This window comes from Bufo bufo, chromosome 6, assembly GCF_905171765.1.
Source record: "Bufo bufo chromosome 6, aBufBuf1.1, whole genome shotgun sequence".
NCBI lineage: Eukaryota > Metazoa > Chordata > Amphibia > Anura > Bufonidae > Bufo > Bufo bufo.
In genome coordinates this window covers 216,301,667-216,590,024 of record NC_053394.1, presented here as the reverse complement: position 1 = coordinate 216,590,024, position 288,358 = coordinate 216,301,667, and the positions used below count along the sequence as shown (strand labels likewise).

Sequence of the window (288,358 nt, the reverse complement as noted above, 5' to 3'; positions counted from 1 at the left end):
CCCGGCCTCCAAAACATTCACCCAGTGTGCCGTCATGGAAATGTAGCGTCCCTGGCCAAATTAACTTGCCCATGTGTCCGTGGTTAAGTAGACCTTCCCAATAACTGCGTTGGTCACGGCACGGGTGATGTTATGGGACACATGCTGGTGTAAGGCGGGGATGGCACACCGGGCAAAACAGTGGTGGCTGGGGACTGAGTAACGAGGGACGGCCACTGCCATCAGGCTGCGGAAAGCCTCAGTGTTCACAAGCCTAAATGGCAACATTTCCAGGGCCAGCAATTTGGAAAAGTGAGCATTTACTGCTATGGCCTGTGGGTGGGTGGGTATTTGCGCTTTCGTTCAAAGGCCTGGGGTATGGACATCTGTACGCTGCACTGGGACACAGAAGTGGATGTGCTAGCTGATGGTGCTTGTGAAAGTCCAGGTGTAGGGCGGGAGGCATTCGGGCCTGCATCTTGGACAGGGGATTGGCCAGCACGTAGCACAGGGGAAGATGAGGCAGTGGTGTGACCCGCAGACACTGATTGTGGACCCAGGCATTCGGCCCACCTATTAGGATGCTTTGATGACATGTGGCAGATCATGCTGGTGGTGGTGAGGGTGCTAATGTTCACGCCCCTGCTCATTTTAGTATGGCGCAGGTTGCAAATAACAATACTTTTATCGAATGCACTTTCATAAAAAAAGCGCCAGACTGCGGAACACCTACCCCTTGGCAAGGGAGATTTCCGCAAGGGGGTGCTCCGGGGAACAGTTGCGGGCCTGTTAGGTGTGTCCCGCCTTCTCACTTTTGCCACCCCACTGCCTCTTCCAGCCTGTTGCGGTGCTGCGGATACCTCCCCCTCTGTACTGCTGTCCTCGCTCGGCTTGCCACCTTCCCAGGTTGGGTCAGTGATTTCATCTTCCACCACCTCCTCTTACTCACTCTGGTCATCCTCCTGACTTGTTGACATAACAACAACCTCACTTATTGACAACTGTGTCTCATCCTCATCATCAACCTCTTGAGACACTAATTGCTGTTGACTTATTGGCAATTGTGTCTCATCATCATCCACCTCATTAACCACCTCAGCCCCCAGAGCTTAAACACCCTTAAAGACCAGGCCACTTTTTACACTTCTGACCTACCCTACTTTCACCGTTTATTGCTCGGTCATGCAACTTACCACCCAAATGAATTTTACCTCCATTTCTTCTCACTAATAGAGCTTTCATTTGGCGGTATTTCATTGCTGCTGACATTTTTACTTTTTTTGTTATTAATCGAAATTTAACGATTTTTTTGCAAAAAAATTACATTTTTCAATTTCAGTTGTAAAATTTTGCAAAAAAAACGACATCCATATATAAATTTTGCTCTAAATTTATTGTTCTACATGTCTTTGATAAAAAAAAAATGTTTGGGTAAAAAGAAAAAATGGTTTGGGTAAAAGTTATAGCGTTTACAAACTATGGTACAAAAATGTGAATTTCCGCTTTTTGAAGCAGCTCTGACTTTCTGAGCACCTGTCATGTTTCCTGAGGTTCTACAATGGCCAGACAGTACAAACACCCCACAAATGACCCCATTTCGGAAAGTAGACACCCTAAGGTATTCGCTGATGGGCATAGTGAGTTCATAGAACTTTTTATTTTTTGTCACAAGTTAGCGGAAAATGATGATTTTTTTTTTTTTTTCTTACAAAGTCTCATATTCCACTAACTTGTGACAAAAAATAAAAACTTCTTTGAACTCACTATGCCCATCAGCGAATACCTTTGGGTGTCTTCTTTCCAAAATGGGGTCACTTGTGGGGTAGTTATACTGCCCTGGCATTCTAGAGGCCCAAATGCGTGGTAAGGAGTTTGAAATCAAATTCTGTAAGAAATGGCCGGTGAAATCCGAAAGGTGCTCTTTGGAATGTGGACCCCTTTGCCCACCTAGGCTGCAAAAAAGTGTCACACATGTGGTATCTCCGTATTCAGGAGAAGTTGGGGAATGTGTTTTGGGGTGTCATTTTACATATACCCATGCTGGGTGAGATAAATATTTTGGTCAAATGCCAACTTTGTATAAAAAAATGGGAAAAGTTGTCTTTTGCCAAGATATTTCTCTCACCCAGCATGGGTATATGTAAAATGACACCCCAAAACACATTCCCCAACTTCTCCTGAATACTGAGATACCACATGTGTGACACTTTTTTGCAGCCTAGGTGGGCAAAGGGGCCCACATTCCAAATAGCACCTTTCGGATTTCACTGGTCATTTTTTACAGAATTTGATTTCAAACTCCTTACCACACATTTGGGCCCCTAGAATGCCAGGGCAGTATAACTACCCCACAAGTGACCCCATTTTGGAAAGAAGACACCCCAAGGTATTTGCTGATGGGCATAGTGAGTTCATGGAAGTTTTTATTTTTTGTCCCAAATTAGTGGAATATGAGACTTTGTAAGAAAAAAAAAAAAAAATCATCATTTTCCACTAACTTGTGACAAAAAAAAAAAAATTCTAGGAACTCGCCATGCCCCTCACGGAATACCTTGGGGTGTCTTCTTTCCAAAATGGGGTCACTTGTGGGATAGTTATACTGCCCTGGCATTCTAGGGGCCCAAATGTGTGGTAAGGAGTTTGAAATCAAATTCTGTAAAAAATGGCCGGTGAAATCCGAAAGGTGCTCTTTGGAATGTGGGCCCCTTTGCCCACCTAGGCTGCAAAAAAGTGTCACACATGTGGTATCTCCGTATTCAGGAGAAGTTGGGGAATGTGTTTTGGGGTGTCATTTTACATATACCCATGCTGGGTGAGAGAAATATCTTGGCAAAAGACAACTTTTCCCATTTTTTTTATACAAAGTTGGCATTTGACCAAGATATTTATCTCACCCAGCATGGGTATATGTAAAATGACACCCCAAAACACATTCCCCAACTTCTCCTAAGTACGGCGATACCACATGTGTGACACTTTTTTGCAGCGTAGATGCGCAAAGGTGCCCAAATTCCTTTTAGGAGGGTATTTTTAGACATTTGGATACCAGACTTCTTCTCACGCTTTGGGGCCCCTAAAATGCCAGGGCAGTATAAATACCCCACATGTGACCCCATTTTGGAAAGAAGACACCCCAAGGTATTCAATGAGGGGCATGGAGAGTTCATAGAAAAAAAATAAAAATTGGCACAAGTTAGCGGAAATTGATTTTTATTTTTTTTTTCTCACAAAGTCTCCCTTTCCGCTAACTTGGGACAAAAATTTCAATCTTTCATGGACTCAATATGCCCCTCAGCGAATACCTTGGGGTGTCTTCTTTCCAAAATGGTGTTATTTGTGGGGTGTTTGTACTGCCCTGGCATTTGAGGGTCTCCGCAATCATTACATGTATGCCCAGCATTAGGAGTTTCTGCTATTCTCCTTATATTGAGCATACAGGTAATGAGATATTTTTTTTCCGTTCAGCCTCCGGGCTGAAAGAAAAAAATGATTTCTTCATTCGCATCGATCAATGTGGATGAAAAAATCTCGCCAAAAAAAAAGAAAAAGGAGGGGAAAGGCGTCTGCCAGGACATAGGAGCTCCGCCCAACATCGATACACACTTAGCTCGTATGCCCTGGCAAACCAGATTTCTCCATTCACATCAATCGATGTGGATGAATAAATCCTTGCCGGGATTTTTTTTTTTATATATACAAAGTGTTTGCCAAAGTATATGAACACCGCCACCTCCTCAGCTCATATACCTCGGCAAACGTATCTTTTACTGCAGAGGAGAAATCTCGTCTTGCAGCGCCGCATACACCGACTTGCGTGTAATCTGACAGCAGCGCAATGCTTCTGTCAGAATGCACATCAGTGCTGCAGCTAGTCGATCGGTTGGTCCACCTGGAAGGTAAAAAAAAACAAAAGAAAAAAGAAAAAACCAGGCCGCAACGCAATAAATTTATTAACTTTTGAACAGAACATAGAAACTTTTTTTTAACTTTTTTAACTGAACTTTAACTTTTTTACTTACCGGTAATTTTTTTTTTGTTTAGTTTTTTTACCTTTATAGAACAAACCTCTCCTTCTCCATGGGACAATGTGCAAAGCGCAAATCGCCCAAAGATGTGGCGAAGTACGTTATGCACTTTATCCCAGGTGAAAGGAGAGGTTTGCAGCAGCTGTGAGTAAAAGGGCCCTAATAGCCCTGTGTGTTGTCCTGTCCTGTGAAATGCAATCCCTATGCTAAGTGTACCTGTGTGTGGTACTTCCGGAAACACTCTCCATAGCATAGGGCAGGGTGGTCAGGACAGTCAGGACAGAAATAGCGGGTGTCACGCCTTATTCCACTCCTGCTACAGACACGACATTTTTTTCGGGGTGGCGGTTGGGTTGAGGTACCAGCAACGACACTGGGGAAATGTCGCTCATGTAGACGGCTAACTACACTGGTGGATGGGGCCACGGAACCTCCTGGATAAAGGAGGTTCTCGATGATCTCTTCCTGGAATTTGAGGAAGGATCCTGTTCTCCCAGCCTTACTGTAGAGAACAAAACTATTATAGGCAGCCAATTGAATTAAATATACAGACACCTTCTTATACAAGCGTCTGGTGCGTCGGGAAACTAAATAGGGAGCCAACATCTGGTCATTGAAGTCCACCCCTCCCATGAGCGCATTATAGTCGTGGACTGAGAGGGGCTTTTCAATGACACGGGTTGCCCTTTCAATTTGGATTGTTGTGTCTGCGTGAATGGAGGAGAGCATGTAAATGTCACGCTTGTCTCTCCATTTCACCGCGAGCAGTTCTTCGTTACACAAGGCAGCCCTCTCCCCCCTTGCAAGACGGGTGGTAACGAGCCGTTGGGGGAAGCCCACGCGACTAGTTCGCGCGGTGCCACAGGCGCAAATCCGTTCTAGAAACAAATGCCTAAAGAGGGCCACACTTGTGTAAAAATTGTCCACATAAAGATGGTACCCCTTGCCGAATAAGGGTGACACCAAGTCCCAGACTGTCTTCCCACTGCTCCCAAGGTAGTCAGGGCAACCGACCGGCTCCAGGGTCTGATCTTTTCCCTCATAGAACCGAAATTTGTGGGTATAGCCTGTGGCCCTTTCACAGAGCTTATACAATTTGACCCCATACCGGGCACGCTTGCTTGGGATGTATTGTTTGAAGCCAAGGCGCCCGGTAAAATGTATTAGGGACTCGTCTACGCAGATGTTTTGCTCGGGGGTATACAAATCTGCAAATTTCTGGTTGAAATGGTCTATGAGGGGCCGAATTTTGTGGAGCCGGTCAAAAGCTGGGTGGCCTCTGGGACGGGAGGTGGTGGTGCAGGAAACGCAGGATGGTCTCAAATCGTGTCCTGGACATAGCAGCAGAGAACATGGGTATGTGATGAATTGGGTTCGTGGACCAATATGACCGCAATTCATGCTTTTTAGTTAGACCCATGTTGAAGAGAAGGCCCAGAAAAATTTTAAGTTCGGAAACTTGGACTGGTTTCCACCGGAAAGACTGGGCATAAGAGCTTCCCGGGTTGGCGGATATAAATTGAGTGGCATACCGATTTGTTTCTGCCATGACTAAGTCCAAGAGCTCCGCAGTCAAGAACAGCTCAAAAAATCCCAGTGCCGAACCGATCTGAGCCGTCTCAACCCGAACTCCAGACTGGGCGGTGAAAGGGGGAACTAATGGTGCGGCTGAAGTTGGTGACTGCCAATCAGGGTTTGCCAGCACCTCAGGGATTCTAGGGGCTCTACGGGCCTGTCTGTGCGGTGGCTGCGACGGGGTAACTACTGCACGTGCCACCGTACCAGCTTCAACTGCCCTTCTGGTGCTCGCCACGTCACCATGTTGTACGGCAGTGCTGGTACTAGGTCCAGGAAGGGCTGCGCTGCTGGTGTATGCCTCACCACGTGATCTGACAGCGCCAGCCCCACTCTGCTGCTCTTGAAACGGATCCTGCACAACCTTTGGTCTAGCGACACGGGGCCGGGTACGCCTGGTTCTATCAGGGACCTCCACCTCCTCGTCCGAACTTTGGGTCAGAGAGCCACTGCTTTCTACAGGTTCATATTCTGACCCGCTAGATTCGTCAGATGAGGGTTCCCATTCCTCATCCGACTGGGTCAGAATCCTGTAGGCCTCTTCAGAAGAATACCCCCTGTTTGCCATTTGGACTACTAAATTTAGGGGTATTCCCTGAGACTACCCAAGAAAAAAAGCAAGCCTGTCTTACAAAGGGGAGCAAATATAGGAATGTAAAAAAAGAGGATTAAGGTACAATTGAAGTTCTCTGGTCTTGAAGGCGGACCAGGCAATACAAAAAGAGTACCTGACGTAGAGGCTCGCAGAGGCGCCAAGGGGTGGAGGTGAAATTTCAAATAAGTAGTGTATATAAAAGTTATGCTCGTTTTCAACTATGGAATAGGGTAGGCCGCACAAGTGCTTCGGTGGGTCAAGGGTGTCCTTGCCCACTGTGGAAAGATAGAGGTGGTGTAGAAAGGAAAAAAAGAGAGAAGGAAGAACCCTTCACACCCGTTAAAAAGAAAAGGAAACACGTAATAGGCGCCAAATTCCCTCAGTCACTAGACGTGATGATACTTGGAATCTGTTGTTAGTTATATAAATAAGGTAGGTATGAATAAAAAGACCTTCACCTAGGTCTGATAAAAGAGCCAAAGATTTAAGAATATCAACACATCCATGTAATTTATCAAATTATCATCTGTCAACATCACCATTACATGGATGTGTTGATATTCTTAAATCTTTGGCTCTTTTATCAGACCTAGGTGAAGGTCTTTTTATTCATACCTACCTTATTTATATAACTAACAACAGATTCCAAGTATCATCACGTCTAGTGACTGAGGGAATTTGGCGCCTATTACGTGTTTCCTTTTCTTTTTAACGGGTGTGAAGGGTTCTTCCTTCTCTCTTTTTTTCCTTTCTACACCACCTCTATCTTACAAAGGGGAGGCTAGCGAAGTACCGGAGGCCGCTGCGGTTGATAAAAAATATCAAAACTGATTTTTTTTATCGCCGCAGTGTGTGTAAAGTGATTGTGCAGTGATCAAAAAACAAAATTTTTTTTGTCACTGCGGCGGGGCGGGTGTGGGTGAACGCACGTGTGGGCGACCGATCAGGCCTGATCGGGCAAACACTGCGTTTTGGGTGGAGGGCGAACTAAAGTGACACTAATACTATTATAGATCTGACCGTGATCAGTTTTGATCACTTACAGATACTATAAAAGTACAAATGCTGATTAGCGATACGCTAATCAGCAAATCAGTGACTGCGGTGCGGTGGGCTGGTCGCTAACCGATCGCTAACTACCTAACCAAGGGGCCTAAACTATCCTAAAACCTAACAGCCAATACTAGTGAAAAAAAAAAGTGACAGTTTACACTGATCACTTTTTGTCTTTCACTAAGTGATTGACAGGGGGCGATCAAGGGGTTAATTTGGATGATGGGGGTGATGGAGGGTGATCTGGGGCTAAGGGTAGTGTTTGGTGGGTACTCACAGTGATGTCTGCTCCTCTGCTGGAACCAACCGACGAAAAGGACCAGCAGAGGAGCAGACAAGCTATTTAACACATCATATTTACTAATATGATGTGTTATCTGGCTTTTGATTGGATTTTTTGAAAATCGCCAGCCTGCCAGCCACGATCATTGGCTGGCAGGCTGGTGACGAAATACTTCTTTAACTTTTGCCGGCCCGCGATGCGCATGTGCGGGCCGGCAATGCCCGAAATCTCGCGTCTCGCGAGAGGACGCACCGGCGCGTCCACCCAGAGAAACAGGACCGCCGCAAAGACGCAATCCTGCGTACGGCGGTCCTGAGGAGGTTAAACAGTAATTGCCATTCCCCACCGTCATCTTCTTGTGACTGTAGATGCTCAAGAGTTTGGGAATCAGGGCACAAGATCTGTCCCTCTTCAAGCGTGCTTGGCGAGAGGGCCAAATCAAGGAATGGCGCTGAAAAGAGGTCCTCGGAATATCCGAGTGTGGGATCACTTCTTTGCCCAGACTCTCCATGGTGAAAGGAAGGAGGATCATGGTGAGGATTGTGTTGAGCAGACTCTTGGCTACTGAGACTGGACTTGGTGGAAGACAGGGTGGTGCTTAACCGACTGGAAGCATTACCTACTGCAATCCAACCGACCACCTGGTCGCACTGGTCTGACTTCAAGAGTGGTGTCCTGCACCGCCCTGCAAACCGGGACATGAACCTAGGTATCGTGGATGATTGTTTTTCTTGTGCTCTGGCAGCAGGCATAGTTTCACCGCGCCCAGGGCCACAGCTACACACACGCACACTGAATAAAGTTTTCCACGCACACACACACACTCCCCTATGGCCCGCCGGACGTTCTCGGCCGAGGAGGCATACGCCCTGCTTGCCTCCGAATCCGAGAGTCCCAGTGAGGACGAGGATGACCCCACTTTCCTCTGCTGTGATTCCTACTTTGCAACCCACTTTCCTCTTGTCATCCACGTCCTCCTCATCATCTAGCGATGATGATGGGCCACCAGGCGGAGCAAGGGGACCGCCATGCCAGGGACCCTGTGGCCCACACTAGTACGAGCAGCTCTGGGGCTCATACTAGTTTTCCAGCCCACCAGATAAGTCTACCTGAGCCCCCTACCGGTGAACTTGTCTGGTGTACCCCAGAGCATTTTGAGCCTGTGATTTTGTTGGCCAAGCTGGATTCCAGATTCCCACAGTGGGGTTCACTGAATATGACTATTTTAGTCTTTTTTTAAGTGACCACTTTGTGAATCTGATGGTGGAGCAAACTAACCTGTACGCCCAACAGTTCATTGCTCAACACCTGGGTTCTTTTTTGGCTAGGGCCTGTGGCTGGACTCCTTAAGTGCAGCCGAGATGATGATGTTTTGGGGCCTCGTGCTGCACATAGGCCTAGTCAAAAAACCCAGTGTCACTCATTACTGGAGTGGGGACGTACGCTACCAGACCCCACTTTACAGTACGGCCATGACACGTACGCGGTTTGAGGCCATCCGGAAATGCCAGCATTATGCCTGCATTTTTGGAGGCCTATGTACCTGGAAGGGAGGTCGCGGTTGATGAGTCTCTCATTGCTTTCAAGGGGAGACTCATTTTCCGCCAGTATGTTCCCTCTAAGCGGGCGAGGTATGGCGTGAAGCTGTACAAACTTTGTGAGAGTACCTCAGGGTACACTTACAAGTTTCGTGTGTACGAGGGGCGAGATTCCCGGATTGAACCCCCAGAAATTCCCCCCACTCTAGGTGTTAGCGGGAAACTTGCGTGGGACCTTAAGCACGCACTGCTAGATAAAGGTTACCACCTGTACGTGGATGACCTTTATACTAGTATCCCCTTGTTCCAGTCCCTCGCCGCCAGATCCACGTCCGCTTGTGGGACCATGCAGAAAAATCAATGCAGCCTTTTTTTTTGCTTATAAAAGGATAATATAGTGTAAAACCTAAATAAATATTAGGTATTGCCGCATCCGTAAAAATCCGCTTTATAAAAATACCCCATGACCCAACCCCTCAGATGAACACAGTAAAAAAAAAAAATATTTAAACGGTGCAAAAAATTGTATTTTTGGGCAAATTTTCCATTTTAATCCGTTTTTTCCAGTAACAAAGCAAGGGTTAACAGCCAAACAAAACTTAATATTTATTACCCTGATTCTGCAGTTTACAGAAACACCCCATATGTGGTCGTAAACTGCTGTATGACCAAACGGCAGGGCGCAGAAGGAAAGGAACGCTGTATGGATTCTGAAAGGCAGATTTTGATGGCCTTTTTTTTTGGCACCATGTCCCATTTGAAGAACCCTTGATGTACCACTAGAGTAGAAACTCCATAAAAGTGACCCCATTTAGCAAACTACACCCCTCAAGGTATTCAAAACTGATTTTACAAACTTTATTAACCCTTTAGGTGTTCCTCAACAGTTTATGGCAAATGGAGATGAAATTTCAGAATTTCTATTTTTGGTAACCTTGCCTCACAAAAATGTAATATAGAGCAACCAAAAATCATATGTACCCTAAAAATAGTCCCAACAAAACTGCCACCTTATCCCGTAGTTTCCAAAATGGGGTCACTTTTATGGAGTTTCTACTCTAGGGGTGCATTAGGGGTTCTTCAAATGGCACATGGTGTAAATAAACCAGTCCAGCAAAATCTGCATTCAATAAACCACACGGCGCTCCTTTCCCTCTACCGATGCAGTAGTTTATGGCCACATATTGGGTGTATCTGCAAACTACAAAATCAGGGCAATAAATATTGAGTTTTGTTTGGCTGTTAACCCTTGCTTTGTTACTGAAAAAAATTGATTAAAATGGAAAATTTCCCAAAAAATTTTAATTCTGAAATTTCATCTCCATTTGCCAATAACTCTTGTGAAACACCTAAAGGGTTAACAAAGTTTTTAAAATCAGTTTTGAATACCTTGAGGGGTGTAGTTTCTTAGATGCGGTCACTTTCATGGAGTTTCTACTCTAGGGATGCATCAGGGGGGTTTCAAATGGGACATGGTGTAAATAAACCAGTCCAGCAAAATCTGCCTTCCAAAAACCACACGACGCTCCTTTCCCTCTAAGCCCTACCGTGTGCCCGTACAGTAGTTTACGACCACATATAGGGTGTTTCTGCAAACTACAGAATCAGGGCAATAAATATTGAGTTTTGTTTGGCTGTTAACCCTTGCTTTGTTACTGGAAGAAATGGCTTAAAATTAAACATTTGCCAGAAAATCGAAATTCTGAAATTTTATCTCCATTTGCCATTAACTCTTGTGGAACAGCTAAAGGGTTAACGACGTTTGTAAAATCAGTTTTGAATACCTTGAGGGGTATAGTTTCTAGAATGGGGTCATTTTTGGGTGGTTTCTATTATGTAAGTCTCACAAAGTGACTTCACACCTGAACTGGTCTTTAAAAAGTGGGTTTTTGAAAATTTATGAAAGATTTCAAGATTTGCTTCTAAACTTCTAAGCCTTGTAACGTCCCCAAAAAATAAAATGTTATTCCCAAAATGATCCAAACATGAAGTAGACATATGGGGAATGTAAAGTAATAACTATTTTTGTAGGTATTACTATGTATTATAGAAGTAGAGAAATTGAAACTTGGAAATTTGCTAATTTTTCAAAATCTTCGGTAAATTTGGTATTTTTTTTATAAATAAAAATGATTTTTTTTTTACTCCATTTTACCAGTGTCATGAAGTACAATATGTGACAAAAAAAACAATCTCAGAATGGCTTGATTAAGTCAAAGCGTTTTAAAGTTATCACCACATAAAGTGACACTGGCAAAAAGTGGCCTGGTCCTTAAGGTGAAAATTAGCCCGGTCCTTAAGGGGTTAAAAGGACTTTTGGGTCTCTGAAAAGTTTTTCTACTAAAAATATTCGTATATCACTCCCTACACTGTCTGTCTCTTCTTCAGCACAGCTCTCCCTGACTAAGACGGAGCCAAACACGCGTCATCAGGTGCTATATAGCACCCGATGATGCGTTCCGGCCATCCAATCACTGTAATGCCAGTAACCAACATGGCTACGGCATTACAGTGAGGGCAGTACTTACCTGCACGTTTATTGGCTGCATAGCAGCCAAGAAATGTGCGGGGAGGAGACTCGAGCATTGCGCTTGAGCACATGCGGTATTCGACCGAATACCGCCATGTGCCGAGCATCGAGCTGGTTTTCGGCCGAGCATGCTTGATCAACACTAGTAATAATGCCCCATAATAGAGATAATTTTCCTCATTGTGCCTACAGTAGTTTGTCAGCAGAAGCAGCAATAGGGGGTGCACTAGGCACAGTGGGCTGCTGCACTGGTGGTATCCAGCCAGGCCTGGCTAGTAGATGTGTAGGTAAGGTGGGGGAGCCTGGCCGAGAGAATTTGGAGGACAAACACACAATGGGCCTGGAGTGGGTGATGTGACAGGGAGGATCAGTACAGTGTAAGGCCCCATTCACACAACTGTGGTGCCGCCATGCCTGTGTAGCGGACCACAAACTGCAGGTATGTAAAACGCGAGCATCAGCCGTGTAAACTGTGCATTGCAGTACGGACCCATTTCTTTCAATGAGCCTGCGGTCTGTGCCTCTGCGACACATAAGAACATGAACTATCTTTTGCCATATCTTGTGGATTGTAGACCCATTGAAGGCAATGGGTCCACAATGCAATGTGGAGTTCACACGGCCAGTGGCGGTGTTTTGCGGATCCGTGGTTTGTGATCTGCTGGAGTACAACTGGAGTATAATACAGGGTATAACTCAGAATCAGTACAGGAAAAGTAATATAATGTATGTATATAGGGACTCCACCAGCAGAATAGTGAAATTGCAGCCCTTCACTGAAGTATAATACTCTCTCCGCCCGCACAGCTCCAGGTACACCAGGAGTTCTCCAGGGCTGCCACAGGCTTCAAGTCCTGGAGTCTGGACTTGGTCTCTCCAGCTCGAGCTTCTCCACCAGCCCCAGCATGCCAGTCTTGCAGTCTTCTCCTTCTCTGACTGGCATGCAGGAGAAAGCAGCAGGTGGCAGCAAACTGGGCCATACTTTCCTCCTCCTTTTACTTTGTGCTCTGCAGCTCCGCCTCCGCCGCTCCACTTACGAGCACAGCAGCACCAGCCTCCTTTTCTCTCTCCCTCATAGTTCAGGGTAAATATTTTACGGACAGTGTTTTTTTTGCCGGATGCTACAGCCTCCCAAAGAGGTGGTTCTATTACCTCACCTGACCATTTTGTCCAGTGGTTTGTTGTCATTTGTACGTCAAATGACAGTGGGGCACATCGCTACTGTTAGCATGTACAGAAAGGCTGGCAAGGAACTTGAGCTGTTGAGCTGCTGATGATTTAATAGATTTCTTTTTATTATTTTATTAGATTTTCAATGGCCACATTTATTTGAACTGCTGGGCCATCCATTTAATCTTGTCTTATTGCTACTGTGGGGATTCGCTCTGGTAGACAGGGTGTGCGGACGCAGTACAGAGGCAAATTACTAGTTCTTAAATCAAACTTCTGTGTTTATTCACAGATAAGGCAAAAACAAAACGTCACTTTGCAGTCTTGGTGTTAGTTCACACTCAATAGAAAGTCCACATAACAAAAATCACCTTGTTGGCAGTTCTGCCTCCAGCAGTCAATAGCAGGCTTTTAGGGGGCGTGTTTCCCTTACAGATGGGTCTCAGCCCTCCAGCATGGCACAAGCCTCAGATCTCAGAATACACCTCCTGAGCTCTACTGTCAGACGGAGGTAATCCTCCTCACCTGGCAGTGCTGGCTAGTGAGGAGTGGGCCCAAAAACAGGAGTGGGCCCAAAACACTGATGGCATACACATCTTTACATTATACTTTTCTCCCTGTTTATGCTCCACTCCTATTTTTATCTAACATTCCTTTTTTGTGTTTTTACTTCACCACTCTCTTCTTACATGGTTGAACTGGATAGACATATTACACTAGGGTCAAATCAGTGTTCAGAATCAGTCGTAGTGATATAAATGTAAACTATATGCTCATAACAATTTGGGAGGTGAAAGGCCTTTACATAAAAAAATAAACGCTCAACCAATTACTGTCCATGACTTATGCTAGCAGGAAGTACAGGAGGACCAAGAAGTGTCGCAGGGGACTGAATAAGCTCTTTAAGATCATTAATGGGTGATTTAGGAAAATGTTGCAGAGTGAAAATGTCCAGATCTTACAAAGCAATATTGAGAATTATTTAATCTAATCATACTGGAAACATGATTTGTACTCTGGTGACAAACTGAAGACTATTCCACTAAAAAGCGAGTACACATGATTATGGGTTTAGAACATTACTTGCCTGATTGATTTATCTTTTTCTATGTAGTACTTTGCTATCAAACTGTGAATATGCTAATATTTCTGATGTGGAGAAAGGGTTACTGTAGAAAGTTGTTGAAATTTTTACTTTTTGAATCCTCCCCACTCTAAAATTTTTGTTTTTATTGCGCTCATGCCAATTTCCCCAAGCAGCAGAGCCGTGTATTATTTTACTGTTGCTAAGACAGTAAAGAATTCCAGGATAATGGATCCCAGGGACTGCTGATGAGGTCAGCTCACCATTCTTAGAACTAAGGATTAATGTTACTGCACTGTTACTGCACTTTTAACGGTTTGCTGCTGTGTTGAGCTTAGCAGTTATGCAGCTGTTTTGTATATATAGTAATAAGAGGGTTCTTCAGAGGGGTATTAGGCATGGCCACACATTCAGGTTTTTTAATGCAGTACTCAGTGGAAGCCAAAACCATGAGTGAATAAAAAAAAAAGAGAAGTCGTATCTGTACTTTACACGTTCTCTCCTTTTATATTCCCGTCCTGATATTGGCTTCAAAAACTGCATCAGGAAACCTGACCATGTGGCTGTATGATTTGAGCAAATAAATTACGCTTGTGTGAATGGCATGTGACTGCTAAGCCTCAGTGGTCATATTCTGTTCATGCCACGGCACAGCTGAGGCCCAGTGATTGGCCAGCAGCAGTGACATTCATGTAGATGGCACATCACACTTCCGGGCTGGCAGTAATTTGAAGTACTGTAGCAGTGAAGGTAGCCTCATTTTGGAACCAGAAAGCATATTTTTTTCAAAGTATCACACCCTCCCTAGACACCCTCTAAAACATTTTGGGTTTTGGACAACCCCTGAGCATTCCAAAATTTTTTGATATTGTGACATATCAAAGGTTTGGACCAGTGAGATTCTGAGTGCTAAGACCCACATTGATCACTTGAGCGAGGAGTCCAGGAGATGAGTCAATAGAATTCTATGGGCTCATCTTGATTCTGTCTCCTGCAGCAAGCACTTCTCTCTCCTCAATCTAGCGATCATCGGGGGAGTAATGCCTGTAGGTAGGGACAGGCACGGACAGTGAGCTCTGACCTAGAACTCAGCCCGCTTTCCCTACTTACTTGCAGTACAAGCCCTAGGTAGCAAGACTGCAACTGGTCAACAGTCCCTGCGCTACTTACGTGCAGAGACAAACAAACACCAAGAGAAAAAGTACACTAAAACAGGGTCATATGAAACCAGACAGGCTATGCAATACCAAACGAGAGACAGAGAGTGGTCAGAAGACAAGCTGGGATCAGAGGAATGAGCAATCCAATAGGCACAGGAATCAGGAACACAACTAGTAAGTCAGAGACTATCACTGGCACTGGTGTAATTCCAGGAAGGAATTTAAATAGAACCCCGAGTTCCAGGATCAGAACCTGATAGGTCATGACTCGGCACTCCATGAGTCAGAAACACTAGCACATAGGAATAGAGCAGCTGAGCAATCATCCCACTGCTAGTCTCTCCCAGCACACGCCCAATGTGGGGAGAAACAGAGCATTGCATCCAGTGCTAAGGATGCTGTAGCGTAACCAGGGGTTGTGACAGCATGTCTCTCCTGGTACGGCTGCGCCGAAGCCAGAGATCGTGCTGCTGGAACCCAGACAGGTGAGTTTGTGACAGTGGGTCTGAGCACTCAGACCCCCACCTATCAAAACATTTGATATGTTGCTATAACATATCAAGAATTTTTGGAAAGCTCAGGGACCCTTTAATTATAGAATATTGCAAAAATGTTGTACAAAAGAATTTACCTTTAATTTTAAACACCATGAAATGTAAACATGACCATTCTTATTGAAATAATTATGTTCATGGTATTAGTTAAAATCATTCAGTTTATAAATACATTCAAAACATACCTATCCATTAAAATAACATAATGTGGAAGGTAATATACAATGGGGGCTATATATGGTGAACCGTGTTAGAAAAATTGCTCAGACCATTAGGGTACCTTCACACATGGCAGGGTTTTGTTTTGTTTTTTGCAGAAAATTTTCTGCAACAGAGAATCAATTCTATTTATCTTTGCAAGTCCCATTTAGGTAATGGATCAGTTTGTTTTAAAATCCAGAGAGCTCCGGCAGGCTAAGCCTAAGGCCTCTTTCACACGGGCGTCGTGTGTGAGGGCCGCATAGGAAGCGGGTGCGTCGCGGGAAAATGCACGATTTTTCTGCGCGAGTGCAAAGGGTTTTAATGCGTTTTGCATACGCGTGAGAAAAATCGCCATGTTTGGTACCCAGACCCGAACCCGGACTTCTTCACAGAAGTTCGGGTTTGGGTTAGGTGTTCTGTAGATTTTATTATTTTCCCTTATAACATGGTTATAAGGGAAAATAATAGCATTCTTAATACAGAATGCTTAGTAAAATGTCCATTGAGGGGTTAAAAATAATAAACAAATTGAACTCACCCCATCTACTTGGTCGCGTAGCGGATCTCATCTTCTTTCTTCTTTCTTCAGGACCTGGGTAAAGAACCTTTGATGAAGTCACTGCGCTCATCACATGGTCCATCTTGTGATGGACCATGTGATAAGCGCAGTGACATCATCATAGGTCCTTGTTATAAGGGAAAATAATAAAGATCGGGTCCCCATCCCGATCGTCTCCTTAGCATCCATGCGTGAAAATCGCACCGCATCCGCACTTGCTTGCAGATGCTTGCAATTTTCATGCAGCCCCATTCACTTCTATGGGCATGCGTTGCGTGAAAAACGCACAATATAGAGCATGCTGCGATTTTCACACAACGCACAAGTGATGCGTGAAAATCACCGCTCATGTGCACAGCCCCATAGAAATGAATGGGTCCGCAATGCGTTCACCTCACGCATTGCACCTGTGCGGAAAACTCGCTTGTGTGAAAGAGGCCTAAGACTTCTTTTTGGAATTCACTCCTTGTTTGACCTAACTGTATCAGGAAACCTGGCCATATAGTCGTACACTTTTATGTGCGGATTATGTGGTGGAATTGCCCACGTTTTCACATTTCACACTGAAAGGAGTGAAATCTGGAATTTATTTAATCAGCATGTAGATGAGATTTATCAAAATCTCATCTACTTTGCTTGTATCGTATTACGCAGCTGATTCCCCAGGTAATGCGCTTCCTGTTCATGCAGTCTTAAAGAGGACCTGTAACTTCTCCTGATATGTTTGTGGGAGCCACTGTAGAGGATGGGAATGGTAGTGGTCCTGAAGTAGTGATGTTGTAGTGTCCCGATGCTGTCGCTCCCTGGGGTCATTGCAGTGAAAGATGTAAATTGAAGAATGAGGCCAGTGTTAAACATAACAAATTCTTTCTATACTAAGGGCAACACAGAACTTGAAATACATACAGTAGCAGCAGTCTTTGGTGCAATTCTTCTCTGGCACCAATTGAGGAGGTATGGTGGCACGTTGTGTAGCAGCAGTTCTGCACTTAGAGGATGCTGGCTACTGGTTATTTGGTGACAGGTGGATTGGCTGTTGTCCCTCACCTCGCAGCATTGTATTTAGAGTTGTATCTTACTTAAGGTTGTAGTCAGCTGGCATTCAGGTAGGAGAGGGATATCTGCAGGGTCATAGATAAAGGCTCATAAGCCCTGGTGCAAGAGTTCAGCTTGGGCCCCCTTTCCCTCATGCTTTGTGGCCAGGGGAAGGGAGGCACAAAGCCTTCATGATGCTTGAGGCATGAATTGACCTAACCCCTTCACTCCAGCTAGCGGTGTAACTTGACCATCATACAATTTCTATAATACCAGTGTCTTTTTATGCGGCACAAGGGTCTTTTAGGCCCCCTCAGGCTCCTGGGCCCAGTAGCGACTGCTACCTCTGCACCCCTATAACAACGCCCCTGGATTTCTGGATCCTGAACTTCAATACAGTTCTTTGTAGTTGGGCCTGTATGAGCTACTTCACAATTCCCCCACTATCAAGACAGGACCTCTGATGTGCCCTCTCCTTCTAGCACATCCCTAGACCTCCCTCTCTTATGTATACTTCCCCTTCCTGTCAGGATGTCGGACCAGCCCACTCTACAAGGAGGGGTGGAACAGGGTGGTTAACCCTGTTACAGCCAGCCATTGCCAACCATTACCTCCCCTGCTGGATAAAATAGCATAGTATATGCAAAATACATAATATTGTATATAAAACATGCTGCAATTGAAGAACCCAATAGTAGTACCCCCAGGTCTGGGGTGCTACACACCCCTTGGTGAAAGTCAGGCCATCCTTGAGCTGTGCTTGTGGTCTCCTCCTGGTAGTTCCGCATCAGATGTCCAAGGCCCCTGTTCTGACCCCCTCCCTCCCATTGCTGTGAAGAGACCAGATTAAAGACATAAGCCCTTAAACATAAAGACAATGCCTAGACTAACAATTCTAACTACCAGGGGGGCATAGAGGCTAGCGTCCATGAGGTATTAAGGATGGGTGCTAGCAATTCAAGAAAACAACAGTAGTACCCCCAGGTCTGGAGCACTACAATAACAATTCTGGAGCATCTATTCTTATGACTCTACAATATGCTATTCTTGTTAGATGTTATGGATGAATTACTAGTAGTTTACAATGAAGGTCCAGATGGTTGCTACTAGTTGGGGCTGTGTCCCTCCACAGTCTGACATTATTAGTACTGCCAGTGTCAGACAGGGGCATACCCCAACTGATAATACCTACATGGACCATCATTGCAATCTGCTACGAATTCATTTATAACTTCTAACAGGAATAATAAAGGAATCACACAATATAGTCATAACAATAGATGCTTCAGAATTGCAACTACATGACGAATGCAAGTAGTTACTAAAACAAACATGTCAGGAAAGGTTACAGGTTCTCTTTAAGGTGATCAAACCTTGGCCAAGAAAATTTTTACCACAATAGAAAGTTGAGCGAATTACTTGAAATTAATTTCAGGACGGATTCTAACAAATTGGTCGGGAAAATTCAATTCCTGTATGAATAAATATGACCCTAATCGAAAGTGCTCAGATTGCCCTGAAAAGTTGTGCATGACATTCTGGATTCTGTAGGACTGTATGCAACTTCTTTCAAGCTTTTTAATGCCAAGACAGCATTAATATTCTCAAAGTAATGTATTTGGCTATGGCTAAACGCATGGTTGACGGTAATGCCAAATAGACTGTTTAAAAATACACTGCCCGACTTGGATTGTTGTCCGACTAGGATTTTTAAAAATGAAAAACATTCCAAACATTATTCCTTATTGGAGGCCTGCCAGTGTTTATGTACACATGGTAGTATTGGAAGAAGCAATGTCTTATTCTAAACAAACCGTCCAAAAACTATCCCTTAGGCCTCATGCACACGACAGGTTTACTGGCCGTGTGCGTTCCTCATTTTGCGTAACGGCATGGCCGACTCATAATAGAACAGTCCTATCCTTGTCCATAATGCGGACAATAATAGGACATGTTTTATATTTTTGAAAAACAGACATGGAAACCAGACGTCGAGTCATTTCTGTTTTTAAAATGAATATATACATATACATACGAGCCTCAAAAACAACTGAACGGACACAGACAAAATATAGGTTTGTGTGCATAAGCCTTTAATGAGGACAGATGCCTGATCATGTTTATACACACATGGTAGTATACGAAAAAGCAATGGCTTGTTCTGAACAAGTGGTCCAAAAATTATCTCTTAACCCCTTAAGTACCAAGTAACTTTACACATTAAATTAGCAAAATTGACGTATCACTTTATGTAGTAATAACTCTGGAATGCTTTTACTTATCCAAGTCATTCTGAGATTGTTTTCTCATTGTACTTCATGTTAGTGGTAAATCTGAGTCAATATGCTTTACCTTTATTTATAAAAAAAATCCAAAACTTCACAATTTGCAGTTTTCTAAATTTTAATTTCTCTGCCTTTAAGACAAAAGTGACACCTGATAAAATAATTATTACTTACCGGTAACATTCACCATATGTCTACTTTATGTTGGCATAATTTTGTAAATCTCATTTTATTTTTTTAAGCAATTTTATTTTGTTAGAAAGCTTAGAATTTTGGAAACAAGAAATGTAAAAAAAAAAATCCAAAACCCAATTTTTTAACCACTTCACATCCGCCCATAGGATATAAACATCCTATGGGTGGATGTTTATCTCTGAATGGACGTTCTGGAACGTCCATTCAGATATAGCTGCTGCACGCTAATCGTGCAGCTGCCGAGCGGGGGGCCCGCTGTCAGTGACAGCAGGGCAACCCAGAGAGAAGGCAGGGACAGTTCAACGAGCGCTGTGTATATATGCTATGCGCTTCCTGTCCCGGCCCGGTTGTCATGTGACCGCTGGGGTTCGGGAGAGTGCAGGAGCTGTCGGGTCTTCCATAGACCTCGATCAGCCCTGCACTGAGGCTGTACAGCGCTGTATTCTGCTGTACAGCCTCTCTGGGGGCTGTATTTTCCCTGTAACGGGCTACTATGTCAGCCCCAGTTACAGGAGAAAAAAATAGTGAAAAGAAAAAAAAAAGTGAAGTTAAATGTCCCCCAGAGGTCTTGTATGACCTTATGGGGTACGCAAAGTGTAAAATAAAAATAAAATAAAAAATAAAGTGTTTAAAAAAAAGGTTTCCATGTAAAAAAAAATTAAAAAATTCCCTAATTAAGTAATTCAAAAAAAATTGAAAAAAAATAAATAAAATAGACATATTTGGTATATCTGCATCCGTAACGACCGGCTATATAAATATATCACATGATCCACCCCGTCTGATAAACAATAAAAAAATAAAACTGTGTCAAAAAAAGCAATTTTTGTCACCTTACATCACAAAAAGTGCAACTATAAGGCCCCTTTCACACGGGCGTTGCGGGAAAATGTGCGGGTGCGTTGCGGGAACACCCACGATTTTTCCGCGCGAGTGCAAAACATTGTAATGCGTTTTGCACTCGCGTGAGAAAAATCGCACATGTTTGGTACCCAAACCCGAACTTCTTCACAGAAGTTCGGGCTTGGGATCGGTGTTCTGTAGATTGTATTATTTTCCCTTATAACATGGTTATAAGGGAAAATAATAGCATTCTGAATACAGAATGCATAGTAAAACAGCGCTGGAGGGGTTAAAAAAATAAAATAAAATCATTTAACTCACCTTAGTCCAATTGATCGCGGCCCGGCATTTCCTTCTGTCCCCTTTACTGAATAGGACCTGTGGTGAGCATTAATTATAGGTCAAGGACCTTTGATGACATCACTCCGGTCATCACATGGTATGTCACATGATCTTTTCCCATGGTGATTCACCATGGTAAAAGATCATGTGACGTACCATGTGATGACCGGAGTGACGTCATCAAAGGTCCTTGACCTATAATTAATGCTCACCACAGGTCCTATTCAGTAAAGGGGACAGAAGTGATACCGGGCTACGCGATCAAGTGGGTTAAGGTGAGTTAAATGATTTATTTATTTTTTTAACCCCTCCAGCGCTGTTTTACTATGCATTCTGTATTCAGAATGCTATTATTTTCCCTTATAACCATGTTATAAGGGAAAATAATAATGATCGGGTCTCCATCCCGATCGTCTCCTAGCAACCATGCGTGAAAATCGCACCGCATCCGCACTTGCTTGCAGGTGCTTGCGATTTTCACGCAACCCCATTCATTTCTATGGGGCTTGCGTTACGTGAAAAACACACAAAGAGGAGCATGCTGCGATTTTCACGCAACGCACAAGTGATGCGTGAAAATCACCGCTCATGTGAACAGCCCCATAGAAATGAATGGGTCAGGATTCCGTGCGGATGCAATGCGTTCACCTCCCGCAACGCATCCACGCGGAAAACTCGCTTGTGTGAAAGGGGCCTAAGTGATCAAAAAGGCATATGTCCCACAAAATGGTTCCAATAAAACCGTCACCTCATCCCGCAAAAAATTAGTTCCTACAAAAACTATGGCTCTCAGAACATGGAGACATTAAAACATCATTTATTTGTTTCAAAAATGCTATTATTGTGTTAAAGTGAAATAAATAAAAAAAAGTATACATATTAGGTATCGCCGCGTCCGTAACAACCAGCTCTATAAAAATATCACATGACCTAACCCCTCAGGTGAACACCGTACATTTTTTAAAATAAAAACAGTGCCAAAAAAAGCAATTTTTTGTCACCTAACATCACAAAAATTGCAACACCAAGCAATCAAAAAGACGTATGTGTCACGGGATACTGACAAGGTGCTCGCTCTCCACAGCGCCGTCGGCATCCCTCCTCTGTGCAGGAGCGAGGACGCATGCAGCGTCCTCGTCTCCTAGGTGATAGAGGGCTGGACGGACACGGCCGCGCACGTCTCCTCAGCGCGGCCAGCGGCCTCGGTTTCCCCAGTAACCAGGGTAGTCTGAGCACCGAGCTGGGCACTCGGTGCTCAGCTGTATTCAAGAGGGCGGGTCATGTGATGCTGGCCACGTCACATGACCCCTGCTAATCAGTATTTAACAGGCAACCTGCTGGCCACAGGTTGCCTGTTATTTAGGTTCCATTTGTGATTTGTATTACCTGGCTTACTTACCTGCTGCTGTTTTCCCTGACGATCCTCTGCCTCCTCCTTGTGTACTGCGCTGCTCTCCTGGTATTCCGACCCGGCTTCCTTCTAACGATTCTCTGCTGACTCCTTTTGGTACTTCACGACTCTCCTGGTATTTATGGCTTGCTCCATTTGTACTTTTTTTGCTCTCCTGGTATTGACTCGGTCCGTTCACGTTCTGTTGTTTGTCTGGTCTGTCTTCCCTGCACTTATTCCAAGTTAGGGATTGCCGTCCAGTTGTCCCCTGTCATTTAGGACTTGCGAGGTAAGTAAGCAGGGCCAGGGGTGAGGGTGGAGCGCAGTGGTCACTTCCCTCCCCCCTGTGTGTGTGTATATGCGACCGTTACAGTATGCTCCCCAAAATAGTACCAATCAAATTGTCACGTCATCCCGCAAAAAATGAGACTCTACCTAAGACAATCGGTCAAAAAAATATTAAAAAAACTATGACTCGCAGACAATGGAGACACTGAAATATGTTTTTATTTTGCTTCAAAACTGCTATTATTGTGTCAAAGTGAAATAAAAAAAAAAAAAAGTAGACATATTAGGTATCGCTGCATCTGTAACAACCAGCTCTATAAAAATATCACATGAACTAACCCATAAGATGAACACTGTAAAAAAAAAAAAAAAATGCCTTTTTTTGTCACCTAGCATCACATAAAGTGCAACACCAAGCGATCAAAAAGGCGTATGCCCCCCAATATAGTACCAATCAAACAGACACCTCATCCTGCAAAAAATGAGAGCCTAACTAAGACAATCGGTCAAAAAATAAAAAATCGATGACTCTCAGACTATGGAGATACTAAAACATCATTTTTTTTGCTTCAAAAATGCTATTATTGTGTAAAACTTAAATAAATAAGAAAAATAATACATATTAGGTATTGCCACGTCCGTAACAATCTGCTCTATAAAAATATCACACGACCTAAACCCTCAAGTGAACACTGTAAATATAAATAAATAAAAACTGTGCTAAAACAACCAATTTTTAGGTCACCTTGCCCCATAAAGTGTAATAATGAATGATCAAAAAATCATATGTACCCAAAAATGGTACCAATAAAAACTTCAACTCTTCCTGCAAAAAATGAGCCCCTGCACAAGATGATCGGCAGAAAAGTAAAAGAATATGGCGCTCAGAAAATGGAGACACAAAAACATATTTTTTTTCCAAAAATGCTTCATGTAAAACTGAAACAAACAAAGAAAGTAGGCATATTTGATATCATTGCGTCCATAACAACCTGCTCTATAAAAATAGCACATAATCTACCCTGTCAGATGAATGTTGTAAAAAATAAAACATAAAAACAGTGCCAAAACGTAATATAAAGCAATTAAAAATCATATGTACCCCAAAATGGTGTCACCCCAAAATGGTTTCTACTGTAAGGGTGCATCAAGGGAGCTTCAAATGGGACATGGCATCTAAAAACCAGTTCAGAAAAATCTGCCTTCCAAAAACCATATGGCGCTCCTTTTCTTCTGCGCCATGCCGTGTGCCATTACATCAGTTTACGACCACATGTGGGGTGTTTCTGTAAACAGCAGAATCCGGGTAAAAAATATTGAGTTTTGTTTGGCTGTTAACCCCTGATGTGTTAAAAAAAAAATGGATTAAAATGGAAATCTGCCAAAAAAGTGAAATTCTGAAATGTCATCTCCATTTTCGTTTAATTCTTGTGGAACACCTAAAGGGTTAAAAAAGTTAGCAAAATCAGTTTTGAGTAACTTGAGGGGTTTAGTTTCTACAATGGGGTCATTTATGGGGGGTTTCCACTATGTAAGCCCCACAAAGTGACTTCAGACCTGAACTGGTCCTTAAAAAGTGGGTTTTGGAAATTTTCCTAAAATTTTTAAGAATTGCTTCTAAAATTCTAAGCCTTCTAAATTCCTAAAAAAAAAAATGACATTTAAAAAATGATGCCAACATAAATTAGATATATGGGTAATGTTAAGTAATAAATATTTTATGAGGTATCACTTTCTGTTTTAAAAGCAGAGAAATTGAAACTTTGAAAATTGCTAATTTTTTTTTTAAATTTTGGATTATTTTATAAATAAAGGTGAAATATATCAACTCAAATTTACCACTGTCATGAAGTACAATGTGTCACGAGAAAACAATCTCAGAATGGCTTGGATAAGTAAAAGCGTTCCAAAGTTATTACCACATAAAGTGACACAGATTTGCAAAATTAGGCTCTGTTAGTAAGTGGCCCGGATGTGAAGTGGCTAAAGAACCAGTTCAGTTATGAAGTGACTTTGAGGCACTAATATAATTGAAACAACCCATAAATGACTCCATTTTAGAAACTACACCCCTCATGTTACTCAAAACTGATTCTACAAACTATGTTAACACTTTAAGTGTTCCACAAGAATTTAAGGAAACTGTAGGTGAAATTTCAAAATTTCAATTTTTTTTGCTGATTTTCCATTTTAATGTTTCATTCACAATCAGTGTTTTGGTCAGTGATTTCCATCAATGATTGAGCCAAAACCAGGTGCGGCTCTAAACACAGAACAGGTGCAGATCTTTCCCTTATACGTTATGTCTGTGAGTCTCCCATTCAGGGGTCAAAAACAGCCCGGGAAACGATAGGTCGGTAATTTCAACATTAGCGATAAGAGGCAGGGACAATATTCAAATTCGCGATATATCACAAATATTTAGGCTAATATTTGCCAAATATTCATGAATTCGTGATATTCGTTATATTCTTTTCGATTGCGCTATTATGATTCGAGATAGTGAGGAAGAACTCCTGATCACGGTAAGTAATTGTACATTACAGCACTGTTTTAGATTAAAATTCCATGCATGTGTAGTGTCCCACTACTTAAAGGTGGGCACTACTAAGGGTTATGTTGCTCCCACCTCCTGTGGGAGAATGGTGTTTTGTATTGCATTGTAATGCCATGTTAATTCCTGTGTACCAGGCCTGTTAGGGGTGTAGTTTCTCCTCCCAAGCTGTAGAGGGAGCTAGGGCACCCCCTAGTATATATAGTTAGGCCCAGACAGGAAAGGGGCAGTGCAGTATATTCCAGGAAGTTAGTTAGTACAGTCTAGCCTGCCTGAGGTTCCTGACCAAAAGAAGCTCAGAAGTTGCACCAGGAGAAGAGTCTGCCTCCTGAGAAACTAAGTTCCCATAAAAGTACAGTGCAGAGCCAAGTTTATTCCAGCTAAACAGAGAGCTGAAGGGCAGAAGGATATATTTTCAGCAAGGAGACATATATCAGAGGAAGCTTTCCCTACCCAAGGATAAAGCCAGCAATAGGGCATACGGGCCTTGGAGAAAGACAGACAGGATCCTGAGGAAAAGTGCAGCCTGATCTGTAAGTGTTTAACCCTCTGAATATCTTGCAAGAACATTGCCTGCCATTTGATATCAAGCCTGCCTGTCACAACCCTTTTACATGTGGAACTGCCTAAAGACTGTAAATAGTTAAACTGTTCAGTAAAAGGAAGTTTTGGTTCACTGGAATGTGTGTTCCTCAATTATTACTACAAGAAATCGGTGTGCCACCGTTACCGGCACTGGCGTCACAAACTTAAAGGGATCTTGCCACCGGCACATTAAACCTGCAACACCCAGGGCACCTCACCTACCACCTGGCCTGGTCCCTATACACAGAGAGGATCCATGTGCCAACCTCTCCATCACTGCTGTACGCCTTCCCAGGGTATATAAAAACTGTGAGTACCAAGAGCAACCCTCGTTCTGCCTATTAACCGTGACCTCACATTTCACTCACCCTGCAGGGCTGCGTACTGCACATGTCATAACAATAACTTTATATGCAGATAGAGTTTTTCAAAGTATTCGAGATCGCGCAAATCGCCACTATTGATTCGAATATTTTAGCGCAATACATACAACTTCACCTTTAATCAGGTCTGACAACATAATACTGATTGTTGAACTTAGTATTGTTGTGACATCATAGCACTATTTCTGTAGCATGTATGTATGGACAACAGAAAAATCTCTCTCAAATGCACATTGCACATTTATTTTCCTGCCACACACTATAACCTATACTATCTAACACTAACTATGTGGATTATATATTTCAGCTAACTATCTCTATAACCTACACTACACCCTGCACTGGACCCTATCAGCTATTCAGCTACACAATTCCCTATTACTATCTAACATTAACTATCTGGAATATTTATATGCGATTTGGAATGTAATTTGAAAAAGCACAGCACAGTATTCAAGCTCCTCTCTCTCTCTCTCTCTCACATGAAACTCCACAAAATGCCTGCTGGGGAGCGTCTTAATTTATATAGTGAAGGGGTAGGAAACTTTTCTATTGGTTGCTAGGGATGTTGCTAAGCTGTGACAAAGCCTTCTCATTGACCGACAAGCTAGAAGAAGGGAGGGATGATCACCTGATGTGTACTGTGTTAAAAAAAATAATAATAATATTCGTCATTATGAATATATAGCACTATATTCTAAATATTCGCTAATTCTCGAAGTGCCGATATATTCACGATAAAAATTTGTAATACGAATATTCACACTCAACACTATTTAACATCTGTCGTGGGTAAACGTTTTAATGGTTTTATAAGAGATGCTATCTTGGAGTACCTCAATGAAAATAAGCGTATAACACCATATCAGCATGGCTTCATGAGGGATCGGTCATATCAAACTAATAATTTAATCAGTTTCTATGGAGGAGGTAAGTTCTAGACTTGACAGCGGCAAATCAATGGATGTCATATATCTTGACTTCTCCAAAGCATTTGATACTGTGCTACATAAAAGGTTACTATATAAAATGAGAATGCAGGGACTGGGAGAAAATGTGCTGCCAAGGTAAATAAGATAATGGGTTGCATCAAAAGGGGCATAGATTCCGTGATGAGAACATAGTCCTGTCACTTTACAAATCACTACTGTGTACAGTTATGGGCTCCTGTGAACAAGACAGACATAGCAGAGCTGAAGAGAGTACAGAGGAGGGCAACTGGAATGGGTGGACTACAGTTCCCAAAAAGATTATCAAAATTAGGATTCACTTTAGAAAAAAGATCACTGAGGGGAGATCTAATAACTATGCATAAATATATCAGGGGTCAGTACAGAGATCTCTCCCATCATCTATTTATCCCCAGGACTGTGAATGTGACCAGAGGACATCCGTACGGGTCAGTACAGAGGTCTCTCCTGTGACAGGGGTCAGAAGATCTAAGAGACTAGCTCCACATGATGTGATCTGACAGCCTCTCTGGTTTCACTTGTTGTTGTGTTGTTGCTGGGTATGACCACACCTCTTGTCTCAGGTGTAGCTTAAGTGGTCATTTCAACTCCTCTATTTAGTCTGGCCTCACCCAACATGCTATGCGGTTGATAGCTCCTTTCTGGTTGTGAATAGCTGGTGTTTGGTTCTCCTCTGAGTTCCTGCTCATCTGCATACTTTGGGGTAAGTTTCTTTTCCCTATTTCTTGTTCGTGGTTTTCCCCTACCTTTTGGTATTAGGCCTGAGGGAGTCTCCTGTTCCTTCAGCTAGGAAGTAACAGGTCATCTCTTGTCCTGACACTATTTCCAGGGCTCTTTAGGGTCAGATAGGGCCCTAGGTTCCAGCGTATAAACATTCCTACCATCAAGGTCTGTTCATGTTTATAGTAGTAGTCAGGGCTCGGTTTAAGGATTCACTAGGTGGTGACCTTTTCCCCTTTCCCTAGTTTCCAGGCTTAGTACCTTTTCCCTTCCCTCTTGTGGTCGGTGTTGAGTTATCTACCCACACCATGCTGTGACATTATCAACTGCCAGAAACCTTCATTTTTGTTTGTGTCAGTGAGGCTATGGATCCAATCCCTGCACTGACTGGACAATTGCAGGGTCTTCTATAGAGGTAGCTAACCTCCGCACGCAGATCCAGGGATCACAGACTGCTGGTGCCAGTAGTATCTAGCAGGCCTGTCCTGATCCTAAGGTTGCACTTCTGAACAGATTTTCGGGGGGAAGCGATAATTTCATTCGATTCAGAGAATCATGTAAATTGTACTTTAAGTTTCGTCTGGGGATGAGAGTCAAAGAGTGGCTATTATCATGTCGTTGCTTAAAGGGGACGCTCAGTCTTGGGCTTTCTCTTTAACTTTTCAGAGCGCTATATCTTATCTACGATGACCCGGATCGGATCCTCCTGGCCGAGACCAAGTTATGTGGTTTACGGCAGGGAGAGCATTCTGCGGAGATCTACTGCTCTGAATTTAGGAGATGGGCTAATTCTGTCAGGGATTATCCGAGAGGCTAAAGGACGCATTGGCCTTTCACGAAAAGCCTGAGTCATTAGAAGCAGTTATGTCCCTTGCTGTACGTATGGCTAGACGTCTGAGTGAGAGATCTAAGGTCCCTCACTCTCAGGACGAGCTATCATATAATGTGGCAGCTTCCTCTGACACCTTGGGTGGAGAGACTCCTGAGTTTATGCCTGGTGACAAACCAATGCAGTTAGGGGGAGCTACCCCTGGGCCTGCTTACAAGAGTGTAAGTCGAAAGAATGACGTATGTTTTTCTTTGGAAAAAGGGGACATTTTGTTAATGTTTGTCCTTACGTTCAGCGTCAAGGTGAAATAAAAAATAAAGACATTTAATTCCCATCTTACTCTTGGTGGTTTGGGTGGGGAGTCAGAGAACTTACCTTTGTCATGTACTGGTAGTACCCGATTTCTCCTGTCTGCCGAGGTGGCGCCAGAGTCCAAAACTGTGGGAATTGAGGTGTTTATTAACAGTGGGGCAGGGGTTAACCTAATTGATCGTCAGTTCGTCCGTTTGCATGGGTTGATGACAAGTGCATTAGAGAAAAATATTTTGGTGTTTGCAATAGACTCCGCACCACTTTCTCAGAGATGTTCATCACAGGTGGTGCAGGACATCCGTTTAAGAGAGGGTGATTTTCATCAGGAATCCATTTCGTATTTTGTACTAGAGGGTCTGCCTGCTCCGTTGGTTCTGGGTTTACCATGGTTGAACCAACATAAACCTACCATTGACAGATTCTCGATTAGAGTGATTATTGCATGGACAACTGTCTTAATACATCTCTTTCTGTCTTGACCACTAAAGCTGTTCCCTCTTTCATTTATGATTTTTCTGATGTATTTTCTGAGAGTGGTTGCCAGGGTTTACCCCCACACCAGGAATATGATTGTCTTATCAATCTAATTCCTGAAAGCAAAGTTACCCAAATCTAGGTTATATAACCTTTCTGAACCCGAAAGAGCGGCCATGCGAGAGTATATTGCTGAAAGTTTGGCTAAGGGACATATTAGACCTTCCAAGTACCCAGTGGCAGCAGAGTTTTTCTTTGTAAAGAAGAAAGACGTTACTCTTAGGCCATGTCTGGACTTCCGTGAGCTCAATCGGATTACGGTGTGTGACCCGTACCCCCTTCCTTTGATTCCTGACTTGCTTATTCAGATTTTTGGTGCCAAGGTGTTCTCCAAGTTGGACCTAAGGGGGGCATATAATGGTCAGGATCAAGGAGGGGGATGAATGGAAGGAGGAGGGGGATGAATGGAAGACGGCGTTTAATACCCCAGAGGGTCATTTTAAGAATCTGGTCATGCCGTTTCGGTTAACTAATGCTCCTGTGGTTTCCAGCATTTTGTTAATGATATCTTTCATCATCTGGTGCGGAGGTTTGTTGTTTTGTATCAGGATGACATACTAATCTATTTTCTAGATATGGAGACTCATTAGGATCATGTGAGACAGGTGTTACAGATCCCAAGAGAAATAAATGGTATGCTAAGATGGAGAAGTGTGTATTTGCAGTTCAGGCAGTGCAATTCCTGGGTTACCTACTCTCATCTTCAGGTTTTCGTATGGATCCAGAGAAGGTCCGTGCTGTGTTGGACAGGGATTGACCCGAAAATCTGAAAGCGCTTATGCGGTTTTTGGGGTTCACCAACTACTACCGTAAATTCATTTTGAACTACTCGACTGTGGTTAAACCTTTAACGGACATGACTAGGAAAGGTTTGGATGTTGCAGTCTGGTCTGATGCGGCATTACAAGCTTTTTCTGCGGTGAAGGAATGTTTTGCTTCTGCTCCTATACTGGTGCAACCGGATGTGTCCCAGCCATTCATTGTGAAAGTTGATGCATCCGAGGTAGGAGCAGTCTTGTCGCAGGGTCCTTCACCTAGTAAATTGTGACCATGTGCATCTTCTTTAAGAAACTTTCGGCTGCAGAAAGAAATTATGACGTGGGTAAGGGGGTTCTCCAGGATTAATATTTTTTTGGGTATTAAAAGCTAACCTGTGGAGGAAATATTATTGGTCCCATACTTACCTTCCAGAGTGCAGCCGTTCTTGAGATCTGCCTCCCTGTCACGTGATCCCTCCAGATGGCTTTTCTTTGCTTCCGGCCAAAGTCCATCTTCTTGTCTCCCTGTCTTCTCTTCCTTTCTTGAGCAGGTGACGTCACCGCCTCCTGCTGAAGAAAGCGCCGGGCGGCCGTCTTCACTCACCACGCAAGCGCACTATGCTGAATGCTAGTGCGCATGCGCCGGATTGTCGGCCGCTCTCTGCAGTGTGTAAGCGCTGTGCAGGAGTAACAGCATAGCGATCAGCCACAGTGGCTGATTGCTATGCTGTGGATCTCACTGGAGGCACTGACTGGCACATGTGGGGGGGCACTGTTGAACTGTGGATGGAAATTTGGGGCATTGAGGATGGTACATGAGGGCACTGGCTTTCACATGGGGGCAATGCATGGCAAACAAGGACACTGCATAGCAAACAAGGGGGCACTGGATGGCAAACAAGGAGGCACTGGATGGCAAACAAGGGGGCACTGGATGGCACAAAGGGGCAATGGATGGCAAACAAGAGGGCACTGCATGGCAAACAAGAGGGCAATCGATGGCACAAGGGACAATGGATGGCACAATGGGGGCAAAGGATGGCACAAAGGGGACACTGGATGGTACAAGGGGGCAATGCATGGCAAACAGGGGGGCAATGGATGGCACAAGGGGGCAATGGATGGCACAAGGGGGGCAATGGATGGCACAAGGGGGCAATGGATGGCACAAGGGGGCAATGCATGGCAAACAGGGCCACTGGATGGCAAACAAGGGGGCACTGGATGGCAACCAAGGGGGCACTGGATGGCACAATGAGTGCACTGGATGGCCCCAGGGGGGCAATGGATGGCACAATGGGGACACTGGATGGAACAACGGGGCAATGCATGGCAAACAGGGGCACTGGATGGCAAACAAGGGGGAACTGGATAGCACAATGGGGGCAATTGATGGCAAATGGGCACTGGATGGCAAACAAGGGGGCACTGCCTGTCATAGTGGGGGCACTGCATGGTACTAGGGGGCACTGGATGGCACAAGGGGCACTGGCTGACAAATAGTGGGCATTAGATGGCACCAGTGGCACTGGATGTCACTGTTATGGGGGCACTGTGGATGTCACTGTTATGGGTGCACTGTGGATGTCACTGTTATGGACGCACTGTGGACGTCACTGTTATGGGGGAACTGTGGATGTCACTGCTATGGGGGCACTGTGGATGTCATTGTTATGGGCGCTGAGTATAAGTGATAGGGCTTGTGCATAGAACCTTATCTGTTTTGCGGTCTGCAAGTCGCAGATCCACCAAATAAGCCTACTGTCAGTGTGCGATTCACATTTTTTTGCAGTCCCATTGAGTTCTATGGGTTTTAGATCTGCATTATGAGGATCAGAAAAGGACATGTTCTATCTTTCGCAGAACTGACATACGAATGTGGAAAGCACAGGGACATCATCAGTGTTTTTTTTTACATCCGTATGTCAGTTCCAGTAAAGACAGAACATGTCCTATTCTAGTCTTGAGGACCTCAAATCCATAGAACTCAATGGGACTGCAAACAAAAATGTGGATCGCAAAATGGATACGGTCGTGTGCGTAAGGGTTTAGATAAACATCTCAGCAGGCAGGATCATACAAGATAGGCTTAGATGCACCACTCAGTAGGCTGTCATACAAAATGGGATTAGATACACAGCTCAGCAGGCAGTATCATATAAAATGGGATTAGATACACATTTTAGCACGCTGTATCATAGAAGATGGGATTAGATACACACTTCAGCAGGCAGTATTATAGAAGATGCTGATTCCAGCTGTTTATCACACTCTAGTTAGTGAGGGAAGAGCCTGCAGACGGTCAGTGATGAGATTAGATACACAGCTCAGCAGGCTGTATCACACAGGATTGGATTAAATTCACATGAGGGCAGAGCCTGTGGAAATCAGTAATGGGATTTAGACACTGGGTGAGAAGTAGATTTATGTCTGGGTGTAGAAAGATAAACACAGGAGTTGTAGTGGCTATGGGTTCTGCAGACAGAGCAGAGTGGGGGGGACGTGGCCCGCCTGTGACTCATCACTGTGCAGTGCAGCCAGGCTTGTGTATCAATAAAGTTATGTATTCAACAAAACAAGAAGGAAAGAAAGTAAACAGATCTGTCAGGATAATGTGATGTCTTCCAGGGAAGAAGGAAAGCTCAGACATGAAAAACAGGTATTGGGGGCATATGTATGTAGTGGCGCACCTACAGGGGGGGTCCAGCGGGTCTGGACCCCCCCCCCTAGAACAACCAGACATTTATTTATTTTTTTATCCCTCAGGGCCGCACCGCCGATCACCACAGGCGGCGCGCCCTGGATGTAATTGCGGCAGCGGTGGGGGGGCCGGGGGGGGCAGTAGGAGATCATCTCCATATCCATCCTGTGCTGCGGCAGGGGAGGGAGAGGTGTGTCCCTCCCCTGTTCTTCTGATAGGCCGCAGGCACTAATGCCTGCAGCCTATCAGAGGCCAGCTCAGGCGGCGCGATGACGTCATCATCACGCGCCTGAGCCGGGCAGCACACAGCAGGGACACAGGCCGGAAGAGCCTGCATCACATCGCTGCTGATGGAGGTAAGTATCAGTGTTTTCTATTTATTTTTTTGGGGGGGGGTTAGGGGGAGCTGGCATTATGGGGGCATCTGACAATTTTTACAGCCCAATTTTTTTTAGGGGTGGCATTTCTTACTGGCACATTATGGGGGGGCACCATGGGGGAGAGGAGCACTATGGGGGGCATCTGGGGGCTCTAAAGGGGCTTTTTTCTAATTAACACATTATGGGAGGCACTATAGGAGAAAACGGCACTATGGGGCATCTGGTGGCACTATAGGGGCATTATTTGGGGGCACTATGGGGGAAGTGGGGGTTCTAAAGGGGACTTTTTTTTATTTATTGGCACATTATGGGGGCATTATGGCATCTGGTGGCACTAAGGGGGCATTTTTTACTGGCACATTATGGGGGGGGGCCCATGGGGGAGAGGAGCACTATGGGGGCATCTGGGGGGTCTAAAGGGGCTTTTTTTTTATTGACACATTATGGGAGGCACTATAGGAGAAAACGGCACTATGGGGCATCTGGTGGCACTATAGGGGCATTATTTGGGGGAAGTGGGGGTTCTAAAGAGGACTTTTTTCTTATTGGCACATTATGGGGGGCATTATGGCATCTGGTGGCACTAAGGGGGCATTTTTTACTGGCACTATGGGGCATTATTTGGGGGCACTATGGGGGAGTGGAGCACTATTGGGGCATATGGTGGCACTTAGAAGGGGCATTTTTTACTGGCATATTATGGGGGACACTATGGGAAAGGGCGAGAGGAGCACTATGAGGGCATTTACTGGGGCACTATATAGGGGTATTTTATACTGACATACATTATGAGGACATTAGCTCAACTGCGGGCACTAAGCGGGGGTATTTCATGTACTGTCATATTATAGGGAGAATTATTACTACTAGGGGGTATTAGCTTTACTACTACTACTGGGGGTCTATGAGGAACATGATTACTAGTAAGGGCAATATAGGGGCATTATTACTACTAAGTGTGCTCTGGCAGAGAATTATTTCTATTGGTGGGATTTTGGGGAGCACTGTTACTCTAGGGGGCACCCTGGCACAGTATCAGCTTAGCACAATTATTTTTGGGGGACATTATCTTTATACTATTAGTGTCTGGGTGCAGTTATTTTTTAGAGCAATGTGTGCCAATAATTGTTGAAGGGGCCACTATCTGTGTGGTAGTAGTATTCCCAGGGGGACTTTCTCTGCAGTATAGTATTGGGGGTGGCAGGAAAGGGTGTTCAGAAGATTATGGAAATGTGGGAAACTAATGTCTGTTTGTTAATCTCTGCAGAGACGGGAGATGGCTGAAAAATCATCATGGCGGTCTGGTCTGAATGGAGAAGATAAAGAAAGAGAACGTCTACAACAAAGGTGACATCACTGGATGTAAGAGGTATGGGGCGCTATGTAGGAGAGGAGATGCTCCGGCTCCTCCCCCTGCCATTTGCAGAAGGAGGATTCAGAGCTGGGTGAGGACGGCCAAAGGGAGCAGCAGGCCACGGGCGGGTGACAGATGGTGGGGGGAACCACAGGCCTTGAGCAGGATCAGGGGAGGGAGGAGAGCGGAGGAGCTTCCTGACTGTAGCTTGTTGTATAAGCAGGCAGTGCAGCCAGGACAGACCCTCCCCTCTCCGTATGATATGTAGAGACAGGCCTCAACAATAGAATTTCAGCTGTACAGTGTTTGTTGGGCGTGGCCTATTATATGTAGGAGGGGCTTTTAATAATGGGCGGGGCTAAAAAATGTTCCATTCCTGCAGAGCTTTTAGAAATGGCCGAGTTAGGCCTCTTTCACACTTGCGTTGTCCGGATCCGGCGTGTACTCCACTTGCCGGAATTACACGCCGGATCCGGAAAAACGCAAGTGTACTGAAAGCATTTGAAGACGGAACCGTCTTCCAAATGCGTTCAGTGTTACTATGGCACCCAGGACGCTATTAAAGTCCTGGTTGCCATAGTAGGAGCGGGGAGCGGGGGAGCAGTATACTTACCGTCCGTGCGGCTCTCGGGGCGCTCCAGAATGACGTCAGAGCGCCCCATGCGCATGGATGACGTGATTACATGATCCATGCGCTTGGGGCGCCCTGACGTCACTCTGGAGCGCCCGGGGAGCCGCACGGACGGTAAGTATGCTGCTCCCAGCTACACTTTACTATGGCTGCCAGGACTTTAGCGTCTTGGCAGCCATGGTAACCATTCAGAAAAAGCTAAATGTCGGCTCCGGCAATGCGCCGAAACGACGTTTAGCTTAAGGCCGGATCCGGATCAATGCCTTTCAATGGGCATTAATTCCGGATCCGGCCTTGCGGCAAGTGTTCCGGATTTTTGGCCGGAGCAAAAAGCGCAGCATGCTGCGGTATTTTCTCCGGCCAAAAAACGTTCCGTTCCGGAACTGAAGACATCCTGATGCATCCTGATGCATCCTGAACGGATTTCTCTCCATTCAGAATGCATTAGGATAATCCTGATCAGGATTCTTCCGGCATAGAGCCCTGACGACGGAACTCTATGCCGGAAGACAAGAACGCAAGTGTGAAAGAGCCCTAAGGGTACTTTCACACTAGCGTTTTTCTTTTCCGGCGCTGAGTTCCGTCCTAGGGGCTCAAATCCGGAAAAGAACTGATCAGTTTTATCCCCATACATTCTGAATGGAGAGTCAGTCCTTCAGGATGCATCAGGATGTCTTCAGTTCAGTCTTTTTGACTGATCAGGCTTTTCAGAAAAACGTAGCATGCAGTATTTTTACCTCCGGCCAAAAAGCCTGAACACTTTGACTGAACGCCGGATCAGGCCTTTTTCCCATTGACTTGCATTAACGCCGGATCTGGCACTGTGTGTTCAGTCAAAACGGATCCGGCTTTTGCATGTTAAACCTGAAAAATGTGAAAAAAAAGTTAAAGTCCATAAATGGCGGATCCGTTTTTTCCAATGCATTTTTTCATTGTGATCAAAATCCTGATCAGGATTCAAATGTAATCCGTTTTCACACGTTTTTCCGGATCCGGCGGGCAGTTCCGGTGTCGGAATTGAACGCCGGATTAAAACAACGCTAGTGTGAAAGTAGCCTTAAAGAATCAGCGCAACACACTACAGCCCCCGGACCCCCCCCCCCCCCCCCGCCGCACTACACATGCCACATTTTTTTGCCTTTCGGACCCCCCTAGACAAAATTCCTGGGTGCTCCCCTGTATGTATGCATGGTGAGGGGTGTTAGGAGCACATAAAAAATTATTGATTTTGGGACCAGACAACCTCTTTAACCGCCTCCGGACCGCCTAACGCAGGATCGCGTTCCGGAGGCGGCAGCTCCAGGCAGAGTCACGCATCTATGCGTCATCTCGCGAGACGCGAGATTTCCTGTGAACGCGCGCACACAGGATCGGAAGGTGAGCGAGTGGATCTACAGCCTGCCAGCGGCGATCGTTTGCTGGCAGGCTGTAGATGCAATTTTTTTAACCCCTAACACGAATATTAGACGCTGTTTTGATAACAGCGTCTAATATACCTGCTACCTGGTCCTCTGGTGGTCCCTTTTGCTTGGATCGACCACCAGAGGACACAGGCAGCTCAGTAATAAGTAGCACCAAACACCACTGCACTACACCCCCCCCCTGTCACTTATTAACCCCTTATTAACCCCTGATCACCCCATATAGACTCCCTGATCACCCCCCTGTCATTGATCACCCCCCTGTAAGGCTCCATTCAGATGTCCGTATGTGTTTTGCGGATCCGATCCATGGATCCGTGGATCCGTAAAACACATACGGACGTCTGAATGGAGCCTTACAGAGGGGTGATCTCCCATATAGACTCCCTGATCACCCCCCTGTCATTGATCACCCCCCTGTCATTGATCACCCCCCTGTAAGGCTCCATTCAGACGTCCGTATGTGTTTTGCGGATCCGATCCATGGATCCGTGGATCCGTAAAACACATACGGACGTCTGAATGGAGCCTTACAAAGGGGTGATCATCCCATATAGACTCCCTGATCACCCCCCTGTCATTGATCACCCCCCTGTCATTGATCACCCCCCCGTAAGGCTCCATTCAGATGTCCGTATGTGTTTTACGGATCCACGGATCGGATCCGCAAAACACATACGGACGTCTGAATGGAGCCTTACAGGGGGGTGATCAATGACAGGGGGGTGATCACCCCATATACACTCCCTGATCACCCCCCTGTAAGGCTCCATTCAGACGTCCGTATGTGTTTTGCGGATCCGTGGATCCACAAAACACTGACACCGCGGATCCGCAAAACACATACGGATGTCTGAATGGAGCCTTACAGGGGGGTGATCAATGACAGGGTGGTGATCACCCCATATAGACTCCCTGACATTTATATTCCAGACTTCTTCTCACGCTTTAGGGCCCCTAAAATGCCGGGGCAGTATAAATACCGCACATGTGACCCCATTTCAGAAAGAAGACACCCCAAGGTATTCCGTGAGGGGCATATTGAGTCCATAAAAGATTGAAATGTTTGTCCCAAGTTAGCGGAAAGGGAGACTTTGTGAGAAAAAACAAAAAAAAATCAATTTCCGCTAACTTGTGGCAAATTTTTTTTTTCTATGAACTCGCCATGCCCCTCATTGAATACCTTGGGGTGTCTTCTTTCCAAAATGGGGTCACATGTGGGGTATTTTTACTGCCCTGGCATTTAAGGGGCCCTAAAGCGTGAGAAGAAGTCTGGGATCCAAATGTCTAAAAATGCCCTCCTAAAAGGAATTTGGGCCCCTTTGCTCATCTAGGCTGCAAAAAAGTGTCACACATGTGGTATCACCGTACTCAGGAGAAGTTGGGGAATGTGTTTTGGGTGTCATTTTACATATACCCATGCTGGGTGAGATAAATAGCTTGGTCAAATGCCAACTTTGTATAAAAAAATTGGAAAAGTTGTCTTTTGCCGAGATATTTCTCTCACCCAGCATGGGTATATGTAAAAAGACACCCCAAAACACATTGCCCTACTTCTCCTGAGTACGGCGATACCAGATATGTGACACTTTTTTGCAGCCTAGGTGGGCAAATGGGCCCACATTCCAAAGAGCACCTTTCGGATTTCACAGGGCATTTTTTACAGATTTTGATTTCAAACTACTTCTCACACATTAGGGCCCCTAAAATGCCAGGGCAGTATAACTACCCCACAAGTGACCCCATTTTGGAAAGAAGACACCCCAAGGTATTCCGTGAGGGGCATGGCGAGTTCCTAGAATTTTTTATTTTTTGTCACAAGTTAGCGGAAAATGATGATTTTTTTTTTATTTATTTTTTTCTTACAAAGTCTCATATTCCACTAACTTGTGACAAAAAATAAAAACTTCAATGAACTCACTATGCCCATCACGAAATACCTTGGGGTGTCTTCTTTCCAAAATGGGGTCACTTGTGGGGTAGTTAAACTGCCCTGGCATTTTAGGGGAGAAGTAGTGTGTGAGAAGTAGTTTGAAATCAAAATGTGTAAAAAATGCCCTGTGAAATCCGAAAGGTGCTCTTTGGAATGTGGGCCCATTTGCCCACCTAGGCTGCAAAAAAAGTGTCACATCTGGTATCGCCGTACTCAAAAGAAGTAGGGCAATGTGTTTTGGGGTGTCTTTTTACATATACCCATGCTGGGTGAGAGAAATATCTCGGCAAAAGACAACTTTTCCCATTTTTTTATACAAAGTTGGCATTTGACCGAGATATTTCTCTCACCCAGCATGGGTATATGTAAAATGACACCCCAAAACACATTGCTCATCTTCTCCTGAGTACGTTAAATTTCAATTAATAACAAAAAAAGTAAAAATGTCAGCAGCAATGAAATACCACCAAATGAAAGCTCTATTAGTGAGAAGAAAAGGAGGTAAAATTCATTTGGGTGGTAAGTTGCATGACCGAGCAATAAACTCTAAAGTGGCCTGGTCATTAAGGGTGTTTAAGCTAGGGGAGCTGAGGTGGTTAAGTTGACTTTTGAGGAGTGGCGTCATTGGTTGGAAAGAGCAATGCATCCTATTTCTGTGCTTACTGATCACAAAAATCTGGCTTACCTGGAGCCGGCTAAACGACTGAACCCAAGGCAAGCCAGATGTTCGTTGTTTTTTACCAGATTTAATTTGATTGTCACCTATTGCCCTGGGGTTAAGAACGTCAAGGCTGATGCTTTGTTGCGTAGCTTTCCTGGGCGGGGGAGGGGGGTTATTCGGAAGATCCCGGTCCGATATTGTCTGAGGGGTTAGTTATATCTGCCCTATATACCGACCTTGAGGCAGAGGTGTTGGAGGCCCAGGGAGATGCCCCGAATTCTTGTCCTCTGGGGAAGTAGTTTTTTCCTTCTGAATTACGTCACAAAGTGTTCGAGGAACAGGTGTGTTGAGGACTATGTGTCTGCTTGCAGTACTTGTGCACGTGCTAAGGTGACACATACTCGGCCTTCTGGATCTTTACTTTCGTTGCCCATCCCGTCCTGACCTTGGACTCATTTATCTAGGGATTTTATCACGGATTTCAGAAATATCGTGGCAAATATGGGGGAACTGCTCAAACCCCAAACACTGTAGCGTGTTTTTCATTGGGGGAGCAGTCCCACCGCATGTGGACCGCAGCAAACGACTATCCCCAGCAAAAAAAATGCATACAATGGAGGATGCCGGCGCGGTCCACATGCACCACAAAGGCATCCTACACAAACCGAAGCATTGTGCGGATGAAAATATAATCATATAAATCACAGAAGAAAAAAAGCCAAACGGATATGACACTGACTATACTGGCTAGTCATAAATGCAGATATTAAAAGCTGAGACTTTTGCCAATATATTCCTGTCAGGAAAATATCGGAGCCCATCATGCACCCCGTCACGGTCACTCAGCATGGCAAGGGGTCCTACCACTATGCTAACTATGGTGTGAACAAGGTCTGAAGGTGATGAAATCCAGCTCACAGCCAAGCTTCCACACAACCGCCTAGCAGGACAACTAGTGCAATGTGAACAAAGCAAGACTGTAAGCCACACCCATATCAGACCATGTGATGGAGGTTACCAGGTGCAAAAGAGTGTTTAAATGCCAGGTAAAGGCACATTCAATACATATAAAACAAAACAAAATCACAGAAATATCGTGGCAAATATGGGGGAGCTGCTCAAACCCCAAACACTGTAGCGTGTTTTTCATTGGGGGAGCAGTCCCACCGTATGTGAACCACAGCAAACGACTATCCCCAGCACAGCAAAAAAATGCATACAATGGAGGATGCCGGCGTGGTCCACATGCACCACAAAGGCATCCTACACAAACCGAAGCATTGTGCGGATGAAAATATAATCATATAAATCACAGAAAAAAATGCACCAAACGGATATGACACTGACTATACTGGCTAGTCATAAATGCAGATATTAAAAGCTGAGACTTTTGCCAATATATTCCTGTCAGGAAAATATTGGAGCCCATCATGCACCACGTCACGGTCACTTAGCATGGCAAGGGTCCTACCACTACGCTAACTATGGTGTGAACAAGGTCTGAAGGTGATGTAATCCAGCTCACAGCCAAGCTTCCACACAACCGCATAGCAGGACAACTAATGCAATGTGAACAAAGCAAGACTGTAAGCCACACCCATATCAGACCATGTGATGGAGGTTACCAGGTGCAAAGAAGTGTTTAAATGCCAAGTAAAGGCACATACACTACATATAAAACAAAACAAAATCACAGAAATATCATGGCAAATATGGGGGAACTGCTCAAACCCCAAACACTGTAGCGTGTTTTTCATTGGGGGAGCAGCCCCACCGCATGTGGACCGCAGCAAACGACTATCCCCAGCAAAAAAATGCATACAATGTTTTATATGTAGTGTATGTGCCTTTACCTGGCATTTAAACACTCCTTTGCACCTGGTAACTTCCATCACATGGTCTGATATGGGTGTGGCTTACAGTCTTGCTTTGTTCACATTGCACTAGTTGTCCTGCTAGGCGGTTGTTTGGAAGCTTGGCTGTGAGCTGGATTACATCACCTTCAGACCTTGTTCACACCATAGTTAGCGTAGTGGTAGGACCCCTTGCCATGCTGAGTGACCGTGACGTGGTGCATGATGGGCTCCGATATTTTCCTGACAGGAATATATTGGCAAAAGTCTCAGCTTTTAATATCTGCCTTTATGACTAGCCAGTATAGTCAGTGTCATATCCGTTTGGTGCATTTTTTTCTGTGATTTATATTTCATCACTGATTTACCTAATTCTTCAGGAAAAACTGTGATTTTGGTGGTTGTTGATCGCTTTTGTAAGATCGTGTAGTTTATAGCATTGCCAGGTCTACCTAATGCTAAAACTCTTGCACAAGAGTTTGTCCATAACATTGTGAAATTACATGGTATTCCTTCTTATGTGGTGTCTGATAGGGGTACTCAGTTTGTTTCCAAATTCCGATCTGTACTCTTCTGGGGGTACAATTGTCCTTCTTGACTTTTCATCCTGAGTCGAACGGACAAACTGAACACACTACCCAGAATCTGGAGACTTATTTGAGATGTTTTGTCTCGGAGAACCAGGAGCAGTGGTCCTCATTTTTGTCTTTAGTCGAGTTTGCCATAAATAACCGTAGACAGGAGTCCACTGATAAGTCAATGTTTTTTGGGGGTATATGGGTTCCACCCGCAATCTGGCACATTTTCTGGTACAGAGACTTCTGGTATACCTGAAGAGGAATGATTTTCCTCTTCTTTGTCATCTATTTGGTGGAAAATTCTAAATAATCTGAAAAAAATGGGCAGCAAGTATAAGCGTATGGCTGACAAGAGACGTATGAATGGTCCGGACCTGAAAGTAGGTGATTCTGTGTGGCTGTCTACAAGGAACATTAAGTTAAAAGCACCTTCTTGGAAGTTGGGTCCAAGGTTTACTGGTCCATATAAGATCACTGCCATTATTAACCCGGTAGCCTTTCATCTTGAACTTCCTCAGGCTTTGTAGATTCATAATGTGTTCCATAAGTCGTTGTTGAAAAGATGTGTCAAACCTGTTGAACCGTTCTCCTTGCCTCCTGCTCCTGTCATGGTGGACGGTAATCTGGAATTTCAGATCTCCAGGATAGTTAACTCCCGAATTCTCCGTCGGTCCTGGGTGTCCAGAGGCCACCCGTAGAAGGGGGGGGGGGGGTAAACTGTCGCGGTCTCTCCTGTGACAGGGGTCAGAAGATCTAAGAGACTGGCTGCACGTGATGTGATCTGACAGCCTCTCTGGTTTCACTTGTTGTTGTGTTGTTGCTGGGTATGACCACACCTCTTGTCTCAGGTGTAGTTTAAGTGGTCATTCCAACTCTTCTATTTAGTCTGGCCTCACCCAACATGCTATGCGGTTGATAGCTCCTTTCTGGTTGTGAATAGCTGGTGTCTGGTTCTCCTCTGAGTTCCTGCTCATCTGCATACTTTGGAGTTAAGTTTCTTTTCCCTATTTCTTGTTCGTTGTTTTCCCCCTACCTTTTGGTATTAGGCCTGAGGGAGTCTCCTGTTCCTTCAGCTGGGAAGTAACAGGTCATCTCTTGTCCTGACACTATTTCCAGGGCTCTTTAGGGTCAGATAGGGCCCTAGGTTCCAGCGTATGAACATTCCTACCATCAAGGTCTGTTCATACTTATAGTAGTCAGGGCTCGGTTTAGGGATTCACTAGGTGGTGACCTTTTCCCCCTTCCCTAATTTCCAGGCTTAGTACCTTTTTCCTTCCCTATTGTGGTCGGTGTGGAGTTATCTACCCACACCGCGCTGTGATACTAGAGGAAAGAAGGTTTGTTCACAAACATAGAAGAGGTTTCTTTTCTGTAAGAGCAGTGACACTATGAAACTCTCTGCCGGAGGAGGTGGTGATGGTGAATTCACTAAAAGATTTCAAGAGGGCCATGGATATATTTCTGGAGTGTAATAATATTACAGGTGTGAAAAGCCAGCTGAACGGCAATAGGGGTTGGTAGGAGGCTTGTGCCTGGATGAATGCTTGCGACCTGTCTGGGGAGGACAGGTCGACTAAATTCTGGACTTAAACTTTGGTGTGGACCTGTTTGCAAAGTGTGAACACACGCCTGGACTTGGACTCTTTATGCGGGACCTGCAGCAATGGTGTGAACTAAACACACTAGGACTTTCAACTAAGGTGAAGTTGTTTGCTGAGCTGTTAAACCTGATTGTGTGAATAAAACACGGGAATCTGATTAAGAACTGCTTTTTGCCTCTGTTCTGCATCCGCTCACCCTGCCTACCAAAGCGAATCCCCACAATTGGTAGCTTGGAGCGGGCATACGCAGCGAGGCAGACTCAAAACAGGAATATTTTTGAGTTTTTCCGGGCACTGTTTTATGTCCTGGATTAAGCCCGCTAATATCACGGCCTCGGTGTTGTGCGCCCTGACACTTTTGCCGTGCATGCTGGTTGCAGTCGGCAACGCGTTTTTGTCTCAGCATGTATGTGCTTTCCTCCCCTGTTTGGTGTCTTTGGGGTTAACTATCTAGATGGGTGTGGCTACTGGGTTTATACCTGCCTGTGGCTGGCAGGCTGGTGTAGTTGTCCTCCAGCCTTGGTGTGTGATGGAGTTGTTCCAGTTCTGGATATGTCATCGGTCCAGTTTGAGGGCCACCTAGTTGGACATATGGTCACGGTGGGGTGTGGGGTAGCGTACAATGAGGGTAAGAAAGGGGTAGCAACTAGGCCTGGATTCCGGGAAAAGGCAGCTGATTACCTCCTACTGCAACCCTCATCCTAGCCTTGACCTCCTAACCGCATGAGCGAAGTCAGATGGTAGGAGGGCTCATGCACCAGAACCTCGGACCCTAACTGGCCCTGATGATCCCTGGGATAAAGGTCAGGAAAAGGAGACAACCAGTTCATCCACAACACGGATGAACCGGAGTCTCCAGCAGGCCTAGGTGCAAGGAAAGGAAAGGCAGAAAACAGCAACTGGATAGGCAAGTAAGAGCACACAACAAGCACTCACATGCCAAGGCAACAATGACTGGAACCCATGCCTCTGTACTGGAACCCGATCACCTACCAGGACACAGAACAAAGGCAACAGACACGGAGTCCAGCAAACCAGAAACTGCAGACAGGATGCATGGCAGCCCCAGGCAGAGCTGCTAACTGACTGGTAGTTCCTCCTCTGGGGAACCTAGGGACCCCCCTCCGGAGGACACAACAGACAGGGGAAATGTCTAGCAACCATGCTGGAAAACAACACCAAACATACCAGTCATTGAACACCAAACTAGACATAACAGACCCAAAACATAAACCCACACCAAACATACAAAACATGTAAGGAAGGGTACAGAACAGAGGGAACAAAGGGAAGACATCAAGGAGACATCGATGTCCAACTAGGTGGCCCTCAAACTGGACCGATGACACATCCAGAACTGGAGCAACTCCCGCACACACCAAGGCCGGAGGACAACTACACCAGCCTGCCAGCCACAGGCAGGTATAAACCAAGTGGCCACATCCAGCCAGATAGTTAACCCCAAAGAGACCAAACAGGGGAGGAACCAGGAGAAGGGGAGAAAATCACATACATGAGACAAAAAGGCATTGCCGCTGGCAACCAGCATGCACGGCAAAAGTGTCAAGGCGCACAACACCGAGGCCGTCACAGCTAAATTGCAACCAGTGTCACTGGACAAGATGGAGGCTGTAGTCAAGGCCCTCTTGGAGGCTAATCAGCGACATCAAGAAATCAACCAGCACCAACAGGAGGTTAATCAGCGACAGCAAGAAACAAACCAGCTGCTGCTGCAACATGTGATGGGCTTACAGACGGCAGGAGCATCTCAGGGGGTCCATGTTGCCCGGAAAGCAGTCCACACAGCGATCCCCAAAATGGCTCCAACGAATGACGTCAAGACCTACCTTCGAGAAGGTGTCCGTGAGGGATGGTTCACCCCAAGACCAGTGGGCTGAGGTCATCGCTCCGTTCCTGGCATCAGGACCCCAACAGGTTTACTTTGATTTACTGGACGAGCAAGCGGCAGACTACAATAAAGTCATGGGTGAGATCCTGGTTTGACTGGGGGTGAATGTGTTGGTTAAGGCCCAGTGGGTGCATTAGTGGGAGTTTAACCCAGCCGAGCCAGCAAGACTACAATATTATGACTTGCTGCACCTGTTGCAAAAATGGCTACAGCCCAAAGTATTGAATCCTACTGCTATGCTGGACCGTATTGTGGCTGACAAGTTCTGGAGGCCTTTGCCTCACCCCCTCACTGTGTCGGCCAGGTGTCTCCTGCTAGTGCTCTTGAGATGGTGGACCTGGTAGAGCGGTATGAGGCTACCAAGAACCTACAGGGGGGCTCTCTGTGGAGGGGGTCAATAAAACCAGGAAAATCCCGCCCCAGCGGCCAGAGCCAAGAAAGACTACTTTGGACGTACCCACTGGGGATCCGGCCCCAATAATCTGTTGGCGGTGTCATGAGCCCGGCCATGTAAGGGCCAACTGTCCCGACCTGGCTGAGTCCATGGACACAAACTTTGGATACCGAAAGTCTCTATATGCTAGAAGGGTCTGCGCGTCAGGCACCCCAGAGACTCTCGATAACAAACATTTGTGTCAGGTGGAAGTAGGAGTCACTCCTGCGATGGCTCTGCTGGACTCGGGGAGTCTGGTAACCCTTGGGAGGGCTACTCTGGTGCGACCCACTGAGTTTACTGGCCAGAAAGTCGCGTGTTATGTATACATGGAGACTTAAAAGACTACCTCAACGCTCTGGTGTCTCTAAACACAGTTGTGGGTTCATCCATCAGGTGGAAGTGGACACAAACCTGCACTATGAGTTATTACTAGGAAGAGACTTCCTGGTGTTGTAGCTAGCAGTTATGCATCCTGACCCCCAAGAGTCAAGGATAGCACCAGCGGATTGGCCTTGCTTAGATGAGGTGCCAGAACCCTGGGAACCAGAGGCAGAAGGGCCAGCGGTAGGGGTGACGGCTACTCCAGTGGATGAGAAGGAGGCAACCCCACTGAATGTGATGGTTGGGGATGTGGAGGATTTGCTGCCGGGCCCTGAATTGGCAGACCTGAAAGTCTCAGGTGACTATTTCTGCACGGCACTACACAGGGATCAGACTCTGTCCCAAGCCTGGGAGAATGTGTTAGTATTTGATGGGCAACCACAACAACCCAGGGCCGAGTTGTTTTTTTCTGCGTTTTGTGGTTCACCACGATTTGTTTTATTGGGTCACCCAACTACTGGGTGAGAATTTTGAACAGTTGCTGGTGCCCCAGGCATATCGTAAGCTGGTATTAGATCTGCCTACCAACATGTTCTCGGTGGACACCTGGGACTACAGAAAACCCAGGACCGTATACTGCAGCGGTTTTCAGAGAGGTGGAAGAATTCTTGCCTGACCTGCCAGATAACTGTCCTCCAGCCACACTTCCGTAGTCCCCTAGTACCTCTCCCAATTATCGAGGTAACATTCGAGAGAATCGCCATGGACCTCGTAGGACCAGTACCTAAGTCCGTTAGGGGTCACCAACACATCTTAGCCATCCTTGACTACGCCACCCAGTACCCGGACCCAGTACCCATACATCTGCCAAACTCATAGCTAAGGAGTTAATGGAGATGTTTTCCCGAGTAGGAATACCTAAAGAGGTTCTGACAGACCAGGGGACACCTTTCATATCGAAGGTCATGAGGGAACTGTGTAAATTGCTGCACATAAAACAGTTGCGGACATCTGTTCACCATCTGCAAACAGACGGACTGGTGGAGAGAAAAAGAGTGGTTTCCAAAGACGCAAAAAAATATGCTAAAAAGAGTGGTTTCCAAAGATGGGGGGGCTGTGACCACCTTCTGCCCTATCTAATGTTCGCAGTGCGAGAGGTGCACCAGGCCTCTACCGGGTTGCCCTTCAAACTGCTATATGACAGATATCCCCGGGGGTTGTTGGACGTAGCCAAGGAGGCGTGGAAACAACAGCCCACTCCACATAAAAGTGTAATTGAATATGTCACCAAAATGCAAGAGTGAATAGAGACATTGTTGCCACTTGTTAAGGGGCATATGGGAGGCGGCTCAGCGAGCCTAGAGTCGGGTCTATAATCGAGCGGCTCGGGTCCAGAACTTTAACCTGGGAGATCGGGTCTTGGTTCTTGTACCGATTGTGGACAGTAAGTTCCTCGCTAGGTGGCAGAGGCCCTACGAGATTCTAGAGAATGTAGGTGACGAAAATTACAAGGTACGCCAACCAGGTCGGTGGAAGCCAGGGCAGGTCTACCATGTCAATTTACTGAAGCCTTGGAAGGATAGGGAGACTGTACTGAGAACAACCCGCGACCTGTCTTTCTAGGGCAGGGTTGGGGAACCTCCGGGACCTTGCCCCCCCACCCCCGTGAAAATGCTAATGACCACTATGGAAGCGGTCGTTAGCATGTGGGAGCCACAGGAAGATGAGAACAGCTTCTTCCAGCCCCAGGCTGCGTCCTGACACGTACAGTGTCAGGACGTAGTGCGCGTAGATGCACATTATGACCTAAGGCTGTGCGCTGTTAATTCACAGTACAGTGCTGCGGGAAGAAGACTAGGGAGGGTGAGTGAATCTGCCAACTGGCAGCGCTGTCCGGAGCTGGAGAGGTAGGTTTATTTATTTTTTTATTTTAAATGTCTGATTGGGGCTAATCCAGTGATGGATCCAGAACCTGGTCTCGGGAGGGGCACTTCCAGATTATTTTCTGTCCGCCGCCACAAGACTACACAGTGTAGAGGTATACTGTATATTGTGTGGCACAGTGTATGCTATATGTGTATAACAAACATATTTCACATGAAAACTTACAATTACTTGGCTTGGCCCTTGGGGATCTCGGACACCACTTCAACACTTTGGCTAGGGGACTCTGTGGAGCTGATGTGTTTTATCCTAATGAGAAAGATTTCATAATAAGGATTTGGAGAAGGGGCAGAGGGATAGCAGAGCAGAGAGAGGCTGGTGCTGCTACTAGGGAGCTCATACCATGGGGGAGTAATAAAGCCCACCATAATGCCCCCCCAGTAGTAATAATTCTCCTTATAATAGACAGTGCAAAGAATACCCCCTTGTAATGCCTCCAGTTGAGCTAATGTCCCCATAGTGCCAGTATAAAATACCCCTATATAGTGCCCCCAGTAAATGCCCCCATAGTGCTCCTCTCCCCCCCTTCCTCCTAGTGCCCCCATAATGTACCAGTATAAAATTCCCCATATATAGTGCCCCAGTAGATGCCCTCAGTGTCCCTCTTAATTTGCAAGTATAAAATACCCCTTCTTAGTGCCCCCCGTAGATGACCCCATAGTACTCCTCTCCCCCCTTCCCCATAGTACCCACCATAATGTGTCCCAGTATAAAATGCTACTGTACAGAGCCCCCAATATAAAATACCCCTTTTTTGTGGTCTCAGTAGATGCCCCTATAGTGCCCACCAATAATGTGCCAGGAAGAAGTGCCCCCAATAATGTGCCAGTAATAAGTGCCCCCAATCATGTGCCAGTAAAATGTGCACCCCATAGATGCCCCCCAATCATGTGCCAGTAACAAGAGCACCCCCCATCATGTACCAGTAATAAGAGCCCCCCCATCATGTGCCAGTAACAAGAGCCCCCCCATCATGTGCCAGTAACAAGAGGCCCCCCTCCTAATGTGCCAGTAACAAGAACCCCCCCTAATGTGCCAGTAACAAGAGGCCCCCCCTAATGTGCCAGTAACAAGAGGCCCCCCCTAATGTGCCAGTAACAAGATCCCCACCAATCATGTGCCAGTAACAAGAGCCCCCCCCAATCATGAGCCAGTAACAAGATCCCCACCAATCATGTGCCAGTAACAAGAGCCCCCCCAATCATGTGCCAGTAACAAGAGCCCCCCTCAATGTGCCAGTAACAAGAGGCCCCGCCTAATGTGCCAGTAACAAGAGGCACCCTAATGTGCCAGTAACAAGAGGCCCCCCTAATGTGCCAGTAACAAGAGGCCCCGCCTAATGTGCCAGTAACAAGAGCCCCCCCCTAATGTGCCAGTAAAACTATTGTACATATAAAAAATAAAATAAAACACTTATACTTACCTCCATGTCAGCTATGCGATGCAGGCCTCTTCCGGCCTGTGTCCCGCGCTGTACGGCTCAGGTGGTATCGCGCCAGCCTCTGATAGGCTGCCGGCCTAGTGCCTGCAGCCTATCAGAGGAAGGGGAAGGGAAACTCCTCTCCCTCCCCTGCCCGTTCGCATTTGCAGCACAGCCATCTGTATCGCTGTCCTGAGGACGGCGATACAAATGACTATGGAGATGAGCGCTTCCACAATAGAAGCGCTCATCTCCCTGTGCCCTGCGGCCGCCTCCCCCACTTCTGAGCAGCTCAGGGGAGGGGCAATTTCCCCATTGCCCCCCTGTATCCGCCAGTGGGCTGATCTGAGGCTAATGGAGGGTGGGGAGGGTCTGATCCCCCATCCTCTGATGGGGCCTGATCTGAGGCTGTGGGGGTCTGATCTAAGACTGGGTGGTTTGATAGTGGTCTTATCTGAGGCTGGGGGGTCTGATATGAAGCTGGGGGGTTTGATCTGAGGCTAGGGAGGGTTTGATGGGGGTCCGATCTGAGGTTGGGAGGGTCTAATGGGGGTGTGATCTGAGGCTGGGGGTCTAAGGCGGATATAGGCTGAGGGGTCTGATAGGAGGCTGATTTGAGGCTGATAGAAGTGGGGGGGCAGATCTGAGGCTGAGAAAGGGACAAAGGCAGGGATAGTGGCAGGGATAGGGAAAGCTGGGTGAACCCCTCTCTGGACCCCCCTGGGTTTAGCTTGGCTGGACACATAGGAACAGAGCAGCTGAACATTTAACCCACTGCTAGTCTTCTCGAGCACACGCGCGCTGTGGGGAGAAAAAGCATTGCAATCCATTGCTAATGATGCTATCACCAGGGGGCGTGGCTTAGCAGCAAGTCTCCCCCGGCGCAGTTGCGCTGAAGCTGGAGATCTCACTGCCGGAGCCTGGACAGGTAAGCTAGGTAAGCTTGTGACAACGTCTCTGTGCATTCTATTTGTGAAGAAGTGAGCTGGATTATCTACTTCAGTGGTCCCCCAAGTTTCAATATTAATTGGTTCCAGGTAGGCCACTGACCATTGTAATTTAAATATTGTACCTTAATACCATACCTCTATGGAAAACTAGTAATTGGCTCCAAAGACCCAAAAATATCATCCCAAAATAATACTAAATGAAGGATAAAGAAAATCAAGCAGATTGTTCTGTCTTCATACACGTTCACACAGTGTGCAGTCTGACATTCAGCATAAACCATTCCTGTCTTCCAAATAAGAGGACTGTTCTTTGAAGTCTAACTTTATTGGTAAAACAGGATTGTTTGATTGGCAAAACAGAATTGTTTGGTAAAACTACAAGAATACAAATAACATGTATAAGTATAAAGTATAGATAGCATGTACTATAACATTTGCATTACCACTGAAGCATATGGTAAAATGGCTGCCTGTACATAAGATTACATGTCTAGCTAACAGTAGTAACAACTCCCTGAGTAACAATTACACCTAGCTGAACAGCTCTGCGACACACAATATCCCTAAAACAAAGGTAGATCTCTCACCAGATATGATTTTACAAGGATTGTGAAGTTTAAGAGGGAGATAGGCAAAAGGACAGCTCTGCTGATATGTCCTGGAGACTGGAGACTTCTCTTTCCCAGGATGCTTTGCATTCCCACAATGCAATGCACCACCCACAATGCAGTAGTCTTTGTAACAGGAAAAACAAAGTGTAATACAACTTAACACCGCTAGATGGTGGTATAACCACATTAAATACTTAAATGACAAAATGAACTAGAATCATTCTCTAACAGATAACTAATATACATAAATCAAGGTCCTATAAAAGTCAGAAATAGTTGCTGGGAGCCGTAAATCACTTTCTATGAGGAAGACAGGAACTTCATCAGGGTATTGTACAGAAGACACAGTGTACCAGAAAGATAACATGGAGCCACCCTCCTCTGATTTTTAACAGAGTGTCTCATTCTGTGACAGGTAGAGAGTTTGTAGTACATCTAGTACCGTATTACACTGTAAAGGTGTTACCAGAGAGCTAATCAGTGCATACACTGCAGTGACATGTCCATGCTGTTTAGCTGGATTCAGTCATTCCCGTGTGCTACAGACCAGCAGTGTTCTTGGCATTGAAAGTTAAGTTTGGTTTAACCCCTTCAGGACACATTTTTCACCTTGCTGACAGAGCCTATTTTTGGAAATTTGACGTGTCACTTTATGTGGTAATAAATGTGGAACGCTTTTACTTATCCAAGCAATTCTGAGAATGTTTTCTCGTAACACAATGTGCTTTATGTTAAAGGAAACCTGTCACCTCCCAAAACCATCCCAAGCCGCCAGCAGTATCTGCGTGTGTAACACCTCAGAGTTGTGTTACTAAACTCATTTACCCCGCTGCAATCTCCTAAGAGAATTAACCTTGTCATCTGATGTAATTTGACATTATATCGTCACAACTGGCCATTATAAACCATGTTAAATGTATATTGCTGTAATTTTCATGTTCACCAGCAGGTGGCAGCAAGGACTTAGGTTCAGTTTAGTACATCTAAGCTGGAATAGTTCATTCCAGTTTAGCTCCCCCTCTGTCAGCAGAGTGGGCTGTGCCCACATCCTGCAGCTTGGGAGAGAAGGGAAATTGGAGTCAGTGTAGCCCACCCCCTGCTAGGGGTAGGGTGTGTGTGTGTTAGGAGCTCCCTGATATAGGGAAGAAAGCCAGGATCTTGTCTCGGCAGAGACAATGATCACAACCCCAGACTGAGCCCTGCAGCCTCAGATGGATGACAAGACAGCAGACAATCTCCAGAGTTCTAGGACGACAGCATTGTGAGCCTATCTGTGAGTAAAGTCCAGAGACCTAAGAGAAGCCATATTCCTCCTCAGCTAGTCAGTCCCCATACAGCAGAAGATAATGAGAAGTGCAGAAGCTAAATTCCTGCCACAGTTACAGAGCTACTAAGCAGACGTCTTATCCTGCAAGTTCCTGATTTATAGAGCAGAAGATAAATTCCTGCCAACCATTGCCAATACCTGCTGGGACTTTAGACTAAATCTGTATCTTGCTTGGATGAAAGTTACAATCAGTAAAGACAAGTTTGAACTTCACCAAAGGTCTGGATCTCAATTTCTGCTGCAAATTCCTCTATTACTCCTACTAGCACTACACTCAATTTATTGCAAGTGAGCCAGGATCCAGGAGTCCAGCCGTACCCAGGTAGGAGACACTGTTAACACAATTACCACTACCATACAGAGACATTACACCACTCTGGCATTCCTAACCTGGGGCGTGAGTTATTACACCTTGGAGGGCCCTGTGATTGTACCCTGCGCACGCTGCAATTGGCATCACAAACAAAACTATAGACTATCACCTACACCTGACCCAGCCATTGCATAATTTGGCATCAGAGTGCATACCCCGGTCCAGCTAATTGCACGTGTAGCCAGCAGTGTGTTTCTGATGATGCCTTTCTTCCTGAAGGCAGATGCAGCAAAAGTACTAAAAACTTTGTTTTAACCCCTGCCCGATGCGCTTCTCCACACATGCTTGAAGTCAAGGGGGCAGCGACCTCCTTGCTTCAAGTCACGGTAACCACTCCCCCTTTCCTGCCCCTTTGCTGTGACTGACAGTTGGCAGTTCGGCTGGCTTTGCCGAACTCTCTGCATAAGCACTGTCAGTCACAGTGAAGGGGCAAGGAAGGTTGCGTGGTTACCGTGACTTCAAGCAAGGAGGCCGCTGCCCCCTTGACTTCAAGCATGTGTGGAGAAGCGCATCGGGCAGGGGTTAAAACAAAGTTTTTAGTACTTTTGCTGCATCTGCCTTCAGGAAGAAAGGCATCATCAGAAACACACTGCTGGCTACACGCAGGTACTGCTGGTGGCTTGGGATGGTTTTGGTAGGTGACAGGTTCCCCTTAACCCTTTACGGACACATGACGTACCAGTACGGCATGTTTTCCCGAGTCCTTAAGGACACATGACGTAACGGTACGTCATGTGTTGTTCCGATCACCGGCGGGCGGTAATCGGAACAATGTGCCTGCTCAAATCATTGAGCAGGCACCTCGGCTAAATGCTCGGGGGGGTCCCGTGACACCCCCGCGTTGGTGATCGCCGCAAACCGCAGGTCAATTCAGACCTGCCGTTTGCGGCTTTTTATGGTGCGGCAGCAGTGCCATCGGGTCCCCATGGGGCTGTGGGGGGGGGACCCGATGGCATGGAAGGCAGCGCGATGCCTTCCTGAGGCATCTGCGCTGCCTTCCGGTGAAGAGCCTGTGAGATCCAGCCCCCTGGATCTCACAGGCTCCGGAAGCTGTATGAGTAATACACACAGTATTACTCATACAGCCAATGCATTCCAATACAGAAGTATTGGAATGCATTGTAAAGGAATATACCCCCAAAAGTTCAAGTCCCAAAGTGGGACAAAAAATTAAGTTAAAAAAAATTTGAAAAAAAAAAGTTTCCCCCCCCAAAAATTCAAAGTTTCAAGTAAAAATAAACAAAAACTGCATTTTCCCCAAATAAAGTAAAAAAAAATTGGTAAAAAATAGGGAAAAAAAATAAAGTGTACATATTAGGTATCGCCGCATCCGTATCGACCGGCTCTATAAACATATAACATGAACTAACCCCTCAGATGAACACCGTAAAAAATAAAAAATAAAAACTTTGCTAAATAAACCATTTTTTTGTCACCTTACATCACAAAAAGTACAACAGCAAGCGATAAAAAGGCGTTTGCCCACCAAAATAGTACCAATCTAACCGTCACCTCATCCCGCAAAAAATGAGCCCCTACCTGAGACAATCGCCCAAAAAATTTAAAAACTATGGCTCAGAATATGGAGACACTAAAACATCATTTTTTTTGTTTGAAAAAAGCTGTTATTGTGTAAAACTTACATAAATAAAAAAAAAGTATTCATATTTGGTATTTCTGCGTTCGTATCGACCGGCTCTATAAAAATATCACATGACCTAATCCCTCAGAGGAACACCGTAAAAAATAAAAACATAATAAACAATTTTTTGTCACCTTACATCACAAAAAATGTAGAAGGAGATGCCGGCATCGCGAACAAGTGGACTAAGGTGAGTTAAATGATTTTATTTATTTTTTAACCCCTCCAGCGCTGTTTTACTATGCATTCTGTATTCAGAGTGCTATTATTTTCCCTTATAACCATGTTATAAGGGAAAATAATAATGATCGGGTCTCCATCCCGATCGTCTCCTAGCAACCATGCGTGAAAATCGCACCGCATCCGCACTTTTCACGCAACCCCATTCATTTCTATGGGGCTTGCGTTACGTTAAAAAACGCGCAAATAGGAGCATGCTGCGATTTTCACGCAATGCACAAGTGATGCGTGAAAATCACCGCTCATGTGAACAGCCCCATAGAAATGAATGGGTCAGGATTCCGTGCGGATGCTGTGCGTTCACCTCCCGCAACGTTCGTGTGAAAGGGGCCTAAGCCTTGTAACATCCCCAAAAAATAAAATATCATTCCCAAAATGATCCAAACATGAAGTAGACATATGGGGAATGTAAAGTAATAACTATTTTTGGAGGTATTACTATGTATTATAGAAGTAGAGAAATTGAAACTTAGAAATTTGCAATTTTTTTTTAATTTTTGGTAAATTTGGTATTTTTTTATAAATAAAAAAGATTTTTTTTTACTTCATTTTACCAGTGTCATGAAGTACAATATCTGACGAAAAAACTATCTCAGAATGGCCTGGATAAGTCAAAGTGTTTTAAAGTTATCAGCACTTAAAGTGACACTGGTCAGATTTGCAAAAAATGGCCTGGTCCTTAAAGTGAAAGGGGTTAAAGAAAAATTTTTGTCGCCATGTTTTACCTTTACTGATAAAAGAAATCCCAAATTTACCAAAAATTCAGAAAAAATGTACTATATTCTGAATTTGAATTTCTCTGCTTTTAAGGCTACTTTCACACTGGCGTTTTGGTTTCCGTATGTGAGATCCGTTTCAGGGCTCTCACAAGCGGTCCAAAATGGATCAGTTTTGCCTTAATGCATTCTAAATGGATAAGGATCCGTTCAGACAGCATCAGTTTGCCTCCGTTCTGCCTCCATTCCGCTATGGAGGCGTACACCAAAACGCTGCTTGCAGCGTTTTGCTGTCCATCTGACGAAACTGAGCCAAACGGATCCTGACACACAATGTAAGTCAATGGGGACGGATCCATTTTCACTGACACAATATGGCACAATAGAAAACGGATATGTCCCCCTGTGACTTTCAATGGTGTACAAGACGGATCCATTTTGGCTATGTTAAAGAAAATATAAACTGATCCGTTCTGAATGGATGCATGCGGTTTTATTATCTGAACGGAAGCGTTTGTGCAGATCCATGACGGATCCGCACCAAACGCGAGTGTGAAAATAGCCTAAGATGGATAGTGATACCTCATAAAGTAGTTATTAATAAACAATTACCATCTGTCTACTTTATGTTGGCATCATTTTGTGATTGTCATTTAATTTTTTAGGACATTAGAAGGCTTAGATTTTTAGTAGCAATTTTTTGAATTTTTAAGGAAATTTCAAAAATCCACTTTTTTAAGGACCAATTGAGTTTTGAAGTCACTTAGTGAGGGCTTATGTAGTAGAAACCGCCCATAACTGACCCCATTTTAGAAACTACACCACTCAAGTTATTCAAAACTGATTTTAAAAACGTGGTTAACCCTTTATATGTTTCACAAGATTTAAAGGGAAATGGAGACAAAATTTCACAATCTTTTTAATTTGATATTTTAATCAATTTGTTCTTATCAGGCAGAAAGGGTTAACAGCAAAACAGTTTACAAAAACACCCCATTTGTGGTAGCAAAGTGATCTATGGGCACCATAGAAAGGAGCACCATATGGTTTTTGGAGGGAAGATTTTGCTGGAATGGTTTTTGGGCGCCATGTTACATTTGACGCTAAGGTACCCTCACAGTAGAATCCCCCAAAAAGTGACCCTATTTTGGAAAATACACACTTCAAGGAAATTATTGAGGGGTGTACTGACCACTTTCGTAGACGGCAAGCCCGATGCCTATGGAAGGCATCAGGCTGCCTTCTCAGCCATCGGGTCCCTGTCCCTGCAGCATCGGGACTCAATGGGGATGGGGAGTCCCCCCCTCCACCAACCACGTACATGCCATGGTCAGCGCTGACCACGGCACGCAGAGGGTTAAAGCTCTGGCATCGGTGTATTCGCAGGCGAATACAGCAGAGGCACGGTTGTCAGGAGCAGCCAGACCCCTACCTCTGTACCGGTGGCTGTCCAGAAGTCATTTCTGGATGTGACATACATGTAGGGCGGATGTTGAACACTATTGAATGTTGAAAACATTGTATACTGAGGTCATTGTAACTTGAGAGACCAATGTGCTTCTGTCACTATTTTGGGCAAATTGAAGCATCCAAAGTGGAATTCGGTCCGAAGTTTAGGAAAAATTTGATTTGCTAAGAATCCGAATTTCCTCTTGCTTTGTGCTAACGAATCAGTTTTTCCTAAAATAGCGGCTGCATGTGTTACAAAGTGAAAGTAAGGCAGATTAACCCCTTCTATGCCACAGTAAGGGCTGACCGGCGTATAGGTGTTTGCAGCGGGTGAAGGATACCATTGGTTCCCTGCATTGCGGTGATGGGGACCCGATGGATGAGAAGGCAGCTCGATGCCTTGCAGAGGCATTGGGACTTGCCTTCTACAGAAGCCTAGGAGATCCAGCTCCCAGTTGAAGTCCCAGATCTAGCCAAAAGTTGAAGTCCCAGAGTGGGACAGAAGCAAAGTAAAAAAAAAAAGTTTAAAAAAGTTTAAAAAAAAAATAAAAAAAATAAAGTTTCAAGTAAAAAAAACAAAAAAAAAAACCTTTCCCCTGATTTTATAATGAATAATAAAACACACATATAAGGTATCGCCGCATCCATAATGACCGGCTCTATAAATATATCACATAATATACCCCATGAGATAAACTTAAAATTAAAAATAAAAACTATGCCAAAAAAAGCGATTTTGTCACCTTACATCACAAAAAGTGCAACACCAAGTGATCAAAAAGGCGTATGACACCCAAAATAGTACCAAACTTTCATCTCATCCCACAAAAAAATTGCCCCTACATAAGACAATCGCCCAAAAAATAAAAAAGGAGACACTAAAAAAAATCTTTTTTTTTCAAAAATGCTTTATTATGTAAAACTGAAACAAACAAACAAAAAAGTAGACATATTTGATAACATTGTGTCTGTAACAACCTGTTCTATAAAAATAGTACATGATCTAACCTGTCAGATGAGCATTGTAAAAAAAACTTTTAAAAGCAGAGAAATTGAAATTTTTGGTAAATTTTGGATTTTTATATAAATAAAGGTGTAATATATTGACTCAAATTTACCACTGCCATGAAGTACAATGTGTCACAAGAAAACAATCTCAGAATGGCTTGGATAAGTAAAAGCGTTCCAAAGTTATTACCACATAAAGTGACACATGTCTGATTTGCAAAAAAATGGCCTGGGCAGGAGGGTGAAAACTGGCCTGGGGTAAAAAAGGGTTAAAAAAGAATATTGGAAAGGGCAAGTGCAGAGACAGTGCGGGGAGATTGTTTTGAGACTGTAGGTAGACAGTAGGGAGACTGCAGTTTGAGTGTATCCCTGTGTGCTTGATGTTCTACTGCACCCACATTCAGAGTTAATTATGTTAGCGAAACAGTTATGTTGTGTTCGTATTCTGTGATGGTATAATATCCCACCCTGTTCAACGGCGTAGTGGAACCAAATTTATCATAGCGAATGCATTCTGTTAGGTGTTGTGTTACATAGCGTCAGTATTAGGGCTTGTTCACACGAATGTTTTTTGCGTTATACAGGCCATTTTTTGCATTCCGTATATGGTAGTTCCGCAAAAAAAACGGAATGTACTCCATATGCATTCCATTTCCATATTTCCGTTTTTCTGTTCCGTTGAAAGATAGAACATGTCCTATTATTAGCGGAAAATGCAAATGTGATCGCACTCTACATCCAGCACTCTGCCCTGCCTCCATGCTGGATGAGACATTGGTGTACATTTTGGCCAAAGCGTAATAAGCCACTCACCACGTCAAGGTCGCCTCATTTGAGTGGTCCCTAACACTAGTTCCTACCTGTTTATGGGCCATGACAGCCACACAAAGTCCAGGGAATGCAGGTCAGCATGCAAGCCAAGTCCTATTATTGCCCGCAAATCACGTTCCGTGGGTCCATTCAAGTCAATGGGTCAACAAAAAAAAAACTAACACATACGAAATGTACTCCGTATGTCTTCTGTATCCGTTCTGTTCATATCTATTGAAAATGTTATGCCCAGCCCAATTTTTTCTATGTAATTACTGTATATGCCATACAGAAAAACAGAACGCAAAAACAGAACTGGAAACACTGCTGAAAAAAAAAGCAGAAAAATGGATCCGGGAAAAACGGCCCGCAAAACACTGAAAAAGACATACGGTCGTGTGAACGAGCCCTTAGGCCACGGCTAAATATTTCACCCTGTTCAGATGTGCAGTCGAGCCAAATTTATCATAGTGAATGCATTCTGTTTCTATGACGCTGTGCACTTCGTGCGAATTTATTACTGTACAGCGGCATGAAGTGCATAGCAACCAATGATGCTGTGCGTTCGTGCACTCAGCAGGACAGGTTTTCATTGACCATGGTCCACGAAAATCCACGTATGTGTGAATGAGGCCTTAAGCCACTGTTAAAGATCCAACTGTGAGCTTCTTAACTTCATGAGTCTTTAATACACCCTGGAATTTTAATTACAGAGTTACTAAATGTTTTTTTTAGCTCTGTATATACAAAAGAAGAGAAAGGAGCTGATATCTGTGGTGCTGGGGCTGTTAGTACATCCAGTGATATACTCAACTGGCTAAGGCCTCTTTCACACTTGCGTTGTCCGGATCCGGCGTGTACTCCACTTGCCGGAATTACACTCCGGATCCGGAAAAACGCAAGTGTACTGAAAGCATTTGAAGACGGAACCGTCTTCCAAATGCTTTCAGTGTTACTATGGCACCCAGGACGCTATTAAAGTCCTGGTTGCCATAGTAGGAGCGGGGAGCGGGGGAGCAGTATACTTACAGTCCGTGCGGCTCCCCGGGCGCTCCAGAATGACGTCAGAGCGCCCCATGCGCATGGATGACGTGATCCATGCGATCACGTGATCCATGCGCTTGGGGCGCCCTGACGTCACTCTGGAGCGCCCGGGGAGCCGCACGGACGGTAAGTACACTGCTCCCCCGCTCCCCGCTACACTTACCATGGCTGTCAGGACTTTAGCGTCCCGGCAGCCATGGTAACCACTCTGAAAAAGCTAAATGTCGGCTCCGGCAATGCGCCGAAACGACGTTTAGCTTAAGGCCGGATCCGGATCAATGCCTTCCAATGGGCATTAATTCCGGATCCGGCCTTGCGGCAAGTGTTCCGGATTTTTGGCCGGAGCAAAAAGCGCAGCATGCTGCGGTATTTTCTCCGGCCAACAAACGTTCCGTACCGGAACTGAAGACATCCTGATGCATCCTGAACGGATTACTCTCCATTCAGAATGCATTAGGATAATCCTGATCAGGATTCTTCCGGCATAGAGCCCCGACGACGGAACTCTATGCCGGAAGACAATAACGCAGGTGTGAAAGAGCCCTTACTGTAGATATGGTCCAAGAGAAGTTAAATAGGGTAAATGTGAACAAGGTTCCGGGTCCAGATGGATTACAACCAAGAGAGCTTAAAGAGATCAGTTCAGTCATTGCTGTGCCCCTGTTTATAATTTTTAAAGCTTCTCTAGGTACTGGTACAGTGCCAAGTGATTGCCCATATGCCCATATGGTGCCCATATTCAAAAAAGGATCTAGGTCCTTCACAGGTAATTATAGACCTATAGGCTTGGAAAGTATAGTTTGTAATTTGATTAAAAACTGGCTGAAGGACCGTGTCCAGAGAGTTGTGGTCAATAATTCCTATTTAGAATGGTCCCGGGTTATAAGTGGTGTACCCTAAGGTTCAGTGCTGGGCCCTCTATTATTTAATTTTTTTATTAATGATATCGAGGATGGGATTATTAGCACCATTTCTATTTATGCAGATGACATCTTGGTAAAGTTATGCATCTTGGTAGCAATAATCTCTGTGCTTCATATGTCCTAGGTGATGTAACACTTGGAGAGTCACTTATAGAGAAGGATTTGGGTGTCCTTGTGGATGGTAGATTAAATTGCAGCATACAATGTCAATCAGCTGCTTCTAAGGCCACCAGGATATTGTCATTAAACAAGGCATGGACTCGCGGGGCAGGGATGTAATATTACCACTTTACAAAGCGTTGGTGCGGTCTCATCTGGAATATGCAATTCAGTTCTGGGCACCAGTCCATAGAAAGGATGCCCTGCAGCTGGATAAAGTATAGAAGAGAGCGACTAAAATTATAAGGGGCATGGAGGGTCTAAGTTATGAAGAGAGATTAAAAGAATTGAATTTATTTAGTCTTGAGAAGAGACGTCTAAGGGGGGACATGATTAACCTATACAAATATACACTGCTCAAAAAAATAAAGGGAACACTTAAACAACACAATGTAACTCCAAGTCAATCACACTTCTGTGAAATCAAACTGTCCACTTAGGAAGCAACACTGAGTGACAATCAGTTTCACATGCTGTTGTGCAAATGGGATAGACAACAGGTGGAAATTATAGGCAATTAGCAAGACACCCCCAATAAAGGAATGGTTCTGCAGGTGGTGACCACAGATTACTTCTCAGTTCCTATGCTTCCTGGTTGATGTTTTGGTCACTTTTGAATGCTGGCGGTGCTTTCAATCTAGTGGTAGCATGAGACGGAGTCTACAACCCACATAAGTGGCTCAGGTAGTGCAGCTTATCCATGATGGCACATCAATGAAAGCTGTGGCAGGAAGGTTTGCTGTGTCTGTCAGCATAGTGTCCAGAGCATGGAGGCGCTACCAGGAGACAGGCCAATACATCAGGAAACGTGGAGGAGGCCGTAGGAGGGCAACAACCCAGCAGCAGGACCGCTACCTCCGCCTTTGTGCAAGGAGGAACAGGAGGAGCACTGCCAGAGCCCTGCAAAATGACCTCCAGCAGGCCACAAATGTGCATGTGTCTGCTCAAACGGTCAGAAAGACTCCATGAGGGTGATATGAGGGCCCGACGTCCACAGGTGGGGGTTGGGCTTACAGCCCAACACCGTGCAGAGAACACCAAGATTGTCAAATTCGCCACTGGCGCCCTGTGCTCTTCACAGATGAAAGCAGGTTCACACTGAGCACATGTGACAGACGTGACAGAGTCTTGAGATGCCGTGGAGAACGTTCTGCTGCCTGCAACATCCTCCAGCATGACTGGTTTGGCATTGGGTCAGTAATGGTGTGGGGTGGCATTTCTTTGGAGGGCCGCACAGCCTTCCATGTGCTCTCCAGAGGTAGCCTGACTGCCATTAGGTACCGAGATGAGATCCTCAGACCCCTTGTGAGACCATATGCTGGTGCGGTTGACCCTGGGTTCCTCCTAATGCAAGAAAATGCTAGACCTCATGTGGCTGGAGTGTGTCAGCAGTTCCTGCAAGACGAAGGCATTGATGCTATGGACTGGCCCGCCCGTTCCCCAGACCTGAATCCAATTGAGCACATCTGGGACATCATGTCTCGCTCTATCCACCAACGTCACGTTGCACCACAGACTGTCCAGGAGTTGGCAGATGCTTTAGTCCAAGTCTGGGAGGAGATCCCTCAGGAGACCGTCCGCCACCTCATCAGGAGCATGCACAGGCGTTGTAGGGAGGTCATACAGGCACGTGGAGGCCACACACACACTACTGAGCCTCATTTTGACTTGTTTTAAGGACATTACATCAAAGTTGGATCAGCCTGTAGTGTGTTTTTCCACTTAACCACCTCAGCCCCCAGTGCTTAAACACCCTGAAAGACCAGGCCACTTTTTACACTTCTGACCTACACTACTTTCACCGTTTATTGCTCGGTCATGCAACTTACCACCCAAATGAATTTTACCTCCTTTTCTTCTCACTAATAGAGCTTTCATTTGGTGGTATTTCATTGCTGCTGACATTTTTACTTTTTTTGTTATTAATCGAAATTTAACGATTTTTTTGCAAAAAAATGACATTTTTCACTTTCAGTTGTAAAATTTTGCAAAAAAAACGACATCCATATAGAAATTTTGCTCTGAATTTATAGTTCTACATGTCTTTGATAAAAAAAAAATGTTTGGGTAAAAAAAAAATGGTTTGGGTAAAAGTTATAGCGTTTACAAACTATGGTACAAAAATGTGAATTTCCGCTTTTTGAAGCAGCTCTGACTTTCTGAGCACCTGTCATGTTTCCTGAGGTTCTACAATGCCCAGACAGTACAAACACCCCACAAATGACCCCATTTCTGAAAGTACACACCCTAAGGTATTCGCTGATGGGCATAGTGAGTTCATAGAACTTTTTATTTTTTGTCACAAGTTAGCGGAAAATGATGATTTTTTTTTTTTTTTTTTTTTTTCCTTACAAAGTCTCATATTCCACTAACTTGTGACAAAAAATAAAAAGTTCTATGAACTCACTATCAGCGAATACCTTGGGGTCTCTTCTTTCCAAAATGGGGTCACTTGTGGGGTAGTTATACTGCCCTGGCATTCTAGGGGCCCAAATGTGTGGTAAGGAGTTTGAAATCAAATTCTGTAAAAAATGACCTGTGAAATCCGAAAGGTGCTCTTTGGAATATGGGCCCCTTTGCCCACCTAGGCTGCAAAAAAGTGTCACACATCTGGTATCTCCGTACTCAGGAGAAGGTGGGGAATGTGTTTTGGGGTGTCATTTTATATATACCCATGCTGGGTGAGAGAAATATCTTGGCAAAAGACAACTTTTCCCATTTTTTTATACAAAGTTGTCATTTGACCAAGATATTTATCTCACCCAGCATGGGTATATGTAAAAAGACACCCCAAAACACATTCCTCAACTTCTCCTGAGTACGGGGATACCAGATGTGTGACACTTTTTTGCAGCCTAGGTGGGCAAAGGGGCCCATATTCCAAAGAGCACCTTTCGGATTTCACTCCTCATTTTTTCCTGAATTTGATTTCAAACTCCTTACCACACATTTGGGCCCCTAGAATACCAGGGCAGTATAACTACCCCACAAGTGACCCCATTTTGGAAAGAAGACACCCCAAGGTATTCCGTGAGGGGCATGGCGAGTTCCTAGAATTTTTTATTTTTTGTCACAAGTTAGTGGAAAATGATGATTTTTTTTTTTTTTTTTTTTTTCATACAAAGTCTCATATTCCACAAACTTGTGACAAAAAATAAAAACTTCCATGAACTCACTATGCCCATCAGCGAATACCTTGGGGTCTCTTCTTTCCAAAATGGGGTCACTTGTGGGGTAGTTATACTGCCCTGGCATTCTAGGGGCCCAAATGTGTGGTAAGTAGGTAAATGACCTGTGAAATCCGAAAGGTGCTCTTTGGAATGTGGGCCCCTTTGCCCACCTCGGCTGCAAAAAAGTGTCACACATCTGGTATCTCTGTATTCAGGAGAAGTTGAGGAATGTGTTTTGGGGTGTCTTTTTACATATACCCATGCTGGGTGAGATAAATATCTTGGTCAAATGCCAACTTTGTATAAAAAAATGGGAAAAGTTGTCTTTTGCCAAGATATTTCTCTCACCCAGCATGGGTATATGTAAAATGACACCCCAAAACACATTCCCCAACTTCTCCCGATTACGGAGATACCAGATGTGTGACACTTTTTTGCAGCCGAGGTGGGCAAAGGGGCCCATATTCAAAAGAGCACCTTTCGGATTTCACAGGTCATTTTTTACAGAATTTGATTTCAAACTCCTTACCACACATTTGGGCCCCTAGAATGCCAGGGCAGTATAACTACCCCACAAGTGACCCCATTTTGGAAAGAAGAGACCCCAAGGTATTCGCTGATGGGCAAAGTGAGTTCATGGAAGTTTTTATTTTTTGTCACAAGTTAGTGGAATATGAGACTTTGTATGAAAAAAAAATAAAAAAAAAAAATAAGCATTTTCCACTAACTTGTGACAAAAAATAAAAAATTCTAGGAACTCGCCATGCCCCTCACGGAATACCTTGGGGTGTCTTCTTTCCAAAATGGGGTCACTTGTGGGGTAGTTATACTGCCCTGGCATTTTCCAGGGGCCCTAATGTGTGGTAAGTAGGTAAATGACCTGTGAAATCCTAAAGGTGCTCTTTGGAATATGGGCCCCTTTGCCCACCTAGGCTGCAAAAAAGTGTCACACATGTGGTATCGCCGTATTCAGGAGAAGTTGGGGAATGTGTTTTGGGGTGTCATTTTACATATGCCCATGCTGGGTGAGAGAAATATCTTGGCAAAAGACAACTTTTCCCATTTTTTTATACAAAGTTGGCATTTGACCAAGATATTTCTCTCACCCAGCATGGGTATATGTAAAATGACACCCCAAAACACATTCCCCAACTTCTCCTGAGTACGGCGATACCAGATGTGTGACACTTTTTTGCAGCCTAGATGCGCAAAGGTGCCCAAATTCCTTTTAGGAGGGCATTTTTAGACATTTGGATACCAGACTTCTTCTCACGCTTTGGGGCCCCTAGAATGCCAGGGCAGTATAAATACCCCACATGTGACCCCATTTTGGAAAGAAGACACCCCAAGGTATTCAATGAGGGGCATGGCGAGTTCATAGAAATTTTTTTTTTTTGGCACAAGTTAGCGGAAATTGATATTTTTAATTTTTTTCTCACAAAGTCTCCCGTTCCGCTAACTTGGGACAAAAATTTCAATCTTTCATGGACTCAATATGCCCCTCACGGAATACCTGGGGGTGTCTTCTTTCCGAAATGGGGTCACATGTGGGGTATTTATACTGCCCTGGCATTCTAGGGGCCCTAAAGCGTGAGAAGAAGTCTGGAATATAAAGGTCTAAAAAATTTTACGCATTTGGATTCCGTGAGGGGTATGGTGAGTTCATGTGAGATTTTATTTTTTGACACAAGTTAGTGGAATATGAGACTTTGTAAGAAAAAAAAAAAAAAATTCCGCTAACTTGGGCCAAAAAAATATCTGAATGGAGCCTTACAGAGGGGTGATAAATGACAGGGGGGTGATCAATGACAGGGGGGTGATCAATGACAGGGGGGTGATCAATGACAGGGGGGTGATCAGGGAGTCTATATGGGGTGATAACCACAGTCATTGATCACGCCCGTGTAAGGCTTCATTCAGACGTCCGGATGCATTTTGCGGATCGGATCCATCTATCAGTGCATCCGTAAAAATCATGCGGACATCTGAATGGAGCTTTACAGGGGGGTAATCAATGACAGGGGGGTGATCACCACAGTCATTGATCATGCCCCTGTAAGGCTTCATTCAGACGACCGGATGCGTTTTGCGGATCCGATCCATGTATCAGTGCATCCGTAAAAATCATGCGGACATCTGAATGGAGCTTTACAGGGGGGTGATCAGGGAGTCTATATGGGGTGATCACCACAGTCATTGATCATGCCCCTGTAAGGCTTCATTCAGACGTCCGGATGCGTTTTGCGGATCCGATCCATCTATCAGTGCATCCGTAAAAATCATGCGGACATCTGAATGGAGCTTTACAGGGGGGTAATCAATGACAGGGGGGTAATCAATGACAGGGGGGTGATCAGGGAGTCTATATGGGGTGATCACCACAGTCATTGATCATGCCCCTGTAAGGCTTCATTCAGACGTCCGGATGCGTTTTGCGGATCCGATCCATCTATCAGTGCATCCGTAAAAATCATGCGGACATCTGAATGGAGCTTTACAGGGGGGTAATCAATGACAGGGGGGTGATCACCACAGTCATTGATCATGCCCCTGTAAGGCTTCATTCAGACGACCGGATGCGTTTTGCGGATCCGATCCATGTATCAGTGCATCCGTAAAAATCATGCGGACATCTGAATGGAGCTTTACAGGGGGGTAATCAATGACAGGGGGGTAATCAATGACAGGGGGGTGATCAGGGAGTCTATATGGGGTGATCACCACAGTCATTGATCACGCCCCTGTAAGGCTTCATTCAGACGTCCGGATGCGTTTTGCGGATCCGATCCATCTATCAGTGGATCCGTAAAAATCATGCGGACGTCTGAATGGAGCTTTACAGGGGGTTGATCAATGACAGGGGGGTAATCAATGACAGGGGGGTGATCAGGGAGTCTATATGGGGTGATCAGGGGTGATTAGGGGTGATCAGGGGCTAATAAGGGGTTAATAAGTGACAGGGGGGGTGTAGTGTAGTGTAGTGGTGCTTGGTGCTACTTTACTGAGCTACCTGTGTCCTCTGGTGGTCGATCCAAACAAAGGGGACCACCAGAGGACCAGGTAGCAGGTATATTAGACGCTGTTATCAAAACAGCGTCTAATATACCTGTTAGGGGTTAAAAAAAACACATCTCCAGCCTGCCAGCGAACGATCGCCGCTGGCAGGCTGGAGATCAACTCTCTTACCTTCCGTTCCTGTGAGCGCGCGCGCCTGTGTGCGCGCGTTCACAGGAAATCTCGCGTCTCGCGAGATGACGCGTATATGCGTGACTGTGCGCAGCGCTGCCACCTCCGGAACGCGATCCTGCGTTAGGCGGTCCGGAGGTGGTTAAATTTTGAGTGTGACTCCAAATCCAGACCCTCATGAGTTGAAAAATTTGATTTCCATTTTCTAATTTTTGTGTGATTTTGTTGTCAGCACATTCAACTATGTAAAGAACAAAGTATTTCAGAAGAATATTTAATTAATTCAGATCTAGGATGTGTTATTTTTGTGTTCCCTTTATTTTTTTGAGCAGTGTATATATGGGCTATACAAAAAATAAGGTGAAAAATGCCCACAAAAGAAGCATCCAGAAGCGTCAAGGCTTCTTTACTGTAAGAACTGTGAAGCTTTGGAATAGACTTCCTCAGGACATGGTCACAGCAGGAACAGTGGACAGTTTTAAAAATGGTTTAGGCTACTTTCACACTGGCGTTTCTGGGTCCGCTTGTGAGATCCGTTTCAGGGCTCTCACAAGCGGCCAAAAACTGATCAGTTCAGCCCTAATGCATTCTGAATGGATAAGGATCCGTTCAGAATGCATCAATTTGGCTGCGTTTGGTGTCCGCCTGACGATGCAGAGCAAAACGTATCCGTCCTGACTTACAATGTAAGTCAATGGGGACGGATCTGTTTTCACTGACACAATATGGTGCAATTGAAAACGGATCCGTCCCCCATTGACATTCAATGTAAGTCAAGAAGGATCCGTTTTGACTTAGACTTTTTTTTTTATGAATAATGCAAACGGATCCGTTATGAACGGATACAAGCATTTGCATTATCAGTGCGGATCCGTCTGTGCAGATACAAGACGGATCCGCACCGAACGCAGGTGTGAAAGTAGCCTTATATGAATTCTTAAAAGTAAACAACATTAATGCTTATGAAAATGTGTAGAAATCTGAGTCTCAATTCCTTCTTGGATTCGCATCCCCACCTATCTCTTGGTTGAACTTGATGGACTTATGTCTTTTTTCAACCGTATTAACTATGTAACTATGTAATATATCGCCATGTGCATCACATTCTACTGCACCGACATTCAGAGTTAGTCCATTATTTTAATAATACAGTTAGTTAAATATTTTGTCCTGTACAAGTGTGCAGTGCACCCAAATTCATCATCGTTAATACGATCTCTTAGCAAAAAAATTATTCCTCCTCCGTTTTGCAATCCCCGATCCCTATGACGAATGGCGTTAAGCAGGTTATCTGCACCTGTTGGTGAAAGGTAGACACACAGCAATTTTTCAGTTTAGCCCGCATGCAGTCCCGGACATCTAAGGGCATCACAGACCTGTTATTGCTGAAAGCCACTTGTCCTTCAAAGATTTTAGACGTGGACCGCCTGGTGTGAAATAACTACCTAGCAAGTCTCCTTGGTTATCGGAATAAACTGCACAAATCACTCCACCATTTCGACCCAAATTCATTGTAGATAATACGTTCTTTTAGCGAAAAAATGAGTCTGCGTCGTTATTGCAATCAACTATGGTGGGAACTATGACGGTATTACCAGACAAAAATCGCTCCACCAACTGCACCCAAATTCATAATTCCTAGCTAATACAAAAATGTTATTCTTTGTCACTTGGACAGCCACGACAAATTCTATGTCACTGTGCAGTGCAACAAAATGTTAACCCATGTGGATCCCTCGATAAGGTCCGGGATCCCTCCATACAATGAACCTAATGGTATTTTGCTTTCAAAATGTATCAGGGTTAAAACCAGATTGGCCAAACAGGGAGAATGGATCAAACATGGCTGCTGGATTATTGCCATAAGGGACAGGAGCCTGAAAACTAGCTGCCGTATAAGATGGTGACCAAACAAGGGCTGTTGCTGGTACGGGGTTATGGCATCTAAAGTGTTAAAAGTCTGCAACCACCACCACCTGTTGCGGACATTAGTGGTGGGTGTCTGCTTTTTAAAATAGCAGATATCCAGCAGCCATGGTGCCCGCTGCATGTGCCAGAGGGTGCCAGTTTTAAATGCCTGGCCACCGATGGCGGTCGGGAAAGGGTAACTTCCAAACCTTCACACTGAGAGGCCTGGGTATACCTGACTTATAGCGCTTATATCATATTCTGTACTATACATACATACATATAGGAGGTCATTTATTATTAGATATATGCAATATTTTGTTGTATATCTGTTGCAGATTCGGTCACAAAGGGGATTTGCGGCCAAATCTGTGACTTTTCCTGGCTCACACCAGGTCTAAAAAAGGGGCGTGGTGTGAGCAGTGAAGCAGGGGAAGCGCGCTCATTTATCATTTTCTATGCCTGTTTTAGGCGTAGAAAATGATCTAAATCTGTGCCAGCAAGGGAGCTAATGTAGAAATAGGCTGGTGGTGGATGCGCCTAAGTTATATAGAGGCCGGTGCTTAACATCATGCACCAGCGTAAGGGGTATTAAAACTGGTGTCTAAAACGCCGGTCTTAATAAATGACCCCAATAATTTTTACTGCAAATTTAGAATACATTGACTTTTCCACAATGTACTAACATGTGCATCACTGTAGAACAATCATCCACTCTTAAAATACAAAAATAACATATTTGAGTGAAGATGTGCCTTAGTTCCATTGTGTTTAATACCAAAACCTTTTTGATAAAAAAGAAGACATCCTCTGTTATGCCTCAGTCATACGTCGTGTCTGTGATGACATCCATAATTAGATGGCAGTGCTCCAGACTAAAAAAGATACCTAGTAGCCATTGGCTCCTGAACTGAAAAATTTAGGAGCCAAATAAAAAATTTTGTCGCCAAATCGAAACCGAATCCAAATTTTGGTATCGTGACAACGCTACGCCGATCAGATCGGCGTAGGGTTGTTTAGATACCAAAATTTAGATTTGCTTTCGTCACCATAAAAAAGTATTGCGATACTCAATACCACGTGGAAAAAAAAACACCAAAAAAAGCCGCGTGCATTTCGCATTTTATGAAACGTTCGGCCCATAATGAACAGTCCTATCCTATTTTTTGGGGTGACAAGGTGACTAAAAAATGGTGAATCGCATGGTTTTTATTTATTTATTTCTGTTACGGCGCTCACCGCATAGGAGATATTTTTTAATAATTTAATAGTTTGGACTTTTCGGACACAGCGCTATGTAATATGTTTATTTATTTATTGTTTATATATTTTATATGTAAAATTGGAAAAGGGGGGATTTAAACTTAATATTTTAGGGTACTTTCACATTAGCGTTTTTCTTTTCCGGCATAGAGTTCTGTCACAGGGGCTCTATACCGGAAAAGAACTGATCAGGGATATCCCCATGCATTCTGAATGGAGAGCACTTCATTCAGGATGCATCAGGCAAAAGATAAAACCGCAGCATACTACGGTTTTATCTCCGGCGGAAAAAACTGAAGACTTGCCGGAATGCCGGATCCGGCTTTTCTTCCCTATAGGAATGTATTAGTGCCGGATCCGGCATTCAAAATACCGGAATGCCGGTTCCGTCCTTCCGGTCTGCGCATGTACAGACCGGTAAAAATGTGTAAAAAGATACAAGACGGATCCGTCTGTCCGCATGACAAGCGGAGAGACGGATTCGTTCTTGCAATGCATTTGTGAGATGGATCCGCATCCGGATGCGTCTCACAAATGCTTTCAGTCACATCCAGATCGGCGGATCCGGCAGGCAGTTCCGACGACGGAACTGCTTGCCGGATCACACTGCCGCCAGTGTGAAAGTAGCCTTAGGCCTCTTTCAGACGGGCGTCATGTTTTGGCTCCGGATACGTCCCGGGTGCATTGTGGCAAACCCGCGCGGGTAGGTACGCAATTGCAGTAAATTTTGACTGCAATTGCGTTCCGTTGTTCAGTTTTTATCGCGCGTGTGCAATGTGTTTTGCACGTGCGTGAAAAAAAACTGACTGTGGTACCCAGACCCGAACTTCTTCACTGAAGTTCAGGTTTGGGTTCAAGGTTGTGTAGATGTCATTATTTTCCCTTATAACATGGTTATAAGGGAAAATAATAGCATTCTTAAAACAGAATGCTAAGTAAAATAGGGCTGGAGGGGTTAAAAATAATAATAATAATTTAACTCACCTTAATCCACTTGTTCGCGCAGCCCGGTATCTCTTCTGTCTTCATCTGTGAGGAAAAAGGACCTGTGGTGACGTCACTGCGCTCATCACATGGTCCATCACATGATCCATCACCATGGTAATGGACCATGTGATGAGCTCAGTGACATCACCACAGGTCCTTTGACAGGTCCTGAAGAAAGAACAGGAGACCGGCAGCTACGTGATCAATTGGAAGAGGTGAGTTAATTTAACCCTCATTAGCACTGCGCCACCAATGTTTATTATACAGGGGTGTTGGGGGGGCGTACTGCGCCACCAATGAAGATAACGGACCTGTTAATACAAATACAGGAGGCGGGCACCCAACCTCTATGACAGGGAGCTGCGATCCGCTGCAGTTAATTCCTCAGGTACCGCACCTGAGGGATTAACTGCAGCGGATCGCTGCTCCCTGTCATAGAGGTCGGGTGCCGGCTATTAACAGTTTAGTTATCTTCATTGGTGGCGCAGTGGCCACAACCCCACCCCTCCTCCTCCCGTCTCTCTTATTGGCGGCGGCAGCAGCACAGGGGGGGGGGGAGAGACTCCTTCTCCACTGCGCTGCTGAGAAGAACATCGGCGGCGGGGCAGAGAACTATCATCTCCTGTGCACCGCGGCTGTATTCAACTGCAGAGCTGCGGCGGCGGGTCTAGTCACAAATGGCGACAAGACTAAAAAGACTTGTCGCCATTTGTAAATTCTAAGTCGCATTGGTGACCATTTTGGTCGCCATCTGGAGCCCTGGATGGTCAGTGATTCATCTGTGAAGATGCCCGTGAAGGATCCATGTTTGGTCCATGTGTCCATTTTTTGTTTTCTATGTGTCATTTGTGCTTCATGGACACTGCTCAGCTGAAAATGAATTTTCATAGCATCTCCTACTAATTTTCTGTGAAACATGGATGGAACACGGATGGCATCCCTGTTGTGTCCATGGTTTTCACAGATTCATAGACTATATGGGCATGATGGATCCATGAACATGGACAAAGTAGAGACTGTCTCTGTGCTAAAACCATGCACCCAAGGATCATGTTCAAACACAGATGTGTGAATACAAATACTAAAATGAATAGGTACATGTGTTGTCTGTGGAGAACATATACATTATATGCAATTCAGCCATATAACATTTTGAATATTTGTTGTTAGATGAGAAGGATACTACTCACGCTTCAGAAGACCTCTTGGTCCTTTCTTTACTTTATTTTTCACAATTAAAAAGTGTTGCATAACTCTCAGGCCTACTTGTTCAGAGTTCGCCGAGTTGTAAACCACATTCAAGCGCGACGTTTCAGGGGTCACGCCCCCTTACTCATGCATGAAGATCAGGTGTAACCAACAGCCTTAAATATTCTAGGGCATGGGTTATCTAATATAAGACAACAATGTGATGTCGATCTCCCCCAAAAATTGGAACTGCTGAAAAAGAAAGAATTGAATCTAACATTGCACGCATCGACATTAACAGAGTATATTAAAGTCCAACGCATCCCTAGAGGATTACGATGTCCATTAACCCCTATTTTGCTGCAGGACGATTCTGTATATCTTCAACGTTGGTATGCAATGAATAATAGACATTCACTGGACTTCATACTACTAACAGTTAAACATTTGCATCAAACTATATTGGCAATTCAAAAAGAAATTAAGGAGGTGGAAAATAAACTTAAAAACAATAAAACTGATAGCGAATGTGAAAAAGTGCACACAGAAATGAATATCAATTTAGAAAAATTGCGATCATCAATAATAAAAGTGAAAATATCTAAATTTGAGCACGATAACCACGACTATTTACACAACCGGGTATATACCTGAGCTGAAGAAAGAAAACAGCAAAGACGTGCACGAGCTGGTCAGTACAGATACAATACATCAAGTGACCGCAATATCAGTGATGAGGATGAAACAGATAGGGGACATATGAAATTAAGATCTGGTCGGAAAACAACTACTAATAAAGATATACAACAACAACAAAAAGATCAGAGAACAGTGGCCAATCAGAGACAGAAAAAGAAAACAATACGATAAAAGGGGAAACCAATACAAGGAAAAGCCCGGAAGAAATAAAAGAATCACTTGGGATCAATATCTCCAATCAAATTTTGACCGGAGAAGAAAGCTCAATATTAGAAAAAGGACTAGGCTTTGTGCCAAAAGAAGATATTTCGGACTTTGACTTCTTGGTGGACTTCTACAAGTTCTGTAGACAACTACTTATTAAAATGTTTTGGGCAGAAAAAAATGTCGCATCTAAACCTGGTGTGTCCCCTTTAAATGAACTGCCTCTTAGCTTAAAAAGAGGCGGTGCATTTGACCCGGACATACCATGCGATATGTTAAAATCCTTTGAACAAGCTGTTACTAATGAGGTTATATCTAAATGGTCCGATGTCCAAAAAAAGAAAAATAATTGTACAAAAAAAGAAAGAATGGCATTAGAAACACTACGAATAGATACTTCTATAGTAGTCAAAAGAGCCGATAAAGGAGGGGCGATCGTCGTTATGAATCGGGAAGCATATAAACAATATAAACATAAACAATTAAATGATGAAAACACCTATAAAAAAAACTCAAAGGCGATCCCACCACTATATTTACTAGAGAATTGAAAATATAACAGAATATACCAATGCAGGGATCATAAACGAGAAAACCGCAAACGCATTGCTATTTGAACAACCTAAAGTGCCTATTCTGTATTTGCTCCCCAAGATTCATAAGGATCGGGGGGGAAAAACAGGACGACCCATTGTTTCCTGCATAGGATCCCTCTTACAATCTATATCTATTTACATTGATTCCTTTCTACAAGATAGGGTTAAAAAAATAAAATAGATGCCTGTTACTACTTCCTACAAAGAATAAATACAGAAACCAGCGAGGGGGTAACATATTTATGTACCCTTGATGTACAAAGTTTATATACCAACATCCCTCAACAGGAGGGTCTGCAGTGTATCAGGGAGATCCTTATGCAGGATGCAACAATGGATAATAGGACCATAGCTTTTCTTCTGACCCTCCTAGAATTCGTCCTCACTAAAAACTACTTTCGTTTTGATGATTCCTATTACTTGCACCTGCGGGGGACTTCGATTTTGCTAATATTTTCATGGCCATGTTTGAAGAAAACTATATTTTCAGTACAGGAAAACTATCTGCCACAACCACATGGTTACGTTATTTGGACGATATTTTCCTTCTATGGAGAGATACTGAACAATCCCTATTGACATTTATTGAATATCTCAATTCATGTCATGAAACAATTAAATTTCAACTACATTACCATCCCACTACAATACAATTTCTAGATGTAGAAATCACTAAAGAAGAAACAGGATGTTTTAACATTATATTATACTCCAAACCCACTGATCGAAACAATCTATTGCTCTATACTAGCCACCACGCCCCACATATTTTTAAGGAATACCAAAAAGTCAACTGATACGAGCTAAACGTATAACCAAAACAAATCAAGATGATATAAAACCCAAAAAAAGCCATATCTAAAAAAAATTTTGACCGAAGATACCCTAACAATATCATCGATACAGCAGAAAAAGAAATTGAACATATCCCAAGATATACCCTATTTATTAGGAAAAATAAGAAAAACACAAATGAACTCCCAGTATATATAGGCGCCTAGGATTGTGATGCGACTTTAATTTAAAAAACTATCAATAAATATTAGGATATTTTGCAACATAATAAAAAAATATGGAAATCTTTTTAAATCAAAACCTAATTTTGCGTACCAAAAAGGGCGAACAATAGGTAATAGATTAATTGAGGGAGATATAAAAATACAAAAAAAGGATCGACAATCCTTCTTAGGCCTTATGCACACGGCCGTGCTGTTTTTTGCAGACCGCGGTCGTGTGCATGAGGCCTTAGACACACAAAAAAGAGGCACGTTCCCATGCTTGCCATGTATGAACTGCAACCAAATTATAAAGGGAGAGTTCATTAATCATCCCAGGATGGGATATAGAATTCCCATGTGCCATTATACTACATGCATGACCAAAAATGTTGTCTACGGTCTGAGATGCCCTTGCAGCATGTGGTATATAGGGCAAGCTAAAAGAGAAATACGTACAAGACTCATAGAACATAAATCCAACATAAAAAGATATGTGGAGTCTACTGATAGCAAAAAAGAGGAAAAAAATAAATATCAAGAAACTACATTGTTGCAATATTGTTATGAAAGGAAACATAAATGGAATGAAATAAAATGGGTAATACTAGAATACATTAAACCTGGATTTACTCCAGAAAATAATAAGAATAAATTGCTGCAACATGAAACTAGGTGGATTACAAAAATAGAAACATTAAAACCAAAAGGGTTGAATGACATGTGTAATTTTAAAGTATTTTTGTGAAATGTCAATTTGTAACTAAATGAATGTTTTTAGACACGAATTGAGACTACGCCCATGCCCTAGAATATTTAAGGCTGTTGGTTACACCTGATCTTCATGAAAGAGTAAGGGGGTGTGACCCCCGAAACGTCGCGCTTGAATGTGGTTTACAACTCGGCGAACTCTGAACAAGTGGGCCTGAGATCCATGCAACTCTTTTTCATTGTGAAAAATAAAGTAAGGAAAGGACCAAGAGGTCTTCTGAAGCGTGAGTAGTATCCTTCTCATCTAACAACAAATATTCAAAATGTTATATGGCTGAATTGCATATGAAGTCTGAGTATCTAAGTCAAAGTGAGACTTAGTCAGCCAGAAGTGTAAAATACAAGGGAGTACCCTGATTGATTATAGAGAACATATACATCAGATGTCTGAATCACAGACGTGTGAATGAGGGGTTATAATCTGTGGTGTAACTCCAATTTACTGGGCCCCCCAGCATATTTTTTTATGTCACCCCCGCCCCCAGCAACTCCTTTGCAACGCCCAACTCACGTGCAAACCCCACTCCTGTGACTAGTCAGCATTGAGCTCTCAGACAAGACCCGGTAGCCACTCTGTCCGTTTCCTACAGTGGCACTGCATATAATGTCATTGTATAATACTTTTGAGGGGGCCCTGATAATAAAATCTTTTAGTCTTACTCCTGAGGGGGTCTGGGCCCCGAAGCAGCTTCTTCCCCTATAGCTACGACCCTGTGCGCAACAAAAAAGGTACAACTACATTGCAACATGTCGCACAAATGTAGCGCAACATTTTTTGTAATGATAGTCAATGGTGTCGCACTGCGACATGATGCGACTGCAACAGGACTGTCGCACACAAATCCATGGATCCATATCCTAGCAGTATGCCATAAATGTCCTTGATGTCTATATCCCTTTAATACATTTCCTCTATGGAATGTATTTGTTACCCATCCTTTAAGGGTTCAGCCCTGTACCCATTCAATACACCCCTAGGATACCTATAGAAAACAGGGGTGCAGGAGAAATGGTACCATTTTGTATTTAAGAAAAAAAAAACACAACCATTTCTTTAAAGAAACACACACAAACATTTATTTATTATAAAATGGTCTTGGATTTCTGTTCTGGTCCTTGAATGGGGGTGAAGGCTCCTTCACTTTCTCCTGAGATTCTTCCATTGGAGGAGGTTGAGTGTTGCACCTCAGGCAGATTTTCGAGGGTCAAATGCAGCTCTCACATTATATAGAAGAGAAAGAAAATAAAGATCAGCAAAACCATTTCCAAACACGAGGAGAAAAGCAGCCAAACTTACCCAATCTGGTCCTGTGCTGCTCGTCAGAGGTCCTCTAATGGTGAAAGTCAGCCCAGGAGACCGAGGATTGCGTCAGTGCGTCATCTCACCTAATACCCAATTATGACATCACTAGTAGGTGAGTCATCTGCCAGGATTCTAATGATGACTTTACAATCAGTTTCTCCACATAACAGCGGCCATATTGAATGTAATAAGATACAGACTAAAAATAATGAGTTAACACTGCTTCTTTGCGGCTGATTACTTTGTAAAATCACTTCTGAGAATTCCCAAATACACTGATTTCCAAAAACGTTGCAAATTTTGGACACCACCTATAAAACAGGAAATACAGTATTTACATATGTGTTTTGATGGTATAGGGGAAGATCTACACGGCGACATGTGTCGCACAGCAATAAGTTGCGCAACCAGTGATGTAACTATAATTGACTGGGCCCCACAGCAAATTTTTGAATCCCCCCACCCCAGCAACTTCTTTGCAACCCCCAACTCACATGCAACCCCCACTCCTGCGGCTAGTCAAGATCACGTTCTCAGACAAGGTCCAGCAGCCGCTCCGTCCATTTCCTACAGTGTCACTGTATATACTGTCACTGTATATAACGTCATTGTATAATACTGTTGAGGGGGCCCTGACAATAACAACATCTTTTAGTCTTCCTCCTGAGGGGGCCTCTTGTGGGTCTGGGCCCCAAAGCATCTACGTCCCCTGCTTCTCCCCTAGTTATAATGAATAGCTGAGACATAGCAAAGTGAGTTAAACTGCAATGTTATCTCCATTCAGTGTATTTAAACGAGTTTATAAAATCCATTTAAAGATTCTTTCACACACTGCAGGCTTTATTGCAGAAAATTTTGCGACTGAAGATCAGTTCCATTCTTCTAAACAGGGCCTGCAGAAATCCATTTGCTTGTTGCCCCCATTCAAATGAATAGAACTGATTTTCAGTCACTGAAAATTCTGTAACAAAATCCGCATTGTGTGATGGCACCCTAAAAGTGAAAGCTATATGTTTTGCTTCAGTGAAATGTTGCCTCCAAAGCTAATATTCACTCCTTTTCATTTCATGGGAAACATATGGTCCTATTTCACACCTATGCAAATCCTTGATGAATACAAATAAAAAGGGCAGTGTAACCAATTACAAAGTCTTCATTTGTAAACATCCTATCTATGTGTAACTTTCCCATAATTCTCCAAACCAAACAAATATTGCATTTGGCTAGGTGTTAAGGTAGCAGCCAAAGGCAGAGAATGGAAATACAAATGGACTTGAGTAGTTTACTTAGTACAGTCTTTCATTTCAGCACATTTGCCATGGTTTATTATTTAGAAATTAAAATCCAGTTACTAAAAGCACCACAACAACTATATGTTGTTTATAGGTTAGAATCACTGCCCGAAGGACATGTTAAAGTAGTCATATGGCTACAGTTTACCAGCTGTATTACAGCCACAATACTCAGACCTCCCATGGTTTAACTGAGGTGGACTTAAAGGGAACCTGTCATCAACTTTATGCTGCCCATACTAACAGCAGAATAAAGTAGATCCAGGTGAGTTGATTTCAGCGGTTGGTCATTTATAAGTTAAAGGGTTTCTGTCACCCCACAAAACTTTTTTTTTTTTTTTTGGATAGTTATATTCCTTATAGCGCGATATAGGAGAATATAATAGTCTTACTTTCATGCGGCCGATTCTTTAGAAAACAAAGTTTTATAATATGTAAATCAGGGCTCTACCAGCAAGTAGGGCGTCTACTTGCTGGTAGCCACAGCAGAAAACCACCCCCTCGCCGTGTTGATTGACAGGGCCAGCCGTGATCTCCTCCTCCGGCCGGCCCTGTCAGTATTTCAAAAATCGCGCGCCTCTGGTCATTCGGCGCAGGCGCTCTGAGATGAGGAGGCTCGTCTCCTCAGAACTCCCTCAGTGTGCCTGCGCCGATGACATCACCGAAAGAGAAGACGTCATCGGCGCAGGCGCACTGAGGGAGTGCTGAGGAGACGAGCCTCCTCATCTCAGAGCGCCTGCGCCGAATGACCAGAGGCGCGCGATTTTTGAAATACTGACAGGGCCGGCCGGAGGAGGAGATCACGGCTGGCCCTGTCAATCAACACGGCGAGGGGGTGGTTTTCTGCTGTGGCTACCAGCAAGTAGACGCCCCACTTGCTGGTAGAGCCCTGATTTACATATTATAAAACTTCGTTTTCTAAAGAATCGGCCGCATGAAAGTAAGTAAGACTATTATATTCTCCTATATCGCGCTATAAGGAATATAACTATCCAAAAAAAAAAAGAGTTTTGTGGGGTGACAGAAACCCTTTAAAGGGGTTCTGCACTTTCATTTAACTGATGATCTATCCTCTGGATAGATCATCAGCATCTGATCGGCGGGGGTCCGACACCCGGGACCCCCGCCGATCAGCTGTTTGAGAAGGCAGCGGCGCTCCAGCAGCGGCGCTCCAGCAGCGGCGCGGCCTTCTCACTGTTTACCTCCGGGCGGGCGGCCCACTTACGTCACGACTAGTATCAACTAGCGTGGGCGCAGCTAAGCTCTGTTCACTTGAATGGAGCTTAGCCTCGCCCACGCTAGTTGATACTAGTCGTGACGTCAGTGGGCCGGCCGCCCGGAGGTAAACAGTGAGAAGGCCGCGCCGCTGCTGGAGCGCCGCTGCCTTCTCAAACAGCTGATCGGCGGGGGTCGGACCCCCGCCGATCAGAAGCTGATGATCTATCCAGAGAATAGATCAGCAGTTAAATGAAAGTGCAGAACCCCTTTAAAAGTAAGTGGTTGCTGAGAACCAACATCACAATCATTGCAGACTGGGCCTGGAAAAGAATCAGGGCCACCTTAGAAAAGTCATGGTTATTCATGAATTCCTGCTCTCCCTGCCAACCTACTGATGACTGACAGTCTTCTACCTAGTTTTCTCCCTTTCTCACTAGGAGAGAACTGCCAACCATCAGCAGGTGGGCGGGGAGAGCAGGAGATTATGAATAACCAGGACTCTTCTGATGCTGGTTCTCGGCAACCACTTACTTTTAGCTCATGAGAAACACACTGCAGAAATCCGCATTTCTGCCACTAATTTATGCTGCCCTCAGTGAGGTCTGCATAAAATTGATGACAGGTTCCCTTTAATGTAGATCAGCATAAGATCCGAGTATCGCATCCATAATAAGATCATTAAAATGTACCAATCTCATGGTAATGTAAAAGCATATAAATCACAGAAAAAATGCACCAAACGGATATGCCACCGACTATACTGGCTAGTCATAAATGCAGATATTAAAAGCTGAGACTTTTGCTAATATATTCCTGTCAGGAAAATATCGGAGCCCATCATGCACCACGTCACGGTCACTCAGCATGGCAAGGGTCCTACCACTAAGCTACCTATGGTGTGAACAAGGTCTGAAATGTAAAAGCAGCCTAATTCAGAGTTTTAACCACAAAATGATAAGCATGACCGCAATCTTGCCCATGACACCAATCACAATACCAAAGGTAACTTGCAAGTTGTGCTGTGACCCTAATCAGTTCAATGACTGCATTGCTACACAGCTATCTTTGGTCTCATGACGGGTGTGTTGGCCAAGATTGTGGTGAAGCCCAGCCTTATTCTAGAGAGAAATATTATTGAAAAACATAAGAACAGCATTAAAAGTGGTTTTATGGTACTTTAATACTGATGACCTATCCTCTTGCAGTATTTAATACATAGGGTTTGATACCCGGGATCCTCTCTGATCAGCTTTTTGAGAAAGCACCAGCGATTGCAGTAGCACTGCGGCCTTCTTTCAGCTTGGCCTAGTCCCTCGGACATCAAATTAACCACCTCCGGACCGCCTAACGCAGGATCGCGTTCCGGAGGTGGCAGCCCTGCGCAGAGTCACGCATATATGCGTCATCTCGCGATGGCCGAGATTTCCTGTGAACGCGCGCACACAGGCGCGCGCGCTCACAGGAACGGAAGGTAAGAGAGTTGATCTCCAGCCTGCCAGCGGCGATCGTTCGCTGGCAGGCTGGAGATGTGTTTTTTTTAACCCCTAACAGGTATATTAGGCGCTGTTTTGATAACAGCGTCTAATATACCTGGTCCTCTGGTGGTCCCCTTTGTTTGGATCGACCACCAGAGGACACAGGTAGCTCAGTAAAGTAGCACCAAGCACCACTACACTACACTACACCCCCCCCCCCGTCACTTATTAACCCCTTATTAGCCCCTGATCACCCCTGATCACCCCATATAGACTCCCTGATCACCCCCCTGTCATTGATTACCCCCCTGTCATTGATTACCCCCCTGTCATTGATTACCCCCCTGTCATTGATTACCCCCCTGTCATTGATTACCCCCCTGTCATTGATCAACCCCCTGTAAAGCTCCATTCAGATGTCCGCATGATTTTTACAGATCCACTGATAGATGGATCGGATCCGCAAAACGCATCCGGACGTCTGAATGAAGCCTTACACGGGCGTGATCAATGACTGTGGTTATCACCCCATATAGACTCCCTGATCACCCCCCTGTCATTGATTACCCCCTGTAAAGCTCCATTCAGATGTCCGCATGATTTTTACGGATGCACTGATAGATGGATCGGATCCGCAAAACGCATACGGACGTCTGAATGAAGCCTTACATGGGCGTGATCAATGACTGTGGTTATCACCCCATATAGACTCCCTGATCACCCCCCTGTCATTGATCACCCCCCTGTCATTGATCACCCCCCCTGTCATTGATCACCCTCTGTAAGGCTCCATTCAGACATTTTTTTGGCCCAAGTTAGCGGAATTATTATTTTTTTTTCTTACAAAGTCTCATATTCCACTAACTTGTGTCAAAAAATAAAATCTCACATGAACTCACCATACCCCTCACGGAATCCAAATGCGTAAAATTTTTTAGACATTTATATTCCAGACTTCTTCTCACGCTTTAGGGCCCCTAGAATGCCAGTGCAGTATAAATACCCCACATGTGACCCCATTTCGGAAAGAAGACACCCCCAGGTATTCAGTGAGGGGCATATTGAGTCCATGAAAGATTGAAATTTTTGTCCCAAGTTAGCGGGGGGTGTCATTTTACATATACCCATGCTGGGTGAGAGAAATATCTTGGCAAAAGACAACTTTTCCCATTTTTTTTTTTATACAAAGTTGGCAATTGACCAAGATATTTATCTCACCCAGCATGGGTATATGTAAAAAGACACCCCAAAACACATTCCTCAACTTCTCCTGAATACAGAGATACCAGATGTGTGACACTTTTTTGCAGCCTAGGTGGGCAAAGGGGCCCATATTCCAAAGAGCACCTTTCGGATTTCACTCGTCATTTTTTACAGAATTTGATTTCAAACTTCTTACCACACATTTGGGCCCCTAGAATGCCAGGGCAGTATAACTACCCCACAAGTGACCCCATTTTGGAAAGAAGAGACCCCAAGGTATTCGCTGATGGGCATAGTGAGTTCATAGAACTTTTTATTTTTTGTCACAAGTTAGTGGAATATGAGACTTTGTAAGAAAAAAAAAAATAAAAAATCAGCATTTTCCGCTAACTTGTGACAAAAAATAAAAAGTTCTATGAACTCACTATGCCCATCAGCGAATACCTTAGGGTGTGTACTTTCCTAAATGGGGTCATTTGTGGGGTGTTTGTACTGTCTGGGCATTGTAGAACCTCAGGAAACATGACAGGTGCTCAGAAAGTCAGAGCTGCTTCAAAAAGCGGAAATTCACATTTTTGTACCATAGTTTGTAAACGCTATAACTTTTACCCAAACCATTTTTTTTTTTACCCAAACATTTTTTTTTTATCAAAGACATGTAGAACAATAAATTTAGAGCAAAATGTATATATGGATGTAGTTTTTTTTGCAAAATTTTACAACTGAAAGTGAAAAATGTCATTTTTTTGCAAACAAATCGTTAAATTTCGATTAATAACAAAAAAAGTAAAAATGTCAGCAGCAATGAAATACCACCAAATGAAAGCTCTATTAGTGAGAAGAAAAGGAGGTAAAATTCATTTGGGTGGTAAGTTGCATGACCGAGCAATAAATGGTGAAAGTAGTGTAGGTCAGAAGTGTAAAAAGTGGCCTGGTCTTTCAGGGTGTTTAAGCACTGGGGGCTGAAGTGGTTAACATCGGTCACATGGTCTAGGCCAGATGATAGGTCATCAGTATAAAAAGTCTTGGAAAATCACTTTAAAGTAAACAAAGCTTAATAAGTACCTTTCATTTCAGTGTATTTTTAATATTGTGTAGCGGCATTGAGGTTACTCATTTTTGTAATATACTCTTTTAGGCAAAGGTGTTTATTTTTTACTAGAAAACCCTTTAATTGTACATTGATAAGGAGAGTCTGTCTTCAGCGTTCTAGTAAACACTGAAGACAACTATGTGAAACATACAGAGGCAGGCTTCATAGGCAGGCTTAATCTCTACCCCAGGCCCTGGTCCCTTATATATGCCTTCTCTGCCTGTGTCCCTGCTTATCTGACTTGCTGTCAATATTGGCCGCTGAAAGCTCAGTATGTTTCTCTCTTCCCTATGCTTATGTTAGTTACTGAGTGCAGGGAGGGGAGAGAAGAACTGAACTGCCAGCACTTGAGTGAGTGTAGTGTGTTCCTATATATCTCACAGGGAGTGTAGTATGTTTCTGTATATCTACTGTCAGAGCTAGGTACTGGCAAGGCCGGCATAAGGGGGAGGACAAACTGGGCCCCCTTCTCAATGGGGCAGCAGTTTACAGCAGGGAAGCCTATCAGGCAGTAGAATGGCGTAGAGATTGTGATGACCTCAACATGACTTCCTACAACTGATCTCACACAATGAGATGTAGATATATACAAAGCCACTACAGGGGGTAGTATTATATACTGGCACTACATGGGGAGGTGGAGTCTTATATGTACTGGCACTACAGGGGAGGAGCATTATATACTAGCACTACAGGGGGAGGGGGAGCATTATATATACTGGCAGTATAAGAGTGGTGCATTATATACTACCACTTAAGGGGGAGGGGAGCATTATATATACTGGCACTACAGGGAGAGGTAAATCATTATATATACTGGTATTACAGGGGGAAGCAGAGAATTGCATACTGGCACTACAGGGTGGGGGAGCATTATATACTGGCACATTAGGAGTGGGCATTATATACTAGCACTACAGGGGAGGGCATTAAATATTGGCACTACGGGGGGGACATTATATACAGGCAATACGGGGGAGCATTGTATAGTTGCACTGCAGGGGAAGGGAGCATTATATATTGGCACTACAGGAATGACTTAGCATTATATAGTGGCACTACAGACTAGGGAGCATTATATACTGTAACCATTGGGGGGGGGGGGCTGAAGGGCAGCATTATATACTGGCATTACAGGGGGCGGAGGAGCAGTATTTATTGGTATTACAGGGGGAACGGGGGAGCATTATACATACTGGTAGTATGGGGGACGGGGCAGCATTATACATTCTGGCACTACAGGGGGCATTATAATACAGGGGCCACTAGAGGGGGGTTATAACTGTGGGGGGAATTATAAATATTAGGGGGCACTATGGTGGAATTATTACTACTAGATATACTGTCGAGGCATTATTATTATTGGGCACAATATGGAGGGCATTGCTACTAATGGGGAAACTTTTGGGGAGAATTGGTGACACTGTTACTAATGTGGGCATTATGGGAGAGAATTATTTCTATTGGTGGGACTTTGGGGAGCACTATTGCTATGGAGGGACTCTCTGTATAGCATTATTTGCAGTAAAATGTGTTCATTAGGGAGCACAGTAATGGGGGTAGTAGCAGGACAATGTTGGGGCACCAGGATGGGGAGTTTGTGCTGAGAAGGTGGGAAGATGATGGTAAAATGAAGAACTTAAGATGTCTGTGTGATAAACTCTGCAGAGACGAGATGCAGTGAACATAATCCATCATAGCATGATCCGAATGAAGAAGATGAGAAAAGAGTACATCTACTTTAGAGGAGGAGAAATTAATGGATGTAAGGTATATGGTGCTGTGTTCTCCTGTATGTTTGTTAGTCAGAATGTAATGTCCATCCAAATATATCTGTAGTAGTAGTAGTAGGGCTGGGTAGGGGGTGGGAACCATTTCATTTTTCGCCTCAGAAAACCTGGAAGCAGCCGTGACCTTTTACTAATGTTAGCAGGCCAGGCTTCACAACCTCTTCATGCTGCTCTAGCATCTACCCAGGAACCTTTTACAATCAGAGGCAGAGGGAAGAGGTTGTGAAGTGTTTACTTCTGAGAACAAGGGCATTTTGTGGTATCATTGGTAATATTGTCCTTTGTTTAGTGCGTTTTGTTTAATTCCAATATGGAGGTTGGACTAGATGGACCCCTGTCTTTTTATTAAACCATATCAACTGTGTAACTATATAATTATTTAATATTTAATCACTGTATGATGGTAATATTTGGTTCTTGTATAGTGGTAATATTTGACAACTTAATTTCGGGCCCCACTTCAAATTGTGCCCTGGGGCATATATATATATTGTCTCCTATCTCTTCACTGTTAATTACTAGGCACAAGGAGGAGATAAGAGAATGGGACTGCCAGCTTTTAGCACCAACAGTAGGTATATGGGAACACAGTGCATTTACTGCCAGTGCTAAGGGCCTACAGTTCAGTTCTTCTCTCAATGTGCATGCTCAACCTGCAACTCATTTCGGGGGACCCAAGTGGGGTATTGGATATCAGTTCTTGTTATCAGTGGAGGTCCCAGCAGTTGGACTTTCACCAATGTAATAGTTATCCTGGAGGATAATTTGTTACAACCAGAATATTCCTTTGAGAAGTAGATAAACTGCCCATTTTTTGCCCAGGACAGCCAAATTTGTCAGGACTGTCTCTGAAAAAATGGTTGTGGAACCACTGTGCCCACCAACCAGCATGACCCTGAGTCACTCCTGAGGGTTTAGTCCTGATGCTCCCCTGGTTTTCACCATACAAGATTCTTGTCTTTGCTGCATAAGGGACCACTAGGCCTCTACTTTTTGGAATATTCCCAGTGCAGTTGGCAGCCGACCCATGCGGCCTGAGACACTGGTCCAAAGCACCAAGGGATTAGCCAACACTAGCAGTAGGAACCAGACCACGGCTAGGCAGGCAGGTCATATAAGAATTCAAGAAACACTCCCAACGGCAGGTGGCACTGGGACAGAATCCAGACAACAGGCAGAAGATGGAGCACAGGCAGAACAGACCTGGGACACAGGCACAGGTTAGGGCAGACAGAAAGACTAGGGAGCCAGGCAGAACACAGTCAGAGACAAATAAAATGATTATAGATCCTTCCCAAAATCCAACAGACCAGAAAGACCAAACAGAATCTGGTGTTCAGGCTAGGAGTGGGACACACCACACAGAAAGTATAGCAGGGCAGATTTGCCCAATATTAAACAGCTGAAAACAGAGAGCAAGAGAAGGTCAACCCCTGCAGTATCGCAACTTAGGTGAGACAGTGCAGTGAGCTTATAAGGATGGGAGTGGTAGTGGTCCTGATGAGGTGTTGTGTCACTATATACTTCCTCAGGCCATTGCTCCCTGGGGTCCAGTGCAGCAGGCGAATAGATTTAAGGCTAGAAGCGGATGTATAAAAGTCTCTCCCAGTGGCATGCCTAGGGTGTTTGGCACCTGGGGCAGGTCCTTTCTTTGGCACCCCCCCCCCCCTCCCAATACTTAAAAAAAAAATGGTATCCCCTCACAGTAGTATTGCCCTCATTGTACAACCTTCACAGTAGTTTTGTACAGATGTGTGCCCCCTCACAGTAGTTATGCCCACATTGTGCCCTCTGTGCCCCTTTCACAGTTGTAATGCCCTCTTGTGCCCCCTTCACAGCAATAATCCCCATTGTGCCCGCTTCATAGTAATAATCCCCATTGAGCCCCCTTTAGAGTAATAATGCCCATTGTGTCCTCTTCACAGTAGTAATGCCCTCTGTGCCCCCTTCATAGTAATAATGCCCTCTGTGCCCCTTCATTGTAGTAATGCCCTTTGGCTCTGTGCCGCCTCCATAGTAGAAATGCCCTCTGTGCCCCCTTCACATTAGTAAGGCCCTCTGTGCCCCCTTCACATTAGTAAGGTCCTCTGTGCCCCCTCCATAGTAATACAGTCCTCTGTGCCCCCTCCATAGTAATAAAGCTCTCTGTGCCCTCTGTATAAAAAAATTTATAAAAAAAACACAGTACTCACCTTGTCCCGCTCCTGAAGCTCACATACCTCTCTTCCCTGCAGGCACAGATCACTCTGCAGCACTGTGTGGGCGGAGCTTATGCAGATTTCCAGGCTGCAGGCTTTGCCCACACAGGCCGGCCGACGCAGGCGCATTGAGGATGGAGCGGTCGAGCGAGCGGCCGCCTCTCAGTGCGCCTGCGCCGATTGAAGACAGGTACGGCGCAGGGGCAAGATTTCAAATTCTAACAGCGCCAGCAGAGAACGATTCCCTTCCCTGGCCCTGTCAATCAGCATGCAGAGGGGGCGTCATTACGAACGGAGGATGCGGCTGCTACCAGCAAGTAGCCGCCCTACTTGCTGGTAGCAAGGTAATTAGCATATTTCAAAAATCGATTTTTAGCTAATTCTACTGAACGAAAATCATTAATTAGCTTATGTATGATGAGATCGCACTATAGGGATTATTAGTAAAGAAAAAAACAAAAAACGGTTTAATGGGGTGACAGAAGCCCTTTAAGAGCTGGAGTGCTAACCCTGCTTAATCTGTATATACAATACACAATAAACATTTGCAGACACCCCCAGGTCTGGGGTACTGCAGCAGCATGAACAATGTCCCCAATTCACACATAGAAAGACAGCACCCATGAGAGTGGCTCCCATGAACTGCTACAGCAACAGCAAACACCGCCATGACTCCTCCACCCTGGACCGGACACCAACAGGAAAAATTAGGATATGCAAAAACAATCCACAGAAATAGGGCATGCCCTCCACAGTTGGGCACTGGAAAACACGAAAGAGCAAGGGCACAACACTGCAGGTCATTACCACCATGGCCCCTTCCCTGCAAAAGTAAGGCCTCATGCACACGACCATTTTGTTTTTTTGCGGTCCGCAAAAACGGGGTCCGTAGTTCCGTGATCCGTGTCCGTTTTTTCTTCCATGGGTCTTCCTTGATTTTTGGAGGATCCACGGACATGAAGGAAAGTAAAAAAAAAAGTTGTTTTGGTGTCCGCCTGGCCGTGCGGAGCCAAACGGATCTGTCCTGACTTATAATGCAAGTCAATGGAGACGGATCCGTTTGACATTGACACAATATGGTGCAATTGCAAACGGATCCGTCCCTCATTGACTTTCAATGTAAAGTCAGGAGTCCCTATTATACCATCGGATCTGAGTTTTCTCCAATCCGATGGTATATTTTAACTTGAAGCGTCCCCATCACCATAGGAATGCCTCTATGTTAAAATATACCATCGGATTTGAGTTATATCGTGAAAACTCAGATCCGACAGTATATTCTAACATAGAGGCGTTCCCATAGTGATGGGGACGCTTCAAGTTAGAATATACTAAGAACTGTGTACATGACTGCCCCCTGCTGCGTGGCAGCACCTGATCTCTTACAGGGGGCTGTGATCCGCACAATTAACCCCTCAGGTGCTGCACCTGAGGGGTTAATTGTGCGTATCATAGCCCCCTGTAAGAGATAAGGTGCTGCCAGGCAGGAGGGGGCAGACCCCCCCTCCCTCCCCAGTTTTAAATTCATTGGTGGCCAGTGCGGCCCCCCCCTCCCTCCCCTGTATTATATTCATTGGTGGCCAGTGCGGCCCCCCTCCCTCCCTCCCTAGTATTATATTCATTGGTGGCCAGTGCGGCCCCCCCCCTCCCTCCCCTGTATTACATTCATTGGTGACCAGTGCGGCCCCCCTCCCTCCCTAGTATTATATTCATTGGTGGCCAGTGCGGCCCCCCTCCCTCCCCTGTATTACATTCATTGGTGGCCAGTGCGGCCCCCCCTCCCTCCCCTGTATTACATTCATTGGTGGCCAGTGCGGCCCCCTCTCCCTCCCCAGTATTTAATTCATTGGTGGCCAGTGCGGCCTTCCCTCTCCCCCTGTCTGTGACCGGCCGGGCGCTCCTCCTACTGGTAAGTGAAAGGTCTGTGCGGCGCATTGCTTATAGCACAGACCTGTCACTTACCAGTAGGAGGAGCGCCCGGCCGGTCAGAGACATCGCAGGTAAGTATAATGCTTCTAAAATTGCTAAGTAACCATGGCAGCTAGGACTGCAGTAGCGTCTTGGTTGCCATGGTTACCGATCGGAGTCCCAGCGATTAAACTGGGACTCCGATTGGAACTCTCCGCTGCCACCAATGATGGGGGGGGGGGGGATTTTAATTAGGAGGGTGGGAGAGGGGAGGCCGCACTGGCCACCAATGAATTAAATACAGGGGAGGGAGGGGGGGTCTGCCCCCTCCTGCCTGGCAGCACCTGATCTCTTACAGGGGGCTATGATACGCACAATTAACCCCTCAGGTGCGGCACCTGAGGGGTTAATTGTACTGATCACAGCCCCCTGTAAGAGATTGGGTGCAGCCAGGCAGCAGGGGGCAGTCATGTACACAGTTCGTAGTATATTCTGACTTGAAGCGTCCCCAGAAAACTCAGATCTGAAAAAGCTTTTATGCAGACGGATCTGCGGATCCGTCTGTGTGGAAGTAGCCACGGACACTGATCACGGACGCGGATGACAATCTTGTGTGCATCCGTGTTTTTTCACGGACCTATTGACTTGAATGGGTCCGTGAACCGTTGTCTGTCCAAAAAATAGGACAGGTCATATTTTTTGGACGGACAGGAAACACTGATCACGGACGTGGATGCATTTTCCAAGTTTTCAACGGACCCATTGAAAGTCAATGGGTCCGCAGAAAATCACGTAAAACGGAACAACGGACACGGATGCACACAACGGTCGTGTGCATGAGGCCTAAGGCTACTTTCACACTCGTGTTTTGTGCAGATACATCATGGACGGATCCGTTCAGATAATACAACTGTTGGCATCCATTCAGAACGGATCGGTTTGTATTATCTTTAACATAGCCAAGACGGATCCGTCATGAACACCATTGAAAGTCAATGGAGGACGGATCCGTTTATTATTGTGCCAGATTGTGTCAGTGAAAACGGATCCGTCCCCATTGACTTAGGCCTTGTTCACACTTCAGTGTTTGGTCAGTGATTTCCATCAGTGATTTGTGAGCCAAAACCAGAAGTGGAGGTAGAAGGGAAAGATCTGCACCTGTTCTGTGTTTAGAGCAGCACCTGGTTTTGGCTCACAAATTACTAATGGAAATCACTGACCAAACACTGAAGTGTGAACGAGGCCTTACATGTGTGCCAGGACGGATCAGTTTGGCTCAGTTTAATCAGACGGACAAAGCGGAATGGAGACTGAACTGATGCGAACTGATGCATTCTGAGCGGATCCTTTTCTATTCAGAACGCATTAGGGCAAAAACTGATCCATTTTTGACCGCTTGTGAGAGCCCTGAGTGTGAAAGAAGACTTAGGCGACACGGTTTTTAGGGTGCAAGAACAAAATACAGGTACACACCCTCAGGGCCACTTGACCACAAAAAGCAAACCCATAGAGCCTCCAGGGTGCAAGCTCCAGAGCCAGGCACAGGGCACAAGCACATGGCAGAGCTCCAGCATGGAGACAAGCAGTTCCCTCTCCAAGCCCTCACCTATAAAATGCACCACACCACCACCCTCACTGGCAGCAGACAATGTTACCTCAGGAAACAGCCCAGACATAGTAGATGCATGTGCAGAAGCCTAGAAAAGCCATTCAGGCAAAGTGACAACTAGTGCAAAAATCCAGCAGATGCTCAGATACTGTTACTTCAGGAGACAGTTCAGAAGTAACAAATATAGGAGCAGCAGTTCTGCCAACATGGGAATAGGTCCCTAAAATCCAGCAGTCGCTTAGATACTGTTTCTTAAGGAGACAGTTCAAACCCAGCAGATGCCAAGGCTTTCAGGAGGGCAGAAACTGAGTGCAGACACAGAAAGAGAAGTGCCCAGCGACTACACCAAGTGACCAGCCCATCAAAGCCTTTGAAAAGACTGAACATGGATGAGCCAGGGGGTTCCATGGACTGAGCAAACTATTGTGGACAAAGGTTGTGTTACCACTGTTTACGTTATTTAACCTTTTTAAAAAAGTAATCTGTTACGTTGGTTTAAATCTGACAAAGGGACTGCTCAGCCCAGAAAAGCATTATTACTGCCAATAAAGAAACTATACTTACCTATTCATCTGTGTTCTTCTGATGCACCAAGATGTGTAGCCACTTCTTCATCTTTACCGTGTTTGTGGAACCACTCTCCCAACCAGCATTCCCGACGCTGGGACACTCCTGAGGGTGCTGCCCTGGAGATCTCCTAATTTTCACCCTTTAACCCCTATACCAGGATCTGGTCTTTGCTGCAGGGGAGCCACTAGGCTGCTACCTCATGGAATAGTCCTGGTGCAGTGGGCAGCAGACCCATGTGGCCAGAGATACTGGTGCAAAGCACCAAGGGATCAGGCAACAGTAACGGTCAGAACCAGGCCAAGACCAAGCAGGTGGAGCACGTATGAATCCAAGAAACAGTCCAAGGTCAGGGAAGGCAGCAGGGAGACAGAATACAGATGACAGGCAGAAGACGAAGCACAGGCCGACAAACAAACCAGGGACACAGTAACAGGTCAGGCCACATGGTAAACAGACAGAGCAGGGAGCCAGGCAGAACAGTCTACAGACAAATGGATCATAGCTCCTTCATAGGATCTAAAAGATTTGAAAGACCAGTCAGAACCTGGTGCTCAGGCCAGGGGTGTGACATACTACACAGAATGCATAGCAGAGCAGATTAGCCTAGTAGTAAACAGCTGAACACACAGAGCAATAGAAGGTCAAACCCCTGCAGTACTGCAACTAAGGTGAGACACTATGAACAATAGCCCCAATCCACAAAGAGAAAGTTGCCACCCATGTGCATGGGACAGTGGCAGCCGCAAACTGGCACTGCAACACTATGGGGTACTGTGCCCAACTGAAGTGTTTCTGGTGCAAACCGGAACATTTTATTTTCCCACATAGAGGTACAACAATGGAGTTTAATATTACTTTAAGTAGTATACAAACATATACAGGGAGTGCAGAATTATTAGGCAAGTTGTATTTTTGAGGATTAATTTTATTATTGAACAACAACCATGTTCTCAATGAACCCAAAAAACTCATTAATATCAAAGCTGAATATTTTTGGAAGTAGTTTTTAGTTTGTTTTTAGTTTTAGCTATTTTAGGGGGATATCTGTGTGTGCAGGTGACTATTACTGTGCATAATTATTAGGCAACTTAACAAAAAACAAATATATACCCATTTCAATTATTTATTTTTAACATCTCAACATTCACAAATATACATTTCTGACATTCAAAAACAAAACAAAAACAAATCAGTGACCAATATAGCCACCTTTCTTTGCAAGGACACTCAAAAGCCTGCCATCCATGGATTCTGTCAGTGTTTTGATCTGTTCACCATCAACATTGCGTGCAGCAGCAACCACAGCCTCCCAGACACTGTTCAGAGAGGTGTACTGTTTTCCCTCCTTGTAAATCTCACATTTGATGATGGACCACAGGTTCTCAATGGGGTTCAGATCAGGTGAACAAGGAGGCCATGTCATTAGATTTTCTTCTTTTATACCCTTTCTTGCCAGCCACGCTGTGGAGTACTTGGACGCGTGTGATGGAGCATTGTCCTGCATGAAAATCATTTTTTTCTTGAAGGATGCAGACTTCTTCCTGTACCACTGCTTGAAGAAGGTGTCTTCCAGAAACTGGCAGTAGGACTGGGAGTTGAGCTTGACTCCATCCTCAACCCGAAAAGGCCCCACAAGCTCATCTTTGATGATACCAGCCCAAACCAGTACTCCACCTCCACCTTGCTGGCGTCTGAGTCGGACTGGAGCTCTCTGCCCTTTACCAATCCAGCCACGGGCCCATCCATCTGGCCCATCAAGACTCACTCTCATTTCATCAGTCCATAAAACCTTAGAAAAATCAGTCTTGAGATATTTCTTGGCCCAGTCTTGACGTTTCAGCTTGTGTGTCTTGTTCAGTGGTGGTCGTCTTTCAGCCTTTCTTACCTTGGCCATGTCTCTGAGTATTGCACACCTTGTGCTTTTGGGCACTCCAGTGATGTTGCAGCTCTGAAATATGGCCAAACTGGTGGCAAGTGGCATCTTGGCAGCTGCACGCTTGACTTTTCTCAGTTCATGGGCAGTTATTTTGCGCCTTGGTTTTTCCACACGCTTCTTGCGACCCTGTTGACTATTTTGAATGAAACGCTTGATTGTTCGATGATCACGCTTCAGAAGCTTTGCAATTTTAAGAGTGCTGCATCCCTCTGCAAGATATCTCACTATTTTTGACTTTTCTGAGCCTGTCAAGTCCTTCTTTTGACCCATTTTGCCTAATAATTATGCACACCTAATATAGGGTGTTGATGTCATTAGACCACACCCCTTCTCATTACAGAGATGCACATCACCTAATATGCGACGGAACTGCTTGCCAGATCACTCTGCCGCAAGTGTGAAAGTAGCCTTAGGTATCGGCGCATCCGGTGCAACCTGCTCTATAAAAATGACCTAACCCCTCAGATAAACACCGTAAAAAAGATAATATAAAAACGGTGTCAAAGGCATTTTTTGTCACCTTACATCACAAAAAGTGTAATAGCAAGCGATCAAAAAGTCATATGCACCCCAAAATAGTGCCAATCAAACCATCATCTTATCCTGCAAAAATTATACCATACTTAAGACAATCGCCCAAAAAAAACAAAAAAAAACTGACTCTCAGACTATGGAGACACTAAAACATGATTTTTTGTTTCAAAAATGCTTTTATTGTGTTAAATGTAAAAAATAAAAAAAAATTGACATATTAGGCATCGCCGCGTCCGTAACAACCTGCTCTATAAAAATACCACATGACCTAACCCCTCAGGTGAACAACGTAAAAAATATATAATAAAAACGGTGTCACCTTACATCACAAAAAGTGTAATACCAAGCGATAAAAAAGTTATATGCACCCTAAAATAGTACCAATCAAACCGTCATCTCATACAAAAAAAAATATATGATTTTCAGAATATGGAGACAATAATTTATTTTTTTCAAAAATGCTTTATTATGTAAAACTGAAAAAACAACCAAAAATAGTAGAAATATTTGGTATTGTAGTGTCTGTAACAACCTGCTCTATAAAAATACCACATGATCTAACCTGTCAGATTAACATTGTGAATAACAAAAAATAAAATGGTGCCAAAACAGCTATTTTTTGTTACCTTGCCTCACAAAAAGTGTAATATAGAGCAACCAAAAATCATATGTAACCTAAAATAGTACCAACCAAACTGCCGCCTTATCCCGTAGTTTTCAAAATGGGGTAATTTTTTTTTGAGTTTCTACTCTAGGGGTGCATCAGGGGGTCTTTAAATGTGACATGGCAACTTAAAATTATTCTACTGCCCCCCCAAAACTATACGGCGTTCCTTTCCTTCTGCGCCCTGCCGTGTGCCCATACAGCAGTTTATTATTACAAATGTGGTGTTTCTGTAAACTACAGAATCAGACTAATAAATATTGAGTTTTGTTTGGCTATTAACCCTTGCTTTGTTACTGGAAAAAAATTATTGAAAAATTGAAAATCTGCCAAAAAATGAAATTCTGAAATTTCATTTACATATTCCTTTAATTCTTGTGAAATACCTAAAGGGTTACCAAAGTTTGTAAAAATCAGTTTTGAATACCTTGAGGGGTGTATTTTCCAAAATGGCGTCACTTTTTGGGTGTTTCTACTCTAGGGGTGCATCAGGGGGTCTTCAAATGTCACATGGCAACTTAAAATTATCCCAGTGAAATCTGCCTTCCAAAAACTATATGGTGTTCCTTTCCTTCTGCACCCTGCTGTGTGCCCGTACAGCAATTTACGACCACATATGGGGTGTTTATGTAAACTACAGAATCGGGGTAATAAATATTGAGTTTTGTTTGGCTGTTAACCCTTGCTTTGTTACTGGAAAAAATGGACTAAAATGGAAAATCTTCCAAAAAAGTGAATTCTGAAATTTCATCTACATTTTCCTTTTAATTCTTGTGGAACACCTAAAGAGTTAACAAAGTTTGTAAAATCAGTTTTGAATACCTTGAGGGGTGTAGTTTCTAAAATGGGGACATTTATGGGTGGTTTCTATAATGTAAGCCTCACAAAGTGACTTCAGACCTGAACTGGTCCTTTAAAAAGTGGGTTTTGGAAATTTTCAGAAAAATTTCAAGATTTGCTTCTAAACTTCTAAGCCTTCTAACGTCCCTAAAACAGAAAATGTTATTTAAAAAATGATCCAAACATGAAGTAGACATATAGGAAATGTAAATTAATAACTATTTAGGAGGTATCAGTATCTGTTTTAAAAGCAGAGAAAGGCTACTTTCACACCTGCGTTCAGGTGTCCGCTCGTGAGCTCCGTTTGAAGGGGCTCACGAGCGGTCCTGAACGCAGCCGTGTGGCCCCAATGCATTCTCAGTGGAGGCGGATCCACTGAGAATGCATCCGCCTGCCAGCACTCAGTCTCCGCTCCGCTCAGTGAGCGGACACCTGAACGCTGCTTGCAGCGTTCAGGTGTCCGCCTGGCCGTGCGGAGGCGAGCGGATCCGTCCAGACTTATAATGGAAGTCAATGGGGACGGATCCGCTTGAAGATGACACCATATGGCTCAATCTTCAAGCGGATCCGTTCCCCATTGACTTTCAATGTAAAGTCTGAACGGATCCGCTCAGGCTACTTTCAGACTTAGAAAATTTTCTAAGTAATAATGCAGACGGATCCGTTCTGAACGGATGCAAACATCTGCATTATCGGAGCGGATCCGTCTGATGAAACATCAGACGGATCCGCTCCGAACGCTAGTGTGAAAGTAGCCAAATAGAAATTTTTAAAATTGCGAATTTTTTCAGATTTTTGGTAAATTTTTTTTTTTTTTTTTTTATAAATTAAAATGAAATATTTTTAGTCAAATTTACCACTGTCATGAAGTTCAATATGTGAGGAGAAAACAATCTCAGAATGGCTCGGATAAATAAAAGCGTTTTAAAGTTATCACCACATAAAGTGACACATGTCAGATGGAAAAATTGGCATGGACCTTAAAGGGCTTCTGTCACCCCACTAAAGTGATATATTTTTTTTGGGCTAGTTAAATTAGTTATATTGCGATATATGAAAATATAATGGTGTTACTTACTTTGATCCAGCAGTTTCTTCCAAAAACGAAGTTTTATAATATGTAAATTATGTCTCTACCAGCAAGTAGGGCGGCTACTTGCTGGTAGCTGCTGCAGAAAACCGCTCCCTCGTCGTGTTGATTGACAGGGCCAGCCGGGATCTCCTCCTCCAGCCAGCCCTGTCGGCATTTCAAAAATCCTGCACCTGTGTTCATTCGGCGCAGGCGCTCTGAGATGAGGAGGCTCGTCTCCTCAGCACTCCCTCAGTGCGCCTGCGCCGATGACGTCTTCTATTTCGGTGATGTCAGGAGCCTCCTCATCTCAGAGTGCTTGCGCCGAATGAACACAGGCGCAGGATTTTTGAAATGCCGACAGGGCTGGCCGGAGGAGGAGATCCCGGCTGGCCCTGTCAATCAACACAACGAGGGGGCGGTTTTCTGCAGCAGCTACCAGCAAGTAGCCGCCCTACTTGCTGGTAGAGACCTAATTTACATATTATAAAACTTCGTTTTTGGAAGAAACTGCTGGATCAAAGTAAGTAACACCATTATATTTTCATATATCGCAATATAACTAATTTAACTAGCCCAAAAAAAAAAAAACACTTTAGTGGGGTGACAGAAGCCCTTTAAGGTGAAAAATGTCAGGGTCCTGAAGGGGTTAAAGATTTTGAGACAATGTGAAAAGAATTAGGAATTTCCAATAAAGTTTTTTAAATATCTGCAATTTTGAGACTCAATTAGTTAATCAGAAGTAGATATTCAGAGATATAAAAAAGTATCTATGGAAAATATCAATCGGCTTTTGGATAATAGAAACGAAAAAGGAAGTATTTCAAAAAGATAGATTATTGTTCAAAATTAATCAGAATAGGAACAAGGTAGTGGCCAAAAAGAGATGGATGAAAGATATTGATGGTTTATAGGAAGAGCAGTGGAAAGAAACATTGAGGAATAGGTCTCTGGTCTCAATGAGGGCCTCCCATGGGGTCTCACAATTTTTCTTCATAGGTGTTAAAGGAAATATTAATTATTGATATTTTGGGTAATCTCAATAATAAATATTCATAAATAGGCGTGAGTCATCTATTTATACTATAAATACTAACTAACTCTGTTGCACTTACACTTTTTGCCTTAACTGCATGCGCTATATTACTACTGTCACGGCGACTACTATAATAAATGACTACATGCTGTACTTTGAATAATAAAATTTTTTTATCAAAACAATTACATGTCTACAGTCCTATTATTGCTATAATTATATATTTATATCAATGGGAATATAAATATATATACCTATAGTCGCACACGGTAATACTTCAACAATACTACACTACAAACCTAACTACACAATATAATTCCACCCCACAATCTAAATAGCACACTTACATACACACACGTAAATAACAGCGCCCAACCCAACCTATCTACAAGCTGTCCCTACAGGGTAGAAAGGGTTAAATACAATATGGCACTGAATACAGAAAGGGTTAACCCAGGGTTGGTAGGTTAACACCGGGTCAGGACTGATCAGGGCAATCCAGTGGCGGAGTAATGGTTATGCAGGGGCTAAGGCTAGGGCTACAGAGGTTCAGCAGCAGGAATACTGTGGGCTGTGGCAGGGGTAAAAGGGTTGAAGAATGTAGGGGTTATTGGGATCAGGGAAGCAGGGGCATCTGGGTCTATGGCAGGGGCAGTCCTGGAGGGGTTAAATTGCAAGGCAGTAGGGGTTAATGTCAAGGATACAGGGCAGTAGATAATGGCAAGGATGCAGGGCAGTAGGGGTTAATGATACTTAGCCCATATGCCTCGGGTGCTCGGTCCATCCTCCTCCCTTCCTGCGTGGTCCTCTTGGGGCTGCTGGGGTTAACTTCCTTTTGAGCGCAGCGCTGCCGGGTTATTTAAACCCAGCCGCACTCGCTCCCGACTTCCCGTGCTGCAGGCGTGCACATGATTGTTCAGTCACCTAGGTGTCACTTCCATCCTGCAGACGCGCTGGAATGCGCCTGCAGGAGGATTAGGCTGGTGGGGGGGAACCCATGATTGGGGGCATGATTTGGCCACATTTAGGTTTGTATAAATATATAATTGGGGCATATCAATATACATATATACTGTATATATGTGTGTGTGTGTGTGTGTATGTATGTGTGTATATATGTATATAATATATCAGTAAGCCGGATTGGAATAATGCACACTGACGTTATAATATGCAATGACTGGGTCAGGTGTAAATGATAGTTAAGAGTTTTTGTTCGTGACGCCAATTGCAGCGTGCGCAGGGTACAGTCTCAGGGCCCTTTAAAGTGTTGCAACTCACGTACCAGGTTAGGAATGCAGAGTGGTATAATGTCTCTGTGTGATAGTGGCAATAGTGTCAACGGTGTCTCCTACCTTGGTACGGCTGGACTCCTGGATCCTGGCTCACTTGCAATAAAATGTGTGTTGCTAGTAGGAGTAATTGAGGAACTTGGTAGTAATGAATGAGATCCAGACTTGGAATATAATTTAACTTGTCTTTACTCTGGTGGCAGCATTAATCCACATGAGATACAGCAATAGTCTTGGGTCCCAGCAGGTATTGGCAATATGTGGCAGGGATTACTATCTCTTCTGCTTCTATCATATGCCTAGAGAATATGGCAGGAATCTATATCTTCTGCTCTGTCTATCTTCTGCTGTGTATGGGACTGACTAGCTGAGGAGGAATTTGGCTTCTCCTGGTCTCTGGACGTTACTCAGTTATGCTCACAGGGTATGGTTCTTCCTGGAGTTCTGGAGGTGGCTGCTTGCTTGTCACCAGTTGAGGCTGAAGGCTCAGTCTGGGAATGATCTTTGGTCTCAGCCGAGACACGATCCTGGGTTGGGATCCCTAGAACTGGGAGCTCCTACCAGCACAGTCTTCCCCTAGCCGGGGTGGCTGGCACACTAACTCTAACTTCCTTTCCTCCCCATGAGGCAGGACGTGGGCGAGCCCACTCTGCTCAAAGAGGGGGGAGCTAAACTGGAATGTACTATTCCAGTCTAGAAATGCTAAACTGAACTAAGTCCTGCTGAACACATTGCTGCCACTTTCTGGTGTACATGGAAATTACAGCAAAATACATGTAACAGTCTTAGAATATGCACATTTGTGAGAATGTGATGTTAAATTACACAGGATGACAATGCAGATACACTTAACAGGTTGTAGCGGGGTAAAAGAGTTTTGTAAAATAACTCTGGGATGATATATATATATATATATATATATATATATATATATATATATATATATATATACACTTCAAGACTGTTGGAAGACCATTTCAGGGGACTACCTCTTGAAGCTCATCAAGAGAATGCCAAGAGTGTGCAAAGCAGTAATCAAAGCAAAAGGTGGCTACATTGAAGAACCTAGAATATGACATATTTTCAGTTGTTTCACACTTGTTTGTTATGTATATAATTCCACATGTGTTAATTCATAGTTTTGATGCCTTCACAGTCATGAAAATAAAGAAAACTCATTGAATGAGAAGGTGTGTCCAAACTTTTGCTCTGTAGTGTGTGTGTGTGTATGTATGTATATGTGTGTGTGTGTGTGTATATATATATATATATATATATATATATATATATATATATATATACACATTTGTGTTAGGTGCTTACGGTAGTACAGAGAAGAGCCCTGGGATACAGGGAAAGAAATGCAGTCGGTTGTGGTGTGCCGAAACCGAGGATGAGGTAGGCCTAAGAAAGAAGAGGGCCCACCCAAGGAAAAGACATAAAAGAAATGAGTTGTAAATGAGTGGAGTGGTGGGAGGGACAAAGCTCAGACCTCAGACGGTGCAGGAGCCAGGTAAGGGGGGTGCCCTAAATAGGCTGGAGGCGGACCTCAGCCCCTCCCACAAATCCAGGCAAATGCCTTAATACTTGTGTTAGGTGCTTACGGTAGTACAGAGAAGAGCCCTGGGATACAGGGAAAGAAATGCAGTCGGTTGTGGTGTGCCGAAACCGAGGATGAGGTAGGCCTAAGAAAGAAGAGGGCAAAAATGGAAATAAACCAGTTTATTTGTAACCAATAAAACACGTAAACAGCTCAACCCGACATGCTTTGGAAAGCCACTCTTAACTCTTGCGCTGGATTGGGAATGTATCGTGTGTAAGCGGACGACTTCCAGCGTCCAAATTTCTTGATAATATGGGCAGGGATGTTGGCACTGGAGGCCGTGGATGCAGCTCCGATGCGAAAGGAGTGCCCCGAGTAGTTGGCAGCGTTAAGGCCCAGTTGGGTGAGAAATGATCTGACATGGATCATGAAGGTGGTCGTGGTGAGCACCGATCCATGAAGTTGAAGTAGCGGTTGAGAGGGTAGGAACCTGTGAAGCTGACGGTAGGTGTCCAGCACCCTCACTGGACACCATTTGTTGTGCGTGGGGTAATATGAGATGTTGACAGGTGAATGCTGACTACTCTTGGAGTGAGGTAAGGTCAGGATATAGTGATCCAGGTGTTTAGATAAGTGGGAGACAAGGAGACAAGATGAGGTTTGGGATGTGGAGGTGGTAGTGAATTCCCCGGGCCTCAGGAACCCGTAGAAGGCTAAGTAAATAGCAGTTTTGATGACCGCGTTGGTATTTGTATCAAAAGGCGTGGCGTCCAGCAGGTCGGATAATGCCTTGAAAACATGACTGTTGATGGGCAGCCTTTGGGCTGGACGTGCGGGTTCCGTCTTCTGAATGCCTTTGAGTATTGTTTTGATTTGGTGGGAGGCCATGAAGCTGGTGTAGTTAGGGTGCAAGATTAGCATATGATGTTGAATGCCAGTAAGATACAGTTTGATGGTGTTGTATGACATTTTTAGTTTGAGGTGGCAAAAAGAAGCAAATCCCAAAACAGACGTCATGATGAACGGGTGCGTAATGTTGTGTTCTACCAGGAATCTGTTGAATAGCGTGAATGCTCTGTTGTATGCTCTATGTGTATTGACTGATAGTGAAAAGTGGGACAAAGACTGGCTATGCCGCATGATGGCCTCTAATCCAGAATGAGTTGCTGAAATGACGGGGTGCTGGAGGCAGTGGGTGATGCTGATGGGTGATCCTGATGAAATGCCTGAAATTTGAAGCGAGACAAATTGTCAGCAGCCGAATTGCACACCCCCGGGACATGGAAACAATGCAAGAAAAAATTATTGCAGGCGGCCAGCCAAGTAAGTCTTCGCATGAACCTCATGATTGTGAGGGATTTAGAACGACCTTTGTTTATGATCTGGCAGGTTGCTTGGTTGTCCGAGTAGCAGCGGACCGCCAGATTTGCCCATAAATGACCCCACGCCACGGCAGCCGCTACGATGGGATAGATCTCAAAAAGCGCTGAGGTAGTGGAGAATCCTTCCAGACCCCGGACCTCAGGAGGCCAGCTGCCCCACAGCCAATCGTCCCCAAATATGGCCGCAAAGCCCGTGGTAGATGCCGCATCTGACCAGATAGAGGGGGAAGAGTCCGACAGCTGAGGGAGAAACAAGCTCCTGCCATTCCAGGTGGACAGAAATCTCCTCCACATTCCCAGATCCGCCGCAGCGTGGGCATCCAGGGACAATCTGTGCGAGTCGTGTAGAAACAAGGGGAAGAGGTGCAGAAGCCGTGAAATAAACGAGCGACCCTGGGGTATGATGCGCATGGCAAAGTTCAGGGAGCCCAGCAGGGACTGTGGTTCTCTGCGGTTGCAGGTGCCGAGTTGAAGATAGCCGTCTATGTGGGTGAGGATGTCCTGGATCTTCCCGGACGGCAAACTGGCTTGCATTGAAGCTGAATCCAACTGGATACCCAGGAAGGTGATGATCGTGTCCGGCCCCTCTGTCTTCTTGGTGGAGAGGGGGACCCCCAGTTCCTTGAACAGCTTGATGGTGGCTCTGAGGCTGGAAGGACGGGAAGTGTTTTCTTCCACCAATAGGAAGCCATCAAGGTAATGTAAAACCAGCAGGCACCTTGCTATATTCAATAGCAACCAGCATAACGCTTCCGCAAACACGTCGAAGATGGCCGGGCTGCTTTTGGACCCGAAGGTCAATCGGGAGAAAAAATAATAATCCCCAGACCACTTGATGCCATGCAGGTGCCACAGTGTAGGGTGAATCGGAAGTAATTTGAAGGCGTTGGCGATGTCGGTTTTGCTGAGCCATGCCCCCACCCCTGCTTGACTGATGGCCGTGATGGCGTGATCTATGGTGGTATACTGCAGAGAGAATTCCTCCGAGGGAATGAGGGAGTTGAGACTGGGGTTGCTCGTCCCGTGAGGTGCCGATAGGTCGATGATGAGCCTCTGTTTCTGGGAAGATTTCCCAGTGACGACGCCAATGGGGTTGGTGCGCCATGTGGCGAATGGGGGAGTCTTGAAAGGACCTAGCACAAAACCCTCTGTTACCTCTTGGGCTATGAGGGCGTCAATGGCGGTGAGGTTGTGTAGAGCGGATAAAAGATTGGGACATTCCAGGGTGCCTGTTGGCATATACAGGATGCCCGTGTGAAATCCTTCTGTCAATCCTGAAACGAGGAAATCTGAGAGATGCCTGGAGGGGTGTTGCGACATGAGCGCGGTAAAAACTGGCATGTTGATGGTTGTTAGATACGGTTTGGTAAACATTTTATTTGGACACATGGACTTGGCATGTGCCTGGAAACATTTGGTGCATATATGTAATAATTTACATCCGTTATAATTACAGGACCCCTCATTGAAGTTATTGCAAATCATGGATTTGCCTAGAAATTTGATCGGCCGACCCAGCTTGTCCCGGGCCAGTCTTTCCGGGACCCCGGAGGGACCAGCTGCCTGGGAGAGACCCTGTCTGACCGACGTGTTCGGGCAGAAATTGGTGGTGTGGGCCGTGGAGGAGCAGTGCGCACAGGCTGGGGTCCTGAGGCCTGCGAAGTGGCGACAGAATATGACCGTGTCGATCCTCGCCCAGTTGGAGCGGACTCTGTACTGGGAGAAGGCCCCCGCCACCTTCGCCGAAAAAGACCTGTGATAGTCATAAAACGCTGACCCTCCGTATTTGTTGCCCAAGTCCACCAGTTTGTGTAAGTAGAGGTCGAATTCCTCCCTCCTGTTGGGGTAGACCGCACAGATGACCTCTCTATAGATTCCGAAGGCCAACACGAATTCGGGAATGGTCAATTTCCTATTGAGCCGGGCATCCCTGGACTTGACCACAACTGATACCTCGTCGTAGGCATAAGTCGTGTTTTCGACCACGTCCTGGGAGGCAATCAGAAGGGAGGCCAGGTTTACATCCTTACCTTCCAGGATATCCCGTTTCAAGTGCTCAGGAATCATATGCGCCGGGTTGACTTCCTGGTTCTTCACGCTAGTGGACGGCGTGATCACCGGTAAACCGGCCGGTGCCGGTGATGCCGCCGGTGGTGGACCTGCCAAGGAGAGGGTCGTGGTGACCGATTCTAACCTCTCCAACCTGGCGTTGACCGTTGACATAGACGTCATCAGAGAGGCCAGCATGGCATGGATGTCCCCGGTGCCGGACTGGCTGGGTCCTTCCCCCGCATCCCTATTATTGCCCGATGCGCGCAGCAGCCGGAACAGTTCAGCTTTCCTTGCCGTGGCGGGGAAGGGGACATGCCGTTTCCTCAACTCCGCCGTGATGCGTGGAATTGTCCAGGACCGGACTGGCTAGATCGTCTCCCGGGGCGGCAGTGACCGATCTGGCAGGGGTGCCAGGTGGGGAGAAGTTGTCTAACCCATCCAGTGACATACTAAAAATAAAAAGGTGGATTAGTATGAGGACACGCGGGATCATGCTGGCTAGCTAGGCCGAACGGCGAAAAAATTATACTTGCATGGTGACAGATGAGGCCCTGCTAATTGCCAAGCGGCTTGAGAGGCTCTACCTATGATTTGGCGCGAGGGGATAATGAGGCCACTCGTGGTAGTGGCAGGAGCGTTGGCCTCTCGGTGACTGTAAGACAGGACTAGGGGAAGGGAGTGACAGGTGAGGCCCTCTCTATGCAACACGCGAGGCGGCTTACTAACGAGGTGGCGCGTTGGGCAGGTGCCTCTGTACGTTTGAGGCGGGGTGTCGGCCTCGCGGGACCACTAACTGTCGGCGAAGCCAAGAAGGGGGAGTACCTAGTGGGGTGATAGAGCCCCTAAAGCCAGCACGCTGACCCTAACCGGACCATCCGAAATGTAAGGACGATTTTGGTAAATGAGCAGGTGAACGTACCTGGCAGCAAGAAAAAATTCTCCGGATACACGGTAGTGTAAAACAGTATAGGTTGACCGCCTAAAACAAAAAGGGGGGGGGGGTAGACATAACATAGTGTGATGAAATGCGCAAATGTATATGGTACATATATATGACCCGGAGGATCATGATGGTCGTTCATGAAATGACAGCTTGCGCCTGGTGTGAAAACCCAGCACCGCGTGGCCATGCCCAGGTGGAATATGCGTGCTTGCAATTTAAAGGAACGTTTGTTTTGTTTTTTTTTTGTTTTTTTTATATAATGATGCAACTTTATTATGTATATATTTCTTTTTTTTTTTTTTTCAGCCGATAACTCCCCCATGTGCTTAGATAATTATTATTATCTTTGTGGGGGCTGCCGGGGTGATATTTTACTTTGAGGGGCGTGCTGGAAGGCCCTCCTGCCGTCCGACGGCGGCCCTCCGCATCAGATACGGCCGCCGGGACACCGCATGCGCTGACGACTCGCCGCGCATGCGCAGACCAGGCACCGAGACGCGGCCGGGCGCCATCGGAGGAGCGGTGACAGGCAGGAGGCGGCGGGGAGGGTATGTCTGTGCCGCCGCAAGCCCCAATGGAGTCTGAAATGACTAGGGGGTGTGTCGACTGCCCCGCCGCTGGCCCCTATGTTGCGCACGTGAATGCACGGGGGGGGGCCATGAACGTTTGTTGGCGAAGTTTGAGTAATCGTGAGATCATGTTTGGAAGTTTTTAGGGGATTGTTGTGAAAAGTGTATGTGAATGAACCATTTATTCTGATCCCATCCGACCGGAGTACCCCCCCCCCTCACGCCGCCGGGACACCGCGCATGCGCCGACGGAAATGCCGCGCATGCGCAGAACCCCGGCCACGCATGCGCAGACCAGGCACCAAGACGCAGCCGGCGCCATCGGCCGCGCGGTAGGAGGAGCGGAAAACAGGCAGGAGGCGACGGGGAGGGGATGTCCATGCGGCGGTAAGCCCTAGTGGAGTTTGAAAAAGAATGGGGGGTGCCGGGTGTGCCGTAGCTGGCCCCTGCGCTGAGTACATGAATACGAGGAGAAGAGGGGAGGGCATGAATGATGGATGTGAGGGGTGAAATGAACCCACCAGAGATGGGGAATGGGGTTGGAACCATCAGGGAGCAATGAGCTGCCGGTGATTGCTGCGAGAAGCCGTGACATGGGTGCAGCGTATGTGAAAAGAACAACAGAAAAAAGGGGGATTTAATCCAGGAACCATTGGCCGCATGCTGCCAGAGCTAGTGATCGGAATGGTGGTGGTTTATGAACCAATACGCATGACAGGTGTGACAGAAATGAATGCTGGTGACTTGTATGAAAACCGTGACATGGTGCGCATTGATGAAATGAAATGAACCGGAACAGGGGCAACCGTGAGGCCCTGCTGACCCGTATGAAATAACTCACAGTTTGACGGGCAAATGCGACCCACAGTGAACTGAGTGAAGCTGGGAAAAGAACAGCAATACTCCAAGACCAGAAACAGACGGCGACGAAAAAGCTTCAGAAAATCAGCGGCTCGCAGGTAAATTCCTCAGAACTCCAACAAGCGACTTCCTCTCACAAAGCTCAGACCTCAGACGGTGCAGGAGCCAGGTAAGGGGGGTGCCCTAAATAGGCTGGAGGCGGACCTCAGCCCCTCCCACAAATCCAGGCAAATGCCTTAATACATATATATAGGAAGATGGAAAAATGGGCAGCACTCCGGTCTTGTGGTAGAAAATAGGTGATGTTTTATTCACACCCAAACGCAATGCAGCATTTCAGCCCTCTCAATGGAGCCTTTGTCAAGATATAATATATATATATTCTTCCCTCTACAATCCCCTGTTGTCGAGAACATGACAATAAATTCCAAGGGAAGAGTTGGAATGTAGATAAGTAGAGAGAAACGAGGCACTCACCGGTGGTTTTTGCTAGTTGCTTTTATTGCAGTTCAAGCGGCATGCTGCGCAGGCAGGGGAGCGGGATGGCCACAATGTGCGTCGGCGACGGCCGTTTCGCGCGGAAGTCGCGCTTCTTCAGACCGGATATTACGTGCAGGTGCACGGACAAACCTTTTTAAAGGGAAAATGCTGGGCATCACCATGGTGATCCCGAATCTCCCCTGTGTGCAGCTGCAAAACAAATCAGAGAGACACAAGACATTAGTATGAGTATCACATAAGATATCAAGTTGCAGACAATGCAAAAATCGATATGCAATTCTTAGTTTTGGCGACAAATTCCAGGTGCCAGACCAGTATAAGGACACAGAGGGATAAATGAATGCCATATAGAGGCAGGAAGTTTGCATGGAAAGGAGACAATGTAGGACAATTGCGAAAGATGCTATAAGTATCCGATATATTAGAAATGAGGTGATGGAGGTGGCGGCCGTGCATAAGTGGCAGGGTGTTATGGTCATAAAAAGACAGCCATGTCGTTCTTGTCATTAAGTCCATGGGGTCCCATGGCACTTGTCCTGATGATCCATCTGACCTCCCGCTGCAGCAAGAGGCGGTGGCGATCACCTCCCCGAAGGATGGGTCCCACCGCCTCAATGCCAGCAAAGGAGAGGCCAGAGGGATCACCATTGTGAGTTGAGCGAACATGTTCAATAAGGCGAGGAGAACCTCGTCCAGTACGAATAGAGTTAATGTGCTCGCGCACCCGTTCAAGCAAAGGCCTATATATGAACATGAAGTTCACTCTCAACTTCGGGGGCAGATGTCTGGATTTCCTCGACGTACATGTCTCCGTCGTTGATGGTCAGCTGCACACTACAGGTTTTCGTAAACCCACTGCCACTAATTCGCTGCACCACCAGACCAGTTTTCATCCCCCTGCCGTCAAAGACGCGGTGCCCTATGGACAGTTTGTCCGGTTGCGTAGAATCAACAGCACCGATGCCGACTTTCTTAAGCAGGCGTACCAACTTATGGATAGGTTGCTGGAGAGGGGTTACCCAAGGAGGACCGTATTGGATGCATTGCATCGAGCGGCTTCACGCCCTCGATCTAGTCTCCTCAGTGACAACATAGGTGGCGATAAAGACGAAAAATTTGCTTTCGTCTTTAAGTTCAGTCCTGCAGCGGATATTATTAAACGGGCAGTGCATAATAACTGGGACCTCCTGAAGCATGAATTGTCTCTGGGCACAGTAGTCTCCAGCAAGCCTCATCACTTTTAGGAAGTGCCATACCTTAAGGGACAAATTGGTCCATAGCGCTCTCCGGCTTTCCAAAGGGTCCAATTGGTTACAAAGCAGAATCCCAATGGGTAACCACAAATGTGGAACGTGTTCATTCTGTCATTTGATCTCCCAAGCGAAAAGTCTGTCTCTTGGTGGCGTCACACACAAGGTTACACAGTTTATTAACTGTCCTACTCCTTTCGTGGTATACGTCATTTCATGTAGTTGTAGCAGGTTTTACATTGGAAAAACAATCAGGCCTTTGCTTGAACGGGTGCGCGAGCACATTAACTCTATTCGTACTGGACGAGGTTCTCCTCGCCTTATTGAACATGTTCGCTCAACTCACAATGGTGATCCCTCTGGCCTCTCCTTTGCTGGCATTGAGGCGGTGGGACCCATCCTTCGGGGAGGTGATCGCCACCGCCTCTTGCTGCAGCGGGAGGCCAGATGGATCATCAGGACAAGTGCCATGGGACCCCATGGACTTAATGACAAGAACGACATGGCTGTCTTTTTATGACCATAACACCCTGCCACTTATGCACGGCCTCCATCACCTCATTTCTAATATATCGGATACTTATAGCATCTTTCGCAATTGTCCTACATTGTCTCCTTTCCATGCAAACTTCCTGCCTCTATATGGCATTCATTTATCCCTCTGTGTCCTTATACTGGTCTGGCACCTGGAATTTGTCGCCAAAACTAAGAATTGCATATCGATTTTTGCATTGTCTGCAACTTGATATCTTATGTGATACTCATACTAATGTCTTGTGTCTCTCTCTGATTTGTTTTGCAGCTGCACACAGGGGAGATTCGGGATCACCATGGTGATGCCCAGCATTTTCCCTTTAAAAAGGTTTGTCCGTGCACCTGCACGTCATATCCGGTCTGAAGAAGCGCGACTTCCGCGCGAAACGGCCGTCGCCGACGCACATTGTGGCCATCCCGCTCCCCTGCCTGCGCAGCATGCCGCTTGAACTGCAATAAAAGCAACTAGCAAAAACCACCGGTGAGTGCCGCGTCTCTCTCTACTTATCTACTTTGAACGCTAGTTACCACGCTGAGCACCGCCATTGTTTGGTCTCTAAAGACGGCTGCATGTCCTTGGATCTTTACGGATGTAAGATACATATAGGTGAACTCACGTAGTGCCGCTGATCTTCCTTTTTTCCTCTTACCCCTTGCCAAGAGTTGGAATGTATTTGCCCCTCAACCCCAATCACTGTTGGTGACAGTTCAGGAAGGACTGAAGTATAAACTGTCCCTTAGGTACCTAGACATCACCCATCGCGACCGACTCCTCTGACCTGCCCTTCACCGTAACCAGACGTCTCCATCCACAGAATACACCGTCTTCTTCTCTCCGGATCTTGCTCTGGATCTTCGGTCTGTCAGTGTCTATCTTCAGGTATAAGCCACTCCCAAAGTAGTCTTTTCCTGACTCTGGAATGGCTTCATCCTCAGTCTCTAGGTCGAACTACTTGGCAACCGTTAACTGTGCTCCTTTCATTTCTGCTGTCAGTGTCGATCTTCAGGTACCCGCCGCTCCCACTGTGATTTTTTATTAGTCAGTCTAGGATAGCTTCACCCTCACGATCTCCAGGTCTATCCACGTAGCACCTTCTTTCTGGAGTAGAATGGCCTCCTGTTAGCAACGGCACGACTTTTCTTCCGACACTTCTTCTTCCATCTTCATTGAAGAATCTTTCATTGAGGAGGTTCTCCCATGGACAGAGACGCAGGTCTTTACAAGGCAGGTCTGAATTTCTGAGTAAGAGGTGATATCATAGTACCTAAATTCTAACTGCAGGAAAGAACACCGCCCTATCTGACATTCAGTCCAACCCTTACGAACTTCACCATTCTTGGGGTTAAAGTAGCCAATTAACTTGTAAAGGTCCCTAGGGGATCTACTCTCTTCCCCATTCACACACAAACAGGTCCTCATCCCTCCCCACACCCAACACCGCCAACCCAAAATGACAGTAACATACTCAATATAAATATGACATTATGGGTTTTCAGGACCAGGTAGAAATCCTGTCCTGAACACCCACGACCATACATATGAGTCCTAAGGTTCCGGGCCTCTCGAAAGTTAGAACCCGAACCTTCTCCTTCGCTGTCTCATGTCCATGAGGTACCTGGCTTCAGGACTTTACTGCAATTATGTCCTGAGCCTCCTCTTCCAGTTAGCTATGGAAAGTTCTGTCTGGTTCTGGTGTAATTGGTCAGCAAGTCCCTTGACTCTCTGGATAACCAGAACCAGGAGAACTAACACCGAGTGTATCAAGAGATTGAACACCTGAACACCTCCAAGAGTCTTTCTCCAAAGCATGGGAGATCCCAGTTATAGTAATGCTCCCGCTGGATTGTGGCCTAATTCTCTGTCTCTTGAAGACCTATGAGCGGTAGTCTAACAAGGGGCGCTTGGGCTGACTGCCAAAATCTAGTGGGATCCTCTGGAGCCTCACAAGAGTGTAAGGGCGTATAGCAAGTCTCTTCTGTGGCGTCATCTGGGTTTTTCCTTCTGCTCCATAGTAAACATACCTAGGACAGAAGAAAATACCAGGCGCTACTGGGGGATTTCTCCCCTCACGATGCAATTAGTTGTCACATCACCAATACCTTTGACCCTAGAGTAGAGAAAGGTATTGGGCTGACCGTCATCTCACAGGACCCCTCGTTATCCTAACACTGGTGTGAGTGAACACCCAACTATCTGAGGATTGCGTCCTCTTTCACATCCCTCTGCACCAACAGATAAGGATGGCCACCTTAATAGGTTAAGACATCCGAGGGGAGCTGTGGATGAAGCACCATCTTTTTCTTGATGGCACAACATCCTTGTCTTACTCTTGTGTACCCAGGCTGATTTCCCCCTGACATCCTGTTTTGTGTAGGCCAGTAGAATCCATGGCATAAATCATGCCTTGACTCTTCAAGACTCCACAAAATAAACACAGGTCACACTCTGCTGCCAATCATTCTGTGTCCAATCCCTATCAGAGCTGTGCTACCTGATCAGACTAGAAAGTAAGTGCACAGTGCAACATTACACCAATGTTGTCTGTCTGCCCCAGTCCCCAGTATAACACAGCCCTACCGAAAACCTTGAGCAAAACAGTGCTATCCGTATCAATCTGAGACCTTGGTTGCACATCGTGACATCCCAGTAAACCGTAGAAAAAAAAAGGGGGTCAGTCAGCACATCCCAAAGCGCAGGGGCACGTTGCTATGGCTGACAACAAGACTGTTGAACAAAACAAGCAATGCAACAGCTCACTGCAAACCAAATAAAGTACAAAATTGCATCATAATTGCAAATGCTGAACTAATAAGTTAGAGATACTTGGCAAATCGTTTTGTACAAAATTATTTGAGCCAGTCTGCCGCACGTCATGGCAATCTCTAGTTAGACTGGTTCCTAACACTAAATATACCTGTTATGTGCCATAGCGGCTATCATATAATTCAGAAAGTGCAGGTTCCACTTACATGCTGGTCCCGCCTGAATTTTCTGTCATTTTCGGTGCCAAAATGGCCTCCATTATATCCAGGGAAAGCAGTTACCAGCATGCACGCCGGGCCCACTCCACACCACCCCTGGCGCCACATGGTCACCAAGGACTGCAATGAGAGTCCACACACTATCTCTCTCCTGGTGCCAGATGGCTTCAGTGAGTGGGGGGGAGCAGGCCAAGCTATATACTAACACTAATTAAAATCAACCTGTGGGACAGACGAGCTGGTCAGGAGTGCACGACTGGGGAGGCAGCCACACCTCCAGCACGAACTGCAGAGAAAAAAGGGGGTCAGTCAGCACATCCCAAAGCGCAGGGGCACGTTGCTATGGCTGACAACAAGACTGTAAACCGTGTATCAATGTCACCCGTTCCGCAAACCAACAACTTTCTCGATCCACAGTATAACACAGTTCTACTCAAAGGGGACACGAGAAAAAATCAAACAGCAGCGACTGGACTCAGAGCAGGGAATGTAAACTACAAAATCAGCAGGGTGAAACACATTTGTAAACAAAGACTACCACCATCAACATAAAAAACAATATACAAAGAGATAACAAAACACATAACATGGACTATTTATGGGGAACAAACGATGTAACAAATAGTACAGGGGTGTCAAATATTTCCTAGCCTAGATTGGTCATTCTGACCCCTCAGCGCCTGATGAGGCATGTGTCGCTGAGAGGTAACCCCTTTATGGCCAAGCTGACTAGACCCCACTGCACGATTTGTTACTTGGATCCCATTACTGGACACATTGCAATTACTTGCACAAGGGCAATTCCTTGCAATGTGTCCTTTGTTCTCACACCTGAAGCACCTAACTTGGCTTCCTGTCCTGTGTGTTTTGTGTTTTCCTGATTCGCAGTGTTTCGCTATATGACCTAAGCCAGCACATGCAAAACATCTGATGCTTGCCCTGCATGGCTTAGGTCCGTCTACACTGCAGTGGTGCTCTTTTCTCCTGAACTGTTCCATCTCCAGGGACGCACTCTTCACGATATTTCTTTTTCCCAAAGTCAGGGAAAAATCTCTTTTAGGGCTCATGCACATGACCGTTTTTCACTGATCCGTTGTTCCATATCTGAGGGTTTTTTCCTCTGATTTAAGTCCTCTTCCGTTCCATTATTGCACAAAACATATCCGTATGGTTTTCGTATTTGATCTGTTTTTTGCGGATCGTATACAGAAACAGTAACTTATTAATCACTAAACACATGAGCAACATGGGCTGGGCATAGCATTTCTACAGTATGGAGCCGCAAAATACGGATGAAATACGGATGACATATGGATGTGTTCTGTGTGCGTTCCGTGTTTTTTGCGGACCCATTGACTTGAATGGGGCCTTGGACCGTGATTTGCGGACAATAATAGGACATGCACTACTTTTTTGCGGATCGGCCATGCAGACAAACAGAAACGGAATGCACACGGAGTAACTTCTGTATTTTCTACAGCCCCATTGAAGTGAATGGTTCCGCATACGGTCCGCAAAAAAAATGGAACTGAAGCAGAAAGAAAATACGTTTGTGTGCATGAGCCCTTAGTCTGTAAAGGCTCGGATTTTGGGAGATTTAGCCTGTCACAGACTAATCTCCCCCCTTTTTGCCCTGCACAGGGCAAAATTTTTGGAGATTCTGGCCCTGACTTTAAGGAAAAAGAGAGGTCCTTCACCATTTTTGAATTTTTTTTTTATGACCTGTTGCATGCCAGACATTAGCTGGGATCTTACAGCAACCTCATCCTTCAATTTGGCTATCGTCACATCAGTAAAGGCAGTCCGTTCATTGAAGGCCTTGATCTCAGCATAGGACTGTGTGAAGTGAGCCTCAATCTCCTCCTTCTGCCTCTGCAGCGCTACCAACTGTGACTCTATACTAGACACCTGCGTATCTCGGTCAATGGTAGACTGTACATTCTCTGCCAGCTGTTCCCATAATGCCGAAACCTGGTTCAGATTACTGGCACAGCACTGGCAATGAATGGTCGGAGGGATTGTCTTTGTTGACCAAGACACCAACGCAACATGCTTTGGCTTGCAGACGCTATCCTCAAATGTATGCACAAGTTTGGCTAGCATCTGAAGTAGTTTGGTTGCCTTATTCAATACCGTCATTTTATTAACACATAGCTTGTCATAACTACAAGTCTGTGCTTACAAATCAGACCACAGCATTTCTGCTGACTTGTAAGTGGTGGGGAGGATGGGGTTGAATGTACTATGTTTAGCTAGGTGTTGCAGTGTTAAGAAGTCTATACTTACGTTTTGTTGAGAGACCATCTTCTTTGGTGCTGACTTTTCCTGTCCTTGTTGCTGCATGGAGGAGGTCCTTTAGTACCAGGAAGGCCTTCTCCCGTCTAGCCGGACTTCTTCTGTTCAGCTCCAACGGCGATGATTCTCTGTATGCGACGACTTCTTCAGTAGATGTTAGCCAGTGTTCTGTTGACGTGTAAGGCAATCAGAAAATCGTTACTACACAAAAAAATCTAAAGATTTAGGTTCTTTGCTGTAGATTTTGGTCTGCATTTAGCTCTGATTGAAAATTTGCATTATCTGTCCAAACTATCAGGCCCTGGACGCTCAGAAACCACTGACCGTGTCACTCTCGCCTGACTAGTTCACAGAGTAAGCGATTTTATTCACCAAAGCCAAATACAGACACAAATTCCTAGCAGTGGACCTGGCTCGCCAATGTTAAAGGAAATATTAATTATTGATATTTTGAGTAATCAATAATTAATATCCATAAATAGGCGTGAGCCGTCTACTGATGACTCCGCCTACTTATACTATAAATACTAACAAACTCTGTTGCACTTACACTTTTTTCCTCAACTGCATGCACTATATTACTACTATTGCGGCGACTACTACAATAAATGACTACATGCTGTACTTTGAATAATAACAGGAATTTATCAAAACAATTACACGTCTGCAGTCTATTATTGCTATAATTATATATATATATACAGTACAGACCAAAAGTTTGGACACACCTTCTCATTCAAAGAGTTTTCTTTATTTTCATGACTATGAAGGCATCAAAACTATGAATTAACACATGTGGAATTATATACATAACAAACAAGTGTGAAACAACTGAAAATGTCATATTCTAGGTTCTTCAAAGTAGCCACCTTTTGCTTTGATTACTGCTTTGCACACTCTTGGCATTCTCTTGATGAGCTTCAAGAGGTAGTCCCCTGAAATGGTCTTCCAACAGTCTTGAAGGAGTTCCCAGAGATGCTTAGCACTTGTTGGCCCTTTTGCCTTCACTCTGCGGTCCAGCTCACCCCAAACCATCTCGATTGGGTTCCGGTCCGGTGACTGTGGACGCCAGGTCATCTGGCGAAGCACGCAATCACTCTCCTTCATGGTCAAATATAGCCCTTACTTTCAAAGTTTTCCCAATTTTTCGGCTGACTGACTGACCTTCATTTCTTAAAGTAATGATGGCCACTCGTTTTTCTTTACTTAGAATTTGTATTATGGCAAGAAAAAAGCAGCTAACAGTCTATTCAGTAGGACTATCAGCTGTGTATCCACCTGACTTCTCCTCAACGCCACTGATGGTCCCAACCCCATTTATAAGGCAAGAAATCCCACTTATTAAACCTGACAGGGCACACCTGTGAAGTGAAAACCATTTCAGGGGACTACCTCTTGAAGCTCATCAAGAGAATACCAAGAGTGTGCAAAGCAGTAATCAAAGCAAAAGGTGGCTACTTTGAAGAACCTAGAATATGACATATTTTCAGTTGTTTCACACTTGTTTGTTATGTATATAATTCCACATGTGTTAATTCATAGTTTTGATGCCTTCAGTGTGAATCTACAATTTTCATAGTCATGAAAATAAAGAAAACTCTTTCAATGAGAAGGTGTGTCCAAACTTTTGGTCTGTACTGTGTGTGTATATGTGTGTGTGTGTGTGTGTGTGTGTGTATATGTATATATATATATATATATATATATATATATATATATATATATATATATATATATTATATTCATATTCAAATCTCACCCTTCCCTCTACAATAGGCTATATGATTCCCCATTGTTACTTAAAAGGATGGGTCTGAAATCCACTGATGAATATCCTAGATGTGGTATGGAACAAGGTGGTCTCTTTCATTTACATTATTGGACTGAGATAGCGGATATTATTAATAAAATTATGGGAGTACAAATAGAAAGAGATCCAGTAGCTTGTATATTAGGAGGTACACTACAGCTGTCGATTTCAAAAATAGATAAGAAGGTACTTTGTAAACTTTTATTTCAAGCAAGACTTATTATAATAAAAAAATGGATTAAAAGGGACCCACCCCCGATAGAAGAATGGAAGGATACAGTGGAGAGAATGATAAAGGTAGAGAGGATAATATATAAAAATAGCGGAAAGGGAGATTACGTTGTTAAATTTTGGAATTGTTTGTTGAATAATGGGGTATAAATAACATTTTATTTTTTTTTTGTTAAAAAAAAAAGAGGTGAGAGGTCTCGACTTGCTGATTTACCTCAGCCCGACGCGGCACATGAAAAAACTGTTCTATCATGTTGAGGACACTGAACTGGCTGTGGATACTGCTGCCGCGGCTTCTGCTGCTTGTGGTGGTGAGAGGGCAGCGGGAGGTGGGTGAGTCTGCAGGGGACGGAGAGGGGCCTCCCTTTCAGACATGTTGGTGGCAGGCATCTGGTCTCCAAAAACTGCATACACAGTGTTTCCTGGTGATAACATAATTTGGCCTCCCTTCTGGAGAGAGGAAAACATTCCTTTTTGCTTTGATAGCAAGGGTCTAAAAGCATGGCTATTCAGTAATCATCAGACTGCTTTATGTGAATAATACATCTGTCAGTGTGTAAGCAAGCAAAATGTCTTGGCATTTTGGACAGCGTGCCTGAGGAGCCTGTTATTTCTGGCTTCACCCCCCCCCCCCCCCCCCACTGAGATGATTGGGTGTCGTGGCCAGTGTCATCATCATCATCATCATCCTCCATCTCCGACTTCTCCTCCAGTGGCAGTTCCTCCACCTCCCCAACAGCTACGAGGTGGACAGCAAGATGCTATAGGCGTTCTTCTTCCACCGCAGTACCTTGCTACATGAACGCGTGCGTCTTTTCTAAGATAAATATGAGGTGGATGAGACTGTTCATGCCACAGTCGACGCTACAAACAAATTTTGTGGCCTCTTCAAAAGGCTTCAGCACCTGATAGGCATCTTTGATGAGTTTCCACTGTCTGACCTCGAAACACCACATGCTCCCTGCTGAGCCGGTCTGGTACACGAAAAAAATCATTCATGGCTTTTCAATGTTTGTACAGACGCTCTATCATGTCGCAAATTAAACAGTGTAGCAGTGCTCGCCTGTGTGGCTATTATCGCCCAGCCCCAGGCCAATCAACACCAACACCACATGGCAATGCTTCACTTGACACATGATGGGAAGAAGGGGGAATGGGAGCGATGCTGTCCCCTGCTGCTGTTGGGGATGGGAGTGTGTACATGGATGAGGAGGTGCAGGAGATGGATAAGTCACTGGTGTGGGAGCCAGACTGACACAATCATAAAGGGGGTCAAAAGGACCTGGCCTTGTTGCTTTGGTGCTGCCTCGCCGCTGCCACAAAAAAATTGACCCAGTGGGCAGTGAAAGACATGTACTGTCCCTGCCTGTAACAGCTGCTCCAGGTGTCCACCCTGGCATGAACCTTGCCGCATAGCAAGAATCACAGTGAGTGACACACATTCTCTGCCACGAGAGATTACAAGGCAGAGTGGCTTTTTGGGAGAAATAATACTGGCTAGGTATCATTCAGCAAGGCTGAGAGCATGCCTTAAGTCCCCTAAAGACAGCAGACTCTACTAAATGGTAGGGCAGTGACTGCACCACCATCAACTTGGCCTGGTGAAAATTAAGCTAGGGCACCATGGGATTGCTGGGCATGTAAAGTTGTTTCCTGACCATGCATTCCATTATCAATGGCTGATGACAGAGCAGAGGAGGAGGATAACGTACTGCCCGTGGAAGCAACCTGGTTGCTGCAATGGAGACAATGAGAAAACTCTTGTTGTGGTAGCTGGCTGCCACCTCTGTTTGTCGACGGGAGGGGATGATGCTGCTTCATGTGGTTCAATAGAGCCGTGCTACCTATGTTTGTGTGCCACCACACTCCTCCTCCTGATATTATCGCTTCCTATTCAGCACCCTGATCTGGCTTCCAGGTCCTGTCCAACACACCATCAGAATCCTCACCTTCCCTGCCACTTTTATCGGACTGTGATATATCATAGTTGGCTCCTTGGACCTTCCCTGCTCTGTACATGCCCTGACTGCCACTGTCGCTGCCCCCACCACCAATACCTTGGCTAAAAACGGCTCAATATTTTTAATAAAGGCCAATTGAAAATATAATTTTTAGCCAAAAAGAGACATGATGATACTGACTCTATGCCTCGTTTCCCGAGGAGTAAGGTCTCAATCGAAAATATAGTTTGTAACTTTCCCTAAAAGTTGCTAAATCCTTACGGTCATCAGAGAAGCAGTCAGGGAGCTTAATCTTAGACTCCATTGGAAGCAGGGGAACTGGTCTGATGGGACTCCGTGTTGGACTCTCTCAGCTAGATCCTGCTCCAACTGAGCAATGCATTCCATCTGTGAAGCTGAATCTGCCATGGTGTCCATAGTGGTGCAGGTATCAAGTCTTTTTTGGGGGTGCCAGTGATAATGTTATGACTGTAAGTAGGGACGGTCAAGGACAGTAAGCCGTGAGGCTCGAACCCAGCCCTCTTTTCCTACCTACTGCGCAGTGCAAGCCCTAGAAAGCTAGACCACAACCAGTTGACGATCCCTATGCTATTTATGTGCACAGATGGACAAACAAAAAAGACAGATAAACACAATACCAGAGTAGTACATAAATGGGTCAGAACCAGACAAGCTATGAAGTTCCAAACGAGAGACAGAGAGGTCAGAAGAAAAGCCAAGATCCTAACCGGACGGTCAATGTAGTACCAAATGAGACATAGAGAGTGGTCAGAAGGCAAGCCGAGGTTAGAGGAACAAGCAATGCAATCAGCACAGGAATCCGGTTCATTACAAACTGATTCGCTCATCTCTAGTCTGGGGACCAGGGGGCAATGCCATGAGGAGACCTTCACAAGGGAATGTCACACTGGGCATAATGTACATTTCAGGTATTCTAACAGCTAGGCGTTTCATTAAGGAGGGTTGTTTCACCTCACACATGCCATTAGGATATGTCACTAATATCATTTAGGTGCAGATCCCACCTCTGGGACCCACTCCTATCTCCAGTACAGGCCTCCGAAGTTAACGTAGGCAGGCTCGGACTGGCCCACAGGGGTGCAGGGGAATCCCCCGGTGGGCCCCTGAGCAAGGTGGGCCCCTAGTCTCCCACCCCCTGCACAAGTGGCACATAATACAGTAGACTTACTGCACTACATACATATATTCAATGTACAGCACCTCAACCAGCCTATGTTCATATAAAAAACTTGTTCAAATATGTATTATATTTGAATGTATACGTACGGTGGGCCCCCAAAATAAATTTTACTGGTGGGCCCTAGGTTCCCCAGTCCGACACTGAACTTAGGGCAGGCGCGAATGCACAGTCACCCTCCTGTATTTCTATGGGAGTTCCAAAAATAGCCAAGCGATGGCTCAGCTATTTCCGGCAGTCGCATAGAGGCGAATGGAGTGATGGCCATGCTTGTAAGGTGTTCTCTCCATTCATTTCTATGCGCCTTCGGAAAACAGCTGAGCGCTTCGCTTGGCTATTTTTAGAACTCCCATAGAAATAAAGAAAGAGCATGGTGTGCTGTCCTTCACATTTGGAGGCCTGTTCAGGTGTGGGTTCCATATCCTAGCAATATGCCACCAATGTCTTAGATGATAAAACCCTTTTAATTTGGCCATGGAACCGGAAAACGCCAAGCCGCATGTTGTTCATGCTACTGTGAGGAGCCTACATAACCTTAAGGCCTATTGCGCACGACCGTATGGCTTTTTCAGTGTTTTGCGGTCCATTTTTCACGGATCCATTGTTCCGTTTTTTGTTTCCATTTTTGTTCTGTTTTTCCGTTCCGTTTTTCCGTATGGCATATACAGTATACAGTAATTACATAGATAAAATTGGCCTGGGCATAACATTTTCAATAGATGGTTCAGCAAAACACGGAACGGAAACGGAAGACATACGGAGTACATTCCCTTTTTTTTTGCGGAACCATTGAAATGAATGGTTCTGTATACGGAACGCAAAAAACGGCCAGTAAACGAGAAAAAAAAACGGCCGTGTGCTACCCTGGCCTGCAGCATCTCCTGACTTGTCTCACATTGAGAACGTCTGGAGTGTCATTGGTCAGCAATTGCAAAGGAGGCTGCCAGCAGTGGTTCTTGATGATTTGTGTGCCTAAGTACATTCAGCATGGCAGGAAATTTCTCAGTCAACCAAAAATAACCTCATTGACGACATGTAAGTCAATACTGAATCAATCAAGATGTTTTGATTGTAGTATTGCTATCATTTGCATATCGTAAACAGGTACTATTTATTTCCAAAATTCCATGATTTTTTTTCCTTCTCGGTATTGTAATTACAAAGTTAAGGAGTGTAGCTTATTTTTAAAATTTTGGTTACTTTCACACTAGGGTTGTTAGAATCCGGCAGGCAGTTCCATTGCTGGAACTGCCTGCCGGATCCGGCAAAGCGTATGCAAACGGATATCTTTTTTTTCGGATCCTTTAGACAGATCCGGTGAAATACTGTTATCTGGTTTCAAATAGAACGGATCCGGTATTTAAATGTTTCAAAGATCAAAAGAACCAATTTCAGATGCAAATTGTACAGTGGCTATAAAAGACAACCGAAGGTCACATACCTCTCAGAAGATAGCAAAGATGATGCCGGACCACATTCAGTTTTGATTTCAGGCTCTAATACTTGTTTCCCACTGGAGGAGACGTCTTCGAGCCAGCTATTGGGTGCATCCGATCACTTCTGCCAGAATGAGAAGGGGAGCATTCGAAATTCTGTTTCCTGAATTGCGGAATTATCCGGACAAGTTTCTCAACTACCTACGATCAGTGTCTCCAGTTTCGACGATCTGCTACAAAGGGTGCCTCATCGCATCGAAAGACAGGACACCATTTTCCGTCTAAGTATTTCACCTGCAGAACGGTTAATACTTACCATAAGGTAGATATTATTTTTTTCACATTTTTATATTTTGCTAGTAACTGTTATTTTTGTATAACTTTTTTACGTAGTTTTTCCTGGTTCAAAGCTGAGCCTAGACATATTTCCCTACCCCATGGTACAAACACTTTCTGTATTTGATACTGTGCTCTACCTAGCGCAGCTCTTGATTGCACAGGCCAAGGGCTTAAAAGGCTCTGCATTAGTATTGTTCACTGTGACTTCACCGGCTCCAATGGTCAGGCTTTACCCCTATCTCGACCATTAGAGACGTTGACTTTACTGTGAGCAATGCTAGCCAGAAGCATACGCCTATCGTTCTCCATGGAGAGCCCGTTCCATCACTGGATTTCAATTTTTTTTTTATCTCTCTGCCCTGTGAGAATGACCACAGAACAAAGGAAACCATTTGAGCATTTAACAGTGGTATGGCCAGTTTAAAGTCCCAAACACTGGCAACCAAATTATATAGCTTGTATTTTTTGGGGGGGCTTTTTTTTTTTTTCACATATTTACTCATTTTTATTTACACTCTTTTTAATTTTTCTTCTGATAGATTTCTGGCAACAAAAGAAAGTTTGATGTCCCTCCGTTATCAGTTTCGTCTAGGAATATCCACAGTTTCCTTGATTGTTAAGGATATGTGCCATGCTTTGTAGGAGCAGGTACATGCAGAATTTATACCACATACAAGGGGGCGACAGTGGATTGAAATTTCAGAAATATTTTGGGAGGTGTACCGGTTTCCTAACTGTCTTGGGGCAGTGGACGGGAAACCATATACGTATTATCAAGCCCCAAGGCACTGGTTCAGAGTACTTTTACTACAAAAAATATTTTTCAATTAATTAATGGCCATCGCTGATGCCTAGTACCGTTTTGTGGCAATTGATGTTGGGGCTTAATGGCCGAACCAATGATTCAATGGTCTTTAAAATTCTGACATAGGGCGAAGGCTATACAATAGAAAATTAGATTTTCCACCACCTCAACCTCTACCCATTCCCTAGGTGTTGGTTGCTGATGAAGCGTTTCAGATGTGTGGCAATCTAATTAACCACCTCCGGACCGCCTAACACAGGATCGCGTTCCGGAGGTGGCAGCCCTGCGCACAGTCAAGCACACAGGCGCGCGCGCTCACAGGAACGGAAGGTAAGAGAGTGGATCTCCAGCCTGCCAGCGGCGATCGTTCGCTGGCAGGCTGGAGATGTGATTTTTTTAACCCCTAACAGGTATATTAGACGCTGTTTTGATAACAGCGTCTAATATACCTGCTACCTGGTCCTCTGGTGGTCCCCTTTGTTCGGATCGACCACCAGAGGACACAGGTAGCTCAGTAATATGTTGCACCAAGCACCACTACACTACACTCCCCCCCCCCCCCCCTGTCACTTGTTAACCCCTTATTCACCCTTGATCACCCCATATAGACTCCCTGATCACCCCCCTGTCATTGATTACCCCCCTGTCATTGATCACCCCCCTGTAAAGCTCCATTCAGATGTCCGCATGATTTTTACGGATCCACTGATAGATGGATCGGATCCGCAAAACGCATACGGACGTCTGAATGGAGCCTTACAGGGGCGTGATCAATGACTGTGGTGATCACCCCATATAGACTCCCTGATCACCCCCCTGTCATTGATTACCCCCCTGTAAAGCTCCATTCAGACATCCGCATGATTTTTACGGATCCACTGATAGATGGATCGGATCCGCAAAACGCATACGGACGTCTGAATGGAGCCTTACAGGGGGCATGATCAATGACTGTGGTGATCACCCCATATAGACTCCCTGATCACCCCCCTGTCATTGATTACCCCCCTGTCATTGATTACCCCCCTGTCATTGATTACCCCCCTGTCATTGATCACCCCCCTGTAAAGCTCCATTCAGATGTCCGCATGATTTTTACGGATCCACTGATAGATGGATCGGATCCGCAAAACGCATACGGACGTCTGAATGGAGCCTTACAGGGGCGTGATCAATGACTGTGGTGATCACCCCATATAGACTCCCTGATCACCCCCCTGTCATTGATTACCCCCCTGTAAAGCTCCATTCAGACGTCCGCATGATTTTTACGGATCCACTGATAGATGGATCGGATCCGCAAAACGCATACGGACGTCTGAATGGAGCCTTACAGGGGCGTGATCAATGACTGCGGTGATCACCCCATATAGACTCCCTGATCACCCCCCTGTCATTGATTACCCCCCTGTCATTGATCACCCCCCTGTAAAGCTCCATTCAGATGTCCGCATGATTTTTACGGATCCACTGATAGATGGATCGGATCCGCAAAACACATACAGGCGTCTCCCTGGAGCCTTCCGGGGGGGTGATCATCCCATATAGACTCCCTGATCACCCCCCCTGTCATTGATCACCCCCCCTGTCATTGATCACCCCCCCTGTCAGGCTGCATTCAGATGTCCGTATGATTTTTACGGATCCACGGATACATGGATCGGATCCGCAAAACACATACGGACATCTGAATGGAGCCTTATAGGGGGGTGATCAATGACAGGGGGGTGATCACCCCATATAGACTCCCTGATCACCCCCCTGTCATTGATCACCCCCCTGTCATTGATCACCCCCCTGTCATTGATCACCCCTCTGTAAGGCTCCATTCAGACATTTTTTTGGCCCAAGTTAGCGGAAATTATTATTTTTTTCTTACAAAGTCTCATATTCCACTAACTTGTGTCAAAAATTAAATCTCACATGAATAAAAATTAAATCTCACATGAACTCACCATACCCCTCACGGAATCCAAATGCGTAAAATTTTTTAGACATTTATATTCCAGACTTCTTCTCACGCTTTAGTGCCCCCGAAAGGTGCTCGTTGGAATGTGGGCCCCTTTGCCCACCTAGGCTGCAAAAAAGTGTCACACATGTGGTATCTCCGTATTCAGGAGAAGTTGGGGAATGTGTTTTGGGGTGTCATTTTACATATACCCATGCTGGGTGAGAGAAATATCTTGGTCAAATGCCAACTTTGTATAAAAAAATGGGAAAAGTTGTCTTTTGCCAAGATATTTCTCTCACCCAGCATGGGTATATGTAAAATGACACACCAAAACACATTCCCCAACTTCTCCTGAATACGGAGATACCACATGTGACACTTTTTTGCAGCCTAGGTGGGCAAAGGGGCCCATATTCCAAAGAGCACCTTTCGGATTTCACTGGTCATTTTTTACAGAATTTGATTTCAAACTCCTTACCACACATTTGGGCCCCTAGAATGCCAGGGCAGTATAACTACCCCACAAGTGACCCCATTTTGGAAAGAAGACACCCCAAGGTATTCGCTGATGGGCATAGTGAGTTCATGGAAGTTTTTATTTTTTGTCACAAGTTAGTGGAATATGAGACTTTGTAAGAAAAAAATAAAAATAAAAAAAATCATCATTTTCCGCTAACTTGTGACAAAAAATAAAAAGTTCTATGAACTCACTATGCCCATCAGCGAATACCTTAGGGTGTCTACTTTCCGAAATGGGGTCATTTGTGGGGTGTTTGTACTGTTTGGGCATTGTAGAACCTCAGGAAACATGACAGGTGCTCAGAAAGTCAGAGCTGCTTCAAAAAGCGGAAATTCACATTCTTGTACCATAGTTTGTAAACGCTATAACTTTTACCCAAACCAGCGCCTGTTCCTCGGAGCACTATGACGTCATCGGCGCAGGCGCAGTGGAGATGTCTGAGCAGGGAAGCGATCAGACATTCACTGCGCATGCGCTGAATACGAGGAGCATCGCATTCCGGAGGAGATGGGCGGGCTGGAGGGACGCGCTGGGCGGCGGCAGTTTGTTAAGGTAGACGGAGCCTCTAGGTGCTAATCACGCCCCCATAGCACCTAGAGGCTCATTTGCATATCTATATAAGTTATTTTTTTAGCTAAACGGCAGGACAATAAGCTCTTATATTAGGATGGTTAGATAGAGCAGACACTAGCGGATCGCTAGTGTCTGAAAGCTAAATAGGTGAAACGAAGTGATAGAAACCCTTTAAGCACTGGGGGCTGAGGTGGTTAAACTTTATTGCAGCCGGGAATTAAACCGGAGCAAAGGCATATTCAACTACCGCCTGACTAGGGCCAGAAGAATGGTGGAATGCGCATTCGGCATTCTGATGGCTAAATGGCGGATTTTCACCAAACCCATTCAACTTAAAATAGAAATTGTTGATGAACCACTACATGTCGAGCTGATCCCTGAAGACAGTGATTTGGCCAGTACTGAAAGTTTTGGACCGATCACTGTAGCGGTTTCCAGGATGAGAGACTCCTTTGCTGAATATTTCTGCTCCGCTGCAGGAAGAGTGGACTGGCAGGACCAAATGATTTAAATTATTTGTGGGGGTTTTTCATTAAAAATTAATGTAATTTGAATATATTCTAGATACAGTTTGGTTGCATGGTTATGTGGGTGGGTGGATACAGTAGTGTGTTTATTGATTTTAAAAACATGTTTTGTAAAATTTGTTTCAGTTTATTAAACTTTTTTTTTATATACCATATACTGAGTCTTATATACTGATCTCCCCACGCTGGAGGAGCGACAAATACTTGTGTCGCTCCTCCAGCATTGGGAGATTGTCAGGCCACTCTTCTCCACACTAGTCTTCAACATTCTCTCCCAACGCTGGAGGAGCAACAAAAAATAAAAATAAATAAAGGTTAGTCTTTAAAATACATGATTTTGTGACATCAAAAATGCTTTACTATTTAATTGATCTAGCCACAACGACAATGAAAATACATTTGTTGTTAAACTGTCGGTGGCATTGACCCACATCAACTAGACGGTAAACCACTTCTGAGCAATAAAACATACATGCAATCTACAAATGAAATACTGTATACTTACGGCACTGCTCCTGTTTCCTGTCTCTGAGGTCCTCCCAATTCGGCACAATTGCCTTACCGATTTTGTGTTAGAGAAGCCGGGTTGCGTTGTGGTCTGCGTGGCGGCGGTCGGTGTGGTCGCACAATGCTGTACGCGCCTCCACCATCCGGATGAGGAGGTCATGGTCTATAAGAAAAAACTGACATCCTCCTCATCCATTCTGGTGAGGACTCAGGAACCCTAAAATAAACAAAACAAACCCAAAAATTTTAAATACTGTTTGAAACTTTTAGGAATTTAAAATACTTTGATTGCAAATACTTACACGACCCCGACTGCCGCGCGTTTCCCGACTTCCTCTGGTGGAGGCTTGAGGACCTCTCTGAGAGGCAACGGGACGAGATGGCTGTAAAATAGAAAAAAAATTATAATTTGATAACATTCAATAACATTTATTTTTGGGGAAAAAAAATAAATTAAACACCTATCATTTGCTGTCCTCCACCCCCACTTTCCTCCTCTGTTGAGCCTTCTTGGCCAGGATGCATCTCCTCCACAGACGATGACTGAGAAAAAATAAAAAACATAATTAGAATAATGACAAAATATTACAGTGGGGCATGCTATAATCCAACTTTACCTACACGTCGTCGAGGAGGAGAGCTCCCGGCCTCTCTTGAAGAAGATATGTCTAAAAAAAAAAAATTATATTTGAACTTTACACACGACAAGCAGACCCACATAAATATTACTTTCAAGTTATGGAAAAAATATTAACTCGGGCGGGCTGTCTGCCAGGCGGGCTTGCTTTGTTTTTTCTAAAAAATTACAAGGAGTGGTAGTTATATTCTTGTACCTAGTGTAAAGAAGGTACCTGGAATCATCATGGATGGAAGGTATGTGTCACCGATGTTCCTGGCCTTGGTGAAGTAAGAGCCAGTATTTTATGTCAGCAGCAGCTATTGCTAATTGACACCTAAAGATTTAGCATGGCTGTTATAGCTGATTCTGGACAGCTCTTACTGGGAGTAGTCAAAGTGCTGGGTGGGTGACTACTCCCCATGGTTCAGGCTGGGTTTTGCCAGGCATAAAAACCAGCCAGCACTGCCAGGTGTGTGGATTTACTTCCCTCTGACAGTGGAGCTCAGGAATCTGTGTGCTGTGAACTGAGGGCTCTGTTGGGATTTGAGGTTTAAGCCGGGCTGGAGGACTCAGGCCCCTCTAAAGGCAAACAGGCCGCCTATGGGCTTGATAAGACTGAATGGCTAATAGGGTGTAAGTTAACACCCAGGAGAAAAGGTGACTTATTGTTTATGGACTTTCCTTGTGTGTGAACAAACACCAAGCCACCTGCGTTTTGTGATACAGCTTATATGCATTTTGTTATACACCTATGAAGTGTAGACTAGCCCTGTTCACATCACTCATTATCGGGATTGGCCTTATTGCTTAGGCTAGTTTCACTACAGCGTTATTGAGATCTGGCAGACTGTTCCGACAGGAAACATCCTGCAGGGGTCTCTCTCTGGATCCAGCATTGCTGGAAACTACATGATTGCCTTCCAGCCCCTTTAACTATAATGGGGACCAGCGGAGATCCAGCGACAATCTGGCAAATATGCCGAGAATCGGCCAGACCGCTGCAGGAACAGCCTGCTGGATGTCACTAACGTTAGTTGCTCACACTTGATAGATATGCAGATATGTCCAGACTAGATTAATTATTGATGTCTAATATTATGATACTTTTGCTGGTTTAGGTGACATACTATCCTGGGCCATATCAACAAGTCTATACTTAAAGAGGACCTTTCATCTGTTTTACTTATAGGAGCTAAATACCTGTACTTGCAGGGTAGATCCCCCCCCCCCCCCCCCCCCCCCCCCACTGATGCTGCCACTCATTTTTTTTTTTAAACATCGCTCCTATGCCCCCGTCTGAAGTTCTCACCCTCAGTATGTAAATACTGAGCATCAGTACAAGGAGGAGGAGACACCAGGGATTCTCAATGGGCGTCTCCTTCTGCCTGTGCTGTGCCACGATCCAATCACAGCGGAGAGGATCACAGCCAGGGAGAAAAAACAGCTCACCTTCTCCCTGGCTTTGACGTTCTCCGCTGTGATTGGATCGCGGCACAGCACAGGGAGAAGGAGACGCCCATTGAGAAACCCTGGTGTCTCCTCCTCCCTGTACCGATGCTCAGTATTTACATACTGAGCCTGAAAACTTCAGGGGGGCACAGCGGGGCATAGGAGCGATGTTTTTTTTAAAAAAAACGGGTGGCAGCATCAGCGGGTACAGGTATTTAGCTCCTATAAGTAAAACAGATGAAAGGTCCTCTTTAAGTAAAGACTTGTTGATATGGCCCAAGATAGTATGTCACCTAAACCAGCAAAAGTATCATAATATTAGACATCAATAATTAATCTAGTCTGGACATAGTTGCTCACACTTGATAGATATGCAGATAACGTTAGTGACATCCAGCAGGCTGTTCCCGCTGATGCTGCCATCTGTTTTTTTTTTAAAAACATCGCTCCTATGCCCCGCTGTGCCCCCCTGAAGTTTTCAGGCTCAGTATGTAAATACTGAGCATCGGTACAGGGAGGAGGAGACACCAGGGTTTCTCAATGGGCGTCTCCTTCTCCCTGTGCCGTGCCGTGATCCAATCACAGCGGAGAGCGTCACAGCCAGGGAGAAGGAGACGCCCATTGAGAATCCCTGGTGTCTCCTCCTCCTTGTACTGATGCTCAGTATTTACATACTGAGCGTGAGAACTTCAGGCGGGGGCACCGGGGCGTAGGAGCGATGTTTAAAAAAAAATATTAGTGGCAGCATCAGTGGGGAAGGGGGGGGGGGGGGGGGGAATCTACCCTGCAAGTACAGGTATTTAGCTTCTATAAGTAAAACAGATGAAAGGTCCTCTTTAAGTAGCAGCAGTGTAAGTATATGCCACAGCTAGTGGTGTGTGTGTGTGTGTATATATGTATATCTATATGGTTTTTCACTTATTCACTGCTGTATCCCTGCAATCCAGCAGCAACCGCTGCACTTCTACACCAGTGATGGTCAGTTCGCAGTGCGGGCTGCCATCTTTAGTAAGGTAGACTCACCCGTCCGGCGATGCACAGGTAAGCCCTTACCTGTGCCAGGAGCCGGTCTGAAATCAAATGCAGTCACCAGGAGCAGGCAGTTCCGAGAACAGCCGCCGGGGGCCTTCATCGGGCTGTTCTCGGAACTGCCTGCTCCCGGTGACCGCATTTGATTTCAGACCGGCTCCTGGCACAGGTAAGGGCTTACCTGTGCATCGCCGGACGGGTGAGTCTACCTTACTAAATATGGCACTGCGAGCTGACCATCACTGTTCTACATTATAGGAAAAAGTGCTGGATGGTGTGCGCTCCCGCTGTCCCAGCCACCAGAGAAGGCTGCGCTTTTCTTATAGCTTTGCAGCATGGCCACTGCTGCTGGATAAAAAATTATATTGTGATAAAAAAATGAAGCAAGCCAGCAAAGGAGGCAATATGGACATGACAATACATTAGTACAGGGATCAGCAACCTTCAGCACTCCAGCTTCTGTGAAATTCAACTCCCAGCATGCAAACATGCTCGGCTGCTCTTCTAACTTCAATGGAAGTGAATGAAGCATTCTGGGAGTTGTAGTTTCTGAACAGCTGGAGTGCCGGAGGTTGCTGATCCCTGCATTAGCTTTCTCTACATTATAAATGCCATTTGCTGAAGTGAGACAACCCTTTTAACATGGCATTTATAGGGACAGGTCAGTGATCAGGGTCACGCTTACCAGGACGGGAGCTGTGATTAAGCAGGGAGACATTAGGGTCCTGTTAAGCGCTGCCAATCAGTTTTCTTCTTTTTTTTTTCTAGACAGCTTATCCCAAAATCATAGACGGCCAATGCTATATAAGTAATACATGTCTACGGAACAGATACTCATTACCAGTGTTTACTGTGAGCTGTGAAATTATGAGAATTACCACCAAAATAACCTAGTCAAGTACCAGCAGCCTCAAATAAATCATGGACACATTCATTTTTTTTATTTTTACGGACACAGGAAAAAAGTCACCTATTTTTACGGACTGTCCAGAAATTTTTGGACGGTTGGAAACCTTGATTCTAATAGACTCTTCATTAGGACTGTTTAGACTGGTTATATTTTAATTGAAGTCAAGATCAAACTTCTGCACTTGTGTTTCACCTATAAAAGCCAACAGCTGGCGGTTAATCCACTCCAGGTCCATAGAGAGCCACCAGTCAGGAAGCCCACATGACAAGGGGCCACAATAGACAGCCACCAGTCAGGGAGCCCACGTGACAAGGGGCCGCAATAGAGAGCCACCAGTCAGGGAGCCCAGGTGACAAGGGGCCGCAATAGAGAGCCACCAGTCAGGGAGCCCAGGTGACAAGGGGCCGCAATAGAGAGCCACCAGTCAGGGAGCCCACGTGACAAGGGGCCGCAATAGAGAGCCACCAGTCGGGGAGCCCACATGACAAGGGGCCGCAATAGAGAGCCACCAGTCGGGGAGCCCAGGTGACAAGGGGCCGCAATAGAGAGCCACCAGTCGGGGAGCCCACATGACAAGGGGCCGCAATAGAGAGCCACCAGTCGGGGAGCCCACATGACAAGGGGCCGCAATAGAGAGCCACCAGTCAGGGAGCCCACGTGACAAGGGGCCGCTCCAGCCCGGCTACTCATTCACCACAGGATTCCTAGAAGAACGGGCCGAGGCCACAGGAAGAGCGCTGTCCGTCCACGCTGCGCATGCAGATGAGCTACCAGCACTGGCCAATCGGAGCAGCGTGTGGGCGGGGCCGCCAAGTCACATAGCGGATTGCAGAGAATAAGGGAAAACTTTGCAGAGAGAAGTTTGCAGCGATGCCCTTACTGAGCCCTCTGCCAGATCCCTGTAGGAAGGAAAGATAGGGGCAGGAAGAGGAGGAAGAGGGCAGAAGACCAGCGCTGGAGGGGCCCGAGGCTGAGGGCATCTCTCTTGGAACAGGAGGACAAGATGAGCCTGTTGTCCGCTATAGACACTGCGTCAGTATACCAGCCTGCCCAGCTCCTGAACTGGGTCTACCTATCCCTGCAGGACACACATCAACCAAGTGCCTTTGACGCCTTCAGACCAGAGTCCACTTCTGCCTCCCACCATGATCTCAGCAGCTATTCCAAGAGCCCCTCAGAGCTGAACTCCTCCATCCACTCCAGCTATCTCAGCAGCTTCCTGCAGCTCCAGAGGACTGAGGTGTGTCCCTCACTTCCCCAAATCCCCCTCTTCCTTCTGTCTGTCACTGTGGCCTCCTCACTCTTCTAGTCCATCTCTGTGTACTACATTCATGTATATAGCCCGTTGTCTGTCTCAGTTTAACCCTTCCCAGGCAGGCATGTTGATGAGATACTATTGATGCTTAGATCTGTGTCTGTTTATGGCCATATTGCAGGAAAAGCCATGTCCCCTATTATGACACAGCAGCAACTGTTATTTGTCTTTGGGTGAAAATGTTGCTGGTTCCAGACTTTTCTCTGTCTCCTGAGAAGCCATTTCTGCCTTGTCCAGCAAGTCGCATTTCATTGCTCTGCGCAGAAAATTCCTTTATTTGCTTTAGAGTCCAGGGAAGTGTAAGGATAATATTGTTGACAGTGCGATTAACCCAGTCAGTGCCAAGAGAAATCGAAACCACTGCCCCCGACAGCTGCTGGAGACAAATGGTTAGACACATTTGCCAGTGAGTGATCCCAGACTGTAAAATCTGTCCAGGCCCTAGAACAAAAAAAGAGGAGAAGAAAATTCCATAAGCCGTGTCCAAGTGCTCTAGAAAAGTTTCAATAACAGCTTCAGGATTGATATTTGTCTCACTTCAAAGCATCCCTGGAAAAGCCATCCAAGGCACAGCTCAACAACACAAGGGTTTCATCCAAGAGTATATGGGGAAGATTGTGGATGTGGAGGTCAGCTGAGGAGTGGGGAGAATCATGTAATAATGAAAGCATCAGTACAGTAAGCCATCCACCCACTGTACCCAGCCAGCCTGATACCCGCAGGGTACAGGGTGTTCACCTAGACTTCAGACCTTCATAGACATGAATCGTGGATAGTGTTGAGCAAACTTGTGTTTTAAGTTCGGCGTTCGGGTTATCGAAGAATCGCGTTATGGATTCCGCTACCACGGACCATAACGGAATTTAGAATCCATAACGCGATTCTTCGATAACCCGAACTTTAGACGCCGAACTTAATACACAAGTTCGCTCAACACTAATTGTGGAGTCTCCAACTTGTAACCCTCTAACTGCTGCAAAACTACAACCTTCAGCATATCCTGGAAGATGGAGGCCGACGGTGCATGCTAGGAGTTGTAGTTTTGCAATCAAAGGTTGAGTATCACTGATCTAGTATATTATAAATGTATCCTACTTTACTACATTGGGAGCAACCTCTGCCGTATTATTACATACATTGAGGTGTATGAGCTTTTATTTTTCATCCTTTGACTCTCCGGAAGCGTTCAGACTACAGCTCCCAGCATGTCTACGAACAGTAGGAAGCTGGGACTTGTAGTGGCCAGCTGTGGATGTATGATAAATAATCCTAACCGATCTTCTGCGGTGGATTAATTAGATGGCTCGTGGTATTTTCTATTTCCGGGAAATGTCATATCTGCCCGATCCTGCATGCAGCCCAGGGCCCATTCTAGTTTTGCTTTTATACTGTGGATAGATCATATTTAAAATAGGTCAAGTGTGTCTCCAAAGCCCCCATTATCCAGTTAGTTCCAGTATCAGAAGACATGACTTTAATCTCTTGGGCTGCATTGTTCTCTGGGAATTTTCACTTTTCAGGATGGAAACTTTCTGAATCCAGATAGTGCAGTCCTGTTATCTGCAGTCCTATGTCAAATCAGCATATTCAGTTGTGCCAAACGAAGCTTTGCTACATCAATACATAATTGCTTTCACCGACCACTACTGTCTATAGTAATATTAGCATTCGCACCAAGTTCAGGCCTTCATCTATATAGGACAACTTGGACTTGCACATAGACACGTACTGTCTGGTTCTACAAATACTGGCTGCTATACATGAATCAGCTAATAGAAAGTTAGGGTTAATTTTGGTTCTTTGTCTATAATCAATGGCGGAGCAGCACCCAGTGCATTTGGAGCTGAATTTCATGAAAACCTATCTATACAAGAGTGAATAGAGCATACACATTGATAACTCCTCTTTGGCACAACTCATGATGCTGTCAGAATACAAATGGCCCTCAACAGTTAAACTATTCAGTATCCCTAGTGTGCTGGAGAGTGGGGAGTGCACAGAGCTGCCCCTAATGATACCGAGGGGGGATGGTTGGCATTTTATGTGCTAGGGGACTTTTGTACATGGTTTAATGTGGCCTGAACTAATAAAACGTATTCCTCCCACTTTAACGCCTTCCATACTTGAGCTGTTGAGGCCAGTTGTGCAGCTGACTCTTACTAGCAGGTATTTGTCAAGCTGTGTAAATGATAATGGACTCCTAAAGTGTCACCTCCACCAACATAGAAGTGTTTGTCCAAAGCGAACAGCGCAGGATGAGAGTTCATCTTGTCTATGAAGGTACTTAGATGTGTCCATCAATGCTTTGTAGTTGTAAAGGATTGTTAATAACGGGAACGCTACACTATGGTTTATTAAAGAGCAGAACCATAAATGATCACTGTAAGGGTCCATTCACACGTCCGCATGAATGGGTCTGCAACCGTTCTGCATCTTCGCAAAACAGGTGCGGACCCATTCATTTTCAATGGGGCTGAAAAAGATGCGGACAGCACACAGTGTGCTGTCCGCATCCGCACTTCCGTTCCGCCAAAAAAATAGAACATGTCCTATTCTTGTCCGCAGACACGGATAAGAAAAGGCATTTCTATTTAAAGTGCCTGGCATGTGCGGTCCGCCGGTGTCCGTGTTTTGTGGATCCGCAATTTGCGGACAGCAAAACACTTGCAGATGTGTGTATGGACCCTAAGGCATAAAATGAGATGGGTTATTCTAATTCTGTTTGCTTCTGAGAAGATTAGTTGACGTCTGTGCATTTTCTTTGTAGAGTATAACCAGGGATCACGGTCTTCTTCAGAGGAGGTTCCTTGTAGCTGAGCCACTGATTGTCTTAATATCATTGGCAATGTTGTTTCTCCGGAGGTTCTGTAAAGTTCCTTTTATAAGCAGACTAAGCCTTATCAAACTGTGAGTCTCTAGCAGTAGGATAGATCATGTTCTCTGCCGATATTAGGAGTCCTACTCATGTTTGCTGAAATAAACAGCAATAGGTGTCGAGCTTTCCAGATTTGATGTATTTGTTGCTGGAGGCATCTACAGGCTGGTAGGGTCCGAGCCGACTGGTGGCCAATATGTTCTCATTGGTGTGAAAACGCTTTGAGCTATTTTCTGTCGATGACTGAAAGTTTTTGTTGCTTTTCCAAAGTACAATTGTCTTATGATTTATTTGCAAATTATTCACCACAACGACAAGAGGGAAGCAATGAGTTTTTTTTTTATTAATTGTATTTTTATAGTATTTATTTTATTTGTGAAGCACCAACATAGTCCACACATTATTTTCTTCCTTTGTTTGCGTGGGTTTGCTCCGGGTACTCCGGTTTCCTCCCAGACATACTGATAGGGACCTTAGATTGTGAGCCCCATTGGAGACAGCAAGCTATAATAATGTCTGTAAAGCGCTGTGGAATATGTCAGCGCTATAGAGGTGAGTAAAGTAATAATAAACATTAAGTCATATTTCACCTTCCAGTCCTTCACATCAGTCTTTCATGCATCCGGCTGAATGGCATAGCCGATTACAAGAAGTTGCAGTGGTGCAAATAGTTCCTGTGGCTCCATCATACAGGGTGTGCCACTGTATAGTGCACCATGAGGGTGCCATGTCTCACAAATACCTGTTGTAAGGGGGCAGATTGGGAAATTAAAGTAGCCCTGGAAAAAAGATAAATATTCGCAGACACATTGGTGGTAAGTTGGGCCAGTGCAAAAATACAATGGAACACCCCTTTAAGATGCTAGAAAACAGTTCCCTGACTCTGATATGTCGCTCTATAGTCAACTATACAACACTATCTTTTTTATATAACGCCCTATAGTGATAATCATATCTATGAATATATAGTACTATAGTGAGACAAGCAGCACAATAACTACATATAGAGCCCTATAGTGAGATATGGAGCACCAGAATGATATATACAGCCTTATAGTAATACAATATATGGAGCACTATTACACATACAGACCTACAGTAGTATATAGCTTCCTATGCTTACTGTTGGCCAGCTTACAGGTCATGAATGACATGCTGACCCAAAATGCTGAGCTGCTGAATAGTTTTTGGGGGGCATACAGGCTATGGCATTATAACCTGATGGGTCCACTAGGATTTTTCCCTCTGGAGTCAATGGCCAATCCTCCCCTGCCCTTGCAATACAGCAATTGATGGAGCATGCAAAAATATAGGTACAGTAGGGACTTTTTATAGAAACTGTTATATGGAGATGAGACCCAATTCCCCATCAAGAATGCAGACAAAATATTGAACTATTGTTGGTATCACATGATGACAGCCACTATTTTGGGAATATGGTAGTTATATTTCTTGGCTTACACTAAAAAGATCAATAATTATATTGTATCTGTGTTCAACCGTCACTGACTTCTCAGGCCTCATATCTGTGTATGGGGTTGTGACAATGACAGACGGCCAGCTGACGGTGTTAAATTAAGAAGTGACCTAACATTGGCTAAAATAGAAATAGATTAATAACTGATTGCGTTGCAAGCTTCAAAAATACTCTAGGCTTTAGACGGGGAGTGTTCATATCTAATACAGTGAAGCCTTCATTATTCGCATTCCAACTCTATAAACTTGTTTGAGCATATGTTACTGGATTACTATTTTTTCCAAATACTTTTGAACATTATCCTATATGGATTGTAAACCCAAGATGATTTTTTTAAAAATACAATAAATCATTTGTATACACATTTAATTCAGACACGGTATGGCAATACTGGATGTAAAAAAGGCATTAGCATTTTTGCAAAGCGCACTTTTGTAGCGGTTTCTTCCTCAGTGGTATTAATAGAATAAAGTATGCTACAAAATGCTAGAGATAGGCTATACTGTGGCTTAAAATGCAGCAGAAAGAAATCACTGAAACTATTAGAAGTAAAAAGACACCAAATCTCAATACAATCAGTGAAAAAATGTCCAAACTAGCGACAAAAATGTCTAAGTATAAACTAGGGGTAGAAAATGCACCACACCCACTTTTTTAGACCTGGCGTGAGTGGGGAGAAGTCGCAGATTGCGGCGCAACTAACCGTTGTGCCACAATCTATGCCTGAAATACACTAATATAGGCATATCTCAGGTTAATAAATGACCCCCTCTGTGTCTTAAAATCAGTTCCATTCATTTGAATGGGGCAGCAAGCACATGGATTTCTGCAAGCTCCATTAAGGGGAATGGAACTGATTTTCAGTCGTGGAATTTTCTGCCCCAAAATCTGCCGCGTGTGAAGGCACCCTTACACTGCCAGATCATTGCTAACGAGCGTTCATATGAATACTTGTTAGTGATGATCTGCACGATTATCTGCCAGTGTAATATAAGCTTAAAGGGGTTATCCGACACTAGCAAATGCTCCCCCATATGCCGGGCCCCTCACACTGATTCTACTTACCTGACTCCCCGCGTCGCTTCTGGTCCCCGCACCGCCGCCGCTGCTTCTCCCCGTGCGCAGATAAAAACATCCGGTGTTCGGAGGGGCAGCCAATGGCAGTCGGTGACGGGTATGAGCATCCCTAGCGTCACCCTCGATGCTAGGGAGGCTCGTCCCCGTCGCCGCCTGCCATTGGCTGCCCCCCAACACCAGATGTTTTCATCTACGCATGGGAGAAGCAATGGCAGCGGTGCGGGGACCAGGAGCGACGGCAGGGAGCCAGGTAAGTGTGTGGGGGCCGGCATATGGGGGAGCATTTGTTAGTGTCTGATAACTACTTTAAGTGTACTCTGAAGTCTCAAACCAACTTGTTTCTTTAGCAATATATATGGATTCAGCGGGGAAATAGGAGGTAAAAGTTTTAAGGTTGTTTAAAGTGACATTAGTAAAGCATTTTAAGAAGCCACTGCTGAATAAGGGTACTTTCACAGTAGCGTTTTTCTTTTCCGGCACTGAGTTACATCAAAAGGGCTCAATGACGGAAAAGAACTGATCAGGTATATCCCCATGCATTCTGAATGGAGAGTAATCTGTTCAGACTGCATAAGGATGTCTTCAATTCAGTCATTTTGACTGATCAGGCAAAAGATAAAACCGTAGCATGCTACAGTTTTATCTCCGGCGAAAAAAACGGAAGACTTGCATTTTTTTCCCATAGGAATTCAAAATACCGGATTGCCGGATCTGTCCTTCTGCGCAGACCGAAAAAAAGGTGAAAAAAAATAAATGCCAGATCCGTTTTGCCGGATGACACAGGAAAGACGGATCCGGCATTTCAATGCATTTTTCTGACTGATCAGGCATTTTTAAGACTGATCAGGATCCTGGCGACGGAACACTTGCCGGATCACTCTGCCGCAAGTGTGAATGTAGCCTAACACATGGGTCTTAGTTTCATAGTGTAAACATGGATGCACAATGAAAATAGGACCTAAAGGATATTGTATTTTGTATTTTCACTCCTTTCTTTCTTGGAGCCATAACTTTTTTTTTACCATTTTACCGTATGATTGTTAGTTGTACTTTCTAATGACCCCTTTTTATATTTAATACAATGTTGTGGGAAGCTGGAAAAAAATTCTAATTGGGTGGAATTGGAAAAAAAACAAAACAATTCTGCCACAGTTTTATGGGTTTCAGATTTACTGTACATGGCGTTCCCTAGTAGTTAGTACGATTACAACGATGTGTTAATACTGAAAAAAAAAATAAAACTTTTGAATTTTTTTTTCTTTTCCTCTCCATATTCTGACTCCTGTAACTTTTTATAGTTCAGTCTAGGGTTGTTGTGGGTATCGAAATATCGATACCCAATCAATACTTTTGTCCTGATATGGGTTCGGTATCGGGATTTGCCTTTTATCGATACTAGGCTGCGCTACTGCGCAGCCCAGTATCAGAGAACATGGAGCGGACTGCTAACACTCTCCCTCCCCCTGTGCCTCCGCTGCCAATGAGGAGAGAGACGGGCGGAGATGGGGAGGGCGAACCTCGCCACCAATGAAAATTAACGTCTAATACAGATACAGAAGGCTGGTACGGTGGCAGAATCACATAGCCGGCACCCGACCTTTATGACAGGGTGCTGCGATCAGCGGAAGTTAACCCCTTAGGTGCCGCACCTGAGGGGTTAACTGCCACTGATCGCAGCTCCCTGTCAGAGGCAGGGTGCCGGCTATGTGATTCTGCCACCGCACCAGCCTCCTGTATCTGTATTAGACGTTAATTATTATTGGTGGCGCAGTGCGCCCTACCCCCCAGTATTAAAATCATTGGTGGCACAATGCGCCTCAACCCCCTCCAGTATTAAAATCATTGGTGGCAGTGGCCACAGGGTCCCCTCCCCTCCTCTTCATTGGTAGTACAGTGGCAGTGTAATCGCGGGGCTCCGATCGGTTACCATTGCAGCCAGGACGCTACTGAAGCCCTGGCTGCCATAGTAAGCTCCCTGCTGCTGTGTGTACTATGCACAGGGCAGCAGGGAGAGTGTGAAGTCCTATTCACCCTGATAGAGCTCTATTGGAGTGAATAGGACAAGGGATCAAAAGATCCCAGGTACTAACCCCTAAGGGGGCTAATAGTTATTAAATAAAAAAAAAATAAAAAAAAGCCAAAATATTAAGTATAAATCACCCCCTTTTCCCAATTTTATATATAAACAATAAATAAATAAACATATTATTTATCGCCACGTCCAAAAAATCCAAACTATTTAAAATATTTAAAAAAATCTCCTATGCGGTGAATGCCGAACAGAAAAAAATTAAAACCGTGATTCACCATTTTTTTTTAGTCACCTTGTCCCCTCAAAAAATAGGATAGGACTGTTTGATTATGGGCTGGACGTTCCATAAAATGCGAAATGCATGCTTTTTTTTGGTATTTTATTTTTTTCACGTGGTATCGAGTATCGCAATACTTTTTTATGGTATCGAACCCGAATCAAAATTTTGGTATCGCAACAACCGTAGTTAAGTCTACAGAGCTGTCTGTGGGCTCATTTTTTGTGAGGGGATATATAATTTTTATTGACACTGTTTTGGAGTGTGTGCCTTTTTTATTACCATATTTTCCGACGTATAAGACGACTGGGCGTATAAGATGACCCCCAACTTTTCCATTTAAAATATAGGGTTTGGGCTATACTCGCTGTATAAGACTACCTCTGAATGCCCAGCCCTCCCTGTCTTCAAGACGATCTTCTCCAGTCCAGGGAACTGACTGGGATCTGTGGATGGCACTGTTATGAGGAGGGGGATCTGTGAATGGCACTGTTATGGGAGGGGGATTAGTGGATGACACTGCTATGGGGAGGGGGATCAGTGGATGACACTGTTATGGGGGGATCTATGGATAACACTATATAGCATCTTATACTATATGTGTCATCCACAGATCCACCCTATGACAGTGTCAACCACAGATCCCCCATCCCCCTCCCTATAACAGTGCCATCCACAGATCCCCCCCTAAACAGTGCCATCCACAGATCCTCCCTAAACAGTGCCATCCACAGATCCCCCCCCCTAAACAGTGCCATCCACAGATCCCCCCCCCTAAACAGTGCCATCCACAGATCCCCCTAAACAGTGCCATCCACAGATCCCCCCCTAAACAGTGCCATCCACAGATCCCCCCCTAAACAGTGCCATCCACAGACCCCCCCCTAAACAGTGCCATCCACAGATCCCCCCCCTAAACAGTGCCATCCACAGATCCCCCCCCTAAACAGTGCCATCCACAGATCCCCCCCTAAACAGTGCCATCCACAGATACCCCCCCTAAACAGTGCCATCCACAGATCCCCCCCCCTAAACAGTGCCATCCACAGATCCCCCCCTAAACAGCGCCATCCACAGATCCCCCCCCTAAACAGTGCCATCCACAGATCCCCCTAAACAGTGCCATACACAGATCCCCCCCTAAACAGTGCCATCCACAGATCCCCCTCCCCATAACAGTGCCATCCACAGATCCCCCTCCCCATAACAGTGCCATCCACAGATCCCCCTCCCCATAACAGTGATCCCCCTCCCCATAACAGTGCTATCCACAGATCCCCCTCCCCATAACAGTGCCATCCACAGATCCCCCTCCCCGACGCTCAGAGGAGTAGACATTTATTAACTGTAATCCGTAACTTTAACTTTAAATAAGCGCTCATCTCTTTACTAGGGTATCTTACTCTCAGCTCCGGTAAAAGGCAGTGCGGACGGCAGTGGGAGGAGCATTTGCGTGACGTCCCTGAGTGAGCGCCGCCCGTACTGCTTGTTACCGGAGCTGAGAGTAAGATACCCTAGTAAAGAGATGAAAGCTGATTTAGAGTTAAAGTTACGGATTACAGTTAATAAATGTATACTCCTCTGAGCGGCGGGGTCCTGTATATTCTAACCCCCAGGCAAGCGTCCCCGGGGGATGGGGGGGTTGGAATATACCATCGGATTTGAGTTTTCACGATCTCACTGAGATCGTGAAATCTCAGATCCGATGGTATATTCTAACCCCCAGGCAAGCGTCCCCGTCACCATGGGAACGCCTGGGGGTTAGAATATACCATCGGATCTGAGTATACCCTACGTATAAGACGACCCCCGACTTTTGAAAAGAATTTCTAGTGTTAGAAAGTCGTCTTATACGCCGGAAAATACGGTACTTTTTCAACGAAAAAAATGGCAAATGGTCCATTTTTTTTCTGTTACAGCGTTCACCATACGTGGATAGTAAATTCAGTATATTCCAATGCAGTGCTGCCACCTTCAGGCCTACATTGGAATATACCTCTGATAGGCCTGGTAGCCAATCACTACCAAGAAACAGCTTCCCTGATCTCAGCAAGAGCAAACTGTTCTAGCCCAGGAAAGCTGCCTCAAATGTTGTGGTCACAATTGATCATGGCATCTGAGGGGTTAAATATCTATGATTGGCATTATTGCTGATCGCAGATATTAGCCCTGGGTGTCTGCTGTTTAGAACAGCAGAAACCCTGTGGCTATGGTGCCCGCAGCGTTCGGTGGAGTGGACGCCATATTTAAAAACTGGACTTGTACAGCAGAGGTCCAGAATGAATTAAAGGGTTGTCCAACCATTTTTAAGTGAACCTTATCCTCAGGTCGCACCCTGCTGATCTGCTGTTCAGTGTAGCTCTGTCACCGTAAGTCAGTACCGGAACTACACAGCATTATATCAACATTGTAGTGGACAGTGCTTGTCACTTGAGCGGGGACAGCGCTGCATTGACGAGCACTGTTTACTACAATGTTGACATTGCTGTGTAGGTGAAGTGCTGACTTCTGGCTCCACAGAACAGCTGTTCTCTAGGGGGTATGGGGTGTCAGGCCCCGCCAATCAGCTAGTGAAGTCCTATCCTGGGGACAGACGATCAATTAAAAATGGCCAGACAACCCCTTTAATACAGCTAGTTGCACTTATTATTATTTGTTAATAACTCCCAAGAGCTCAGATTTCTAGCAACTTGAAATAGTTTTACACTTGCTAAGATCTTAGGTATTCAGGGATGTCTCCAAAAATAAAAGGGCCTTTACAAGCTATGTGCCTTAAGAGGGCATTTCTGTTCGGAATGTGTCCATTTAAATGGGTGTTTTGATTCATGGTCAGGTCCATGATGTGTCCTGCTGTGATGTCACTCTTAACTTTAGCATTTACACTGCGTGCAGAATTTTTAAGCAAATGAGTATTTTGACCACATCATCCTCTTTATGCATGTTGTCTTACTCCAAGCTGTATAGGCTCGAAAGCCTACTACAAATTAAGCATATTAGGTGATGTGCATCTCTGTAATGAGAAGGGGTGTGGTCTAATGACATCAACACCCTATATTAGGTGTGCATAATTATTAGGCAACTTCCTTTCCTTTGGCAAAATGGGTCAAAAGAAGGACTTGACAGGCTCAGAAAAGTCAAAAATAGTGAGATATCTTGCAGAAGGATGCAGCACTCTTAAAATTGCAAAGCTTCTGAAGCGTGATCATCGAACAATCAAGCGTTTCATTCAAAATAGTCAACAGGGTCGCAAGAAGCGTGTGGAAAAACCAAGGCACAAAATAACTGCCCATGAACTGAGAAAAGTCAAGCGTGCAGCTTGGCCATATTTCAGAGCTGCAACATCACTGGAGTGCCCAAAAGCACAAGGTGTGCAATACTCAGAGACATGGCCAAGGTAAGAAAGGCTGAAAGACGACCACCACTGAACAAGACACACAAGCTGAAACGTCAAGACTGGGCCAAGAAATATCTCAAGACTGATTTTTCTAAGGTTTTATGGACTGATGAAATGAGAGTGAGTCTTGATGGGCCAGATGGATGGGCCCGTGGCTGGATTGGTAAAGGGCAGAGAGCTCCAGTCCGACTTAGACGCCAGCAAGGTGGAGGTGGAGTACTGGTTTGGGCTGGTATAATCAAAGATGAGCTTGTGGGGCCTTTTCGGGTTGAGGATGGAGTCAAGCTCAACTCACAGTCCTACTGCCAGTTTCTGGAAGACACCTTCTTCAAGCAGTGGTACAGGAAGAAGTCTGCATCCTTCAAGAAAAACATGATTTTCATGCAGGACAATGCTCCATCACACGCGTCCAAGTACTCCACAGCGTGGCTGGCAAGAAAGGGTATAAAAGAAGAAAATCTAATGACATGGCCTCCTTGTTCACCTGATCTGAACCCCATTGAGAACCTGTGGTCCATCATCAAATGTGAGATTTACAAGGAGGGAAAACAGTACACCTCTCTGAACAGTGTCTGGGAGGCTGTGGTTGCTGCTGCACGCAATGTTGATGGTGAACAGATCAAAACACTGACAGAATCCATGGATGGCAGGCTTTTGAGTGTCCTTGCAAAGAAAGGTGGCTATATTGGTCACTGATTTGTTTTTGTTTTGTTTTTGAATGTCAGAAATGTATATTTGTGAATGTTGAGATGTTATATTGGTTTCACTGTTAAAAATAAATAATTGAAATGGGTATATATTTGTTTTTTGTTAAGTTGCCTAATAATTATGCACAGTAATAGTCACCTGCACACACAGATATCCCCCTAAAATAGCTAAATCTAAAAATAAACTAAAAACTACTTCCAAAAATATTCAGCTTTGATATTAATGAGTTTTTTGGGTTCATTGAGAACATGGTTGTTGTTCAATAATAAAATTAATCCTCAAAAATACAACTTGCCTAATAATTCTTCACTCCCTGTATATGAAACTCCATTTTGCTTTGGTGCCTCTGAAACCCAGTGTTAGAATTATCTGCTACCTCTCTAGTGTCAGTTTTAAAGGGAGGGTCAATCGACTTTCATCTAGAATAGATCCTTGGAAAACTCTCTATAAGGTACACTCATTGTCCCAACCATCCTGCTTCTGCTACACTGCCAAACTGAACATCTGTTTAAAATTATACCAATAATTGATATATATCTTTTTCTTTTTTTGTTAAAATATGAGACTCCAATTGACTATATATGCATAATATAAATATATCATAGTTTAGAATAAACTTTTAGTTTCATTTGCTTTAAAATGACCTGTAACCTCTCCTGACATGTCTGTTTTAGCAGCTCGTTGTATCCCCTAATAGTAACAATTCAGGATCATCTATTCTTATGACGCTGTGATGTGCTGTTCCCTTTATTATTCCTGCTAGACATTTTGAATGAATTGTTAGAAGTATGCAATGGACCTGACCAGATGGTCCAGATGATTGTTACCAATTGTGGGTGTGTCCCTGAACAGTCTATTATCCAATCAGTGCTGCCAGCGTCAGGCTGTGCGGAGAAACTGCAATGTCTATCTGGACCTTAATTCTAAACTTCTAGTAATTAATTGAAAACTTCTAGAAGGAATAATAAAGGAATGACACATCCTCGAGTCATAAGAATAGATGCTCTAGAATTGTTATTAGGGTACTTTAACATTAGTGGCAAGGGACTCCGGCGGGTGAACAGCCTGTCGGATCCGTCCTGCCGCTAGTTCATGTGTGCCCCCATTAGGCCCCTTGAAGACGAGCGTGTCTGGATTAGGGAAAATCATGCGAGTATGTACGCAATTACAGTCAGTTTTGTCTGCGATTGCGTTCCGATGTTCAGTTTTTATCGCACGGGTGCAATGCGTTTTGCAAGCGCGTGATAAAAAACTGACTGTGGTACCCAGACCCGAACCCGGACTTCTTCACTGAAGTTCGGGTTTGGGATCGGTGTTCTGTATATTTTATTATTTTCCATTATAACATGGTTATAATGGAAAATAATAGCATTCTTTAATTCAGAATGCTAAGTAAAAAGTCCATTGTGGGGTTAAAAAAAAAAAAAAATATGTAACTCACCTCATCCACTTGATCGCGCAGCCGGGCTCGTCTTCTTTCTTCTTCAAAGATCTGGCTGGAAAAGGACCTTTCGGTTCTTTATCTTCATTCAGCAGAACCTGCGCTTACGTCACCGCGCTCACCACATGGTGAGCACGATGACATCACCGAAGGTCGTTTTCCTGGCAGCATACAATGGCAATCAGCTGCTTCAAAGACCACCAGGAGTTACAGCAGCGGCACGGCAGCGCATGGCGAGAGGCAGCCGGACTAAAAGTACTGCAAGTTAAGGCTGCAATCCAAAGAAATACACTGAATTACATGCAGTCTTTTGCACTGCAGATAACTCTTGATTAAAATCAACCAGAAATGCTAAAAAGTATACTTGTAACCTTGACCCAAAAGGCCAGAAACTGACAAATACTCAGAGTAAGGTCACCATATCCTTGCCATATACCGTCACAACTGCTATGCGAGTTTTGTGGTGTAAAAAAGCCACAAAAGATGCCTATTTTTTTAACATTTGGTCAAATGCTCTAAAAATGTATTCCTTTACGTAACAAGTATAAACGGCTAAAATTAAACCCCCCATGGCTTACAGCTAGTGTAAAAAGGTCAATAAATGACAAAAAAGGGTATTAAAAAAATACAAATCTGAGGGGTCTCCTGTAGCGTTTGAAAGTTACAAATGTCTTAATAAAATCTGTAAAAAGAAGATAAAATTAGCAAAAATACAAAACGAACAGCAGGTGGCAAAAGAGAGCAAAACTAATTCCAAAAAATTATTCAAATATATAAACGCTAAAAAACCTAGGTCTGAGCAGGTAGGACCACTAAATAATGGTTAATGGGAGTTAGTCACTGAAGGTAAGGAAAAGGCAGAGTTACTAAAAGTTTTTTTTAGCTCTGTATATACAAAAGAAGAGAAAGGAGCTGATATCTGTGGTGCTGGGGCTGTTAGTACATCCAGTGATATACTCAATTGGCTAACTGTAGATATGGTCCAAGAAAAGTTAAATAAAGTAAATGTGAACAAGGCTCTGGGTCCAGATGGATTACACCCAACAGTTCTTAAAGCTCAGATCAATCATTGATATGCCCCTGTTTATAATTTTTAAAGATTCTCTAGGTACTAGTACAGTGCCAAGTGATTGGCGCAAGGCAAATGTGGTACCCATATTCAAAAAAGGATCTAGGTCCTCCATAGGTAATTATAGACCAGTTAGTTTACCTTCTGTTGTGGGAAAACTGTTTGAAGGACTCTTAGGGCTGTTTCACAGGAGCGAGTCCATTGCGGGAATCGCGCTCCGTGTGCGAGTCTGATCCTCCGCTCTGGAATTGCAGGAGCGCACAGCATTATCATGATTTATAATGCTATGTGTTCTCTGCATGGCCTTTTTTCTACAGAATCATACTGAGATGTCACTACGATTCTGTGGAAAAAAGGCCATGCAGAGAACACATAGCATTATAAATCATGATAATGCTGTGCGCTCCTGCAAGTCCAGAGCAGAGGATCACACTCACACACGGAGCGTGATCCCCGCAATGGACTCGCTCGTGTGAAACAGCCCTTAATGACTATATACAGGAGAATGTGACTGTAAATAATATTATAAGTGATAACCAACATGGGTTTACCAAGGACAGAAGTTGTCGGACTAACCTGATTTCTTTTTTTTTATGTGGAGGTGAGTAGTAGCCTGGACAGAGGGGTGGCTGTGGATGTAGTGTTTCTGGATTTTGCAAAGGCTTTTGATACTGTCCCTCATAGACGTTTAATAGGTAAAGTAAGGTCTATAGGCTTGGAAAGTATAGTTTGTAATTGGATTGAAAACTGGCTGAAGGACCGTGTCCAGAGAGTTGTGGTCAAGGATTCCTATTCAGAATGGTCCCATGTTATAAGTGGTGTACCCCAAGGTTCAGTGCTGGGTCCTCTATTATTTAATTTATTTATTAATGATATCGAGGACGGGATTAATAGCACCATTTCTATTTTTGCAGATGACACTAAGCTACGTAGTACTGTGCAGTTTATGGTAGATGTCCATAAATCACAAGCTAACTTGGACACTCTGAGTGATTGGGCATCCAATTGGCAAATACTGTTAAATGTGGTTAAATGTAATGTTATGCATCTGGGTACAAGTAATTTACATGCATCATATGTCCTAGGTGATGTAATACTGGGAGAGTCACTTATAGAGAAGGATTTGGGTGTCCTTGTGGATGGTAGATTAAATTACAGCATACAATGTCAATCAGCTGCTTCTAAGGCCACCAGGATATTGTCATGCATTAAATGAGGTATGGAATCGCGGGGCAGGGATGTAATATTACCACTTTACAAAGCATTGGTGCGGCCTCATCTGGAATATGCAGTTTAGTTCTAGGCACCAGTCCATAGAAAGTACGCATTACAGCTGGAAAAAGTACAGAGGAGAGCGACTAAACTGATAAGGGACATGGAAGTTCTTAGTTATGAAGAAAGATTAAAATAATTGAATTTATTTAGTCTTGAGAAGAGACGTCTAAGGGGGACATGATTAACCTATACAAATATATAAATGGGCCATAGAAAAAATACGGTGAAAAACTGTTCCATGTAAAATGCCCTAAAAAGATAAGGGGGCACTGCCTCCGACTGGAGAAGAAAAAGTTCAGTCTCCAGAAGCATCAAAACTTCTTTACTGTAAGAACTGTGAATATGTGGAATAGACTTCCTCAGGACGTGGTCACAGCAGGAACAGTGGACAGTTTTAAAAAGGATTTGGATCAGGGTGGATTTGATTTAAATCAAAATTATTTTAATCCCGATTTAAATCACTAGTCAGTAAGGCTTGATTTAAATCATAGTTTTCTACATAAAGACTAATTCATGTTGGTATAACTTATAATATGCAAGTAGGTGAAGATTTTTAGAATAACAACTTTTCATATTATGGGTGAGGACACTGCATTTGGACTTAAAGAAAATGTAATTAAACCACAATATAATGGGTAAACACGTGTACAATGTAATAAAATACAATATAATTCTTAAAATCACAAAAGTCCACGGAAATTACTTTGTAGGTGGCAATGATTCCTTGTTTCCACAGAAAACGCTGAGGTATCTATATAGCTGCACAGTGATAAAGTGCTCTGCAGTTATTGGACTCCAATTAAAGTACGTGGATAGACATACAATTGAGGATGTGTATACGGACTTCTGCTGTGTAAGATATCTCCAATAGCAACCTTATTTCACATAATATTATGCAATGGTGCGGTAAGGTGGATATTGCATTTAATTCAGTCCCATGCTCGTAACATATAAATTTGTTGGATCAAGTCTTCTTACCTTCCTTTCAGGTCTTATCTTTCATTTGCGTCTTTCATTTATTTCGGCAAGGGTCGAACGGCGCGGGACACTGCCGGCGTCTCGCTACGTACTCCTCCAGCCAACTTACCCGCGATCTCGCGGGAGTTGGAACGTTGTTTCGATTTTACCTGATCCACGTGATATACGTCCGGCACGGTTGATAGCAAGTGTCTTTCTCGATAATTTGATCACAGTTATGATCGTTTAGGCAGTCCTCTATTTCAATTATTCAGCATGGCCATGCTTCTAGGTGCGGAGGTGCTTCTTTACAGGTATGCGATCCAGCCCAGACGCATGGCCATGCTGGATAATTGAAATAGAGGACTGCCTAAACAATCATAACTGTGATCAAATTATCGAGAAAGACACTTGCCTTCCCACTGTGCCGGACGTATATCACGTGGGTCAGGTAAAATCGAAACAATGTTCCAACTCCCACGAGATCACGGGTAAGTTGGCTGGAGGAGTACGTAGCGAGACGCCGGCAGTGTCCCACGCCGCTCGAACCTCGCCGAAATAAATGAAAGACGCAAATGAAAGATAAGACCTGAAAGGAAGGTAAGAAGACTTGATCCAACAAATTTATATGTTACGAGCATGGGACTGAATTAAATGCTATATCGACCTTACCGCACCATTGCATAATATTATGTGAAATAAGGTTGCTATTGGAGATATCTTACACAGCAGAAGTCCGTATACACATCCTCAATTGTATGTCTATCCACATACTTTAATTGGAGTCCAATAACTGCAAAGCACTTTATCACTGTGCAGCTATATACTGTAGATACCTCAGCGTTCTCTGTGGAAACAAGGAATCATTGCCACCTACAAAGTAATTTCTGTGGACTTTTGTGATTTTAAGAATTATATTGTATTTTATTACATTGTACACGTGTTTACCCATTATATTGTGGTTTAATTACATTTTATTTAAGTCCAAATGCAGTGTCCTCACCCATAATTTTGGTTTAAATTAATTATTCATCACTAGAGGGTGGGTGTCCCTCTATCTTGGGTTAGTAGCACCTGTTCCAAAATTACGCCTAGAGTGAGCCACCGCCCTTAAGCTTAACTTTTCATATTAGGCTACTTTCACACTAGCGTTCGGAGCGGATCCGTCTGATGTTTCATCAGACGGATCCGCTCCGATAATGCAGGCGTTCGCATCCGTTCAGAACGGATGCGTCTGCATTAAAACTTTGAAAATTTTCTAAGTGTGAAAGTTGTCTGAGCGGATCCGTTCAGACTTTACATTGAAAGTCAATGGGGAACGGATCCGCTTGAAGATTGAGCCATATTGTGTCATCTTCAAGCGGATCCGTCCCCATTGACTTACATTGTAAGTGTGGACGGATCCGCTCGCCTCCGCACGGCCAGGCGGACACCCGAACGCTGCAAGCAGCGTTCAGGTGTCCGCTCACTGAGCGGAGCGGAGGCTGAACGCTGGCAGGCGGATGCATTCTCAGTGGATCCGCCTCCACTGAGAATGCATTGGGGCCAGACGGATGCGGACACCCGAACGCTAGTGTGAAAGTAGCCTTAGTTTGATTAGGTTGATTCTGCATTCATAGGTTTGTAGAAGTTAGGATTAAAGTATTTTTCTCAACTCTGTTCATGTTATAACATTTTTGCTGTGAAGATGAGGCATGTGATCTCTGCTGAGTCAAATTCAGTTTTGAGAACTGCAAAAGTAAACCAAGCATCTGTGATAATATCTTGTAGGCAGAGAAACTGCCCAATAATCTTACAAAAACCTCTGGAAGAGCATGACATTGTGAATGGATTCATGGAATTTATTTACCAAAAAAATTACACATATAGAAACATAGAATGTGTTGGCAGATAAGAACCATTTGGCCCATCTAATCTGCCCAATATACTGAATACTATGAATAGCCCCTGGTCCTATCTTATATGAAGGATGGCCTTATGCCTATCCCATGCATGCTTAAACTCCTTCACTGTATTTGCAGCTACCACTTCTGCAGGAAGGCTATTCCATGCATCCACTACTCTCTCAGTAAAGTAATACTTCCTGATATCACTTTTAAACCTTTGCCCCTCTAGTTTAAAACTATGTCCTCTTGTAGCAGTTTTTCTTCTTTTAAATATTCTCTCCTCTTTTTTACCTTGTTGATTCCCTTTATGTATTTAAAAGTTTCTATCATATCCCCTCTGTCTCGTCTTTCTTGCAAGCTATACATGTTAAGGTCCTTTAATCTTTCCTGGTAAGTTTTATCCTGCAATCCATGTACCAGTTTAGTAGCTCTTCTCTGAACTCTCTCCAAAGTATCAGTATCCTTCTGGAGATATGGTCTCCAGTACTGGGCACAATACTCCAAATGAGGTCTCACTAGTGCTCTGTAGAGCGGCATGAGCACCTCCCTCTTTCTACTGGTAATTCCTCTTGCTATACACCCAAGCATTCTTCTAGCATTTCCTGCTGCTCTATGACATTGTCTGCCTACCTTTAAGTCTTCTGAAATAATGACCCCTAAATCCCTTTCCTCAGATACTGAGGTTAGGACTGTATCACTGATTTTATATTCTGCTCTTGGGTTTTTATGTCCCAGGTGCATTATCTTGCACTTATCAACATTACATTTTAGTTGCCAGATTTTTGACCAATTCTCTAGTTTTCCTAAATCCTTTTCCATTTGGTGTATCCCTCCAGGAACATCAACCCTGTTACAAATCTTTGTGTCATCAGAAAAAAGACACACCTTACCATCGAGGCCTTCTGCAATTTTGCTGATAAAGATATTAAACAATATGGGTCCCAGAACAGATCCCTGAGGTACCCCACTGGTATCAAGATCTTGGTCTGAATATACTCCATTAACTACAACCCTCTGTTGTCTGTCCCTCAGCCACTGCCTAATCCATTCAACAATATGGAAGTCCACGTACAGTCCTATTCTACATAATTCAAAAAACTAATCTTTATTTCATGATGGAATAACCTTTGGATGGTAATATATTTTGCTCAAAAAGCATTTTATATAAAAAAAAATCTGATTTAAATAAAAAAAATCCTGGCGATTTTGTCAATTTTAATATCCTGGCGATTTGTCTGTTTTAATATTTTTACGACGCCGCTGCACTTCTTCCTGGGTTAAACAGGCCACTTTTAATTGGGAATTTACTTTTACATTCTGCATTTCATCTGACTGTTTATTTTCCTCAGTGAGAACAGTGGAGAAAAACATATTTAATAGTTTTGCTTTCTCCTCATCGCTCTCTGCAACTCCCCCTCATCAATCTGTAAAGGGCCGACACCTTCAGATTTTTTGCCTCATAAAACGCACTCCCCACTGCGTCTTATGTGGTGAATACTAATGAGCGCTTCAATTATTGAAGCACTCATTAGTAGCGGAGGACTGTGAAGAGGTGAATGCAGCGCTCCCCGGGCTCTGTGCTCACTGCTTCCTGGTCTGCTGTCTTCGGCTTTATTGTCACTTCGCACAACATGAGGACACTCTGTGACCTCACGCTGTGCGCTTCAGGTCACAGCACAGGTGGGCAGGAAAAAGAAGAGCACTGGATGTGAGAAGCGGCGGTGTCCGGAACAGGAGTGGTAAGTGATTTTTTTATTTTATTTTATGTGCTCTGAGGCATGGGGGCTGATCTGAGGCATGGGGGTCTCATCTGGGGTTTGAGTGGGGGTCATTCACATTGGGGTCTGAGGTGAGGTCTGATTGGGGGTCTGATTGAGGGTCTTTTTAACATTCGGTGTCTGATTGGGGCTGTGAGCTGAGGTCTGATTAACATTGGGGGTCTGATTTCTGGTTTGATCTGAGGTCTAATGAAAAATATTTTTTTCTTATTGTGCTCCTCTAAAACCTCATCTGATGGGGTGAAACAATTAACTTTTTACTATTTATATAATTGAAGAACATTTTAGGGTTAGTTTTACTCTTTTTGGCAATGAATCTCTCTGTCTCCAGTTTGTCTGCTTTTTTGTCTTTTACATGTTCTATTTATACCTTATAGTTTTTCAATGCTTCCTTGATACCCTCCTTTCTGTTTTAGTAATTTAAATGCTTTGTTTTTGTCATTTATTGCTTCCTTTACATTTCTATTTATCCTGAACCAGTTGGGGAAAGGTAATTGTCTTTGGTTATTGCCAAGAACCTGTATCTACAGCTGTCAGTTTCCCAGTCTATATCTGGAAAGTTGAAGTCCCCGTTAATAATGAGATCATTATGATTTGCTGTCATATCTGTTACCCTTAGTTGCAGATTTTCTGTGGACTCTAGTAGGGATGGACCGATATTGATTTTTTTTTTTTTTTTAGAGCCGATACCGATGATCTGTGAACTTTCAGGCCAATAGCTGATAATTTATACTGATATTCTGTGCATTTTCTACATAAATCTGCTGAAAATGGACATGTGTATTGTTAACGTTTTAGTTTTTTTTTGTAAATCTTTCTTTTTCATTTATACTTAATATTTTGGTGATTTGTTTATTTATTTATTTTTTTTATTTACAACTTTTAGCACCCTTAGGGCAGGACTCGACAAATCCCATTTGGTTCTGGCGCTTGGGTATTTGTCAGCCCGTTTCCAAAGGTTCCCGGGCAACGGGTGCGGAGCTCCGGAGGGGGGCCGTTCTGTCCGGAGGCAGCATAGGAGTGGAGATGAGCGGAGAGCTGTGTGACGGTGCCTTAGGTTCCATATACGCGGCTGCTCTTTGGACACGCTCCCCGCCCATGGCTGAGCGTACGCCGCGGAAGTCCACTGTGACAGATGTGGCGGCGCTCGGCCCCGGGGTGTGATGAGGAGAAGCTCCGTCCTGCCCCCAGCGAGCTCGGGCCGCCCATCTGCTCTATAAGCGGAATGCAGAGTCCGGCCTGGCGGCACGTTAAGCAGCTGCTGACCTGCGCCCTCCTCGTGGCTCTCAGGTTCACCTGCAGGTAACTATCCGCCCCCAGTGCAAATTACTACTACTCTCATCCAAGTGAGGAAGGAGCCTGAGGTCTCAGCACATGTACACTGTATGTCATAGTCCTATATACTGTACATCTATCATGGTCCTGTATACTGCATATGTAACATAGTATATGGCATATGTACACTGCGTATGTAACATAGTAAACAGCACATGTACACTGTGTATGTAACATAGTATACAGCACATGTACACTGTATACAGATCATAGTATACAGCACGTACACTGAATGTCATAGTCCTATATACTGTACATATATCGTGGTCCTGTATACAGCTCATGTACACTGCATATGTAACATGGTATACAGCTCATGTACACTGCATATGTAACATGGTATAGAGCACATGTACACTGCATATGTAACATGGTATACAGCACATGTACACTGCATATGTAACATGGTATACAGCTCATGTACACTGCATATGTAACATGGTATACAGCTCATGTACACTGCATATGTAACATGGTATACAGCACATGTACACTGCATATGTAACATGGTATACAGCTCATGTACACTGCATATGTAACATGGTATACAGCACATGTACACTGCATATGTAACATGGTATACAGCGCATGTACACTGCATATGTAACATGGTATACAGCGCATGTACACTGCATATGTAACATGGTATACAGCGCATGTACACTGCATATGTAACATGGTATACAGCGCATGTACACTGCATATGTAACATGGTATACAGCTCATGTACACTGCATATGTAACATAGTATACAGCATTATTGGGGGGGGCTCTATGGAGAAGTGGGGGGGACTGGCATCTACTGGGGACTTTATGACGCGGCTCCGCCTGGCTCCTAACTTTTTTAGCTGGCTCCTAGATTCCAAGGAAATTTGTCAAGCCCTGCCTTAGGGGCTAGAACCCTTGTCCCTATTCACCCTGATAGATCTCTATTAGGGTAAATAAGGCTTTACACTCTCCCTGCTGCCCTGTGCTTTGTGCACACGGCAGCAGGGAGCTGACTATGGCAGCTAGGGCTTCAGTAGCGTCCTGGCTGCCAAGGTAACCGATCGGATCCTCAGGATTACACTGGGGCTCCAATCAGAAGCTGCCACTGCCACCAATGAGGAGGAGGGGACCCTGTTGCCCCTGCCACCAATGATTAATACTGGGGGGCTTGGGTGGCGCGGCGCACTGCACCACCAATGTTGTTAATACTGGGGTTGGGGGGGCGCACTGCGCCATCAATGAAGATAACTCACTCATTAATTCATATACAGGAGGCGGGTGCCGGCTGCAGAATCGTATAGCCGCACCTGACCTCTATGAGCGGTAGTTGTGATCCGCGGCAGTTAACCCCTCAGGTGCGGCAGTGGTTAACTGCCACGGATGGCAGCTACTTGTCAAAGAGGTCGGATGCGGCTATATGATTCTGCAGCCAGCTCCCGCCTCCTGTTGAATTTGAATAAATGAGTGAGTTAACATCATTGGTGGTGCAGTGACCACAGCCCCTCCCCTCCTCTTCTCCTCTCTCCTTTCATTGGTGGCAGCGGCACAGTGGGAGGGAGACACTGCTACCTTCTCCCCTGTGCTGCTGAGGGAACACGGATCACGCTGACAGCAGCGCGATCCTTGTTCCCGATTCGTTATGGGCATATCGGCAAAATAGATGCTGATACCGATAACTTTGAAAATCCTGAATATCGGCCGATAATATCGGTAAAACCAATAATCGATCGATCCCTAGACTCTAGTATATTAGGTGGCTTATAACAAACTTCTATCAGTATTATATTATTGTTTTTGCCTTCATGTATTCCTACCCTCAGGGACTCTACATGTTTATTTTCCTCACTTATATCTTCTCGGAGTGTGGGCTTTAGACAGAACTTTGCGTAGAGGGCGAACCCTTCCCCCTCTCCGGTTTTGACGATCCTTTCTAAACAGAGTGTAACCCTGTACATTAACCGCCCAGTCATAGCTATCATCCATTTATAAGACAAAAAACAAAATATTGGGAAATATTGGGAAACTCCCCAGAATAGAGCACGACCGGCTACCATCCAATAGCTGTTACAACGTAATAAATATACTGATGGTTGGCTCACAAGAAGTCAAAAATACTTATTTATTATTGTCTCTAAATAAAACACAACTATATTAAAATAGTCAGTACAATTGTAATAAAAAATGCACTTCGAATAAAAACATGTATGAATAACAATATACAATAAATTGAAATTGGTCACGGTCCCTCCTATGTGGTGGACTGCGGAGCTCACGCAGCCCACAGTTTTATAATACAGCTGCAATATTTTATAAACTGAAGAAATAGTGTCAAATGCTTCATTCAGATTGAATTGTGATAAAAAAAACATTCAAAAAAGGATTCATCATGCGTTTTTTTTTAATTCTGTTTATTAATCAAGATAGATTATACAAAAGAAAAAAACATTGACATTTCACAACATAAAAGATAGTCAGTTCAACTACCTTCAAGCCCAACAAAACATCTTGATGTTTTTTTTTTTTTTTAAATATCCCCCTCGCCCCCCCCCCCTTTTTTGGAGACGGGCTAATAGGGTTCCAAAAATTAATCCCTATTACTATACCAATTTGTTATTTCAAGTTGCTAACCTTCCCAGGTTACCTTTTAATTGGGAAACAGGGTACCATTTTGTTTGTCTAAAAGGGGACATTAATTCCTGTATCTCTGTGTCAGAGCGTCTGTAATAAATTTCTTCTATTTTCTTTATGAACCTGCCTACTGTCATTTCTTTGTGTCTTTCTATTTCCAACCTTTCCATATAAAGCACTTGCTTCATCATACCCAAGACCTCTTCCCATTCTGGCGCCTCCGGTTGTAACCATCGTCTCATGATGGTCTTTTTGACCGACATAATTAAAATGTGTATGCATCCCTCTGCTACCCCTGGGCCTTGCTCATCTGATTGATCCCTCGGGATGTACTGGAAAATGCATTGGTGAGGGTTAAATTTCACCTCCACCCCCCACACTCTCCGAATATAATCAACGGTTCGGGATCATAGTGGTTGCAGCTTCAGGCAAGACAATAAACTATGTAAAAGTCCCACCTTCGGCAATGCACATTTAGGACAGTGTCTCAGGTAATGGGCTGGGGCATCTCTCTAAGACAAATCGAACACATAAGTAGCCCTATGCATTATTCGCAATTGTGTTTCCCTCCATTGTTCATTTAGGATTGCTTTCCTGATATATTCAAGCCCATCCCTTATTTTTTTGGGATATGTCACGATCTTCCAGCTCCCCTTCCCTGGTATGGAAGGCTCTATCAACCAGGCCCAACATTTCTGTACTGTGTATTCTGCAGTATATTTCTGACAATGAGAGCATGGATGTATCCTTGCCTAAAAGCGTGTCGAACCATAGCAGTCTATCTACCTCTCCCAACTTTTCTGACTGTAATCTACAGTAAGATTTTATCTGTTGGTAAGGGAGGAAATGCGGAGCTGGCAATTGGTGTTTTTACTTTTAATTCTTCCCAGGGAATTTAGGGCCTGGCCGCTATAGTCTAAAATATGGTGTAATTTATGTATACCTTTATCTCTCCAAACGTGGAACATCTTGTTTTCCCTTCCCTGGAGAAAAGATGGCAAAGACCACAATGGCATCTGAGGTGACACATAGAATGGGAGCCTGTAAATCTTCCTAATGGCTTTCCATGACATAATTGTATCTCTCAGGACTATAGTTTTTTTGATCTGAGATGGAATGTCCCGTAATTTTGTGTGCAATATCACCGTTAGATGCCACGGATGGGCTAATTCTTGCTCCAGGGGAGTAGCTGAGAAAAAAGAGGTGCCGCATACCCAATCTCTAACATGCCGAAACAAGGCAGCCAAGTTATAGGGCCTGACACTTGGCAACTGAAGGCCACCTTCCCATTTTAACATTTGTACGTTTCTCATAAGCTATTCGTGGTCTTTTTTGTTTCCAGAGAAAGGCAGTAAATGCCAATTGGTTTTCTGACATCGTTGTGTTTCAGTAGTAGAGGGATTGTCTGCAAGGGATATAGAAGTTTAGAGAAACATGACATTTTAACAAGGTGAGATCTTCCACTTAATGAGAGTGGCAAATCTTTCCATTTAATCAAATCATGTCCTATCTTTTGGATCAAGGGAGGATAGTTCAGGGAGTATAGCGATGCCAAGGAGCACCCAATATTATCCCTAAATATTTCATGTAATCTTTCCTGACTTCTACATTGCTATATTGCTGTGTGTCATTTTTATTATGAGTGAGAAAAAGGACATTGAAACATTTATTTTATATCCCGTTACCGAGCCATAATAAAGTAAGGCATCTAGTATCGGTTTGAGATGTGAGTCCGGAGAATCTATATAAAGTAAAAGATCATCAGCAAAACAGGCTAATTTGATCTCTCTACGCCCTACTTTAATTCCTGTGAACAGATCGGATTGCATTAGGTATAGAAGAAGTGGTTCTAAAGCTATGTTAAATAATAATGGGAATAAGGACACCCCTGTCTGGTTCCTTTCTCTAGTGTTATTGTATTGGACAGGAAACACGGTATGTATATTTTTGCTTGGGGTTTTGAATATAGAGCTTTTAAACAGTTGCAGAATTCCCCCGAGAAGCCTATGGAACCAGGTCCAGCCATTTCCAACTTGCGTTGTCAAAGGCTTTCTCGGCGTCTACAGCCTGTAAAGCCGGATTGCCCCTGTGCTATTTCGCTCTTAGCCCATCCTGTACCGTAAGGACGATTCTTATGTTAGTTACTGCCGATCTACCTTTCATGAAGCCTACCTGATGGTCTCCGATTATGGACGGCAGCAGAGAGGCTAGTGGATTGGCTAGTATTTTTGAAAAAAGCTTAACGTCCTGGTTAATAAGTAATATGGGCCTGTAAGATCCTGGCCGAGTCAGGTCTTTATCAGGTTTGGGAAGCATCTTAATATAGGCCATCTGGCCTGATGGTGACAAACTACCGCCTTTCATGACAGAATTGTATAGTGGAATGAGAGTAGGGGGTTATTTCCGCCAACAATATTTTATCAAATTCGTCCGGGAAGCCATCTGGCTCCGAAGCCTTACCGTTCGAGAGAGATTTTATAGTCGTTTTTATTTTGTCTTCCGTAATCTCTCTGTTTATAGAGTCTTGCAACTTTTCCAACAGTGTGGGTAAGTTTATTTTATTTAATAGGTCAATTGCTCTTTCCACCACAAAGGGGCTCTGGGTGTAAAGGGATTGAAAATATTCTCCCAATAGACCCACGATTTCCTCCGGGTGGGTGTGAAGGGTTCTCGGCTTGTCATTCAGGGGGTGATAATGGGAATTGGGATTGGTTAATATTTGGTTTGGTAGGATTAGACCATAGCTTTACTGCCTTGTTACCATGCTGGAATAAGTCTGCCCTCTTGCGGTCCACATACCATTTGGTTGCCTGTTCTAAGTTATAGTCAAAAGTGTGTTTAGCGGTAACCCACAGTATTTTATTGGACTCCGTTGGATTGTTTAGAAAGGTAGTGTATGTTTCCCAGAGACGCTTAGTGGCTTCATCAATTTTCTTTCTTGTCTTTTTCTCCCCCTACAGTGTAAGCCATGATTCGGCCCCTTAAAACAGCTTTTGCCGTGTCCCAAAAAAGGGTGTAGTTTGGAGTATGTTCTTTGTTGTCCTGAGAAAATTCCCACCACCATCCCGTAAGCCTGTCAGCAAAACCTTCGTCAGATATAAAGTGCTGGGGGAGTCTCCATATAAAATCTGACCCATGTGGCACATCATCTAATATCCGCATTACTACCGGGGCATGATCCGATATGATCATATCTGATATCCTTACATTTTGAGTTTTAAGCAGAATGTTTGGAGAGGCTAGAAAATAATCTAATCTCGACCAGGACATATGAGAATGGGAAAAATGTGTAAACTCTCTCTCCATTGGGTGATGATGTCTCCATACATCCACCAATCCTGTGGACTGAAGTAATGGAGTGAGAGTATGCACGCCCTTAGACGTGGGTCCCTTCTGTGGATTACTCTGACGTCTGTCTTCTGTTTTGTCATGGACTCTATTGAAATCACCTGCTACCACCAGCTGGCCTCTGCCCTCTTGCAGGATATTAACCTCCAATGCTTTGTAGAAGTTTTGTTGGGATGAGTTCGGAGTATACACATTATAAATAGTGAGAGGCCCTGCTGGTGATTCTAATACCACTTTCAGTATTCTACCCTCCTCGACTGATGTGACGGTTGTTACAGTATATTGTAAACGTTTATGCAAAAGGATGATAACGCCTGCCTTTCTCCCCATTTAGGAGGAACCTACCACCTGACCCACCCATAGTTTATGAAGTCTTCAAAAGTCTTGTTCCTCTAGGTGTGTCTCCTGCAGCAAGGCTACATCTGCATCCAGTTTTTTGAGATGCCTTAGAATAGCTGCGCATTTAGATTTGGATCTCAGTCCCTTCACATTCCAGGTCACTAAGCGCATGATGTTATGAACAATAAGATATCTGCGGGGGGCACACCCAGATAAGATAGCCCTGGATCTAGAAATATACCACATAAAGAACACACCCTAGCCCGAATCACAGAAATTATAGCTCTCCTTAATGTCAGAATCCCCCCCTCCCTAGCCCTTCCCGTAAACAACAAAACCCCTTCCCCAAATGGCAATGTTAACAACCCACATTTTGACTTCTCTTTTTTCTCACATATTAACGCATAGCCGCTGCTGCTAGCTAACTCATACTGACACATTCTCGTTTCCCTCAACCTTCCCGTCCACTAGCCCTTCTAAAATATATCACTTTGCAAACTGGACTTATTCCAGATATATAACTGCCCCCATACAACAACAACCGCATCTCTTCCTCCCCCTGCTCCAACTATATGGTTATAGACATCCCAACGAGATTCCTGGGAAAAACCAACATGAATCTCACATGTCCCTTCAGCGGATGCCGCGTTTTTACTCCCCACTCTGAGTCTTGTCTTTGAGGAAGTTGAGCCATCCGGTTTTCTGGTGTGGCCGTCAACCTTGGAGATCCGAGACCTGACTACCTGCTTTGTCTTCTTCCTCTACCAGAGAAAAGGTTCCTCCGTGATGGACATGTTTGAGTGCACCTATGCAGCGTATGGTGCACATACTCACCTGTCGGTGAATTTTGTTGCAGTGTCCTGCGTTTTTATTCCATATAGCCAAACTATGGTGCTCTTGTTAACAGATGAAGAAAGACTACAAATAATTTTCTGCACACCTTGAAGTAATGTCCAGCATGGCTGTGCATATAAAATGGCTAAATGAGGCAAGCTATATATACTCCTCCCCAGAGGGTGAGTGAACTATACTGGTTTCTAGGTTGACTGTAATATGTCTCAGTTATTCCCGCTATGTCATAGTCCTCCTCAGTCATTACTAATTCCAGTTCACCAGTTTTATTAGGTAGGCTTCTGGCATTAGTATACATACAATTACGAGGTCTTTGCATATTTTTTACTCTACACCTTTCCTTATGAACTGTTCTAGTCCCTCCTTCCATTCCTTCCCCAGTTTCATTACCTCACCCCAGGTCTCTATCTGCACTATCCCCCCCCGTCGCTAGTTTACACACTCCTCCAACCTTTTAGCTATCTTCTCAATTGAGGTGCATCCCATCTCTACAATAGAGCCTGTAGCCGACAGAGAAGTTGTCCCAGTTCTCCAGGAACCCAAACCGTCCCTTCCTACACTAGTTCTTGAGCCACTTGTTAATCTCCCTAATCTCCCGCTGCCTTTCTGGTGTGGCTCGTGGTACAGGTAGTATTTTGGAAATTACTACCTTTGAGGTCCTTGCCCTAAGCTTACCACTTAAATCCCTAAAATCATTTTTAAGGATGCTCCACCTACCCCTAACTTTGTCATCAGTTTCAATGTGGACCATGACTGCTGGATCTTCACCAGCCCCTCCCAGTAATCTATCAACCTGACCTGCGATATGTGGAACTTGAGTGCCAGGAAGACAACACACCATTCGACGATCTCATTTTTTGTGACAGATCGCCCTATCTGTACCCCTAATAATTGAGTTTCCCACTACCAGGACCTGTCTAGCCTGCCCTGCTCTCCTGGCCCCCTGCCTACTGGAACTGGCATTCCCCTGACTGGAAGTGTCTTGCTGCAGCAGTGCTATCCGTGTACTGACATCCCCCTTACTTGCCAACCTTGTCAGATAAGGGCTAGCCTCCCTTGCACTCTTCCCTCTACCCTGCTTTCTGTTACTCAGCTAACTACCTCACTTTCATTATCCTCACTACTACCACCCTTCCCTGCATCTATCCCATAGAGTACCTGTTCAGTTAGCAGGAAACTCTTTTACAACATGTCAATGGAACACATACTGAAGGGAATTACAGAAGAAAAATAAATAAATACAATAATACAGTGTACAGTGAAAAGCAACTGACTTAGTGTAGTCCCCTCCTAAAGTCTCTAAATCTAAAGTCACGTAATCTTAAATCACACACTTAATACAAACACACACTTGAAATTAAACATGAGAATGCTCAAAAACTCATTTTTGTCTGCTTGTATAGGTGCTGTTCCCAAACAACTTCAAACCAGACTGCTGTTTTTCCCCCCTCTGGATTCAAAGGTCTAGTTATCTAGGTATGGGGATTGCTAGGCCTCCTGTGAGTTTATACTCAGCTAATCTTTCAAAATACTTCATTAACTTGGAGTCCACATTAGCTGCTTGGAAGAAGTGCCCATTGACCTTTTTGAGCGGCGCTAACCTTCTAAAGATGGTAGAGGTTCCTAAACCGTTGTACATTTTACAGGCATTGCAGGAGAACCACCCCACCCTTTCTTTTCCCTTATTTGCATATCTCCAGGCCAAGAGCTTCATCATCAAGCACATATGCTGTCTTTCAGATGTTGAATGGGGCTTAGCGTTTCACTGGGTTCTTAGTCATTCTACAAGCTTTAAGAGGCAAATCAGTGCCTTATATAGACATTTACTCTAAGGCTGGGTTCACACCTGAGCGTATTCGATAAGCGCTGTTTACAGGCGTTTTTGAGGCATATTTTGGGGCGTTTTTGTATTTTGGAAAGGCGCGTCGTACTCGCGTTCTTGCTATTGACCACAGAGGCGTACAATGAAAAACAGAGGTGTTATGCGCGATAATACGCCCCAAAGAAGCTCCTGTACTTCTTGGGGCGTAGGGCGTTTTACAGCGCGTTCGTACGCGCTGTAAAACGCTCAGGTGAGAACCATGCCCATAGGGAAACATTGGTTTTTGCCTGTTGAGCGTTTTACATCGCGTAGGAACGCGCTGTAAAACGCTCAGGTGTGAACCTAGCCTTACACTCCAAGTTAGAGGACTGTACCTGTTCTACTGGATTGGTGGCATGACTCCTTGTCTTTCCTGGGCTGGACACTCCGGATCTCTTAAACATAATGGATTACTCCCTTAAAACACTTCCATCAGCCAGATGTATGGAAATGGTTCTGCAGACCTTCCACAATTTATATACCTAATCTGTCTCAGAGGTTTTAAGATGAACCTATACCCATTAGACTTTTGTCTCCACCGTGGTTCTCCACAAGCAGATACTGCTTATAGTCTGTGGTCTTGTGATGTCATTCAGCCTTTCTGTTCCAAGGTTCACATCTTTACCCAAAACTTTGCCTTAACAAAATTTGTACCTTTTTAATGATCTTTGGGGTTTGTTTGGCTGGGTGGAAAGTAAGCAACATTGTTGTGATCCAGGGACCAAAAAAGTACTTCACAAGATTTCTGCAGTAGCACATAAAGCCATCAAAGACTTTTTAAGACCACATTATTATTTAAAAAGGATTGGGTTGAGGAAATTGTTCATAAGGACCCTAAGTTAAAATTTTTTTTTTCAAATATGGGAAAGTGTCATAGACCTTTTAGCTGACCATGTTTCAAACAAAACCAAGCACCACTTCAATTATACTTTTTTTTACCTGGGACATGAAATGAAGGATGACCCCGCAATCTAAGGCCTCTTTCACACTTGCGTTGTCCGGATCCGGCATGTACTCCACTTGCTGGAATTACACTCCGGATCCGGAAAAACGCAAGTGTACTGAAAGCATTTGAAGACGGAACCGTCTTCAAAATGCTTTCAGTGTTACTATGGCACCCAGGACGCTATTAAAGTCCTGGTTGCCATAGTAGGAGCGGGGAGCGGGGGAGCGGTATACTTACAGTACGTGCGGCTCCCGGGGCGCTCCAGATGACGTGTCCAATACGATCACATGATCCATGCGCTTGGGGCGCCCTGACGTCACTCTGGAGCGCCCCGGGAGCCGTACGGACGGTAAGTATACTGCTCCCCCGCTCCCCACTACACTTTTCCATGGCTGCCAGGACTTTAGCGTCCCGGCAGCCATGGTAACCATTCAGAAAAAGCTAAATGTCGGCTCCGGCAATGCGCCGAAACAACGTTTAGCTTAAATCCGGATCCGGATCAATGCCTTTCAATGGGCATTAATTCCGGATCCGGCCTTGCGGCAAGTCTTCAGGATTTTTGGCCGGAGCAAAAAGCGCAGCATGCTGCAGTATTTTCTCCGGCCAAAAAACGTTCCGTTCCGGAACTGAAGACATCCTGATGCATCCTGAACGGATTTCACTCCATTCAGAATGCATGGGGATAATCCTGATCAGGATTCTTCCGGCATAGAGCCACGACGACGGAACTCTATGCCGGAAGAAAAGAACGCAGGTGTGAAAGAGTTACTTTATATGTTATGTAGTGCCACTTATCGAAAGAGCAGCCTTGAACTCATGGGCTCTCCCCCTCCTTCCCTTTTCCCTGTTTTCTTTAAACATTGCTTGTTCTCTGCTTTTATGTTAACAAACGGGACAGATTTAACTGATGTGTTGGTTTGTCTCAATGTTCCTAGATGTTGCCTGGGCCTCTGGTTACCCATGCCATTTTCTTAAAGGGAACCTGTCACCCGGGATTTTGTGTATAGAGCCGAGGACATGGGTTGCTAGATGGCCGCTAGCACATCCGCAATATCCATTCCCCATAGCTCTTTGTGCTTTTATTGTGTCGAAAAACCGATTTGATACATATGCAAATTAACCTGAGATGAGTCCTGTCCCTGAGATGAGTTAGGGACAGGACTCCTCTCAGGTTAATTTGCATATGTATTAAATCGGTTTTTTTTACATAATAAAAGCACACAGAGCTATGGTGATTGGGTATTGCGGATGTGCTAGCGGCCATCTAGCAACCCATGTCCTCAGCTCTATACCCAAAATCCCGGTGACAGGTTCCCTTTAAGGCATCATGACCTTGCCCTGTCATGTCATTTTTTAGCATTGGTTTTTATCAATTTTTTATTTTCAACATTTTTCCCAAAACAGCCTGCTTGATTTTGGCTAGTGGTTCAGGACAGATAACCTATATATCAGATTAACATCTGTGTTGTCTTGTTGGAAAAAACTGAACAAATACATTAACCACCTCAGCCCCCAGTGCTTAAACACCCTGAAAGACCAGGCCACTTTTTACACTTCTGACCTACACTACTTTCACAGTTTATTGCTCGGTCATGCAACTTACCACCCAAATGAATTTTACCTCCTTTTCTTCTCACTAATAGAGCTTTCATTTGGTGGTATTTCATTGCTGCTGACATTTTTACTTTTTTTGTTATCAATCGAAATTTAACGATTTTTTTGCAAAAAAAATGACATTTTTCACTTACAGTTGTAAAATTTTGCAAAAAAAAACGACATCCATATATAAATTTTGCTCTAAATTTATTGTTTTACATGTCTTTGATAAAAAAAAAATGGGTAAAAAAAAAATGGTTTGGGTAAAAGTTATAGCGTTTACAAACTATGGTACAAAAATGTGAATTTCCGCTTTTTGAAGCAGCTCTGACTTTCTGAGCACCTGTCATGTTTCCTGAGGTTCTACAATGCCCAGACAGTACAAACACCCCACAAATGACCCCATTTCGGAAAGTACACACCCTAAGGTATTCGCTGATGGGCATAGTGAGTTCATAGAATTTTTTATTTTTTGTCACAAGTTAGTGGAAAATTATGATTTATTTATTTTTTTTTTTTTTTTCATACAAAGTCTCATATTCCACTAACTTGTGACAAAAAATAAAAACTTCCATGAACTCACTATGCCCATCACGAAATACCTTGGGGTCTCTTCTTTCCAAAATGGGGTCACTTGTGGGGTAGTTATACTGCCCTGGCATTCTAGGGGCCCAAATGTGTGGTAAGGAGTTTGAAATCAAATTCTGTAAAAAATGACCTGTGAAATCCGAAAGGTGCTCTTTGGAATATGGGCCCCTTTGCCCACCTAGGCTGCAAAAAAGTGTCACACATCTGGTATCTCCGTACTCAGGAGAAGGTGGGGAATGTGTTTTGGGGTGTCATTTTACATATACCCATGCTGGGTGAGAGAAATATCTTGGCAAAAGACAACTTTTCCCATTTTTTTATACAAAGTTGGCATTTGACCAAGATATTTATCTCACCCAGCATGGGTATATGTAAAAAGACACCCCAAAACACATTCCTCAACTTCTCCTGAATACAGAGATACCAGATGTGTGACACTTTTTTGCAGCCTAGGTGGGCAAAGGGGCCCATATTCCAAAGAGCACCTTTCGGATTTCACAGGTCATTTTTTACTGAATTTGATTTCAAACTCCTTACCACACATTTGGGCCCCTAGAATGCCAGGGCAGTATAACTACCCCACAAGTGACCCCATTTTGGAAAGAAGAGACCCCAAGGTATTCGCTGATGGGCATAGTGAGTTCATGGAAGTTTTTATTTTTTGTCACAAGTTAGTGGAATATGAGACTTTGTATGAAAAAAAAAAAAAAAATCATCATTTTCCACTAACTTGTGACAAAAAATAAAAAATTCTAGGAACTCGCCATGCCCCTCACGGAATACCTTGGGGTGTCTTCTTTCCAAAATGGGGTCACTTGTGGGGTAGTTATACTGCCCTGGCATTCTAGGGGCCCAAATGTGTGGTAAGGAGTTTGAAATCAAATTCTGTAAAAAATGACCTGTGAAATCCGAAAGGTGCTCTTTGGAATATGGGCCCCTTTGCCCACCTAGGCTGCAAAAAAGTGTCACACATCTGGTATCTCCGTACTCAGGAGAAGGTTGGGAATGTGTTTTGTGGTGTCATTTTACATATACCCATGCTGGGTGAGAGAAATATCTTGGCAAAAGACAACTTTCCCCATTTTTTTATACAAAGTTGGCATTTGACCAAGATATTTATCTCACCCAGCATGGGTATATGTAAAAAGACACCCCAAAACACATTCCTCAACTTCTCCTGAATACAGAGATACCAGATGTGTGACACTTTTTTGCAGCCTAGGTGGGCAAAGGTGCCCAAATTCCTTTTAGGAGGGCATTTTTAGACATTTGGATACCAGACTTCTTCTCACACTTTGGGGCCCCTAAAATGCCAGGGCAGTATAAATACCCCACATGTGACCCCATTTTGAAAAGAAGACACCCCAAGGTATTCAATGAGGGGCATGGCGAGTTCATAGAAAAAAAAAAATTTTGGCACAAGTTAGCAGAAATTGATTTTTTTGATTTTGTTCTCACAAAGTCTCCCTTTCCGCTAACTTGGGACAAAAATTTCAATCTTTCATGGACTCAATATGCCCCTCAGCGAATACCTTGGGGTGTCTTCTTTCCAAAATGGGGTCATTTGTGGGGTGTTTGTACTGCCCTGGCATTTGAGGGTCTCCGCAATCATTACATGTATGCCCAGCATTAGGAGTTTCTGCTATTCTCCTTATATTGAGCATACAGGTAATGAGATTTTTTTTTTCCGTTCAGCCTCTGGGCTGAAAGAAAAAAATGAACGGCACAGATTTCTTCATTCGCATCGATCAATGTGGATGAAAAAATCTCTGCCAAAAAAAGAAAAAGGAGGGGAAAGGCGTCTGCCAGGACATAGGAGCTCCGCCCAACATCCATACCCACTTCAGCTCTTATGCCCTGGCAAACCCGATTTCTCCATTCACATCAATCGATGTGGATGAATAAATCATTGCCGGGATTTTTTTTTTTATATATACAAAGTGTTTGCCAAAGTATATGAACACCGCCACCTCCTCAGCTCATATGCCTCGGCAAACATATCTTTTACTGAAGAGGAGAAATCTCGTCTTGCAGCGCCGCATACACCGACTTGCGTGTAATCTGACAGCAGCGCAATGCTTCTGTCCGAATGCACATCAGTGCTGCAGCTAGTCGATCGGTTGGTCCACCTGGAAGGTAAAAAAAACAAAACAAAAAAGAAAAAACCAGGCCGCAAAGCAATAACTTTATTAACTTTAGAACAGAACATATTAACTTTTTTTAAACTTTTTAAACTTTTTTACTTACCGGTAATTTTTTTTTTGTTTAGTTTTTTTTACCTTTATAGAACAAACCTCTCCTTCCCCATGGGACAATGTGCAAAGCGCAAATCGCCCAAAGATGTGGCGAAGTACGTTATGCACTTTATCCCAGGTGAAAGGAGACGTTTGCAGCAGCTGTGAGAGAAAGGGCCCTAATAGCCCTGTGTGCCTGTCCTGTGAGATGCAATCCCTATGCTAGGTGTACCTGTGTGTGGTACTTCCGGAAACACTCACCTAAGCATAGGGCAGGGTGGTCAGGGCAGTCAGGACAGAAATAGAGGGTGTCACGCCTTATTCCACTCCTGCTACAGACACAACATTTTTTTCGGGGTGGCGGTTGGGTTGAGGTACCAGCAACGACACTGGGGAAATGTCGCTCGTGTAGACGGCTAACTACACTGGTGGATGGGGCCACGGAACCTCCTGGGTAAAGGAGGTTCGCGATGATCTCTTCCTGGAATTTGAGGAAGGATCCTGTTCTCCCAGCCTTACTGTAGAGAACAAAACTATTGTACAGCGCCAATTGAATTAAATATACAGACACCTTCTTATACCAGCGTCTGGTTCTGCGGGAAACTAAATAGGGAGCCAACATCTGGTCATTGAAGTCCACCCCTCCCATGAGCGCATTATAGTCGTGGACTGAGAGGGGCTTTTCAATGACACGGGTTGCCCTTTCAATTTGGATTGTCGTGTCTGCGTGAATGGAGGAGAGCATGTAAACGTCACGCTTGTCTCTCCATTTCACCGCGAGCAGTTCTTCGTTACACAAGGCAGCCCTCTCCCCCCTTGCAAGACGGGTGGTTACAAGCCGTTGGGGGAAGCCCACGCGACTAGTTCGCGCGGTGCCACAGGCGCAAATCCGTTCTAGAAACAAATGCCTAAAGAGGGCCACACTTGTGTAAAAATTGTCCACATAAAGATGGTACCCCTTGCCGAATAAGGGTGACACCAAGTCCCAGACTGTCTTCCCACTGCTCCCCAGGTAGTCAGGGCAACCGACCGGCTCCAGGGTCTGATCTTTTCCCTCATAGATCCGAAATTTGTGGGTATAGCCTGTGGCCCTTTCACAGAGCTTATACAATTTGACCCCATACCGGGCACGCTTGCTTGGGATGTATTGTTTGAAGCCAAGGCGCCCGGTAAAATGTATTAGGGACTCGTCTACGCAGATGTTTTGCTCAGGGGTATACAAATCTGCAAATTTCTGGTTGAAATGGTCTATGAGGGGCCGAATTTTGTGGAGCCGGTCAAAAGCTGGGTGGCCTCTGGGACGGGAGGTGGTGTTGTCGCTAAAATGCAGAAAACGCAGGATGGTCTCAAATCGTGTCCTGGACATAGCAGCAGAGAACATGGGCATGTGATGAATTGGGTTCGTGGACCAATATGACCGCAATTCATGTTTTTTTGTCAGGCCCATGTTGAGGAGAAGGCCCAGAAAAATTTTAAGTTCGGAAACTTGGACTGGTTTCCACCGGAAAGGCTGGGCATAATAGCTTTCCGGGTTTGCGGTTATAAATTGTGTGGCATACTGGTTGGTCTCTGCCACGACTAAGTCCAAGAGCTCCGCAGTCAAGAACAGCTCAAAAAATCCCAGGGCCGAACCGATTTGAGCCGTCTCAACCCGAACTCCAGACTGGGCGGTGAAAGGGGGAACTACAGGTGCGGCTGAAGTTGGTGACTGCCAATCAGGGTTTGCCAGCACCTCAGGGACTCTAGGGGGTCTACGGGCATGTCTGCGCGGTGGCTGCGACGGGGTAACTACTGCACGTGCCACCGTACCAGCTTTAACTGCCCTTCTGGTGCTCGCTACTTCACCATGTTGTACGGCAGTGCTGGTACTAGGTCCAGGAAGGGCTGCGCTGCTGGTGTATGCCTCACCACGTGATCCGGCAGCGACAGCCCCACTCTGCTGCTCTTGAAGCGGATCCTGCGTAACCTGTGGTCTAGCGACACGGGGCCGGGTACGCCTGGTGCTGCCAGGGACCTCCACCCCCTCGTCCGAACTTTGGGTCAGAGAGCCACTGCTTTCCACAGGTTCATATTCTGACCCGCTAGATTCGTCAGATGAGGGTTCCCACTCCTCATCCGACTGGGTCAGAATCCTGTAGGCCTCTTCAGAAGAATACCCCCTGTTTGACATTTTGGACTACTAAATTTAGGGGTATTCCCTGAGACTACCCAAGAAAAAAAGCAAACCTGTCTTACAAAGGGGAGGCTAGCGAAGTACCGGAGGCCGCTGCGGTTGATAAAAAATATCAAAACTGATTTTTTTATCGCCGCAGTGCGTGTAAAGTGAATGTGCAGTGATCAAAAAATAATAATTTTTTGTCACTGCGGTGGGGCGGGTGTGGGTGAACGCACGTGTGGGCGACCGATCAGGCCTGATCGGGCAAACACTGCGTTTTGGGTGGAGGGCGAACTAAAGTGACACTAATACTATTATAGATCTGACCGTGATCAGTTTTGATCACTTACAGATACTATAAAAGTACAAATGCTGATTAGCAATACGCTAATCAGCGAATAAAAGTGACTGCGGTGCGGTGGGGTGGGCGCTAACTGACGCTAACTACCTAACCAAGTCACTAATCCTAAAACCTATCAGTCAATACCAGTGAAAAAAAAAAAGTGACAGTTTACACTGATCACTTTTTTTCCTTTCACTAGTGATTGACAGGGGCGATCAAAGGGGTGATCAAAGGGTTAATTGGGGTGCAGGGGGGTGATCTGGGGCTAAGGTGTAGTGTTTGGTGTACTCACAGTTCAGTCTGCTCCTGTGCTGGATCCAACCGACGAAAAGGACCAGCACAGGAGCAGAGAAGCCATATAACAGATCATATTTACTAATATGATCTGTTATCTGGCTTGTGATTCGATTTTTTAAAAATCAGCAACCTGCCAGCGACGATCATTGGCTGGCAGGTTGCTGATGCAATTCTCCTCGAACTTTTGCCGGCCCGCGATGCGCATGCGCGGGCCGGCTGTGACCGAAATCTCGCGTCTCGCGAGAGGACGCGCCGGCGCGTCCACTCAGAATAAAACAACCACCTCCAGGACGCGTCTGTGCGTACAGCGGTCCGGAGGTGGTTAAAAAACACACCAAAAAAAAAAATCAAATTTTTTCTGTTTCCGCAGTAAAAAATAAATAAAAAATAAATAAATAAATATATATACAGTTGCAAGAAAAAGTATGTGAACCCTTTGGAATGATATGGATTTCTGCACAAATTGGTCATAAAATGTGATCTGATCTTCATCTAAATCACAATAGACAATCACAGTCTGCTTAAACTAATAACACACAAATAATTAAATGTTACCATGTTTTTATTGAACACACCATGTAAAACATTGCTGCACGTTTACAGTTTGCACAAGAGCACCTGGATGTTCCACAGCAGTACTGGTAAAATATTCTGTGGACAGATGAAACCAAAGTTGAGTTGTTTGGAAGAAACACACAACACTATGTGTGGAGAAAAAGAGGCACAGCACACCAACATCAAAACCTCATCCCAACTGTGAAGTATGGAGGTGGGGGCATCATTGTTTGGGACTGCTTTGCTGCGTCAGGGCCTGGACGGATTGCTATCATCAAAGGAAAAATGAATTCCCAAGTTTATCAAGACATTTTGCAGGAGAACTTAAGGCCATCTGTCCACCAGCTGAAGCTCAACAGAAGATGGGTGTTGCAACAGGACAACAACCCAAAGCATAGAAGTAAATCAACAACAAAATGGCCTAAACAGAAGAAAATACGCCTTCTGGAGAGTGGCCCAGTCAGAGTCCTGACCTCAACCCGACTGAGATGCTGTGGCATGACCTCAAGAAAGCAATTCACACCAGATATCCCAAGAATATTGCTGAACTGAAACAGTTCTGTAATGAGGAATGGTCAAGAATTACTCCTGACCGTTGTGCACGTCTGATCTGCAACTACAGGACACGTTTGGTTAAAGTTATTGCTGCCAAAGGAGGTTCAACCAGTTATTAAATCCAAGGGTTCACATACTTTTTCCACCTGCACTGTGAATGTTTACATGGTGTGTTCAATAAAAACATGGTAACATTTAATTCTTTGTGTGTTATTAGTTTAAGCAGACTGTGATTGTCTATTGTTGTGACTTAGATGAAGATCAGATCACATTTTATGACCAATTTGTGCAGAAATCCATATCATTCCAAAGGGTTCACATATATATTACACTGAACAATGCCAAAAGTAATAACATTTCATCTGCATACAGTGCCTTGAAAAAGTATTGTAGAGACATACCCCAAAAGACTTGCAGCTGTAATTGCAGTGAAAGGTGGTCCTACAAAGTATTGTCTTTGGGTAATTACAAATTACCAGATTTCGCGAGAATTTGAGCTCCTTCTCCCTGGTTAAGAGCGGGGCGCTCTGATTGGATGCGCTCGCAGCCAGGGAGAAGATAACCGTGCCCAGGAGAACTTCAAGTCCACGCCTAGTATAACCAAGTCGCCTCACAGCGGACCCCGAAATAAATAAATTGCCAAGACATCACTAGGGGATGCACTATAAGGTAGTATAATAATTAGATGATAGATATCCAGATGAAAGGTCCTCTTTAAATGGTTTTACTATATTGCACAACCTCTCTGGTTTGGAAATGCGGTATGCAATAGGAAACTTCATAAACAATAATTATATAAATCATTATCAGTGACTAGAGATGAGCGAATTTCATGTTATGAAATTCGTTCACGCTTCGTTTGGTGGTAAAAGCAGAATTGTGTTAAGGATTCCATTACCACGGACCATAACGCAATTCTATGACGGAATGCATAACGGAAACGGGCCGGATCCGTTTTGCAGCCCATAGACTTCTATTATGACGGAATGAATAATGGAATGCCTCTAAAGGCATTCCGTCATAGACTTGCGTTATGGTCCCTGGTAACAGAATCCACAACTTAATTCTGCTTTTACCACCAAACGAAGCGTGAATGAATTTCAAAATATGAAATTCACTCATCTCTATCAGTAACCTTTATCCTGGTTGTCCAAAAATAGAGAATAATTAGAAGTTTGAAGAGCTTCTGGGTCAGCCTGTTGGTATATGGAATGCAATAAACATTGCCTAACAGCATCTAGCAATGGGCGATTTAAAATTTGCCCTGAACTCATTTTGGATTACTTCTGCTTCTAATGGGAGGCAGTCCTTCAATAACAGTGTGTTTATGTAGCAACCTATTATTACGTTTGTTACTGTTTAATAACATGAATGGTTTTGGAAATTAACGTTATTGGTTCTGATGCGTATGACTTGGTTTGGATCTGAGAATCAGAAGCGGAGGAGGATGCGGTTTGTAAGAGGATTTGAGGAATTATGGAATGAAAAATGGAAATGAGAGGAATGAAGTGAGAGGGAACAGGGAAATGAAAACCAGACAGAATATGGGAGCAGAGAAGAGAGAAGAAGAAGGCTGCTAGCTGCCGGCCTCCTTCCTGTACAATGAGAGCCTTTTGGAAAAGTATGAAACAGAAAACAGCTGTTTGTGTAGGCCAGCTGTTTCCCTGTGCAAACTCCCTTTGTGCCCTGAAACATGTTAGAATACAAGCCTCATCTGTAAGGGAACAAAGGCCCAGAGTGTGTCCAGTGTCAGCTCAGGAGAACTCTGAACAATTTGTCCTTGCAAGTTGGAGTTTAACCATTTCATTCCACCTGTTTACAGATGTATTGATATGTAGCAAAGCGGCAACTTGAGCATAGTATGTTCTACTGTAATATGATGATCATGCGACCGTTCTTGGAGGTGTTCATGAAGACATGTTTCCTGTTTGGCAGGTAACACCTTGTACAGTCTCAATTTTGAATACAGCATTGCTCTTCCACCAGTGTCCTGTCAGGTTTTGCAGTATTTGACTAGCACATCATGTTCCTCTGGTTGCTCAAAATTGTCTGCAGTGACCCCCTCTGCAGCAGAAGATACTTACCACATGCTCATCTACAGAGGAGATTGGCATTCTGCTGAAAATTAATCCTTGTTTTTCTTTTTGGCAAAATATTCTTAGTGCTGCCCCAAAGTGTGTGCCTGGTGCCCAATATATAATGTCATTTACTCTATCTTATAACATTTTAAGGTTTTCTGACTCCACTAGGTGTGTAGTTTTAATAGAAGGGAATCCCCAAGGTAAATAATATAAATTAGCATGTATTATGTTGATTCAGTTAATAAATCAAATTACATTTTAAGTCGATTCAGATACGGTTACTTTCACACTTGCGTTCGGAGCGGATCCGTCTGGTGTCTGCACAGACGGATCCGCTCCTATAATGCAAACGTTGGGATCCGTTCAGAATGGATCCGTCTGCATTATATGTCAGAAAAAAAGTGTGAAAGTTAGTCAGACGGATCCGTCCAGACTTTGCATTGAAAGTCAATGGGGGACGGATCAGTTTGAAATTGCACCATATTGTGTCAACTTCAAACGGATCCGTCCCCATTGACTTGCATTGTAAGTCTGGACGGATCCGTTTGGCTCTGCACGGCCAGGCGGACACCCCGAACGCTGCAAGCTGCGTTCGGATGTCCGCCTGCTGAGCGGAACAGAGGCTGAACGCTGCCAGACTGAGGCATTCTGAGCGGATCCGCATCCACTCAGAATGCATTGGGGCAGTACGGATCCGTTAGGGGCCGCTTGTGAGAGCCTTCAAACGGAGCTCACAAGCGGAACCCCGAGCGCTAGTGTGAAAGTAGCCTAAATGATAAAGATTCTCTACACTTGTTTAATGTAGCAAAAAAAAAAGACTGCACATTTTGGATTTTATCCAGGAAAGATGCGCTGCTGAGCCAACCCCCGTGGTGACGCAACAGCATCCTTGGCAACAGGATGAAATGCTCTGTTTCTCCCAGCAGCGGCCGTGTCTGACTAATGGAGCGTCATGGACCTACCAGGTGCTGATCCAGGGATTCAGCGCTCTATTTAAACCCCTTCCTGGCCATATACCAGTGCCAGTGATAGTCTCTGACTCACTAGCTGTATTCCTGGTTCCTTGTTCCTCTGCTTATTGCATTGCTTGTTCCTCAGACCCCGGCTTCTGACCACTCCCTGTCTCTCATTTGGTACTGCGTTGTCTGTCCGGTTCTGATCTCAGCTTTTCTTCTGACCACTCCCTGTCTCTCATTTGGTACTGCGTTGTCTGTCCGGTTCTGATCTCAGCTTGTCTTCTGACCACTCCCTGTCTCTCATTTGGTACTGCGTTGTCTGTCCGGTTCTGATCTCAGCTTGTCTTCTGACCACTCTCTGTCTCTCGTTTAGTACTGCATAGCTTGTCTGGGTCTGACCCATTTACATACTGCTTTGTATTGTGTTTGTCTGTCTTTGTTGTTTTGTCCATCGCTGCACTTAAATAGCGTAGGGACCGTCGACCAGTTGTGGTCTAGCTATCTAGGGCTTCTACTGCAAGTAGGTAGGGAAAGCAGGCTGGGTTCTAGCCTTAGAGCTCACTGTCCTTGTCTGTCCCTACTTACAGTCGTAACAGTCTGCCAACCAGCTTGTTGACTGTTTGTTTCTAATAACAACCAGCATTACTGTGAATACAGGGTGTAATAATGTAAGGTTAGTAAAATCATGTTTTTACCGGGTTACTCAATTTTTATGCAGATTTATTCTGTGTAAACACTAAGTCATGTAATATAGTGTTTTAGATTATGGTGGCATATATCATTAAAGGGCTTCTGTCACCCCACTAAACTGTTATTTTTTTTTGGTTAGTTATAATCCCTATACTGCGATTTATGCATACATACTGTAATTAATCATTTCGGTTCAGCAGATTGTTAAAAACGTACTTTTAAAATATGCAAATTACCTTGCTACCAGCATATAGGGCGGCTACTTGCTGGTAGCAGCCGCATCCTCCTATCCTAAAGACACCCCCTCCGCATTTTGATTGACAGGGCCAACGGACGGGATCGTCCTCTGACTGGTCCTGTCTGCTATCAAGATCTCGCGCCTGCGCCAGAACGGTATTCAGTCGGCGCAGGCGCACTGAGAGGAGGACGCTCGCTCGGCCACTCCTTCCTCAATGCGCCTGCGCCGATGACGTCATCAAGTACACCTGGAAGAGATTTATTATTAATAATCGTTGGTGGTATAGTGTTAATAACTGTCATTTTTTTTAAAATTATTTATTCCCATTTCATTGGTGGTTTTTGTGGCAGCATGCTTATTACGTACATACTTACCTGATTCGAGCATCCAGCGACGTCACCAGACTCTCCGCCTCCTTCCAGCGATGCCGGCGTCTTCTCTTCCGGGTGTACTTGATGACGTCATCGGGTGCAGGCACATAAAGGATGGAGCGGCCGAGCGAGCGTCCGCCTCTCAGTGCGCCTGCGCCGACTGAATACCGTTACGGAGCAGGCGCGAGATCTTGATAGCAGACAGGACCAGCCAGAGGACGATCCCGTCCGTTGGCCCTGTCAATCAACATGCGGAGGGGGCGTCTTTAGGATCGGAGGATGCGGCTGCTACCAGCAAGTAGCCGCTCTACTTGCTGGTAGCAAGGTAATTTTCATATTTTAAAAGTAAGTTTTTAACATAATCTGCTGAACCGAAATGATTAATTATAGTATGTATGCAAAAATCGCAGTATAGGGATTAAAACTAACCAAAAAAAAAAAAACTGTTTAGTGGGGTGACAGAAGCCCTTTAAGACTGTGCTTCACATTTCGTTTGCTAAGTTGTGATTGTAATAATAATTGGTGTGTATGCAGTAAGGCCTGATATCGATAGTTCAGACCTTCATAAAAATCATCTTTATTGACAACATGATCTGTAAATGTTGCAACCATGACACTCTTTTCCATCAGTTACAAGGACATCTATCAGCTCCTCACCAGCAGTTGTCAGTGATTTTAAAAGCCATCATAGAATCTCTACTTTGATATGCCCTATTGGGGCAATTGGACATCATACAGTGTGGGGTTCTCCCATTTAGGACCTCTATGTATGAACCAATACATAGAGCTCCGGAGGACCCAGCCCATAAATTACATGGCTATTTAGTTAAATGGATGGCATTTAATGCTACTTTTCCCCTGCAGTGTTGACTACAGGAAAAACATATGGCTGAGTGAACATACCAGCTGACATCCAGTTATTCTCTATCCACAAGGAGTACACCGTGGAGCTCCCTTGAAATGGACAGAGCAACTGGTCGGAAAAGTGCCCTGCCTCTCTATTAATTTCTATGGGAGCGCTGGAGATAACCAAGACTAGCTGCTCCGTCCATTTCAGGGGGGCTCCACAGGATAAGGGGCCCCAATTCTCGTGATCGATAGGAGTCCCAGCAGTCGGACCCCAACTGATCTGTTCCGATCTGGATAGGTGATAACCTTTTATAACCAGAATACCCCCTTAACCCTGTTTTGTAGGCCCAACGCACATATTGCAGCTTTAGGGCTCATTCACACGACCGTAAGGGCTCTGTGCATGTGCTGCGGACCGCGAATAGATGGTGGTGCCATCCACACAAAATACTGAAAAAGATAGGACATGTCTTATCTTTTGTGGTGCGGAACCACGGACCCATAGTGTTTCTGTGGGCTTCCTATCCGTGCCTCCGCTCCTCAAAAGATAGGATATGTCCTGTCTTGGGTCGTATCTTGCGGATCATGGACTCATTCAAGTCAACAGGTCTGCATCCGCAGCACGGAGTGCACATGGCCAATGCCCATATACAGTATTTCAGACCCACTGTTTGTGGTCCGCAATACGGGCACGAAGCCAATACGTTTGTGGGCATGAGCCCTTAGTCAATATTTTACATCAGTTTTACATCAGCCAAAACCAAGACTAGATCCCAAATACAGAGAAATATTTATAAGTTTTTTGTTCTTTGCATCCCTTGCTGATTTTGGCTTTAAAAACAGATGCAAAATGCTGGCCAACTCCTCAATGTGTGCTTGAGTCCTGGAGTGAAACATGTAACAGTGCCTGCATAGACAAGAGTGTGGCTTCCTGTTGTAAAAGCAGGACCTGGGGTATCTCTTGTCACTTGCAGTAGGAACCTCAAACTTAATGGGTCTTGTCACTGCCACTCTCTTTGTGAGCCACATCTGCATAATTTTCCATCTATATATACAACTCCAGTATCTCCCTGCTGGGACAGACTTGTCCCCAGGATTTCTCCCTCCTGTTAAAGTGCAGTAAGGGCTCGTTCACATGAACGTATTTTGCGTTCTGTATACGGGCCCTTTTCTGCGTTTTGCGTACGGTCCGTATACGGACCCATTCATTTCAATGGGTTCGCAAAAGATGCGGACAGCACTCCGTGTGCTGTCCACATCCGTTGCTCTGTTCCGTGGCCCCGTTTTGCGGACAAGAATAGGCATTTCTATAATAGGCCTCCTGTTCCGTTCCGCAAATTGCGGAAGGCACATGAGCGCCATCCGTGTTTTGCAGATCCGCAAATTGCAGACCGCAAAAAACAGCACGGTCGTGTGAGCGAGCCCTAACTCAGTGAGTAATGGTAGCATCTTCTCTTTCAATATAGAGCAATATACCTTTCAATTCATGATGCCAGTAATGAAATGCAGATCCCGACAGCCCCAAGGGCACTGTCACCACCATGTTTCACTGTAGACACCATCAACTTTGAGACACCATACAGTTTTGAAGCTCAGTTCCAAAAACATTTATCTTGGTCTCATCACTCCACAGTATAGAGTCCCAGTAGTCTTCATCTTTTTCAGCATGGGCCCTGACAAATTATCTTTTTTTGTGCATAGGCTTTAGGAGAGGCTTCCTTTGTGGACGACACCCACGCATGCCGTTCCTCTGCAGTGTATGCCGTATTGTGTCACAGGAAACACTCACCCAAGTTTGGCTTCCCACTTCTTTAGCTAACTGCAGTGAACTTGCATGCCGATTTTCTTCGACCTTTCTCATTAGAAGATGCTCCTATTTAGATGTGAACTTCCGTGGACGGCCTGGACGTCTCTGAGAGATGGTTGCAGTTCAAATTTTTTTATATCAGTTTTGCTACAGTATTGACTGATAAGTAAAGCTTTTCTGATCTTCTTGTAGCCTACACCTTTCTCATTAAACCGTTTTTTTTTTTTCTTTACTAATAATCCCTATAGTGCGATCTCATGATACATAAGCAAATTAATCATTTTGGTTCAGTAGAATTTGCTAAAAATCGATTTTTAAAATATGCTAATTACCTTGCTACCAGCAAGTAGGGCGGCTACTTGCTGGTAGCAGCCACATCCTCCGATGGTAATGACGCCCCCTCGGCATGCTGATTGACAGGGACAGGGAAGGGAATCGTTCTCTGCTGGCGCTGTTAGAATTTGAAATCTCGCGCCTGCGCCGTACCTGTCTTCAATCGGCGCAGGCGCACTGAGAGGCGGCCGCTCGCTCGACCGCTCCATCCTCAATGCGCCTGCGTCGATGACGTCATCAAGTACACCCGGAAGAGAAGACGCCGGCATCGCTGGAAGGAGGCGGAGAGTCTGGTGACGTCGCTGGATGCTCGAATCAGGTAAGTATGTACATAATAAGCATGCTGCCACAAAAACCACCAACGAAATGGGAATAAATAATTTTATAAAAATGACAGTTATTAACACTATACCACCAACGATTATTAATAATAAATCTCTTCCGGGTGTACTTGATGACGTCATCGACGCAGGCGCATTGAGGATGGAGCGGTCGAGAGAGCGGCCGCCTCTCAGTGCGCTTGCGCCGATTGAAGACAGGTACGGCGCAGGCGCGAGATTTCAAATTCTAACAGCGCCAGCAGAGAACGATTCCCTTCCCTGGCCCTGTCAATCAGCATGCCGAGGGGGCGTCATTACCATCGGAGGATGCGGCTGCTACCAGCAAGTAGCCGCCCTACTTGCTGTTAGCAAGGTAATTAGCATATTTTGAAAATCGATTTTTAGCAAATTCTACTGAACCAAAATGATTAATTTGCTTATGTATCATGAGATCGCACTATAGGGATTATTAGTAAAGAAAAAAAAAAAAACGGTTTAATGGGGTGACAGAAACCCTTTAACTGCTTTCCAACCACCTCACGTATATTTACGTCGACAGTTGAGTATTTTAAAAATGGCGCCTGCTTGCAAGTGCAGCAGGTGCCATAGCCACGGATGCCTTCTGTTTTAAACAGCAGGCACCTGGGTCTAATGTATGTACATTTGACCCTTCAGATGCCATGGTCAAATGACCACAGCATCTGGAAGGTTAAAGACTGGGAGTGCGCGCTCCCCCTAGCGAGAGTTGTGGGAGCCGGATGCAGTGTGCGGCAGCCTCTATCCTCCTGAGTGATAAGATGCTTCCACACATTAGTTCCTATGGAGCCCCTGCCTGTGGCAGGGCTCTATAGGAGCATAGTATAATCCCCATAGACTCCACTGCTAATGCATTGGAGTCTATGAAAGAAGCAATCGAATGATTGCTTGTTATAGTTCACTATGGGAATATTAAAATTCTAATCGCCCCCTTTCACCAAAATCAAACTAAAAATACATAAAGAATAAGAAAATGCACATAAACGCCCATACTATTAAAATATTATTATTATTTAATTTTTTTAAAGTCAAAAAGGCAGATTCGGCGTTTCTTTGGTTGCTTCACCTCCCACAAAATCATTGAATAATAAGTGATCAAAAAGACTTAGGACTCTTTCATACGACCAGATGTCGTGCGGGTAATCTGCTGCCTGAAAGAGAGCCAAGCCCCGTTCCGGACAGCAGAGACACGGAGTATTAACATGATTGATAAGCTCCGTGCCTCTCTGTGACCTTTTTACTGCTAAATCACAGTGAGATAAAGTTGTCACCGTGATTTTGTTGTAAAAAGGTCACAGAGGCACAGAGCTTATCAATCATGTTAATGCGCCGTGCCTCCGCTGTCCAGATCGGGCCTTGGCTGTCATTCACGCAGTGGATTCCACTCACTGGATCTGCTTGTGTGAAAGAGCCCTCACACACCCAAAAATTGTATCAATAAAAAGCCCCGCAAAAAATGAGCCATCAGTTCCATAAATGTAAAAAAAATAAATAAAAATGTATGGGGGTCAGAACATGGCAAAAAGGCCTCATGCACACGACCATTGTTTTATTCCGTGTCCGTTGTTCCGTTTTTCGTGATTTTCTGCGGACCCATTGACTTTCAAAACTCGGCTAATGCACCGTTTGTCATCCGCGTCCGTGATCCGTGGTTCCAGTCCGTCAAAAAAATATAAACTGTCCTATTTTTTTCACGGAAAACGGTTCGCGGACCCATTCAAGTCAATGGGACCGTGAAAAAACGCGGAGGCACACAAGATTGTCATCCGCGTCCGCGTCCGTTTTTTTCCTATCATTTGCATGGTAAACTTGACTTAGACTTTTTTTTACTTTCCTTCATGTCTGGTGATCCTCCAAAAATAAAGGAAGACACACGGAAAGCGTAGACAAGAATAGGACATGTTATATTTTTTTAACGGGGCCGCGGAACGAAGCCACGGATGCGGACAGCACACGGAGTGCTGTCCGCATCTTTTGCGGCCCCATTGAAGTGAATGGCGGCTCGGATGCGGACCCAAACAACGGTCGTGTGCATGAGGCCTAAAGTTTAGCTTTGCTCCTAAGGCCCCTTGCAGACAAGCGTTTGTCACGCTGCGAGTCCGCAGCGCAGCTCCCAGCCTGACGTCCCAGCACTGACAGGGTCACATAGCATTATATTGATTTATGATGCTATGTAACCCCTACAGTTCTGGACTATATTAGATGACACTGACATAATGCTGTCAGTGTTACATATGTAGCAGGGGCATTCTCAGCCGCGCTAAATCTGGATTTCAAGATCTCACTCATATGATCTCACTCACTTGTTATCAGGGTAACTTATTCTGTATGAAAGCTGTAAGCAGTTATCTCCCCTTTCTTCCCTATTGGCATCCTTTCATGGAACGGGGTGCGAGTTTAGTTATGTAGGGAGGAGATAAGCTGCTACCACACACCTCTCGGGCGAAACAAATGTGTCCGGTGTGTGCTGTAATTCAGCAATATTGAGCCTATACACATTAGATCTGAAAGAAATTGCCAGTCTTCTCTTTTCAGCTGTGCATATCTAAAAAGGTTGCTTTCTGTGACAGATTCTTAGAGGGAGATTTATCAAACTGGTGTAAAGTAGAACTGGCTTAGTTGCCCATAGCAACCAATCAGATTCCTCCTCTCATTTTACAAATGAGCTGTGAAAAATGAAAGGTGGGATCTGCTAGGTTGCTTTGGGCAGTTTTCCTTTACACCGATTTTGATAAATCGCCCCCTGGATCTTTTTATCAAAGTAAAAAGTAATACAGAACTACCTGTTGAGATGTTCTCAATAAGTATATTCAGTGGCGGTGCCAGTGGCGTCTGATCCTGACCTTGGGTCCCCAAAGTACAAAAATAGAAGAAGTAAACCGTAGCACTCCAACTTTTCAATGTAGTTTCTGTGTTTATTTCTCACCCAGCATGCAACGACTACAGTGAGGCTGATAAAGACTCACTGGATTCGAAACGTTGCATGCTGGGTGAGAAATAAACACAGAAACTACATTGAGAAGTTGGAGTGCTACGGTTTACTTCTTCTATTCCTGGATTTTTTTATGGCATCAGTCTCTTTTTTTTCATTAAAAAAACTGCAGTAAATAACAGTTATATATGAGTGAAAGAGTATTAAGAATTTCCCATTCACAGCATCCATTCAACTTCAGGGGGAAATCCACAAAATACAAATGTATATAAAAGTGTACAAACTGAACAGTACAGATATAGCACCGCACAGTATAGCACAGATAAATAAAAAAGAATGCCTCATTCACACAGTCAGTGTTCGGTCAGTGATTTCCATCAGTGATTTTGTGCCAAAACCAGGTCTAAACACAGAACAAGTGCAGATCTTTCCCATATACCTTTTGTCTGTGGAGGCTCACAATCACTGATGGAAATCACTGACCAAACACTGACATGTGGATAAGGCCTCATAAACACGGCCGTGTTCCGCGGCCGAGAGCGGTCCGTGGTAACACGGCCTGGATTCCTGTTGAGAGCAGGAGCGCGCTGCGTCATTGGTTGCTATGACGCCGTGCGCTTCATGCCGCCGCTGCACTACAGTAATACACTCGTATTTGTATTACTGTAGTCCATTGACTTGTATTACTGTAGTGCATAGCAACCAATGACGCCGTGCGCTCCTGCTCTCAACAGGAATACAGGCCGTGTCACCACGGACCGCTCTCGGCCGCGGAACACGGCCGTGTGCATGAGGCCTTATCCACATGTCAGTGATGTGCCTGTGGCCGTATCACTTGAATGGGTCCACAGATGTGGAATGGAAGCATGGATCGGAACCCCACGGAAGCACTATGGAGTGCTTCCATGGTGTTTCTGGCCATGACTCCGCACCGCAAAAAAATAGAACATGTTCTATTTATTTGTGGTGCGGACGGATCACGGACCCCACCCAATGGGTCTTGATCCGTCCCAGCCGCCGCACGGACATTGCCCGTGCATTGGGGACCGCAAATTGCAGTCTCCAATGCACGGAACGGCCGTGTGAACAAGCCCTTAGGCCTATTGCACACGGACGTTTTTTTTTTCCCGTTTACTGGGCGTTTTTTGCGTTCCGTATACGGTCCGTATACGGAACCATTAATTTCAATGGGTCCGCAAAAAAAACGGAATGTACTCCGTATGCATTCCGTTTCCGTATTTCCGTTCCGTTTTAACATAGAACATGTCCTATTATTGCCCGCAAATCACAGTCCGTGGCTCCATTCAAGTCAATGGGTCCGCAAAAAAACGGAACACATACGGAAATGCATCCGTATGTCTTCCGTTTCCGTTCCGTTTTTTGCTGAACCATCTATTGAAAATGTTATGCCCAGCCCAATTTTATCTATGTAATTACTGTATACTGTATATGCCATACGGAAAAAACGGAACGGAAAAAACGGAACAGAAACGGAAACAAAAAAAACGGAACAACGGATCCGTGAAAAACGGACCGCAAAACACTGAAAAAGCCATACGGTCGTGTGCAATAGGCCTTAGTCTAATACTTTGTGCAGCAGTACAGCATGATATGTATGAGGCTGGGCAGCTGCTCCTTGACAGTCACATCCACAGGACTACACTTTTTTGAGCTGCCAAATACATACAGTTCAATGCAGATTTGACAGAACAGTTTAAGATGGGACAGCCTGACTCCAGGTAGCACAGGCCAGTCAGCAGACAAAAAATGTTTTTTGGCATGTAGTTAGGAATCATATGCAGACCTGTATTCTACTGACAGGTCTTCAGGCCAAACACAGGAATTCCATGACATTCTATGTGACTCCTGCATTCTACTAATTTACTGCTCCTACGGCTAAAGGGAGTAATGTCAGCTAGGAAATAATTGCTACTAAGGGTAAAATGATGGACACCATGACGGAAACTTGTGCCTATAGTCAGTGGGGTCCGCCTGGCACCATTGGTGTCCATCATGTGACAGATCTGTCCCTGGCTTGAATTTGTTTTTATTGTAGCTAGGAAGTAACAGAAAACAGAAAGCCCAATGCAGATGTGAATACACCGTTATATAGTTCCGTAAGATATAAAATATATTATGTAAAAAAAAACATCATTCTGTGGGACTTGGGGTTAAGCCCCCACCACACTCCAGTGCATTTCATCCACAGGGATGATGTCATGTGGTAGCAGGGGTCTAGGGTATTTAAAAACATTGACATTCTGGAGATTTGTACTGTACCTCGGCATCATATATAATCCAAAAACAACATGTAACAAGAAAATAACTAACTGCAAAAAGGTGTGATATGCGTGTGATAATTGATTTACTTATTATACAGCCCATGTAGTTCTTTTCTAATTAATGTTAATCAATAGCTTCATAAAGCAATAATAACGCCTTATTTGGATGGTGGAAGTTACCGGTATATTGTTTTTACACTGTGACAAATCACAAATATTTTTACAATATTGGGCATGACATGGGAATTTTTTTTTATAAAACCCTTAAAATGTTATTCGATTATACAACAACCCACATTGAATAAACTCTGGAATAAATGATAGAACATTTGTCAGGGTTTCTCCACAGTCCTTTTAGGAGTTCAAATGTTTTACCCTATGTTTTGGCCCAACTTACCATACATCACCATCCTCCATAAGTTGTCACCCTTTTGATGGCACCATGCAAAGTCAGCAGCAGTGATTTATCCAGGGCTGAATCAGGCTTAGTAGGGGCCCCTGGGAACACTTTTGTTGTGGTGCATCACTAGTAACATTGTAATATAATGTGAGTAAGGCCTCCTGCACACGAACGTATTTTTTTGCGGTCCGCAAAAACGGGTCCCGTTTTCCCGTGATCCGTGACCGTTTTTTTCGTCCGTGGGTCTTCCTTGATTTTTGGAGGATCCACGGACATGAAAAAAAAGTCGTTTTGGTGTCCGCCTGGCCGTGCGGAGCCAAACGGATCCGTCCTGAATTACAATGCAAGTCAATGGGGACGGATCCGTTTGACGTTGACACAATATGGTGCCATTTCAAATGGATCCGTCCCCATTGACTTTCAATGTAAAGTCTGGAGTCCCTTTTATACCATCGGATCGGAGTTTTCTCCAATCCGATGATATATTTTAACTTGAAGCGTCCCCATCACCATGGGAACGCCTCTATGTTAGAATATACTGTCGGATATGAGTTAGATCGTGAAACCTCATTTCCGACAGTATATTCTAACACAGAGGCGTTCCCATGGTGATGGGGACGCTTCTAGTTAGAATATACTACACACTGTGTACATGACTGCCCCCTGCTGCCTAGCAGCATCCGATCTCTTACAGGGGGCCGTGATCAGCACAATTAACCCCTCAGGTGCCGCACCTGAAGGGGTTAATTGTACTATCATATCCCCCTGTAAGAGATCAGGGCTGCCAGGCAGCAGGGGGCAGACCCCCCCCCCCCTCCCCAGTTTGAATATCATTGGTGGCCAGTGCGGCCCCCCCCCCCTTCCTCCTCTATTGTAATAAATCGTTGGTGGCACAGTGTGCGCCCCCCCCCCTTCCTCCCTCTATTGTAATAATTCGTTGGTGGCACAGTGTGCCCCCCCCGCCCCCCCTTCCTCCCTTTATTGTAATAATTCGTTGGTGGCACAGTGTGCGCCCCCCCCCCCTTCCTCCCTCTATTGTAATAAATCGTTGGTGGCACAGTGTGCGCCCCCCATTGGCCCCCCTCCCTCTATAGCAATAACAACATTGGTGGCCAGTGTGCGGCCTCCCATCTACCCCCCCCCCCCCCGATCATTGGTGGCAGCGGGTTACTAGCAATAGTACAATAGTAAAAGATTCATACTTACCTGGGAGCTGCGATGTTCGTGTCCGGCCGGGAGCTCCTCCTACTGGGAAGTGACAGTTCATTTAGCAATGCGCCGCATAGACCTGTCACTTACCAGTAGGTGGAGCTCCCGGCCGGACACGAACATCGCAGCAGCCGGTAAGTATGAATCTTCTACTATTGTACTATTGCTAAGTAACCATGGCAACCAGGACTGTAGTAGCGTCCTGGTTGCCATGGTTACCGATCGGAGCCCCAGCGATTAAACTGGGACTCCGATCGGAACTCCGCTGCCACCAATGATGGGGGGGGGGGGGGGATGGGAGGCCGCACACTGACCACCAATGTTGTTAATGCTATAGAGGGAGGGGGGGCCGATGGGGGGCGCACACTGTGCCACCAACGAATTATTACAATTGAGGGAGGGAGGGGGGGGGGGCGCACACTGCGCCGCCAACAAATTTTTACAATAGAGGGAGGGCCGCACTGGCCACCAACCTATTATTACAATAGAGGGGGGGGGGCCGCACTGGCCACCAATGATATTCAAACTGGGGAGGGGGGGGGGGGTCTGCCCCCTGCTGCCTGGCAGCCCTGATCTCTTACAGGGGGCCGTGATCAGCACAATTAACCCCTTCAGGTGCCGCACCTAAAAGGGTTAATTGTGCTGATCACGGCCCCCTGTAAGAGATCAGGGCTGCCAGGCAGCAGGGGGCAGTCTTGTACACAGTTTGTAGTGTATTCTAACTAGAAGCGTCCCCATCACCATGGGAACGCTTCTGTGTTAGAATATACTGTCGGTTCTGAAAAAGCTTTCATGCAGACGGATCTTCGGATCCGTCTGTATAAAAACTAACCTACGGCCACGGATCACGGACACGGATGCCAATCTTGTGTGCATCCGTGTTCTTTCACGGACCCATTGACTTGAATGGGTCCGTGAACCGTTGGCCGTGAAAAAAATAGGACAGGTCATATTTTTTTCACGGCCAGGAAACACGGATCACGGATGCGGCTGCAAAACGGTGCATTTTCCGTTTTTTCCACGGACCCATTGAAAGTCAATGGGTCCGCGAAAAAAAACGGAAAACGGCACAACGGTCGTGTGCAGGAGGCCTAAATGATGCTGAGTATGGATTGTTGGCACATCCCATGCTTGATCTGTGATGTTGTGCTTTTATATCCCTGATCCTTTGCTTCTTGGCAGGGGTATAACTATAATTCATAGAGCCCTATAGCAAAATAAAGCCTCATGCACACGTCCGTGAAACACGGACCGTGTAATACCGGCCTGGATTTCTTCTGAGTGCATTGGTTGCTATGATCTATACCAGTGTACTACTGCACTGCGGCGGCAGCAGGAAGCGCACGGCGTCATAGCAACCAATGACGCCGTATGCTCCTGCACTCAGAAGAAATCCAGGCCGGTATCACACGGGCTTAGGCCTCTTTCACACTACCGTTTTTATTTTTTTCGTTTTGCGGGACGTTTTTTGCGTTCCGTATACGGAACCATTCATTTCAATGGGTCTGCAAAAAAAACGGAATGTACTCCGTATGCATTCCGTTTCCGTATTTCCGTATCTCCGTTCCGTGCAAAGATAGAACATGTCCTATATTTAGCCGCAAATCACGTTCCGTGGCTCCATTAAAGTCAATGGGTCCGCAAAAAAAACAGAATGCATACGGAAACGCATCTGTATGTCTTCCGTATCCGTTTTTTGCAGAACCATCTATTGAAAATGTTATGCCCAGCCAAATTTGTTCTATGTAATTACTGTATACTGTATATGCCATACGGAAAAACGGAACGGAAACAAAAAACGGAACAACGAATCCGTGAAAAACGGACCGCAAAACACTGAAATAGCCATACGGTAGTGTGAAAGAGGCCTTAGGCCTCATGCACACGGCCGTTCTTTGGGTCTGCATCGGCGGCCCGGATGCTGACCGATTCACTTCAATGGGGTCGCAAAAGATGCGGACAGCACTCCGTGTGCTGTCCGCATCCGTTGCTCCGTTCCGTGGCCCCGCTAAAAAAATATAACATGTCCTATCCGTGTTTTGCGGATCCGCGATTTGCAGACTGCAAAACACACCACGGTCGTGTGCATGAGGCCTTAAGATGTATACTATCATTATATATCAGAAAACCCGCATTATAGCAGAAAGCTACCATATTGCCATTACCCACAAAAGTTGCAGTGTTCTTGCACCTGACTGGGCCCCCAACCTCTGAGCACCATAATGAGTTGCTATGGCTATGGCTCCCTGGAAGTAAGCAGTGTCAGGCAGCAGTTAATTTACAATAGTTAATAAACATGAATCTCTGCCACCGGGTTCCTACATGTTAGCAGTAGAGATGTGATAGCCCAGCTCCGAACAATCTATCTTGGTGCTGGGGGTACCTGGAAAGCACTTGAAGAAAGTGGAAGGTAGAGCCCCTCTTTGGTGAATGCTCCTGGGCAGTTGCCCCTGTTGCCCTCCCAGTAATTAAACCCTGGATAGATCTAATTGCATGGTACGCAGTTTTATTTTCTAAAAGTATGCGTGTAAGCCCATAATATTCATTGGTATCTGACCGGAGTCATTAAATATCTCCCATCATTGGAGTAGGAAGAGAGTCACTTGTAATCTCCCCCTCACCAATTTGTGGTCCTCTCAAATTTAAAAATGTTTCCTTGAGGTTACAGCAGAAGGCCACACTAGTCTGCTTGTCTGAGTAGAGCTGTGAATGGGAAACTGGGATCTCAATACATGCTTTAAATAGATGCAGATGAATTCTGCATCCCAGTCTATTTCAGAAGCAGCCGAGCCCCCGCTATGAATGCACAGCTAAAGTAGAGTGTTATTTTAAGGCCCTGTCATGAACCTTAGTGTCTGCTTGTTTTTTATATATATGCGGGCAACATATTCAGCTGCTCTTTAACATGTTTCTGGTTCCATTACTAGCATCTCAAACTTTATTAAAATTATGTAAAAGGATTCATTGCAATAGAGGAAGCACAGGCTCGGTCCAAAGGTCCATGCTGTGACCTAACGTAACCTGTAGAGGACCTTAGAATTTTGTCATATACCATCATGTTCAAGTAGTCTGTTTGTGCTGTTTTTTATGTCTTACCTGACTGGATAACGAGTTCTAAAAGGGAGGAATCCATCATTAGTCAGTGATGCCTCATACAATAGATGTAGTGATACAGTTCTCGAGGCAGAAATGGGAAACTTTAAGGAAGCCTGAACAAAAACACTCATTGCAGGACATTGTTTTGCTGCACTCTGTATTTCAATGCAATGAAATCATTCTGCAATGTTCTGCCAATTGTTTGGTCGTGTTTCATTTAATGACCCACCCCCACTCCCCAATCTGCTTTATTTGCCAAACACAGGACGGGTTCATCAAAGTCCTCGAAACATTTTCCGCCATGGAAAACTTTACTTTCGTTTTATGCTCAGTATTTATTTCCAGCCCAGGGATTCAGTAGTTAGCGTCAATGATGTCCAGAATGAATTCATGTAATTTTGTTTTCAGATGCAGTAGGATCAGGATGTCACTAGAAAGAAAGTCATTTTAGGGTACTTTCACACTAGCGTCGCTGGATTCTGGCAGGCAGTTCTGTCGCCGGAACTGCCTGCCGGATCCGGCAATCTGTAAACGGATACCATTTGTAGATGGATCGGGATGCGGATCCGTCTCACAAATGTATTGCAATACCGGATCCATCTCTCCGGTTGTCATCCGGAAAAACGGATCCGGTATTTATCTTTTTCACATTTTTAAAGGTCTGCGCATGCGCAGGCCACAAAACCAAATCTGTTTTTCCGGAACTTTTAGGGCCGATCCGGCATTAATGTATTTCAATGTAAAATAATGCCAAGTGTTCCGGAATTTTGGCCGGATCCGGTATTAATGTATTTCAATGTAAAATAATGCCAAGTGTTCCGGAATTTTGGACTGAGAAAATACCGCAGCATGCCTGCGGTATTTTCTCTGTCCAAAAACCGTACAGTGACTGAACTGACGACATCCTGATGCATACTGAATGGATTGCTCTCCATTCAGAATGAATTAGGATAAAACTATTGAGCCCCTAGGGCGGAACTCGATACCGGAAAAGAAAAGAAAAACGCTAGTGTGAAAGTACCCTGATGCAAACAGTGCTTAGGGAATATATGTGGTAAAGGGAGGACACACTTTTCTGAATGATGAACCTTTGCTTTGTTATGTCTGCTGACTTGAAAACGCAGAGTAAACTCTCATAGGAAACCCTTTCCCTTGCTCCAAAGGTCATAGCTAGCTCTTTGAAGCACATGTATGGTTAATGTATTGAGGTCAACTTTAGATGATGATGTAAGGAAAGTTAAGAAATTGTTCAGAATTTATAAAATGTATGCACACATGTGTCTTCCAAAGTCTCAAACTGTTTCATGTCTCAAACAGGCACTGGGCAGTAGTCTTTATAAAAATGCATCTCCTTATGGATCTTTGAACAACATTGTGGATGGGCTGAGTTCTCTAACTGAACACTTCTCAGAAATTTCCCTCAACTCAGAGAACAGGAAACCCAGCAAGAGGCCTCCTCCAAACTACTTGTGTCACCTCTGCTTCAACAAAGGCCATTATATTAAGGACTGTCCACAGGTAAGAGATATTTATACATCTCCATTGAAGGATATTATGGTAGATTGTACAGTTTGGATATTTTGGTCAAGAACGGATTGGTAGCAACCAACGTCTATAATATAATGTGTAAAGTGGACTTACTGACTTCTTTGTCACTAGACATAATACAGGGTATTTGTTTTCTGGAGTATTCCTTTAAAGAGGACCGGTCACCACAAAATGCAATCTGCAGGCAGCCTGTTATGGAACACGGGAAGCTGGGCAGATTAATAGATAGTTTGGTGGAAAAAGATTCAGTAAAACTTACAATCTGTGAAATCTTTGGAAAAGAGAAGGTATGAAGGCTTTATTGAAGTGGTGGAAGCATGAAAGCTAAATCCACTTTTAGGATTTTTTGGGTTTTAGTTAGGGTCTAATTTCTGCTTTGAACCCACAATATTTTAACTCTGATCACCTACAGTCAGCTGTCAACCAAACAAATTCTGTTGACCACCAACAAATCACACTTTTTAACACATGTAAACCTCGGATCTATGTCAGAACCATAGTTATTTAGGAGTCTACGGAATTCTATTTAATCATCTTCAGTGTGTGAATGTGTCAGTCCACTTCGATTTAAATACTAAATAATAGTAAAGTGAGTCTTACAGCTCTGTTTCTGGCAGCCTTTCAAAGCTGATACCCTATGTATTCTGTAAGGAAAAATTATATCAGGAAGGATATAAAGAGATGAACATGTGATTCTTTGGTTCAACAGGAGGTCCATCCAGAAATATAAGGACATGGAAATAGTGCCTCGTGGAACTGTCCGGGCCCAAAAGGAACACATTTTCTGATGAAGAGCAGGCTAATAATTGTAGTAAATGTAATTCACTGGTTTAATGGTGACTTGCAGTAAAAGCAAACATAAAATGACAAGTATGGTAAACATCTCAAAATGAGAAGCTTGTGTTTACTTCATCTAAGCATTGTAGTCAAAGTGCTGCAATGGGTACCGAAGAAAGAACATTTTCGACTGTAAAATAAGGGTACTTTCACACTTGCGTTTATTCTTTTCCGGTATTGAGTTCCGTCCTAGGGGCTCTATGCTGGAAAAGAACTGATCAGTTTTATCCCCATGTATTCTGAATAGAGAGTAATCCGTTCAGGATGTCTTCAGTTCAGTTTTTTTTGACTGATCAGGACAAAGATAACACCGCAGCATGCTACGGTTTTATCTCCGGCCAAAAAACTGATGACTTGCCTGAATGCCGGATCTGGCATTTTTTTCCCATAGGTATGTATTAATGCCGGATCCGGCATTCAAAATCCTGATCAGTCTTACAAATGCCATCAGTTGGCATACGTTCTGCCGGATCCGGCAGGCAGTTCCGGCGACAAGTGTGAAAGAAGCCTAATGTTAAAAACCTGCATACTCATAAAGCTACTTTCCTGGGAGCAATAATAATAATATTAAAATATAGTACAGACATATTCAGACAGCTTTTTACAGTCATCAGGAGAAGTAACCATACAAAATTGCAGATAATTAAAATTATTCATCACAAATACCAACAAACGGAGAAAAAAGAAGATCTTAAAGCGTCACCAAATTTTCAAAAAACATTTGATAAATTTTGATCCGTGGGGTTTGAGTGCTGAGACCCCAACTGTTTGCTAGAATGAGGAGAGATGAGCTGCAGGAGATAGGCTTACCAGAAGTTTATGGGCCCGTCTTGATTCCATACAGTGGGCTTCTGAGTGTTGAGACCCCCATCAACCTCTAGAATGAGTAGAAATGGGCTCAGTAGTCTATAGGCCCATCTAAATTCTGTACTCGGCAGGGAGGAGAGAGAACATGGTATACGAGTGCTTCTCTCTCCTCGTTTTAGCAATTGTGAAGGTCTCAGCAGCCAGACCCCCACTGATCAAAACTCTTGATATATCTCTCTGACGTATCAAAAGTTTTGAAACTTTGTGAGCCCATAACTATAAGACCCTAGTAAGACTAAATGTGCCCCTTCAATGGTAGACTTGTAAACTATAGCAACATAAAAGGGACATAGAAGCCTGTGCTAACCAGTATTTGTACCGCTGACCATGCCTTAGCCCCCTATGCTTCCCAAGAGCATCAGCTTTAGTAATCATTTTATATCTAAAGTGTTCTGCATAGTTCAGCAGTTTTTACTTAAAAAAATAATGCAGCTTTCAAGATACTTCAAATAAAATCCATATGTTTCCACAACCCCCTCTTTACCTTCCTAAAATAATAGCTCCCCCTCCTTGTATCAGCTGGATTGGGTTACCAAAGTGAAATCAAGAGGAATTCCAGGAACAGCTGTAACTCTACCCTCCCGTGTGTACATACTCAGAAACTAGCTGCATGCCTGATAGGTTCAGAGCTCCCAGTCTCTGTACTGTAATCTGCATTGGTGAAGAAACGTTCAAGCCTCATCATCTTCTGCTTTCAGGTTCACTTACTGTAACCATACAAATAACAAGGTGCAAAAAGACTTTGGGGAACAGTTGTCAAATCTCTTGTGGCGTAGAAGCGATGTCACATGCAACATTTTGTGTACAGTGTTGCACATTTTGTGGGTTTCGGTAATCTGCACCTTCCCACATCACGTTGAGTGGAGAGAGCCTTAGGCTACTTTCACATCTGCGCTTTCCCTTTCCGCTATTCAGATCCGTCATAGGATCTCAATAGCGGGGGAAAACACTTCAGTTTTGTCCCCATTCATTGTCAATGGGGACAAAACTGAACGAAACAGAATGCATTCCGTTCCGTTTGGTTGCGTCCCCATCGCGGACAGAATAACTCTGCAAGCTTTTTATGTCCACAATGTGGTGCAGGGCAAGACGGATCTGTCGTGACACACAATGTAAGCCAATGGTGGCAGATCCGTTTTCTCATACACAATAGAAAACTGATCCGTCTACCCAATGGTTTTAGAGACGTATTCGTCTGTGATGAATTTTACACAGCTGAAAATATATCTTCTGTTCTGTTTGCCGACAATGCTGGAGAGTACAAATCAATTGACTGCCACAGCGCCTGATACATTAATTGCTGCATGCTCCACTATATAAATCCCTGGTCACACAACCCTCCATAGGCAGGCAAGCCACATGCCCCTCCATATAGAGAGTCCACCACATGCCCTATATAGAGTGCTTTTCAATGCAGGGACTTATTCCCATATTTTGTTTCATTGGGTCCTCCATCAGCTACACGTTATAGTTTCCCAACTCGTGATTGGTCCCCAGTTCACAGGATAGTTCAGGATTTAGGGGTATGTGGGAGAGGGCTCCTAGGACAGTGAGATTGGGTCAGGGGTTCGGGAAAGGACTGCTGTATCTGAGACACTTTGTGTACCAAAATATTGTTAGCTTACATAGTTGAAGTCATTGTGTCTCTTTTACAGCAAACTAAGCTGTAAAAACCAGTGTCAGGCAGCTGCTGCCAAGGCCAATAAGATGATGGGTTGCACCAAAAGGGGCAAAGATGCCCGTGATAAGAACATATTCCTACAACTTTACAAATCACTAGTCAGACCACACATGGAGTACTGTGTACAGTTCTGGGCTCCTGTGAACAAGGCAGACATAGCAGAGCTGGAGAGGGTCCAGAGGAGGGCAACTAATGTAATAACTGGAATGAGGGAACTACAGTACCCTGAAAGATTATCAAAATTAGGGTTATTCACTTTAGAAAAAAAGATGACTGAGGGGAGATCTAATAACTATGTATAAATATATCAGGGCTCAGTACAGAGATCTCTCCCATCATCTATTTATCCCCAGGACTGTGACAAGGAGACATCCTCTGCGCCTGGAGGAAAGAAGGTTTTTTACACAAACATAGAAGAGGATTCTTTACAGTAAGAGCAGTGAGACTATAGAACTCTTTGCCTGAGGAGGTGGTGATGGTGAGTGTAACGGGGCGCCGAAGGCGCACTCGGTCTCCCATCAGCCGCAGACCTGCTGCTTAGCTTCGGGAGCGAGGATCTGTGTTCGACCTCGTTCCCATGGCGGCTTTTGCTAACTGGGAGGCTCCCTGCTCCTAGGTCTGCCTTGAGCGCCGAGCTGATCACTCGGTGCTCGACTTGTCTGTCTGTCGGTCATGTGACGCTGGCCACGTCACATGACCCTCACTCCCCACTATAAATACAGGCAACCTGCTGGCTACAGGTTGCCTGTGATTTTGGTCCTTTAGGCTGTGTATTATTATTGTTATTAAGCTTACCTTTGGATTTGACCCTTGATCTGCTTCCTGACACCTCTTCTGCCTGCTCCCTGAACCTTGATGCTACCTCTCGGATTTTGACCTCGGCTTGCTTTTGGATTTTGTCTTTGCCTCTTCTCTTGTACTGACGTGACCTCCTGGATTTTGACCTCGGCCCGCTCTCGGATCTGTCTCTGTCTCCTCCCTTGTACTGACGTGACCTCCTGGACTGACCCCGGCTAGTTGACCCGACTCGCCCTTCCGTTTTTGGTGGTACCTTGCTTGTTCCACCTCTCTGTCCGCTCGAGTGCTACCTCTCATTGGCTGTCCGCTTCCCTTCTCTCTATATCTCTCTACTTGCACTTACTCAGGTCAGGGACTGTCGCCCAGTTGCGCCCCGTCACCTAGGGCGGGTGGTGCAAGTAGGCAGGGACAGGGGACCGGGTGGCAGCTCAGGGGGTGCACCTCCGCTCTATCTTTATACCCGTGACGCTACCCCGTGACAGTAAGTTAACTAAAAGAGTTCAAGAGGGGCCTGGATGTATTTCTGGAGTGTAATAATATTACAGGCTATAGCTAGTAGAGGGGGATCGTTGACCCAGGGAGTTATCTAATTGCCTTATGTGGGGAAAATTGGCTTCTACCTCACAGTTTTTTTTTTTCCTTCCTCTGGATCAACTTGCAGGATAACAGGCTGAACTGGATGGACAAATGTCTTTTTTCGGCCTTATATACTATGTTACTATGTATGTTAGTTGTTTTGTTACATGGGAGTATGGGTTATGGTTGCCAGGGTTGGAGCTAGAAGCTGCAATGTAGTGTCTAGTAGCCTTTTTTTTTTGTCTTTATTTTTTTACTTTACACTTTATGACCCCATGAGGTCTTACAAGCCTTACTGCACAACTAATTTGAGTCTGCTAAGACCCAGCAGATTGTGCAGACACCCAGCTCCCAGCAATCACATGATTGCTAGTACTGGAGCACAAAGTGACATTGCCGCTTTCTGATTGAGTGCTGTGTATACAGGGATGGAGAAGTCAGGGATGGTGAAAAAAAATCCCTAACTTCTTAATGGGGAGCCCAGCGCTCCCGTAGCTGTTCAATGAGCTTGCAGCTGCTAACGCTACAAGGACGTTCAGGAATATCCTTGTAGAGTTATATGATGACAGTCTGGATGTTTATAGTATAGTGGTGGTCATCAGTCGGTTAAAGAATCAACCACTAAAAGGCTATTGTCATCCAAAACGTACCCATAGGATATGTCATAGATGTCTGATAGATGTGGCTTCCTACTCTCAGACCTGCTCCTGTCTCTATAATGGGGTTTAGTGAGCAATGAGACTATGGAATTTTTTATTCCCCTAAAGTGGGGAAAATTGGCTTCTACCTCACAGGGTTTTTTTGCCTTCCTCTGGATCAACTTGGAGGATAACAGGCCGAACTGGATGAACAAATGTCTTTTTTCGGCCTTATGTACTATGTTACTATGTTAGTGTAAACAGACTAAGGTTCTTTTCACACTGGTGCTATTGCCAGTCTGTCAGGGTTTCCAGTATTTTTTATGACAAGATTATTATGACCTGCAGCCCAGTAATAGTGATCAGATATACTGAAGCCTTATCAAACCTCTTTGATACGTAAGGTCAGATCTGACATAGCTGTCGTAGCTCTGAGTTTTTTTAGTATTCTTTTTTTCCTTGAGAAAATCATACCTGGACTGAAGTTTTGACCTGTCTTTGTGCATGAATACTATTTAACAGTATCCACTGACTTTCATGGAAAAAAAGCATCAACTATACATTTACGATGGAACATGGCATGATTTATTTTGGTATGGTTGGCACATTATAGCATATACAAAAAGAACTGAGGTATTAGAACCTTAGTTGTATAGCTACCGTATTATGCCTCCATACATCTCAGAACTTATATGGAGCCATAAGATGCATACAAGCAATATAACTAATGGTATTATTCCTTTCAAAATTACTATAAATGGTCCAGGTTCTCATCACAGTTCACCAATCTAGCACATATTGAGTAATTTTGATAAAATTGTGCAACATGGCTCAACAAAACTATTCTGAGGATGGGTGGATGTCTTACTGACAGTCATGGAGGCATCTTCTGGGGTCATCATCCTAGACATTATAATCTGCAAGTAACACATGCCAAAGCCTGAAGGTCCAAGTATCGAGCACAATGCCAACACCCAAGTCTTTATTCTTTATAGAACAAACTTACCCCATGACAAATCCTGTTTTATAATGTCCTTGCTGCTGTAAAGAATGTCATTCAGGATCATTATAGCCATTAGTATACCATTAATCAAATATAGGTTTTCAGTGTAGGATGTAAGGTAAAGTTGACCATACACAGTACAATGTCATTATGTGTGTTCTCTAAGACACCCCTCCTGTGGTGAAACCATCTGAGTTTCAGTGAGGGTCCAATACTTGTCTTTTTATGATAACTGTAAGGGATTTCATAAATGCAAAGAGGTTTTCAACATCAGAGGGTCTCAACAACTCCTCCATTTGGTGGTATTCTCCTTACATCCAGCATAGATACTGTATACGGACCAGCTTTAGCTAGACAGCCATGACTTCAAAATTGCTTTTTCAGCACAGGACTCAAAGAACTCAGTGTTATGATTTACAGTGGCCAGGAAGGCCTTGGCCCGAGTTCTGCCTTAGATTGCCATTTTCTATATCCAGATATAGCATTTGATACATCTTTCCCATCACCCTGAGCAGTGTAGGTCCTGGTGGAAGGAGCAATATCCCACAAGGGCTTATTGTCCTAATGTGTGACTGATTAGCCCTGCTGTTGGCTGAGGAATGTGCACCACAAAGAAGCTTCTTCATCGGATAGGACCACACTTCTTCCTAGTCCCGGCTTGCTTTCTTCTGCAAGCACAGAGGCCGTTTGTGTGCATGTTCCATGTCTTTACATCAAAACTCGTGTGTTGCTGCTATATCCAAAGCCAATAAACTGGACTGTTTAGGTGCAATACTGTAGTTACATTTGCAAACATTTTTTACTTAGCTTTTTTTCCATTTTTCTCTTTCCTTCCAATGATCCAGTAATTTTATTAAACTAAGCCAACCAATAGTTGTTATAGAGTCAGTGAAAACTGTCTATCTCTGCACCCGTTTTAATTAAATACCTTTCCTTGCGGGGTACCCCCCGCTGATGCTTACACCCTGGTTGTTTTTTTTTTGAATACCGCTCGTACGCGCCACTGTGCCCCCGCTGCAGTTTTCCCGCTCAGTATGTTAATCCTGAGCATTGGTACAGGGAGGAGGAGACGCCAGGGTATCTTAATGGGCGTCTCCTTCTCCCTGGCGGTCCAATTACAGCGGAGAGCGTCACAGCCAGGGAGAAGGTGAGCTGTTTTTTCTCCCTGAGAAACTGAGCGGGAAAACTGCAGGGGGGCACAGTGGGGCGTACGAGTTGTATTTTAAAAAAACAGGGTGTCAGCATCAGCAGGGGGGTACCCCGCAAGGAAAGGTATTTAATTAAACTAGAAAATTCCCATGAAAGGTCCTCTTTAACCCCTTCCCGACTGCCATACGGCTATATACGTTCTATCTGCACATGCCCCGTGCTGCTAGCACGTATATACACACACTAGCAGCGCTTTAATCCCAGCGCTGATTAAAGCTCCTGCTCCTGCAATCTAGCAGGAGCAGGTCGGGTCCCAGCTAATAGACTCAGCGGGGACCCTAAGGAGAAGACAGGAGAGGTTTATTACAGCTTCTGCCTTCTCCTGTGCTGGCAGGAGATCGCTAAAGGAGCGCACAGTGGAGGGAACAGGAAGCGGTCACGTGACCGCCGGGGGGGTGGGGTCTGGAGCAGGAGTAAGAGCAGAGCTGCAGGGTCTAAGGAGACCATGATCAGCTGTGCCTGTGTGTCAAGGCTGTTTTCCCCTGTAACTGGGGCTCCTGTAAGGTGAACAAAAAATATTAAAAAAATCTGTGTCCTCCAGAGGTCTTTTATTGACCTCCTGGGGGACAGATTATGTGGCACTTTTTTTAAATATAAGTAAAAAAACAAATAAAAAATACAAATAAAAATAATGTAAAAAAAATATTGAAAATGCCGTCGCTAACAGAAATCGTCACCATAGTCGCCCCGTTCTCTCAAACCTATACCTGTTACATATGAAAGCGATTGTCACAAAATAGGGAACCCATTGCAATAATACATTTTTGTGTCAGTTTTAATAGTTTAGAAATAAAAAGCTATAATGAAAAAAATATTACTTTCTAATAATAATTAGCGGTTTTCCTCCAAATTAAACCTAAAAAAAGAAAAAAAACCTCTGAAAAAAACATTCTAATAAAAAGTCACGGGGGGGGGGGGGGGGAATCGCTAAAATAAATTTTTGTAGTCAAACAAACAAAAAAGCTACGGTCACTAAGCCGCCAGGTGTACAAAATCACAAAAAGTTGCCTGGACATTCAGGCCTTTTTGGGCCCGGTCATGAAAGGGTTAATTTATGTAGAAGCATCAGGACAGAGGCCGCAAGGGCCCTTCTGAATTCAATTACTGTATATTGCCGTCCTCAGGACGATGATACAGCTTCATACTGTGGGGATGGTGGCAGTATTTTGTGCTGCACTATGGTATTGCAGGCCCAACCTACTTCTATTGTCCCACCTTCTGTCAATTTGGACCCACCTACAACATGAGGACACATTTGTTTTCTTTCCAGAGCCACCTTAGGTTCCCAATCCACCCCTGATTCTGAGTGCAGATGCCTTGGATGCAGTTTAAAAAGGGTACTGACTCACCTTAATGCCATAATGACCAGCCATACACCTTTTTACAGCAGTCACTAAGAGGTCTTAGGCTGGGCCCAGTCAAAGTGCTGCACAGGTCTCCTGCTCTAGATCAAACAGCCCAGACCGGCAGGAGCGCAGATCCGGGCTGTTTAACCCCTTACATGCCACATGTAAGCAGTTACAGAGGGCGCTTATTCGCCACAAAAAAAAACGGAATAAAAAATGATCATAAAGTGTTATGCACCCCAAAACGTTACCAATAAAAACTACAAGGCGTCCCGCAAAAATTAAGCCCATACACAGCTCCATAGAAAGAAAAAGAAAAAAGTTATGGGTCTTAGGATGTGGCGATGCAAAAACATTTTTTTTTTTAAATATGTTTTTATTGCACAAAAGTAGTAAAACATAAAAATATATGTATTTGGTATTGCTGTAATCATACTGACCCAGAGAATAAAGTTATCGTGTTATTTATGCCAAAAAATAAACGCCACAAAATTTATAACAGAAAACGTCAGTGGCAGTATTGCTGTTTTTTTCTATGCTCCTCCTAGAAAGAGTTAATAAAAGCTAATCAGTAAGTTATGTGTTACCCAAAATGACACCATTAAAAACTACAACTTGTCCCGCAAAAAACAAGCCATCATACAGCTATATAGACGGAAAATTAAGTCAGTGAGTCCCAAAACAGGCTGGTCGCTAAGAGGTTAAAGAGGCCAGCTGTGTATGGAGACTTATTGGAAGTGCTCCATGGGATCGAGAGTTATAGGCCATGATAATAATATGCAGAGGTATCTCCTAGGGAAAGAGAACCATCTCACTAGCGCCACCTTGGATTTTGACGCAGGGGGAGCCACTTCCACAGGGTGACGCTAACAAGAAGGATATCTTTCCTTGGGAGATAACTCTTTGCCTACAGAATTGCTATGTATTTTATTCAAGAGCAATAAAAAGGTTTGCAAATATGTACATACCTTTTATGAAAACATAGCTACAGTATTTCAAAGGCAATGAGGAGACCTCACGTATAGTGTTGAGCGAGCATGCTCGGCTGAACACCAGTTCAGTTCGAGCATCGCGATGCTCGGCACATCACGGTATTCGGCCGAATACCGCGTGTGTTCAAGCGCGATGCTCGAGTCTCCTCCCCGCACGTTTGTTGCCCGCTATGCAGCCAATAAACGTGCAGGTAAGTACTGCCACTCACTGTAATGCCGTAGCCATGTTGACTGCTGGCATTACAGTGATTGGCTGGCCGGAACGCGTCATCGGGTGCTATAAAGCACCTGATGACATGTGGTTCGGCTCAGTCTTAGTCAGGGAGAGCTGTGCTGTAGAAGGGACAGATAGTGTAGGCAGGGAATAGAATTTAAAATTTTTGTTAGGCAGGGTTGATGTTAGAGACCCAAAAGTCCTTTTAAGGACTATTGTTGTGTCTGGCAGCAATATATATTTTTAGCGCAACCTGTGCTGAATTGCGTGCAATTGTAGAGACCCAAAAGTCCTTTTAAGGACTATTGTTGTATCTGGCAGCAATATATATTATTAGCGCTACCTGCGCTAAATTGCGTTCAATTGTTTGGCCGCTGCAGACCGCGACATTATATGCGCTTCATCTCCTGTGTTACGTGTGCGCAGCCTAAAACTATCTGTGATATCCAGTGTACTTTTTCTGTAGACGCTGTGGACAGCGACATTATCTGTGCTACATCTACTGTTTAACGTGTGCGCATACTAAAAATATCTGTGATATCCAGTGTACTTTTTCCGTAGACGCTGTGCACAGCGACATTATCTGTGCTACATCTACTGTTTACGTGTGCGCATACTAAAAATATCTGTGATATCCAGTGTACTTTTTCTGTAGACGCTGCGGACAGCGACATTATCTGCGCTACATCTCCTGTTTAACGTGTGCACATACTAAAAATATCTGTAAAATCCAGAGTATTTTTTCCGTAGACTGTGTCTGTTGCGGACAGTTACATTACCTGCGCTACATCTCCTGTATAACGTTTGCGCAGCCTAAAAATATCTGTGACATCCAGTGTACTTTTTTCATAGACGATGTCCACTGCAGACAGTTACATTACCTGCGCTACATCTCCTGTATAACGTTTGCGCAGCCTAAAAATATCTGTGACATCCAGTGTACTTTTTTCATAGACGATGTCCACTGCAGACAGTTACATTACCTGCGCTACATCTCCTGTATAACGTTTGCGCATCCCAAAAATATCTGTGACATCCAGTGTACTTTTTCTGTAGACGCTTAGTTTTTTACACTTTAAAAAACTGTGCTACTCTACGTGTGACATACTTGCAAGCATATATACCAGGGTTGCAGTAAACTATTATTTCAGTAATCGAGTATTCTATCGATTATTTTTTACGATTAATCGAGTAATCTAATAAGAAAAAATGAATTAAAAGACTGTTTTCCTTTATAAAAACACATCAGATGCCCTGCCATCAGTCCCCAACACCCTTCGTTCCCCACGGTGTGATCAGCCCAAGTGGATCAGTTCCCCCAGTGCCTTCAGCTCTCTCCCACCCCAGTGTCTTCAGCACCACTCCCCCAGTGCCATCAGCCCCTCCATGCCATCCATTGCCATGTCCCCCACTCCCCCAGTGCCACCAGATCAGCCCCTCCATGTCCCCCAGTGCCACCAGATCAGCCCCTTCATGTCCCCCAATGCCATCAGATCAGCCCCTCCAAGCCCCCCAGTGCCATCAAATCAGCCCCTCCATGTCCCCCACTACCATCTTCCCCCTCCATTGCTGGCTGTCCCCCTTCAGTGTCATGTTCCCAGCGCCAGTGAAATAAAATACTTGCCTTTCTTTTAGGGGTGCTGCTACACAGTTCCTTTCTCTTCTTCTCCGCGCGCTGCACTGGATCCTGATGTCACACAGCGTTGGGTTATACTGCCTGCTTATGTGCACTATGACCTGCCGATGTGTCAGGATCCAGTGCAGCGCGGTATGGGGCGGCGGGTGACCACGGAGCGGTAAGTAATAGCAAGCGCTTCACTCCCGCTCCGTGGTCACATGACACAAACGAATCCTCGATGCAAAAAATTTGCATCAAGGATTTTTTTGTGTTGAATTACTCGATTCAATTGAGTAATCGTTTCAGCCCTAATATATACCATTTAATATGATGAAGGCGAGCAGTAAGGGACGGGGAAGTGGCCGTGCTGCTGATGGAGCACGCAGAGGCCATGGCCCTGGGTGTGGTGAAACTGTGCCTGCTGGCAGAGCACAAGAAAAACAATCATCCACGATACCTAGCTTCATGTCATAGTTTGCAGGGCGGCACAGGACACCACTCTCGAAGTTTGACCAGTGCGAGCAGGTGGTCAGTTGGATTGCAGCAGATAATGCTTCCAGTCGGTTAAGCACCACCCTATCTTCCACAAAGTCCAGTCTCAGCAGCGAAGAGTCTGGTCAACAGAATCCTCGCCCTGATCCTCCTTCCTCCCACCATGGAAAGTCTTTGCAAACAAGTGATCCCACATTCGGATGTTCCGAGGAGCTCTTTTCAACTCCATTCCTTAATTTGGGCCTCTCAGCAAGCCTGTTTGAAGAGGGACGTGAGGAGATCTTGTGCACTGATTCCCAAACTCTTGAGCATCCACAGTCAGAAAAAGATGACGGTGGGGAACGGAAATTAGTGTTTCACGAGGTGGATGATGATGAGACACAGTTGCCAATAAGTCAACCGCAATTAGTGTCTCAAGAGGTTCATGATGAGGATGAGACATAGTTGTCAATAAGTGAGGTTCTTATTAGGTTAACAAGTCAGGAGGATGACCAGAGTGAGGAAGTGGAAGAGGAGGTGGTGGACGATGAAATCACTGACCCAACCTGGGAAGGTGGCAAGCTGAGCAAGGACAGCAGTACAGAGGGGGAGGGATCCGCAGCACCGCAACAGGCTGGAAGAGGCAGTGGGCTAGCAAAAGGGAGAAGGAGGGCCACACCTAACAGGCCCGCAACTGTTTCCAGGGGCAGCCCCTTGCGGAAATCTTTCTTGCCAAGGGGTAGGTGTTCCTCAGTCTGGCGCTTTTTTGATGAAAGTGCGGACGATAAAAGAATTGTTATTTGCAAACTGTGCCGTGCCAAAATGAGCAGGGGCATGAACACTAGCAACCTCACCACCACCAGCATGATCCGCCACATGGCATCAAAGCATCCTAATAGGTGGGCCGACTGCCTGGGTCCACAATCGGTGTCTGTGGGTCACACCACTGCCTCCTCTTCCTTTGTGTTACTTGCTGGCGAATCCTCTGTCCAAGACGCAGGCCCGAATGCCTCCAGCCCTGCACCTGGACTTTTGCAAGCACCATCAGCTAGCACATCCACTTCTGTGTCCCAGCGCAGCGTACAGATGTCCATACCCCAGGCCCTCGAACGAAAGCGCAAATACCAAGCTACCCACCCACAGTCCATAGCACTAAATGCGCACCTTTCCAAATTGCTGGCCCTGGAAATGTTGCCATTTAAGCTTGTGGACACTGAGGCTTTCCGCAGCCTGATGACGGTGGCCGTCCCTCGTTACTCAGTCCCCAGCCGCCACTATTTTGCCCGGTGTGCCGTCCCTGCCTTACACCAGCATGTGTCCCGTAACATCACCCGTGCCCTTACTAACGCAGTTATTGGGAAGGTCCACTTATCGACTGACACATGGACAAGTGCTTGTGGCCAGGGACTCTGCATTTCCCTGACTGCACACTAGGTGAACGTTGTGGAGGCTGGGAGCGAGTCGTACCCTGGGATGGCACAGGTGCTGCCGACGCCAAGGATTGCGGGCCCTACTTCAATCAGGATTTCCGCCACCACCTACATTAGTGGCTATAACCCCCCCTTCTCCTCCTCCTCCACTTCCACCTCTGAATTGTCAGAGCTGTGGCAGGGTATAAGGGACCAGACTGAGCTGTGGCTCTCGCCACTCAACTACAACCAGGCATGGTTGTGTCTGATAATGGCCGTAACTTGGTGGCGGCTTTGGAGAATGGCAAGCTCACACACGTACCATGCCTAGCCCACGTGTTAAACTTAGTGGTTCAGCGGTTTCTCAAAACCTACCCCAATTTGCCTGAGCTAATAGTGAAGGTGCGCCGCGTGTGTGCCCATTTCCGAAAGTCATCTACAGCTGACGGCGGTCTGGCAGCACTGCAGCAGCGCTTGCAATTGCCAGCTCACTGAGTGTTGTGCGACGTGAGCACTGTAACTCCACGTTCCACATGTTGGCCTAGCTTTGTGAGCAGCAGAGGGCAGTCGTGGAATACCAGATGCAACATGTTCGTCGCCTTTCCAGTCAGCTTCCGCTCTTCACAAGCGACAAGTGGGCATGGATGTCTGACCTCTGCGAGGTTTTACGCAACTTTTAGGAATCAATACAGATGGTGAGCAGTGATAACGCTATTATCAACGTCACCATCCCACTTCTGTGTCTTCTCAAGCGCTCGCTGCTCCCAATTAAAGATGATAGTTTTGTGGGAAAAGATGCAGTAAATTGTGTAATAATTTATAAGTTTTTTTCTCAGGGGAGGTGATATCAGTGAAGCTATCTTTGTATACACACTTAAGGCCCCTTTACACTGCCTGAGCATCGGGCAGATAATCGCTAACAAGCGTTAGTAGAAACTATGGCTGCAGTAAACGATTATTTTAGTAATTGAGTATTCTATCGATTATTTTTTACCGCAATCGAGTATTCTAAAAAGAAAAAATGAATTAATAGACTCCCTGCCATCAGTACCCAACACCCTTCGTTCCCCCCTGTGTGATCAGCCCAAGTGCATCAGTTTCCCCCAGTGCCTTCAGCTCTCCCCCACCCCAGAGCCATCAGCTCTCCCTTACCCCAGAGCCATCAGCTCTCCCCCACTCCAGAGCCATCAGCTCTCCCTTACCCCAGAGCCATCAGCTCTCCCCCACCCCAGAGCCATCAGCTCTCCCCCACCCCAGAGCCATCAGCTCTCCCCCACCCCAGAGCCATCAGCTCTCCCCCACCCCAGAGGCATCAGCTCTCCCCCACCCCAGTGGGGAAGCGCGGGACCATGGATGTGCTGTGGAGTGTCTGGAGGCCCCCTGCTGGAAAGGTGAGTATTGCGGGCCAGCGGGAGACCACGAAGCGGCAGTAACAGCAAGCGCTTCACTCCCGCTTTTTTGTTTTGAATAACTCGATTCAATCAAGTAATCGTTTCAGCCCTAGTAGAAACACCGGTTAGCAATGATCTGATGGTGTAAAGGTGCCACCAATTACAAATTGAGCAAGCGAAACGCTGGTTCATCGGGTAATAAGATCGTTTGAGTGGTCACCTAAATCATCATTTGCTGTAAGCAAATCTAAACAGCTGCCGGCAAACAATGGTTCTGTATGGGGATAAACGAGCTTCTTCCCGTACTGTGGAGGAGATTGCTGCATGCAAATCAGCTTTCTCCTTCACTGATGAGCAGGCGATTGTCAGGAGGAAACACTTACTTCTGCTCAGTTGAACAACATAAAGGGACCTTTCACCAGAATAAAGCATCTAAACTAACTATACAGACGTGTAGAGCGGCGCCCAGGGATCCCCCTGCACTTACTGTTATACCCGGGCGCAGCTCCGTTCTCCCGGTATAGCCTCCGGTATCTTCATAGTTAGGCATCACCCAGGGGAACCTGCCGCGGTCTCCTTCTCCCATGCTGTAGCGCTGGCCAATCGCAGCGCTCAGCTCACAGCCTGGGAGAAAAAAAAACCTCTCAGGCTATGAGCTGAGCGCTGTGATTCAGTGCTGTTATCAGTGCTGTTATCAGTGCTCCTTCTATCAACAGATAGACGGACCATGCCTAGCAACCCTATTTTAAGCACAGGTAAAAGTAGGCAGTACAGGGGACAAAAATGTGGAATTAAGGGGTAATTGAATACACAGTGAATAGTTGAAATAGGGCCACCAAGGAGATATTAATCACCACAATCCAATACTCCAAAAAAAATATAATAATACGACAGTTATCCATTAAAGGGATTCTCCAGGAAAAAGGGAATGTCCAAGACATATCCACCGGATAGGCTATCTATATCTGATTGGTGTATGTCTGATACCCCTACACCCCTGCCAATCAGCTGTTCTGCAGTAGCTTCACAGTTGCTTACATTGGTTCTATTGAAGTGAATGGGAGGTGCACTGCAGTAACCGGCTGCGTCCACTATACACAGTGGACGCAGCTGTGTAATTCCATTGCAAACTTCCAGAGCTGGACATACTCCTAAACAGCGGATTGGCAGGGGTACAGGATGTTGGACCCCTGCTGATCAGACTTTGATGGCCTATCCTGGGGATAGGCGATCACTTGTAAAATCCTGGACAACCCCTTTAGATTACAGTGGGGTTGAGTATGTAAACATTATAATTAGGTGAAAACCAGCTTCCACACTAAACATACTGCAAAAGAATGATCACTGACAAAGTGATTGTGCTCCCACATGCACGCGGCAGGGCTGAATTTTTGATGCAGCCAAAAACGTATGCAGCAACATACCTGCATTTCCTTCCAGCGAAGGAGAAAAAGCAAATCACACTCAGAAAAACTGAATTACATTAATTGCAAAATTGAATAACATTAATGTGATTTGAGTTTGCTGTGTTTTCCCTTTGCTGGAGATAAACGCAGTATAACCGCAGGTGTGGCAGCACCCTGAAGCTCCACAACAGAGACTGTAAATAATATATCCGACAACTGCACAAATAACACCTCCCTGTATTATCTGAATGGCCCCTATATTTGTGGTAGTGTCCCAATAATAACCTGCATGGCTGAAATGCATGAAATAGCATTCTGTTTATGGATCAGGAAGATTAGGATGAACAATTCAATAACTTCAGACTAGTTAAAATAATGGCAAAATTAGAAAGTAAATAGCAAAAAGCGTGAACTCTGGGGATTCTCTTGGACCTTTATGTATTATCTTTGTACTACATGGGCAGCCCATTCAATTCATTGGGAACTGTGCAAAGCTTGGTTTCACCTATGGTGGCGCCGCAGGGAATTTATTATCTTACAGATTACAGCTGATCACTGAAACCCCATCATCACCTTATCATTTCGTTGAACCTTCTAACAAAAAAAAGGATTGTTCTAAGATTTATCCCCTCCTCCAGCCATGAGAGTGTCCCAGTGATTACAGCGTTAGATCATTAGTCAGACCACACATGGAGTACTGTGTACAGTTCTGGGCTCCAGTGAACAAAGCAGACATAGCAGAGCTGGAGAGGGTCCAGAGGAGGGCAACTAAAGTAATAACTGGAATGGGGCAACTACAGTACCCTGAAAGATTATCAAAATTAGGGTTATTCACGTTAGAAAAAAGACGACTGAGGGGAGATCTAATTACTATGTATAAATATATCAGGGGTCAGTACAGAGATCTCTCCCATCATCTATTTATCCCCAGGACTGTGACTGTGACGAGGGGACATCCTCTGCGTTTGGAGGAAAGAAGGTTTGTACACAAACATAGAAAAGGATTCTTTACGGTAAGAGCAGTGAGACTATGGAACTCTCTGCCTGAGGAGGTGGTGATGGTGAGTACAATAAAGGAATTCAAGACGGGCCTGGATGTGTTTCTAGAGCGTAATAATATTACAGGCTATAGCTACTAGAGAGGGGTCGTTGATCCAGGGAGTTATTCTGATTGCCTGATTGGAGTCGGGAAGGAATTTTTTATTCCCCTAAAGTGAGGAAAATTGGCTTTTACCTCAAAGGTTTTTTTTGCCTTCCTCTGGATCAACTTGCAGGATAACAGGCCGAACTGGATGGACAAATGTCTTTTTTCGGCCTTATGTACTATGTTACTAGATACTTTAGGCTGAGTTCACACGGGCGTTGCGGGAAAAGGTGCGGGTGCGTTGCGGGAACATAAGCGATTTTTCTGCGCGAGTGCAAAACATTGTAATGCATTTTGCACGCGCGTGAGAAAAATCGGCATGTTTGGTACCCAAACTTGGCTTGGGATCAGTGTTCTGTAGATTGTATTATTTTCCCTTATAACATGGTTATAAGGGAAAATAATAGCATTCTGAATACAGAATGCATAGTACAATAGCGCTGGAGGGGTTAAAAAAAAATGTAAAATTATTTAACTCACCTTAATCCACTTGCTCGCGCAGCCCGGCATCTCTTCTGTCTTCATCTTAGCTGTGTGCAGGAAAAGGACCTGTGGTGACGTCACTCCGGTCATCACATGGTCCGTCACATGATCTTTTACCATGGTGATGGTGATGACCGGAGTGACTTCACCACAGGTCCTTTTCCTGCACACAGCTAAGATGAAGACAGAAGAGATGCCGGGCTGCGCGAGCAAGTGGATTAAGGTAAGTTAAATTTTTTATTTTATTTTTTTACCCCTCCAGCGCTATTGTACTATGCATTCTGTATTCAGAATGCTATTATTTTCCCTTATAACCATGTTATAAGGGAAAATAATAATGATCGGGTCTCCATCCCGATCGTCTCCTAGCAACCGTGCGTGAAAATTGCACCGCATCCGCACTTGCTTGCGGATGCTTGCGATTTTCATGCAGCCCCATTCACTTCTATGGGGCCTGCGTTGCGTGGAAAACGCACAATATAGAGCATGCTGCGATTTTCATGCAACGCATAAGTGATGCGTGAAAATCACCGCTCGTGTGCACAGCCCCATAGAAATGAATGGGTCCAGATTCAGTGTGGGTGCAATGCGTTCACCTCCCGCATTGCACCCGCGCGGAATACTCGCCCGTGTGAACTCAGCCTTAGGCCTCATGCACACGACCGTTGTGTGCATCCGTGTCCGTTGTTCCGTTTTCCGTGATTTTCTGCGGACCCATTGACTTTCAATAGGTCCGTTGAAAACTCGGAAAATGCACCGTTGTTCATCCGCCTCCGTGATCCGTGTTTCCTGTCCGTCCAAAAATATGACCTGTCCAATTTTTTGGACGGGCAACGGTTCACAGACCCATTCAAGTCAATGGGTCCGTGAAAAAACACGGATGCACACAAGATTGTCATCCGTGTCCGTGATCCGTGTCCGTAGGCTACTTTCACACAGACGGATCCGCAGATCCGTCTGCATAAAAGCTTTTTCAGATCTGAGTTTTCACTTTGTGAAAACTCAGATCCGACAGTATATTTTAACACAGAGGCATTCCCATAGTGATAGGGACGCTTCAAGTTAGAATATACTAAAAACAGTGTACATGACTGCCCCCTGCTGCCTGGCAGCACCCGATCTCTTACAGGTGGCTATAATACGCACAATTAACCCCTCAGGTGCGGCACCTGAGGGGTTAATTGTGCGTATCATAGCCACCTGTAAGAGATCAGGTGCTGCCAGGCAGGAGGGGGCAGACCCCCCTCCCTCCCCAGTTTTAAATTCATTGGTGGCCAGTGCAGCCCTCCCTCCCTCCCCTGTATTACATTCATTGGTGGCCAGTGCGGCCCCCCTCCCTCCCCTGTATTACATTCATTGGTGGCCAGTGCGGCCCCCCTCCCTCCCTCCCCTGCATTACATTCATTGGTGGCCAGTGCGGCCCCCCCTCCCTCCCCTGTATTACATTCATTGATGGCCAGTGCGGCCTCCCCTCTCCCCCCCCCCATCTAATTAAAATCCCCCCCCCATCATTGGTGGCAGCGGAGAGTTCCGATCAGAGTCCCAGTTTAATCGCTGGGACTCCGATCGGTAACCATGGCAACCAGGACGCTACTGCAGTCCTGGCTGCCATGGTTACTTAGCAATTTTAGAAGCATTATACTTACCTTCGCTGTCTGTGACCGGCCGGGCGCTCCTCCTACTGGTAAGTGACAGGTCTGTGCTATAAGCAATGCGCCACACAGACCTTTCACTTACCAGTAGGAGGAGCGCCCGGCCGGTCACAGACAGCGAAGGTAAGTATAATGCTTCTAAAATTGCTAAGTAACCATGGCAGCCAGGACTGCAGTAGCGTCCTGGTTGCCATGGTTACCGATCGGAGTCCCAGCGATTAAACTGGGACTCCGATCGGAACTCTCCGCTGCCACCAATGATGGGGGGGGGGGATTTTAATTAGGAGGGGGGGGGGGGAGGGGAGGCCGGATTGGAGAAAACTCTGATCCGATGGTATAATAGGAACTCCTGACTTTACATTGAAAGTCAATGGGGGACGGATCCATTTGCAATTGCACCATATTGTGTCAACGTCAAACGGATCCGTCCCCATTGACTTGCATTGTAAGTCAGGACGGATCCGTTTGGCTCCGCACGGCCAGGTGGACACCAAAACGACTTTTTCCTTCATGTCCGTGGATCCTCCAAAAATCAAGGAAGACCCACGGAAGAAAAAACGGACACGGATCACGGAACTACAGAACCCGTTTTTGCGGACCGCAAAAAAAAAAAAAACGGTCATGTGCATGAGGCCTTATACTGCTGCAGTGCTGGCATTTGCACCAGGGCAGTGAAGCAGTTTGCTCCCGCAGTGTATTCTGTCTTCTGTCAGGCCTCACTTGTCTGCCTTTATCTGATCCCCTCCACTCCCTGCATTTAGGGCTAGGATTAAAGCGCTCATACTGGAATAAGGGAATCAGCCGCCACCTCCATCCCTATGAATACTGATAGCTGAAGTGCAGTGAAGGTTTGTAAACTGTTAAATAGGAATGCTGTCTTGTTTGGTCAGAGCTTGGGTTTCCCACTGAGCTCTTCAGACATAAGAATCTTGCCTATAAACCAATACAAATAAATGGATCTAGCCTTACAGCTACCATGTGATCATCTTTGTGCCAAGAACGCAAAGGGGTACCATGACCACAGCCAGATGTCTGTGACCATCCTGGGCACAGATTCTGAAGTCTAGTCAGAGAGAATAGCCAGATTCATTTGTGGCCAGCTTAAAGGGGTTGTCTCATTTCAGCAAGTTGCATTTATCCTGTAGAGAAAGTTAATACAAGCCAATTACTATTGTGATTGTCCACATTGCCTCCTTTGCCGGCTGGATTCATTTTTCCATCTCATTATACACTGCTCGTTTCCATGGTTACGGCCAACCTCCAATCCAAGGGTGGCAGTGCTTGCACATTATAGAAAAACTTTTTCTGTAGTGTGCATGCACGGCCACCGCTGATGGATTGCAGGGTGGTCTATAACAATAGAAACGAGCAGTGTATAATGCGATGGAAAAAAGAAATCCAGCCAGTAAAGGAAGCAATACGGATAATAACAGTACATTAGTAAGTGCTGTGTACTAACTTTCTCTACATGATAAATGCATTTGCTGAAGTGAGACAACCCCTTTAAAGAGGACCTTTCACCGATTCTTACCCTATGAACTAACTATACAGATATGTAGAGCGGCGCCCGGGGATCTCACTGCACTTACTATTATCCCCGGGCGCCGCTCCGTTCTCCCGCTATGCCCTCTGGTATCTCCGCTCACTAAGTTATAGTAGGCGGAGATACCAGTCCCTAAGTTATGGTAGGCGGAGTCTGCCCTAGCGCTGGCCAATCGCAGCGCAGAGCTCACAGCCTGGGAGGTTATTTTCTCCCAGGCTGTGAGCTCTGCAATGCGATTGGCCAGCGCTAGGGCAGACTCCGCCTACCATAACTTAGGGAACGGAGATACCGGAGGGCATAGCAGGAGAACGGAGCGGCGCCCGGGGATAATAGTAAGTGCAGAGAGATCCCCGGGCGCCGCTCCACATGTCTGTATACTTAGTTCATAGGGTAAGAATCGGTGAAAGGTCCTCTTTAAGCTAAACTAAAAGAACACAGTGGAGATAGTTATGTGATGGCAATATGTAATCCTGTCAATCGCTTGTGTATAACAAAGTGAATGTTATACACTCACCTAAAGAATTATTAAGAACACCTGTTCTATTTCTCATTAAAGGGATTCTGTCACCTCCCCTAACCCAAAATCGGATTTTAAAGCAGTCATGCAGCACAGCTTACCTTGAATCGGCTGTGCTCTTCTATCTTGTAATCCGTCCAGTAGTTTATGAGAAAAACGACTTTTATGATTATGTAAATTAGCCCTGAAGGTGCCCAGAGGGGCGTTTTGTTCCCCTTAGTGTGCCCAGTAACGCCCCTCTTACAGTGCCCAAAACGCCTTCCTTCCGAGTGCCTAACCGCCCACAGCCTCTCATCCCTCTCCTCCCCCTCCCTCACGGCCGAACGAACTCTCGCGCAGGCGCAGTACCCACTGAGGGCTGCCTGCGCCAGTGCGATCTGCAGGAGACTGAGGGCAGGAGCTTCATCCTCGTCACTGGGCATGCGCCGAGCCCAGTGACGTCCAACTTTTTTTCCTGTTTCATAAAAAATAAAATATATGTGTCCTTTATTTTTTTTAAGGCTGCTGGTTCTTTTGACTTTGGTGGTAATTTTCATCATTTTACAGTTCACAGTAAATGCTGGTAATGAGTTCTGATCAGTATATTGAGCTATAGACAAGTATTACTTATAATCTTCATCATTCATTATGGTTTTCCAATTTTGTTGGCTGTCAATGATTTTGGGATAAGTTGTCCAAAAAAAAATAATTCTGGTTGGCAGCACTGATGGGAGCAAGCAGTGAGGAATGGACAGATGGATGAAGAAAGACATCCACTATATGGCGCGAACAGCACAGACAATGTTTACACCTGGGGATGCGACCTAAAACAAATTACAAAAATTGGAATTGGGAAAAGGGTCATTTTTAGGAGGATTAATAGAAGAATGGAACAATGAAGCATTTTAAGAAAAGTTGTTCCAGAATTGTATTTAATGTGTAATTAAAGCAAGAAAACTGTATAACCAGGTGGATTTGCCATTCTTATGTCTTGGAACGTTAGATGACAACCACCATGGGAGTTGTAAGGGTGCCTTCACACATGGCAGATCTTGTGGCAGAAAATCCTGTGACCGAAAATAAGTTCCATTCCCCTTAATGGAGCTTGCAGAAATCCATGTGCTTGCTGCCCCATTCAAATGAATGGAACTGATTTTCAGTCACAGAATTTTCCGCCACAAGATCTGCCATGTGTGAAGGCGCCCTAATTTCACCCAGCTTTCCCAAAAGCATATAAAAATGAAGAAATGCTGTGTAGAATTGGACAGATGTGTTTAGAGGGGAATACTACAAGCACACATGAGGTTGCCTATCTGTCGTGTCGGTTTTCTCTCAGGGTGATTGTTCATCCCCCCGTCTTTTTGTTGCTCGCTCAAGTCTTGGTAAACGCCTATAAACTTTCTCTAGGGTCAGTGGGGAGTAGTACATTTCCTGAACAGGATTTATGTCAACTTGGAGTTGCACCAAGATAAAAAAGGATATAAAAAATGCATGAACTTTTCCAGTGAGATCCAACCGTCTTGTGTCCTTAGAGTCAGACCAACGCCTATATAAATGTATATGAACGTATAGCCCATTTACAGCTGTGTCTGGCTCACAAGCCCATGTTAGTACATGATGTGGAACCAGGCCTGACAGAGTAATGGGTAAGAGTTATGAATAGTCCACCAGGCTACCCTCTTCAGTGTGGCACTGGAGTTGTCAGACCTCACCCAGCTCATTGTTGGCAGGGTGCTACTATGTTTGTGTAAGTAATATGTTAGAATGTCACAAAATTTAGTCAAAATTTGGATTTTTACGCCGCCCCACCACTTTCTGAAAAGAGGGTGTGGCAAGGCAGTTTTCTGGCTAAAAGCTGGTGTAGTCAGGCACACAGACTGCAGGTGGATGAGGACCTGTCACCGCTCCTGACATGTCTGTTTTAATAGCTACATGCATTCCTCATGTAATAACAATTCTGGAACATCTAGTCTTATGGCTCTATGTTGTGCCATTCCTTTATTATTCCTACCAGAAGTTATGAATGAATTGCTAGCAGTCTGCAGTAAGGGTACAGAGGGGAGGTAACCAGTTGGGGGTGTGTCTCTGCACAGTCGGACTCTATCCAATCAGTGCTGCCATTTTCAGACTGTGCAAGTACATGCCCCCAACTGGTTACCTCTGCAATGAGCAGGACCGTGGGTGCAGTTACACGGACACCAATTATGCAGTGGGTCAGGATATGAGTATAATAGTCTATGGTTTTTGTTCGTGACGCCAATTGCAGCGTGCGCAGGGTACTAACACAGGGCCCTTTAAGATGTTGTAACTCACGTACCAGGTTAGGAATGCCAGAGTGGTGTAATGTCTCTGTGTGGTAATAGTAATAGTGTCACCGGTGTCTCCTACCTTGGTACGGCTGGACTCCTGGATCCTGGCTCACTTGCAATAAAATGTGTGTTGCTAGTAGGAGTAATTGAGGGATTTAGTAGCAATAATTGAGATCCAGACTTGGAATATAATTCAAACTGGTCTTTACTTGATGCAGCAGTAGTCCATGTGAGATACAGCAATGGTCTGAAGTCCCAGCAGGTATTGGCAATGTATGGCAGGAATCTATCTTCTGCTTCTATCATGTGCCTGGAGCTCTCTTGCAGGATAAGTCGTCTGCTTGTGGCTCTGTAATGTGGCAGGAATCTATATCTTCTGCGCTATCTGTCTTCTGCTGTGTTGGGGACTGACTAGCTGAGGAGGAATTTGGCTTCTCCTGGTCTCTGGACGGTACTCGCGGTTGTGCTCACAGGGTACGGTTCTTCCTGGAGTTCTGGAGGTGGCTGCTTGCTTTATACCAGCTGAGGCTGAAGGCTCAGACTGGAAATGAGGATCTTTTGTCTCAGTCGAGACAAGTAACTGGCTTGGATCCCTAGAACTGGGAGCTCCTACACACACAGCCTTCCCCATGCAGGGAGAGCTGGAACACACTGGATCTAACTGGTTTTTCCTCACTTGCTGCAGGGTGTGGGAAACTCCACTTTCCTTAAGCGGGGGAAGGGGGGGGGGCAGAACAGAACTGGAATGTTCCATTCTGAATGGCCATAACATTAAAACTATTCCCACCAACGATGCCGCCACCTGCTGGTAGACCTGAAACATTACAAAGAAAATATCACATTTAAAATGGTTTCATCTGCACAGTTGTGAATAACATGAGGGAAATCACATCAAATGACCGTGTTATTGCTCTTAGCAGATAGTAGCGGGGTAAAAGCGTCTAGTAACCCAACTCTGGGGTGTTACACCTCCTCTCTGTACCCTTACTGAAGGCTGATAGCAATTCATTCATAACTTCTGGTAGGAATAATAAAGGAATGGCACAACACAGAGCCATAAGAATAAATGCTCCAAAATTGTTATTACATGGGGAATGTATGTAGCTATTAAAACAGACATGTCAGGAGTGGTGACAGGTCTTCTATAAAGGGAGTCTGTCAGCACAGTATGCCATTATACACTGCTTACATAGTCCTGTAGCATAACTATACATGAGTCAAATGGTACCTTTTTTGTGTTGTTCTGAAGTTCACCAGAGGCAAAAACACAGTTTTATTCATATGTAAATGACTGCTCACAAGCGCCAAAGGGGCAGCGTTCGGGCTGTAAGTGCCTTCTTCTCACATAACCCCTCCCCAGCCTCTTGCTTGGCCCACCCCGTAGGCCTCTTGTGTCATCCAGTGTACTGAACGAGATACCGCCGGCGCATGCGCCCTGAATGGAGCGACGCTGCTGCCTACAATGGTCATCACAGTGCGCAGGCGCCGGCGGGATCTCGTCCAGTACACTGGATGACACAAGAAGCTTACAGGCCGAGCCAAGCATGAGGCTGGGGAGGGGTTATGTGAGAAGAAGGCACTTACAGCCCGAACGCCGCCCCTGGGCACCTGCGAGCCCTCATTTACATATGAATAAAACTGTGTTTTTGCCTCTGGTGAATATCAAAACAAAAGGATACAGGTACCATTTGACTCATGTATAGTTATGTCACAGTACTATGTACAGTGTATAATGGCATACTGTGTTGACAGACTCCCTTTTAATTAATGGCATGGTGTGTGCCTCGTCATAAATTAGATGCATCCTCCAGCAGCGCAGAGGATATTAAAACTGGCGTAGTAAACACCAAGCTTAATAAATCTCCCACATCGACTTATGTCTTTTTTCTATTTTATTTACATCATTTTGGGGGCTTCCACCTTGTGAGCATCTACAGTGCCATGTGCAGTGAAGGGAAGAGGAGCTGAGCTATTCCGTTCATCTATTACTGTCAGTAGCTTGATCCAGTATGATGTGTTTCCAGTTTTACAGAGAATTCCGATATTATTCGGATCCTTTTACCTCTTCACTTTTTTCCCATATCACAAGTACATTTGTATTTGCCGTGAAAGGGAAGAGAACAGTGCAACCCTGAACTCCACCCGCACCAGTGTCCCTACCTACTTGCAGGATCTGCACACAACCGTTCCTTCACTTAACTAAGTTGGTCAAAACCAGACAGGCAAAACCATGACCGGATAAGGATCCAAAAGCTAAAGTCAAATACACAGCAGAGGGAAACCAAGAGATAACATCAAAGACAAAGTCAGCAGGCAAAGTGAGGTCACAAACAAGCAGAGACTAATACCAGGAGGTCACGTTAGAGCAGGCAAAGTCAAGAAACAGGCCTTGGCCAGCAATCCAGAGTAACAACACACAACGAGCTAGTGAGGCATAAATACCAATCACAGGCAACTGTGGCCAGCAGCTTCCTGTTTAAATAGCCAGCCCTCAGGAAACATGTGATGCCAGCACCCAGCCTGATAGCAACAGAGCACCACCATAGGGCAGCTGGACTCAGGCCACTGTGGTCTGTGGGACCATCCATGCTGTTGAAATGTTTTTGGGCTCTTCCCCAGATCTATGTCGGGCGTTTACAGACCATTGCTTTCATGGCTTTGGTATTGCTTTGACATGCACAGTCAGCAGTGGTACTTTACATAGGCAGATAGTGTCTGTCATAATTGCAATTATTAATAAAAGTAAAACAAACAATGTGTATAGATCTGGCCAAATGCTTGCCGCTTGGCGGCTTTTCAGCTTGGTTGTATTAGGGCAGATCTGCAATCTGTGACTGCAGCCAATGGCACATTTTGAGCTTTAAAGGGATTTCTGGAAGACAATTTAAGGGAATGGGACTTGGCGAGTAGCAGCCACCTATAGGCCTGAGCTGGATAAACGGTAAGCGTTGCAGGGCTCCTGGATTTGAGCTTCCACTAAGTGCAATGGCCTATTTTATGGATAGGCCCTCCGTGTTTGATTCCTGAAATAAACCCCCCAGAATCAGACATTTAGCATTCCATATGCTGCATGGTAAATAAAAAAATGTTCACAGAATTTTTTTTTATTAGAAATGCTGCAATGTATTTTTCTTAATGTAAAGGAAGTCACACTGTAGCAGTTATTGTTACATGTATGTGCAGCTTCTTCATATGTAGGCTGTGCGGCCAGTACGTTTCTGGTTAGCCTATCAATGGCATTACTGTAGATACGTTTTTAATAACTGGCCTGAGTTTTCTCTATATGTGGACTTAGCTCAGTGTTATCGCAAGTCTTTGGCAAAATCCCAGAGGTTTGGCTCTCGCTGTCTGGAGCATCTGGAAACAATCATTATAAACAATGGATCACCCCCCCCCCCCTCCCAAAAAAAAAAAAAAGAAACAACTCTTGTGAGACAGTACAGGCAGAACATGAGAACTCCTAGCCTCCCGTGGACACCATGTGGTCTGTTCCTTCAAGCTAACAAACCTGTGTGCCTTCCTTTCTCTGCTGTTTGACTTGGCACAGACATAACTTCAATAGTATCCAGTTGTCCTTACATTGCTCATTAAGCCTCGACCAGTAGTGCCTCATGTATGGCAGATATATAGCTATATATTATTGGAAAAGGTATTTTCCAATATCTGAACATATAATTGGCAGACAGATGCTGCTCCGCTAAGGCTACTTTCACACTTGCGTTGTTCTTTTCCGGCATAGAGTTCCGTCACAGGGGCTCTATACCGGAAAATAACTGATCAGGTATGTCCCCATGCATTCTGAATGGAGAGTAATCCGTTCAGTTTGCATCAGGATGTCTTCAGTTCAGTCGTTTTGACTGATCAGGCAAAAGAGAAAACCGTAGCATGCTACGGTTTTATCTCCGGCTAAAAAAACTGAAGACTTGCCTGAATGCCTGATCAGGCATTTTTTCCCATAGGAATGTATTAGTGCCGGATCCGGCATTCAGAATACCGGAATGCCGGATCCGTCCTTCCGGTATGCGCATGCGCAGACTGAAAAAAAGGTGAAAAAATAAATGCCGGATCCGTTTTTGCCGGATGACACCGGAAAGACGGATCCGGCATTTCAATGCATTTTTTCGACTGATCAGGCATTTTTAAGACTGATCAGGATCCTGATCAGTCTTACTAATGCCATCAGTTAGCATACATTTTGCCTGATCCGGCAGGCAGTTCCGGCGACGGAACTGCTTGCCGGATCTCTCTGCCGCAAGTGTGAAAGTAGCCTTACACCATTGTTAGCACAGGAAACTCCATTTAAGGTTACAACCACACCGAGCCATAGCAGGCTTCAATTAATTAATTAAGACCGCATTGTTTGTCGGGCTTCATTGTTAATGGCCACTAAACCGACCGACTAAACAGTGTGATCCTTATTAGTTAAGGGCTCTTTCACACTTGCGCTTTTCTTTTCCGGCATAGAGTTCCGTCGTCGGGGCTCTATGCCGGAAAAATCCTGATCAGGATTATCCCCATGCATTCTGAATGGAGAGAAATCCGTTCAGGATGCATCAGGATGTCTTCAGTTCCGGACCGGAACGTTTTTTGGCCGGAGAAAATACCGCAGCATGCTGCGCTTTTTGCTCCGGTCAAAAATCCTGAACACTTTCCGCATCGACGGATCCGGAATAATAGCCCATTGAAATGTATTAGTCCGGATCCGTCCTAACATCTTCAGTTGTTACGACGCAACGACGGATCCGGAAGTTGCGTCTGCGCCATGAAGTAGGAAGAGCTTGGCTGGCGCGAAAACTTCCACTAGAAAGACAGGGCGTGAAAGAAGCTCCTGGAGGTGAGTATTGTGTGTGCATATTTTGTAAAACAAACTCGAAATTTTCTGATAAGAAATAATTTACATACCGGATCCGCTCATCAGTACACGACGGATCCGCTGTTTCGATGGATCCGTACGACAGATCCATCGAAACAGCACTTGATGTTGGCTTCAGGATTTCCGGATCAGTATCTTACCAAAAAAGCCGGAAAGACTCATCCGGAAAGAAAAAATTATGCGTTCTTACGCGTTTTTCCGGATCCGGCGTGTAATTCCGACAAATGGAGTACACGACGGATCCGGACAACGCAAGTGTGAAAGAGCCCTAATTGGTGCCTCGTAAAGCCACATGGTACTTGGCCACAATACGGCCGTATCACAACCGCAGCACAGGCTTGCCATGTGGCCACACCCTAAAAGATTTAAAGGGGTATTCCGGTAAAGTAAATTATTATTTTTTTAAATGCATTAAGGCTGCAAGCTGTGACCCAACCAGAACCCATACCTATACATCTAACCAGAGCTTTACTTTACCTTGCAATTCATTTGTCTGGCTCCTGTGTGAGCCTGCAACACACTGGGAGTATGATGGCACCGCACCAAACTTCAAAGACTACGGTACCCACAATCCCTAGCTTTCCTGCTGTGAGTGTTGATGTTTATTGATTGGCTGCCTGATATACAGTCCGGTCACGCCCCCTCTGCTCAGTAATCACAGCACACTAACACTCCCTTTGTTTCACAAGACATTTAGCTAGAGAGCTGATAGCAGCACACTGAGCATGCTCGACCTGACAAAGGCTCAGAACTACAGGTCGTTGCCATGGTAATTTATGAGGAAACACAGTGGGCAGCAGAGGAAGAAAACTACTTTTATAACTACTGAACGATAAATGTGTGCAATTTACATTATATTAGGTAATTATTAATGATGAATTAGTCTAAAACATAAGTTCTATTTATGGTAACCGGAATACCCCTTTAAAGGGGTTGTGACACTTCAGCAAGTGGTATTTGTCATGTAGAGAAAGTTAATACAAACCGCTTACTAATGTATTGTGATTATCCATATTGCTTCCTTTGCATATTTCCATCACATTATACACTGCTCGTTTCCATGGTTACAACCACCCTGCAATTCATCAGTGGTGGCCGGGCTTGCACACTATAGGAAAAAGTGCCGGCCTCTCTGGTGGCTGGTACTGTGAGCGCATGCATAGGGTTGCAGGGTGGTCGTAACCATGGAAACAAGCAGTGTATAATGTGATGGAAAATTGAATTCAGCCAGCAAAGGAGACAATATGGACAATCACAATACATTAGTAACTGCCTTGTGTTAAAGGGGTTGTCTCACTTCAGCAAGTGGCATTTATTATGTATAGAAAGTTAATACAAGGCACTTACTAATGTATTGTGATTATCCATATTGCTTCCTTTACTGGCTGGATTTATTTTTCCATCATATTATACACTGCTCGTTTCCATGGTTACAGGCCACCCTGCAATCCATCACCGGTGGTCGTGCTTGCACACTATAGAAAAAGCGTCAGCCTCTCTTGTGGCTAGGACCATGGGAGTTCACATAGGCTGCTGTTTTTTCCTATATTGTGCAAGCACGACCACCACTGATGGATTGCAAGGTGGTCTGTAACCATGGAAATGAGCAGTGTATAATGTGATGAAAAAATTTATCTAGCCGGCAAAGGAGGCAATGTGGATAATAATAATATGTGGCTTGTATTAACTTTCTCTACATGATAAATGCCACTTATGCCTCATGCACACGACCATTGTTCTGGTCCGCATCCGAGCCGCAGTTTTTGTGACTCGGGTGTGGACCCATTCACTTCAATGGGGCCGCAAAAGATGTGGACAGCACTCTGTGTGCTGTCCGCATCCATTGCTCCGTTCCGTGGCCCCGCAAAAAAAATATAACATGTCCTATTCTTGTCCGTTCTGCGGACAAGAATAGGCATTTCTACAATGGGCCGCCTGTTCCGTTCCGCAAATTGCGGAACGCACGCGAACGGCTTCTGTATTTTGCGGACCGCAAAAAACGGAACGGTCCTGTGCATGAGGCCTTACTGAAGTGAGTCAACCCCTTTAACTTTCTCTACATAATAAAAGCTATTTGCTGAAGTGAGACAAGCCCTTTAACACTAAATAATAAATATGAAAAACATTACTGAATAAACTTTGAGCAATTTCATAAAGAGATCGTCAGGCTTTAATACGTTGGATCACAATAAAAGTCAGGAACCCTTGGTATGACTATAGCCATAGCAGCCATAGCACTCTCTAAGGGCGCAGAGGTTGAGGGGCCTAATCAGGTGTAAAATCATTTAAACTTTTTGTGGGTAACAACAATATGGTGGCTTTTTTGCTATAATGTAGATTTTCTGACACATGGTGCTATTATACATGCCTTTAATTTAAAAGTTTTACTTTTGCCAGACTAAGTGGTGGGAGCCCCATCTTATTTTGTTGTGGGGCCCTATGAATTATAATTGTGCCCAGGAACTTGGTAATATACTTTTAGGCCCCTTACAGACGAGCGTGTGCGGATTAGGTCCGAAGGCATTGCGAATGAAAAATGTGCGATTTCGCAAACAAAGTCATTCAGTTTTGTCTGCGATTGCGTTCAGTTGTTCAGTATTTATCGCGTGGGTGCAATGCGATTTAATGTGTTTTGCACGCCCGTGATAAAAAAATTAGGGGTATGCAAACAACATTTCTTAACAACCATCTGTGAAAAACACATCGCATCCGCACTTGCTTGCGGATGCGATATGATTTTCACGCAGCTCCATTCACTTCTATGGGGCCAGCGTTGCGTGAAAAGCGATTTTCACGCAACGCACAAGTGATGTACATGTACATAGCCCCATTGAAATGAATGGGTCCGGATTCCGTGCGGGCGCAATGCGTTAGCCTCATGAATGCCCGCTCGTCTGCAAGGGGCCTTACAGTGACATTCGGTTCCTGGGCTCCGATATCACTGCTGCTGCTATGCATACACAGGCTCATACGTCAATGTATATCTTCCTGCTTACATTGAACATTATAGACATAAATATGGGGTTTTGACCTATAAAATCAACTTCAATTGCAGCACCATGACGTCTTGGCTGGTGCTTGTTAATGACCTTATTACCTGCGCTGGCACCAAGAAATAACTTTTTAAACATTTTTAACCCCTTTCAGATGTGAGGCAGAGAACCCCTTTAAGTGACATTACCTTGTGTAAACTATTCCTGGTACATCATTGTGATTTAACAACCTTGTCAGGCTTCATAAATCATTTTGCATACTCCGGCCAGCACAAGCTGCCAAAGAATGAGCCCTAGGAGACTCTTCTCAACCTACACTTGTCCCTGTCGGTCTTAGGACGCTTCCTCTCTAACCTTTGCTGTGTCTCCCTGAAGGCTCCGCAGGCTGTGTGTGGGACGCAATGGTTTATTTAGTTTTTTTGGCTATAACAAGCACAGAAGAGGAAGCGCATGATATCTCCTGAGTCAGAATACTGTGTTTATTTGAAAGGAACTGAGCTGATGAGTGTAACACAGGAGATAAATCCAGAATATTTTTCCATAATTAACAAAGCGGGAACTAATAATATTAGTTTCCACTTTGCAATTCACAGGCAGCCTAAAATCTGCAAGACAATGCTGTGTATGTGTAGAAGGCCTGTGCGCAGGATCAGTATATAGAAGCACGAACCATAGACCATTGCATTCTTGGTTCCTTAACAATCCCTCACCGGTGTGCCGCTCCACCAACATTTCTGACACATGGATGGGAATGACCTCTACGTTGGCTCCCATAGACAGTAGGGAGCACTATTATTTTTGGTAAAGTGCAGCTGTATCGGTTGCACATATGGTATGCTCACCCCTTCCACAGAGGCACTGTGTGTGTGTTAGGGTATACAATGTATACGGTATATTGACGACCTGTGTCTACTGACAGGCGTGATTATCTAACTGTCCCTGTCTATAACGGAAGTGATAATTAAAGTTCAGCAGAGAATTGCTATTTACGCATTTTGCTAACACGGGGCTGGACTAGCTCCAGGGGCTAGGCTGCAAATGCGTTAAACTGTCAGAGTCTAATTTCATAATGTATAATGAAACGTAAAACTGTTTTGTAATATAAGATATCATTTCTTCACATTTTTCAAGCTCTCTGCCTGCTGTCATTTAACTCCTTCAGGACTTTTACAGTGTTGTGGTACAAATGACAATCATTTTTCGGACAGTATGAATATGGTGACACAAAGTATATAGTTTATATGTTTTACTGCTTTCACATAATAAAAACATGTTTTTAACCAGTTCAAGACCAGACCATTTAACCAATTCCTGACCAGACACATGTTCCTTTTTTTAGTACATGTGGCTTTGAAAGTCCTTTTTTATTTTTTTATTATTATTATTTATTTCTTATTATAAATTTTCTGTGTGATACATAGCGCCTTATTTTTATGTATTTTTTTTATATTAGTGTGTTTTATTTTTATTTTATTATACCCAGGAAAAATAGTCTTCAAATATGTACCCTTTTTTTCTAATATATTTTTAAATTGTGTCCCCTTTCTGGTTGCTTTGAAATTGGGTCACCAGGGGGATGCAAGATGTGCTAGTGGTGACGTTTTTCTGACGTCTGTAACTGTAAATGGGCTCTCTGCTCCTGTGCTGCTGCCATCTCTGCAAGAACATTCAAGAAATACAGTGCAGAATATACAGTCAGGTCCATAAATATTGGGACATCAACACAATTCTAACATTTTTGACTCTATACACCACCACAATAGATTTGAAATGAAACGAAAAAGATGTGCTTTAACTGCAGACTGTCAGCTTTAATTTGTGGGTATTTACATCCAAATCCGGTGAACGCTGTAGGAATTACAGTTTGCATATGTGCCTCCCACTTGTTAAGGGACCAAAAGTAATGGGACGATTGACTTCTTAGCTGTTCCATGGCCAGGGGTGTGTTATTCCCTCATTATCCCAATTACAATGAGCAGATAAAAGGTCCAGAGTTCATTTCAAGTGTGCCATTTGCATTTGGAATCTGTTGCGGTCCACTCTCAAGATGAGATCCACTCTCAAGATGCATTCCAACCTCTCCACCAAGGCAAGACCAAAGAGCTGTCTAAGGACACCAGGGACAAAATTGTAGACCTGCACAAGCCTGGGATGGGCTACAGGACAATAGGCAAGAAGCTTCTCCCCCCCTGGCTCCCTCCATGTTGTCACATTTCTCCCCCCCTGGCTCCCTCCATGTTGTCACATTTCTCCCCCTCTGGCTCCCTCCATGTTGTCACATTTCTCCCCCTCTGGCTCCCTCCATGTTGTCACATTTCTCCCCCTCTGGCTCCCTCCATGTTGTCACATTTCTCCCCCTCTGGCTCCCTCCATCCTCCATCTTGTCACATTTCTCCCCCCATCCATGTTATCATATTTCTCCCCCTCCATGCCATCCATGTTGTGTTGTCACTAGGGGTGCACCGAAATTCCGGCAGCCGAAAATATCGGCCGAAAATGCACCTAATCCACTTCGGCCGATATTGTTACATATCGGCCGAAAATATGGGGTGTGGGATTTGTCACCCACCATCTGCGGGCGGGCGCCGGGCGGGCGGTTTACTTTGTCACTGCATCTTAATTTTACCTTACAATCGTGAGGCTCCAGTAACTAACAACTCTGCAGGCAGAGCGGAGGGCGGCGTAACGTCACTTACTCACGTGACGCGCCTGCTCCGCCTCCTTCATTCATAAAGTGGGCGGAGCAGGTGCGTCACGTGAGTAAGTGACGTTACGCCGCCCTCCGCTCTGCCTGCAGAGTTGTTACTGGAGCGTCACGATTGTAAGGTAAAATAAAGATGCAGTGAGTGATGCTGTGAGCAGCAGGGCCGGGGCTGTTATGGGTAGGGGGATCGGTCTATGGCACTGCTATGGGGAGGGGGGATCTGTGCACTGTTATGGGGAAAGGGATCTGTGCACTGTTATGGGGAAAGGGATCTGTGCACTGTTATGCCCATAACAGTGCACATATCCCCTTTCCATAACAGTGCACAGATCCCCCTCTCCATAACAGAGCCACCCACAGATCCCCCTCTCCATAACAGCGCCACCCACAGATCCCCCTCTCCATAACAGCGCCACCCACAGATCCCCCTCTCCATAACAGCGCCACCCACAGATCCCCCTCTCCATAACAGCGCCACCCACAGATCCCCCTCTCCATAACAGCGCCACCCACAGATCCCCCTCTCCATAACAGCGCCACCCACAGATCCCCCTCTCCATAACAGCGCCACCCACAGATCCCCCTCTCCATAACAGCGCCACCCACAGATCCCCCTCTCCATAACAGCGCCACCCACAGATCCCCCTCTCCATAACAGCGCCACCCACAGATCCCCCTCTCCATAACAGCTCCACCCACAGATCCCCCTCTCCATAACAGCGCCACCCACAGATCCCCCTCTCCATAACAGCGCCACCCACAGATCCCCCTCTCCATAACAGCGCCACCCACAGATGAATTTCATTCATGAAAAAGAATTATTAATAAAATCATTTTAAAAAAAGTATTTTAAAAGTATTTGGGCAAAAAGGCCGTTTCGGTCAAGGGCATCCTGAATTTTCGGTTTCGGTTTCGGACCAGAATTTTCATTTCGGTGCACCCCTAGTTGTCACTCACATCACACTCGCTACCCTAACATAACACAACCTGACCTGTCCTGACTCTCCTGCCGGCAGACTGTTCAATTCAATCTTTTTCAGACCGCTGTGGCTGTGTCAGACTGCTCGCCTCTGACAGTCCCTCTGCTCTGGCTGCTTCCCGCCGCCGCGGCGCTGCTCACTCACCCTGTCAAACCCCTGTTGCCTGCCCTGAGCCCATGTGACCGTGTGTTGCCATGGCGGCACTCGCAGGCTGGGCGGGCGGGGCAGCGCTGCAGCAGTACTACAGTAAGTCAGATGATTTTTATTTTTTTTTCATTCATTTTTGCGCAGGCCGGCCGTTGGTGCGGGCCACAAAATATTGTACTGAGGGCCGCAAATGGCCCGCGGGCCGCGAGTTTGAGACCCCTGATCTAGATGATCCAGAGGAAGCATAGGAGAAGGTCATGAGACCAAAATAGAACTTTTTGTTATCAACTCCACTTGTCGTGTTTGGAGAAAGAAGGATGAGTACAGCCCCAAGAACACCGTCCCAATCATGAAGCATGGGGCTGGAAACATCATACCTTGGGGGTGCTTTTCTGCAAAGGGGACAGGATGACTGCACCGTAGTGAAGGGAAGATGGATGGGGCCATGTATCGCGATTTTGGTCAACAACCTCCTTCCCTCAGTAAGAGCTTTGAAGATGGGTTGTGGCTGGGTCTTCCAGCATGACAATGACCTGAAATACACAGCCTGGGCAACTAAGGAGTGGCTCCGTAAGAAGCATTTCAAGGTCCTGGAGTGGCCTAGCCAGTCTCCAGACCTGAACCCAAATGAAAATCTTTGGAGTGAGCTAAAACTCAGTGTACCCCAGCGACAGCCCCCAAACCTGAAAGATCTGGAGAAGATCTGTATGGAGTGGGCCAAAATCGCTGCTGCAGTGTGTGCTAACTTGGTCAAGAACTACAGGAAATGTCTGACCTCTGTAATTGCAAACAAAGGTTTCTGTACTAAAAGTTCTGTTTTTCTATTGTATCAAATACTATAATATATCAGGCAACAAAATGAAAATTAATTATTTAAGAATCATACAATGTGATTTTCTGCATTTTTTTAAGATTCTGTCTCACAGTTGAAGTGATAAAAATTACAGACCTCTCCATTCTTTGGTGGGAAAACTTGCAAAATCACCAGTTTATCAAATACCTAATTTCCCCAGTGTATATTGGTCTGGTACACTATCAATCCAATTTAGTATTAGTAATGGACACACACCAGGGCAGTCCCCTATCCTCCATTATTTCTGGTATAGTAATAGAACCCTTTGCCTAAGCCATTCATTCATGTACGGAATAACAGATTTACGTATAGGATGTGCTGAGCACTGCTTTGGTTTATTTTCAAACGGTGTGATATAATGTCTAACCAATCCCGAAGTGTCTCTTAAGCAACTATACCCTATTTTAGAGGACTTTGGAACAATATCTTATTAGAGAATTAAAGCTATTAAGTCCTTAATTTCAAATATGGACCTACCCCCAAATATTCAGTCCTGCTTGCAAACTTTGTTCTCTTACAAATGGTGTGACAGAGCTATTCCATGTCTAGGGATCACTCTTACTTTTCCCCTGACCAAATTACCTTCAAGTAGCTGTTGTTGTTTAATAGCCACTATTTTAAGAATATAAATGGCTATTCCACTTTACCCGTTTCATGGTTTGGTTGTATTTTGGCAGACAAAATTAAGTTACTTACCAAGATATCATATTACTTTAACAACTTGACTATTACTGTTCCTAACTTGATGCTTAAACACTTGCAGATTATGATCTTAAAGTTTATTTGGAACAGTCAGAGAGTACATGCACCTTCCAGAATACTATATTTTCTATATTCACAAGGAGGTTTGGGATGCTCCTGCATAGATCATTACTAGCACGTTGCTTCTCCTGACCAGTTACAAAGCTGGTGGTTGAATAGCCACTTCAAACATTGGGCTAAAAAAAAAATCTTATCTCATGGCTACAGAATCTATCATCTCCGTGGTTGTCTTTACAATTACCAAGATCATGTCCATTTTTGCTTGGAAGAGGCTATTTGTTTCTCGCAACCTTATCCCCTTTAGAGTAGCTAATCTCCCTCTAAGGCCTCATGCACATGACCGTATTTTAGGTCAACATCCAATCCATTTATTGTTCCGTGGCCCTGCTAAAAAAAAAATAGAACATGTCCTATTTTTGTCCATTTTTGCGGACAAGAATAGGACATTTCTACAAGAGGTGGAAAAAATTGCGGCATGCACATGGCCGGGATCCGTGTTTTGAAGACCGCATAACAGATACAGTTGTGTGCATGAGGCCTAAGGGCTATACAACTCCCTATTTCGAAAGTGAATTTTGCCCATAAGAATTTCTACAAATATTTACAGTTGAGGCATTTTCTGACCTCTTTACGTAATAAACCATCTTTACCTAGTACCTAGCCACCTTTTACTTAAGCCTATTTAGCTATCTCATTAAAAGGGTTTTCCGAGATTTTTTTTTTTTACTGATGACCTGTCCCCTGGATAGGTCATCAGTATCTGATCGGTGGGGATCCGCGGCCTTCTTGCAGCTTACCAAGCACAGCGCCGTACACGATATAGCGGCTGTGCTTGGTATCGCGCTCAGCCCCATTAATTTGAATGGGGCTGAGCTGCGCCTAGGCCATGTGACACATGATCGTGTCATCACTCGGTCTAGGATAAGCAGAGAGAATGTTGTGCTGCACACAGGAGCCCCGCTGCTTTCTCAAACAGCTGATCGGTGGGAGTCCCCCACCGATTAGATACTGATGACCTATCTTGAGGATAGCTCATTAGTATTAAAATCTCATAAGACCCCTTTAAATCCCCCTAGCTCTGCAATTCAGAATTGAATGGGAAGCTGACCTTAATTTTCCTGCTGAACAATGAGTGGGCACCTGCTTTTTTAGTATTAAAACCTCCCACTGCATTACCCATTTGCAATCCTCCACTGCTGACAGTGCCACATTGATGTATATTTGGCGAACATGTGTCCCGATTAAACCCTTATGGGCTTAATTATTCCTTTGTATTGAATATTTTCTTTTGATTTTTACTGGTTCCCTCATGTAGCTTTATTATCCCTTGATATTGGCGACATGCTCCTCTTGTTTGTTCGCAGCCATTCACACAAATGTAAGCTTCCTTGCCTGTGCTTTGTCCCCAATACACGGATACTGGGTGTGTGAATCCTATATTGCGGCGAGGACCCATTCACTTGAAAATCACTTCTGTTCCTGTAGCATCTGAAATTAGGGCTATGATTGTGTTATGGAACACTTGGTAAATTCACATTTAGGTAGCCTTGACTCTTATAAGTGAATTTGGGTAAGTGTCTGGACTTTGCAGGTCTCTATTGCACTCTCTCTAGCATTTACCTACTTGTCTTATTAGAGCAGCACTTTATTGCTACTTATTACTAAAGCATACTACTCCTATTATCTTAAATGGTTTATCCCACGACTAATGTAAAAAATTAAAATTAGACATCTTATAGTGCTTTCTAACAAAGCTAGAACCAGCTAAGACAGCATGTCCATGCTCTACCTATCACAACTTATCAGGCAGTTGAAGGATGAAACTGAGCATGTGCGGCCTTTTCAGTGAGCAGGTCATAGAAATAAGATGTGGTTGGCCCTGTTGACTATTACCACTTTTACTATTCCACAACTTTTGCTGCATATGCAGTTTACTCTGGTATTACTTTTAACCTCCTCAGGACCGCCGTACGCAGGATTGCGTCCTGGCGGCGGCCCTGCTATTCTGGGTGGGCGCATATACGTCCCAAGTTAGCGGAAAGGGAGACTTTGTGAGAAAAAATAAATAAAAATTCCGCTAACTTGTGCCAAATAAAAAAACATTCTATGAACTCGCTATGCCCCTCATTGAATACCTTGGGGTGTCTTCTTTCCAAAATGGGGTCACATGTGGGGTATTTATACTGCCCTGGCATTTTAGGGGCCCTAAAGCGTGAGAAGAAGTCTGGTATCCAAATGTCTAAAAATGCCCTCCTAAAAGGAATGTGGGCCCCTTTGCGCATCTAGGCTGCAAAAAAGTGTCACACATCTGGTATCGCCGTACTCAGGAGAAGTTGGGCAATGTGTTTTGGGGTGTAATTTTACATATACCGATGCTGGGTGAGAGAAATATCTTGGCCAAATGCCAACTTTGTATAAAAAATGGCAAAAGTTGTCTTTTGCCGAGATATTTCTCTCACCCAGCATGAGTATATGTAAAAAGACACCCCAAAACACATTGCCCAACTTCTCCTGAGTACGGCGATACCACATGTGTGACACTTTTCTGCAGCCTAGGTGGGCAAAGGGGCCCACATTCCAAAGAGCACCTTTAGGATTTCACAGGTCATTTTTTACACATTTTGATTTCAAACTACTTACCACACATTAGGGCCCCTAGAATGCCAGGGCAGTATAACTACCCCACAAGTGACCCCATTTTGGAAAGAAGACACCCCAAGGTATTCCATGAGGGGCATGGCGAGTTCCTAGAATTTATTTATTTTTGTCACAAGTTAGCGGAAAATGATTTATTATTATTATTTTTTTTTTTTACAAAGTCTCATATTCCACTAACTTGTGACAAAAAATAAAAACTTCCATGAACTCACTATGCCCATCACGAAATACCTTGGGGTGTCTTCTTTCCAAAATGGGGTCACTTGTGGGATAGTTATACTGCCCTGGCATTTTAGGGGCCCGAATGTGTGAGAAGTGGTTTGAAATCAAAATCTGTAAAAAATGGCCGGTGAAATCCGAAAGGTGCTCTTTGGAATGTGGGCCCCTTTGCCCACCTAGGCAACAAAAAAGTGTCACACATCTGGTATCACCGTACTCAGAAGAAGTTGGGCAATGTGTTTTGGGGTGTCTTTTTACATATACCCATGCTGGGTGAGAGAAATATCTTGGCAAAAGACAACCTTTCCCATTTTTTTTATACAAAGTTGGCATTTGACCGAGATATTTATCTCACCCAGCATGGGTATATGTAAAATGACACCCCAAAACACATTGCCCAACTTCTCCCGAGTATGGCAATACCAGATGTGTGACACTTTTTTGCAGCCTAGGTGGACAAAGGGGCCCACATTCCAAAGAGCACCTTTCGGATTTCACCGGCCATTTTTTACAGATTTTGATTTCAAACTACTTCTCACGCATTCGGCCCCCTAAAATGCCAGGGCAGTATAACTACCCCACAAGTGACCCCATTTTGGAAAGAAGACACCCCCAGGTATTTCGTGATGGGCATAGTGAGTTCATGGAAGTTTTTAGGAAACATGACAGGTGCTCAGAAAATCAGAGCTGCTTCAAAAAGCGGAAATTCACATTTTTGTACCATAGTTTGTAAACGCTATAACTTTTACCTAAACCATTTTTTTTTTTACCCAAACATTTTTTTTTTATCAAAGACATGTAGAACAATAAATTTAGAGAAAAAAAGTAAAAGTGAAAGTAAAAAATTTAATTTTTTTGCAAAAAAATCGTTAAATTTTGATTAATAACAAAAAAAAGTAAAAATGTCAGCAGCAATGAAATACCACCAAATGAAAGCTCTATTAGTGAGAAAAAAAGGAGGTAAAATTTATTTGGGTGGTAAGTTGCATGACCGAGCAATAAACGGTGAAAGTAGTGTAGTGCAGAAGTGTAAAAAGTGGCCTGGTCATTAAGGGTGTTTAAGCTAGGGGGGCTGAGGTGGTTAAGTGGTCGTCTCACTTCAGCAATTGGCATTTATCATGTAGAGTTAATACAAGGCACTTACTAATGTCCTGTGATTGTCCATATTGCCTCCTTTGCTGGCTTGATTCATTTTTCCATCACATTATACACTCCTTTTTTTCCAGAGGTTATGACCTCCCTGCAATCAGCAGTGGTGGATTTGCTTGCAAACTGTAGGAAAAGTCGCCGGCCTCTCTGGTGGCCAGGAGTGCGGGCGTGCACATAGGCCAGTATTTTTTGCCCACTTGGCCAGATTCACTCAAAAGAGTCAAGGGCACCTAAATGTGAAGCTATAAACTGTTTAATAACACAATGTGTCTGGGTACACAAGTGCCTGACACACCCAACGTTAATTAACACTGGGATCGTCAGATTGTTATGTAACCTGTCGTTGGCTATAAGGAGAGCTTGGCTTCTTGGTAGGGTCTATGGCCTGTCCACTCCTGGTCATGTGATAGACACAGAGGTGCAGGACTGACTAAAGTATAAAAAAAAAAAAAAAAAATACCAAATTAGTTATAAGCCTTTATTTATTGAGAACTACAGTCAGGTCCATAAATATTGGGACATTGACACAATTCTAACATTTTTGACTCTATACACCACCACAATAGATTTGAAATGAAACGAAAAAGATGTGCTTTAACTGCAGACTGTCAGCTTTAATTTTAGGGTATTTACATCCAAATCCGGTGAACGCTGTAGGAATTACAACAGTTTGCATATGTCCTCCCACTTGTTAAGGGACCAAAAGTAATGGGACGATTGACTTCTCAGCTGTTCCATGGCCAGGTGTGTGTTATTCCCTCATTATCCCAATTACAATGAGCAGATAAAAGGTCTAGAGTTCATTTCAAGTGTACTATTTGCATTTGGAATCTGTTGCTGTCCACTCTCAAGATGAGATCCAAAGACCTGTCACTATCAGTGAAGCAAGCCATCATTAGGCTGAAAAAAAATAAAAAATCAGAGAGATAGCAAAAACATTAGGCGTGGCCAAAACAACTGTTTGGAACATTCTTAAAAAGAAGGACCGCATCGGTGAGCTCAGCAACACCAAAAGACCCGGAAGACCACGGAAAACAACTGTGGTGGATGACCGAAGAATTTTTTCCCTGGTGAAGAAAACACCCTTCACAACAGTTGGCCAGATCAAGAACACTCTCCAGGAGGTAGGTGTATGTGTGTCAAAGTCAACAATCAAGAGAAGACTTCACCAGAGTGAATACAGAGGGTTCACCACAAGATGTAAACTATTGGTGAGCCTCAAAACAGGAAGGCCAGAATAGAGTTTGCCAAACGACATCTAAAAAAGCCTTCACAGTTCTTGAACAACATCCTATGGACAGATGAGACCAAGATCAACTTGTACCAGAGTGATGGGAAGAGAAGAGTATGGAGAAGGAAAGGAACTGCTCATGATCCTAAGTATACCACCTCATCAGTGAAGCATGGTGGTGGTAGTGTCATGGCGTGGGCATGTATGGCTGCCAATGGAACTGGTTCTCTTGTATTTATTGATGATGTGACTGCTGAAAAAAGCAGCAGGATGAATTCTGAAGTGTTTCGGGCAATATTATCTGCTCATATTCAGCCAAATGCTTCAGAACTCATTGGACGGCGCTTCACAGTGCAGATGGACAACGACCCAAAGCATACTGCAAAAACAACCAAAGAGTTTTTTAAGGGAAAGAAGTGGAATGTTATGCAAAGGGCAAGTCAATTACCTGACCTGAATCCTTTTGAGTATGCATTTCACTTGCTGAAGACAAAATTGAAGGGAAAATGCCCCAAGAACAAGCAGGAACTGAAGACAGTTGCAGTAGAGGCCTGGCAGAGCATCACCAGGGATGAAACCCAGCATCTGGTGATGTCTATGCGTTCCAGACTTCAGGCTGTAATTGACTGCAAAGGATTTGCAACCAAGTATTAAAAAGTGAAAGTTTGATTTATGATTACTATTCTGTCCCATTACTTTTGGGACCTTAACAAGTGGGAGGCGCATATTCAAACTGTTGTAATTCCTACACCGTTCTCCTGATTTGGATGTAAATACCCTCAAATTAAAGCTGACCGTCTGCAGTTGAAGCACATCTTGTTCGTTTCATTTCAAATCCATTATGGTGGTGTATAGAGCCAAAAATGTTACAATTGTGTCGATGTCCCAATATTTATGGACCTGACTGTACATTGCCCAAGTACAGAGGCTATCCCAATTTTTTGGCTTACAAGCCACTTTAACCACTTTCTGACATTCTCCGTATATGTGGGTGCCTACCATTTTACTCAGGAGACACCTGCCACCAGTGTCCTCTGGTCACAGACCTTTAACCCCTCAGATGGTATTAATAGTGACCATGGCATCTAAGTAGTAATTTTCCGGGAGCGGGCTGTTCCTGTGACCGAATGCCCACCCTTTCCGTCAAAGAGATCACAGGAGCCATTCGGCTGCCATAGTAAAGGGGACCTAAGCCTATATTGAAAGCATGGAAGTACAGCAGGGCTTCTCAGAGCTCTCTGCACCTTCAGCTTGTATTAGCTCTGCTCAGTTTTTTCCAGTATGGCTAAAAAAATGACTGCAGTGGGAAGATCTTAAAATAAGACAGGTGATTGAGTCACACTGAGTAAAACATAAAAAAATCTTTTACAAATATGATTGAGTCATATTGCTTTAGCTAACCAAACCTTTGATATGGTTTGATATAGACCTTATTGCCAAGTTCCAGTAGTACTATGATATTCCTCGTGCCACTAGGCATAATACTGTTGGAGAGCTACTACCAGCTGGACAGCTGCATGGAGGAGGCACAATAGCAACGCATGGCTTTTCATTGTTTCACTGTCTGTGTTGCTTTATTTCAGATGTATCTAAAAAAAAAATTGGTATATTACCTATATAATAATTACCCATTTTGTATATTACCCATATAAAATGTACATTGGATTACTCATATGAAAATAGTAAATGATAAAGCAATCATTTGTTTTCTCATGAAAACTATGGAGCAGGTCTCACTGCATCTGGAAAATGATGACTCGCACATAGTGGTATTTCAGCAGGAGGTGTAGGCCTCAGTTTGCTGTTGCAGCTTTGCATGCTGTGGGCCTCTCTTGTCATTCCCATGAGATAGTGGCTGGCTTTTATTTGCTGTGTTCTATGGCTTGCTTGCGTGCGTGTGTGTTACAAGCTGTCATTCTACAATTCTCCACCCTAGACTCTCTTACCACTTCTTATACTACATCAGTATTGTTTTTGTTTCGCTAAATTGGAGGAGCTGCATGTGTAGATTGAGACCATTGGCCTAGTCTGTATGGTTTATCTACTCTTCTGCCCTCAGTTTGTTTTTGGATGGGATAGTTTCTGCAAGCACATGGTTTTCTGCAAATTCCAAGGAACAAATCTACAGCGTGTGAATTAACCCTTATTTAGTTCATATTTAATTTTATCATCAGATTTTTTTTTTAACCACATTTTATTTATTTATTTATTTTATGCACTTATATAGCGCTACTATATTCCGCAGCGCTTTACAGACATTAGCACCTAACTGTCCCCAATGGGGCTCACAATTTAAGGTCCCTATCAGTATGTCTTTGGAGTGTGGGAGGAAACCGGAGTACCCAGAGGAAACCCACGCATGTACTAGTTCTTGCAGAATTCTATTTAAGTTTCCCTTTACTGAGTTTAAAGTGTACCTATACTTTAAGATAGCTTTTCAGAATAATCTGCCGTGTGTATACATGAGTGATGGTGATATATTTGACCATTACCATATATGACTTCTATCATTTTTAGAAGCTTTCTCCTACACACACCGCAGATATAATTATCAGTTGTCTCTGAGCTGGTGGGTGGACGCTAGCTGCTCATCATTTTTGCCCATAGAATACACATATGCATAGTAACTCTTTCTTACTCATTCAGAATCACTCAGAGCCAACATATAGAGATATACTTAGCAGTAGTGATGTGAATAAAGCAGTTGGGGTGAGACAAAAGACTTATTATTAGGTGCTGAATCTGCTGAATCATTCCTGTGTTTCTCTGGTTCTCTCTGAATTTCCTCTACCCCCTCTCTCCATAGACTTTTATGGGATGTCATCTGATCCCTCACTCAGCAGCCTGTGTTGGTCTCTCAAAACAAATTTCTTACACATTTCAGAGAGAAAGTTAGTTTTCAAGGGGGAGGGGCATCTAATAACTCGAGAATAAGGCATTTTTCTCTTATAAGATATATTGCAAAGTTTATTATAGTCATCTGTGCTATTAATTTCTACAAAGTTTTCTGAATGTATAGTAACCAGCTTCTTAATGTGGCTTCATAACTTATAGATGTGTTGTCATGTGTGCCATCCGTACAGATGGTAGTGTACAGTTGGTGCTTCATTTACTTCTATACAGTGTTTCCTGTCACAGCACCGATATAAGGTGATAAGGCCTGGCTTCTAGTATATGCTAACCTTTCATGGGTTTGAGGCCTAGAATGATCAGGCCCATATTTTTTCCATGTGGAGTTCAGGAGATCATATGTATGGATCTTACTTTGGCACTGGGTTAATGTTATTTTTAAGGCCAATCATTACCTAATTTTCCTGCTTAACCTTTCACTGCCAAGGATTTATGTAATGTATCGTGACTGAAAATGTTTAAATGTCTAGAATGTTAGGGATGAAGGTTTAGATGTATTATAGCACAGAATTTTAGCTTTCAAATGTTACCAGGCCTTACTTAAAGTGTAGCATTTGTTTGAAGTCAGAGCAGCATGAAATGTTTTACTTCCTGGTTCCTTGTCTTTGGGCGGATGGAAGCTCTGATATCAGGAAGAAAATCACAGCCTGTTACTGTCATCGCCCCTCCTGTACAGCCTCCAGTGACTCCAAAGAAGTGGGAATACAAGATAATGTCTTTTTGGTTATCTCCCCATTGCCAGTGATTGTAGATATATGCTCTCTGTCATATTTCAAGGTTATTTTTCCTGCTAGAGGGGTGAGAAGTTGCATATCTAGTCACTCCCTGTATCTAATTTGCCAATTATGTGATGTGAATATACAGTGGGATGCGAAAGTTTGGGCAACCTTGTTAATCGTCATGATTTTCCTGTATAAATCGTTGGTTGTTACGATAAAAAATGTCAGTTAAATATATCATATAGGAGACACACACAGTGATATTTGAGAAGTGAAATGAAGTTTATTGGATTTACAGAAAGTGTGCTATAATTGTTTAAACAAAATTAGGCCTCATGCACACGACCGTTGTGTGCATCCGTGTCCGTTGTTCCGTTTTCCGTGATTTTCTGCGGACCCATTGACTTTCAATGGGTCCGTTGAAAACTCGGAAAATGCACCGTTGTACATCCGCGTCCGTGATCCGTGTTTCCTGTCCGTCAAAAAAATAGGACCTGTCCTATTTTTTTGACGGACAACGGTTCACGGACCCATTCAAGTCAATGGGTCCGTGAAAAAACACGGATGCACACAAGATTGTCATCCGCGTCCGTCATCCGTGTCCGTAGGCTACTTTCACACAGACGGATCCGCTGATCCGTCTGCATAAAAGCTTTTTAGATCTGAGTTTTCACTTCGTGAAAACTCAGATCCGACAGTATATTCTAACACAGAGGCGTCCCCATGGTGATGGGGACGCTTCAAGTTAGAATATACTATGAACTGTGTACATGACTGCCCCCTGCTGCCTGGCAGCACCCGATCTCTTACAGGGGGCTGTGATCCGCACAATTAACCCCTCAGGTGCTGCAGCTGAGGGGTTAATTGTGCGTATCATAGCCCCCTGTAAGAGATCAGGTGCTGCCAGGCAGGAGGGGGCAGACCCCCTACCTCCCCAGTTTTAAATTCATTGGTGGCTAGTGCGGCCCCCCCTCCCTCCCCTGTATTTAACTCATTGGTGGCCAGTGCGGCCCCCCTCCCTCCCAGTATTATATTCATTGGTGGCCAGTGCGGCCTCCCCTCTCCCCCCCCTAATTAAAATCACCTTCCCCCATCATTGGTGGCCAGTGTGGCCTCCCCTCTCCCCCCCCCTAATTAAAATCACCTTCCCCCATCATTGGTGGCCAGTGCGGCCTCCCCTCTCCCTCCCTCCTAATTAAAATCCCCCCCCATCATTGGTGGCCAGTGCGGCCTCCCCTCTCCCCTCCCCCCTAATTAAAATCATCTTCCCCCATCATTGGTGGCAGTGGAGAGTTCCGATCGGAGTCCCAGTTTAATCGATGGGGCTCCGATCGGTTACCATGGCAGCCAAGACGCTACTGCAGTCCTGGCTGCCACGGTTACTTAGCAATAGAAGCATTATACTTACCTGCGATGTCTGTGACTGGCCGGGCGCTCCTCCTAATGGTAAGTGGCAGGTCTGTGCTATAAGCAATGCGCCGCACAGACTTGTCACTTACCAGTAGGAGGAGCGCCCGGCCGGTCACAGACATCGCAGGTAAGTATAATGCTTCTATTGCTAAGTAACCATGGCAGCCAGGACTGCAGTAGCGTCTTGGCTGCCATGGTAACCGATCGGAGCCCCAGCGATTAAACTGGGACTCCGATCGGAACTCTCCGCTGCCACCAATGATGGGGGAAGGTTATTTTAATTAGGGGGGGGGAGGGGAGGCCGCACTGGCCAGCAATGATGGGGGGGGTGTGATTTTAATTAGGGGGGGGAGAGGGGAGGCCGCACTGGCCACCAATTAATATAATACTGGGGAGGGAGGGAGGTGGGCCGCACTGGCCACCAATGAGTTAAATACAGGTGAAGGGGGGGCCGCACTGGCCACCAATGAATTTAAAACTGGGGAGGGAGGGGGTCTGCCCCCTCCTGCCTGGCAGCACCTGATCTCTTACAGAGGGCTATGATGCGCACAATTAACCCCTCAGGTGCGGCACCTGAGGGGTTAATTGTGCGGATCACAGCCCCCTGTAAGAGATCGGATGCTGCCAGGCAGCAGGGGGCAGTTATTACACAGTTCTCAGTATATTCTAACTTGAAGCGTCCCCATCACCATGGGAACGCCTCTGTGTTAGAATATACTGTCAGGTCTGAGTTTCACGATCTAACTCAAATCCGATGGTATATTCTAACATAGAGGCGTTCCCATGGTGATGGGGACGCTTCAAGTTAAAATATACCATCGGATTGGATAAAACTCCGATCCGATGGTATAAAGGGACTGAGGGGTGAGAAGTTGCATATCTAGTCACTCCCTGTATCTAATTTGCCAGTTATGTGATGTGAATATACAGTGGGATGTGAAAGTTTGGGCAACCTTGTTAATCGTCATGATTTTCCTGTATAAATCGTTGGTTGTTACGATAAAAAATGTCAGTTAAATATATCATATAGGAGACACAGACAATGATATTTGAGAAGTGAAATGAAGTTTATTGGATTTTCAGAAAGTGTGCTATAATTGTTTAAACAAAATTAGGCCTCATGCACACGACCGTTGTGTGCATCAGTGTCCGTTGTTCCGTTTTCCGTGATTTTCTGCGGACCCATTGACTTTCAATGGGTCCGTTGAAAACTCGGAAAATGCACCGTTGTACATCCGCGTCCGTGATCCGTGTTTCCTGTCCGTCAAAAAAATAGGACCTGTCCTATTTTTTTGACGGACAACGGTTCACGGACCCATTCAAGTCAATGGGTCCGTGAAAAAACACGGATGCACACCAGATTGTCATCCGCGTCCGTCATCCGTGTCCGTAGGCTACTTTCACACAGACGGATCCGCTGATCCGTCTGCATAAAAGCTTTTTAGATCTGAGTTTTCACTTCGTGAAAACTCAGATCCGACAGTATATTCTAACACAGAGGCGTCCCCATGGTGATGGGGACGCTTCAAGTTAGAATATACTACGAACTGTGTACATGACTGCCCCCTGCTGCCTGGCAGCACCCGATCTCTTACAGGGGGCTGTGATCCGCACAATTAACCTGAGGGGTTAATTGTGCGGATCACAGCCCCCTGTAAGAGATCGGGTGCTGCCAGGCAGCAGGGGGCAGTTATTACACAGTTCTCAGTATATTCTAACTTGAAGCGTCCCCATCACCATGGGAACGCCTTTGTGTTAGAATATACTGTCGGATCTGAGTTTCACGATCTAACTCAAATCCGATGGTATATTCTAACATAGAGGCGTTCCCATGGTGATGGGGACGCTTCAAGTTAAAATATACCATCGGATTGGATAAAACTCCGATCCAAAGGTATAATAGGGACTCCTGACTTTACATTGAAAGTCAATGGGGGACGGATCCGTTTGCAATTGCACCATATTGTGTCAACGTCAAACGGATCCGTCCCCATTGACTTGCATTGTAAGTCAGGACGGATCCGTTTGGCTCCGCATGGCCAGGCGGACACCAAAATGACTTTTTCCTTCATGTCCGTGGATCCTCCAAAACTCAAGGAAGACCCACGGAAGAAAAAACGGTCACGGATCACGGAACAACGGAAATCCGTTTTGCGGACCGCAAAAAAAAAACGGTTGTGTGCTTGAGACCTTAGGCAGGTGCATAAATTTGGGCACCACAAAAAAGAAATGAAATCAATATTTAGTAGATCCTCCTTTTGCAGAAATTACAGCCTTTAAACGCTTCCTGTAGGTTCCAATGAGAGTCTGGATTCTGGTTGAAGGTATTTTGGACCATTCCTCTTTACAAAACATCTTTAGTTCATTCAGGTTTGATGGCTTCCGAGCATGGACAGCTCTCTTTAAGTCACACCACAGATTTTCAATTATATTCAGGTCTGGGGACTGAGATGGCCATTCCAGAACGTTGTACTTGTTCCTCTGCATAAATGCCTTAGTGGATTTTGAGCAGTGTTTAGGGTCGTTGTCTTGTTGAAAGATCCAGCCCCGGCGCAGCTTCAGCTTTGTCACTGATTCCTGGACATTGGTCTCCAGAATCTGTTGATACTGAGTGGAATCCATGCGTGCCTCAACTTTGACAAGATTCCCAGTCCCTGCACTGGCCACACAGCCCCACAGCATGATGGAACCACCACCATATTTTACTGTAGGTAGCAGGTGTTTTTATTGGAATGCTGTGTTCTTTATCCTCCATGCATAACGCCCCTTGTTATGGCTAAATAACTCAATTTTAGTTTCATCAGTCCACAGCACCTTATTCCAAAATGAAGCTGGCTTGTCCAAATGTGCTTTAGCCCACCTCAAGCAGAAAAGGCTTCCTCTGCATCACTCTTGCATACAGCATCTCCTTGTGTAAAGTGCGCCGAATGGTTGAACGATGCACAGTGACTCCATCTGCAGCAAGATGATGTTGTAGGTCTTTGGTGCTGGTCTGTGGGTTGACTCTGACTGTTCTCACCATTCGTCGCTTCTGTCTATCCGAGATTTTTCTTGGTCTGACACTTCGAGCCTTAACTTGAACTGTGCCTGTGATCTTCCATTTCCTCAATATGTTCCTAACTGTGGAAACAGACAGCTGAAATCTCTGAGACAGCTTTCTGTATCCTTCCCCTAAACCATGATGGTGAACAATCTTTGTCTTCAGGTCATTTGAGAGTTGTTTTGAGACCCCCATGTTGCTACTCTTCAGAGAAAATTAAAAGAGGAGGGAAACTTACAATTGACCCCCTTAAATACTCTTTCTCATAATTGGATTCACCTGCGTATGTAGGTCAGGGGTCACTGAGCTTACCAAGCCAATTTGAGTTCCAATAATTAGTTCTAAAGGTTTTGGAATCAATAAAATGACAACAGTGCCCAAATTTATGCACCTGCCTAATTTGGTTTAAACAATTATAGCACACTTTCTGTAAATCCAATAAACTTCATTTCACTTCTCAAATATCACTGTCTGTGTCTCCTATATGATATACTTAACTGACATTTTTTATCGTAACAACCAACGATTTATAGAGGAAAATCATGACGATTAACAAGGTTGCTCAAACTTTCGCATCCCACTGTATATGGCCTTTGGTTCCAGTAAATATTTCAAGGTATTTGCATGTAGATGTAACTCTGAACGCTGCACGTTTTGAAGGTGTTAGGTCCAACTTTAGTTACAAACCTGGATTTTAATGCATTTTTCACAATGGGTTATACTTTGCATAATGCATCCAAGAATGTGAAGTGCTAGGTGGCATTTTCACAATATGCCAGTTGCCTGCTTTAAGAAAATATATATGATATGATTTGATTTTATAATTGGCATTTTATTGTTTTGTGAAAAGTTTGTAAATTGCCCTGGCAGCCACAAAACTAAATTCTAGTACTCTTTCTAATTCTCTTTGCAGTAATATATGAAAAAGGTACTACTACAGTGCTCAAGGCAATTGAGTGCATCCCAGAATCAGAATCAACATGTTCTATGGGATTACCATACTACAAAATACTCCCACAAATGGGGCCATTGATACCAGCCGTGTTCTGCATATTTGCCAGTCCTATGATAGAAATGCCTATTCTTGCCCGCAATAGGACATGTTTTATCTTTTTTGCAGGGGAACTTAACCAAAGTCCGTATGTGGACAGTACACAGTATGCTGTCCGCATCTTTTGTGGCCCCATTGAAATGAATGGGTCCGCATCCGCTCCCCAAAATTGCGGAAAGGATACAGACTGAAATATACAGTCGTGTGAATGTGCCCCAACAAGAATTTAACCACAGGTGAATCTAATTATTCATTAAACAGGTGTCCAGCAGACAGAGAAATATAAAAGGGCATTACTTAACAAAGAAAACCCCTCCGCATTTCATGTTGTCAGCAATAGCACCACATAGAAGACAAATGTCACAAATAATTTCTTTACACAAGAAAGGTGAAGGCTACAAGAAGATCAGCAAAGCTTTACTTATCAGTCAGAATACTGCTGCAAAAGTGATACAAAAAAAAAAAAAAAAAAAATGGAACTGCAACCTTCTCACAGAGACGTCCAGGCCATCCACGGAAGTTAGCATCTACAGGTGAAACTCGAAAAATTTTCATATCGTGCAGAAGTTTATTTATTTCAGTAATGCAACCTAAAAGGAGTTACATTAATGCAGTGCTTCTCAAATAGGAGAGGCTTCAGGCTCCGTAAAGGGGGGCTCGTTCAGGGCCGGCCTTTGGGGTGTGCGAAATTCTTCTGTATAATGCCGGCAGGCAGGCCGGGCGGCCGGCGCGTCCCTCAGTGATGTCACTTGTCTGCGCCGCCTGCTTCATTCATAAAGCAGGCGGCGCAGACAAGTGACGTCACTGAGGGACGCGCCGGCCGCCCGGCCCGCCTGCCGGCATTATACAGAAGAAATTTGGATATACGGTACTATTAGGAGTGAGGGGGGGCATGTTTAATAACTTTAAACGGCGGCGGCGGGCACACGGAATCTGTGGATGGCACAGTTAAGGGGTGGGGGTCTGTGGATGGCACTGTTATGGGCTGGGGGGGCACTGTGGATGGCACTGTTATGGGGTGGGGGGGTCTGTGGATGGCACATATATAACAGTGCCAGCCACAGATCCCCCTGTAACAGTGCCAGCCACAGATCCCCCCCATAAGTGTCCGTCATCCACAGATCCCCCCATAAGTGTCCGTCATCCACAGATCCCCCCATAAGTGTCCGTCATCCACAGATCCCCCCATAAGTGTCCGTCATCCACAGATCCCCCCATAAGTGTGTGTCCGATCCACATTTCTTTCTTTTTTTTATTCTCTTATACGTTAATAAGGATACAGTGTTATGCAGAGGTGTACTTATAACAATTTTATAGACAAATGATACTATTTACAGTCGCGCGGGGGGCGCGAAATGTTTTCTTCTTCCTACGGGGGGGGCATGACAGAAAATAATTGAGAAGCACTGCATTAATGCAACTTAAAATTAGAATATTGTGAAAAGGTTCAATATTCTAAGCTCAAAGTGTCACACTCTAGTTAACTAATTAATCCATACCCCCTGAGCAAAGAATACCTGAGATTGTGACTTTGGGGTTTCATAAGCTGTAAGCCATAATCCTCCAAATTATAACAAATAAAGGCTTGAAATATCTCGCTTTGCATGTAATGAGCCTATCTCATATATTAGTTTCACATTTTAAATTGCGTTACAGAAATAAATTAACGTTGCACTGTATTCTAATTTTTCGAGTTTTACCTGTAAACAGGAGCATCTTCTGATTAGAAAGGTAAAGAAGTGGAAAGTGAAATTTGGGCGAGTGTTTCCTCTGACACAATACGGCATACACTGCAGAGGAATGGCATGCGTGGGTGTCGCCCATGAAGGAAGCCTCTCCTAAAGCCCATGCACAAAAAAAAACCACCTACAGTTTGCCAGGGCCCATGCTGATAAAGATGACTACTGGAACGCTATACTCTGGAGTGATGAGATCAAAATATTTTTTTTTGGGACTGATGGCTTCAAAACCATGTGGCGTCGCAAAAATGAGGAGTACAAAGAAAAATGCATGGTGTCTACAGTAAAACGCGTTGGTGACAGTGTTCTTACGTGGGGCTGCATGAGTGCTACTGGTGTTGGGGATCTGCATTTCATTGATGGTATCATGAATTCAAAGTACTGCCCTATATTGAAAGAGAAGATGCTACCATCACTACGTGAACTTAGTTGTCGTGATTCAGTGGCCAAGTATGTCTCAAACAAATACTTATGGAGAATCACTCTGCATCCAGGCTCTTAACCTGTTACGGTACTTAAGGACACAGGGCGTATGTGTATCTCCGATCATTGAGCCGGCACATTGATACAATGCCCAGGGGGGTCCTTGACACCCCCCCGTGTCTGCGATCGCAGCAATTCAATTCAGACCTGCGGTTTGCTGCGTTTCCGGGTTATTCGGGTCTCTGGTGACCCGATAACCCCGAATAGGACGGTGATCGGTGGTGTGATAATACACCACAAATCACCGTCCTGCGATCCTGAGAGGTGGCGGTCACGCCACCTCTCAGGATCGCTTCTGATTGGTCGGATTGGCGGGCGGAGCGGCAGTTTTGAATTGCCGGAGCTCCTCTCCCCGCTCATACAGCTCTCCTCGCTCATACAGGTCTCCTCTCCCCACTCACACATCGGTGTATTTTGTAGAGGTAGGGAGAGGTAGATTAGGTAGTGATAGTGAAGGAGAGTTGGGAACAAAAAGAAGATGTTTTTTTATTGTGTTGTAGCACCGGATCAGGTGTCTGGGGTCCACAGCACTCAGCTGTGTGACCCTAGACCCCACAGGGGTGCTGCAGCTTGCCGCCCCCCGCCTCCACACACAGTGGCACTCTTAGCGTCCGGCCACTGTTAACGCATGGCCCACCCCACCGCTGATCAGCGCGTTTTGAATCTTTATTTATTTTTTTACACTTCTTGGGATTTTCAATTTTTTTTTATTATAATTTTTTTTTTTCTGTTAGGTTTAGGGCAAGTACGTGAACACCCGTCCCCCCCCCACACACACACACGCACACTGAATAAAGTTTTCCACGCACACACACACACTCCCCATACGCCCTGCTTGCCTCCGAATCCGAGAGTCCCAGTAAGGACGAGGATGACCCCAATTTCCTCTTGTCATCCGCGTCCTCATCATCTAGCGATGATGATGAGCCCCCAAAGCAGCGGAGACGCCGCCAGGCGGAGCAAGGGGACCGCCATGCCAGGGACCCTGTGGCCCACACTAGTACGAGCAGCTCTGGGGCTCGTACTAGTTTTCCGGCCCACCAGATAAGTCCACCTGAGCCCCCTACCAGTGATTTTGTCTGGTGTACCCCAGAGCATTTTGAGCCTGTGATTCCTGATTTTGTTGGCCAAGCAGGAATCCAGATTCTCACAGTGGGCTTCGCTGAATACAACTATTTTAGTCTTTTTTTCAGTGACCACTTTGTGAATATGATGGTGGAGCAAACGAACCTGTACGCCCAACAGTTCATTGCTCAACACCCGGGTTCCTTTTTGGCTAGGGCCGGTGGCCGGACTCCGGTCAGTGCAGCCGAGATGAGGATGTTTTGGGGCCTCGTGCTGCACATGGGCCTAGTCAAAAAAAAACAGTGTCAGGCATTACTGGAGTGGGGACGTCCTCTACCAGACCCCACTTTACAGTACGGCCATGACACGTACCCGGTTTGAGGCCATCTGGAAATGCCTGCATTATGCAGATAATGCAGCATATCCCCCCCAGGGTGATCCTGCCTAAGACCACCTGTACAAAATCAGGCCGGTCATCGATCGCTTTGGGGGCCAAATTTTTGGAGGCCTATGTGCCTGGAAGGGAGGTCGCGGTTGATGAGTCTCTCATTGCTTTCAAGGGGAGACTCATTTTCCGACAGTATGTTCCCTCTAAGCGGGCGAGGTATGGCGTGAAGCTGTACAAACTTTGTGAGAGTACCTCAGGGTACACTTACAAGTTTTGTGTGTACGAGGGGCGAGATTCCTGTATTGAACCCCCAGAATGTCCCCCCACTCTGGGTGTTAGTGGGAAACATGTGTGGGACCTTATGCACCCACTGCTAGATAAAGGTTACCACCTGTACATGAATAACTTTTATACCAATATCCCCTTGTTCCAGTCCCTCGCCGCCACATCCACATCCGCTTGTGGGACCGAGCGGAAAAACCAACGCGGCCTCCCTACCCACCCCCTCCAGGTACCTATCCCCAGGGGTGAGAACCGTGCCTTTACCAGTGGAAACCTGTTGCTGGTCAGATATAAGGACAAGAGGGATGTCCTTATACTGTTCACAATTCACGGTAACTGCATCACCCCGTCCCTTTGCGAGGTACCGTGGCAACAGTCCTCAAGCCAGATTGTATCATGGACTACAATCGGTATATGGGAGGAGTTGATCTCTCTGATCAAGTCCGCAAGCCATATAACGCCATGCGCAAAACCCGGGCATGGTACAAAAACGTTGCAGTCTACTTGGTACAGGTTGCCTTGTACAACTCTTTTGTGCTGTCCCAGAGCGCTGGTAACACAAGGAAATTCCTGCAGTTTTTTGAGGCATTCCTCAAGGCCCTGATCTTTCTGACCGGGAAAGAGCAGGTATTGTCCCTGGCCAATACTTTCCAGGTGTGGTCCCTCATACTGGAAAGAAGGGACGTCCCAAAAAAGTGCAGAGTGTGTAACAGGAGGGGGATAGGGAAGGACACCACCACTCAGTGTGACACATGCCCCGATCATCCGGGCCTCTGCATTGACGGTTGCTTCAGGGAGTACCACACTTCCATGGAGTACTAAATCCCCTTCCCCAATTTTAATTCCATTTAGCCACTGACAATCGAAAAAAAAACTATGGTTCTCAGACTTGAGACATTAAAACAAAAACAAATTTTTTTCAAAAATATTATTTTGTAAAACTAAAATAAAATAAAAAAGTAGACATATTAGGTATCGCCGTGTCCGTAAGAATGTGCTCTATAAAAATACCCCATGACCTAACCCCTCAGATGAACACGTAATTTTTTTTAAATAAAAACGGTGCAAAAAAAGGTAATTTTTTGTCACCTCAAAAAGTGTAATAGCAAGCGATCAAAAAGTCATATGCCCCCCCCCCCCCAAAAATAGTGCCAATAAAACCGTCCTCTCATCCCGCAAAAAATGAGTGCCTACCTAAGATAATCGGCTAAAAAAAACAAAAAAAACTGACTCTTAGACTAATGTTTTTTTTTTGTTTATAAAAGGATAATATAGTGTAAAACCTAAATAAATTTAAAAAAAGTAGACATATTAATTATCGCCGCATCCGTAAGAATCTTCTCTATGAAAATACCCCATGACCTAACCTCTCAGATGAACACAGTCAAAAAAATAAAATAAAAACGGTGGCAAAACAGCTATTTTTTGGCAAATTTTCCATTTTAAACCGTTTTTTCCAGTAACAAAGCAAAGGTTAACAGCCAAACAAAACTTAATATTTATTACCCTGATTCTGCAGTTTACAGAAACACCCCATATGTGGTCGTAAACTGCTGTATGACCAAACGGCAGGGCGCAGAAGGAAAGGAACGCCGTATGGTTTCTGGAAGGCAGATTTTGATGGCCTTTTTTTTGGGCACCATGTCCCATTTGAAGAACCCCTGATGCACCCCTAGAGTAGAAACTCCATAAAAGTGACCCCATCTAAGAAACTACAGCCCTCAAGGTATTCAAAACTGATTCTACAAACTTTATTAACCCTTTAGGTGTTCCTCAACAGTTTATGGCAAATGAAGATTAAATTTCAGAATTTCTATATTTGGTAACCTTGCCTCACAAAAATTTTATATAGAGCAACCTAAAATCATATGTACCCTAAAAATAGTCCCAACAAAACTGCCACCTTATCCCGTAGTTTCCAAAATGGGGTCACTTTTATGGAGTTTCTACTCTAGGGGTGCATCAGGGGGGCTTCAAATGGGACATGGTGTAAATAAACCAGTCCAGCAAAATCTGCCTTTCAAAAACCACACGGCACACATTTCCCTCTACGCCCTACCGTGAGCCCGTACAGTAGTTGTACAGTAGTTTACGGCCACGTATGGGGTGTTTCTGTTTCCAATAACTCTTGTCGAACACCTAAAGGGTAAACAAAGTTTTTGTAAAATCAGTTTTGAATACCTTGAGGGGTGTAGTTTCTTAGATGGGGTCACTTTCATGGAGTTTCTACTCTAGGGGTGCATCAGGGGGGCTTCAAATGGGACATGGTGTAAATAAACCAGTCCAGCAAAATCTGCCTTCCAAAAACCACACGACGCACCTTTCCCTCTACGCCCTACCGTGTGCCCGTACAGTAGTTTACGGCCACATATGGGGTGTTTCTGCAAACTACAGAATCAGGGCAATAAATATTAAGTTTTGTTTGGCTGTTATCCCTTGCTTTGTTACTGGAAAAAATTGATTAAAATTGAAAATTTGCCCAAAAAAATTTAATTCTGAAATTTTATCTCCATTTGCCATTAACTCTTGTGGTCCTTAAAAAGTGGGTTTTTGAAGATTTCTGAAAAATTTCAAGATTTGCTTCTAAGCCTTCTAACGTCCCCAAAAAATAAAATGTCATTCCCAAAATGATCCAAACATGAAGTAGACATATGGGGAATGTAAATTAATAACTATTTTTGTAGGTATTTCTATTTATTATAGAGGTAGAGAAATTGAAACTTGGAAATATGAAAATTCTTCAAAATTTTTGGTAAATTTTGTATTTTTTATAAATAAAAAAAAATTGACTCCATTTTACCACTGTCATAAAGTACAATATGTGACGAAAAAACAATCTCAGAATGGCCTGGATAAGTCAAAGCGTTTTAAAGTTATCACCACATAAAGTGACACTGTTCAGATTTGCAAAAAATGGCCTGGTCCTTACGTTGAAAATGAGTCCGGTCCTTAAGGAGTTAAAGAGTTCGTTCTTGAAGAATGTAAAAATGTAGATGGTGCAGTATGTCCCCAATTCATGCCTACAAGACTTGTTGATGTCTTTAAAAATCATGGATGTCATGCAAAATACTAGATATAGTAGTTTTTAATGTGGGGTGTATTCATTTTTGCATCAACTAATTTGAGTAAAATGGAAGATTTTGAACGTTTCAAAGTTATATTATTAACCTTACTTTCATGTTTTGGGTTAAACAAATGTTCTATGGGAAATTTTTCTTGTGTTCAGTGAGATATTGATTAAAATCTTACTTTTCAAAGAGGGTGTACTAATTTATGCTGAGCACTGTATCTATAAGAAACAAAAGAAACAACAGTTAGAAGACAGTAATATGGAAAGTTTACTATACAGAATGGTAGAATTGCTGACACTGAGACAGCTGGCAGTATATTAAAACCGGCATTGGGTTAAAATAATATGATGTAGTATGAAAATATTTTGTTGCTTTTAGAATTATGCAGTTTCTGTAGATTTTGTTTCATTTCAATAGCCAGATTTTGCTCTAATCAATGTTTAGACATTTAATTGGACAAATGAAAACTTCTAACCAAATCTGCATAAGTAAAAGCCATGGAATTGTCATTTTGCTCACTTCCCTCACATGTTGCAACTGTGCTGCGTTTTTGGTGCAGCAAAAAAAAAAAAAGCACCAAAGAAAGGCAAGCGTTGCATTTCCTTCCAGCAAGAGAAAACACACAGCAGTCTTAAGTTACAGCCACGACATGTGGCAGCACCCTTAAGGTTCATTTACACATACTGATAATTGTGCCAATTATGAGAGATTAATTTATGTACAAACGATCAGTTTGTAACATTAGTTTGTATTAAAGGCTTTGATTCAGAGCTGCAGTGGAAGGAATCTTTGTAAACCCCAGCGGAAATAATGTGGTCTGTGTATGTAACACAAGTTTTCCTGGAGATTCAACTAAGCTTTTAAGATTTTTAGAAAATATCAAATATGTAAGAATAGTCTTTTCATAAAGACTACAAAAGAATATGTCAATGGAGAATATACAGGGAGTGCAGAATTATTAGGCAAGTTGTATTTTTGAGGATTAATTTTATTATTGAACAACAACCATGTTCTCAATGAACCCAAAAAACTCATTAATATCAAAGCTGAATATTTTTGGAAGTAGTTTTTAGTTTGTTTTTAGTTTTAGCTATTTTAGGGGGATATCTGTGTGTGCAGGTGACTATTACTGTGCATAATTATTAGGCAACTTAACAAAAAACAAATATATACCCATTTCAATTATTTATTTTTACCAGTGAAACCAATATAACATCTCAACATTCACAAATATACATTTCTGACATTCAAAAACAAAACAAAAACAAATCAGTGACCAATATAGCCACCTTTCTTTGCAAGGACACTCAAAAGCCTGCCATCCATGGATTATGTCAGTGTTTTGATCTGTTCACCATCAACATTGCGTGCAGCAGCAACCACAGCCTCCCAGACACTGTTCAGAGAGGTGTACTGTTTTCCCTCCTTGTAAATCTCACATTTGATGATGGACCACAGGTTCTCAATGGGGTTCAGATCAGGTGAACAAGGAGGCCATGTCATTAGATTTTCTTCTTTTATACCCTTTCTTGCCAGCCACGCTGTGGAGTACTTGGACGCGTGTGATGGAGCATTGTCCTGCATGAAAATCATGTTTTTCTTGAAGGATGCAGACTTCTTCCTGTACCACTGCTTGAAGGTGTCTTCCAGAAACTGGCAGTAGGACTGGGAGTTGAGCTTGACTCCATCCTCAACCCGAAAAGGCCCCACAAGCTCATCTTTGATGATACCAGCCCAAACCAGTACTCCACCTCCACCTTGCTGGCGTCTGAGTCGGACTGGAGCTCTCTGCCCTTTACCAATCCAGCCACGGGCCCATCCATCTGGCCCATCAAGACTCACTCTCATTTCATCAGTCCATAAAACCTTAGAAAAATCAGTCTTGACGTTTCAGCTTGTGTGTCTTGTTCAGTGGTGGTCGTCTTTCAGCCTTTCTTACCTTGGCCATGTCTCTGAGTATTGCACACCTTGTGCTTTTGGGCACTCCAGTGATGTTGCAGCTCTGAAATATGGCCAAACTGGTGGCAAGTGGCATCTTGGCAGCTGCACGCTTGACTTTTCTCAGTTCATTGGCAGTTATTTTGCGCCTTGGTTTTTCCACACGCTTCTTGCGACCCTGTTGACTATTTTGAATGAAACGCTTGATTGTTCGATGATCACGCTTCAGAAGCTTTGCAATTTTAAGAGTGCTGCATCCCTCTGCAAGATATCTCACTATTTTTGACTTTTCTGAGCCTGTCAAGTCCTTCTTTTGACCCATTTTGCCAAAGGAAAGGAAGTTGCCTAATAATTATGCACACCTAATATAGGGTGTTGATGTCATTAGACCACACCCCTTCTCATTACAGAGATGCACATCACCTAATATGCTTAATTGGTAGTAGGCTTTCGAGCCTATACAGCTTGGAGTAAGACAACATGCATAAAGAGGATGATGTGGTCAAAAAACTCATTTGCCTAATAATTCTGCACGCAGTGTAGTTATACAAGTATACAAAATATCTTTACCAAACAAAAAATATTTTTAGTACAAAAATAAAAGGTTCATTATTTACACCTTTAAAGAGGACCTGCCAGCTCTCCTAACATGTCTTAGTAAATACTTGCATTCCCCATGAAATAAACCATGTGCTATGCCTCTCTTATTCCTGCTGAAAGTGTATGAATACATTTCCTTATCAGAGGGGTGACTTCCTACCCAGTCTTGGAGAAATAACAGAGGGGCTATGGGTCTCCTGGAGTGAGGGTCCTATACTATGTGGCTGCATCCCTTATTTTAATAGGGAGAGAGCGCCTTGAGTACAGGTCCTACAAACAGTGTGGAGAAATAACCCAATTCCTCCTTTCCCAGGTTGTTAACAAGAAGGGGGCTCCATTAAACTACTGTAGGACCCCTCACTTATGTATGCTCCTGTACATACTGTACCTTTCACATAACATGTGCTGCATATATGCACCTACTCCATATTATTTCTTTAGTACTACACAGTTTGTGACCACTTACAACTGTATCTCTCCCCTGTAGACTCACATTTTTCTAATTCAGAGTAAAATACATTCACACAATAGTGCCAATTTCAGTGTGAAGTAAAACTAACACACAAACTTATTAAATATGCAAAACTCCAAAATTAATGATAAATGTCCAGTTGTGTATATAATTTCTGTGTAACAAAGTTGTCACCTGTCCATCTAAATGCATGAGAACTAGGATAAAGGAGTACTTACCCTGAAACACTCCTATCACTATGTAGGGCCCTGCCTGAAGCAGAACAGCTGCTCCAGTAAGGGCAATCCCACTCAGGAAACTAAACTAGTTCACCCTGAGTGGTCCCTGCTGGTGGGTTGCAATTCTAGGTTACATTCACAAGGTTATCAGGTAGAGTGGTTGTACTAGCCTGGGTCAGAACCAGAGAGGTAAAATTAAAGCAGCATTAGTAACAGAACAGAGACAAGCAGGGCAAACCGAGATAAACAGCAAGACAGAAAACAGTCTGTGGTCATACACAGTAGCAAATTCTAGGGAGAAGGCAAAATGTGTAATCTGGTAAATGAGCCAAGTCAATAAACACGAATATACTCAAAAACGCACAGGTAGACAAACCAGGGTAATGAATAGTAACAAGCAAAAAGACCTCAGGATTTAAAGGGGTTGTGCAATGTCAGGATGCTCAGGATAGGTAATCAAAATCAAATCGGTGGGGAGCTGCCTCCTGGAACCCCTGCCGATCATCTGGTTGAAGAGGCTGTGGTGTTTGTCAAAGTTCTGCATGCTTTTCCATAGTTACCTGCATGCCATTTAGATTGTAGCAGAGGTGCAATGTAATTACACCTTTCACTCCGATTCAAGTGAACAGGAGATAAAGCTGTAATTACACTGCACTGCCGCTACAATCTAGAGAGCATGCAGGTAACCACTGAAGAAGCTACGCCTGTTGCCTCTTTAACCAGCTGATCAGTGGAGATGTTGAGAGTTGGACCTATACTAATCTGATATTGATGAGCTTTCCTGACACTACACAACCCCTTTAAGCACAAATCTAACTGATTGTCTCTCAACCCACACCCCCTCCTGCCTCTTTGCGGCATCTCAGGATCCAGAACAAGTGAGTTTGTCACAGCTCTCCCTCTACTTCCTCTCCTGCCTCTTTGCTTGGCTTCTGGAGCAGAAACAAATGAAGTTGTTGCATTCAGATGACTGTACCAGTATGCAATGGACACAACTGCTACGGAGCACTTCTCAGTAAACAATAATTTACAAACCATGATGTAAAACATTGAGCAATCTGATCAATTTCAATAATAAATGGTGTGGATCCCATAAGGCATTTGTTTGTCGCTGGCCACCTTTAAAGGGTTTCTGTGATCAGAAATAAAGTTATGTAGCTGACTGACATTAGCGGTGTGCTAATGTCAGCAGTACATAACAGTATGCGCCTGCGCCGAAGGAAGGAAGCCGACAGCAGGAGCGCCTCCGTCACTCACTGCGCATGCGGCGAATACTAAAAGGGACGGTGCAGTCGCGGGATTTACGGAACACTGAGGAGAACTCGAAAGTCAATCAACTGGACCTAGGCGTGCCAAAGGCACCCTTTGGCACGCCTAGGTCCAGTTGATTGACTTTCGAGCTTCTAGGTGCTGAAGCAACGCCCCAGTAGCACCTAGGGGCTTATTAGCATATTTTAAAAGTCCTTATTTTAAGAGAACGGGGGCAGGCAGGAAGTTATAAAGCATACTGTTATGTACTGCTGACATTAGCACATCGCTAATGTCAGTCAGCTACATAACATTATTTCTGATGACAGAAACCCTTCAAAGTTTGTTGGTAAGACAGACACCTGTAAATTAGGGTCTCTAACAAACATATTAGGACTTCAATTATGGGAAACGCAATAAAACACATTTAGGGGCATTTATCAATGTATTTATGCCACTATTGTTGCTTTAAAAAGTTGCAAATTGTGGGTGCTATACTTGTGACATAATTTGCAACTTTGAGATTTTCTAAAGTGGCAAAAAATGGGGTATGACGTAGCAGGAATAGCAGAGCATATTGCAGTCCACCAGATTTACTATAACTTACACCAGAAACTGAACATTTTGGTGCATTCTGTTTCGTTTGGTTGCGTTCTCATAACGGAGAGCAAACTTGCTTTCCGTCATGGGATGCAGAGCAAGACGGGTCCGTCATGACCCACAATGCAAGTCAATGGGGGCGGATTCGTTTTCTCTGACACAATATAAACTGATCCATCCCCCATTGACTTTCAATGGAGTTCATGACGGATCCGTCTTAGCTATGTTAAAGATAATACAACCAGATCCGTTCATAACGGATGCAGATGGTTGTATTATCAGTATCGGAGGCGTTTTTGCTGAACCCTGCCAGATCCAGTAAAAATGCTAGTGTGAATGTAGCCTCTCTCGTACATCTGGTAAACGGTGGCACCTTTACACATCCAGATTATTGTCGATGAGCGTTCATATGAATGCTTATTAATGATAATCTGCTCGAACATTGGGCAGTGTAAAGGGCCCTTAAATGGAACCTGTCATCAACTTTATGCAGACCTCACTGAGGGCCAGAAATACAGATTTCGGTGTGGTGTGTCACTCATGAGCTAAAAGTAAGTGGTTGCCGAGAACCAGCATCATAATCATTGCAGACTGGGCCTGGAAAAGAGTCAAATCTACCTGAGAAGAGTCCTGGTTATTCATAATCTCCTGCTCTCACCCACCTGATGATTGGCAGTTCTCTCCTAGAGAGTAAGGGAGAAAACTCGGTAGGAGACGGTCAGTCATCAGCGGGAGAGCCGGAATTTATAAATAACCAGGACTCTTCTCAGGTGGCCGTGACTCTTTTCCAGGCCCAGTCTGCAATGATTGTGATGTTGGTTCTCTGCAGCCACTTACTTTTAACTTATAAATGACATACCGCTGAAATCAACTCACCTGTCTCTACTTTATGATGCCGTTAGTATGGGCAGCATGAAGTTGATGACAGGTTCCCTTTAAGAAATGTACATGGCTGCTGTACTGCACATGAACCTACCTCCCCCATATGAAAACAAGTGTTGTATAGATCAGTACTTACAGTTACACATGGCTTCAGTCTCAGCCATGTGATATGTGTGTGTGCTTCAACTGTAGGCAACAGACACAACCCCTCGCTTTTCTACCTCATCGGTGTTCCTGCAGTTTCCATGTGATGGACTGTCACTGACTCTGACTGGTGGATCAGCCCCCGGTTCACTCCTGCTGTGCCAATCACAGACTCGGAGACACTTTCTGCTCACTTCTCTAGTCTTGATTCAGAGACTGTCTTCTTCTGCTGCAAAGACGCCGAAATTACTGCAGGAGACGGGGGAGGGGTTTCAAAAAATAAATGAATACAGTCTTTATGCTGGTGTATGCTAGGTCCACCCTAAGCAATGGACCTTTAGCATCTATTGGCAAATACGGCAATGTATACAGGTGTAGTGAGGTTGTCTAGTCACTCTGTCAGTGTTATTTTATCACAGTATGGTGGTGTTATTCAGTCATGGTATTGTTTTTTTTTTGTGAGATATACTTTGGCAGAAATTGTCAAAGCTATAAGTATATAATAAAATAAGAACTCACTGGCCAATATTTTTCATGTGGGTTGCATTGAGTGGCCCTCCTCCTCAGACTTTTTCAGCTGATTCAAGCATTTTTAAATTTCTGGAAGATACATTAGAGATCTGAAGTATATTAGCACTATTTAAAGTCAAAATGATGGAGCTATGCCAAAACTGGTGCAGAGGAAAACTGGAATTGCTGCCCATGGAAACCAATCAGATTCCACATCTCATCTTTCAAAGCCCTTTGGACATTGAAAGCACCAGTTTTCACACTTCTCCCCCAATTAGTATGTTTTAGAAATATTCATCTATTTTCTTAATACTCATTGATCATGTTTGCATCATATCATCAGAAAACAGGTGTTCTTTAACCACTTCACATCCGGGCCATTTGCCCCCTTCCTGACTATGCCTAATTTAGCAAATCTGACATATGTCACTTTATGTGGTAATAGCTTTGGAACACTTTTACTTATCCAAGCTATTCAGAGATTGTTTTCTCGTGACACATTGTACTTTGTAAATTTGAGTCAATATATTTCACATTTATTTATGAAAAAATCCCAAATCTACCAAAAATTTAGAAAAATTCGTAATTTTCTACATTTTCTATTTCTCTTCTTTTAAAACAGAAAGTGATACCTCATCAAATATTTATTACTTAACATTCCCCATATGTCTACTTTATGTTGGCATCATTTTGTAAATTTCATTTAATTTTTTTAGGACGTTAGAAGGTTTAGAATTTTAGAAGCAATTCTTAAAATTTTTGAGAAAATTGCCAAAACCCACTTTTTCAGGAACAGTTCCGGTCTGAAGTCACTTTGTAGGGCTTACATAGTGGATACCCCCATAAATGACCCCATTGTAGAAACTACACACCTCAAGTTACTTAAAAATGATTTTACAAACTTTGTTAACCCTTTAGGTGTTAACACAAGAATTAAAGGAAAATGGAGATCACATTTTTTAATTTCACTTTTTTGTCATAGCTTCCATTTTATTAAATTTTTTTCTTTAACACATCGAGGGTTAACAGCCAAACAAAACTCAATATTTATTGCCCCAATTCTGCGGTTTACAAAAACACACCACATGTGGTCGTAAACTGATGTAAGGGCACACGGCAGGGCGCAGAAGAAAAGGAGCGCCACATGGTTTTTGGAAGGGAGATTTAGCAGAATTGTTTTTTAGATGCCATGTCCCATTTGAAGCCCCCCTGATGCACCCTTACAGTAGAAACTCCCAAAAAGTGACCCTATTTTGGAAACTAGGGTATAAGGTGCCAGTTTTATTGGTACTATTTGTGGGTACATATGATTTTTTTGATCATTCATTATAACACTTTATGGGGCAAGATGACAAAAAATATTGTTGTTTTAGCACATTTTTTATTTATTTTTACAGCGTTCACCTGAGGGGTTAGGTCATGTGATATTTTTATAGAGCTGGTTGTTACGGATGCGGCGATACCTAATATGTATACTTTTTTTTATTTATTTCACTTTAACACAATAATAGCATTTTTTTTTTTTTATTATGTTTTAATGTGTCCATGTTCTGAGAGCTATAGTTTTTTTTAGTTTTTAATGATTTTCTTAGGTAGGGGCTCATTTTTTGCGGGATGAGGTGACGGTTTTATTGGTACAATTATGTGGGACATACGCCTTTTTGATCACTTGGTGTTGCACTTTGTGATGTAAGGTGACAAAAATGGCTTTTGTTTACACAGTTTTTATTATAGTGTTTATCGTACTGAATGGATCATGTGATATATTTAAAAAGCCGACCGTTATGGACGCGGCAATACCAAATATGTCTATTTTATTTTATTTTTCTATTTTTAACTTTTTTTTATTCCTTACTTCCTTTCTTTTTTAGGCTACTTTCACACTAGCGTTCGGGGCTCCGCTTGTGAGTTCCGTTTGAAGGCTCTCACAAGCGGCCCCGAACGGATCCGTCCAGTCCTAATGCATTCTGAGTGGATGCGGATCCGCTCAGAATGCATCAGTCTGGCTCCGTTTATCCTCCGCTCCGCTCAGCAGGCGGACCCCTGAACGCAGCTTGCAGCGTTCGGGTGTCCGCCTGGCCGTGCGGAGGCAAACGGATCCGTCCAGACTTACAATGTAAGTCAATGGGGACGGATCCGTTTGAAGATGACACAGTATGGCTTAACCACTTCAGCCCCCAGTGCTTAAACACCCTGAAAGACCAGGCCACTTTTTACACTTCTGACCTACACTACTTTCACCGTTTATTGCTCGGTCATGCAACTTACCACCCAAATGAATTTTACCTCCTTTTCTTCTCACTAATAGAGCTTTCATTTGGTGGTATTTCATTGCTGCTGACATTTTTACTTTTTTTGTTATTAATCGAAATTTAACGATTTTTTTGCAAAAAAATGACATTTTTCACTTTCAGTTGTAAAATTTTGCAAAAAAAAACGACATCCATATAGAAATTTTGCTCTAAATTTATAGTTCTACATGTCTTTGATAAAAAAAAAATGTTTGGGTAAAAAAAAAATGGTTTGGGTAAAAGTTATAGCGTTTACAAACTATGGTACAAAAATGTGAATTTCCGCTTTTTGAAGCAGCTCTGACTTTCTGAGCACCTGTCATGTTTCCTGAGGTTCTACAATGCCCAGACAGTACAAACACCCCACAAATGACCCCATTTCTGAAAGTACACACCCTAAGGTATTCGCTGATGGGCATAGTGAGTTCATAGAACTTTTTATTTTTTGTCACAAGTTAGCGGAAAATTATGATTTTTTTTTTTTTTTTTTTTTTTCTTACAAAGTCTCATATTCCACTAACTTGTGACAAAAAATAAAAAGTTCTATGAACTCACTATGCCCATCAGCGAATACCTTGGGGTCTCTTCTTTCCAAAATGGGGTCACTTGTGGGGTAGTTCTACTGCCCTGGCATTCTAGGGGCCCAAATGTGTGGTAAGGAGTTTGAAATCAAATTCTGTAAAAAATGACCAGTGAAATCCGAAAGGTGCTCTTTGGAATATGGGCCCCTTTGCCCACCTAGGCTGCAAAAAAGTGTCACACATCTGGCATCTCCGTACTCAGGAGAAGGTGAGGAATGTGTTTTGGGGTGTCATTTTATATATACCCATGCTGGGTGAGAGAAATATCTTGGCAAAAGACAACTTTTCCCATTTTTTTATACAAAGTTGTCATTTGACCAAGATATTTATCTCACCCAGCATGGGTATATGTAAAAAGACACCCCAAAACACATTCCTCAACTTCTCCTGAGTACGGGGATACCAGATGTGTGACACTTTTTTGCAGCCTAGGTGGGCAAAGGGGCCCATATTCCAAAGAGCACCTTTCGGATTTCACTCCTCATTTTTTCCTGAATTTGATTTCAAACTCCTTACCACACATTTGGGCCCCTAGAATACCAGGGCAGTATAACTACCCCACAAGTGACCCCATTTTGGAAAGAAGACACCCCAAGGTATTCCGTGAGGGGCATGGCGAGTTCCTAGAATTTTTTATTTTTTGTCACAAGTTAGTGGAAAATGATGATTTTTTTTTTTATTTTTTTTTTCATACAAAGTCTCATATTCCACAAACTTGTGACAAAAAATAAAAACTTCCATGAACTCACTATGCCCATCAGCGAATACCTTGGGGTCTCTTCTTTCCAAAATGGGGTCACTTGTGGGGTAGTTATACTGCCCTGGCATTCTAGGGGCCCAAATGTGTGGTAAGTAGGTAAATGACCTGTGAAATCCGAAAGGTGCTCTTTGGAATGTGGGCCCCTTTGCCCACCTAGGCTGCAAAAAAGTGTCACACATCTGGTATCTCTGTATTCAGGAGAAGTTGAGGAATGTGTTTTGGGGTGTCTTTTTACATATACCCATGCTGGGTGAGATAAGAATCTTGGTCAAATGCCAACTTTGTATAAAAAAATGGGAAAAGTTGTCTTTTGCCAAGATATTTCTCTCACCCAGCATGGGTATATGTAAAATGACACCCCAAAACACATTCCCCAACTTCTCCCGATTACGGAGATACCAGATGTGTGACACTTTTTTGCAGCCTAGGTGGGCAAAGGGGCCCATATTCAAAAGAGCACCTTTCGGATTTCACAGGTCATTTTTTACAGAATTTGATTTCAAACTCCTTACCACACATTTGGGCCCCTAGAATGCCAGGGCAGTATAACTACCCCACAAGTGACCCCATTTTGGAAAGAAGAGACCCCAAGGTATTCGCTGATGGGCATAGTGAGTTCATGGAACTTTTTATTTTTTGTCACAAGTTAGTGGAATATGAGACTTTGTATGAAAAAAAAAAAAAAAAAAAAAAATCATCATTTTCCACTAACTTGTGACAAAAAATAAAAAATTCTAGGAACTCGCCATGCCCCTCACGGAATACCTTGGGGTGTCTTCTTTCCAAAATGGGGTCACTTGTGGGGTAGTTATACTGCCCTGGCATTTTCCAGGGGCCCTAATGTGTGGTAAGTAGGTAAATGACCTGTGAAATCCTAAAGGTGCTCTTTGGGCCCCTTTGCCCACCTAGGCTGCAAAAAAGTGTCACACATGTGGTATCGCCGTATTCAGGAGAAGTTGGGGAATGTGTTTTGGGGTGTCATTTTACATATACCCATGCTGGGTGAGAGAAATATCTTGGCAAAAGACAACTTTTCCCATTTTTTTATACAAAGTTGGCATTTGACCAAGATATTTCTCTCACCCAGCATGGGTATATGTAAAATGACACCCCAAAACACATTCCCCAACTTCTCCTGAGTACGGCGATACCAGATGTGTGACACTTTTTTGCAGCCTAGATGCGCAAAGGTGCCCAAATTCCTTTTAGGAGGGCATTTTTAGACATTTGGATACCAGACTTCTTCTCACGCTTTGGGGCCCCTAGAATGCCAGAGCAGTATAAATACCCCACATGTGACCCCATTTTGGAAAGAAGACACCCCAAGGTATTCAATGAGGGGCATGGCGAGTTCATAGAAATTTTTTTTTTTTGGCACAAGTTAGCGGAAATTGATATTTTTAATTTTTTTCTCACAAAGTCTCCCGTTCCGCTAACTTGGGACAAAAATTTCAATCTTTCTTGGACTCAATATGCCCCTCACGGAATACCTGGGGGTGTCTTCTTTCCGAAATGGGGTCACATGTGGGGTATTTATACTGCCCTGGCATTCTAGGGGCCCTAAAGCGTGAGAAGAAGTCTGGAATATAAATGTCTAAAAAATTTTACGCATTTGGATTCCGTGAGGGGTAGGGTGAGTTCATGTGAGATTTTATTTTTTGACACAAGTTAGTGGAATATGAGACTTTGTAAGAAAAAAAAAAAAAAATTCTGCTAACTTGGGCCAAAAAAATATCTGAATGGAGCCTTACAGAGGGGTGATCAATGACAGGGGGGTTGATCAATGACAGGGGGGTTGATCAATGACAGGGGGGTTGATCAATGACAGGGGGGTTGATCAATGACAGGGGGGTTGATCAGGGAGTCTATATGGGGTGATCACCACAGTCATTGATCACGCCCCTGTAAGGCTTCATTCAGACGTCCGGATGCGTTTTGCGGATCCGATCCATCTATCAGTGGATCCGTAAAAATCATGCGGACATCTGAATGGAGCTTTACAGGGGGGTAATCAATGACAGGGGGGTAATCAATGACAGGGGGGTGATCAGGGAGTCTATATGGGGTGATCACCACAGTCATTGATCATGCCCCTGTAAGGCTTCATTCAGACGTCCGGATGCGTTTTGCGGATCGGATCCATCTATCAGTGCATCCGTAAAAATCATGCGGACATCTGAATGGAGCTTTACAGGGGGGTGATCAATGACAGGGGGGTGATCAGGGAGTCTATATGGGGTGATCACCACAGTCATTGATCACGCCCCTGTAAGGCTTCATTCAGACGTCCGGATGCGTTTTGCGGATCGGATCCATCTATCAGTGCATCCGTAAAAATCATGCGGACATCTGAATGGAGCTTTACAGGGGGGTGATCAGGGAGTCTATATGGGGTGATCACCACAGTCATTGATCATGCCCCTGTAAGGCTTCATTCAGACGTCCGGATGCGTTTTGCGGATCGGATCCATCTATCAGTGCATCCGTAAAAATCATGCGGACATCTGAATGGAGCTTTACAGGGGGGTGATCAGGGAGTCTATATGGGGTGATCACCACAGTCATTGATCACGCCCCTGTAAGGCTTCATTCAGACGTCCGGATGCGTTTTGCGGATCCGATCTATCTATCAGTGGATCCGTAAAAATCATGCGGACGTCTGAATGGAGCTTTACAGGGGGTTGATCAATGACAGGGGTGTAATCAATGACAGGGGGGGTGATCAGGGAGTCTATATGGGGTGATAACCACAGTCATTGATCATGCCCCTGTAAGGCTTCATTCAGACGTCCGGATGCGTTTTGCGGATCCGATCCATCTATCAGTGGATCCGTAAAAATCATGCGGACATCTGAATGGAGCTTTACAGGGGGGTAATCAATGACAGGGGGGTGATCAATGACAGGGGGGTGATCAGGGAGTCTATATGGGGTGATCAGGGGCTAATAAGGGGTTAATAAGTGACGGGGGGGGGGTGTAGTGTAGTGTAGTGGTGCTTGGTGGGACTTTACTGAGCTACCTGTGTCCTCTGGTGGTCGATCCAAACAAATGGGACCACCAGAGGACCAGGTAGCAGGTATATTAGACGCTGTTATCAAAACAGCGTCTAATATACCTGTTAGGGGTTAAAAAAAACACATCTCCAGCCTGCCAGCGAACGATCGCCGCTGGCAGGCTGGAGATCAACTCTCTTACCTTCCGTTCCTGTAAGCGCGCGCGCCTGTGTGCGCGCGTTCACAGGAAATCTCGCCCATCGCGAGATGACGCATATATGCGTGACTCTGCGCAGGGCTGCCACCTCCGGAACGCGATCCTGCGTTAGGCGGTCCGGAGGTGGTTAATTTTCAAACGGATCCGTCCCCCATTGACTTTCAATGTAAAGTCAAAACGGATCCGTTTGCATTATCATGAACAAAAAACAAAAACAAAAAATAATAATTTTTTTTTTTTGTTCATGGTAATGCAAACGGATCCGTTCTGAACGGATCTAAGTGTTTGCATTATAGGTGCGGATCCGTATGTGCAGATACCAGACGGATCCGCACCTAACGCAGGTGTGAAAGTAGCCTAACATGTAAAACCTTTTTTTTATTTTTTATTTTAACACTTTATTTTTTATTTTTTTATTTTACACTTTGCGTCCCCCATAAGGTCATACTAGACCTCTAGGGGACATTTAACTTCACAAATTTTTTATTTATTTTTTCACTATTCACCTAGAGAGGCTGTACAGCAGAATACAACGCTGTACAGCAGAATAAAACGATGTACAGCCTCAGTGCAGAGCTGATCGAGGTCTGTAGAAAACCCGACATATCCTGCACTCTCCCGGCCACGGCGGTCACATGACCACTGGACCAGTACAGGAAGCGCATAGCGCTTCCTGATCTGTATACACATCGCTCACCGGCGATCTAAAAGGCAGGGACACAATAGACTTAGATACACAGCAGACAGTATCACACATGATATGATTAGATACACAGCTCAACAGACAGTATCACATAGGATAGATTAGATACACAGCTCAGCAGGCAGTATCACACAGGATAGGATTAGATACACAGCTCAGCAGGCAGTATCACACAGGATAGGATTAGATACACAGCTCAGCAGGCAGTATAACACGGGATAGGATTAGATATGCAGCTCAGCAGACAGTATCACACAGGATAGGATTAGATACACAGCTCAGCAGACAGTATCACACAGGATAGGATTAGATACACAGCTCAGCAGACAGTATCACACAGGATAGGATTAGATACACAGCACAGCAGACAGTATCACATAGGATACGATTAGATACACACCTCAGCAGACAGTATCACACAGGATACGATTAGATACACAGCTCAGCAGACAGTATCACACAGGATACGATTAGATACACAGCTCAGCAGACAGTATCACACAGGATAGGATTAGATACACAGCACAGCAGACAGTATCACATAGGATACGATTAGATACACACCTCAGCAGACAGTATCACACAGGATACGATTAGATACACAGCTCAGCAGACAGTATCACACAGGATACGATTAGATACACAGCTCAGCAGACAGTATCACACAGGATAGGATTAGATACACAGCTCAGCAGACAGTATCACACAGGATAGGATTAGATACATGAGATATTCCAAAAACATTACCTGCATTAGTCAATACAAGTTTGCAAGTCTTTAACTGATATCCCAACTGCCATGCACACGGTCACATGTCCTTTATCAGCCAATAGAGGCTCGCAGCCTCTTAGTCTCCTCATACACACAGTTGTACTCCAGGTTTCCATAACAACCCAGCCACTTTTCTTCACTGCTGTAGTTCAGCTTTAAGCTAGGGCTACATGACGACATGTGTCGCGCGACATTAAGGCCCCCTCACACGAGCGAGTTTTCCGAGCGGATGCGATGCGTGATTTGAACGCATTGCACCCGCACTGAATCCCGACCCATTCATTTCTATGGGGCTGTTCAGATGAGCGGTGATTTTCACACATCACTTGTGCGTTGCGTGAAAATCGCAGCATGCTCCTCTTTGTGCATTTTTCACGTAACGCAAGCCCCCTAGAAATGAATGGGGTTGTGTGAAAATCGCAAGCATCCGCAAGCAAGTGCGGATGCGGTGCGATTTTCACGCATGGTTGCTAGGAGACGATCGGGATGGAGACCCGATCATTATTATTTTCCCTTCTAACATGGTTATAAGGGAAAATAATAGCATTCTGAATACAGAATGCATTGTAAAATAGCGCTGGAGGGGTTAAAAAAATAATAATAATAATTTAACTCACCTTAATCCACTTGATCGCGGAGCCGGCTTCTTGTCTGTCTCCCTCTTTGCTGAACAGGACCTGTGGTGAGCATTCATTGCAGGAACAGAACCTGTGGTGACGTCACTCCGGTCATCACATGGTCCATCACATGATTTTTTTACCATGGTGATGGATCATGTGATGACCGGAGTGACGTCACCACAGGTCCTGTTCCTGCAATGAATGCTCACCACAGGTCCTGTTCAGCAAAGAAGGAGACAGAAGAGATGCCGGGCTGCGCGATCAAGTGGACTAAGGTGAGTTAAATTTTTTTTGTTTTTATTTATTTTTTTAACCCCTCCAGCTCTATTTTACTATGCATTCTGTATTCAGAATGCTATTATTTTCCCTTATAACCATGTTATAAGGGAAAATAATACAATCTACACAACCCCGATCCCTAGCCCGAACTTCTGTGAAGAAGTTCTGGTTTGGGTACCAAACATGCGCGATTTTTCTCACGCGAGTGCAAAACGCATTACAATGTTTTGCACTCGCGCGGAAAAATCGTGTGTGTTCCAGCAACGCACCCGCACCTTTTCCAGCAACGCCCGTCTGAAAGAGGCCTTAAAGGGACGGGTGCTGTGAAGGTCTCTTTTAAGGGGGCAGGGAACAGTAGAGGTCACAGATAAGGAGACAGTCCCCTATGGAGTTCAGTGGTAAGGGGCGGTGTGCTGGATGGGTCGCTGTTAAAGGGGTGGACCCCTGAGGAGGTCACTGTCAAGGGAGTGGGGTGCTGTAAGACTCACTGTTATAGGGGTGGGCTGCTGTGAAGGTCAAAGTTAAGAGGATGGGCTGCTGTGGAGATCCCATTTTAACCCCTTAACGACCCAGGATGAGAATGCTCGTCCTAAATCGCCGGCACTTAGCGCTAGAGGACGAGCTTTCTCGTCCTGCAGTCGTTCCTCCCCCCCCCCGCGTGCGGTGCAGATATCCGGCTGTTACTGACAGCCGGATCCCTGCTGCATCCACCAGCATCAGCGATAAAGCCGATGCCGGTGGATTAACCCCTCATATGCCGCGGTCAGCGCTGACCGCGGCATATGGGAGGTTTGCACTCCCTCACCTCATCCATCGGGTCCCCGCGCTGCTGTGGCGGGGACTCGATGGTTGCCATGGCAGCCCCAAGCCATTCCAAGGCTTGGGGCCTGGCACGTACGGAAGCCTAAGAGGCCCAGCCCCCAGGCTGGGTCTCCTAGGCAACTGTTAGCGTCTTACAGTGTAAGACACTAACAGTTCAATACAGAACAATACAGATGTATCGTGCTGCATTGAAACAGGGTTTAGACCCTGTAATGTTGAAGTCCCAGAGTGGGACAAATAATAAAGTGGGAAAAAAAAAGTTCATAAAATGTAAGTTTTACAAAAAAAAATTAAGTTTCAAGTAAAAAAAATAAAAAAAAGCGTCCTTTTCCAAAAATAAAGTTAAAAAGAATTGTAAAAAATAGGGAAAAGACATATAGACATATTAGGTATCGTCGCGTCCGTATCGACCAGCTCTAGAAACATATCACATGACCTAACCCCTCAGATGAACACCATAAAAAATAAAAACTGTGCTAAATAAAAAAATTGTCACCTTACATCACAAAAAGTACAACAGCAAGCGATCAAAAAGGCATACGCCCACCAAAATAGTACCAATCTAACAGTCACCTCATCCCACAAAAAATGAGCACCTACCTGAGACAATCGCCCAAAAAAAAAAAAAACTATGGCTCAGAATATGGAGACACTAAAACATCATTTTTTTTGTTTTAAAAAAGCTGTTATTGTGTAAAACTTACATAAATAAAAAAAAACTTATACATATTAGGTATCGCCGCGTCCGTATCGACCGGCTCTATAAAAATATCACATGACCTAACCCCTCAGATGAACACAATAAAAAATAAAACTGTGCTAAATAAACCATTTTTTGTCACCTTACATCACAAAAAGTGTAATAGCAAGCGAGCAAAAAGTCATATGCACCCCAAAATAGTGTCAATCAAACCGTCATCTCATCCCGCAAAAAATTAGACCCTACCTAAGAAAATCGCCCAAAAACTGAAAAAACTATGGCTCTCAGACTATGGAGACACTAAAACATGATTTTTTTTTTGTTTCAAAAATGAAATCATTGTGTATAATTTACATAAATAAAAAAAAAAGTATACATATTAGGTATCGCCGCGTCCGTAACAATCTGCTCTATAAAAATACCACATGATCTAACCTGTCAGATGAATGTTGTAAATAACAAAAAAAAAAAACGGTGCCAAAACAGCTATTTCTTGTTACCTTGCCTCACAAAAAGAGTAATATAGAGCAACCAAAAATCATATGTACCCTAAACTAGTACCAACAAAACTTCCACCCTATCCCGTAGTTTCTAAAATGGGGTCACTTTTTTGGAGTTTCTACTCTAGGGGTGCATCAGGGGGGCTTCAAATGGGACATGGTGTCAAAAAAACCAGTCCAGCAAAATCTGCCTTCCAAACACCATATGGCATTCCTCTCCTTCTGCGCCCTGCCGTGTGCCCGTACAGCAGTTTATGACCAAATATGCTGTGTTTCTGTAAACTACAGAATCAGGGCCATAAATATTGAGTTTTGTTTGGCTGTTAACCCTTGCTTTGTTACTGGAAAAAATGGATTAAAATGGAAAATTTACCAAAAAATTGAAATTCTGAAATTTCATCTCCATTTACCAATAACTCTTGTGGAACACCTAAAGGGTTAACGATGTTTGTAAAATCAGTTTTGAATACCTTGAGGGGTGTAGTTTCTTAGATGGGGTCATTTTTGGGTGGTTTCTATTATGTAAGCTTCACAAAGTGACTTCAGACCTGAACTGGTCCTTAAAAAGTTGGTTTTTGAAAATTTCTGAGAAATTTCAAGATTCACTTCTAAACTTCTAAGCCTTGTAATGTCCCCCAAAAATAGAATGTCATTCCCAAAATGATCCTAACATGAAGTAGACATATGAGAAATGTAAAGTAATAACTATTTTTGTAGGTATTAATACAGGATCTTCTCAAAAAATTAGCATATTGTGATAAAGTTCATTATTTTCTGTAATGTACTGATAAACATTAGACTTTCATATATTTTAGATTCATTACACACAACTGAAGTAGTTCAAGCCTTTTCTAAACACCTGCAAAAGATTCCTGAGGCTTTTAAAAACTCCCAGCCTGGTTCATTACTCAAAACCGCAATCATGGGTAAGACTGCCGACCTGACTGCTGTCCAGAAGGCCCTCATTGACACCCTCAAGCAAGAGGGTAAGACACAGAAAGAAATTTCTGAACGAATAGGCTGTTTCCAGAGTGCTGTATCAAGGCACCTCAGTGGGAAGTCTGTGGGAAGGAAAAAGTGTGGCAGAAAACGCTGCACAACGAAAACAGGTGACCAGACCCTGAGGAAGATTGTGGAGAAGGACCGATTCCAGACCTTGGGGGACCTGCGGAAGCAGTGGACTGAGTCTGGAGTAGAAACATCCAGAGCCACCGTGTACAGGCGTGTGCAGGAAATGGGCTACAGGTGCCGCATTCCCCAGGTCAAGCCACTTTTGAACCAGAAACAGCGGCAGAAGCGCCTGACCTGGGCTACAGAGAAGCAGCACTGGACTGTTGCTCAGTGGTCCAAAGTACTTTTTTCGGATGAAAGCAAATTTTGCATGTCATTCGGAAATCAAGGTGCCAGAGTCTGGAGGAAGACTGGGGAGAGGGAAATGCCAAAATGCCTGAAGTCCAGTGTCAAGTACCCACAGTCAGTGATGGTCTGGGGTGCCATGTCAGCTGCTGGTGTTGGTCCACTGTGTTTTATCAAGGGCAGGGTCAATGCAGCTAGCTATCAGGAGATTTTGGAGCACTTCATGTTTCCATCTGCTGAAAAGCTTTATGGAGATGAAGATTTCATTTTTCAGCACGACCTGGCACCTGCTCACAGTGCCAAAACCACTGGTAAATGGTTTACTGACCATGGTATTACTGTGCTCAATTAGCCTGCCAACTCTCCTGACCTGAACCCCATAGAGAATCTGTGGGATATTGGGAAGAGAAAGTTGAGAGACGCAAGACCCAACACTCTGGATGAGCTTAAGGCCGCTATCGAAGCATCCTGGGCCTCCATAACACCTCAGCAGTGCCACAGGCTGATTGCCTCCATGCCACGCCGCATTGAAGCAGTCATTTCTGCAAAAGGATTCCCGAACAAGTATTGAGTGCATAACTGAACTTAATTATTTGAAGGTTGACTTTTTATGTATTAAAAACACTTTTCTTTTATTGGTCGGATGAAATATGCTAATTTTTTGAGATAGGAATTTTGGGTTTTCATGAGCTGTATGCTAAAATCATCAATATTAAAACAAGAAAAGGCTTGAACTACTTCAGTTGTGTGTAATGAATCTAAAATATATGAAAGTCTAATGTTTATCAGTACATTACAGAAAATAATGAACTTTATCACAATATGCTAATTTTTTGAGAAGATCCTGTATGTATTATAGAAGTAGAGAAATTGAAACTTGGAAATTTGCAAATTTGGTATTTTTTTATAAATAAAAATGAAATTGACTCCATTTTACCAGTGTCATGAAGTACAATATGTGACGAAAAAACCATCTCAGAATGGCCTGGATAAGTCAAAGCGTTTTAAAGTTATCACCACATAAAGTGACACTGGTCAGATTTGCAAAAAATGGCCTGGTCCTGAAGGTGAAAATGAGTCCGGTTCTTAAGGGGTTAAGGAGGCAGGGCACTGTGGGGGGGGGGGGTCAGTGTTAAAGAGTGGGGGGCTGTGGAGGTAACTGTTAAGGGGCGAGATGCTGTAGCTGTCACTGTTATGGGGGATACTGTTGATATCTTTTAACGACACACGCAAACATGAAATTAAATATACCCATGCGAAGCCAGGTCCTTCTGCTAGTACTATATATATATATATATAGAGAGAGCAGTGTACTGATATGAGAAGTACAAGGTATAATAGTGCAGTGTGTACAGATCTATGCGGTCAGTTATATATTATGGTTATTGTGTGAGGTACATGAGGTAATAGTGGTTTCATCTGTCTGCAGTACTATATAGATATGAGTGAGATATGACTAAAGATAGGGAATGGGGTGCAAATGAAGAGGAAGGAGGACCTCCTCTTACCACTCCATTCTAGTCTCAGTGGAGAGCTCATCCTGCAGTTTTTCTCCATGTTGCTGGGGGTTAAAGGACCTGTGATGATGCTCTGTGCTGTTCCTTTACTAGATGTACAGGACCTGTCATGATGATGATGATGATGTCATCACAGGACCTGGGGAGATGCTCCTATTTAACCTGGGAACTACCTTATTCTTTAGGCAGTTAATTTACCAGATGTACATGACCTGTGATGACATCATCACAGGTCATTTAGCTTTCCCCACTGATGATAGGGATAATATTCTGGAGCTGGACTGTGATGAGTGTAATTAGGGGGTGGGGCCATTGGTCCACTGCAGGACCCTTTGCCCCATGGGCCCCAGCTGCGTGGTCTGCCCGTATTGGAGGTATTCCACTAGTTCAGATGCTAAAATGTAGATGAATGAAATGATGAAATGTAGATCAATTTACTTCAAAAGTAAAATACTTCTGAAAATGGCAAAAAGAGACACTAATAAAAGGTAATAATCACATTTTGAAAAGTCTTCTGGAACTTTATGTCTCATGAGGGACACACCTCTGGACCCCAATGCGTTAGCAGAGTGAAGAGGCAGCAATGCTTCTTCCTCTTGCAAAGCCAATACAGCAACTTCCATACATATGTAGCTGTATCTAGCAGTGTGTAGTGCAAACACATGGGTATTGCTGTTGCTGTATTGGGTACTGCAGTGAACATGTGTTCTGCTGATAGGCCCCTACCGATCATATATCGGAACGTTCGTCCATTACTTTAAACCCAGAAAAAAACTTCAACTAAATGCCTACAAGGAATATTCAAACCTGAAAAACAGTGACTGGTAGTCTATAACAAACATGTCACATAAGTTAAGCCATGTTTTAGAGTTGAATGTTAGTGTTCTAAGCAAAGACATTCTTGTTTTAATTTTTTTTGCCAGGCTCGTCCAAAAGGTGAAGGTCTGACCCCATACCAAGGCAAAAAAAGATGTTTTGGAGAATATAAATGTCCGAAGTGCAAAAGAAAATGGATGAGTGGGAACTCCTGGGCCAATATGGGTCAAGAGTGTATAAAGTGTCACATCAATGTCTACCCTCACAAGCAGGTTGGTCACAAAGTCATGGGTTATATGGAAATGTTTTGTCTCGTCACATTGCTGTGTTCATGACATAGTACAAGAACTAAGAATATGTCTATGTTAGGCTATCTTCACACCAAATGCTCCAAGGCATAAATGTGCAACCCATGCTATCCCTATACGTTTTGCCTCTTAATTAAACTTTACCCTGTGCAGTTACCCCATATTATATCTGGCTATCTCTGTGGTACTTGCTACAGGATTCCAATCATTACATCATCACCTAAAAATGAGAGCTGTAGAATAAATAACCCAATGTAAGGATAGACATGACAGCTGGTTTACATTTCCAGTCTTGTGTATTCAGATCCTCTGGAGATGAATAATTAAAGGGAAAACATTATTTATTTGTGAACTTTGCATCCCAAACTGACTATTAATCCAATTTTTTTTTAAACTCTGGAAAAACAAGATATGACCAAGAATGTAGCATTTATTTTGTATACTAAATTCATAGCACACTCTTAATGTATAGCGCCTATTACTACCTACCTGATTATAAACAATATGTATGTATATATATATATATATATATATATATATATATATTTCTAAACGAATTTGAGTAGGATACAAAAATAGTAAAATACTAAACAGAACCGTATAATTGCATCATTTCCTTTATAATTTCAAGCTGTTTGCAGTCATTAAAGTAGCACAACCAGCCCCAACCCCCCCATCCCCCCCAGTATTAAATCATTGGTGGCGCAGTGCGCCCCCAACCCCTCCAGTATTAACTAATTGGTGGCAGTGGCCACAGGGTCCCCTCCTCCTCATTGGTGGTGCAGTGGCAGTTGTGATCGGAGCCCCTGCTGGCGCTCCGATCGGTTACCATGGCAGCCAAGATGCTACTGAAGCTCTGGCTACCATGGTAAGCACCCTGCTGCTGTGTACACAGGGCAGCAGGGAGAGTGTAAAGTCCCATTCACCCTAATAGAGCTCTATTAGGGTGAATAGGACAAGGGATCAAAAGACCCCAGGTTCTAGCCCCTAAGGGGGAAATAGTTATTAAATAAAAAGTAAAAAATAAAATATATTATATTAAGTATAAATCACTCCTTTCCCAATTTTACATATAAAAAAGGTAAGCAATAAATAAATATATTACATATCGCCACGTCAGAAAAGTCCAAACTATTAAAATATTAAAAAATATCTCCTATGCGGTGAATGCCGTAACATAAAAACGAATTAATAAAAACTGCGCGATTTGCAATTTTTTTGTCACCTTGTCCCCCCCCAAAAAAATAGGATCGGACTGTTCGATTATGGGCCGGACGTTCCATAAAATGCGGAATGCACATAGCTTTTTTGGTGTTTTATTTTTTTCGTGTGTTATCGAATGGTATCAAGTATCACAATTCTTTTTTATGGTATTGAAATCGAATCAAAATTTTGGTGTAGTGACAACCCTAATCAAATGTTTTGGAGAAGTCAAGATATAAGACATCCATTGACTCGCCGCAGTCATAGAAACTGATTAAATTAGTTTGACGGTACCGATCCCTCATGAAGCAGTGCTATATGAGGTTATTCACTTATTTTCATTGAGATATTCCAGAATAGAAAACCCTCAAACAGTTTGATGTGGCCACAATGAGCAAGAGTAAAAACACCTCCAACAATTTAGCATGGGAGTGGATCAATAATGCTTTTAAGTTTGTGTTTTGTGCTAATTACACGGGAAACATTTCATGGGTAGAGAGAAGAATGGATCCCAAAAATTTTCAGCAAAGTCTGGAACTAAACATAACACCAACTGTAAAAATGCTGAAGTTGAAAAGAGGATGGCTTCTACAAATGAATAATGATCCTAAACACACTTTAAAAGCCGCAATAAACTACCTCAAAAGACGCAAGCTGAAGTTTTTACCATGGTCTTCACAGTCCCCTGGTCTGAACATCATTGAAAATCTGTGGATAGACCTCAAAAGAGCAGTGCATGCAAGACAGCCCAGGAATCTCACAGAACTGGAAGACTTTTGCAAGGAAGAATGGATGAAAATCTCTCAAACAAGAATTGAAAGACATGTACAAATGAGAAATATAGCAGGTGGCACTCACCACTGTGAAAAAATGAAGTCCTTTATTCCTCCAAAGACCTAAATAATGCAAGGCCGAGGCAGGACAGCTTACACACAAGTAGAAGAAGTACTAACGGCCGTTTTCGCGATTCCTACGGGCCACTATCGGTTAGTGGCCTGAGGAAGCATGCGAATTCGAAACTGCTGTTGCTACTTCTGCTTGTGTGTAAGCTGTCCTGTACAGTTAGACAGTTCACTAAAAGAGTCCAAGAGGGGCCTGGATGTATTTCTGGAGTGTAATAATATTACAGGTTATAGCCACTAGAGATGGGTCGTTGATCCAGGGAGTTATTCTGATTGATTGGATTTTTTCCCCTAAAATTATTTGGCTTTTTTTCTCTTTTGCCTTTTTCGTATGGTTTAATTTTTTTTATATTTTAATAATATGGGCATTTTTGCACGCCGGGATACCTATGATGTGTATTTTTTTTTAATGTTTTTTTTTTTTTTTTCATTTTGTGGAAAAGGGGGTGATTAGAATTTTTATATTTTTTTTTATGTCACATAGGAGGACAGGGGCTGCTACTAACACACTCTGCCTCCCCAAGCCAGAGCACACTTGGAGGCACGCGCTTTTGGGTCTTCAGCATTTAGATGCTGTTGTCAAGACTGACCATGGTATCTGAAGTGTTAAATGTCCATGATCGGCATTGCCACCAGTCGCGGACATTTGCCGCGGGTGCCTGCTGTATGAAAGAGCTATGGCGCCTGCTTTGCTCAGGAGCAGGCGTCATCTTGAACCCCTTAAGGACCGGGCTCATTTTCACCCTAAGGACCAGGCAATTTTTTGCAAATCTGACAAGTGTCACTTTATGTGTGAATAACTAACGCTTTTACTTATCCAGGCCATTCTGAGACAGTTTTTTTCCGTCACATATTGTACTTCATGACACTGGTAAAATGGAGTAAAAAATAATTTTTATTTATAAAAAAAATTCTAAATTTACAAAAAATTTCGAAAAATTTGCTAATTTCCAAATTTCAATTTCTCTACTTTTATAATAGATAGTAATACTTCCAAAAATAGTTATTATTTTACATTCCCCATATGTCTACTTCATGTTTGCATAATTTTGTGAATGCCATTTTATTTTTTGGGGACGTTAGAAGGCTTAAAAGTTTAGAAGCAAATCTTGAAAGGCCCCATTCACACACCCGCAATTTCGTTCCGCATTTTGCGGAACGGAATTGCGGACCCATTCATTTCTATGGGGTAGCACGATGTGCTGCCCGGATACGGAATTGCGGACCCGCACTTCTGGGTCCGCAATTCCGTTCCCGAAAAAAATAGAACATGTCCTATTCTATTAGTGCCGGCAATGTGTGGTCTGCAAAATGCAGAACGCACATTGCCGCTGTCTATTTTGCGGATCATTTTGGGAATGACATTCTATTTTTGGGGGACATTACAAGGCTTAGAAGTTTAGAAGTGAATCTTGAAATTTCTCCGAAATTTTCAAAAACCAACTTTTTAAGGACCAGTTCAGGTCTGAAGTCACTTTGTGAAGCTTACATAATAGAAACCACCCAAAAATGACCCCATTTTACAAACTACACTCCTCAAGGTATTCAAAACTGATTTTACAAACTTTATTAACCCTTTAGGTGTTCCACAAGAATTTATGGAAAATAGAGATGAAATTTCAGAATTTCACTTTTTTGGCAGATTTTTCATTTTAATAAATTTTTTCCAGTTACAAAGCAAGGGTTAACAGCCAAACAAAACTCAATATTTATGGCCTTGATTCTGTAGTTTACAGAAACACCCCATATGTGGTCATAAACTGCTGTACGGGCACAGGGCATTGCGCAGAAGGAAAGGAACGGCATATGGTTTTTGGAAGGCAAATTTTGCTGGACTGTTTTTTTTACTCCATGTCCCATTTGAAGCCTCCCTGATGCAACCCTAGAGTGGAAACTCCAAAAAAGTGACCCCATTTTGGAAACTACGGGATAGGGTGGCAGTTTTGTTGGTACTATTTTAGGGTACATATGATTTTTGGTTGCTCTATATTACACTTTTTGTGAGGCAAGGTAACAAGAAATAGCTGTTTTGGCACCGTTTTTATTTTTTGTTATGTACAACATTCATCTGACAGGTTAGATCATGTGGTATTTTTATAGAGCAGATTGTCACGGACGCTACAATCCAAATATAACTACTTTTTTGGGTTGTGTGTTTCAGTTTTACATAACAAAGCATTTTTTTAAAAAATGATTCTTTAGTGTCTCCACATTCTGAAAGCCATAGTTTTATTTATTTTTTGGGCGACTGTCTTGTGTAGAGAATCATTTTTTTCGGGATGAGAAGATGGTTTTATTGGCACTATTTTGGGGTGTGTATGCCTTTTTGATCGCTTGCTATTACACTTTTTGTGATGTAAGGTGACCAAAAATGGCTTTTTTTACACAGTGTTTTTTTTTTTCTTTTTTTTTACGGTATTTACCTGAGGGGTTAGGTCATGTGACCATCAACCAATCATGTTTTCAGGATTTCCTTAGTATTGAGCAGGTGATATAATTAGTATACTGTGCCTGCATCAGGACTTACCACAGGTGTTTATTCTGTGGGATATTCTCAAATTTTGACTGGTAGGTGGGTCCCGAGGGCCGGAGTTGAAAAACCCAACTTCAGACTCTAATGTATATGGGGAGCTCTTATACACTCACCTAAAGAATTATTAGGAACACCTGTTCTATTTCTCATTAATGCAATTATCTAGTCAACCAATCACATGGCAGTTGCTTCAATGCATTTAGGGGTGTTGTCCTGGTCAAGACAATCTCCTGAACTCCAAACTGAATGTCAGAATGAGAAAGAAAGGTGATTTAAGCAATTTTGAGCGTGGCATGGTTGTTGGTGCCAGACGGGCCGGTCTGAGTATTTCACAATCTGCTCAGTTACTGGGATTTTCACGCACAACCATTTCTCGGGTTTACAAAGAATGGTGTGGAAAGGGAAAAACATCCAGTATGCGGCAGTCCTGTGGGCAAAAATGCCTTGTGGATGCTAGAGGTCAGAGGAGAATGGGCCGACTGATTCAAGCTGATAGAAGAGTAACGTTGACTGAAATAACCACTCGTTACAACCGAGGTATGCAGCAAAGCATTTGTGAAGCTACAACACACACAACCTTGAGGCGGATGGGCTACAACAGCAGAAGACATCTCCACTACAAATAGGAAAAAAAGGCTACAATTTGCACGAGCTCACCAAAATTGGACTGTTGAAGACTGGAAAAATGTTGCCTGGTCTGATGAGTCTCGATTTCTGTTGAGACATTCAAATGGTAGAGTCCAAATTTGGCGTAAACAGAATGAGAACATGTATCCATCATGCCTTGTTACCACTGCGCAGGCTGGTGGTGGTGGTGTAATGGTGTGGGGTATGTTTTTTGGGCACACTTTAGGCCCCTTAGTGCCAATTGGGCATCGTTTAAATGCCACGGGCTACCTGAGCATTGTTTCTGACCATGTCCATCCCTTCATGACCACCATGTACCCATCCTCTGATGGCTACTTCCAGCAGGATAATGCACCATGTCACAAAGCTCGAATCATTTCAAATTGGTTTCTTGAACATGACAATGAGTTCACTGTACTAAAATGGCCCCCACAGTCACCAGATCTCAACCCAATAGAGCATCTTTGGGATGTGGTGGAACGGGAGCTTCGTGCCCTGGATGTGCATCCCTCAAATCTCCATCAACTGCAAGATGCTATCCTATCAATATGGGCCAACATTTCTAAAGAATGCTATCAGCACCTTGTGGAATCAATGTCACGTAGAATTAAGGCAGTTCTGAAGGCAAAAGGGGGTCCAACACCGTATTAGTATGGTGTTTCTAATAATTCTTTAGGTGAGTGTATATGATGTTGGTTGGATCAGACAAAGTGAATATTTTCGCTCTATCCTTTTGTTCTCCCAGGAGATGAGCTGTTGCCAGAGGTGTTCGCCAGCAGCCCTGCTCTTTTTTCCTCTTTGACAAATACATGCTTGGCTAAACCGAACATGTATGTGTATGGGGGTTGGGAAGGGAGTTGAGAGAGATAGTTATTGACTGAATGATTATTCAGCCAACAGCTATTGAATGTGTATGGCCACCTTAATGCCGAGGGAAAGAGTGGAGGGCTTTGCTGTTTGCTTACAGGGGGGGCTGCTACAGTGTAACTGCTGTATAAACACTGGAGAGACATTACTATTGCTAGATCTTCTAGGGAGTTCTCGGACACAGATGACAGATTTCTCAAGTACAATTGTAACTTTGTTTTTTACATTTGATTAGAAAATTATCCAAGTTTATATTAAAAACATCTAATATAATCTAAAAAACATGGAGCATGGACAGTTCATACAAACACATAGAATATGCAATGTTTGGGGTAAAGAAAACAACAACACCATCAATACATATATATGTTTGGGGTAAAGAAAACAACAACACCATCAATACATATATATCCCTAGGACATACTTAAAATAATATACAGTCGTGGCCAAAAGTTTTGAGAATTAGATATACAGTATATTGGAAATTGGAATAGTTGCTGCTTAAGTTTTTATAATAGCAATTTGCATATACTCCAGAATGTTATGAAGAGTGATCAGATGAATTGCATAGTTCTTCTTTGCCATGAAAATTAACTTAATCCCAAAAAACCTTTCCACTGCATTTCATTGCTGTCATTAAAGGACCTGCTGAGATCATTTCAGTAATCGTCTTGTTAACTCAGGTGAGAATGTTGACTAGCACAAGGCTGGAGATCATTATGTCAGGCTGATTGGGTTAAAATGGCAGACTTGACATGTTAAAAGGAGGGTGATGCTTGAAATCATTGTTCTTCCATTGTTAACCATGGTGACCTGCAAAGAAACGCGTGCAGCCATCATTGCGTTGCATAAAAATGGCTTCACAGGCAAGGAAATTGTGGCTACTAAGATTGCACCTCAATCAACAATTTATAGGATCATCAAGAACTTCAAAGAAAGAGGTTCAATTCTTGTTAAGAAGGCTTCAGGGCGTCTAAGAAAGTCCAGCAAGCGCCAGGATCGTCTCCTAAAGAGGATTCAGCTGCGGGATCGGAGTGCCACCAGTGCAGAGCTTGCTCAGGAATGGCAGCAGGCAGGTGTGAGCGCATCTGCACGCACAGTGAGGCGAAGACTTTTGGAAGATGGCCTGGTGTCAAGAAGGCCAGCAAAGAAGCCACTTCTCTCCAAAAAAAACATCAGGGACAGATTGATCTTCTGCAGAAAGTATGGTGAATGGACTGCTGAGGACTGGGGAAAAGTCATTCTCCGATGAAGCCTCTTTCCGATTGTTTGGGGCATCTGGAAAAAGGCTTGTCCGGAGAATAAAAGGTGAGCGCTACCATCATTCCTGTGTCATGCCAACAGTAAAGCATCCTGAGACCATTCATGTGTGGGGTTGCTGCTCATCCAAGGGAGTGGGCTCACTCACAACACAGCCATGAATAAAGAATGGTACCAAAACACCCTCCAACAGCAACTTCTTCCAACAATCCAACAACCGTTTGGTGAAGAACAATGCATTTTCCAGCACGATGGAGCACCGTGCCATAAGGCAAAAGTGATAACTAAGTGGCTCGGGGACCAAAACGTTGACATTTTGGGTCCATGGCATGGAAACTCCCCAGATCTTAATCCCATTGAGAACTTGTGGTCAATCCTCAAGAGGTGGATGGACAAACAAAAACCCACTAATTCTGACAAACTCCAAGAAGTGATTATGAAAGAATGGGTTGCTATCAGTCAGGAATTGGCCCAGAAGTTGATTGAGAGCATGCCCAGTTGAATTGCAGAGGTCCTGAAAAAGAAGGGCCAACACTGCAAATACTGACTCATTGCATAAATGTCATGTAATTGTCGATAAAAGCCTTTGAAACGTATGAAGTGCGTGTAATTATATTTCACTACATCACAGAAACAACTGAAACAAAGATCTAAAAGCAGTTTAGCAGCAAACTTTGATACAAATATTAGTTTTCACATTCTCAAAACTTTTGGCCACGACTGTACATTAGGTAGCTCCATCCAGGTGAAAATACTTGTTGTGAACAGAATTCAGGTTTCGTCATAGTTGCACGGAGGTGCTTATGTAAGACAGGGCATCATTAGGAGTTTGCTGGATTCCATTTAATCAGTCTTAAAGGAACTCTTGCATTAAGAAAAAAAAAATCAATCTAGAGCAGTGATGGTGAACCTTTTGGAGACCAAGTACCCAAACTGCAAACCTAAACATCCTGCTCACACCAGGTCTAAAATTGTGTGCGGGGAATGGGATGGGTCAGCAAGCCCATCTCATTTACCATTTTCTACGCCAGTTTTAGGCATAGAAAATAGTCTAAATGTAAGACAGCTACAAAGCTGTCTTACGTGTAGAACTAGTGCTGGATGCGTCAAAGTTATGGAGAGGCCAGCGCCTCCTCATAATTTCGGCGGATCCTCCGCCAGCTATGGGACTTTATTAAGACCGGCGGTCCTAATAAATGTGCCCCTAAGTTTTAAAAGTACCCCTTTATGATAGAAGTGTCTCTCTTTAATTCCCTTAAAGGGTGAAAAAAATTGTTCCCAAAGTTTAACGGAAAAGAAACAAAATAACTGTCATTATCAATAAACATGATAAGCATGAACTGGAGTTCTGCGGTTTGGAGTCTCTCTGTGGGATTATTCCAACCAGCTGTATGACTCCCTGCATTCCCACCAATGCCAAGTGTTGTATAAAAAGAGAAAACCCATTTAGGAAAACTATATGAGTTCAGGCTGATTTGGCTGATTTATAATTTTATTTTTCATCAATTGAGTAATATAGATATTGGAGGGCATGTGTTGATATGATAACTTGGAAAAATTGCTGTAAAACTATTTAGGGACTAGGGTTATTGCTAGGAGTCAATGGATCACAAAGCATAACAGTGGTATTTAACATCCTGTCCTATCTGCAGGCAGCATGCTCTATAGCAGAACATGCTGAGCAGAGAGGGTACTGGAAAAAGATTCAGTAGAATTCTCCTCCTTTCGGTGGTCTGATTAACAGCTATCTGTAAGCATCCATTCACACGTCCACAAATGGGTCCGCATCCATTCCGCAATATCGGGAACGGGTGCGGACCTATTCATTCTCAATGGGGCAGAACGGGATGCGGAGAGCACACTATGTGCTCTCCGCATCCGAATTTCCGGAGCGCGGCCCCGAAAGTTCAAACTTCCGGGCCGCGGCTCCGCAAAAAAATAGAACATGTCCTATTCTTGTCCGCAATTGCAGACATGAATAGGCTGTTCTATGGGGGGTGCCGGCCGGGTGTATTGCGGATTCGCAATTTGCGGATCCCCAATACACTACGGACGTGTGAATGGACCCTAAGTATGTATGCTCATTCAAGGAAGTAGCGAGGCTGCCCACTTGTATCATATGCTGTGAATATGCCATAAAATGTTCAAAGGGGTTGTCCATGTTATTGAAAAAATAAGTCAGCCAAGGGAGCATTTCTGATGAAAAAATTAAATAACATATACTGACCTATTTTATCCCCCACCATTTCCAGCGCTACACCTCCTAATCTCACCCTTGGGCTTTGTTTGCTTGGCTGCAGCAACGGTGTTCCTCTATATTCCATGTGACTGCTGCCAATCCCTGGATTCAGCGGTTATGTGCCATATATTGCTGAAGCTACTGCAGCCATGAAAATGATGTCAGAGAGATAGCGCTGGAAACAGCAGCAGAGAGTCGTCTTGCCTTTTTTTTTTTTGTGATAACACAAACAATCCCTTTAAATTGCCAGTAACCTTTTAAAGAGGTTCTTTTAGAAGAACGTGTCTTGTTTGATATATACAAATAGATGGAACAAATAATCTTTACAATTGATTTTAATCAGTAAAACTAAAAGGGGCCTTTGAAAAAATAGAGGTTGCTACTCTGAAAGTCATTTTATTTGACTTCTCCCCATGCAGGAACTGCCATGTTTCTTCAGTTATTTTCCAGCTACACCCAACAACCTCACATCTGGTTTGCTAAGCTGCCAGAAACATTATTGGTATGTCATGGCATACTTTAAAGGCCAAAAACATGATGTCACACACGGAGCACTGAAGAGATCTGGGGATAATTTATGGGATGTGTTTTTCACTACAGCTGTTTCAGTCAATTTCTGGTTGGTGTATGTACACAGGTTACAGTATAGCATCTGAAGTTCTTTCAAGAGCATTTAGCAGGGTCCCGTGTGCTCCTTAGCAGCACACTACACATGCAGTAGGGTAAAGCCTATTGCTGAAGAGCAAGTGAGAGAATTATCCTTTGCAAAAGGGGATCTATGCATTAAATATGACCTTAGAAAACAAAGTATGTGGTAATATAGGTGATAAGTAAAATAGATGCTCACAGCTACCTAAGCCTGTGTGAAAAATAATTACCCCTGGTGAACTTTCCCAGGAGTGGGCACAGGGGTGCACCTAGCCTTTCTGCTGCCTGATTTAAACAGTACCCCCCTCCCCCAATCCCTATATCAAATTCTCAACCTAACCCTTCCCTCATAACATTACATAAATCACTAGTTCACTACAAAACATACAGGGTAATACAGCGCCCCATACCTCTTACATCCAGGGATGTCTCCTCTGATGTCTGATAGTCAGACCAGACTATCATGATGATTTTTCACCTATCTCTCGTCTCTGTAGTTTCACAAAAAGACATCTTAGTTTCCTGCTTTTCCATCATCCTCCCACCTTCTGGACAAATCATCTTACCACCTCCAATACTGTGCCTGCAGTGCTCCCCAATATTATACCGCAGAAACAGATAAACCCCCTGATAATACTACAGTGTAGTAGCATGCAGATAGTGCCCTTCAATAACTATTGGCATGCAGTGTCCTAAAATAACTGCGCCCAGCAAATAGTGTCCCTGACACCAATAGTGTAAACAAAATGTCCCCCAAAAATAACTGTGCTAAGCTGATACTGTGCCAGGGTGCCCCCACGGTAATAGTGCTCCTAAAAGTCCCACCAATAATAATAATTCTCTGCCAGAGCACACTTGGTAGAAATAGTGCTCCTACAGGGCCCCCAACATGTCCCCACTGTGCCCCAGAAGTAATTATTTATGGGATGTGTTTTTCACTACACCTGTTTCAGTGAATTTCTGGTTGGTGTATGTACACAGGTAACAGTATAGCATCTGAAGTTCTCTCAAGAGCATTTAGCTACCCATACTAGTAATCGTGTTCCCCATAGTCCCCCAGTAGTAATAAAGCCCACCATAATGCACCCAGTAGTAATAATTCTCCTTATAATGTGACAGTAGAAAATTGCCCCCTTAAAATGACCACCAGTACACAAAATGCCCCCTTATGTGCACCAGTACACAAAATGCCCCCTTATGTGCACCAGTACACAAAATGCCCCGTTATGTGCACCAGTACACAAAATGCCCCGTTATGTGCACCAGTAAACAAAATGCCCCGTTATGTGCACCAGTACACAAAATGCCCCGTTATGTGCACCAGTACACAAAATGCCCCCTTATGTGCACCAGTACACAAAATGTCCCCTTATGTGCACCAGTACACAAAATGCCCCCTTATAATGTGTGCCAGTGCAGAAAAGGCCCCATAATAATGTGCACTAGTACAAAAATGCCCCTGTGCTGTGTGCCAGTACAAAAAATACCCCCTTTTAACTCCCCCAGTTGAGCTAATGTCCCCATAGTGCCCCTATAATGTGTGCCAGTATAAAATACCCCTATATAATGCCCCCGTAGTGCTCCTCTCCCCCCTTCCCCATAGTGCTCCCCATATTGTGCCAGTAAAAATGCTCCTCCTTAGTGCCTCTAGTTGTCCCCATAGTGCTCTTCTTCTGCAGTGTGCCAAATAAAAAAAAAATGAACACATATAGTTACCTCCATGCAGCTGTCAGCGATGCGATGCAGACCTCTTGTGGCCTGTGTCCCGTGCAGTACACTGCCCGGCTCATTCAGCGCAATGACAATAACGTCATCGCACCGCCTGCGCCTAGTGCCTGCAGCCTATCAGAGGAACAGGGAAGGGATATAGACGCCTCTTCCCTGCCCCACCGCAACATCCAACTGTCTCGCTCTCCGGAGGACGCTGATACAGATGAATGTAGAGAGATGAGCACTTCCACAATGGAAGTGCTCATATCCCATGGCCCTGTCTCCACCGCCACCCCCTATTAATCTCCAGGTGCAGCCCTGAATGGCAGGCCTAACAAAATTTCACCAAGAGCACATTGACAGCTCATCCAGGAGGTCACAAAAGAACCCAGAACAACATCTAAAGTGCTGCAGGCCTCACTAAAGGTCAGTGTTCACGATTCAACAATAAAAAAGAGACTTTTGGTTCTGATGAGGCAATGGCCCATTTATGCATGGCTTTATTTCCCCGCCGGCATTCAGCCTTGCCTCTCCTGTAAGAAGTGGTCACAAACTGCTCGTGCTGGGAAAGTAAACCCCACAAGAGCTTTACATAATGACCATAAACTGTACTCCTACTACAATATTTTCATTTGAGCTCAGACTGGTGCAGGAAGCTACATACAGCAGCTGCTGATATTGGATGCTTGTGTATTACTAGGGGTAGGGTGGTGGGCCCTTACATGATTGTTAGCGGAAGGAAGAGTACATTGACTACTGTGGTGCAAGGAACCTATTGTGGGTGAGGGCTACTGTCACTTGTGGAGGTCCTGCTGTGACCACTATGTCTACTATAAAATATAGAGGGGGCTGTCATGACTGCTTGGTAAAGTGGAGGTGGATGCTGTACTGTAAATAGTGGGGGGATCTTTATGTGCAGCAATTGATCATCAAGCAAGTTTGTGGACCCAGCCCTACAGCATGTCATTTCTAGCTGATAGCTACATATTGGAGTCAGTTCCAAGAGGGTTTTTTTTCAGGCTTGGGCTAAGCCTAAATTTTTCAAGATGTATTCATAATCCATATCCTGATTTATTGTATGGGACTTAAGTTCAAATTCTATATAATGCAGCTTCTATATTAACCAATAATGCAATATGTTGGCACTGGGATAGCCAGTTATATACAATAATTACAGTATTAGAGTAGGGGAGGGCAGGGAGAAATATATGCTTTCGGAAGTCCTGCTGTCAACTGCTAAAGACCGAGTTGAAGTTCACCAACAGCTGCTCAGAGACTACAATGTCCAAACTTGGTATTCGGTTGCAGACACATTAATGAATCCTTTGTTCCCTTCTCTCATTAACAGCGACCTTTAGAGAAACCTGATGGTCTGGATGTATCGGATCAAAGCAAGGAGCACCCCCAACATCTGTGTGAGAAGTGCAAGGTTCTTGGCTATTACTGCCGTCGTGTCCAGTAAAACAGCACAAAGATCCTGGAGAGTTGAGGCGTGACAAGGGAAAGACAACAGCGACATAGTGACTAGCGTATACACTAATAATATGCCTTATGAGTATTAGAATGTAACATTCTTCCTGTGTATGTGTACTATTTGTATTTATGAAGTATTAGGGCTGTTTAACTGTTAACACAGTTGTCATTTGCCTCCAGATTTGCCCCATTTTTCTGGGGTTCAAAACTAGGGAACTGGATATTTAATGATGCAATTAAGAATACTTCTCTATAATGTGACATATCTAGAAGTCTGCAGTTCAAATATTTTTGTCTTCCCTCCGAAATACAGAAAATTTGATCTTATATTCTGTCAATAGGTTGGAATCCATTAAAGGGGTATTCCAGCAATTCCACAGACTAGGGGATAGCTCTTACTGGGACCCCCAAAACCATGAGAATGGCCCAAGAGAGGGGCATTGTACACTAAACAAAGCAGAAGTAGGGCATGTGCACTGTCCATTCATCTTCATGGCACTGCCATAAGAGATAGCTGAGTACAGCGCTAGCCTATTTCTGGCTGGTCCCATAGAGATGAATGGAGCAGCCTTGCGCATGCTCAACTCAACTCTGATCATTACGGGAGGCCCCCCAGTGAACTAACAGTTATCGCCAATTTGGTCGATAGGGGATAACTTAAATTTACCAGAATACGCCTTTAGCGTAAAGTGTTTAACTGCTCTGAGGTGAGATTTACACAAAGGGGCCAATTTATTTAGACTGGTGTTAACCAGATGCTGTGCTGATGTAAGAGGCGCCAAAGATATTAAAGATTTTGTCACATTTTGTGATGTGTAGCTGGTGTACATTACAGATGTAAGTACACCAATTTTCTGGCTTAAATAATGGTTAATTACTCCATCTTCTCCATCTCCAAACACCCTGCCCTCTCTGCCCATATCCCACCCACTATTTAGAAATAAACAAGCAAAAATTTGCAATTTTGGGGGGCAAAAGGGACCTTGCACAAGAATGTCCAACTTTTTTAAGCCAGAAAACCTCCCTAGAAGACTTGATAAATTTCCCCTTGAGTTTTTGTGGCAGTTTTTTTAGCTAAACACAACAGTGGATGCAAAAGAAACAAGAAGCCTAAGTGTATTATTTTACTTACCTTCAGCTCCACTCTTGGCTTTGGCTGGAAAAAAAACTGCATCACATACTGCATGTTTGAATCTAGTCTAAAACAACTAAATTAATTTTACCATGTCAATGACTGGCCCATTAGATGTATTAAATGGTCACCAGACTATTCAATGGTCAGATTTTTTTTCTATATTACAAAACTGCTTCTGTAGGGGGGTGAACGAGTTAATCTCTGGGACAGTTACTTATAAAATACTGAGATTTTTTTTTGTTGTAATTTCCTTTATAATTTTTGAAGAACATTTTTTTATGTTTTGAATTGACTGCAAAAAAAATAATCTGGATGCAGGCGGCAGCATTAAGTTACCAATAATAGAATACCTGCTCCTATTTGGGAGGAGTAGGGGACTTTTGTTTACATGTACTTTAGCCTTTTTGCTACTGGAAAAAGTTCAGAATGTCCACAGGAGCAAAAAGGGGTAGAAAAAACTGGCCTAGACACTAGTATGACAAACACACAGCAAATACGATTATTGTGTTAGACAGAAGCAATGTTACTCAATGTGTCTTCAAATTATTCTTCTGTAGGCCAAAAGCACACATAAAATGATAACTGTGAAAATGGGGGTGTCCATGAATGACATTTTTTTTTCATATCCCTGAGCTAGTGATTTGCAACAAGAAATATTTATAATTGTTCTTTTAAAGCCACTTTGTAGATTTTGTTTATGTGTTTGTGTATTTTTTATTGTGTTGTACTGGATTCCTCCTAGTTACCAAACCTGGGCCCACATCGGGCAACTCAGATTAAGATCCTGGTTTTATACTGTTCCAGGATGTCACTATTTCATTGCACATTATTTTTTATATTAACGTACAGAGGTTTTTGATCCTATTCTCAAAAGCAGCATCAGCCCACATCTCAATATAAAATAGCAAACGTTTGGAAGGATTTTAAGCTGTGGAAAACTGCCAAACACTTTAAGAGACAGCTCTGCACAATGCATTTTCTACAGGAAAGGGTTGAACTGATTGAGATGTGAAACCTTTAAGTGTTTTCACATTACATAACATGATCCATATTCTGCTTCACTGAAAGTGTTGTAACGTGCTGGAGCTATAACAGACGGCACACAGCAGAAGAAACTGGTTCAACATCCAGATCAGTTTAATTCGAATTTTTAAGGATTTGGGGTGTTCGTCTGCAGAAGAGCACTGGGGTCATGTAAAGGTAAAAAAAAATTATCTAGAATTGTACTTTTCAAAAATTTTTAACATGGCCCTAGAACTCTTTCATTTTGGACAACTCCTAAATACATTACAGAATATTTTGTGCATAGATTACAGTTATGAATCCTTTATTAATCACAACAGTTTCAAACCCATCTAATGTACAGTATGTATTTGAAAACAGCCAGCAAACATAAGGACCACCAGGTTACCACTTTATGCAGTGTTTCTAAGCAGCAATATCATGGTACGGTATAATGCAGTGGGCAGTTTACTTGATACATATTCATTGCTTATATGTTTAGGTTAAATTGATCAGAGGCTTGTGCTTCATTATTGTTGAATGAAGGTGGTGGAGATATGCAAGTGCAGGCGGTGATGTGGTCACCACAAATGCCTATATTCTGGGAGGGCTAAAGAATGTTTTTGTATGAGAGGAACATAGGCCTAGTTGTATGCATAGAGACAAATGCTGGATCAGGACAGATAAATTCAGTCCAGTGTTTGAAACATGTGCTCCTTATATAACATAGGTCAGAACTAATAAAGAAGTTATACAAACAGTATTGATTTTTATTGATAGCTTCAGTGCCTTACTCTCTAGACCATGTCTTGCCCATGTCTTCCATTTTGTCCGACCCTTAAAGGGGTTATCCAAAACTAAAAATGTCCTCCATATGCTCGGGCCCCTCACACTGAATCTACTTAGCTGGCTCCCCGCACCGCCCCTGGTCCCCGCACTGGTGCTGCTGCTTCTGCCCGTGCACAGGTGAAAACATCCAGTGTCGGGGGGGGGGGGAGCAGCCAATGGCAGGCGGAGATGGAGACGAGCCTCCCTAGCATCGCGGGTGACACTAGGAAGGCTCGTCCTCGTCACCGCCTGCCAGTTGCTTCCCCCCCCCCCCAACACCAGATGTTTTCATCCGCAGAGAGAAGCAACTGCGGCGGTGCGGGGACCAGGAGCGGCACAGGGAGCGGGGAGCCAGGTAAGTAGATTCGGTGTGAGGGGCCCGTTTTATAGTCTCGGATAACCCCTTTAATACCGTATCTATCATAAGTTATCACCGTTTGTTTTGCATCGATTGGAAATCTGATAATGAACGTCTTCCAGGTAAAGGCCCATTTACAAAAAAGCTATTACTATTTACTAAAATATTATGACCATCATTGAGATAACTTCTTTGCAGAACCATAATTATATGCAGTGTAACAATGATAGAAATATTGTTTAAAAGACAACATAAGAAGTAAGACTGAGTTCACACTACAGTTATTTGGTCAGTTCTTTCCATCAGTTATGGTGAGCCAAAACTTGGTGCGGGTCAGAAACATAGAACAGGAGCAGATCTTTCAATTATACCTTACCTCTGAGTAGGCTTCACTACAGGTTTTGGCTGACAATAACTGATGGAAATAACTGATCAAATGTGAAAATGTGTAGAGTTAAGGGTTCCGCCGTTCTTTTAAACTGATGATCTATCACTGGCCTGGGCGGGGCTAAACTCTGTTCACTTAAATGGAGCTTAGCCGCGCCCAGGCCAGTGATACTAGTTGTGACATCACTGGGCCTGCGGTAAACAGCGAGAAGGGCCGCGGCACTACTGCCAGCGCCGCTGCCTTCTCAAACAGCTGATCGGCGGGGGTCCCTGGTGTCGGACCCCTGCCGATCAGATGCTGATGATCTATCCATAGGATAGATCATCATTTAAAAGAACTTCAGAACCCCTTTAAATAAGTTGTATTACAAAAAAAAAGTCTTATTTTCATTAACAAGTGCCATTTTTGTTGATTATTTTTGTACTGAAGATCAACTCCTTTTTTCTGTTCTTTTTGGGTTAAAAAAAACACCCTAATATCTTAGAACTAGTTTAAATTTGTCCATGGTTACCAGTTTTCCCAATGACTATTATTGCTAGTTACACACTCAGTAGGTTTTCAAACGAGCTTTATGCTTAACTTCTCTTTTCTTCATTCTTAGGCCTCTTTCACACTGGCGTGTGCAGCCCGTTGCTGTATTGCGGCCTCCAAAATGCGGGCTGCAATACACGAGCACAGTCCGTGGGGCAGCCGCAGCGGAT

The 288,358-nt window shown here is 44.2% G+C and overlaps 1 protein-coding gene across 1 annotated transcript; it reads left to right on the top strand.

Moving 5' to 3' along the window:
* Nucleotides 1-130,323: 130,323 nt before the first annotated feature.
* On the top strand, nucleotides 130,324-284,381 carry ZCCHC24 (zinc finger CCHC-type containing 24). Its single transcript, XM_040434779.1, has 4 exons — nucleotides 130,324-130,739; nucleotides 189,598-189,798; nucleotides 270,284-270,448; nucleotides 283,822-284,381. The coding sequence occupies exons 1-4, from the start codon at nucleotides 130,503-130,505 to the stop codon at nucleotides 283,933-283,935; spliced, it is 717 nt and encodes a 238-aa protein (XP_040290713.1). The 5' UTR covers nucleotides 130,324-130,502; the 3' UTR covers nucleotides 283,936-284,381.
* Nucleotides 284,382-288,358: the final 3,977 nt, after the last annotated feature.

Bases quoted from the DNA above. Each gene is read 5' to 3' on its own strand.
- ZCCHC24 (XM_040434779.1), top strand. From the start codon at position 130,503: ATGAGCCTGTTGTCCGCTATAGACACTGCGTCAGTATACCAGCCTGCC. The intron at 130,740-189,597 runs GTGTGTCCCTCA...TGTCTCAAACAG, and splicing joins TGCAGCTCCAGAGGACTGAG to GCACTGGGCAGTAGTCTTTA. The intron at 270,449-283,821 runs GTTGGTCACAAA...TCTCATTAACAG, and splicing joins ATGTCTACCCTCACAAGCAG to CGACCTTTAGAGAAACCTGA.